The 254416-nt window shown below is 48.1% G+C and overlaps 12 protein-coding genes across 40 annotated transcripts in view; 8 read left to right on the top strand and 4 right to left on the bottom strand.

The window, feature by feature from the left end:
• Nucleotides 1-11103: 11103 nt before the first annotated feature.
• Nucleotides 11104-95043, bottom strand: SUFU (SUFU negative regulator of hedgehog signaling). 6 transcript variants are annotated; one of them, XM_079312452.1, is made up of 13 exons: nucleotides 94719-94814; nucleotides 91766-91879; nucleotides 88959-89093; nucleotides 70720-70856; nucleotides 50729-50871; nucleotides 48339-48424; nucleotides 46226-46298; nucleotides 41586-41742; nucleotides 39978-40089; nucleotides 29383-29517; nucleotides 27800-27938; nucleotides 14760-14828; nucleotides 11104-11599 (listed from the first exon to the last, which is right to left on the bottom strand). In XM_079312452.1, exons 3-13 carry the CDS (start codon nucleotides 89057-89059, stop codon nucleotides 11510-11512), a joined length of 1242 nt encoding a protein of 413 aa, XP_079168578.1. In that variant the 5' UTR covers nucleotides 89060-89093; nucleotides 91766-91879; nucleotides 94719-94814; the 3' UTR covers nucleotides 11104-11509. The 6 variants fall into 6 exon arrangements, with proteins under 6 accessions (XP_079168578.1, XP_079168575.1, XP_079168576.1 ...); XM_079312449.1 differs by lacking the exon at nucleotides 91766-91879 and having other exon boundaries at nucleotides 94719-95043; XM_079312450.1 differs by lacking the exon at nucleotides 91766-91879 and having other exon boundaries at nucleotides 41586-41739; nucleotides 94719-95043.
• A 1675-nt stretch (nucleotides 95044-96718) lies between these two features.
• Nucleotides 96719-111610, top strand: ACTR1A (actin related protein 1A). The gene is made up of 11 exons (XM_079312448.1): nucleotides 96719-96996; nucleotides 102517-102581; nucleotides 103449-103524; nucleotides 104272-104397; nucleotides 105170-105294; nucleotides 105581-105797; nucleotides 106697-106789; nucleotides 107517-107691; nucleotides 108544-108605; nucleotides 108981-109021; nucleotides 109412-111610. The coding sequence occupies exons 1-11, from the start codon at nucleotides 96949-96951 to the stop codon at nucleotides 109512-109514; spliced, it is 1131 nt and encodes a 376-aa protein (XP_079168574.1). The 5' UTR covers nucleotides 96719-96948; the 3' UTR covers nucleotides 109515-111610.
• A 654-nt stretch (nucleotides 111611-112264) lies between these two features.
• Nucleotides 112265-125882, bottom strand: MFSD13A (major facilitator superfamily domain containing 13A). Its single transcript, XM_079313225.1, has 9 exons — nucleotides 125788-125882; nucleotides 119711-119979; nucleotides 119181-119260; nucleotides 117919-118368; nucleotides 116968-117085; nucleotides 115906-116002; nucleotides 115005-115176; nucleotides 114271-114464; nucleotides 112265-114056 (listed from the first exon to the last, which is right to left on the bottom strand). The coding sequence occupies exons 2-9, from the start codon at nucleotides 119873-119875 to the stop codon at nucleotides 113806-113808; spliced, it is 1527 nt and encodes a 508-aa protein (XP_079169351.1). The 5' UTR covers nucleotides 119876-119979; nucleotides 125788-125882; the 3' UTR covers nucleotides 112265-113805.
• Nucleotides 125883-126354: 472 nt separating this feature from the next.
• On the top strand, nucleotides 126355-138352 carry LOC306805094 (uncharacterized protein C10orf95 homolog). Of its 8 annotated transcripts, none has more exons than XM_079312471.1 (3): nucleotides 126964-127433; nucleotides 128778-128916; nucleotides 136416-138352. In XM_079312471.1, exon 3 carries the CDS (start codon nucleotides 136480-136482, stop codon nucleotides 137152-137154), a length of 675 nt encoding a protein of 224 aa, XP_079168597.1. In that variant the 5' UTR covers nucleotides 126964-127433; nucleotides 128778-128916; nucleotides 136416-136479; the 3' UTR covers nucleotides 137155-138352. The 8 variants fall into 8 exon arrangements, with proteins under 8 accessions (XP_079168594.1, XP_079168597.1, XP_079168598.1 ...); XM_079312470.1 differs by having other exon boundaries at nucleotides 127272-127433; nucleotides 128709-128916; XM_079312468.1 differs by lacking the exons at nucleotides 126964-127433; nucleotides 128778-128916 and adding an exon at nucleotides 126355-126377 and having other exon boundaries at nucleotides 136416-137593.
• A 24319-nt stretch (nucleotides 138353-162671) lies between these two features.
• SLF2 (SMC5-SMC6 complex localization factor 2) lies at nucleotides 162672-190428 on the top strand. Of its 2 annotated transcripts, none has more exons than XM_079312413.1 (20): nucleotides 162672-162956; nucleotides 166883-166926; nucleotides 167397-167548; nucleotides 168709-168766; nucleotides 169440-170575; nucleotides 173766-173848; nucleotides 174808-174918; nucleotides 175190-175357; nucleotides 177320-177422; nucleotides 178854-178929; nucleotides 180199-180340; nucleotides 180764-180866; nucleotides 181476-181652; nucleotides 182217-182314; nucleotides 182985-183072; nucleotides 183563-183685; nucleotides 184480-184557; nucleotides 186144-186230; nucleotides 187635-187703; nucleotides 188887-190428. In XM_079312413.1, the coding sequence occupies exons 1-20, from the start codon at nucleotides 162847-162849 to the stop codon at nucleotides 188920-188922; spliced, it is 3042 nt and encodes a 1013-aa protein (XP_079168539.1). In that variant the 5' UTR covers nucleotides 162672-162846; the 3' UTR covers nucleotides 188923-190428. The 2 variants fall into 2 exon arrangements, with proteins under 2 accessions (XP_079168539.1, XP_079168538.1); XM_079312412.1 differs by having other exon boundaries at nucleotides 162673-162956; nucleotides 167382-167548.
• A 2663-nt stretch (nucleotides 190429-193091) lies between these two features.
• On the top strand, nucleotides 193092-222448 carry SEMA4G (semaphorin 4G). Of its 16 annotated transcripts, none has more exons than XR_013775107.1 (18): nucleotides 193092-193548; nucleotides 193644-193855; nucleotides 213799-214035; nucleotides 215177-215325; nucleotides 215808-215870; nucleotides 215950-216048; nucleotides 217221-217314; nucleotides 217544-217657; nucleotides 217868-218034; nucleotides 218183-218352; nucleotides 218516-218660; nucleotides 218738-218960; nucleotides 219040-219155; nucleotides 219480-219631; nucleotides 219838-219899; nucleotides 219981-221239; nucleotides 221451-221570; nucleotides 221653-222448. XR_013775107.1 is itself a non-coding variant. In XM_079312416.1 (16 exons), exons 3-16 carry the CDS (start codon nucleotides 213912-213914, stop codon nucleotides 220835-220837), a joined length of 2520 nt encoding a protein of 839 aa, XP_079168542.1. In that variant the 5' UTR covers nucleotides 193532-193548; nucleotides 193644-193855; nucleotides 213799-213911; the 3' UTR covers nucleotides 220838-222448. The 16 variants fall into 16 exon arrangements, 8 of the variants coding, with proteins under 8 accessions (XP_079168542.1, XP_079168547.1, XP_079168541.1 ...); XR_013775111.1 differs by lacking the exons at nucleotides 193092-193548; nucleotides 193644-193855 and adding exons at nucleotides 203374-203392; nucleotides 211146-211240 and having other exon boundaries at nucleotides 213802-214035; nucleotides 219996-221239; XR_013775112.1 differs by lacking the exons at nucleotides 193092-193548; nucleotides 193644-193855 and adding exons at nucleotides 203374-203392; nucleotides 211146-211240 and having other exon boundaries at nucleotides 213802-214035.
• Nucleotides 222449-222496: 48 nt separating this feature from the next.
• MRPL43 (mitochondrial ribosomal protein L43) lies at nucleotides 222497-223513 on the bottom strand. Its single transcript, XM_079312478.1, has 3 exons — nucleotides 223329-223513; nucleotides 222891-223003; nucleotides 222497-222730 (listed from the first exon to the last, which is right to left on the bottom strand). Exons 1-3 carry the CDS (start codon nucleotides 223457-223459, stop codon nucleotides 222516-222518), a joined length of 459 nt encoding a protein of 152 aa, XP_079168604.1. The 5' UTR covers nucleotides 223460-223513; the 3' UTR covers nucleotides 222497-222515.
• A 112-nt stretch (nucleotides 223514-223625) lies between these two features.
• On the top strand, nucleotides 223626-228574 carry TWNK (twinkle mtDNA helicase). The gene is made up of 5 exons (XM_079312423.1): nucleotides 223626-224902; nucleotides 225412-225652; nucleotides 226283-226390; nucleotides 226729-226870; nucleotides 227451-228574. The coding sequence occupies exons 1-5, from the start codon at nucleotides 223642-223644 to the stop codon at nucleotides 227703-227705; spliced, it is 2007 nt and encodes a 668-aa protein (XP_079168549.1). The 5' UTR covers nucleotides 223626-223641; the 3' UTR covers nucleotides 227706-228574.
• Nucleotides 228575-230340: 1766 nt separating this feature from the next.
• Nucleotides 230341-236049, top strand: LZTS2 (leucine zipper tumor suppressor 2). The gene is given in 9 exon segments (XM_079312424.1): nucleotides 230341-230364; nucleotides 231173-231241; nucleotides 232267-232431; nucleotides 232433-232708; nucleotides 233061-233576; nucleotides 234095-234160; nucleotides 234162-234365; nucleotides 234456-234764; nucleotides 234766-236049. Coding segments are annotated over 9 exon segments (1983 nt in total). The 5' UTR covers nucleotides 230341-230355; the 3' UTR covers nucleotides 235135-236049.
• PDZD7 (PDZ domain containing 7) lies at nucleotides 235916-243589 on the bottom strand. Its single transcript, XM_079312503.1, is given in 30 exon segments — nucleotides 235916-236423; nucleotides 236561-236661; nucleotides 236948-237076; nucleotides 237079-237154; nucleotides 237156-237380; nucleotides 237384-237442; nucleotides 237823-237828; nucleotides 237831-237857; nucleotides 237860-237892; nucleotides 237986-238019; nucleotides 238021-238038; nucleotides 238040-238077; nucleotides 238192-238315; nucleotides 238504-238608; nucleotides 238610-238738; nucleotides 238851-238891; nucleotides 239078-239095; nucleotides 239098-239280; nucleotides 239731-239767; nucleotides 239769-239804; nucleotides 239806-239876; nucleotides 239879-239893; nucleotides 239896-240156; nucleotides 240599-240659; nucleotides 240873-241020; nucleotides 241230-241406; nucleotides 241741-241915; nucleotides 242302-242442; nucleotides 242626-242665; nucleotides 242667-243589. Coding segments are annotated over 30 exon segments (2811 nt in total). The 5' UTR covers nucleotides 242820-243589; the 3' UTR covers nucleotides 235916-236273.
• Nucleotides 243590-244840: 1251 nt separating this feature from the next.
• Nucleotides 244841-249632, top strand: SFXN3 (sideroflexin 3). The gene is made up of 11 exons (XM_079312456.1): nucleotides 244841-244957; nucleotides 245467-245633; nucleotides 245849-246019; nucleotides 246178-246276; nucleotides 246538-246613; nucleotides 247011-247096; nucleotides 247432-247559; nucleotides 247684-247733; nucleotides 247883-247932; nucleotides 248354-248401; nucleotides 248665-249632. Exons 2-11 carry the CDS (start codon nucleotides 245470-245472, stop codon nucleotides 248759-248761), a joined length of 969 nt encoding a protein of 322 aa, XP_079168582.1. The 5' UTR covers nucleotides 244841-244957; nucleotides 245467-245469; the 3' UTR covers nucleotides 248762-249632.
• Nucleotides 249633-251829: 2197 nt separating this feature from the next.
• The window catches only part of KAZALD1 (Kazal type serine peptidase inhibitor domain 1), a 10109-nt gene continuing 7522 nt past the window's right edge, over nucleotides 251830-254416 (top strand). The window contains exon 1 of the mRNA XM_079313161.1: nucleotides 251830-251969. The gene's annotated coding sequence lies outside the window, so the exon portion shown is untranslated. The remainder of the gene's footprint in view (nucleotides 251970-254416) is intronic.

Below are 254416 nucleotides of genomic sequence, written 5' to 3'. Positions count from 1 at the left end.
TAAAGGGCAGAGCATCCAAGGTTGTCATGCCCTGTGTAACCCCAAACCCAGATCCCCAAAGCTGAGTGGTGCCACAGAGCTCCAGTTGGGTGTAACTGGGGGAAACTGAGGCAGGTGAGGACATGGGATTGCTCCAGAGCTGTGGCTCTCTCATTGCTGCTGGGGTTCAACTTCCTCTCAGAAAGCCTAAAGGTCTGTTTGCCCACAGTGAAGGGAAAAGCAGGAGGGCAATGGTATAAATTAGGTCAGGAAGCATTGCTAATAAACTGTCACTCTTGGTTGTGTAATGGGAGCAATTATGGGTTTAGGTTTTGTTAAGATACCAGGAAGGAAAACACGACATGTCTGGGGGTAGGAGTGTGATGGCAAACAAAAAAGGAGGGTCCTGTTGACAGAAGGATGAAGCTGCTTTTGTGTCAGAGGCATTTTTTTGTCTCATCCTTGTGCGTTGGCAGCCTGGGGCTTGAACAGACTCCTGTATGGGGAATGCAGGGAATGGCTTCCCAGCGCTCTCTGTGCTCTCTCCTTCCCCTGGGCACCCCAGGGCTCCAGAATCTCTAGGCAGGTGGTTTTAACCCCTCTGAAGTCTCCCTGTCCATGATCCACTCTGCTCAGCTCAGCACTTGGTGTCATCCTCCTTTGGGGTCCAGTGGGACCTGTGGGCAGCAGGGCCCATGCTGGGCACTGCCAGGAAAGCCTGGGAGAGGTGCCTGAGCTCTCCTGCATCTAATGGCCCTCCTCTCCCTGCAGGGCTGCCAGGCTTCCCTTGCTGCCCACCACCTTGTGCTGCCCACTGCACTGCTGGCAGCAAACACCTTTCTGTCCATCCCTCCCTGCTGCCAGACTCTGAAGGGATGGTTGGCTGCAGGTGGAGGTCACCCAGAGCTTGGCCAGAACAAACTCAGGACTCCCCATGAACAGAACCCCAAGGCCCTGGCAAACCTGTGGTGTGGACACCCACATCCTCTCCATGGGTGTCAGGAGAGTGGGAGGCTCCTGGAGTGAATCCAGCTCATGCACACCACTAAGGAGGGGCTGTGGCACCTAGCAGCCAGGGTTAGCCTTTAACCACCCAAAACATGTCAGGAAGGGAGAGGAAATTCTTGAGGCATCTATTAACATAAAAGGAGTCATACTTTACATTCAGTCCCACTTATGGCTTATAAATGATTACTGCACCTTTTAATAAATGGTTAATCAAGTGTTAGAGTCCAAACAAGTTGATGGGTTGCTTATTACCACAGTTTATAACCTTTTATGAATGCCTTCTGTCGATGTACTTATAAACATCCATACCACGTACTTCTCATGTCTTGACACGTTGGTCACATCTGTTTGAAGTTTATTAACTCTTGAGCTGCTGGCTAACGGCAGGCTGGGGGTACCCCATTGTTTTCCTGTATCAGAGGCTCAGAGGGCACATCTGCACCAGCTGAGGGGCAGGGTGGGCATCCCCCTTCATCCAAAAGAGGCTCCAGGCAAGCAGGATGCAGCTGCATCAGAAATAAGTTGGCAGTGGGGTGTTGTGCCTTTTTTTTTTTTTTTTTGCCACCAGGACAAACAGCCAAAGGAAGTCAGTGGGAGATTCTTCCTCTCTTGAAGTCACCAAGCTGAGACAGGACGCCGTCTTGGGCCGCCTGCTTGAATCAAAACCATAAGTTATTGGGCTCAGTGTAAGGGGGCTTGGGGGAAATTCTCTGGTCTGCAAACACAGGAGGCAACACATGACGATTTAATGGGCTTTTCTGGACTAGAAACCCACAGCAACATCATTGGCCATCACTGTTCCTGTGCAGCTGAAGCCCCCCTCCCACCATGTTGCAAATAATGAAATGAAACTTTCAACAAGCTGAATAATCAGAAAACAATTTTCCAATAAAATCATTCCCTGAAATCTCCTTTTAAGGCAAGGACTGGGATTCCCAGTGCCGAGCGTGTTCCCAGCGCCTCGCAGTATTGCTGGGCTGGCTGTGCTGGGGCTGGGCAGGCTGCCACACCACCCTGTGCCCCCAGGAATGCTCCCTGTCACACAGCCCAGACACCCCTCACTCCTGAGCCCCTCTGCCTTGATGTTTCCCCTTTTGCTGCAAGCTTCTGATAGTTTTTCTGTTCAAAAAGTGAGTGGGACATACGAGGTGCCATGGCTCTGTGCTTGCTCCAGCATTTTCAACAGCCAGAGAAGAGATTTGTGCATTAGGGCTGATTCCAGCCCGGGCAGCAAGCTGGGTCCCCCAGGTCATCTTGGCCTCGGACACTCTTGGAGATTTTTTAGTATCTAACCATGCTTTTTCCTTTGCTCCCTGCTGTCCAGCCCTTCCAGAGTGGGTACCCCATCCTCTGCAGCAGGAGCATCTCCAGCTCGGGACAGCCCTGCTTGCTGCCCTCCAGCGGGTTATGATGTGTGGCAGAAAGTCTGAGGAAATGAGAATGATGGGAAAGGGCATTAAAAATACTCCTCCCCCAGGAAAAACAAAACCAGAACTGAAGCTGCAGGCAGTGCTTCCCTGTGGCAGGTGAGCAGTGGGGCACAGAGGGGACAGAGGGGACAAAGCCTGCACTGAGGCCACTGTGGCCGAGCTGCCATAGCCTGTCCAAACACTGCTTCAGTTCTTGTGAGCAATGAGGTGACAGGGCAAGATAAGGGCATTTTTTCCCCCAGTGCAAACCCTGCCTGACAGCAGGAACAGCTGCTCTGAAAGCTGTTTGGAGAAGCTGGAGCTTTTGGGCATGTTGTGGGTGCCTAAACAGGGAGCTGGGGCATCCCTAGTCTCCTCCCACTCCTGCCAGGTTCTGGTTTCCTGTGCCAGACCTGAGGCTGTGACAAGCAACAGGACACATGGGGCTCAGGGTGCTTGATCTGTGCAGAGGGAGGCAACAGGATCTGGCCAAGCCTGGCTGCTCTGGGACCCTCTCCAGTCCTGGCCTGGCCACAGGGCCCCTAGGAATATGAGACATTTACATCTTGGGTCCTATGAACTGGGTTGTGTTTGGGAGCTTTTCCTCTGCACCAAGGTGCTGCTGTGGCCAGCTGTGCCACAAACATCAGCTGGGAAAGACAGCAAGCAGAAGAGAAATGAGAGAAAAAGAGAGAGAAAATTAAAAAGTACCTGGTGTGGTGTTCTTCTGTGAGTCCACATTTCTGGCTGTTGTATGACACATCCTCATGGTCCAGGGGTTTGAAGCATGAAGAACACCTCCTTCCCATGTCTGCACCATCCTGCCATGGGCTAGGGGGCATGCCATGGGATGGCAATGTGCCATGGCAAGGGGCATGCTGTGGGGGTGATGCTTTGTGAGAGGGTTGGGGGTCAGAACTGCTCCTGGGTGCCCAAGCCCAGCCATGTTGTCTCTCTCCTGGGTGGGCAGGGAGCACCACAGGAGCAGGAGTCCCTTGCTGTGGGGGATGCTCCCTTTTTTCACCCATGGGGGCCCATCTCCCACCCTGCTCCATCTCCCTCTTCTGCTTCATAGGTGCGCCCTCTTCCCCACTTAGGTTCCCAGGCACTGCCATTCACTTCTCAGATGGGAAATGAGCCCCAACCCTCTCTCCACACTCCAAGAAAAAAACCAAGAGAGGAGCGAAATAAACAAACAAATCCCTTCCCTCTCCTGGCTTGGCATCTGCTCACAGCCCTTCCATTATTAATTAGAGAAGCTGCCGGCATTATTAGCAACAAACCGCTCCTAATGAAGTTCAGAGCCGCAGATCCAGGAGGGGCTCCCAGACACTGCTTTTCAGAAACCTTTATTAAATTCACTGCCCGAAGGTGCTTTTGGCTGGGGTGGAGGCAGAGCAGTGAGGCTGCCTGGGCTGGGCACGGCCTGCCGGGGGTGGGCCTTGGGGGGAAGGGTGCCAGCAGGAGAGGGGCACCCCACTGTGCCACGGTCCCCTCCAGATTTGGGGCTGAACACAGGAATCAGCTGGGATGCACTGTTGCAAAGGGGGTACTGCCTGGGCACCACAGGAAAGGCAGAAGTGGATATTTTAATTCATTAATTAAATTAACTAAGTGGCTGGTGATGAGGGTTCCCAGCACTATGTGGGGTCCCTTGCTGGTCTGGCTCTGCTGTCCTTGCTGGGATATCCTAATGATATCCTGGGATATCCTAATGAGGTGGCCCAGTGCTTTGAAAACTGGGAAGGCAAGAGGCATGAAGGGGTCTTGGGCCAAAGAACCAGTTGTTTGTGCTCCCCCCAAGCCCCTGTCTGGGTAAATAACCTCGTTGGTGAGTCCAGCTGAGCATCAAGATTTCCTCAGGTGAGATGGTGAAACCTGGGCAGGCTGTGGTGATATTCTCTTTGTCAGGTCCAGCAGGGGCTGTTCTGCACTGGCAGAGCTTGGGGATCTCACTGCTTTGCATTGGGGCTGGGGCAGTTTGTGTCTGGATGCAGCTGTGGGAGAGTCTTAGGAAAAGCATGGCTTTCACTCCAAACTTCAAAGGAAAAGGAATCCTTGCAGAAACCCCTTCTGCTGATTACTCCCCTTTTGATGCAGGGTGGGCTGAGACAACACCTGTGAAGAGCAAGTGCAAAACCTGTCTAGAGCTGGATTTTGGCTCTCCATGCATCCTTTCCTTTCCTTGTCATCCTTCCTCTGAGCACTGTGATCTCCCTTCCCAGATATTCCATCATTTCTCTCTGGCCTTAAAGGCATTTATTACTGATGAGTATAAAAATATTACTGCAAAATCATTCTGTGTTACTGGGAAATCATTGCAACATTAGCTCAGTAATATTTTTTCCTAAGCGTTTGCTGTGTCTCTTCTCCAACATATTCAGTCTCTGTGCACACATCCACACCCCCACAGATCCCACTGAAGCCAGGAGGCTCTTGGCAGAGGACAGGAACACAGACCTGACCTGACACTCACCCCAGCTCCCTCCTTCCTGTGCTGGTGGATGAGGTTGCCATCCCTCGGCCAACTGGCTGCATCCTAGGACCCACGTGCAAGCACTCCCCATTCCAGCTTGTCCAAAGTGCATGGAAAACCCTGGCTGCCAGGGCACTCAGGCTGCCTTGACTCAAGGGGTTCTGCCAGCAGATGCTCAGGGAAGGTGCTGGACCTGGCAGGTCCTGAGACCAGTTGTTTTGCTGAGTTTTTAGGAAAAAAAAAGATCCCTTTCCCTCCCACGCTTGTACTCCAGAGGTCTGGGCAAGAGACCCCACTTTCCTGGGAGCAGGGAAGAAGGTGTCAATGAGGAGGAGCTGCCAAAGGAGTTGCAGAGCTGAGCAGGAGACAGTCAGTCCCACTGTGTTGCCCGCAGAGAAGGACACTGACAATTCTGCAAATACCTTTAATGCACTTAGAATACACGGGAGGAAAAAAAAAAACGTTTAGTGATTCACAAAAATATTACAAAAAGTCACGTGCAGGCGAAACACACCCAGCACTGCAATAACAATGTAAGAATTTACATTAGAAACTAATATAAAATATTTAAAAACCTCTGCTAGTTTAGCTTTCTGTTTGTTTTTTGTCTTTTATAAAAAAAAAGGAGGAGGGGAGAGGGAAGAAAGGCCATCTACAAGGTACTGGTACACCGGCCACAGAAACACAGGCTCCTTCCAGCCCCGCTGGGAGTGTCCTGGGGCTCCTCCATCCACACGACCCCCACGCCTGCAGACCACACACACACACACACACACACACACACACACACACACACACACACAGCTGAAGCACTGAACGTCACCTCAGGGCTGCAGGGCAACCCCAGCGGTCAGGGTTTGCTGTGGTCCCAGTCACCCACGTGTCCCCTGCCCTGGGAACCTTGCTTTTGCTCCCACTGAGCACATAAAACAAAGAGTGTCCCCAGCGAGAGGCAAAACCTCCATCTGTTTTAAAAAAGGGAAAAGTTAGTGTATCCAGCCTGGGCTGGACAAGAGAAGGGTTTTGAAAGCTAACTTGGGTTTTGACCATGAGCATGGCCAAACTCAGAGTAGCAGGACTGCAGGACTGGATGGGTGCAAGGAGCATCCCAGGGCGGGGACCAGGGCATCACTACAAGCCCTTAGAGGGGTGCTGCCTGCTTCCACAAATTCCCAGTTTGGGGAAAGCCAGAAGCCCAGAGCCCCCCAGCCTGTGATCAGTCCCTAGCAGGACAACATGGCCACTCACACCCACCTCCCCTTCCTGAGCCCCTGTGGGTTTGCATCCTGCTCGTTTCTGTAGGAAGAAGGGCCAGGAGCCTCATGGCAGCAGCACGGAGCCTCCCGCTGCCCTCCTGCCCGGGCACTGCGGAGCCGTGTTGGTGCAGGACCCCGCGCACGGGGACAGCTCGCTCCCTCCCGCCCGCCCCGTGCCGAGTTTCCGGAGCCGCACTTTCGCTGCACTTGGGCCCCAGGGAAAGGAACAAAGGAGCCATTTTCATCTCCAGCCTCCTCAGGAGTGGAGGGAGAGGGCAAGAGAAAAGACCAGTGTTTGCAAAACATGACAATCGGCAGGAAATTTTCCCCTGGCTTTTTGAGGTTGGGTTTTTTTCTCTCTCTCTTCCTCTTTTTAAAGAGAGCAGGCACAGCATCAGGACAGTTTAAAAACAAGCAGGCCCTGGCCAGCCCCATCTGCCTCATGCAGCCATTCCTGGGCTCGCGATCCTTTCCTGCACTGGGGCTCCACCAGCCACATGGTGAACGATGCTGTGGTCTCCAGAGGGAAAGGGATGGAACAGCCCCTTCTCAGTAGACTAGAAATGACATTTGTGAACTGATGTGCCACTTATGATGATTTCATGGTCTGTCAGCAACTTCAGGGGAAACAGAATCATGGCAGAAACGAAGAGGTGGTGAAGCACAATACACGACAGGTTCACTGACAGACAAGTCGATACCGGACCACGTTTAAAACTCATTTGCAACCTCAGGCCTATTCTCCATTTGAAATTTTGGACCCATGTCAAACACAAGGCTTAGGTATTTTTAAAAGGAAAGAGAACAAGCAGCCACTGCACAACACAACAAAAAAGAAGTTATAAAAATAGTAGGTTAAAACAGAGCTTGTTAGGTCGAAAGACTTAAATCCAGCTTTAAAATCTTAAGAGGTGAACCCCATAGGCAAATGGGGATTTTTGAGATTGCTTTGAATGCAATCTGGCTGCTGTGCAGGCTGGCGTTTATCAATAGGGACAGATGCTCTGAAAGGAATTCTTGGTTGTTTGACAATTTGTCTGCCCTTGCAACTTCACTCACAGGAAAATTTAAGGCACAATGTGTTCTCTCACAGGAGGGCAGTCACCAGCCCCTGGGAGGTGGAAGGGCTCTCCTGGTGCTGGAACCCCTCCTCACCTGGCTGACATGGAGCAGGGGCTCAAGCCCAAGACTTGATACAGCAGAGCCAGAAGGCACATGGCCATGCTCTGGGCTGGGGGAAAACTGGACACACAGGTCTAAGGGTTTCCTCTGGCCTGGAGATTTTCTCCCCACCTGATGTGATGCTACCTTGTCCTGGTCAGATACAAGTTGGAAAAGCAGGACATGAACTCTGGATGCCAGTCTAGGAGAAGGAAAGAGCCAAGCATTGCTTTCAAGTGTTTTGGGTTTTTTAAAAAATATTTCTACTTGTCCCAGATGAAAAACAACACAACCCTCACTTCTCCCAAGACCATTTGATGACCTGATGGTGTAATTTCAAAAGCCATCCAAGAGTAACTGAATATCTAAAGTGAAAAGCTTCAGAATATAATTTCAAATAACTGTTGGCAATTCCACGTAGAGTAAAACCAATATACACTGTCCTCAAAGAATTAGACACAGCAGGCACCACCTATCTAAGCCACTGAAAATACAGTCACAGCAGCTACAAGACTGACTGCACTGCTTAGATCACACCCTACATACTTTAATACTGAAATTATACATTCCTTGTCCTGTTTTTAATCAGAAATTGAGAGAGAGAGAGAAGCCCTGGTTTTTAAGTCTTCTCCTATTTCAGAATTGCTGTCACATGTTGGATTTTCAAGGCTCTTCATCTTTCCAAATATCTGAATTGACCTGCATCACCAGATTTCTTCAGGAGAGAGAAATCCTGTACTCACTGCTTTCTAAACTGCTTTCATTTCCCTCCAGGTCACTGCCTTTAGCCAACACAGGCTCCACAGGTTTTGGTTCCATAGAAACCTGCTTCAGGCCTTCTGTACAACCTAGAAAAAGATCAGCACCAGTGGTCCTACCATCTCAGCAGGTTTGGGCTAGAAAAATACCGTGGCATTTATTAACACTGATGACTTCCCTCATTCAAACTACTTGCTCACTAAAATACAAATGTTTCTTTTCCATTTCTTTCACACACAGATATGTCCTCTTGTCCCAAGACAAAAATACCCAAACTTCATATCTACTTTACTTGCCAATGAGTAAGGCTTTGGCAGGCTTGCAAACTTGATGTGAATCGTGAGGGGATGTCCTGTGGCTGCCCAGCTCTTCAGGATACTGAGTAACTGCAACTTTCTTACTCTTAGATAAGTTTCTGAGAGGCAGCAACAGCACCAGGGAGCTTAAGGGCTGACTTTCACCAGATTCTCATAGTTGCTCTAACAATAAGACACAGAATTCTATTTTAGCAATTATTTGTCTAATATTTCCCCTTAACCTACATAGGAAGATTTCACTTCCTTCCCTTCCAGCCTTCTTCCCCCTCAATTGTTATCTGGCTACCAGCAAAGATCTGTGAGAAAGTGTCTCAGAAATAGAGATTTCTGGCATGCCACCTGTTCATAACTCAAATACACAGAACTATATATAAATACATGACATGGAACAAAAATACACACACACACAAGGATACTGGGTAGATTATCACATGCATTCAGCGTGCTCCCTCTGAAGTCAATGGAAACCCAGCCCAGAGTGTTGGATGAGAGTAAGTACAGTGAGGAAAACACTTGCATGAGAAAGGCAGAACTGGAGCACAAGCCAGCTTGGAGGAAGTGCTTTCCCTGCATACAGCACCAGATTCCTGCCGTGAAGGCTCAAAGAGTTCATAGGGCAGGAGGTCCCAAGCTTTCCAGATGTGTGACAGAGCCCAGAGAGGCTCTGATAGACTTCTCTCTGCCCCGTGCTGATCTCTGCAGGAATAGCAACAACTGACCTTCCAAATGTCCCTTCTCCAACAAGATGTGGAATTTAAGCTCCTTTTAATGAGAGCTAGCATCTGGAAACAAGGAAGAGCAGCCAGCATCGTGGCAACAGGCCAGCTCTGCTGCAGCACCCCCAGCAAGCTCATACAAGAGCATCCAGGGCTACTGTTGGATGCCTTTGGGACAAAATTGTAGTTGCTGCCCTTGCATTTTCCCCACTGCCACAATTATCTCTTTGCCTGTTATCTTGTGGTGGGACACTTGGGCATGTTATTTTTGAAGCTGGACTGGTAGGTTCTCATGCCACTTTCTCATCCACACTGTCCCTTGCACATATATCTACAGTGCAGAAGGGATGCTTAGTGCTAACCAGGACAATGAAAACTGGCCAAGAGATCCCATGGATGAATGCAGCCTGCCACAGCACAGAATTCACTCTGGCTGGCACATGCAGATATCTGAAAGTTTGTTCTTTCACAGCAGGATTTTAAGATGATCCTCTGAGTTCAGACAAAATGACAAACTCATTTACATGTAAATTGCTTTCATAGCTTTGCAGAAAGGAAGGTTCTGCAGAGCAGTGTTGGACCCTGCATTTGGCCTGCCTTAAATTATAATATAAAAACAATTATAATAATACAAATACTACTTTGTACACAAAGCACGCCCTCCCCTGCAAACCCTGGCATGCTTCGGTAGGTCCTGCAGCCCTCTAGTCAATAGTCACCCTCTCTGCACAGAGACACATTGAGTGGCTTGCCTGAGGCCACAGAGGAATTCTGTAGCAAGTCCAAGTAAAGCTTTGTGGCTCCTAGCTCTGCTTCTTGACCAACATTAACCAGCCTCAAATGTATGCAGGAAACATCAAAGCTGACTGTGCTGGGAAGAAATTAAATCAGAAAACAAACAGAAAACCAACCCCAGGGTACTGTGAGGCCTCCTGGACTTTGCTGTTTGATTGGGGGAGTTAAGTGTTAAAAGCTTTTGTTATACTTGTATTAGGATCACACGGCAACTGCGCATAAACCACCAGTTATCTCGTAGGCAGAAAGGGGTGGAAGGAAAGCTGCACCTCCCCTGACAAGGAGTGAAGAGTTGTCACCAAAAGACAATGGACTGAGGAAGGCTGGGGAATATGCATCAGAAACAACCTGCAGCAGCAGCAGGGGGTAAAGCCTGCGGTGGTTTGCTGCAGCATTTCCACAGGGCCAGCAGCTGATGCAGAGACACAACCTGGCACTGCAGAGAGTGGCTCCTCTGCACATGTTTTACTCCAAGGAGGAAGCTACAGGGATCTAGAGAGAGCATCTTTTCAAACTGGTTTTGATGCTTTACAGTTCAAACCCATCTGAAAGGAGGAAGGTCAGCAACAAGAGCCACCACAGCAAGGCTAGAGGGGAAAATGGAGATGCACTAGGGTACAACCCTGCTGGAACAGGAGAATAGTTGGCTTCATTGAGGCTGAGTCTCCTCTGTGCTGTGCCAGGGCAGCAGAGATCTCCACTTCATATGCTTTCAAGCAGCCCCCTGATCCTGCAGAGCTGCTGAAGCTGTCTCTGTGAACAAATGGTCCTTTCTAGCTTCTCAAATTCTGTACAATAGCAAGGAAAAAATACTTGACAGTATCTCTTTAAAGATAAACACACTGTAAACAGGAGATCTCCCCCGCCCCTGTAGCTTTCTTCCTCCTGCTTGTGCAAAACCAGAGGTTGCGACCTTCCCTGGGGTTCAGGCACAAGGACAGGATGCACGAGAATAAAGTTGCCTCTGTTTGCAGCGATACCATAGCTAATAGCACCAAGACCAACACTTAAAACATGCCTAATTTGAGGGCAGGGAGGATCTGGATTTGTTTTTCTTGACTGAACTAGAAAGTTCATCTTTAAATCTGTTCAGTTTCAAGCATGTGAGCTTTTGGCCTCCTTTAAACAGGGGAAATACCATTCCATTTCTAAAAAGAAAAAAAAAATAGCACATGGAAGAACAGTTCTGCAGTCAGTAAAAATTTGGCTAACAAAAGGACTCCAGAGTCACGTAAAGAACATTTAATCCATGGATTATAGGCTCGCACCTGGCAGAAATGGATGTGTAAATACAGGCGTGCAGAGCGTCTACACCCTGGGCTAAGGCAGAGGGGAGTTCTGCAGCTAGGAGAGAGAAAGGATTCTTACTACTAATTTTCATAGTTAAATATTTCTCACTCGCACTCACACATACGCAGGCTGCTCCCAGAGAGTTCAGCCTTGGGAAGGATAAAGGAAAGGGCTCAGTTCGGTCTGGGCTGGTGCTGAGTAGCTCCTCTTCTGTTTGCAGTGGTTGTGCAGCAAACTCTTTTTATTTGCAGGCAGAGTTTTTACTGCATTAATTATCCTGTGAGTCACTGGGTAATGGACAGTAACTTGGCTCTCCCAGTTGTTAGAATAGTGTAATTCAGCTCTAATGCAGTGGGCTGTCAAACACGGCATCTGGCAAGATGGAAACTTTCAGTTTCTTTTCGGGCCAGCTGTACTCCTTTGGAAGTTTAAACTGTAAGACAGTAAAGAGAACAAGTTAATGAATATCATTGCAATCAGCACAGAAAAAACAAAATTGTTGCAAAGGCAGGCAGCCCCATGTTATTATTATTTTTTAAAACAAGAGGCCACTAAGAAAACATTTCCCCATCAGTATGTTTTGGACAGCAGTGGACATTAGATAATGTGGCCTATCTCAGCTGCCAAAGTAAAGTTCTGAGCCTTCAGCCCATGCACTGTTTATTTCATCAAACAAATTTTGGAGGGTTTCTGCCCCCATCACCATTTCCCCTTCCCAATCTCAGATGATTTGCAGCAGAAGTGTCTTCCCTCCTATCTTACCATGTCCCTTTCACCCAGCCCAGCCCCCAGAGCCCACATTTGCTTTAAAGGGAGTCTCAGGGCAGCTTTCAAACCCCTGCTCATTCAGGGTTGAATTGCAGGTGAGCCATCAGAGCTCTGCTGGGTGACAGCAAGCTGAGCTGCCCTGGCTGGGGAGAGCCAATGTGCCTGCACAGCATTCCTGCTCCAGTCCTTCCCACCTCTGGCACAAAGGCCTCACAGAGCTGTACAATGCCTTGTGCTCACACAGGCACTCAGCTGCTCAGGCTGTTTTGCAAACACTGGTTGAAGCACACAGAAGGGAGATTTTTTGCCCCAGTCTGGTTTACACAGTGCTATCTGTGACCAATGTTTCCCAAACAAGGCAAGTCCACTGGTCCCATCCTGATGTCCCTCCCTAGGCTAGGAAGTCACCCCAACATCAACCCAAACACAACCATGCAGGGACAGAGCTGCAAGGAGCATTACCACCAACCTTCTCACAACCACATGACCAGTGCCCAAGCACTCACACAGGTCTCTCAAACACAGCTCTGGGGTGGGGGTGAAGGTGTGGGGTAGAATCTCTTAGGCAACAAATCTGCTCCATTCACAGCTGAATGGCAACCAGTTCTGCATAGGCATTTCATGCAATCCCAGTGGCCAACGTGAGGACCCAAAACACTGGGGGATAGCTCTGGAAGCCTGTTTGCAGGTTCATTTTGTTTTCAAAACTGTACTGCACCCTGTGTTGTACTGCCTTGCCCTGTGATACCCCCTGGCATCCTGATGGGACCCCCAGGGAGGAATTTCATGGCGACAGTCCAAACCCAGTGACAATCTGCTCTGGAGGTGGCTAATTCAGAATGGTTATGGATACAGTGACCCTCTCCTAGGAGAATCCTCAGACCCAGGCCAGCAGCACCGTGGGCTTCCCAGGGGCTGTTTGAATATGAGAGCTGGTACAAGAGGACAGCGACCTGGAAATCATCAGTCTTTATCCAAGTACTTGTCTTTCTTCCTGTAAGCACCCTGTTTCTGATGGACATCAACACAGGCTCAGTGTGAGGTTCCTGCTAAAAGAGATCCCCTCCAGCTGCCTGCTCCACAACAAGGGTGTCTCTACCATGAATTTGATCCTGACCTTGCTCCATTTGCAGCTGCCCATGAGGATAACCTGCAGCTGGTATCCATTGACCTTAATATGCTCGTGGTTCATGGTCTGATCCATGATCTGGGGGCACAGTAGGAGGATTCTTCAGGATAGAGGCTACCACAAACTCCTGTTCATTATCCTCTAGGAAACAAACAGCTCAAGTCCCGTTTAAATTTTTTTATAAACTCAAGCCCTGTGTGTAGCTTGCACCATGTAATCTACTGGCCCTGCACAACCCAGAGAATTCTGAGTGGCTGTCTAGGACACGTGAAAAATGCTAAAGATACTCAGACAGATTATTTCACTTAATTTCACTTAACACAGGTGGCTCTTTATGCAGCGAAGGAAAGACTCCTCACAGCTCTTCATTCTACCACATGAACATCATCAGCAACAGTCAGGGCTGCTGAGGAATGCATTCAGTTGGCCCAACCTGGATCCTGCAAGTTACAAATCCTTGGAGGAATCTGGATGCTGAAAGATCACATTTCATCTCAAGTATTTTCCTTTTTATAAACAGCAGTGGTTCCAAAGCAATCCTCTTGGAGAAGTCATCCTTTGCATTTGTTTGTTTTTCACTTTTTAATTCAGCAAAGTCACAGTGAGTGGGAACCAAACACCCTGTTGCTGTGCCAGGAGCTGCCATGGTCTTTGCATCAATGGACAGCAAAGGAACATGAGTCGTCCAAAGCCTTCACTAAAGGGCCTTCAAACCAAAGTGCTCCTGGGCTCCCATGTCACTAGCAAAAATGAGCTTTGGATTAGGTTTAACTGGATAAAAGCTGGCCTGAAAATCACTGCACAGCCAGGAGTGTGCTCCCCTCACTCACACAGTGAAGAACACCCTGGCATTAAGTCAACTCTGGATTAAACAATTAGAGCCCTGAGATTTTTCCTGGGGGGAGGGGAGCAGAGCAAGGGATATGAGGGCTGTTCTACAAGCCAAGGAAAGTTTCTTTAGAATCTGCAGGGAGCTGTAAAAAATGGGATTAAAAATATTACATGTCATTTCTGCCACTGATCTTTGAAGTCAAGCAGAATATTTATATGGCATGCATGGGAGACGGGGTGTTAAATGTTCCCCAGGAAGAGATCACATGGCAGTGGGAAGTTTAGTACCAGCTTTATAAAGCCCCCCTGGCTGTTGCTGTAATACTTCCAGACTGGTGATGGTCCTTCACACATGGTACAGAGCCAGCAGGTGAAGCCCAAGTAGCAGATGTGAAACAGCCCTGCTTGCTTACCAAACACACTAAAGGGGGCCCATACAACAGATTGTTCAAAAGTAAATGTGCTGCCACCACTTTCAGCCTTCCTGAAAGCAGGGAAGGTGATGTGCTAGGAGCTGCTGGTGAGGACAATACCTGCATGCATGCATGCATGGCATGGAGGAAACCCTGCCACCTGGCCCAGGGGCTGCACTGCTTTCATTTGGGGTGCTCAGATACCGTGCTGGAAAACATGCTGATGGAAATCAAAATGCACAGTCTCCCTTAACACCTATCCCTGTCTTGTATTTCTTGCAATCCCTTCTCTCAGTGCCTCACAGCAGATGTGAAGGCTTAGCATGGCCTCAAGTCTATGGATGGGGCAGGGCTGCAGCCTGCAGGCTGAGGGGAGGATCAAAGACAAGCTGCAGGATGGGCTGAGCTCTCTGGGACAGTACATGGAAGACACAGGAATGATGCAGCCTTACTTCCTCTGGAGAATTCAGATCTTCTAAATCTTCCAGCATTCTCTCTACGAACTCTTCAGTCAATAGGATCTGCAAAGGAAATACAGTATTTTACACCTTCAGACTCTTACTTTTAGCTAATTGCAAGGAACAGCAGGATTTCTGCACAGAGCAGACTGTACCAACTCACTCCTTCCCCTATGTCCCTCTTTACCGCAATACAAAGGTTTGAGGGCAAGGAGCTCCTAACTTTGTCTTCCGCCCCAACCACTGAAAAAAAGGTTGAAATTACACAGCAATCTTTTTTGACCCTCAATTATCTCTCTCAGTCTAAAATTAGAGGCTCAGCTTTAGACAGAAAGAGGGGGGAAGGAGGAAAAAGGGTCAAGATAACAACTGTTGGAGAGACAGTGGGAGACAGCCGCTTTCATCTGATCCACTGAAGTCAAGCTCACAGCTTAATCAGGAAATAGCAGCATAGGAAAAGCCAGAGACCCATAGAGAGCTGGTGCTCTGGGCATGGGGAAGGGCCTGACCCCAGTACAGCACATTGTTCACATGAACCAGATACTGGGTATGGGAAGTGCTCCCAGACGTGCCCACATGAGGCCCCCCCATGTTGTGATAGCACATGCCCATCCTGTGTGCCTGTGCTGGGAAAGCTTTTGGCTTATCTCAGAGCCAGGCTGGCAAGTATGAAGCAGCCCAAGAAAACAGCAGCTGTCAAGTCTAAAGTCCTGGATGAGGACCATGACCCAAGCTCCATGGAGTCCCCCAAGTCACAGAAACCAGAGACATCACAGGGGAAAAAAGCCCCAGGAATTCAAGCAGAGGAACTCCCACCCTCTTTAAAAAAATACGTGATAGGCAAAAGCAAACACATCCTGCCCTCTTCACAACAGCCACAAAGGCCAGAGCTCCAGGCAGGACAGCTGGCTTGGCACAGGAGCAGAGACAGCAGTGCAGGACCAGGCAAACATCCCCACGCAGTGAGGGGGCCTTGGAGCAGCATTCCTGGGAGTTAGGTTGCAGAGCATCCAGTGGATTATTATTTCCATTTTAGCCTACAGGTTTGTTTCTTTCCCCCTGCTCCTCCTTTCCTTCCTCTGGTCCACCCTTTCCTCCTCTCTGGCATTAGTTTCCACGCAGAACAGCCCACCATTCCCATGCTTCCTTTCTCATCCTTGCTCTCCATGTTCTTCCCAGCCATGAGCCCTGTGCTCCAAAGAAGGGACTGTTCTAGCACCAAACAGTGCCAGGTGACCAGCTGCACAGCTCTCCACCTCTCACCTGGAAGAGAGGCAGCCAGGTTGTCCTACAGGAAGCCCACCTCCCATGCCCACTGGCTGCTTAGGGCCAGTAACACCAGTGGAGAGTGAGTGACTGCCAGGATGCCATGGGCAAGTGGAAGCCTCTGGGCTCCATTTTGCCAACACATAAGCAGGACTATTGTACAGAAAGAGAAAGGGAAGACTCTGGTCTTCCTTTCTTCTTTTGTTGGGCAAGACAAGAGATCCAAAAACCACCAAATCCAAATCCAACGTGTCTGCAGGGTCTCTCCCCTCAACATTGCCACACTGCTGCCACTACACACAGATTTCCTGGAGGAACGACAGAACCTTTCCTCTCCTCTCCACTACATTCCCCTCTTCACTTAGCTTCAACCTGCAGCAGGCTCCAGGCCAGGGTTTATGACCAAGCAGCTCAGCATGAATGCAGGCATGCAGGCACCTTCACCAGGCTTTTCTGATCATACCTTGAGCCTGAAAAAACTCTGCTTCAGCTTGGAGCCAGCAGCTTGCTGCTTTGGACAGAACTCTGTAACCTGGCAGCAATCTGCAGACTGGCAAGCTGAGGAACATTGCACTGAAACACACAGTGCCACTGCAAACTACTGCAGTCTCCTTGCAGGGGCCTGCAACTCTTCTGCCTGTTGAATTGGAGACACTCATTTGCTGACTGTTTGCAGGAGGAGGGAGAAGTCTGTCCCTGTTGGAGTCAGGAGGGCAACCTGATCACTCAGCTCAGGAGGAAGGGCTGGGTGGGGAGCCAGGGCTCTGCACCGAGCGGATCGCTTTCTGCGGAGGTGCAGGCTGCAGTGGGGTGAGGGAATGAAAACAATTTGGCAGACATCAAAATCTACAGAACAGCCGGAAAAAGGAGGAGGAATTGGTATTCACAGCAATCAGGCCAGGAGGAAATGAATATTCAGCCATCCACGGATGAGCAAAAATGCCAGAGGTTGGGATGGGTGAGAGAGCAGGAATGAGGAGCTGCAGCTTTGGCAGGGAGACTAGAAGACAAGCGCAGCAGGAAGACCCCTGGGCGCTCCCAAGGTGCCACAGGCAGAGAGAAATGGGAGCCACGTGTGCAAGGCAGCCAGCTGCTCTGAGGCTGTAGGAAAACAAGAGAGGGTATGCAGGGGTAAACAGCAAAGGGTGGAGAGAATGAAGGAGGGGATAGGTCAGATCTTGGCTAGGGACAAACCTATGTGGAACACTGTGCCTAGCACTGAAACTGGGGTGCAATGCCTTAAGATGGCTGAGCCTGCCTACAGCTCACTGCCCTCTCTCAGTGAATTTTGGTAACCCAGCTGAAAAAAGCACAAATTCCACTGAGGTACTGAGCTGAACTGGCTCCCTGAAAGGTCTGACAAGTGGAGCGAGACGGGAGACCACAGCTCAGCTCAGCTGCATCTGAAGGCTCAAAGCAACAGCAGCCTGCTCTGTGCAGCATGTGAGGAAAGATTGCAGTGCCTTCTGCAAGCCCTGCATGGACAGTTACCTTTGGTGGAGGGTAGTGTCACAGGCTGCAACAACAAACTGTTGCAGTGACATTCACATACACAGTGTGTGTCTCAGAGCCTGTCCTCAACAGTCCAAGTCAGAAAAAAATCCACCCTAAATCCTACTACCCCACACTGCTGGGGAGACCAGGAGACTCCAAAGTGCACGTGTAACCAAATGTACAAGCAGCCACGTCCCACTACACAGGAAACTGGCACTCTTGAGGCTCTCCTGAGCATGCAGGGGGGAAGGCATGTGCCAGCAGGACACCAACTGCTTAAGAAGGCTTGGAAGCAAGAAGTATTGTCATCCTGGATTCGTGTCCAGACAAGAATTCTCCTGTAAGAAGTAGCCCAATCAAAACGGCCCAAGAGCACTAAGGTCTGTGCTCACACATAGATCAGGCTGCCATCCCCATCTGCAATCAGCTAAACCACCTTTGTGCTGGTGAGTCTTACAGAGAAGGCTGAAAAGAAATCCAATCCGATCTCAGCGCCCCTCACTCATAATATTTCACATTTCCAATTCCTGTAGCATGCCTGCTCCTGCACAGTGTGATACCCCATTACATTAACACACACACACGTTGTATGTGCATGATATTAAAGGTGACATTCTCAGCAAATAAACATGACAGACTGCCATTGCTCTAGGCACCTAATTTAATTTCCTCTGGGATTTAAACCTTAGAAGCTCAAATTAAACAAATAGGCCTCACTCACTTTATACTTCAGAACTGAATCTGAGTTTTCCTCTGATGCTGTTGACTGATCTTATCAACAGGACACTACACAGAGATCACAATGATGAAGCAGCTTATTCCCTTCCCAAAGGAATACAGAGCCCCACTGTTGTGCTGCAGCCATGGGAAATGCCGACACAATCTGGAGGGCAAACGAAGCCATCCCATGTGCACTGAACAAGCCTCTTCTCCCATGAAATCTCTCACTGGTGCTGAGGAAGCAAAGGAGCAGTCTGAGCAGGTGTCCTGGGTGCTGCAACAGCCCAGTGCTCGCAGCACTGTGTTTTCACAGCCCTGTGCAAACACCCAGCCTGCTGAAGCTGGTCACAGGGTGCAGCTCAGCCTGTGCAATGGCTGTTTGCAGTATGAACAGTGAATGGCCCTGCCAGACAGCTGTGGATATCTGAAACTACTCCTTGGGGATTGTATAGTCCTGCTTGCACCAGGATCTCCTAGACTTGACCTAGAGAGGCCTGGACACGTACTAAACCACTGCCAGCAGATCTGGATTCCATTTGCTCTGTGTTTTGTGGCACTGAGTCATGCTACAGATGCTCGGAAGATGACGACTAGCCAGAAGATAAGTCCCTGTTTTCTATCACAGGTACTTACTGCACAACTGAGGTACAAAGTTTGGGTTCTCACCACTTCACTAACAGCTGCAAGTGTCCAGTCATGTTCAGAACACCAGGTTAGGCTGTCTCATTCAGGTGGATGTGCTCAGGGAACACATGCTGTCTCCCTCTCGTGGCAAGTCTCACCTGAGCTTGCTGAAATCTACTTCTTATCCACAGGGCTCACCTATGGGTCACCTGAAGGAGTCTGTGTTGAAGCTTTTATACCCACATCTGACTGAGAAAGCTGTATCATGACTTGTTACAGGTACTCAGCTGTAGGCATATGAAAAGGGATGAAATCTAAAAGTGTACACAAGATCATGGGGCTTCAAATGAGTTCGGCTGACTTTGAAAGCTGCTGCTGCTTAGTAAAACATTAAAGACTTTATAGTCAGCTAAAAGGTACCACCCCACAGTTAACACCCCATCTCTCACTACAGGGTTTAACACTGCCAGGAGGGATTGAAATTTTCAGCTCAGGAAAGGATACTGGGGACAGAGGTCACACCAATATTGTGAATGCCTGGCACAGCTGGCAAGACTTTTATCAAGGAAGACTCTCAGAGGCTGAGCTAGGAATCAAGCTGCACCTCTGCCCAACTTAAAGCAACATGCTTTGCCCAGGGCAAGGCACAAGCAAATGGCCCAGCTACACTGAAGCAGACATTTTCATTGATAATACTCCATTTTCTTGCCTACCTAGGAAAAACCCAAACAATCACACACTTTGCCCTAGTGCTCTGCTTGCATTAAACACTACAAATTGCTTTTCTAGCTGGTTTGTCAAAGAAAGGAAATCATATTTTATTAGTTCTGGACTTAGTACAGAGCAGGCCTGTATGTCCAGCCAGAGAAGGTGAGGCTACATTGCAATAAACCCCTATGTAAACCATCCCAACCCTTGTAAGAAACTGTTCATCCATTGGGTGCTATGCCTGGAACAGGTGGAACAATTGTATCCTAAGACAAATCATCTGTTACATCAGCAAACACTCAGCAACTTTTAGGAGTCCTTTGCCCTGAAAATGTTTCAGCTTAATTCTTGCTGTCAGCACAGCAAAAAGTTAAGTTAAAGTGTGTCAGCCTTTCCCACTGAAATTTCCACCAATAAAATCCCCTGATGAACCACATGTTGTGCCACAGGCACCCCCCAGGCCACCTCTCTGCTCTCTCCTTGACCTGGCCTTCTTTGCACTGCTTTGCTCATGCTGCAAGTGGTTCAGGGCAGAGGTCTTGTCACATCATTGTTCTATGTCAGGCCAGCCCTGACACTGTTTGAAAAGCCCACCTTACTGCCTGAATCCATCACAGCTCTCACTACAGCCTCAAAGGTACCAGTATTGCAACAAACACCTCTGATGGGAAATTCCACTGCTGCTCTTCCAGGAGATTCACAACCCCCCTTGTAAAAGAGAGTCATCCACTTAGAGATGCCTTAGGGAACCTATTGCTTCACACCATGATGTTACAATCCCAGAAGAGGAAGTATAGGATGACACTGAAAGATTTTGACCTTGTGGAATCTTTTCATGACATTCTGGGTCACAAGGCTGATCCCAAGGACTGAGCTCCTTAGAGCCCAGACTGATGAGATCTATCATGCAGACAAGGCTTCTTTGATTCAATACATAAAATCTGGCTCAGCTGGGGAAAGGGCTGGCAAGGGAGCCAAGACAACAGGCAAATCCAATTCTTTCAGAGAGAAAAAGCAAAGGCAGAACAGGCAATTTAAGGAATGCAATAAGTGGGTGGAAGACAACCTACACAAAGTAGCCAAAATGAAGTTTGAGTGGCAAGGGAGGGGCATTAGGTGGCAGGATAGACAGTCAGATTAAGGATGAAAGAACTTGACTCATCCAAAACTAGCCTGGACAAAGTACTAGAGAACATGCTGCAGGAGAGTTGACATCGGGAGGATCATCATGTTCTAACGGTGCATTTCTGCCCTAGACTGTCTCCCATCTCTCATTCAGCTGTGAGGGAGAACACAACAGGATAATGCTGTAAGATTTTGGGGAGTGCTTGGGGCACACAATAAATGTATTGGAAAACTGCTAGCTTAGATTTCTAAGACCTGCTCAAGAATTTGGGGGAAGCCACTTAAAAGATTCTGAAAAATAATTTCATGAGTAGACACATAAAACTGCTTTGGAGAAGAGCAGGCTATAGTTGTACACAACTCAAACCAGCTTGTGGGTGTTGTCCTTAAACTCACCATACTAGGAATAACACATCTATTCAAGTTTGGGGAGACCAAAAATCAATCCTATGTCTTCAAGAGTGGACATGACCCATAGCTACCACTTACAAGTGAGCATCTTGAGCATCAGAGAAGCTCTTTCAAATGTTGCTTTGAACCTCTGTTGCTGCCATTATGCCAATGTGCATAAATGATTTAACATGTGGTCTAGCAGAGAGAAGAACCAGATGTGCTCATTTCCAGGGGAATGTCCTGACTCTACCGGAACAAAGTCATTCTCTTGTGCACTCTGTGACTAATTCAGTGTTTTATATGATGTGGAACAACTCCAATTGGAAGAGCTGAGGAAGAACCAAAATACCCTATAGTTGTGGTGCCCATAAAGCAAAGAAGTAGAAATGGGGGTCCAAATTAAAGAAAAGAAATAAAGTATGAATAAAGTATGAGTTTCTCATATCCTATGTGAGCATTATATCCCTTAAATATTGATTAGAGAAGGCAAACTTCTAACACCTCCAGCCCTATTCTGCAAAACCAGATTTTTTTTCCTGTTTTTATTGAAGAAAACTTTCTTATTTCTTATTTCTGGTTTCATTCAACATAAAAGGATTTTATTTCAGCTTTTGGTCTCTTTAAGGCTTTTGTTTCAGCAACAAAAACTGAAAATATTTAAAGATTGGGCTCAGTCTGATCTTCTTTCCCAGATTTTTCACTTAGGTTGCCAAACCAAAAGAATGGATTGTCCCCCATGACCCTGCTCACAGTAATCCCCCCTCTGCTGTGACTGCCAGCATAGATAGCACATGTTGATAGCTCCTGCATGCTGGATGCTTCCCACAGCTTCCATGTACCTATCCTGTCTACAGGCACATTTAACATCTCTGTGAAATGTTTGACCTTGCTGTCCTAAACCTCAACTTAATTTTCCATGCTGGATGCCTTGTTTTTGATTTTTTTTTCAAAATGTTTTTAGGGAAAAAGGAATTGAGAGAGGTATTTTGGAAAAAGTATATTTTGACAGTACTAGCAAATTCATATGATAATTTTGTTGGCATGAGAACCACTCCTTACAAAGAGGGTGATAAATGTTAACAAACAAGTGCTCTAGAGGACAAGGGAAAGTCTTTCTCCTGATCATGAAAATGCTTTGCTAAGTCAGAAGTCTCTGAAAGTACTGTTTGCCCATAGCCTTTATGAGAAATGATGAGTCCTTCTTCACTGACCATGTCCCAGTCCAAGTCAACTCTGCCCCAAAAAAGGGCAGCTAAGGAGTGATTTTTCCTCTGATCATTCCTCTGAGAGGTGAGGAATTGTTATGTCACCAGGCACATCAGGACTAATGGCAGGGAAACTCTCCAGCACTCTCAGTGTTTCTTGCTGGAAGTCAGACCATGTGGAGGAGGAGGAGAAGGAATTTTATAACTTGAATGAAGGGGAGGAGAGGAAAGCAGAGACAGGCCAGGATGAGGGGAAGACGGAGACACAGAAAAACAGGATGAAGGGCAGATCAGATGCCAAAGCTGGGGACAACAAAGGGCAAGGAGACTGGAGAACCACATTTTCACAGCCTTAACACCCACATGCTGTCAGATGGACATTGGGAACTTACTGGCATGGGAGGCAAGCAAAGAGAGCCCCCAGCAGTGCCTGGTGCCAGAGGATAACACCCCACCACTGCTGTGAGCTCTTCAGCTCACACAGAGACACTCACATTGTGCTGAGAATCAGGGGGTGCCAAGTGACAAGGATCCATAGCCTCCACCTGCCTAACAGGATTAGTCCCAAACCCAAGTAAGTTACCTGGAAAAAATACCCTCTGCATTCAGAGATGAGTGACATTGGGCATACAAAACTTTGGAAACTGCTGCATAGAAACTATGCCATGTTAATTTGGCCCCAGCATGTGTTTGCCTCACGAAACTAATCTGTAATCACAGGATCACCTGCAGGTTTTCTCCAGCAAGACCTTGGCCCTGCTCAGTCCTCAGGATGGTTCTGCTCACTGAATGCAGCATTAGCCATAATTTCTTTTCATTATCATTCAGCTTGCTTCCCTATTCTCTCCTACTCTCTTCCCTTTTATTTACTATGCTCCATCCAACTACTGCCAACATGGATAACACTGGAAGTACCTAATCTACTGCACACAACTCTCTCAACCTCTGATGTGCTTTGCCTCACATTTCTGCAAGGCAGGGAAGTGCTCCCCTCCATACAGCAGATGGGGGATGGAGGCTCAAGGAAGTAGAGATTTAGAAGTCACAGAGAAAACCTGCAAGAGCAGGAAGCTGAACATGGGTCTTCAAACACAGCTCCCAGGCTGAACCCCTGCCCCAGAGAAATCCTTTCTTCTAACCTGCAAGAACAATTTTTTATCTCTTCCTGAAATTGTTTCTGGTGTTCATCTGTGGAGCTGGAATGCCTGGCAAGCACTGAATTCATTACATTCTTAACAGGATGGCTGGAAGAATGTTCTTCTGAAACAGACATAGGAAAATGAGTGAAGAAAGAGTTGAATCTAAATGTCTACTTCTTGTGACTGCCCATCTCAAAACTTGCAGATCCCTGCTTTCCAGTCCACTTAGTCCTGTTCAGGCACAGAGGTATGCACAAGGGAATTCCTCCTCTTGTTGCTGGGAACACACATCAGCCTTCAGGTCTTGAGCTTGGCATCCAGAAAATGAGGAACACAAAGTCACTTGCCAGGTGAAAACGTTTTAGCTTAAGACCCTGGAATAGCACTGAGAAAAAAAAGAGTAGGAACAGAGGCAGGAATAGGACCCAATTCTCCAGAGCAACATTTAACAGGCTTGGCTGTAAGACTACTGTGATTTTTCTGCAATTACCTGCCTCATTCATTACACACTTTCCAATTTTAACAAATAAACAAAGTGGAAGTCCTATAGGCAAGAGTCTACTTTACACCATGCTCCTGATTCATCCCCCAAACACACTGAATCTCTGTGCAATGAATGAGGCAAGCACACTCTATTAAAAATATGTATGATTCTTCAATTAGATATTGCATTGAAATACACATGTGTAACAGGGGCAAGGATAAAGTGCAGAGATATTTCTTACATTATGTGTGCTAGATTTTACAGTTAATGAGGACTCCTTAACTATAGGTTTGTTTTTACTGCACTGTATTGGCTTGTATATCAGAGTCTGCAGCAGTATCTGATGTGTAACATGTACGTTGCACATGATCAAAGACTTGAATGTCATCTTCTTGCCTAGAACAATGACTGCCTAAAGCAGCAGGAGCAGAAATTATCTAAAGGTAGAGTTAAATAAACCTCCTTCTCCCCTCTGGGGAGAGTAAGCAGTCCAGGTGAAAGAGGCAGGAGGGGAGAACAACCTGCTTTGTGCTAGACGGGCAGAGAGCTCCACATAAAAGCAGAGGAGCTTTGCAGAAGCATGTCCTGACTCCCATCACTGGAGACTTAATGATGGTAATTCCCAAAGGATGATGCATGCTGACAGGCTTTGACACAAACTACCCCAGGATAATATTAATATGTATTAAAGGCTCAGGCAACTTTATTGGGACAGGCTTGATCAGTAACACATTTCAACAGAGTGCCTCTATCATCTGCCGGAACAAAAGGGAGGGAGAGAAAACACACGCACAACCTCACCTTGCTTTGGGAATGTTTTAGAGACAAACAAGGTCAATCTGTGATGAATTGCACACTTGGCACAGCTCAGATGTTGGACCAAGAACCTTGGAAGCTCCATCACAAATATGAATGTCACTGTGGGGCAGTTTATGTTGGAGTCTGTCTGCATCATCAGCATCCTTAACCCTCCAACACAGGGCCAGACACCTCCTGCACAGCCTTTCTCTGTGCATCTGGAACATCTACCCCTTGGAAAGCAGAGGAGAGGTGCTTAGAAGGCAATGTGGGGCTCTGCAGTCACAGCACTGGGGGAAGGGGGAGTGGAAGAAAGAACCGCGGAAGCCTTTGATCATGTGTAATGTTAATTCAAGTGTTACAGATCAGAGACTTTGCCACAGTAACTAGCATATAAACAGGAGTCTAGTGTTAACAAGGAGGACTTCTTGAATATGTTTGTGCATTTCTGAGTTAAAGCAATTTCCCTATTCAACAATACATGACACAGTGGAAGGAGTTCAGAAATAAACCAGCCTAACATGCTTAGACCTTTAATAGAATTTAGCTTCTTAGAACTAATTAAATGTTACTTAAATGAAAAAGAAAATTCCAAGTACTTGGGAAAGGTGCCAATTTGACAGCTCTGGAGAATGAAATAATCTAATCATCTCCAGAGCATGGGCAGCAGCAGGAGAGGCTTCCCCTACTAACATGCCTGAAACGTGACCTGGAACGACTGTTGATAGAAATGGGGCGTACAATCTCTCTGCTCTAATGACTCCTCACTTTTTCTGCTGAGACTGCTAAAACGGCTCCCGCTGAGTGCCAGCTGTGCTGGAGATGTGGACACCTGTCTGGTTGGAATGGTGCTGGGACCTGCCAAACTCCTGTCATCTGCTAACCTTCCACCAGTGCTCAGTGACTCTCAGCTCATTGCTCAGCCTGGGCAACAGGGGCTGATAGACAGCAGCTCTCTGGCTTGTCCCACCTTGGACATGCTCCACTCCAGCCCACAAGATGTAAACAGGAGGTACTGTGTTTAGTCTGCAGGTTTGGGTTCTCACTGCACCAAAGCTTAGACTCAAGAGAAGCCAGTCTCTGGCTGCTGCAGAGTTGAGGCTGGGATTTTTTAGGCTCTTATTTCTACCCTCAGATAAGGAAAAAGTCCACAGGAGAAAAAGACTGCCATATCTCCTCCACAGTTCCTCCATTTACTTGTCTTTGCAACATGCCCCTGCATTGCAGTAATGTGCTTTCAGCCATAAATTCTCCTTGGAGCTCCTTGCTGTGCCTGGGGTCCCAAACAAGGGAGGAGGAAAATCCTCTCTGGGCCTTGCTGTGAAAGCTTAGCAGGGCTTGCCAACTCAGCCAGCCCAGGCTGCAATGGACTAAACCAAACACAGCTCAGCGCCTTGGAAATTTTCTGCACCACAACTTCTTTTACTTCTGAAGCAAAGCCACATGAACCTCCCCCTCCCCTGCTCCCAACACCACAAGGAAGGGCTGAGCACGGATCAAGTCTTCCATACTAAGCCAAGAGTCTCCGACACTCCCACATCTCACAACTGGGTGCTACTCCTGCTGTCCCAGGCTGCTTTTAGCCTCCCCTCCTCCCCACTTCAGCCTGCCCTCCTTTGTACTCAACACAGGACAGGTCAGGGGCCAGCAGCAGAGCTGGTTATGTCAGAAAAGAAGATCCAATACATTGGCAGGAGACAAGCAAGGGAACTTGCTTCTCTCTACTGTCTGAGCCAGCAAATCTTCACCTTTCCATCCCACCTACTCCAAAAATCTTACACATTTTTTAGCACCAAAATGAGAGGCATAAAAACAACCAGGTTCATAAGGGTTAACATGTCTGAATGGTGATATAATTATTGCCATTCTTCACTGTTTAGAGGTTACCTGACTACTCTACACATCAATATATATCGAGATGTGATGTAAATGCAAACAAACTCTCATGTTTGGAGTTAATACAGTCACAAGATCCTGTGTATCATGTGTTGGCAAGCACAGGAACCAACAGCAAATGACCCACCCTTAAACCTGACTCTTTGCTGTTAATCATTACAGGAGCATTGCAGCTTCCAGTCAGAACAATCAAAGCATGCAGGCTCTTTGAAAATCCCTACATGAGATGGTTCTGGCCGAGATCAGCTCCTTTAAGAGTCATGCAGATTCCAAGGTATGATGTCCTCCAGATATATGAATGCAGGCTGCAGAATGCCTTGAAAATAAGTCCTTGGAAGGCTAACTGCAACACTGCAATGCTGAAACAACCCATCTTCCAAACAGAAGGGGAGGCAGGGATGCCACAGTTACAGTGAAGGCAGAGACATACTGCACACATAGTCCTTCAGAAATGGGCTTCTCTGCATAAACGTATTCCCTCAATATTTTTTTTCCACAATATGCTTATAACCATAAAGAAATTCAAGGGTAGAACAGCGCTACACTGTCAGATCATTAGTGCATCACTGCTCTAGGGTTGACCCTCAACTCCAAGCAGATGGGGATTTTCCAGGGAAAATCTGTCACACCAAAAACATGTGGGTGCAAAAATGTGTGGGTGCTTCAAGCAACCACAAGCTTTTGTCAAAGAATCAATAGAAAAGAGCTAAAACTGAAAGGCATTGCTGTCTGTGCTGCTCTCCTGTTAGGGATGATGTCAAACTGAGATCTTGGCTTTGCAGGATGAACAGTCCCACAGCTTTCTAGCTCTTCTGCCCTGGCTCCATTCTTGTTTAGGTCATTCCACTCTGCCTCCCCAAATTCCTTTCTGGAAGAAATCAAGAATAAATACAGCCTGTAAAGTGTTCACTGACTTCAGGAAATGGATACTACGGCACTCACAGATGATTTCTGAATTTTCCAGTCAATTATCATTTTGAGTTCCACTAATATAAATAGCAACATTTCACCATTATCTTTCAAGGCCATAATTACTGAAAATATTGTGCAAGAGCTATAAGAGATGTTGCAGCAGAAAATATAGGTTTGATACACTTTTAAACAACATAAGCCCTTAGCAAGATAATTTTTTAGGTCACAGTAAAGGAGGAAAGGGGAAAAACAGGAGGCAGGCTTTCTCACTTGTAACCAAGGTCCATGGGCTGCATAGGGGTGCTCCTCTGTAGCAAAGGCTCCTTCTACTCCCGTTGATACAAATGTGATTGCTGTATCTCCTGTAATACTTTTATATGTAAAGTGCCGTCCATGTAAGAGCCTTCCCCTGGGGAATTAAACACATGGGCATGAGTTGAGAGGGTGTGCACAACATTCAACACAACAATGGAGATACGTCACTATTGTTTCTGCCATCAGCATGGGAAACTATTTTGAAGGCAGCAAATATTTATTTTTCAGAAATATAAGAATTACTTGCTCCAAAAAGGTGATAAGCCTCCTTCTGGGGCAGGGAGCTACCCCTGATCTTCCCCCTTAATCTCAGGGCTAGAATACATCTAAATCCCACTTCATGCTTATCCCCAATATGAGGTGCTGATGTATGTAAAGGTAGGGGACAGCCAGTTTTCCAGCAAGATAGAAACTACAGAAGAGAATCCAGACTCCACATTATAAGAGAAGGTGAAGATGCATTTCTAAGAAAGCTCAATGCTGTGACAATACTTAGTAATCAATTGCCCTGGTGTTTGACAAATGTCACCTGTATTACTTAAGCAAATACCTAGAAAACACACATTCAAAACCATCTTGAGTATTACTTCCCTTTTTTCATTCAATGCAGGAGAAAATCATGGCTCTGGTATTTCAGCTCAGAGCACATGTGACACCCATGAATGGCTTATAACATGCAAGAGGGAAAACTTCATTTAATACATTTAGTGCCTACCGGAGTCACAGTTGCTTGATGAGTTACTGCTGGTCAGATGAGTTGAAGTAACTGATCAGGACAGACTGTTCACACATTTGTGATGTAAAATAAAACATGTTTGTGTTAACTTTCCCATTCATTTCTCAACAGGCCCAGGCAAGTGTGCACCTGCTGCTGATAACTCTGATACTACCAACACGTAACTCATTAAGCTAAAGTAACTCAATCACCTACAATCATTTGTCTTGACACGACAGTTCATCTTTATCTTAAGGACTAGAACATTTGCACAGGGATTTTTAAAAATAATGCTGGATGAAATTATGGAAAGCTAGAAGGCAGTGATGTGCACAGATTGAACCTTCAAAAGACAATGTGTAGAGCATGCACACAACGTGTTGCTCCTTCAGTCATGTGACATAATTTGTCTAAAATCCACTCTTGAATGCATAAACTGATTACAAACAGGTTTTGCACAACCACTTATCTGAGTCCACAAGTCAGAATGAATAACTTCAGGGATTTCTTTGACAGAGTATGTTAAGATATCCCTTTTTTATCACAGGGTTGATAACATTAGACTAATAAAAAACCCCTATACTATCCCTGTCCTGCTTCAGCACTCAAAAGACACTGGAAGACGTAAAAAGAATGAGAAACAATCTCAACAAGATGAACACAGAATCATGCAAAGAATCATCTGTTTCTAATGTGTTTTGGCAAAAATATCCGAGCTCTGGCCTTCACAGACCCATTGCATGCATGTCTGTATGGTGAAACAATGCCACAAGGCAAAAGCAGCATGTTAGCACAGGCTGTGGAGGAGGCTGGCTCCACTCACCTTAGGCAGAGGGGGATGAGTGCCCCGGACTCCTGGTTGAATTTCAGGTGCACGCTCTCCAGCTGCCGCGTGCGGATCAGCTCGTGAGGGATGATGGCTGCTGAGCTCTCGCTTTCCAAACTGTCCTTGCGGCTTCTGAGAGGACAGGCAAAATGCACAAAGTCAGGACTACAGCACTGTGTGCTATTCTGAATGGCAATATTGAAGGATACAGGAAAAAATGTTATGAAGACAAGGACAGACACATCTTGCAGACATACAGCCCCCTTCAGACTACTAGTCCCAGCATGCAGCTCTTCACCTGGATTTGACCTAGGATCCGAATTGATGCATATACATGGTGCATCCCTTCCCAGTGTAAAAAAAAAAAAAAAAAAAATTCTGGAAAGAGCTGCAGCAAAACTCCAAAGTCTCCAAAACTCCAAACACTATAAAATGGTTTGGAAGAATCACCAGGTGTATCCTCCCTCCTGCTTTTGTTTTAACTTCAGGATTTTTCAGGGAGTGACCTGCAGGAAAGACTTGTCCAGTCCTTTGTGCCTTTTTTTGCACAGTTCAGCCAAAAGGCATTGAGAATCTCCTGGTTCCACCAGCATCAAGTGCAACAGCCAAAGAACAGACTCTCCATGTGACAAGTAGGAGATACACAGATTCTTTTCCCTTTTAAGTTGGACTGCTTTAGGACAATGGTAGCTTTGCTTTCTTATTCTTTCATTTTTGCAAGACCAGCATATTCTGGAGCTACAACACAGTTATGTTGTTACATGATTAGGAACTTTGCCAGACCAAATCCTCTAGATAATAAAATGATCTATCTCAAGATATTTGACCATAAACACTTTATATGTTCAAAGAGCACCAGCATGACCCCTTACTTGACAGTCTGGAATGAAGAATAAAGGACAGGATAGGTTATGAGTTTAATGGATGACATGGACTGATGAGAAGTGTCTGGTAAGTGATTTATATTTTTGTCACCTGGCATTCCACAAGAATTTAATAGAGGTAAGACTTTGTTAAGATAGTTTCTACAGTACAGAATTGCCAGAGAGAGACAGGGAAAGCAGGAGGGCACAATATACCTCCATTGTGCCACAAGAACCCAAAGTTAAACAAGGCTATCAAGCTGTGGCTCCATTTGAGGAACACAGTTAAAACAAGCCTGGATCCTTCCTCATCCAAGCTTAACTTTCCTTAATGTACATCTGGAAATCATTGTGAAGAATCAGCTTCACTCTCATGAGCTGACCTAGATGACACCTTTACTTGATTTTACCTTTGAGGGCTGTCCCAAAATTACTCCCATCAACCACACACATAGCAGTGCAGTTCAGTGTGACTTCCAGTGCAGATCAGCCTGTTGCTTCTGCCAGGTCACCTAGTCCCAGGTGAGCCCTTCACCCATGCTGCTAAGCTGCCCACTCTGAAACAGCTAAACTCTGATATCTGTTGGTCCAACCTGCAAATACACAGCATGGCCAGGTCAGAGATGCAGAAAAAAGATACCAGAGCAGCTCAGCTCTCTCTCTCAGAGATAAAAACTGTAAAACATTTTCTTCTTTAGCAACATACAAAAGTAGTAATGGATCCAGGAGGGACATGGTAGGTCAGGAGCTTATGCACAGGGTGGGCTGATGGACTGGCAGTCAGCAGAGTGTCAGTTTAGTGGGTTAACCCTGAAGCAAAAACACAACATGCTTTGTAGTCTATGTGTGGCACTTAAAGTTGTGTTTAATCTACTTCAGCAAACATTTTATAGCTCTTTCTAGGTGGGGTCTTCAAAGAGTGGAGCAGGCCAGCATTTTTCAGGCTGATTACCTGAGAGGTGCAGTTACAGTTGATTAATGATCAGTTGACCTTAAGCTAAGCTTTGTCTCAACTTCCTTATCAGATCTTATATACACAGTGAGCTGTGGGAAAGTCAGCCTGTGGTCTACAGCTTCCAATCATTCATTTATCAGCCCCTACCAAAAGGGTCAGCCATTAGCAACGCATGATTTTCAAGCAAGCCATAAACTTGCACTCCTAAATGCAGTTCCAGAGTTTAGGCACTGTGGAGTGGATCAGGAGTTTTACAGCAATGTTACTGCTACAGATAAGAGACTGTGCACTGCTCACTTGGATATTCCAGGCATGGGAGCATCCCAGAACAGCCTCACAGGCAATGCATGGCGTAAAGTGTGTGCTTCAGCAGGACAGAGAGCTGCAGGGCAGCTCCCCACACCCCTGGGCTCCAAATGCCTCTGAGCTGAAGGTGGGTTTTTAGGTTTCCACCATGCTAGCCAGTACAGCTGCGAGCACAATGGGGCTGCAGTCCGGAGGGGAAACTGCCTCCGGTTGTTAATGCAATAATAGGAATGACGACAGTATTCTGGAGGCAAGGGGCAAAGCTTTCTGAGTCTTATTAAAACCAGCAAATGCTGTTTGTCATTACATGCTCAAGAGAAGATGTTGACTAATGTATAACTATCAAACGGAACTGTCATGACTTTACGGCTGTCAATAATTATGACTTCACATTAATAAGTAACCAGCCCTTCTGTCAAAAAGGTGAAGCAAAATGGTAGTTAATACTTTGAATGACATGAAAGGATTAATCTTTTAGACAATTTTTTTCCCAAAATACTCATACTCTCTGTCTCTTGATTCCCTTCAGAGGAGTTCATGCAATTTCAGGAATTTAAAATTAAGGGTGAAACTCCAATAGCAAAAACCAAATAACCTTCTGTCTAAGGTAGACCTTTCTAAACAAGAATTGTGTATTATGGACTGCACATAACACATCAGGAGGCCACAGTGCCATCACTTTCAGACTTGGAAAAATATTGCATGACAAGGGAAGTAAGAAATACCCATTAAAATTCTCTCTGAGATTGGAAATCCTTCTGCTGACCCTTCCAAAGGGTGCTAGCCCAGATGAAGGGTCAGCAGGACCTTTAGGTTGTTATTAATAAAAAAGCTCATGTCCTACCACACATATTGCCATCCACAGCTTGTAGTTTTCAGACTCAGAAAAAAAAAAAAAAGTAGAAAAACTTTGCTTTCTAACACTAACATCCCTGGTTTTACGACTGTCAGTTACCCGTAAGTCTTTGCTTCCTCCACCCCATCACCAAATAAATCAGCAACAAGAGTCAGTGGAGTTTTACTTGTTATGACTAAGATCTAGCTGACTATCATGAAAAATGTTGCAAACTTTGTCTATTCCAGATTTAATACTTTGTCCAACCCCCACAAAAAAAATTCATGTTTCTCAGTGTCCAGAAAAAACAACTCTGCAAAAGCCAGGGCTGCTGCATTAGGAAAGGCAGCAGATTTAAATGGAAGCAGCATGCCGGAAATGCCCCAGTTTAAAGACTGCACATCTAGTGTTTTGTGAAACTGGAGGGGAGTTGGAGGAGATTAAAGCGCATTTCCCTCTGATTGGGAGCTTGTGGGAGGTGTAAACGTGGGCAGTTGTCAGATTAATTCTTTAGATGATTACATTCTTTTTGTTTCTTTAAAGCTGTTTGTAGTTGGGTTTGATGTCTCCTGTTCTGGGCAAGTGTATTGCTGCAGTTACCAAGGTGACTTTAGCTGACTTTCAACTATTTTTTCCAGCTTTCGTTTCTACCAGTAGTCTGCTTCTGGGCGGAGGAGAGAGGGAGGAAATTATGTTTGTTGTTTTTTTTGTTAAGTCTCATGAATGCTGATTAACATGAACTTAACCAAAGTCATATTTGATTTTTTTTTTCTCTTTTTCTGAGAAAGAGAGGGTGGTTAAACCATTATGTCCAGTGTGACCTGCAGCTTCCCCAGATCTGTCAACAAGGGGGAAGGGCCTGAGGAGACTCAAACCCTAGTGTGCTGTGCTCCTTCTTGATGTGAGAAGGCCACACGCTGGAACCTGTAGCCTCCCGGGGGCTCTCTCTTTGTATTAAAGATGAGGGTGGCTGCAATCTGCTTAATTTGATGCCAATTAGTGGCAGCCCGTGGGGATCCTGGAAAATCGCCAATGCAATCACTGGGTTGCACAAAGTTTGGATGTCCCCTCCTTACAAGTCATGTTTATAGCAACTCCTTCTCAAGCAACCACTGGCAGTTATTTTATGGGATTCAAGAACAACCAGGTTGATGGGATTAAGAAAGGTTTATTTATTCTTGCATTTGCGCTTTGCTTTATGATCAGAGCGCTTGATCTCATGGATCTGTCAAGGAAGGAAGTCTCAGTTCCCCTCCAAGCTCTGTTTGCTGATACAGAGCATAATTTTGCTGCATTTCCAAGCTACCCTCCCAGGTATCGAAATCACAAAGGACATGCTGTTGGAATCTGGCCATGGCAGGGGCTCTTTCCAGGAGTGGTGCCCACTGCCTCACTGAAGCTAGTTTCTGTCATTGCTCCTTGCTCCCTCCATATAAAATTCAGTACTGTGAGTTAGCAAATGCAAACCATCAGTGCAGGCTTGCACAGCTGGCAAGGTCGGGCCACTTTTCCTTTCTTCCCCTCCCGGCCCCCCCTTCCACTCCCCCTTCTTCCCTTTCCAACTGTGGCTATTTCAAACCTCCTCACTCCCTCACGAAGATATGGTCAAAGATCACTTAAGTGCCAACAATCTTCCAGTCTCTTTCCCACAGTTTCCCTGAAGGGCAAACCAGCAGCTGTGGGAAAGAGCCCTAAGCACCTTGGCACAGGGAGTTACAGCACCCGTGCAGAACTGGGAGGACACGGTTACACAGCTCCTGCTGTGGTCACACTGAGACCTCGAGTGCTCAGACTTGGGTGCTCCTCAGCCTGGTTAAACAGGATGGTGACGATGTTCTGTGTGCATTTCCTGGCAGGGAAGGGCTGCTAGGACAATGCCAGTAGCAACAATCTTCTTGCCACTCACATAACCCTTTGGAAAGCTGCATAATAACCACAGTCAGAGCTTGCAGGGGCCAGACTGTTCCAAGACCTGCAGCTGAAGTGGAATTGAGAGATTTAGGCTGTGCCACTGGCACCCTGCAGACTCATGAGTGAAGTCAAATAAGTCTTTTATGCTTCAGGTTCACTGTCTGTAAAACCGAGACATTTTTCCACGTAGGGACGTTGCAAGGATTAAGTCAATGTTTGCAAAGCACTTTTGGATTCTTAGATGGGGAAAGCTGTGCAGGAGTGCAAATTATTAGCATGGTGACTGCTTTGCACTTCTACTGACACTGGTTTTCCAGACATTTACTTTTCTAGTTTGCAATCCTGTCACCCAGCACTCAGCCTCAAGCTGAGAGACACTCCCTAAAGTATACTGCCTCCCTCCATTCAGCATTCCTGACTCAACCAGGACACCACTGAATGGCGACCCGATGAGAGAGCATGCCTAAATAAGCAGGACTGGATTGGAAACTTACTGCTTAGTGGTTGCAGAATCAGAAAGCCTAGCCAGAACCAGACAGCTTTAGAGAATGCTGAAATGCTCCTCTTTATGTAAAGTTTGCCTCCAAGAACTGAAGACAGGAAACCAGCTACAAAGACAACAGCTCCCCTCCGCCCAAGCAAAGCAGAATGAAAAGCCAGTTTTCAACTGGGAGAAGCAAAGTTCAGACTTGCCTCCAAGAAAATCCTACATTTGGTTTGATGGTCAGAGCTTCCTCAGAAATGCTGCTGAGATGGAGCTTGTTAATGTGCATTAACCCAGTACTGCTTCCTGACAGGAGATGTCCGTGTGCCCTATTTACCAAGTCAGAGGAGCTACAGGAGCAGTAGACTGAGCCCTGGAAGCAGTGCCACTATTACTCATGTGCTCCAAACCAGGCATGTGACAGTCTGGGGCTATCCCAGGAGGAATTCTGCAGTGACTCAACTCCTCCCTCTTACCACGAGGGAAGGGCAACCACCTGAGATGCTCAGAGTGCAGGACTCCAGCAGGTCACTGCCAGGACAGTCCTGCCAGCCCCACCTGCCGGAGGGTTGTTCCCTACTCTGTTTGCCAGGAACCTGCCTTCATTCCCCTGCACAGCTGGAAACTGTTCAGGGCTGGATGGAATTAGCACATGGCTACAGGGCTACCATATGTTCAGGTTTCCCTAGACTCAACCTGTCTTTCTGCCTAGAAATTGAATGCAGATGGGACTTGAGGTCTCTGTGGGTCCCTGGACAAATGACCATGATACATAAGGGACCAGCATGATTACCTGGGAAATCTCAGAAAGAAATACAAGAGTCAGGCATGCAAACCACACCTCTTGATCCTTTTTGAGAAGGGGGAGAGTTATAAACAGCACAGACATGATGGAAAAGCCTTATCAAAGTAATATAGACTTGAGAGACCCTTTTCTATCAATCAAAGCTCACATTCAGACACTGGGATGTGCGTGGGCAATGCCTGAATTCTGGCACAATGAAATGCAACAATTACAGATAATATTAGCTTCGACACATGCAGTAATGCAGTGCGCTAGCCCTAGGTTTCTACTCCATGCCTCAACTCACAGAAGAACAGTCTGAGTCAGCCAAGAGGCAGAAAAACATCAATTTCAGCAATGCTGGATGATCAAGGGGGCCCTTGAGGGGTGGAAAAGGTCAAGAATTCCCCTATCCCAGTGCTGGCTCTCACTGCAACTGTGGCAAATTAGCTGTGCTGTCCTAATCTGTAACGCAGAGCTACTACTCACCTACCACACAGGAGAGCACAGAGCTAATTACCAGGGACAGCCAAAGACTCAGCCCCAGAAATTATTACATCAAGAAATTAAATAGTGATCGAAGCAAGACTCCACAAGTGTCACTGAACTTTGACATCTGGAGCTTCCAGCCCACTGAGGGCTTGACAGCAGCAGTGTTTAGTCTGACATTTAAACATCCCCTACAGGTAACAGTTCTCTGTATCCAACAAGAGTCAATGTGCACTGTTCAGGAGACTGGGAGCCCTTGCCTTTCTGTGTATCTCAGCAGCACCTACTAAGCTGATGGGTCCTAAGAAACAAATAATGCACCACTGAAACACACACTGGTATTCATACACTTCTTATTTTTCCAAGTGGCAATTGAGAGTATTCAGTTACCTATGTTCAAAATGATTAGTCATGTTTCCAAAGATTAATTCACATGTTCTTTTGTTAATACGTACGAACTGATTTAATGGCTGCTTGTGAACTGAGCCAACAGTCATTTTGAGAAACAGATGTCCAAATCAGTTTTAAGCTTTAAGTGTGCTTTTATTCATATCCTTAGGAGAAAAAGGGCTACACAGTCTACGGTAATAACACTAATGAATCAAAGTACTACAGCTGCCCAGCAGGGTTTTGACAGAAACCAGCTTTTTCTCAAAGGAACTTTTTTCAGGACTCTGGGACAGTGAACAACTGGTAATATGCATGCTTAACCTGTAAGTATGTGCTTTGCTGGAGCCAAAACACTGAATCAAGCCCTATCTGTAACCAAATAATGTGAGTTTTTTGCATAAGCACTGAAAATTGTAACTATACAAAGACTGGGAAATCTGTATGGAATCTGGATCCTCTACATTTCATACAAATAAATATTCAAAAGTTTGAATGTTTCTGATACTATTTGTGATGCTGAATGTAGAACAGGTTGTCTGCTTTAAACCTTGATAGATTTTTGTGTGTGGGTGGTAGGGTTAGGATAAAAGAAAGGGAAGAAAGCTACTAGGAAAGCAGTTGGTGGTTGCAAATCCATGATAAATAAACAGCACATTCCTCTTCTGCACAAAGACCTTAGAGTCTGTGTCAGACTTTAACATCCTACTGTCAGTTGGGTGGAAATTTGACAGCCTGGGGTTCTGCAGTGCTCCCTGTGGAAAGCAGATTTGAAACAATTTGCCATGCCTCAAGAGAGTGTTTCTGTCAAGTTCCTAAAGAACTTCTAATGCACCAGTTATTCACAGGACCCTTGCAAAGAACCACAGGTTTGATATTTTATGATCTGGTGTGTACAGTGCAGGATATGATTACACATAAATCTGCTTCCCATCAACCAGCACCCCCTAATCATTAACATATTCATCCTTGTGGTGCCTCAGGAAGATGACATCGTTATTAGTCCTTTTTTATAGATTCAGAACTGAAGCTCAATAGCTAAATGATTTGCCTTTGATTATACATGATTTACAGTGAAGGACAGACCTGAGTCTCAGCCCTATCAGGCCCAAGCAATGCAAGCAAGGATTGTACCAGAAGGACTAGGTCTATATACAGAATTGTCCTTTATCTCAGATGCTCAGAAGTCCTATGTAAGAGTTATATCTGCACTGGTTTTGTGCCTTTTGTGTCTCAGCCTTTACCCCTGCAGGTACCTGGAGGGAGCATGGATGTAGCTGCATGCAAAAGTGAGCTCCTAAGTTACATTGCTGTGCAGCAGCTGGAGATGAGAGCCTCCATATTATGCTCTTGTACTTACTGCACATTGAGCAATTTTGCTCAAATGCATGAGACATGCTGAGACAGTGTACTGAGGAAGGCAGAGACATAAGATCTTCCTCTTCTGCTCCATCTATACCACACTGTTCTGGAAAATGTGTTGACAGATCAGTTTTAGCCACAGTAAGGGTAATCATCAGGTCTGACTAAAGTACTAGTTAGTCAGAGGTTGTAAGTAAACACTGCTTTCCAGCACAAACCACTCCTTTTGGTATGGTCAATGCATTGAACCAGCCCCATTGTATCTGCTACATGGAGAGGAGAAGATCCTTCCCAAACTCCTCTCGAAGCAGATAGTAAGATGGAGGAAGAAAGTATCAGGACACACTGCTGTTTTAAACTGACATTTCCCCTATCCCTCCATAGTATCACCACAGTAACATAGCTGATGCTGTTTTTCCTTAACTGAAGTGCTTATGGAGAAACAGGCTCCCTATCAGTTTCCTCAGTGATAACCATAGACCTCAGAGAAATGCACTGACCTCCTAGGAGGCAAACATTGGGAACCAGCCCTTCCTGCCACTCAGGCTTCAGGCAGGGTGGATGTGCAGCTGCTGCAGCTAAGAGAGATTTGCAACAAAGAGCACTGTCACAGATGTGAGCCTCTGAATTTGACCTGCCTTCCTCTGTCTCAAAACAGTTAAAAACCCAGGTAAATATTTGTGTGCTTCATCTTAGACCTCTGCTAACCTTTCACCACTCTGTCTCAAACATATCTCTGTTTATCTCACCCTGAATAATGTAAAGCTCTCTTATCTAAGTAACAGCTGCCTCTCAGCATTAAGGCTTACCCATCAGCTGCCTCCTTGACCTGATGTGCACCCAAAATGTTTGTGGTCACCTCCAACCACTTGAGCTTACACTGGACATTGCAGATGCATGCAAGAGCCCAGCATCTGTGAGAAATACTGCCCAGTACTTTTGAGCTCAACAAGGCTGGGTTTGATTTGTGCAAATCACATGGTATCATTTTATATTTTTTTCAGTAGGGCCAATAGGACCAACCAATGGTCCAATGTGACCAACCTGCAGGCAGAGAAATAGAGCAGAATTTGACTCCATGTAAGTACTACCTGGCAAAAGTAAGATTATTCCTAAAGCAATAATAAAGCCACTTGAAATTTTTAAATATAAGTACCTATATCTCATATTACATATTAGCAAACAGCATCAGCAATTGACACATGATATTTCCCCCAAAGGATTAGGCAACTCATAAACATTAATATATTAGGCAAATCAGAAGTCATCCACAAAATAGAAAAAGAAAGGACAACAAGAAATATTTTTCTCATGAAATGTTTGAATCAAGAACGAAACAGGAATTGCAACAGACCAGGGTACTGCCCCAGCCTGGCACTACAGGGAAGTGCTGATTTCATGATGATCTTTACTCTTGAAAGCAGAAGGTACACATGTTCATCAGAAGGAAATACCAAGAAAAAAGACTGTAGCAAAGATGCATGTCTTTCTGGACAATTTAGATGGAAACATTAAAATTGGTGGGAAGACACTGAACTAGCACTTTAAGTCTAAGATGGAAGGGGAGAATTACAGAATGACAGAAGTGCATATACTACAGATGGCTTGAAACCACGGGCAATTTCCTACAGATCCACTTAAGCCAAAGTTGTAACAGATATGGGCCACCCTAGCCCCACTTAAATCACCTGTTAGACTGCTCCTATTAGAGACCCAGGTGTTATTGGCATGTAATTACTGACAGAACCCACCTGTTTTAGCAGAGCAAGATCAAAGTCACTCAAAAAGAAAAAAAACATCAACATTTTAACCAAAAAGGTTTGTAATTATGAGCTTGAAAACAAAATACTCAGGAAAAAATAACAGCAGTCAACTATGCTACGTATGTCTACTAATACCAAAGCACTTTTCAGCACAGTACTTTTTATAGGGATCAGTCCAGTCTGAATTCAAACACCAAAGACCATGAACAGCAGGGTTCTACAGAACAGTCAGAGCCACTCTACATTAGCAGTTTGTCCAAAACCCCTCTAAAAAGATGCCTTCCTGAGTACTAGCCCATTTATTCAACCTGAACAACTCTTCTCTATTCTTGCACTTTGCAAGCATTCACTGCCAGCTTTCCTCTCCCTTTGCCAAATCTTTTCCCACCCAGCTTTAACTTTGTTTTTCATGCTGAGCTCTGCCACCATGTGAAAGTGCAGGGTGAAACTCACGGTGCTCGGTCGAGGTTCAAGCCATTCTGTCTTTGTGCATTGATTGGAGGTAGGACAGGTTTGCTGTTAATCTCAAGCCCTCTCCGCAAAGTCTCCCTGATTTGCTCTGTATCTGCAAAGAGAATTTTTTTCAACGTGGTTTAGAATCCCCAGAAAGAACACAGACACAAGATGTCAGGTATGTTTCATCTAAACACTTCCCCTTCAGAAAGAAGTGGAGAAATGTTATAGGACAACACTTAACTGCATTTCCTGACCTTCCTTAGGAGTTATTTTACTTTATAATGTCAGCTTGAGTTCCCTTGTTTGGGCTTCATTGTTATGTCAGGCAAGGAGAGCTGGAATCTTTGATACTGAGTCCTGCTGATGAAGAAATTCTGAGTAGTTTAGTCATATTTGCATAAATGAGGTGTTTGTTGGTTCTGTAACTCTCATAGAACCTCCTGACACTTCCAAGCTTTTGTACTGGAAATCATTTTTCCCATTAGGCATAACAGGAGTTTGTTCTTTTCTTAAACTAATGTATGAAGGTTTCCAAATTTTTTGCAATTGGCTTTGGAAATATGTTGATTAATTTACAACAAGATTCACAAAGGGAGGATTTTTATGCAGGGCAACCTTTAGCCTCAAGCTCACATCTGAAAATAAGCTGCAAATTATGCAATTCAGAATCAGTCTTTTTACTTCTGCCTTTTTCTGAAATGTCGACTGGCCAAATACTTTCAGTAGGAAGCTTTCCTCCCTTTCTTAGAAGTTTCCTCATCTATGTTTAAGAAATGTAAGAATTAGGTAGAGGAAAAGAACCCCAAATTATTTCAAAATCTTTTGAAGGGTACACAAACTTCATCATGTATACCTCTCTCGGGCTTTTCATTTCAAGGCTGAGGCAAAACAGCCTTTTAGATCCAGTGCAGTTCAAAATATTTGCACAGAAGCCAGAAAAAATGCTGAATGCATTTCACTAATTTTTACCATGGATTTAAGAACAAGTAAGATGCCATTCCTGTAGAAAGCATTGTTAAATCCAGGAAATCTCAAACCCTCAAATTTTACATTGCTTCATCCGTTTGAAAGGTAATATGCATAATTTCAAGGCTGTGTAATGGCTATGGCATCTCTACCCTAAGAAGGCATCTCACTGCAAAGAGAAACTCCATGCTTTTTAAAATTCTTCTTTCCAGAGTTCTGTATTTGCACAAATTCCTTGAGCTCAGCTGCAACAATGTGCAGTGTCAGTCCAACTTGCCTCCCAAGAAGTGATAATGTTAATAAGGAAACACAGCCTGGGAAAATGAAATTGCTTCACCTTGCAGTGTTTACAGTCCTGGTTTCAACAGGTGCTGAGTTTAACTTTGCAGATTCAGATTACAATTTGCCTAAGAACTGAAAGGAACATTTAGACAAAATAACAACAGGAGCTCTTTTCCTTTCTCCTGCTTTCTCCAAAGAGGCCAACATCCATTTTGCTGCCCTTAGACATACCAGTCCTCCCAATGGCTGTGGAGTTTGTTATGAAATCGAAGATGCAGCATGACTCAGTGCACTGCCCAGGCCCACCAGAAGAGAAGCTGAAAGGCCACGACAGTGACTTGGCCCAGGAGCTCTTACCTTTCCCAGAGAGCCGCCGAGGCTGGGTCCCAATGCAAATGCTTCTGCTGTCTTCATCATCCTCTGGTGGCCGGCTCAGGTCATCCCAGGCACATTTGGCACTCACTCCACTCAGGTTTGAGCCATCTGTCTCAATCCCTTTGTCAACTCTCTCCTGCTTGAAAAGATTCAAAACACCAAGACTTTTTTTGAGCGTGGCTTGAGCCTGCGTTGGAATCCACCATTGTGCAGCCCAACCTTCAGCAGCTCCTGCAGATCTCCTTTTGAGGACAATTTCCACTCTTTGGACCCTGTGCTTTAGTGTGCCAAATCAGGAAGCCACTCTGAATTAAACAAACCTTTTCCATAGCAAGTTGGTCTGAAATCCCACCCTGTCCCCACTGCTTCACTACATGGCCCAGGTAGGCACAAAGCAAGAACAGAGAAAGGTGGAAATCAATGGCCTGAGGAGTGCAGGATCGCTTCATTCAGCGTTAGCACAGATTTACACCAACTTGAAATACTTAAGACACAAAGCACAGCTTGGCACTCGATATCTTACATGTTATCTTAATGATAACAAACCCCTGAACAACTCTTTCCAACCTTACCAAAGAGTCCCACAATGAAAATAGCCCACAGAGAAACTCATCATCCACATGGGTTCTTGATTTGCAAATTTCCCAGAGAAACTCTGCTTCCAAATGTGCTGGGTGTCCCATAAAGGACAAAGATGCAAGTTTGGACGTGCAAGGAGACACAGGTCTGTTCTCAATGTCAAAGCTTTGGCATAGCTTTCTCTATTGGCAAATAAACAAACTCCCTCCCTTGCAAGCTGGACTTTCCAAGCACGTAACCGTGTTTGGGTCTCAGAAGGTGTCACACACCAATCATAAGCAGCTGGATGCTCTCAGGCACCAGGCATTTTCTCAAGGACATGTGCATCTGTTGCCAGCAAGACTGCACTAAGCTACAGCCAAAACTTCTACAGCAAGTTCCACCTTCTTGGACATGGGCATGAGTCTGAATTTCCACCTGTGACCCACAAGGGGGTAATGTTGAGCTGAACAAACTCGGGGCTGTGCTACACCGAGGAAGGGCTGGCACCTCTCCCCTGGCATCGAACCAGCCAGGCTCACTTCCCCCTTTTCCAAAGGGGTGTCATCTCTGGTGATGCTCAGTGGCACCAGCAAGATCTGCCTCTCTCTGGGTCACTTCAAAACATAGACAGTCCCAAGAAACTTCAAAGATTTGAGGAGAGAGCAGAGTGGTGTCATACACAACAGGAGAGGATCTCTCCACTCCATGTAAGTACCCTCTGGTTTGACATTGCCACTGAAGACAAAAGATTGTGCGAACGTTTTGCTCTTTGCAAAATCTGTCCCCAAGAAACAGTTTCCAGACTAAACCCATACACGTCTCTCCCCTTGCCCAGCTGTGCATGCTGCACCCTGGGAAGGGCAGTGCCTGTTCTTGTGACCATTCAAGAGAAGATTTGAGCAGCTCAAAGATAAGCACAAGCATTCAGGGTGTGGTTGCACAGCGGTTTAAGTTGATGTAATTTGCAATGACTGCAGTCCCACCCTCCTCCATGTGTTCCTACCCCTTCCCTTGAGCCAACTCTTTTTTTATTCATCTGGATCGCCTCCCAAAACCTGCTCTTTGGCCCAAAAGTTGAGGTAGGAGCCTGTGGCTGAGTGCAGGACCAGAGCAGTCTTGACTTAGACTTCAGCATTCAAGTGACTGCTTTTCTTCTGTCTTTGTCTCCCTTGTTAGGATCTTCCTCCAGCGTCAGGGGAAACTGGCTTCTTGAAAACGTAATAGGAAAATCTGAGAAATAATAAAACTGTGATTTTCTTTTGTTTTATCCTAAGCATAAAATTAGTTGTGTCACCCAGAAATAGAAGTTGTGGGAAAAGAAATAAAAATACATCCGTTCCTACATATGCAGACAATGCTCTAAGTGAGATTTAGCACGTGGCTCCTTTGGGAGCCCTCCATGGTGCTCTGTGAGGACCCAAATGAGCTGGCGTGGGGAGGTGTAACTTGTCAGCAAAGCTATTTTTTATCCCAGTCATTGGGGAATCATGGAAGAGCCATCAAACCTGCTCTTGAGCAGGGAGAAGGAGAGGCCAGAGGGCTGTGAGGCTCTGGTGGGATCTGCTCCCCCATCCCTGCTCCAGGGCCCCACTCCCAGCCAGACCCTGAGGACAGTGCAGAGCCTCGGGGAGGGGGAAAGGACTCTCATCTGCAGCTCAGCTGGCTTGCAGAGCACTTCCTCAGGGGAAGAAGGGCTGCTCTGCTGGCATCCCTTGGAGATCATGGGGAGCTGATGGAAACGAGCTGGCTTAAGACAGCCTAATTTGCATGCCTGTTTCATAATGTTTGCAAGTATTGATGTTAAAGGGGAAAAAGTCCAAAAACCCTCAACTGGTGTAGCTCTGGTAATGCCAGTTTTACCCCACTTTAGCCAGCAAAGATTTGCCTGGACTGAGGGGCTGTTCTTCCTTCCTTGAAAGGCCAGCTTGAACAGGAGGTTAGAGGAGCCCAGGGCAAAGGAGGTTCAGCTCTTTCCTTCCTCAAAGAAAGGATATTTCTGTCCCATTTTCCTCTCAGCATGTGGGAGGGATGCTCTGAGGCTCTAAGTCATTGATCCCTTTTTAAACGAGCCAGAGCACTGCAGTGTGACCTGCAGAGCAGCAACCACAACTCAGGAAATTCAAATCAGCTTTATTCTCTTCTGAGATATCTGCTAAACAGAAGCAAAGCACTGAGAATCAGTACAGAGCTGGGGTCTGACAGTGCTGCCAGGGAAATCTGAAAGGCCTACAGGGAAGCCTGGCTGAACAGAAAACAACCAGCGTTGCCACAGCGTTAATTGCCGACATCCTGGGATGACATCTTAGTTGGGATCCATTCTCAGCAACTTCGAACAGAAAGTACAGCTGCTGCTGCCAGGGCTGGGTTTAGGCCTCAACCAATTCCCACAAGAGACAATGCAGCCTTCAAACAAGCTCTGCCTGCTTCCCAGACAGACAACATGCTTGCTGGCTCCCAGGAAAGTTGTCCAGTTTCTCTGCACCTCGCTTCCACTGCTGCCTTTCTGGTCTCACACACCCTCCACCAACACAACGACACTTTATCCCTTCCCCACTAATCAGAGCAGGAGGCACATGACAGGGCTGAGGCCAGCCTGGCACAGCCTTACTCCTGCTCTCAGCAGAGACTCTTTGTGGGACTCAGGGGCTGTGAATCCCGGGGGGCTGTGGCAGCTGAGCAGGAGGGAGGGGTGCACACACACACCTGCCCATACACACTTCTACAAGGGCAAGAGAGAACAGAAACAGGAATGTGTTCAATGTGAGGAAGTCCGGAAGGACCACAGACGTAGCAGCTTCCAGCAGCAGGACACACTGTGAGGCAGAGGTACTCTTTTATTTGCCTTAACTTGCCTTGGCTGACTCAGATTCCAGTAAGCTGAGCTATTTTTCATTTACAGTAAATTGAAGAAAACGCTGTTATCATTAGGAATCACCAGTGTGCAGACAACAGAAACACCTCTCCAGGAGGGGAAAGGGCAAGGTTCTGGAAAGTCTAAAAATTTTATGGGACTTTCAGTTTTATTAGCTCCCACATTGTGGGACATTTATGGAACATTATTTTGTATTTCTCAGATTGGGGTTATTTTAGATGAACAAATCCTTAAAACCAGTAAAAGTAGAATTTGGTTTTGTTCTTAAGCTTTCAAAGTAAAAGATGCTGTGAGGCAATTGAGAATAATCAGATACAGACATGCAGACCATAAGGAAATGCATGTACAAAACATGCACATTCGCACGTGCCCTACCAGGCTGAGCCATAAGTTCTCTGTTAAAGGCAAATACTCAGTGATTCACTGAAACATGGCCAGCACCACACTGGATTTGTTGGGGACCCATGCACTCCAGTACCATGTACTCCTGCTCTGCTGGAGGGATTGCAGAACTGTCTCGCAGATGCATGGATCAGGAGAAGTCCATAATACAGTAACTTCTCCAGAGAGGTTCTATTTTTATCTTTAAATTTCATAAATTAAACTGGACTCTGAAGAAAAAGGTTTAATGTATCTTCCTGCATGGGTTATTAATAACTGCATGTGATACTTTTGGGTTTCCATCATTTCTCAGTCCACACTAACTACTTGGCCTCAAGGGATATCCTACAGGAATGAGCTACACTGCCACATTTGCTGTAGAAAATAGTACTTAGTAGGTTTTGAGTTTTCTGCATGCTATACCTCCTTACACTTGCATATGAAAGGAGGAAGGAATGTTCTGGTGTACCATTCCTAAATCATGTATTATTCTATGCCTTTAATCTTCTTTCTTCCTCCTTTCTAAAACATCCAGTCCAAATCTTCCCAATTTTTCTTATATAAGAGATTCCCTTTTCCTGGTCTCCCTTATCTTTTTTCCTAGAGCAACCATTCACTTGGGACTGGACACATCCATCTTGAACCACCTCCAAGAGGGCAAAGAGTTTCTAAGACTTTTCCAGGATTATTACAAACAGTGAGAAGATCCAAGCACCTTTACAGAAAATATCAGAACTGTTGTATAACAGTAAACCAATTCTCCTTGGCTACAACCAGAGATATGACATTTTATAAACTAAAGACATACTTGCAGATGTGGGTCAATCTCAAATATGGTTTCTCCTCTTCGCATGTCTGTTATCAACCAGGGGCCTCCAGCTCTACAAAGAAAGACAGGCAATGAACCAAACACACCCTTTAATTAGAACTCCCCAGCAGGGTCCTCAGAGTGGACCTGTACTGTAAGGAAGCACAAGATTAGGGTTTAAAATAAGCCTAGAAACCCTTTTCTGCAGTGTATACATCCCACATGCATTTTCTCTTTATATTTTTCAAATAAATAAATAATAAAACCCCTCCATGACCTAGCTGTTAATCTGCTCAGTGTCTGACACCACCCAGACATGCAGAGCAGTCAGGACTGACACAGACTGTTAGCCCCTGTGCAGGCCCCCTTGCTCATACAAGATTGAGACAGGTTTTAGTCTTACAGGATATGAACTGGGACTGAGAAGTCCAGTGTAGCCTAAGTCAAAGAAAGATGGGCAAGGCATGGAGTCAAGAATTATTCTTCATTACATATCTAAGAATAGAGCAGGGCCCCAGTGGGACTGCACTTTTTGCCAAGATTGGCAGTCACGTTCAGTATCACAAAGAACTTATTGCTCTGATAAATACTATCACAACAGACATTTTGCTCAGTTGGTATTTAGTGGTAAATTACTCAGATGGTTCAGGGAAATCTTTGTTATCATTAGCAATAAAAGATGGAAGGCTCAAGGTGTTTCCTAACAAAAGTGATAGAAAACAGATTACTGTGAAGATGAAATATTCAGACTTTGCTTTGGGTCACAGTGCAGTGCACTGCAGAAGTCAGCCTCAGATAGTGCTTTTCATTTGAAATAAAACTAAAGTCTTTTGGAACTGCCATAAAAAATTCATTTTTTCATGAGATACTTTGTTATTGCAGTCAAAAGCCCCCTCCTCTGGTCTAGTTTGTGTTAAGTCTCCTAAAACACTTAGGAGTGGGAGCAAAAAAAGTTAATATTTCACAGGTTTTCAGATGCATGGATAGCCACTCATTTTTTCACATCACTTTGGAAGTTGTGAATTATTAACTGCAAGGGTGTGACCTGCCACAGTTTCTCACTGGGGTGCAAGAGACCTACCCTGGTTCCACATCAGTGGTTTAGTAGTTTGCAGCTTTGCCTTCAAATCATGCACATTTGGGTCTCATTTTTTTCTTGGAAAGGTGCTTATATCACAGCACAAAAGCAAAAAACCAACATGAGAACAGACTGAGAAGAGAGGTGCTGTATCTGTATTGACTTAGAGGAGCTAAGAGAGTTGTAGGCAATGTTTATTGTCTCAGGGACCCAGAAATAAAGCTTGAAGCTGGACAAATTCACTCTACTCTAGGGCATTTGCATGAATTATCTGCACTTGTGCCTAAAAGGGAGAAGTTCAAGTTAAAGAAGTCCAGCTCTACCAAATAATCCATCAATTCAAGTCTATTGTGACACTAGAGTGTACTATTGTGCCCAGAAATGAATATTCAAAACTATTTTGCTACAAAAAGTAAATGTTTTGAGTTACATTCACATGGCAATAACTTCCACTGAATTTTAAAATATTTAAATGAAATACCTGCAAGCCAAAAAGATTTAGCTGGCAGCAAACAAAGCATCAACATATCATTTACCATTTTAAACCCATCTCTTCCTTAATCCAGTATCATCTTTGTTATTTTTCCCATGGCAAAACAAGGAACTTAACTTTCATGAACGCTCCTCCTGCTGCAAACTGGCCCACCAGGAGTGGGCCAAATTTGAGAGTGACTTTCTCACTTTCAGACAGCTTTGTAAGCCAGACCCTTCCCTTCCTTTCTTTGAACTAAACAGCGAGGTCACCAGTAACAGTTATCCCAGGAAGAACCAATGAGAAAACCCTGCAGGCATAAAAGGAAGGAAATTAAGCTTTCAAGACCTCATTCTCTTTCACCCTGAACATGTGGACTTCCACATGCATTAATTTGCCATCTAAGCGTCTGTGCGTGAGAACAGATTTACAATGAATTCCCATCTCTTGCTACAGCAAAGATTAAATAAGTTCCATCAGCAAGTTAAAGATTGTAAATAAAAATAAACAACTGAATTGTTCTCTATGGAATTGCTCCCCTTATGGGCTATATGAGCACTTACACTGGGACAGTCCGAAGCAGTTCCAAGATCCCTTGACCATTCCACTGCTGAGCTGCATGCAGTTCCTCAGTGCAAACCCCAACAATCTGTAATAAATAACAACAAAGAGACTAAACTGGGTGGGAACCATGGAAGAACTGTGGAGTAAACATGCCATGTGGTACTGGATCAAACAGTGCAGATACAGAGAAGCACCATGTCTTTAATCTAACTAGATATGTCTGGACAAATGGAGACTGAGACAACAGTGGGGTCCCACAAGACCTTGTTCTCTCTCTCTACACTTACCCTGTGAAACACCCTGGTCATGTAACATTGGATCTTTGTATAGAGTGTGTGAATTTAACAGTGAGGAGGGTCTGGAGACAAATCAGGGTTTGCTCGACTTTTCAATCAAGTCCCCACAGACAGGACAGAGCAAGACAGGTTAGAGTCTGAGCACATACAAACACTGCTCTGTCAACTGACTGCTAGGGGCAAATGCAACACTGCACAAGCAATCTCAACCAGGCAAGGGATTTGCTGCCACATGGGATTGCTTTGGTGTTCATAAAATCCTTGACCAACTCAGTTTGCTGACTGGTTATATCTTACCCAGCACCATAAAGTAAAGCTGCTTACACACCACATAATCCACTTGTCACTGCAGGCAACTGCAGACTTCTGCTTTCCTGTATAAAGCAGGATGTGTTTGCTTTTCAGGATAGGAGCTACCACACTGAGCAATACCAGATGTCTCTCTAACAGCAGCTGAGATCAGCTGCTTCAAATGAAGGGGTGAAACACCCTTCAGCTGATAGTAGAAGGCAGTTTCTTCCTGCTGTATCAACCACTGGCTTGTACCTTTGAGCACAATCATTCACTCTGAGATGAAAAATATTTTTAGCCATGGCCTTCTATTTTCTTCCTAAATACTCTTAAGTCTATTCCAACAAAACAATTTTTGGTCAAAATCTGTTCAAGTGATGTTTTATCAGAAAAGAGGAAAACTGAAAACTAAGTTCTGAAGAGCAGCAAGCAGAAGTAAAGGATGTGTCTTCTGCTGTAGGCACATATCAGCACTGATAGAGATCTGTGTGGAAAACCCTCATGTCAGCACCCAGCTCTGCACACCCTACTTCTCCTGCTCCTTGCAGAGCTCACTTTCTCAGGACCCAGCCCTTGGAGGTGCAGTTCATCCCCACCCATCTTCCAGGCTTCCTCCACCAACAGCCTGAATCACCCCTGCTTCAGGACACCCCTCCCTGGGTCTTCACTCTCACTAATTACACACAAACAGCAAGACACTAAACAGGAAATTATTTTGTGTTCATTCTTTGCTTTTTGTAATCATTTATCCTCATGGGTCAAAATAAACCCATAACAACAAGCATCAAACAAAGGGGAAAATGAAATCAACTGTATGTGTTGTGGAAGATGAGAGGCCAAGGGTCTCAGGATGCAGCAAGCTGACTGTTCTTTGATTCAGGGCAGCTGGGCACTAAAGAAGAGATGAGGACTAACACCACTAGCTGCAGAGTCAGCCAGGGATTATCCTTCTTAGCTTGGCTCTCTCTCCTCTTCCAGGTCCCACAACTCACCTTGCACTAATTAATCTCACACCCACATTGTTTTTGTTGATAAAACAGAGACATTTGGGCACGTCAGAAAAGCCTTGCACAGCAGTTGTCATGTGCAGGTTTCTGGTAACAGAACTTCCTTTTACATGTTGCAACTACAGTAAAAGAAAAATGGGAGCAACCAAAAGTTTAAATTGTAAGATAGATACTTGCATTTTCCCATAGGAGGGAAGCTTTTGCACAGAGCATGAAGAAATCAGTAGTTGGCATAAACTGTGCCACTCTTCCACTAAGGTTATTAACCCAATATGCAATTTAAAAATATCCAAAGCAGCCCATATCTGAGAAGCATAGCTCAGAAGGACTTTGGGAAAGTAAGCAAACCTGTTTGGCCACAGAAACTCCCCATGCTAAGCAACAGAGTTAAATCACAAGGGATTTTTAAAATATTTCTTTTGCAAAGCAAACCCAAGCCTTTCTTAAACAGTAGATCAATACAGGAGAACTCAGCCTCTAAAGAACCTTTGTGTCAGTGCTGCAAGCTACATTTTTTGCCACTAAAGTACTGTTAAAACAGCTGCAAGTCCTGCTCCAAACTCTTCTCGTGCTGACATTCACACCAGTGGTCACTTGCCGATATCACCATAGAATTAATTTTAATTAATCTTCACATTAGCTTTTAAAAGTGTTTCTCTCAACATTTGTTTTTTCACTGTTCATGTTTGAAACTGAAGACAGGATAATAAATATCTGAGTTACACAGCTCAATGCAACAGTAGCTGCTCTCCACGCCCAGGAGGTGGCAGTGGGAGCCCTGGTGGCTGGGTGTACCTGTAGGAAAGTAACGACCCCAAAAGGAGTCTGCACTGGCTGCATCTGGGGGTCTTCTGTCAGCAACATGTGCTGGATTCGAGATTCACTGTTGTCCAAAGGGCTGTGCCACGACACATGGTCACCACTGCAAAAGGTGTTTTCTGCAACAGCAAAACATAGGAAATATTTAGTTTGTGAAGTCTGCTAGAACATTCCTTCTATTGCTAGCCTTGCTTCTGACTGCTGCCAGGCAGAGACCTCCAGCCTGCACTGGGACAGTCACTGGTGACTATTCACTGCCCGCCCCTGGCCAGCTCTGCTGAGCCTCTGAGCCACCTGAAACAGGAATGGAGTCTCATTGAGTGATCTGAATTCAAGCACTGATTTCAAAATTTCCCACTCTTGAGTCCTGTGGCAAAAAAAAAAATAAAAAAAAAAAAAATCAATGTCCTACTCTGATATTAGGCCCAACACAGGAATGCTAGCAAATAAAATTAGCCTGTGTCTCATGTACTATTAGCCTCTTTTTGTGAGAGGGCACAGAAAATCAGCAGACTATACTGGATGCCCATTGCCACAGCAATTCACACACTTAATTTGCCACCAAGAAAATATGCGGAAATTTGAATTAAATATAAATACTATGTACTATATCTAATAAAAATTCTGCTGCCCAGCTTGTGATAGTGTAAGTCAAAATCACTGTCTCACCCAGTTGTCTGGGTGGCTTTGGGGCAGAATTATAATTAATATGTTTCTTTTTTCCCAAAAAAATGAGAAAACCAGTAGGCTATAAAGTTCATTCTATATCATAATAGACTGCATCAAAACAAGGCAGGCATTCCTTTCCTTTCCTCCCCTCCTGCTTAGAAAGACAAAACCCCAGATAATCCCATGTTCCACAGCTAGTGCATGCCAGAAGGCACACCAGAACCCATCTGTCTGATGCTGCCCCATCACAGGAAAGGCTAATGCTTGCTTTCTGAGTGAACTAGAAGTAAAACAACCAGGCATGACCACATTCACAATTAAAGCACAGTCCATTTGCATGCAGTTCCTGGAGCATGTGTGGTAATGCTGCCTAGCTGACTGCTTTTATCCTGGGTCTTGTGCTTGTCCAAGCAGAGCTTTATTGCACATACAAATAAACAACCTGGAATCCACATTCTGCCTTCTGAGACAGGTATAGTGCCCCAGGGATGAACTGAGTACTGCCTGCCTGCTTCCAAAGTCAGTGGCAGGCCCAGGGCCCCTCTCCTTGTCCAAAGCTCATCCATGATGGCAGTCTGGGTTGCTGTCCTCACTGTGGTCTCTCCCAAGGCCACACTTGGAGCTCAGCAAGAAAGGAGGCCTTGCCTCCTGGAAGAGGACTAGGAATTCCAGTGCAGACTGGAAAGCATTAGTGGTTGGTTGAGTTGCTGTGTGTCAAGACTGGAGCATCTCCCATGCCACAGGAGCAGGATCCAATTCAGAGAGGTGCCCTCCCCACAGTCCTGGATCTTCACCTAACCTTCCCACATCACCTTCCAAACATATTGCAACAGGTCACCTCTTAAATATCTATAGGGCTAATAGATGAACATGGCAGTGCCTGCAACAGCAAGAGACAAGCTTTTTGAACTGCCAGTAATTGCAACTTATTCCATTTGCAACATTAAACACCACCACCAAGGAACTGGGTGCTTGCACATCCCATTGCAATAATTCTTCCTCAGAACCACCCTGACAGCAAACAGAACTTGTGCAAGGGCAGGATGCTTCAAGGGAGCCCTCAGCAGCAGGCAGCTAAACTAATGAGAGTTCCTTCAGAATTGCTGTGCTTTAAAATGCTTGCAGTCCTCTCCCTGATGAGGAGCTGCTGGCCCACTCCTGGCTGTAATGTTGGGCAACTCAGAGCGTCTCCACTGGGTGTCCCCATTGGTGTGGGTTTGAACATTTATTATATATGTTTCTTCAGATGAATTTCATGGACAGCTCATTCGATTAAGGATTAAAATAAACTCTAAATACCATAAGGAACTTAGCCTGAAAAATGAGGCATGTAACAGAAGTGCTGTGATAAGTAAGGGAATGCTTTCCTTAGTTAAAAATAGAAAAGAAAGAAAACATAGTGAATGCAAGCTGCTTCAAAGAGTTTATCGTTATGTACACTAAATTACACGCTTCCAGCTCTGTGACTGGAAGGACTGGATCAAATATTACTTTACTTTTAGAGTTGAGAAAACATAAGCAGAAAAATGAAAATTATTTTTTATATCAAAATCTGATTAAAGAAACAGCACTTAGAACATTGCAAGTAATATCTTGTGATATTTTCCAAGTTAGACAAAACGTGGCCGATTAATTTTTTTTAAATTATAAAAGCCTCTCAGTCACAGTTTTCAGGAATGAAACAAAGCCACAAAGAGCTTATTCTTGGGCCCTGTCTTTATACCACAACATTTTGCCCATCAAATGCTCACACAATTCTATGCTGATCGATCGCTGCGTTTCACTGTTGGTGCTGCTTCTCCTGGGAAAGCCCAGCCCGTTTAGAGCAGGTTTTCAAATGCAAATGTCTCTGCTGGAAACCCACCTGTTTATGTCCCTGTGAACACTGAATACTTAGAAAATCTCCCTCTCCCTTGCATACACACGAACACCACAAAATTCACACTGACTACTCAATTAAATCGCACCAAAAAAAATCTGCAAATAACAGGAAGCCAAATTAAAACCTGTGGGAGTTCAAGAAATTTGGAATTACACCCTGAAACCCAGTTTTCCATTTGCTGCATTGTCATCCACGTGGGATGTAAGGTCAGCTCTTGTTCAGAGACCATTGCAGTACTGAGAACAGCCTGAATTACATGACTTGTAGTCACAAAAACTAAGAAATTACAGAAAAAATGACTAGATAATCACTTTCTATTGCCTCATGCTGGAAATGGAGAGTATCCTCCCTTCCTACCTTTCACATTCATATTTTCAAAACAGGACAAGGACAAGAACACCACAACTGGATAAACCTCATTTCCTTAGATGACCACAGCAAAACTAACAGGCATTAGAAAGAGTTCCAGGATATGACCAGGTAATTGTCAAATCCATAGGACAGGTGGCCATTATTTAACCATTAACAGGAGAAATTAAAAGAAAGGAACTAAAAGAAAATACGTTAAAAAGTTAATCCAAATTAGCCTATGGATAAATCAGCAAATCCTCAGGACTAAACTAAGGCTCTGATTTGCTGCACACAAGGTGACTGCTGCTGAATACTTCTGCCTGGTGGTAAAGCTGCAGTGGTTACATGTTCCCTCCATGACAGGATGAGCTAAGGTACCCAATTGCCCCAGGATAAATTCATATTCTCCAGCAGTTACCATGGGAGCAGGGGATGTGTTGTAAATACAGGCTTGTTCACTGTACCCTCTGGGACTCTTGCACCTTCCTACTTGGAAGGGGCACTAACTAACAAATCTTAAACCTAACATAGCAAAGTGAATCATCCTCACAATTTTGAAACTGTTTTTTTCCCTGCAAATTTATGTTCTAACAAAAAAACCTAACGTCTGTTTTTTTCTGGTAAGGATTGCCTGTTCCATGAAATCCAACTGCTTCGTAGGAAGGTATTTATTTCATAAGAACTCAACAAGGAAATCATTAAAACATTTAAACTCAAGCTTACTATTTTAGTGCATAATTTATAATAGCAAATCTGAAGCCTCTCTCTAGCTATACAAAAATGAAAAGTCTCTAAATCTGCCATAGACTAGCTCTTGTGCTATTCTATTATGCAAAAGCAGCAGTTATACCAGACCACTCTGTTAAGCCACCCATATTTTGAAGTCTTTAAAATGTCATTATCAATTTTCTTTTACAGCTCACATAAAGCAGGTGAGGTTCCTTCATGCAGCAACAGTCATAATTCAGCTGCACAATCTCTCCTTATTTTACTATCCAACTGCTCTGTAATGAGAACTGGGAAAATAACTCAGAAGGAACCATTCCACTGTAGACTAGTAAATTTTCTTTGTCTAACTTTGCTCATGTATTTTCTTGGAGTGCATTCTCCCTCCCTCCTTTAATTTGACTAAATATAGCTGATGCCTAAAGAAATAAAACCAAGTCTTATTCTTGGCCTCAGGATGTTTTATAAACAGTATAATGCATGCAATCTATGCTCCAGTGGTGTCACCTAGCTCTAGAGAGAAACACAGATTACTTCCCACTGTATTTCCAGTTTCTTTCATAAACCTGCCAGCTTTCCATCTATGGAATCCTCCTAGGAGTTCTTACTCCCATAATTGCCAAATTGAAAAGGAAAGTAAACTTAGAGGAGTACCAGGAGCTAAGAGAGCTCCATCCTAAAAGCAGCCCCAGGCTGAAAGTGAGTCAGGGAACATCTCCAGTGACCTGGCTGCCCTGCATCCAGAGCAGATGGTGAACACTCTTTGGGAATCTGGGAGTCTAGTATCTTCTCCTGCATGTGCATTGGCAACTTAGGGAGGAAAACAAAGACTTGATGATGTTCCACCACCAAGAAGACAGCAAGGCAACTTTAAGCCTTTCTCCTGTCCATGCAGGCTCCTGTCTCCAGCCTGTCTGGCTCCAAGACAGTTTAAATTGCACCACCCTGGTTCCTCCAGAGGCCAGAAACTTGCCCCTTATGGTACAGCCACGTAATTTTTAGATAAATTTTAAAACTAGAAGAACAGATTTGCAGCCTGACCATTCCTCTGTACCTCTGCTAAGACACTTCCTCCTTCCAAATGCCAGCTAAAATCAGCAACAGAGGGGTTAAACTGTACTTAGTAATCAGCCAGATAAATCCACTTGGACAGTATGTTACAGGTTATAAGCTGATACAGCAGAGTGGGGGAAGCCCTAAGTACACTAACTACTACATGTGCTGGGACTCTAGCCCCATATCCTCAAGAGCATGTTCCTGTTCCTCCTGCTTGTGGGGAAAGCCAGGCCACCATTACATGGTCACTTTATCTGGGGAAATGTGCAGGGTGATGCTAAAAGACACAGTCCTGCCTGTGCCAGCAAGGACACCTGGATCACCCCCTCAGAGCAGGGATGTTTGCTTAGCTATGCTCGTACAGTGCTTGGCAATTCTCTGCTACCTTGGTCTGAAAATAAAAGAAAAACCCATCCAAAACAAAACCCCCCAAAACCCCAGTTTTTGCACCAGCATGTGGCACTGGGGATGCTGGCACACAAACAAGATGACCACATCCCTCACATGAGCCAGACCTACACTATCCACAGCACTCAGCAGTGTGAAAACTGCCTGCTCTAAGGGACTGAAACCCACATTTTCACTCAAAGATCTCAGCTAAACTGCAGGCAGCGAGTCACAGATGTCAGCCTGCATAACTCAGAGAAATTGTGTATTTGAGGAGAAAGAAGGATTTTAACTCCATGACTTATGGGTGCAGGAATGTTAAAAAGGCCCCCAGTGAGTTCCTGACCAGCATGACAGTGATGCAGCCAGACATTTAAATTGAATGCAGCTTATCCAATACTTACAGAAACAACGTAATTTATTGCATTGCCATTACCCCATGCATGGTCTGTGTAATTTATTATATAAATGCATTTTCTCCAACACATTTTTAATATTCAGTCTGGCTTTGTTAAAAAAAAAAAAAGTAATCTGGCAATCTGTCACAAATAAGATTTGATGCTGTTTTTCAGTACCATTTTGCAGACCAAACAGCTAGAATTGATTGAGAGAAACTAAGGGCAAACACAGAGTCCAGTGCTGAAATGTAATAGCTATATTTTTTACCAGACCTACTTAATATATTTTTAACTACCTCAATAATAAATATAAGCATGCATGCAAACATGTCAGCTATAATAAATTGATACAAAAGCTAAAGATGAAAGTTGTGCCTTAATATCTCAAAGTAATACTGTTATTGTAACTCATTATATGTATGAAATTAAAAAAAAGTATAAGAAAAATACTTTATTCAGACTCATTTGCCAGCCACATTAAACTAGGATAATTAATGCTATATGCAGTCTCAAACTTAGTTTCCTAACCTACAAAGAACTGCACACATCTAAAGGAAAAGGAAAAAAAAAACAATTGGGATATAATCTATGGGGCCCACTGGCAGTTAGTTTATAATTTTGTTTTCAAGTCAAGATGAACACATTTTAAGAAAATACAAAGAATTAGCAGAATCCAAGCTGTGATATATTTGCACTATGTTTAAAAAATGCTTTTCCTGTTTTCTTTTTCAGTTCAATTTTGCTGCCCCTTATCTCCTGCCTTGGAAACAGGAACTGCCCCAGCCCTGGAACTCCAAAGAGGTGCAAATTCACACAATGTTGCTGCCTGCTGCAGACATGCAACATAGAGAAGATCCCTTAGGAAGAATTAAATCCCAGGAATACAATTAAACAATAGCTCTACTGCAGGGATTCAAATTGGGCTTTTAGAAACAAGAGGCCTAGGCAAAAGGTTCTTAAAAAAAAAAAAAAAATAGCAGGGGGAAAAAACCAGATCATCAGTACCGTAAAAACTGCTTAACCTCTAAGGCTTGAAGACAGTTCAGAAAGCAGAGAAGCATGATGTAGATTATTTTTTCAAATTACTATGCAAGTTGAAAATACAAAATTGATTACTGCACAGCTCCAGGGTGTTAAGTCTGTAAAATTAACAACCCTCTCAAAAGAGCCAAATCAATTTATGCAAACACATATAAACTTACTTGATAATTTAATTCTTTGAACTGAAAGCCTAGTGAAGAGCCTCCCACACCTTCCCAGGGTACATCACAAGCAGGGCAAGGTGATTCCTCACTTATTTGTGTTGTGCTTAGGGTCATCACCACTATTGGCAGTGGGATCATGGAAAATGTACCTCACTGTACTGCAGCTTTCACTGTTGGAGTTGCAAATACTGCTTTTCTTAGCACAAAGTAGAATCCAGGCACTCAGATGCCTTCTGCAACATTGCAGAGTGCAGTATTAAAGCAAAAAAAAAAAAAAAAAGAAAAAGAAATTAAATGCTTCTGTACAGTAATCAGTTTAGTTCTGAGCCTCCTCTTCCCCCTCTGTTTTCCAAGATTTCTTTCCATCCCTTACAGATCTGCATATCTAGCTTGTTCCCTCTCCCTGCCCCATGCTACGTGTGTATACAATTTCCATGACTGCAAACTCTGGGAATTTCTCACCCAGGCTCCCAGCAAGTGACTCCAGTGCCCAGGGCACACTCCCACCCTCTGCAAGTGGTGGGCCCCCTGTCCTCTTGCTGACTCTGTACAGGCTGCTCCACCTCCTCCCACACTCTCTCCTCCCCACAGCTTCATTCAGCTCCTCCACCCTGTTCCCCTCAGGCTTCTGCAGCCCTTGCAGTCAGCACAACCAGGAGCTGGCACATTCATTGTGTTTGGCATCCCTTTAGTACAAGCACTGTCCAGGGCAGGTTGCATCTCTCACCTTGCTTTTGCAACAACACAGTTCTCACCCATCTACAGATTTATCTGCATGGCTCCCTCCTCCAGAAAGGGGAAGCTGCAAGAAGGCATGGCAGCATGAAAGGACTTAGCTGGCATTGTTGAGTATGGCAGAAAATGAACACAGATATCAGTTGCTCCTTCTCAGTCCCACAAAAATGTGCTGCTCCAAGCTCTTGCTCCTCTACATGCCATCACTCAGACCCATTGCCCATGGGTGCTGCAGGGCTGGGGTGCTTTCACCTCCCCCAGTTGTACTTTCTCCATCCTCCTGTTCCAGCAACCATAAGGGAGCAGGAGTGATGCACTTGCTGAGTTCTGAGCTCCAGGTCAAGCAAGAGACCCTTCCATCTCTGCCCAGTTGCACTGCTCCCAGCTTTCTGCATCCTTCACCTGAAGGAGACACATTTTGCAGCACCCCTTTAAAGGGTGGCAGGTGCATCGTCAACAGTTTCAAAAAGTGAATAGCCTCAGGATGGGGTGGAGGCCAGGAGCCAGAAAGGATATTATACAGCAGGATCCCTTGTCAGATAAGGTCTGGGCTCAAAACAGGTATTTAATAACAGTTTATTTACAGATCAAGTGGCCCCATATGACCAGTCTGAAGAGATAATTGCCTGTCATTTAAAAACCTTATCCTGTGTTCTGGCACAGGAAAGCCAGAATGTTTTACTGTTACCTGAATCTTTCCCAGCCCACTGCAACTAGAACAAAAACTGGTGCCCACAGCATTTGGCAACCTTTAAATGTCCTCAGTGAGGGGGTACAAGTACAGCAGGTGAGAAAAATGTCTTTCTTTGTTATTGGACCTCCTACATACTTGCACAAGTGCAGGCCACTAAGAAGGGCAGAAACTTAGAACCATGAGTATCATAAACCTGCACAGTCACTTGTGATCTTCCCCTAGATATGGATCTATCAGACATTTCTGTTGAAGAGCTTTCAAGGAGTGTGAAAGGGAAGCAAAGGCAGTATCTACCTCTGAAGAAACTAAACAACATGCAAGCAGCTCTTTTAATATCCTTCACAGCACAGACACCTGACAGACTGTTAAACTGCACCAGGGCATCACTTTTAGCAAAATTATTTAAGAAATGGCAGGAAAGGGGAAATGATCTCTGAGAAAACATCCACAAAATTATCACATCGTAGCCCTTTCAGAAAAAGGTTCTAATTACTCAGGCATTAGCTCTGCAACTTGTAATGGACAAGAGGGCAGAGGTCTTCAAGAGAGCCTTGTGTCATTTCTCTCAGTGGTTGATTTATTTTCCCTTAAATTTTCAGGAATTTAAAGCTTGCACAGGCCAAACTTTTGTTTTACTTTGGCAAAGCTGGAGGCCAAAGGGCAGGAAACAGAAAAACACTGCATTCACACATACTTGCATAAAATAGTTATGCATTGAGCTCCACCAATCCATTACAGAACTGCAAGAGAAACACTCTTATTCCAAGAGTTGCATTTATGGTTCAAATGCAAAATGGACAGCCTGTTTATGGAGCATCTTTTGAAACACCACCCCAACTGTTCTGAGAAGACTCCTTTAAGCCCCTAATTTTAAATCAAAAAGCACAAGAGTCCACTTCCCTGAGGTTCTGGGCTGCCCACAGCCTCTGAATATACTCTCCCAGTTTCTCTTTCCCACCAAGAACAAAACACTTCCCCTGCTGTGCCCATTTGCTGCCTCCTGGCTGAGCAGGCTGCTGCAAAGGATCTTTAGCTCTGAGGCTGTCAGAAGATGGTCTGTAATGAGCTCTGCACAGTGCCACTCTCACAGGCAGAGTGGGTTAGTCAGAAAGCACAGTTTGAGCACCACTTGCTGCACAGATCTTCAATAGAATGTGTAAGAAGGTGGATATGTAACAGTGAACCCAACTTCCAGCTCTGCAGTTCATCTGCAGTTACTTTACTCTGCAGTTTCATCTAACGTGGGCTTGGCAGCCGTCAAGGGAAAACACAGTCCTTTTCAGAAGGCTACTCAGTATGTGTAAGCTTCAAACTCTCCTCTGTGCATCCCAAACAATTGCACACAGGCAGTGAGAGAGGATGCTCTTGCAACTGCAGAACAATCCCTCTGTGCTGTTGCTTTCAGCTCCTCCATAGGAGGAGGCAATACTGCTCTCTGCAGAACCTTTTAACTGCTAAAGCAGCTGCTTCCGTTTCCCAGGAAAGGCTGGGTGGGACAAAGACCTCATGTATGAGGGGCCAAAGGACCTCACACCAGCAGGAGGGGGAGTTTTCTGCCTTCCCTGTGCTGTTTCCTTTGTCCTGCATTCCTCCTCCAGTACAGGGGACAGAGCCTTTATCCAAGGCCGGGCTGACCATGTGCAGCTTCTCCCTGGTCCCTTTAGCCCAGGGTTAAGAGATGTTCTTTCTCACAGAGCTTGGTGATCTCTAACCTGCAGGCTCCTCCTCACTCTCCTACAGTAAACCTACAGGGCAGGCTCTGGGTAGGATGGAAGAAAAGGCTTCCTGCAGAGATCTCAGCTCCCCTCCACTTTGGGCAGAAAACATCAGCCAGCCAGATCAGTGCAGATCTTGAACTGCAGCCACTGTGGATAAGCACCTGCTAGGGGCCAGCATCCAGGGTCCCTGGGCATGGGGCCTGCTGGCTGTCCCTGTGCCAGCCCTGCACAGAGATGTGTCACAGCTTCCTCCAGGTCTCTGTGCCAGCTTCTTCCTTCCTTCTCCCAAAAGCAGCCCACCTGCAAAATTAAGCCTAAAACAACTTGTGCACTTCTAAGAATAACCACAGATCAAAGTTACAAGTCTTGGTGCTCTGTCCATCCCCAATCCTCTGGGAGCAGCATCAGGGCACATGGACTGATGTAAAACACAGAGAGAAGGCAAATTTCCCACCCGCCTTTTTTTTCTTTTTCTTTTTTTTAAATAAACCAACTGAATGAACTGTACTGAACAGATGAAAAACAACAAGCCAAGTTCAGTTCCCAGGCAGAAACAGGACATGAGTTGACAGAATTAGAAGGGACAGCATCAGTTGAAATCTCGCCAACTCAAACTGGGCCTAAACCTACTTTATCTAAATTGCAGTAGCAGCTACAAACAAGCCTTCTCTTTCAGGCAGCACTGAGATCCCTCACTTACTGCCTGGAAATACTGTGTAATCAGTAAAGCAGTCTAGGGGAAGACAGCTTTCCTTCTATTTCAACAAAGTCCTTTATAAGCAACAAAGGCTTTCTGTGCCTTTGCTGCTGGCAAAGTCTCTCCATGCCTTAGTGTGAACCTATCCTTTGGGGCTGGAGAAGGTCAGAGACCTGTTCCCAGCCAAGAACTAGAAGTTGTAAAGGCAACAGTGGCTTCCACTGCAAGATGCAGGAAATAACCATGAATCCAGACAAACTGCAGGAGAGGAAAAAAGCCAAACTGTGGCAGATTAGGGAGGCAGAGAAGAAAATACTTTGATTTGTACTATGTAACTAGCTTAATGACTGCTGCACTTCCAACTGGGAGGAGTCTCATATCCAGCCCTACTTCACAGCACCCATGCTAATGAAGCAAAAGGCAATGTCACTCAACAGTGGTGCTGGTCCCTTCCTCTCATGTTCCTGGGAAATCATCCTGCACTTTTCAAACCTGGCCAAAGGGTTACAAGGGCTTTTCTATGCTATAGCTGAATTAAATGTGTGGGGAAGAGATTCTCTAGTCTTGCCCAAGGTCCAGCAAGTTACAAAGGCCAGAAAGATGCTACTCACTAAAAGCATAACAATCAGCAAAAATAACAGCCAGCTTATCCCATCAGTGGCTGATGAAGTGACAGTGCTCCAAGGCAAAGGGCAGGACTGAGCCTGGCAGTGGGGTGCCTCCTGTACTGCAAAGGGGCAACACCCTTCCTGCTGGAAGCAGGAAGAGAAGTTAATGTAATCACACAGAATCCAAGACCGTGCAACTCTGTGCTGCCAGCAAGAACAGGCACACCACACACATGGTGGCATTCACAGCTGTGTCCCTCCTCTATGCCCTCTCCCAGTTTATCACCCACACCTGAAACCACTCTGATCATGACTGGACCCACAGAGAGGAAGGACAGGCCACCAGCTGCTAGTTCACAGCCAGGGAAGCCTCAGCTATGGCCAAGGACACTGCAAAGCTGCTGCCCAAGGACAGGCAAGCCTGTGCCTCAGCACCCACCCACAAAAGAGAGCTGGGTGTATCCCTGCCTCACAAGCAAGGACAAAAGCATCGACTCTGGAGGTCTCAGCAGTCGTACAAACTGACAAATAACATTAAGCTTTGCAAGCCTGCAGAGGGGACCTGCATTAATTTAACCAAGGGAACCCAGATCTACAAGAGGGAGCAAAAAGGGCCATGTCTATCTGCAGCCAGCACTTTGCTGCAATGCCTTTCATGAGGATTTACAAGAGTTATATCTGGCAATTCTGTTGCAAACAACTTCAGCGCTGCCATCCAGCTCCAGAGGAAGGCAGCTACAGGTTAGGGACCAAAGCCTGAGCTTGACAGCTGCCTGTAGTGCCCAGATTGTCAGCTAACCACTCTGCACACCAGCAACCGGTCTGTTTTATCAGCCAGCACATCATTTGGTACCACTCACAGCACGTACATCCCAGCTGGAAGCTAGGGGATGTGACAAGGCTGGCTCAGGAGATGGGGGAGGGATGGGAAGTGTTGGGGAGGTGAGCTCAAAGGCAGCAGTATGGGAGAAGGGGATTTATTGCAGTAGAACAGGACACAGTGCACAAAAACACAAAGGACCAGGCTCGGTCTGAGCTGCTGCTCACAGAACAGCTTGTTTTATGGGAAACATCTAAGAGGAATTAGGCTAAAACCCAACCAATTTCTCATGGACCACTGAATAACTATCAGATGATGAGAGCTTTTGGCCATGACAAACTTGGGTTAAATTGGAACCAGTGACTTAATGTTTCCATACCCCTTTGCAGAATAAAGGCACGCAGCCCCTGCACACTTGGTTGAGTCCTGTTCACCTACAGCAATTTACTGTGCCACAATTTCAGCATTCACACAGCAGAGTTCACTGCATAACAGGTTCTATTGAATTGAAATTGATGTTGATTTATACTTCTTTGTAGAGCTAAAAAATGCAGTTAATCTCCATACAATTTTAATCTAAAATCCTGGAATACTAGAGAGGAGACAGGGCCAGCTACACTAGAAACGGGTCAATATTATAAACAGATGATAGAAATAATATATATTATTTTAGAGAGCCATAGTAACCAGAAGAGAATAATAAATCGGCCTAGGGTTGGAAAAAAAAAGATAAGGGCACAGTCAGGGAAAAAATGTGTATGAATTACCAGCAGATTTTATTTGGCTTTAGTCATCCTCCTGGGAAGAAATAAACAACTTTACAAACAAGCCAGAGAAGCTTCATTTGTATTCAAGGAAGCAAGGAGTTTGTTTTAGGTTTAGAGTTTGGTTGCTTGTTTTGGTTTTCTCCTTTTTACACACAGAACTTGGCCTGCATCAAGAATGTTTGAAAACATGTTGGCAAGCAAAGAGTCACTGAGGCTACAACACTGAAGCTTTCTGGACCCCAGGAGATGTGAAGATGAGGCCTGGTGGTGATGGCAGGTGCCAAAGCATCTGCTGGCTAATGGCTGCAGGACTGTGACCCCCAGCAGATCCCCTAATCTCACTGAGCCCCACTTTCAGTGGGAGAGTTATAGTGCCTGTCAAACACAAAGAACCTCCATGACTCAGACTAAACTAACTTGACTCAGGTAAAAACTGCTGAATAAGAAGAGTATCTACACCTGCAGCCTTTACAACTTCCATAATCACTTCTGTTTAAACAAAGGTGAAACTGTGGCATAGAGAGATGGCATAATGGCCCCAAACTGATGTACTGGGACATCATGCACATGACAGGAATTGCGTGTCCCTCTTTCAACTAGAGTCAAGCTGTCATAAAATAACTTCCACATGAAGAAAGCACATGTCAGAAATTACTAAGGAGGGCTAAGTGTACCTCATCTTGGGCTTGCTTTTCAGTCTGGCTGCCAAAGGCTGATGTAGCTGTGCTGCCTTGGTGACCTTCATGCAGCAGAACTATCCTCCCTTTCCAGGGGAGACTTTCAGAAATTGGCCCACAGACTTGAATCATGACAGAGGACAGAAGCTCACAGATAGTAAGTTCTTACAGGTTTCACAGAAATAACAGATATATTCCTTGTTTTTTCTCTGAAAAGGGGATCCTTCACCATGACAGTGCAGAGGTGTTTGTGGGGAAAAAAGAAACCCCACAAACCAAACCAGTTATATTGACATGCTATCAACACGTATAATTTCTCACATAGCTACTGGAATTGGTTATGTCCAATCCACTTTTCAGAAGTAATGAGCTTTCTAAGGAATAATTTCTAGGAGTTACTTCTGAAGTACTGAAATCTACATTAAATTGCTACTGAATAATTGCACCTTGTATCCTTACTTTCTTTGCCTGCACATTTTGTTATTACTGTTTTGCAGTACCCAGGATGCAGACAGTTTCCTACTACTGGCCAGTCAAAGGTCAAATATTAAAATTCAACTTTTCAATTAGATGAGACATCAAACTCAGTTATCAGGAGACTATGAGAAGATAAATTACATATTTATGGAATAAAAAAAAAATACATTTAGAAGACCTGAGAAGAACACTTAGTCATTCAAGACATATTTATAATAGTAAATGAGACTGAGAAGGCTCCTACTCTACTCTTGCCTAAAGGAAGGATCAACTCTGCCTAACAAATATCCATGAAAAAACAGTTTAACTTGTTCTCAAAGATATGCAGCAATAGGGAATCTGCCACTATCCAAAGGTGTCACTGCACTTGCCCTTCAGAAGTTCTCCAACTGACAAATCCTAAGCCTATTTTACAGTAATTTTAGTAGTTAAATTACAGAATTTTTACTCTCCCCTATCCCCAGTAGGCACATGAAAAATATATTTATTACTTTATTCCTTACTGCAAGCTTTTGCTTATTTGAAGACTGTTCTCATGTCTTATATTTTCTCCTCCCTAGACTAAACAAATCTAACTCTTCTGATCATTCCTTCACAGGCTGTATTTTCTGGACCTCTGGATCATTCTTAGTGCTTTTGTCTAGTCTTCCTCCAACTGGGATACATCTGACTTGAAACTTTTTGCCTAAAATGAAATAGAGTGTTCTCCCTCTCCCTTGCAGTGTAGGACCCAATCATATTCAATACACAGAACACTTCTATTTATACACCTAAAAAATTTCACTTCTATATCTCAGCATGAAGAGTGTGTTGGTTTAGGTAATTTTAACTCCAAAGAGTTTTCTTCTCCTTTCAGAACTGCTGCTTCCCCCCAACTGATTGCACTGGATTATTCCTGTGTCAGGAGAAGACCTGGCACCTGTTGTGCCTCCCTGTCCTTACTGTACACCAGTACTTCCCAGCTCTACCCATCTTTTGTGGTTCATGACAACACATGGACAATTACTCAGAGTCTAAATATCCAACCAGTATTGCAGCCCTCCTCATCTTTTACCAAGATCCCATTTCCTCAGCTCATTTGCACACAGTGCTGGTACCTGTAACTTACTTTCTTCTGATTTATTGTTGATAAATCTATGCCAGAACATCCATTATTCTGTGGATGCCTTTTGGATGGTTTGTTTCTCTTAGCAGCTTCTTAAGACCTGATAGCTGATTGACCAATTAGAAACTTTTTGTTGTTGTTGCTGTTTTCTTGGGGATTTTTTTTTTTGTTTTTGCTTTGGGAGTTTGCTTTGATTTTGATACAGGTTTTTTAATGGGATGTGAAGAACTGCATTTGCCAGTTTTCCAGTGTCTTATGATGCTACTTGTCTCCCCTAAACCAGCAGTGGCTCAACCTGCTCATGCTGATACATTCTCAGGTCAATGTCATCAAGCTCAGCCAACCTGAAAACTTCTAATTCATAGACATCCTCTTAATATTTCTGGCTCTTTCCCCACTTCAACTCAAGCATTTTTGACAACATAACCATGACATATGCCACATCATTATCTTTAGGCTCTATGCATGATGAGTTTTCATGAAATTTCTCCAAACCTGTACCTGACAGCTGCAGCTGTTTTCTTTCAGGCTGAAAACACAGAAGCAGCAAAAGCTCATACACACAGTACTTGTTTTCATGCTATGTCAATTTACTGCCTTCCTGACACATACCAGACAGATCATTGAAAACAAAATAAATTTACCCTAAAGAGAAAAAATATGTAGATTTTAATTTTGGGAAACACAAATCATAGTGCCTCTGAAGTGATCAAGGGTCTTAGCACTGTAGTACATAAAGAGTTAACAATTGCAGTAAGCTCTGGATAAGCTTTCTGTAGGAAGAGTGTTTCTTCCTTTTAATTTGAATTGAAGTATAAATTTGTTCTACCATGAGATATTTGCAGTACACCCATGAACCATGACAAGCTAAGGTCACAGAATTGTACAAAGTTTCATTTTCAAGGTTTGAAGGTTTGAGGATGTTTAAAAACTAAAAGAGTTGGAATTTGTGGTCATGGTCAAACAGTGATAAAATTAAGAACAGATAAAGCCACAAATAAAACTTTTTGAGACTTGAAAGCTTGGTTTTGTTGAAGGAGGATAAGTACTGCCCTTTAATCAAAAGCATCAAGTGCTTGTTACAGTGAACAGAGAAGCCAAGGCTGAAAGAGGTCTGAAATTCAATGCAGAAGATTGGTTTTCTAAAGCACTGCCACAGTACAGAAGAGAAAGAGAAACAAAGGACTGCAACATTCACTTGCCTAGAAGAGTTTGTTGAAAAACACATAATCTGCAACGAGACATGCTTTGCAATTGCAATACACAGAAATAATATTTAGGACAGCAGTAGCTGCTAGGTGAATATTCAACTCAGTCGTCACCACCTGAAAATGCTCCAGGCTCAGCACAAGTGTAACTACACTTACTCTTCCCCTAGCTTCAACTGGACTCAGGAGCACACTTCTGGGATAACTAAAAAGTTGGCTTTTATCAAGAGATAAGCATTTCAGAGTAAACAATTTTCTGACATGTGAAAGTGCTTGGAGCCTATCCAAAAAAAGTTTCTGCCAATTTTATTCTTTTTCTTGCTCTGGGTGGATTCATAAGTTTTACTGAAGTTGTTCCAGTTCATCAAATGTTTTTAAGGCTGCTTCAGAGTATTAAAGAGGCACCATAGATTATTTTTTTTTTAAGCTGAAGAGGACGACATTAAGGTACACACATCAGAGTTAAACATTACTTATCAGAGTTTCATTTGACAAATGCTCTAAGCACTGCAGTCAGAAAGAATCTAAGCAAAAATAAACCTTTCATGTAAAAGAATGGTGTAAAACAATGCTGTCATGCCACAGCCTGCTTCCTACCCAATGGGCTTCAGAGGAACCAACCCTCCAACTACTTCAGTTCAAAAATTTCAACATCTGAACAGAGAAGTCATGTAGAAAAACCAAGAAAAAACAACAGCAGAAGCTCATTTGGCTCTGCAGAGTGAGGATGTCAAACTGGGGGAAACTACAAGGCAGAAAAGAAAGTAACACTGCTGAGAACTGGGTGCCTGATTAGCCATGAGTGACATAAGGGAGAACACAGGAGCTGCTCTGGACACCATCCTGAGAGGAGACAGCTCAAGGGAGGACAACAAAACAAAGCAGGACACATCAGATATAGCAGAAGCACTAAGGACTCTGCAGAGCAATGGAGAGATCTTTGACTAAATTAGAAAATTACTGCATCTAGCCATGGTCAACTGGCATTGCCCTGAAAGATCAAGAAGAAACATGACAAAGTAGGCCCCATTACAAGTCTTACTTTTAAATGCATCATCTTGCCAGGATGGATGTGATGTCTATTATTAACCAGACGATTTTAGCCTGAGAAAATTCTTTTCCAAAAGAGACATGTGATAATCAAATTTGTACTAAAATAAAACTAGAGTTTGTTCACTTGTTGCAACAGCATAAAGATGCCTTTTATAAAAGGCAAGAAATGGTTGGTAACAGTCAGTCACAACACACAGCTGCTTGCTGAAGAGCATGAAGCAGTATGGAATAAAACACCCCAAATCCAACACTTCCGTAATATTCTAAGGGGCATTTGCAGATTCTTTTGGCCAGCCTCCCAATTTGAAATAGAGCCACCACCAATGCTCAGGGCCAACTTAGCTTTGTTGAGCTAAGTCCTGAATCTTTCCAGGAATGGAGTTCCAACACCTCTTATAAACCATTCCCTATCCTTTGCTACTCTCCTTGTGAGCAAGTTTTTCTTGAAGCTTTTCCAGGGCCTCCCATACTGCAATTCAGAGCTGTAGCCCTTTGATGTACTATCTGGGGCTTGACCCCACAATCTTGTAACTACCCTCCCTACAGCTGTAGGCTCCAATAAGATCACCCTGCACATTCTCTTTCCAGGCTATTCTAGTGCTCCTCACAGCTTACATGCCCTAGAACTCTGACCACCTTGAACAGTCTCCAGCTCTTCAGTATCTTTTAAAGGCCCAAAACATGATAAAATATTTTGTGCCACTTTGTACCCAGTGCCATGCCAAAGAGGTAATAACTTCCCTCTATCTGCTGCTCAAGCTGTTCCTAAGGTAACCCAGCATGTGGCTCACCCATTGTATGATGAGCATGGTATTGGCTCACATCCAACTTCATAGTCAAAGAAAAGTCAAGTTATGATTAATACACTCTTGTTTTTCATATGGCAAATTGAAAACTAAACACCCAGAGGCTAGAATCCATCAGCATGAGTTTGAGAGTGCCTTTAAAGAGTCATAGTGGATATAAAGTAAAAACCAGCGTGGATAAGCATAATACCAGAGGGTGGTTCATGCCAGATTGATAAGCATGTGCACAACTCTTCTCATTCTAAGAACAGCTTTGAAGTAAAAAAAATAGGACTGCATTATTGCAGAAACCAAACAAGGGAAGTCTCTGCTCTGACTGCCAGTTTAGTCACCAAGATGTTTGCCCTAAAGTACTCTTCAAAATCCAGTTTCAGTCTGCAGACCCATGAAAAGACAGTGACCAACAAGCAACTGCTATGAGAACTAGCCTGGACTAGGAAACTTAAAATGTTCCAAACGTGATGTAGGATATTCAGCAAAAGTTAATACATAACACCTATATTACTTTATATCTAAAAGAGAGACCTCAGATTCAGATGTTTTCTTCAGATCCCACAATCATTGCACAGAAAATGTGGGTATGAATTCATCACTTCATGGTCAGTATCAAAAAGCTGCTGTGCAATACAATTTAGGCAGGATAGGAATCTCAAACAACAAAAAATAATGACAGTCACAAAGATTTAGATGCTTAACAATTGCAAAAATCAAGATAGAAAGGTGAGAAAAATTTTGGATGGCAACTGGGGAAGATAGCTACATAGCAAAGGTTACAAAAAGACAAGCAATAATCCAGGCTGGCACTGAACTATGTTCACCAGTATTTAGAAAAATACCCAGAAGATGGCCAGTTCCTCAGATTTGTTCCAGAGGTTAGCAGAGCAATCCTGTTCTTACCCAGACCTTTTCCCTTTGAGAGTCAGCAAGCAAAATGAAAAACATCAGCAGAATCAGAAGTTACTGAGCAATTTATGAACTAGTATAGTAGGTACCAAAAGCCACCAATTCAATAATCACTGATTTAGACAGTACTTTACATGTAAAGGACCTCAAATTAGGTTAAAAAATGTTCTTTAAATATTTTCATTCAGATCTTGTGATGCTGGAAAGCATCTTTCAAGTACATTAGCCATCAGTCATTCCACAAGTTTTCATGTGCTGACACTAAAAGTAACATTCAATTTATGAGTATAAATGAAACTAAGAAAGAACAGTGCTAGAGGATGATTTGTGGGCATCCTAGTTCCCAGTTTTCTGGCAATTCACCATCTGCAGTAATGATTCACAATTGTTAATACCCTGGCCCTCCCAGCCTTGGTATTCATTACAACTTCTACAGTTCCACATCCCAACAACTCCATGTTCATATGCACTGCTACTGCTCAGCTGCAGGGACCACTGGAAGGGATTTGCCTGTGATGGAGCTGCAATGTTTTTGGGAATTATGGCACTTCTGATGAGAAGTGAGACCTTAGCAGATGGCTGCTCCTCAGCCATTCAAGATAAGCAAATGGGTTTTTCTTGCTGAGAGAAGATACTGGACATGGCACTCAGTGCCATGGATTAGTTGATGAAGTGTTAGGTCATAGATTGGACTTGATGACCTCAAAGGCCTTTTCCAATCTAGCTTATTCTGTGATTCTGCAATTCTATGAACCCAACTATGCAGGAAAGAGTCACTGGGCAGACTTCCTATAGTTACTCTCACGTAACTTCAGTTTTTCAATACTCAGATTTGCAGTACCTGAGCAAAAACTGGTTTTGTCCCTGCAGGCTAGGCTGTAGGAAGAAACTCTTTTGGGTTCCCATGACCTGACTGGGTGCTGATGAGACACATGATGACATGATGAGTGTCACACCCTGTTACAGATATGGCCCTTCAAAACTAGAGCAGGAAAAAGCAAAGCCATGCATTTAACCTGTGGTACCTGACTGGAAGACATATCTGGCCAAGCCTTGCATCAGCTCTGCTGGCCAGGTGGGTGGTGCCGACTCCCCCGTCTCTCTCTTCAGCCGGAATGTCAGCTCAAACCCAAAACCACTCGGTCCATCTGTTCCTGTAAACCTGGAAGGAGTGAAAAGGAAAAAGTCATGGCACTTCTTGCAACCAGAGCAGGATTTAAGAGGAGAACCATGGAAAAAGGATGAGCATTCTCCTCATAGAGCCAGCCATGCAGGGAGTGGGATTTGGATGGGCAGGGAGTCCTGTGCTCTGTACCTTCATAACCTAACTGACTGGTACAGGACAGTGACAGCCTCACAAATGCAAAGTGCACCTTGGACAATCAGCATCCTTATGGTGGTTCATTAGTTTCATATATTAGTTAGTAAAGGAAAAAAAAAAATTCTTAAAGGGAGGAACAAAAAATGCTTCAAAGTGGATAGTTTTCAAGAACTGATTCCAGGAAAAAGCATAAATCAGAAACTTAAACACATTATGAAGGGTCACTTTTAAGAAAGATGAAAGTTAACAAAAAGCCTTCCAGCTGATCTTCTACAGTTAAATTTTTTGGAAAGTAAGATGGCTCCCAATTGAATTTCCTTCTTTCAAGGCATGTTGTGAAACAACACAGCTTTACTTCTAATATGCAATCAGACAGAGTTTAGTAGGCTTTTTTTTTTTTAACCTCTTGGCTCTCTACTTCCCAAAACTAACTGTTTAAAGAAGACCACACATGCTTTATATTGATCCAAATGAAAGCTACTAAGTAACAGAAGTCTTTAGGTGAGTATCCATCCAATCTAAAGCAACACTTGTATTTAGGAGAACATTGCTGGTCAACAACACAAAGTAGTTACAAAGCTGTAAAGCTGACAGGCAACATTATTTAAATGGATTTGTTCATATGGTAGTGTGACTCAAACAGAGAACTACTAAATAAATAATTTTTAAAAGGCTAAGGAAACAAGAACTAAGCTACTTCCCTTTTAAGATTAAAAAAAAAATACCCAAAGATTCAAGATGTTTCTTCCAAAGAACACTCAGAAAATGCAGCATCATACAATGCTTAGAGTCTCAAATTAACAGTTAAATCTTAGAAGAATTTTATTTACATGGGAGAGATTTGTATTTAAAGATTAGACTTAATGTTTTTCTATAGTTAATGGTCCCAAGTTGGTGAAAATACAGGGAAAATTTAAAAATACGCAGTTCACCTGCACTGTGCAGCTGTTCAGAGGTAACAGTCTATAAAGTAAAAGTATTTGATCTGTTTAATTTTAGTTTGGTAATCTGGTTTTGAGGAAATTATGACATGTGGCTTTGAATACTTGTAATTACTTTGGAAATACTTCATGCTTAACTTAGACAGGTCTTTAATAGAAAGAAATATTAATATTCAGAGTATAATTAGCATAGTAATTCTGTTAGTATTTTTGCCAAAGGTTTTGCTGTTATTATTAATAAAAGTCTTGTATTTGAAGGTAAGTTCAATGCAGTTTGAACAGCTGCCATGAAATTTCTCTCATTGAGCAATGGACCATAACCCAGGATCAGAGCTCCTGGATGAGGTTTGAGGGATGTACCTGGGAATGGAGGCAGACATGAGCTTCAGGAGCTACACACACCTACAGCCTCCCAGTATGCTTCTGACCCTTGGTCTAGGAAAATCAGAGATGTATCCAGTAGCCAAGTTATGCAGCTTGGTTTTTCTTATGGATATCCTTTTCACTATAAGTGCTCACACTGGCCCCAGCTTCAAAATTTGTTCTAAGGATGCACCAGTCTGCTAGTGGAGAAGCAAGTAGCATGGGAAATGATTTTTGGCACAAATCCAAGATCTCCAGATACATGTGCCAATGGAAGACAGAGCAAATGGCTTGTCTCTCACAAGGACACAGAGATTCCTCTCTATTTCATGAGGAAACACTGGGTTGTCATGGCAGTGTCCTCCTTTTAAAGGGTGTCTCCACTGCTTAAGCATTCTCTTAGGAGGATGTCAAGAAGCTGGGAAAAAGCCCACCACACCTTGCAGGCTTGCAGGTGTTCAACTTGTGCTTCTTCCTGAAAGTTCCAGATTTCCCCCAAAATTCCAGAAAACTTCTAGAAAATCAACCACCTTCATCCAGCCAGTCAATGAACAAGCTAAAACCCCTAACAATACTTCCAGAAGAGAAAGACCAAACAAGCCTCATTTACACAAAAGAAACAAAAAAAACCAAAAAAAAAACAAACCCAAAAACCAAAAAAACAAAACAACAACAACCCACAGAAAACCCCAACTGGATGGAAGGGTAACAATAGCACACAGATGGAAGAAATCTTGCTAAAGCACATGGAAGCCAGGAGCTCTTTCACAGACCTCCCCACGTTCTCTGCTACCTGTACCTGCACCAACCTGCTTCCTTTCCAGTGGAAAGCATTCCCAGCAGGTCAGCCTGACACAACTCCTGTGCCAGCTGCAGAGGCAACACATTTTGATTACAGCCTTTGATCTACAGAAATAAGATGCTGGCACCATTTGGGGCTGGCTTCTCTGAGAGCTAGGGAGGTGAGCAATGAATTAGTGGAAGGTGGGATTCTCTGATCGTGGTTAGGTTGGTTGGGTGTTCATATTGGCTTTTTTTGTTTGGGTTTATTTGTTAGTTTTTGGGTTTTGGCAAGTGTTTTTTGTTTGTGGGGGTTTTATTTTGTTTGTTTTCTTGAGGACTGGTAGTGGTTTAAATCTGAAGGCAACCAATTCAAATTACAGCCCATTTAGAAGAAAGACTTCAGAGTTTAGTTCAGCACCTCAGCACTGAAGTGCATTACAGGTCATTTCTCCAGCCAAACTCTTGCAGTGCAGCACCCCAAAAGCACCTCAGCTTTACAGTAAGATGATGATCTGAAATGGAACATGTGCAGGAAGAAAGCCTCAGAAATCATATTTTGTATTCTTGCATGGCCCTGGCTACACAAACTAAAAGCTGCAGTATGGCATTAAATTTCTATACTAACAGATCTGAATATTTCACATAGTTTGTTTTATGCCTTGGTTCTGGTGAGTTCTGAAGTTTTGAGTGAAAGTTTCTTCTAAAGGATTTTGCCCCAAAACTAAAGATGCTAAGTACACAGGGATAGCATGGACAATATTGTACCCATCTCTGCTTTGCTCTGTCCAACACAAGGGCATGTCACTTTTTCAGCTAACCCAACTGCAAAGCAACAGGGTAAGTTTTCAGAAAAGTAAACACTGATGGAGAAATTCTTGGCTTGCTGCACGCTCATCGGCACACATCAGATAGTTTTGTATTATGACTACTGCAGTAATAGAAGGCTCTGGTATCTGCCAAGTCAAATCCAACCCCATATTTAATATTAAAACCTTATTTTGTCAAAAGAACAAAAATAAACCTTTCAAAAGCCAAGGTCATATATTACATGCCATTCTTAGGTTAAAACTCCCTTTATCTGCTCAGCAAATCAGCTCAGCAGAACAAACCACACTGCAGCACTGTGCACATTCTGGAGGAGCCTGGCTTGTTCCTTTAATGAGGTAAGAGTTTCACTGATCATGATATTTAGTTCCAGCAAAAGAATACAAAGAAATAGAGGCCCCTTTATTTACAGAGCTGTGCAACCAGGCTGCCCCAAGTCCCCCACCACCCCACACTCTGCCAGGCCCTCTCCTGAAGCCACACACAGAGAACTGAAAAGCTGCTCCCCTCTGCAGCAGAGTACCCAGGGTGTTTTTCACATCAAATAACGCAGCTTAAGAGGATCAAAAGCCAAAATAGCCGTTGCTTTAAAAGCAGCTCTGAAAACCAGAGGCTTTTCAGTTTAAATCAAAGCTATTTGCCAAAGCATTTTCATTCTCACTTTTGTAAGGACAAGGGAAGGTTTGCTTCACTGCAGTGCAAATGGCAGTATTTCTGCAATTCTGCTTTTGAAAACTGCACAGCTCTGTACAAGGAGCAGAGTGTACTAGGTGTTTATTTTTTTGAGAGTTTAAGAGTATGTGCATATAAATATACTAGGTGAACCAATCCCTGGAAAAGGGAGTTTACATAGGGAAATCACTATGATTATTTCAGCCTGAGAACAACAAGAAAGCCCTTTCAGGCTGTTTGGGGATAGTTAGGACTGCACTTTCAGAAATCACAGCTGCATTCCCAACAGTTTCAGAGACATAAACGAAGTCTCTTCTGGCAAGCAAGGTCACAGCACTCTGGAATTACTTGTCTCAGACTCAGTTTTCAGCTGCTTCAACACTGCTTTTGTGAAACCACTTAAAATGCCCTTTACTTCAACTCTTTAACTTCATTTTTCTGTATCTTCTACAAGAACAGTTACCTATTCTGCTCCTGGTGAGCTACTCTGACACCATTTTCAAGGCTGCAAAAACACAGTATCACTACATTTCTAAACCTGACATCAGGAAGGAAGGGCTGCTGTTATTTGCATCAGTACCAATTTTAATTGTATCCACAATCCTCATCCCATCCATAAAAAAAATTCCCAACACAGTAATTGCCAATCCATAGCTTTCAGTATTCTAGATCAGCTTCTCAGGATCTTTTCAAATTTTGAGGAGATGGTCAAACCAAGGTGACAGGCAGTATGCACCACTCTGCCTGATGAGACCAAAGCACTTTGGGGTTCAAACCTCAATAGTGTTTTAAGGCTGCAGAGCTAATACCTGTCCCAGAAGATTTTTCCATTAGGTACCAAAGAGACTACTATTAGCAACACAGAGGGCTGGTGTCACTAAGAACATCAAGGTACCCAGTGACTTGACAGGTCCTCCCTGAGAATCACTTGAATCACCTGAGACATGAATCACTTCCCTTTTACTGCTCACTAGCAAACAACACAAAAGGTGGTCTCCTGTCCAAAACCAAATGAGGAGCCTTCAGCAGCCACTGAGCTGAACACTTGAGTGTCTCTATCTCCTGGGAAGGACATCAGGCAAGGCCTTTAACAAGATTATGCACAGCCAGTCTTCTGAATTCAAGCTCCAGGTGCATCACACAGTTTCTACCCACCATAAGCAAATGACCCTCAGATTCCAGAGCTTAAGGAAAAAAAAAAAAAAAAAAAAAAAAAAGAAGGAAAAAAGGGACCCTACCTAGTGCTTCCATCATCTTGCCTAACAGGAAGTGGTTGCTTTTAGTGCAGCTGTCTAACAGTATAAAAACTCATCTGAGAACCCCAACAGCATACTGGGAGGTTCCTGGAAAGCAATTACATAAGAAAACAAGCACAGCAACCCCTTTATATAAAAGGTTTAAAAAGTTTCCAATAGAGTTATTTCAGCCTAAACATACCTGCTTACTCCCATATTCTCCTGGATTGTTTCCTGACACTTAAAGAAGTATTCATTCACATAAAAACACTTGAGAGAAGCAGAGGGTGGTTATCTGCATGTCAGATGATTATCTCTTCAGAGCACTCAGCAGGAAATTCCATGAGCTCCTGTCACCCCAAACTTGCACACACAATCTTACTGGACTCTTTTGTAGCTTGATCTAAGAAAAAACTTCATGCATAAGCAGGGCAAATACAACATTAAACATAAAATGAACATGTGCTCAAAGATTTCTGTTCATGTAAAATCACTGTTGGAAAGTGATAGTGCTCAGAAATGTCTGAGATGGCAGCTGCTGCTAAGAGCTTGCTCTTGCAGTACATCATATCAAATGTGTAAGCCATCAACCAAATGGAAAACTCTTTCTAGAAAGTTAAATTGTTTTTAGAGATTTATTCCAATATCTAAATCCAAACAGATGCAGAGGCACTCACTCTGAGGCATTTCTCAGCTTTCTGAAACACTAATGTAGGCCCCACTTAGAAAGCTTACACTGAAATAGATCTGAGTAAAAATTTGTGAATTGATTTGTGCTGGCCAGTATGAAAACAGAACTACATTTCACTGAGCTACCATTCAATGAGGGAAGAGCTGTTACAGGGCAGAGGGAGAAGAGGACACAAGGTACAATACTGATTTCACAAATTTTACTATTCAGCTTCTTCAAAACTCAGCCAGTTACAATCTTGTCCCTGAAACCTGGAGAGACACAGTTTAGAATTAGTTTTTACAAAATTGTCTCTGTAAATAACAAAAGTTGATACAACAGATAAATTGTTTTTTCCTCTAAACCTAGAGTCGAGTCAACCTTTTTTTTAATTTGGCAGACAATTGTTTTATATAGTGTCACTAGATAGTGATCAAACTCTGGAATAGGCTCTAGGCATGTGATCCAGGGAAGTCAGCACACTGAGAAAGCATCAACTGGAAACTTTTCAAAGTCCCAACCCAAAGGATCCTACAAAGAACAGGAACACAGGTATGAACTTCTGCTACTGATACTCTATATCCAGAACTGTGCTTGCAGGACCCACAGCTGATAATTCACAAACACTAGGGTTAAACTCATCTTGACAGAAGTGGTTCCCACACTCAGCTCCTGCTCAGCCACCTGGGAAACAGCTCCTGAACTGTGCTATCTTCAGCCTAGTATGTTAAAGTAAACCACCATCAATTTTCTGGTCATTTTAATGTGCTGGGCTGCAAGTTAAGGCAATCTAGGTGCTGCTTCTTTGAGGCTCTGCTGTCCATGCCATGAAAGCAGCAGCATCTGGAAGAAGGACAGGATCATGCTTAGCAAAGCTGTTAATCCCTTTGAGCTCTAGAGGCTTGGCAGCATTATTGTCCCATTCTGGAGAATGCCAACATACAGTCACACATGTAGGGGTAGTGCTTGCAGATGAAGGGCAAAAAGCTGCAAAGGCCCCATTGGTGCCAAAAGGATCAATCTGCCTCGTCACTAATGCTACATCAGGAAACTTCAGAATACTCTGAAAGTGCTAAAGCAGCATCCAGATAACCTCAGTTTGAACCTCCTGTCTGCTACAAACTTCTCATCCTCCTCAACAAGTTACTTAGGAATTTGATTCTCAGATGTAAATAATGATATTTCCCTGCTTCAAAGAGTAATGTTACACACTCACCATATAGGAAATGCTTATATACTCCATCTATCATGGTCACAAAAGCTGGGAAATTAACTCCACATTCTGCACAGCATGGACAAATACAGAACACGGGAAATGACTAAAACAACTAAATATGAAACAGGAGGTTGCATGGGATATGTCACTCCCTACTCCAGCAAAATATGTTCACAAGAGGGCAGTTTACATTTTATTTTCTCTATTTTATGGTGCATGGATGTAGCTATACCAGTAGGTGATGGTTTACTCTCCCTCTACAGTTGTTACTACAGTGACAAGACCAAATCATTTTGTCTTCAAGATTTCCAAACCAACTTATTAAAAATAAATAAATCAATGTGTAATCAAGTAACTAAACTACTGACCATGTGTTTCAGTTCAAGGGCTCACACATTTCTCCACATAGCTACTCTGGCTTCCCACTTAATGGCCAGCAGAACCAGGTGAGTTCAGAACCAGTCCCAGCCCAGGTGAGGTGTTGAGAGCAGGTTCTGAACCACCACAACAAGCACCACAAGTGAGACTGTACTTCTTGGTAAAGAAAGTGCAAACACTGAAAAGCCTGGGAAGTTGCAGCAGACTTGCATCATCTTAATGCCCACTGAAAGTATCTGGAAAGAAAGTCTAAGTACAATAAGGATTTACTATTGCATTCACAGAACAAGAGTGAAGGCACTAATGAGAAAGAAAAACTTTATCAAGATCTGTAATATTTTACTTAAGCTGCCTGTTTATGCTGCACTTCAGAACTACTTGTCCTTCATTTCTACAAGACCCAGAAGAACAGTGCTCTCATTTGGCCTGAGCTGGAGGTGATTCTGCCAACAAAGCACACAGTCACTGCATGACAGTGCACTAGGGAAGACAAACTTTCATCTGCACATGGATCCCACTTCATATTGGCACTGAATCCTTAGCTCTGACAGTCAGGGAACAGATCTCCACAACTTCACCTAAGAGCTCAGCTGTAACCTCACCAGGCAAGAGAGCATTAGCAAAGGGCTAGTTTGAGCCAGCGTGGCTGGCAAGGGCAGGATTGCTGTGCTTGGTGAGCAGCTGGGAAAAGGACACCAACTTTCCTTGCAGTGCCTGCTGGCTCCTTCCAAGCTCCTACTGTGGAAAGTTCTGCAGCTGCTGGGAGGAACCTATTCGCATAACAAAAGCGCCTTTCAAAAGCTGTAGAGAGGGTGGAAAGAATATGAAAAAAACCTCAAAGCCACTGACAACTACAGTTAGTATTTTTCAGCGTTGCCTGAAAGTCTCAGGCGAGGATTAGGACTCCAATATATTACCTAGAATATAAATACTGGTGTCTCCCATTACTTTCCTGCTGGCTAAAGAATGTGCATTAAGAAAAATCATGCAAGAAGCAACTTTAACATATCCTTGAGCACAAATTTAGGACTCTCACACAATTAAGTTCTCAGCTATGCAATAAATGAACACAGGGCATAAAAGGTATTTGGGAGCTTTTAGGAGCCTGAACTCCTACAGCTTGCAAGCAGGCTGTAGGAGCCACATATTGCTGGTTGACAAAATACTCAATGTGAACCAACAAGGTGCACCTGCAGCCCAAGAAGACAACTGTGTCCTGGGCTGCACCATCAGAGGTGTGGCCAGCAGGTTGAGTGAAGTGGTTCTGTTTTTCTATTCTGCTCTTGTGAAACCTCACCTAGGCTGCTGCACCCCACTCTGGGACACCCATTCTAAAAATAACTTGGATCTGTTGCAAGTCCTGAGGATGGACATGAAGATGTCCAGAGGACGTGGGACAGGCCAAGAGTTGGGCCTGTTCAGCCTAGACAAGAAAAGGCTCCAGGGAGACCTTGAAGCACCTTCCAGTACCCAAAGGGCTGGAGAAAGACTTTTGACAACAGCATGAAGTGACAGGACAAGGGGGAATGGAATGCCTTGAAACTGATAGAGAGTAATTTAGTCTCATTTCATTGCAAAGGGTGCACTTAAAAATATACTGATGAGAACCATGAGAGATCTTAATCAATTAAGCAGGCAGTGAAAGGTCCTTGGAGCTTGAGCTGTAATTCCAAGTCTGCTGGTGAATGCTGCAGTTGCCGAGATGGACACAACTGGTACCACCACTAGTCCCTTATCAAAAACTTTCATGCCTTCTCTCAGGCAACTCCAGACAGTACTGACTCCTTTCCTCACAGCAGCTCCACACAGCACTAACTCCTTCTCTCCTTCTCCCTTCTGCATGACCAGCTATTCTAAACCTGTCCCTTACCTGGCCACCTAATCCTGTCTGTCCCTCACACAGCTTCTTACCTTGTCTGTTCCTTGCATAACCACATGTCCTTTCCTCCTCACAGCACAGCCAGCAGAGTCCATCTCAAACTGCAGCAAACTCTGGTGCTCCAGCTAACCCACTCTTTTGTAACACCCATCCTCATTGGGCAGGCAAGGCTGTTTCCACTCCATGGTAATCAGTACAGCTGTAATTCATTAAGGAAAACTGCCTTCTGAACTAGCCTTACAAACCATCTTCCCACAGGTGAAAGACTCCCAAAAGGGAAACGAGGCATCTGCAATGAAAAGTCTACTTAACATTTTTTTTAAATCTGCCTTTAAGTGTTAAGCTTCTCCTGAAAGACTATCTTTCCTTTGAAGCATTTTAAACTTCTAGGGCTTGTGAATGTTACACAAACTCCATTTGTTGTAAGACAATGTCCAAAAGGATAAAATAAATCTATGCCTCTTAAAAATCAAACAGAGGAAGGAAGAAAGCATCATTCCTTCACTATCCTTTCAGAGACTCCAGGCTTACCCCTAAGCATTGTAATAGTGGTAAAATAGTTTTGCCTCTCAGCCAAACCACGTAAGTTATGGGAACTGCAAAATGGCTCAGCTTGTCTTTCAGACAGCAGGAAAGTTGGGAGAGAGATGTCAACTTACAGCATATTTCAGTACTGCTTACATTTTAATGCAGTAATCAGGAACACTCTGCTCATGTTCCTGATCACTTTTGGAGGAATAATCTGCCCACTAAAAAAGGCAGAGGTCAGCATACAGCTCATCACAACTGCTTGTTAGAGAAAAATCCCCCATCTATCTCTGAACACTAAATTCTTTGCTTTTCTGCTTAATGTTACTCTTCTGGGTAAAAAAGGAATTCAAGGCCCAGAAACATATTATTTTTGCGTAATAAGGTTATACATATGGATTCAACTTAGCTAGGAAATGTCAACTTAAGGCTTGTCTTCATGAGGAAATTTACTGTAACTAGTCTACCAGTATAATTATATTGCTGTAGTTCTACTGGTAAAATTCCCCTGTTGAGCCTTATCCATAACAACTGCTGCCTCTATGGTTTATTTTTGTCAACTATGCCAAAAAAAGGCCCCAGCTCCAGAAAGGCCACAACAATTTACAGGGGAGGAGGGGAAGAAGATGTGCCAGTGCAACTGGAGCAGTAGAAAGAATAACAGTATAGAAATGGCAGTATTTCTTTATACTAATGAATGATTTGCTACAAAAAAAACCCAAAAAAACCCCCCAAAAAACCCCAAAAAACAAAACAAAAAAAAAAAAAAAAAAAGGAAACACGATAAGAAAACTATACTGTACATCAGAGATCCTGCAGGTAAGGTATGTGTCAGTTTCATAATACATTTCATAGCTTTGGTAAAGGCCCCCAAGCCAGACACTGGTCTGCATCAGCTCCTCCTGTGCATCCTTTTGTTCTTACCTCCTCCCCAAATGCTGCAGTGCATTTTTCCCAGGAGTACTCTTTTCCCCCCCTTCCTTTAGAGAAGCAACACTTTGCCACCCAGCAACTGCCCAGGGCCTCTTGGACTGACCCTCCAAAACAAATGGGCATTTAAGACCAGTCCCTATGGTTTACAGTTTGCATCTCAGGGACTAGGGATAACTGGAAAGCAAAGAGCACTCTTCGAAAAAAGGATTTTAAAACAATTGCCCTTCACTTGGCAGTGCAAGAATGTTGAGCTAGACAAAACAATGAGCCATCTGTGCACTCCTCCCTCCTTCCCTTGTCTGTATCCTCTGAGCTTAAATCAGAGCTCCCCAAGAATGGCTCAGTCCCCCTTCACCTCCGCCCACCCTGTTTACATCCTGAAAAAAACCAGTTTTCTGGCCTATTTTTTTTCCTTTTTGTTCCTAAGAGCTCTTGCAAAATCTTCCTTTAAACCTCAGCCCTTTGTCAGGTGGTATCCCATCTACCCAGCTTTGTCAAGTGATCAAAAAATGCCTCCCACCAGTGATCCGTCCCTTGTTTACCATCCCTAGAGGCAGAGTGGCACTCAGGAGCCCTACTCACCCCTTTGTCCAAGGAAGGCAATACCATCTGAATGGGAGACCACCAAGATTTGCAGCCCTCTTTTGTTAGCCTGGTGTCACTGCCTATTGGGCCTTGATTCAAAATTGAGATGACAGTAGAGAGGCAGCTGAGTTAGGTCATCACCACGGAGTTTCCCATTTAGACGAGAGAAACACCAATAGCTCAAATTTCACATAAAATTGGAAACTTTATTATCAGTGATAATTTGTTGTTACCAATTGTAGCCACTGCCTCATCACAAAGCATACACTATTCTAGTACTAGTCAAGAAGGCATGTTCCCAACATTAAAAACACATTGTTGAAAAAACAAAGGGGATTAGGTATGAATAACAGCACTTGGATCTATTTCTTCAAACGTTTATTTTGTTAGCATCTCTATTCCAGGCAGCAAATGGATTAAAAAATGCCAATGATCTCACAGCTGGAATGGCTGCACTGCTCAAAAATATTTATACCTTCATGTCTCAGTGGAAAAAAGCGCTATTTTTTAATTCTTGATTTTTAAATCATCACAAACAGATCTTATCTGATAAAGCAATCTTTCACTGGAAGACCCAGTTTTGATTGCCAGTCACTTCTCCTCCTGGCAGGCTGAACCTCCTGGGAGAGCAGAGGCTGCAAATTCTCCCACGATTCTGTACTAACCCAGCTTGGAGATCAGAGTAAGGAAGCCATGTCTCCGATCAACTCTCTCCAGTGTGCCAAGATCATAAATGTGGAAGTTCTGTTGGCAAAAAAACCCCATAAAAACATCCAGTTTGAGCATCATGTCCCTTCCCCTGCATGGCAGCAAGAGGCTCATCCTACCAGGATGCACCACTGGAGTGCAGACACACTACCCAACAGGAAGTGGTGTTTGCCTTCAACGCTCAGCGCTAAACCTCCATCCAATCTTTTTCCTTTTTTTTTTTTTTTTTGGGTTTTTTTTTTTTTTTTTTTGTTTTTATTGAAAACAGTCCTTCTTGTAAATTCAACTACGGTGCCATAAATGTTAAATGAATTTCCTTCAATGCTTCAAAAAAACATTCCAGATCTAGCAGAGCTCAAGAGTGGTTTCGTCCCACAGCCCCTGCACGTGAACACAGACAGACCGCGCACAAAGCACGCTGCTCTCCGTAGGTGGCCCACATCTTTCATTTCATTAAGGGTACTAACTACCTCCAGCAAATGACATTTGGAAGCCAAGTGCACTCTGCCTTGGAGGAGGGAAAATCAGATTTCCCTGTGGTGACCATAGCTTCAGGGGAGGTCTGCCTCCAGCAATGAAACACAAGCCTTAGAGGGCTCTGGTGCATGGCAGTCACTGGAGGGACACCCTCAGTAGGACACAAATAGACATGATGCTTGGTTTAACTGGGGAGTTTTTTGCCTGGGAAAGAGAGAATTGAACCCTATATGATCACACTTGTGCATCTGCTTCTTTAAAATGTCTGAATTCATTGATCAAATTCAATACAGTCCTTCAGAGGAAGAGTTGTCCCCAAAATGCCACATTTCTGCAAAATATGCAAAAACAAACAGGTAAACTGAAGAGAAGGATCTACAGGTGTCCCCAGTAAGCAAATTTCAGTGGAAGCACACCTGTATTTCTAGACACCAGAGAATCCACACAGGTGAGACTTGTAAAAAGTACCCTCATTTTAAGAAAAGCTCATTCTAACTCACATCTTTAGGTATGAAAAATATCTCTCACAAGACAAATCCATTAAAAGACAGATTTTATTGTGCTGTGCAGGTAAACTACTCTTTCCAACTCTAACACATTCTCAAACTATCATTGAAAGAAAAGTTTGGGGTTTTTTTTGTCACAGAACTTGCAAATTCTATGGCCTCTCCTGTTGCACTCTGCCATGAACCTTCCACTCTCCCCTCTGCCTCGGACAGAAGACCAAATGAAACACTAAGCATTAGATTTAGGGTCAGTCTTTGATGGGCAAACAAGACCTGAAAAGAAAATAGTAAGTCCAGAGTATGGTGTCCACTTTGGACTCTCTCTCCTCCAAGTCCTACCTCTTGTACCTCTTTCCTAAATCGATGCTCATTCATATCCTCTTCCATGTCATTCCCTTTAGCTACAGCAGATGCTTCAGCTCCAGCAATCTTTCATCTTTGAAGGCAGACATGCTGAATTTTACAAATCTTAGCTGAAATGCAGATCCACCACCTCTCTGTAATTTACTGTCTTCCAAAAGGCCCTTTGTTTTATCATGAAAACAAAGAAGGGCAGAGTCAGTCTTCACCATTTCAAAAGCATTCAGTTACCTTGGAGTTTGGTGTAATATTTCAGCAGTGCTTCAGGCATATGGTTTATAAAGCACTTAGGGACTCATTAAATACCAAAATTTAAGGCTAAAGGCTGGCAAGCTGAGGGCAGTGAGCTTTTAAATTTATGAAAGGCTACAGAACTAAGAGGCCACTAAAGTGATAGCTGTCAGCACCACTCCGTCCTACATTCATGCAGGTTCAAAGGAGAAGCCTGCATGAACTCAAAAGAAAGAGAGCACTCGTTCCAACTTTCAGGCTATTTTCTAAATACTCTTTTCAAACTCCTTTTATACTCAGAAAAAGCCTTCCAGAAAACATCCACCCCTCTTCAAGCCTTGCATTGGTTACCTGATCCAGTTTTGCGCTCCTTTTTCTTCCTTCCAGCTCTAACAAGCATCCTTGCCCTTTTACAAGTTAAGGTCATTCAGAGGATCTATACAAGCAAGCAGAACACAAGCTGGACTGAAGATCTTGAAAGGCTCATGCTTACCCTCACCTTTAATAGGGAGGCACCACCCACAGAGACAACATGTTATCCCGGCATGCACCGCTCCCTCCTGCTCCAAATGGAAAGCAGCACAAATCAAAAGGACCACAGCAAGTTGGAACCTGTTGTCTCAGCGGGTGGTACCCTGCATCTGTAATAGAGATGAAGGCAGCTGTAATCTCTCTGGTTTTATGCAAATAGGATGCTGCATTTCAACTCCTGGCTAGGGGCCACGAAAAAAAACAAAACCAAAAAAACCCCAAACCCCACCACTCTTGTCAGTATGAAGGTGATGTAGTAAACATCAATACACAGTTGGAATGTCACTTTGCGGGATGTGGGAAGACCACAAATAAAAATCTTATCTCAATCTATTCATAATTTAAGACTCAGTATCTATTTCAGCTCTGAATTACAACCCTGCAATTTTAATACAAATAAGACTATTCAAGGTGTTCAGGAATTCTATCACATTATGGTTTTTACTTTCCGTTCACTTCTTTAAAGTATTAAGAAAAAAGATGAGCACTCAAACTACAGAACAGTTAAGTGGAGATTCAACTTTGGCCTTATATTTTCTCAAACTGAAGACAGAAGCAAAACATTTTCTTTCTTAGTTCCTGAACAGCCCTGCAAACCTGTGCCAGCACCATCCAGGGCTGGCACACACTGTAGCACCACAGTAACACAGAATCACAGAATGGGCAAAGTTGAAAAGGATCATAGTGTCCAACCTTCCTGCTCTTGCGAGTTAATCCCAGAGCACATGGTACAGGATTGTGTCCAGATGGTTCTTTAGGATCTCCACAGACTCTCTGGACAATCTGTTCCAGTGCATGGTCACCCACACAGTAATTAGGTTCTTCCTCATCTGCAAGTGGAACTTCCTGTGCATCAGTTTGTGCCCGTTGCCTCCTGGGTCAGAGAATCCCAAGGGCTGCTGCAAAGGCAGCACTCAGCAGTAGATGAAGCTGGCATTGCTGCTGATGGAGTCTGAGTCCAGCTACACCTGCTGATGCTCAGCACCTTCCTCAAGCACCTGTTCTCCACCAAGGAAGAAGTTACCATCATGTTTGTAAACTGCAGGAATGATCAGGCACCTGTCCCTTGATCTTGTTCATGGCAAGGCATCAGAGCACAAACCTGCAACTGCCAGCTGAGGCACTGGCTTTGTGCAGACACACAGGGACACATTCCTTGCTGCTGGCATTGCTATGGGCAGTTGCTGCCAGCAAGGGGTGGAGAAAAGTGCAGGACTCAGCACCTCCTCTCCCACAACTGCACCAGGCAAATGCCTCCTGCCAGCAGGCTGCAAGCACTCACCACTGCAGTGCAGAATCTCTTCTGAATGCAGGAACAGTCTGAAAAAAAGGCTCTGCTTTAACCCTGCTGAATAGATTTGAGAAGTTACACATTTGTTTTTATTTGAAAGAAGATAGAAAAAGCTAAAAATGGAATATAACTTGCAAAAACATCCTGGAAGGATTTCTGCTGCCACTCAAGTTGTGCAAGATGCTCGACTGGAGAGACTTATTTCTATGCAAGTAGCTTGGCATGAAATCCCACTGAAAGGCCTTTAGTTCCCTAACACTGTCATGACATCATGATTTAGGATTTTTAGAGCTATCAGCCCAGCACAGCTGGTGTCATGGTTGCCATTATACCATGAAACACTGAGGGGTTTTAAACAAAAAAGGTTTCCTTGTCTGAAATTCTTAGATTTCTTCCATCTTATTGTTAAAACCAGACTGGTTCTGTAAGCAGAGTACAGCTGATACGTAAGCAGAGCAGGAAACACTGCTGCCTTAACTGAAAATAAATCTGTCAACAAGGAGGCACTGGGAGAGCTCTACTTCAGACTTTTCAGGTTCTTATTAAAAATATAAATTAAAGTCAACATTTTCACATTATTTGCTACATCTGTTTGCTATTCCATTATAAATAAAAATACGGGGGCCTCCAATTCAGTGTTAGCTCACTCAAAAAAAATCAAAAGGTCCTTTTCATTTAATATTGCATTATAATTGTTCTAAACTACACTGTATTACCATGAGAGGTCCACAAGAAATAAGCTACACGTTGCCCAAACTGGGCAATTAACAAGACCTTTGGCAGTGTTCTATCTTTCCCTTTCTAAAGTACGAAGGACAGCAAGGCTATGGAAACACATCCCTGTTGTAGGAACCTTGCTGACTGCCACAAGCAGATCCAGATCTGCACTCTATGTAGACAGCTGGGAATCCAAAAAAACCCACAAACCCTTTCCTGTCTCCAGAGGCCAAGGCAATTGAGCAGAGTTCAGTGCTACACTGGTTTTAAAGGAAATACACCAAAGATTTAAACAACTGCTCTGCCACCCCATGCTCCTGCCAACCATTCCACAGCACACTTTACCTGGGACAGCAGAATACCAAAGCCCTTCAAACAAAAAAGAGACATGTTTTCTTAAATAAACCTTTATTAAATTCCCTGTCAGAGAACAAGAACCTCCTGAGTGCATAGGAAAATCCACCACTCCTACAATATGCACCTAGGGCTGGGCTGGTGACGTGCATCTCCCACATCCATTAAATTTTGAGAGCAGTTTTAGCAAACAGCAATTGCCCCCAGGAGTGAGAACTGCTGGTGAGTGCTCAGCTCCTTTGAAAATCTTCTCTCAACCAGTCTACACTGCTCACATACCAGCTGGTGATTTCAGGTTCAGTGTTTAAGAGATGTGTAGGTCTTGACAGCTCTACCACATGCACAATTGTATATTAAGACTTTTGGACACAAGGTAGAGCTGACTTACTCCACAGGACAAATAATAATAAGCTTTGTAGCTCCAAGAATGAGGCCAAATTAAAGGTGACAGACTGCAGACAGCTGAGCATCTCAGGACACAGTGCTGTGGAGTTGGGGATGCTGTTCCAGCCACTCAGAGAAAAGGGAAACACACAGCTGATCTATAAACAAAAGCACCATGTGAAGGCCTGTATGTTCCAAGATCTCTTGTGGAAGCAAGGGAAGGAGGCCTTAAATTCATTTTTTCACTTGCCCTACTTTTCCTCTGTCCCTGCAACTAACGACTCAGGTTTGTTAGTAGAGGTGTTGGTTAAATGAACCAGGCAGATCTCTGTGACATTAGGGTCCTGTATAAACTCCAGACTCGTTTTCTGAAAAACAGTTCTGTAATCACAAACATGAGGAGAAAAAAAAAAACAGAAGAAACTGTCTTGAGGAATGGGTAAAGTTAAACAAACTGCCCAACTGCTGCTGTTACAAGAGAAGCTCTTTGATGGAAAAAAAACTGGTGGCTGAATCTTAACCAAGACACACAAAAGGAGGAAAGCTTGAGTGAACTGGAGCCTTGGCTACACCATTCCATCAAGGACATTTATACTGCAACTATAACACAGTGCAAAGATAGTTTCAGTAAACAGCAACAGCAGAAACTTTGTGCCCTTTCTGGCCGGTTAATAGACTATGTTCACAGCCCCAAAATCATGATGGCTTGGCTACTGCTACTCACTTTAACTAGAGTTAAGGAGTAAGGTCAGCTAACAAAAGGCAAGTATAGGGTCAGCTCATGCTGCCTGCTTGGTCTAATCCAAAGTGCCTGCTAGAAACCATCCATACCAACAACCTAAGATAATAATTTAATTACTGGAGAAAAGACGTCAAACAATTAGAGTTTTAGGCTTCTGTTACACAAATTGGCACTTTATTCAACAGCCAGGGGTGGCAGTCTGCTGACAGTAACACTGCTGTGCCAGCAACAGCAAAAATGCCCTTACAGCAGTTTTCCAGAGGAAGGCATTTAACATGCACAGGGAGGGGTCAGGATTTAAGTGTAGGACCATAACAGATTACAGAGTGTGAAAAACACAACAAGACAGACAGTTAGAAGAAAATTTCCCAACCAGTTAAAAGAAATTTAAACAAAAACCCACTCAACACTGAAAGGAAATATACTGCATTCAAAGCCTGCAGAGGGGAACATAGAATTTCTCCTACATGCAAGAACAGGCATACGTAATCTTTTTTGAGAGCAGGGCTAGGGTGTTCTCAACAGAAAACCAGCTGTTCAAACAATATGAGCAGCAGGATGGGGCTTTGCCTACACACCCCCAAGACACAATATAAAACACAACACACAGCTACAGAACTTAAATGACACTTACTCATGTACTCTGTTGTCTCCATACAAGTCACTTAACCCAAAGCTGACGTAGTGCCAGTGCTCAGGAACATTCAGTGCTGGGTTTCCCAGGTTTCTGTACATGCTAACATAGTCCAGAGGGTCAGGTCCTCCCAACCTGCATTAAAAACAGAAAAAAACTTACATAAGTTAGTTTACTCAAGAAAATGGTAAGTCTCCCCAGGTGCTAGAAGAGGTTGTACAAAGACCTGGTTTAAAAAGAAAAATCAGAATATTCAAATTACCTCTAAAAAAAATATATTGCAGAGAAAGGTTAGTTTAAGTCCAGAAAGCTCTGAGTACAGGAAGACAAAGCGCATGTGTGAACATGCTAAAAATGTTTTTAACATTAAAGCACAAAAATCCCTGAAAAAATCATGTTAAAGCTCCCACAAAAAAACCCAAAGAAAATTGAAAAACAGTACTAGCAAAAGATCAATGGCTGTATCTGCAGTGCAAGCTCCTAATTCAGTCCAGAGGCACATACCTCACAAAAAGTGATGCTATTCCTCAAGCAGATCTTGAAATTACTAAGTTATGAGGAGAGTAATAAATACTTCTGGACACAGACAAAATAGTTCAAACAGTGGAGGAGAAAAACATTGCTTCAGTAAAACCAGCAGCAAAACTTCTACAAATACACCACTTGCATTAACCAAGAACAAGTAAAAAGCACCACTGTACCCCCTGCATCAGCATTAGAATGGCTTCCTTAAAAGAGCATAATTCAAAAGGCAGTGCAGCACAGGCAGGTTATGCTACACAGCAACCACCACAGCTGCAGCCACCCTTTCCTGCTCCAAGGCACAGGAATGTAGGCCATGTGCCAGCAGACAGCACAGCACATCCTCCTGCCACTTGTGTCACCTCTGTCTGAGCAAAGACAGGACAACTCCCTGCTGAAGGAAGGAACACATTGGACTGTTTTGCTATTTGCCCTGTCAACTACAGAACACCTACCACAAACAGTTACAGCACAGCTGAGAGCTGTTTAACCACTTTGTGCCTACAACACACTGTGTCTTTAACTAAAACTCTCAGCTGCTCCAAAGAAGAAAATCTGAACTCACATGACCCCAGTCACTGGAACCAATGATTCTACACATCAATTCCTCTCATGCCTATTGTCTTTTTAGACCCTGACACAATCATCTGCAGGTTGCAGGGCATGGCTGTGCTTCTTTCATTTGTCCTGAGGGTTTGTGTATCATCATAAGCAGTCTCCATGGCTGGACAGATAGATCCAACTCTAGTAACAGTGAGACATTACTTTAAATCCTCTGCCTTCCTCCTGTTGCCCAACCTTATCAAGTCTGTAGAAAACTGCATATCAGCTTGGTTTATTAAAAGACAACATAAGTTTGGTGTATTAAAACATCCTTCACCTCTCCACAGGTGTGCTGTGCTGCCTTGCTCCTACTGCTGCTGGCAAAAACAGAGCAATTGTCTAACATGACTGACTTTACCTAGGACAGCTTCTTCTTAAATCATATAAGGCCATCATGGTAAGTAAGACCAGTTGCAGTTCCTCCAGCAGGTCAGTTAAGGATGCAGCCCAGGATACTGAGGCAGGACAGAGGGAATGTTCACCCCCAGTAGTGGCACAGGTGTCCATTGTCAAAGGCTACATCAAAACAATGCAGCCTTCTTGTATGACAAATGGCACCTTCATGGCATAAAAGGCAAATGGTGAGCAAACATGGAGAGAGTATGTCAGACTCCAGGATGGAGCTGAGTCTGATCTTCAGCAGACACCTGAGAAAACCTATTTTCAAAGTCTAGCAGTAGTTTGAAACACTCAGGAAAAAACAAGTCCCCTCTGACACCCTTTCCTCACCTGTTCCCTTTCACAGGCATCAGGTCACACTGGAGGCTGAGATCTCTACCAGAAACACCCATTCAGGTGGCTCTGTTCAGAGCATGGCACTTATGTCCTGGCCAGTGCTCAGCCCCCCAGGGAACCATGATGGAAGCAGTCAGATGGAAGCAGTTCCAGCCAGGATGGTCACTTACCCTTGAGGTGCAGCAGTGAACAGCAGCCACACACAATTATTACTGGACTGGGAAAACTTCGGAGTGAGGGAGGTTCATATACTGACATGTCTGAGAGACTAGTCAGTGGCCAGAGCAGTTGTGTGGGCTTTGCAATGAAGGGAAAACTGCTAAGCAACCAGCATCTCCTACATGAAGAAAACCTGCTTCCAAACTCAGTTTAATAACACTTTAGAAGTCAAACAAACACTGCTGGAACACTGCTGGCACAGGCACTCTGACAACACACAAGACAAAATTCTACACTGCCGTTTTCAGGACAGGGACTGATCCATGGGTATATACTTTCCCTAGGGCTACTCAAACATACTTGTCAAGACTGATGCAGATGGCAAGTCCTGTATAGGACACCTCTCCATCACTCCTGCCAGCAATCCTGTGTATGTCTCCAAAGACCAAACTTTGGAGACAACAAGACCTGCAGACCGCAGAGGTGGCCACAGCAATGTAGCACCAGGCAGCCTGGAGGAGCTGAGCTCAATCCTGTCCAGAGTTCACTACCAACTGGTTCACACGTTGCTCAATGATCCAGTCACATCATCTTTACTCACTGAGAAATACAGTAGACTTGGAAGAGATATAGACTAAAAGCCTGCAGCAGCGACTAATTAAATTTTTAAACACATATCCAAGCCATACACCTACCCTAAAACTGCTGCAACTGCACAAGCACCCAGCACGAGCTTTAAGCCAGCTACTTACAGCACACAGTAACATAGCCACGGCAATTATGCTCACCAAAGGTTAGTCAGCACAGATATTCATCCAGTTTCGGTGGCAGGTTTCAGTGCTCTATCATCGGCGGCGCTGCTGTGGTACATCCTCCCGCCCACAGCCGCGGCAGGGTTCGACCTTGTATCACAATCTACATATCAGTACATGCACTCACACAAAGAGCTGGAAGCGTTGGAGGATTTTATTAGGAAGAGCCCGACTTCAAAGCCAGAGGTACAGTACAAATTTGTTACATTCTCTATTCATGGTTCTCATTCAGGAGCAGGAAGGGCTGCCTCAGGGGAAACCCTGTATTTGCATCTGCACCAAGAGTCTTCTTTTGCCTGATGCTAAGAGCGCTCTGAAGTTTCTGTGGAAGGAGAAATGCAAAACGGAGAGGAAAGAGACCCGAATGGAAAGAAGTTGGAAAACTCCTAATTCATTCACCCCGTTAGTGTATTGTTTGTAGTCACTTCCCAGCAGCTGACAATAGGACTGCTTTTCACAGCTGCCTCTGACAACCCTTCAGAAGTAGTCTGTGAATCCCAAAAGGCACAAACCACAGCTCACTGGACAGGTTTTTGAGAGTATGGCCTAAATTTAAGACAGGTGATAAAAAACCAGTAGTGGAGCCCAAATTATGCCTAATTCAAAACCTGTCACAAAAAAAGAATAAATTTTATTTTCTCACCAGAAATTCTATGCAACAAGATATTTCATTTTGAGATACTCTGCCACACTTTATAATAAAAGCAGACACTGGATGTCAACAGAGACTCCATCTTGGTGCACGGCCTTCACAAAAACAGACAGAAACTCTTCCAAGAAGTTCTGACTGAATCCTAAGCTCTCTCCCAAGATATGCAAATAGCATTTTAAAAGATTAGTTCCATTAAACAATTCACATGGCTAAACCGCTTTATGTAATAGGCATGGAGTTCTCCATGCCTATTCTCCAATGATACACAGCTAGGGTCTGCTCTGATCTGCAAGCCAAAGACTACAAGTTCAGCTCTCCGAACAAAAAAAAAAACAACAAATTGCTGGTAACCATAGAGAAACTGATACATATAATTAAAAGCTGATTAGTGTTACAATATTTCTCCTAAGGCAAGAACTTCGTACAGCAATTTCCTCTTTTAATCTAAAACAGCTAATAGCTGGCAGCCCAGGCAGAGTAGCAGAGTTGTGGCAAGAGTCCTTCTACCAGACTTAACAAAACCAAGCTCCAAGTTTCACCCAACAACAGGAGAGAAAGCACTTATGGCATCCACAGAGGCCTTACCTCTCACAAGCATTTCCTGCACAGGACAGCAGTAGGAAGCTCACCTCTACAACAGAAGCTCTCAGCTATCACTGCTGGCTGAGCTAACAGTTGGGGGAAACCTCTAAGTGGAAAATGCCAGGATAAACAAGCCTTCACATTACTTCTTACTTCAACCTTTCGAGCAGCAATTCTTTTAGTGCTTGAGTTCCAGTTGCAGCAAAACCCTAAACAATCCCTCAAGCAACATGGTTTCTTCCCAAACAAGGGTCTTTGCCATTCTTCACTACAGACCTAAATTTCCCTCAGTCTCCACAGACCTTACATCAATATAGACAGTATGTTTTAAGCTGTTGATAGAAAAGAAGTGCTAACATGACTGGAAATGCTTCATGAGTATCTATGATTACACGTAGGTGTAAAAACAGACTGATCAGACCACCACCAAAGTACTGATGCGCACAGATGACTAAGAAATTATTTATATTTTGAGGTCTCTGAGGTCAGATTTGCAAAATCTTATCTCAGCCCACTATGTCATTTTAGTACAATACTCCCCTAGGCAATAAGGGTTAACAGACAAACTTCTTGCTAGAATCACTTAAAAACAACAGTTCTATGGACAACAATAGCTTTGTCTGTCAGAACAGCACACAGGGAGGATATTATTCTGCTGTTGCTAAGGACCCTAACTAGATAAAGATATACAGGTTGAAATGAGCTGTAACTAAAGAAGTTCAACATTTACTAATTCTTTTCAAGTGCTGAGGTGGGGACTGACCCATGTCACATAAAGCAAACATTTTGGGGTGACTTGATCATGTTTCTTAACCCCAGCACAGGGGGATGAGCAGCTAAGTGATAGCAAAAAGCAAAAGGAACTCCTCTTCACACGGGATTAGACGCTAGACACTTATCACGATAGCTAAACATCCAAGAACTTCCTTCATGCCACTATCCCACATAAACAACTGCTGTTCCTGGTGTCAGACACTGTGTCAGCAGAGACACGGAGCAGCAGATCCACAGTCTGTGATAACACACGGCTACGTAAGGCCAGGAGGAGCTGGCACTGCCCTTTATGGGTACACACAGCATGTGTCCAGCTGCAACAACGGCTTCACCCGGTCAGTGCCGCCACTCTCGATCCCCAGGCTCCTGGCCAGAGACAGAGCTCGTGCCTCCTGTCCAGGGGGAAAACTCCAGATCCTCACCTGAGGGACCACTCCACTGAGTAACATGCACTCCCTTTTTGAAGGCCTGTCCCAGACTTCTACCTTCATCACCAGCCTACCATCAGCCATTCCTCACTCAGGAGCCCTCCAAATCACCTCAGAAACTCCAATACACTCCTGTTTTCAGTGCACACCTCTGTACACCTTCCTGCTGTTGCCAGCACATTCTCCCCAGGAGCCCCTCCAAACACACGCCCTAGGCAACCAACTGCACCCCCAATGCCTCCATCCCCACATCCACAAAACTCTGGCATCTTACCCCTAAATCAGGACGCAACCCGCAGTCCCTCTGGCCTTGCTGCAACCCTCCCCAGCCCCTCCAGCTCACCCCGTGCAACGTCCCCAGCCCCGGCGCTTCTCCCAACCCTCTCCCACCCCCACTACTCCTCCCAAACCCGCTCCTATCCCACACAAGGCGCCGGCCCCGCTGCTCCCCCCAGCTCCACGCAGGACCCCGGCTCCATCCAGGCCGCCTCACCAGTACTTGAGGATGGCGGTGACCTGGAGCGGGTTGGGCTGGTCGGGGTAGAGGCGTCGACACTCGCCGTAGATACCGTGCAGCCCCGGCGGGAACAGCGACGGGAAGGACCCGGACCCAGGCGCCGAGCCGGACCCCGGCCCACCCGCGGGGGGGCCCCCGCCCGGCCGCACGCCCTCCATGTCCCGGAGACGGCTGGTCCCGGCCCGTCCCGGTTGGTGCTGAACCCGCTCCGCTCCCGCCAGGCGCTCCCGGCCCGGCCCGGCCCGGCCCAAGCGGCTGCGTGGGGCCGCGGGAGGAGGGGCGGGGCCTACTGCCAGGCCGCGTGAGTGACAGACCAGCTCCGCCAATGACGGCGCTGCGCGGGGCTTCGCGCGGAGGGGGCGGGGCCCCGCTGCACGGGCGGCGTGAGTGACAGACAGCCTAACCAATGGAAGCTCGCGGCCCAGAGCGCGGCCGCGCCTCTGCCCCCGCCCCACGGCGCGTTGCGGGCGCGCCCCCTAGCGGCGGCGCGGGTCTCGCGATGGGCGGGGCGATGCCCGCGCGAGGCGGTGGCGGGAACTCGGAGCGGGTCCCGCGGGAGCGGCAGCTCCCGCACCTGGGCAGGCCTGCGAGCAGAGGAGGGGTTTGTCACTGCTGCCTCTACACCTCCTCCAGGGCTCAAGGCACCTTTACTGTCCCCGTTTGTTCTCTGTTCCTGCCCTTGGGGGCAGCTGGAAGCTGCCAATAGGTGAAGTCTGAGGGCTCTCTGATCGCGGACTGTGATTTGTGCACGAAGCACACTGATAATCTGACTCATTCCTGAGTTGAAACTACAACTGTGGTCACGCAAAGCCAGGTAAGTACGTGTGGATGGTGTGTGTGCAATAGTTCTACACACAGGGTCCTGCTTGTTAATCAGCAAATAGAAAAAAATGAGCTATAGAGTGCTCAGAGGAGAGGGTGAGTGTTCATGTTCGCATTTCTCACTTAAATAGGTGGCAATTTATCCTAAAAACATTCATGACATCATTTGGGAAAGCACACGTGCTCAAGAAGCTGACAAGCTGGCAGCCAAGCGACAGTCCCCTGATAAAGGAGGTAAGCAGTAGGTGTTCTCACTTCCCACAAAGAAAAGTATTTCACTTGTCCTGTTACTGTGATACTTATTGTCACATCTGCCTGAGGAGTCAGCTACAGTTAGCTGAGAAGGTGCATCTAAGAGTCTGTATAAAAGGCTGTGTTGGCTCAATGCACCCGTAACGAGTGTATTCTGGCATTCACTGACGTGATACCTTAATTTAAACCCTTCAATCCTGTACAAAAACTCCCTCTTTTAGATTAGGTGAAGGGGGAAGGTCGCTAAAGATAAACATCTGAGATGAGACATCTACTAGGGCTAAAGGCAGGAACTACAGGAGAAAAGTCCATGTCTATAGGAGAGTTGTGGGACAAGACAGGTGAGTCAAGACTTCAAGTGTGCTCACTGGCATGGAAGTACATTTTAATTAATTTCAAGAGCCAGAATTTCAGTCATCGATTATTCCAAGTGCTTTTAAAATACTTAGTCAATGGAAAATGACAATGTGTTCATTGTTCAATACTGAAATGCTCATGATGCACATTCTTTATACTGACACCTCTTTTGTGGTTCTGGTGCTTCAAAAATTGAGAGAAACTGGTATTTCGTGGAAGGAACAGATGTGTTCTGACCAGTGGTTCGTAAAGATGATCACATGAAATTATGGGACAATAAAATGCTTTCTTTAGTCATAGATCCCTTCTACAGAAGTTGATGGGATCACCTTTTTGTCTTTTCCTGTTAGAAAAAAAATTAGGCGGAGGGAAATCTATTAAGCGGAAGCCAGCCAATTGCGGTGCAGCGTTTTTGGTGGAAGTACCCAGCTATCTCCAGGACTCCAACATCCACCGGTTTTTCGGCTGTGGATGTGTCCGCAGGATTCCCTTTTTCCGCACTCCGCTGGCCTACAGCTCCCAGCATGGCTCACTCCCAGCACCGGCCTACAGCTCCCGGTATGCTCCGCTCCCGGCGCCGGCCTACATCTCCCGGCATGCCCCGCTCCCGGCGCACCTCCCCGCTGGGCTCTCGGCAGCGTCGGACTACAGCTCCCGGCAGGCACCGCGGCGGCGGGAATACATCACCCAGGCGGCGCCGCGTCACTGTTCCGCACATGCGCCGCCGAGGGCTGGGCTGTTGCTCCCTCACGGGCGGCTGCGGCGGGTCCTCGCCATGGAGTCCTACGATGTGATAGCGAACCAGCCCGTCGTGATAGACAACGTGAGTGCGGGCGGCCGCGTGTCCCGGGAGCGGGGAGGGCCCGCAATCCCTTTGTCATCGGGGCGGCCGCGCCCCGCCCGCCGCTGCCCCCCCACTCGGCCGGCCCGGCCGCCGCCTCCGGCCCTCGCACGGCGCCATACGGCGTCCTCGGGGGGCGGGGCCGCTGTGTCTCGGCGAGTCGCGATTGGCTGGGGCGACTGGCAGTCACCCGCAGCGGGGCCGCTGCCCCTCGCTGGGGGGCGCAGCCCCCGCCGCCGCCGAGCTGCCTCTGGCTGGGAGGGGCGGCGCGCCCCCATTGGCTGAGACGGCTGTCAGTCAGCGGGGCTGCCCGCCGCTACCTGCCGAAGCGGGGCGGGATTGTTGCCAGAGCACCTGCGCTCATTGGCAGCAGGCGCTGTCAGTCAGGCGAGGCTTCCCCGGCCCCGCCCCACCTCTCTTTGTGCCGGGGGGACAATGGGGGTGTTGGGCCTGGCCGTGGCCACACTCCCAGCATGCTCCGGGACAGGCCTTGGCCAGGGTTCCAGCGTGCACCAGGCAGGCCGTGGCTGGACCCCCAGCGAGCTCTGGGGGTGCTGGCACTTCCCTGGGCCCGTGCAGGACGGGGAGCACTCCAGCCAGGCACCCCTCACAGGCACAGCGAAAGAGAAGCCTTCACCCCTTGTAGTGCCCCCTGCTCCGGTGCATCCAGCACAGTGGTCTCAACAAGGATTCCCGTGCCTTGGAATGTCGCTGCTGAAGGATCCGTGCCCAGCACGGGTTGCATCAGCACAGTGTGATGTTGCAGATGGCTGCTCCAATGTGCTGATGCTGCTCATTAACACAAAGCCGATCTTTAGTCTGTGTGTGTAATAGCACTGTGAGAGATGAATGACAGTGATTCCGTGCCTCTTGGAGGTACTTTTGGGCCCAGTTCTGATTTGCCCTATCCATGCACCCCTTCCAGGAGGAAGGACCATCCAGGAAGGGGTGGGAGGGCATATCTTGGACGGAGTCTCCTTCAGTGTACTGAGTCACAAACCCATGCTCCTCCCTTCTGACCTCTATCGCCAGTGATTGAGATTCTGTTGTTTTGAATGGTCAGTACTGTGCTCCATTCTTCCTCCACAAGCTTAATTTCTGCCGAATCTTTTTGCCATATCATGTGGGTTTCCTGGCCTGGCACTTCTCAACCTATTGCTTTAACTCCATAAGGTGAATGATTGTAGGTCTTCTCAGATAAAAGCAGTTATTCTGACTTCTTTATTATGGATCCCAAATTCTTCTCTACAGCTTGCACTCTCTGATACAGTTTTGGTTTTGTTAATTTCCCTGGAATCTTACAGCAGGGGGATTTGGGGTAGACATTGAAGAAAAGCAGCTAACAGAAAATGAGAGTAGTCAGTAAAATTGACTATGTTGAGAAATTTGTACCTTCTTTATTGAACATGTTAAGAAATCTGTTAGGTTGATTGTTTTTAGGAATTACTGTATCAGCACTGATCCTGTTGCTTTGTTGAGTGATCAGCTAAACATTAGAGTTATCTCTAGCTGTTCTGGCACTGTGAGGATGACTTTGTTGAGGTATTCATGTTGTAGCAGCCTATATTTAATTTCAGCACATCCTTTTGTTATTTGGTGCAATGATTGCTGCCACTACCTCAGACCTGAAGAAGGGCTCATTTGCCAGCAGATTGTGTGTCTTTTTTTCATTTTATCAGCTGATCTTATAACAGCTAATTCTTATTCTTGCCTCTCGGTTAAATGAGCTTTCCCCCTTCCCCTCCCTGTACAAGAAGTAGAATGGAGCAGTTGTTGTGACATCTGCCTGGAATGCTGGCAGGCTGTGGGCCAAGGAGGCTCGTGGTGACACTGCATTTTTGCTACTCTTTGTAGTTCAGGCAGGACGGGAAGTGGAGCTGCACAGAGCAGGTACCACTCTTCCTACTGCTGTTCCATTACTGCTTTTCCTCAGAGAACTGCAGGCACCTTCTGAAGGCTGAATGTTATCCTGTCTCACGTGTGCCTGTGTGTGGGAAGGGGGAACTGAGATACTGAGCTGCTGGGAGCCAGTCCCAGACCTGCTCTGGTGTCTCAGTGTGTTCCAAAAGGACATGAAGTTCTGTAGCTAAAAAATTAACAGGCAGGTTATTTTCTCTTATCACACATTACTCTTAGCTGTATGTGTTCAGTAGGGAGAGCTTTGTAATGTACAGTGGGAGGTTGGAGCTGTACCACAGCACAGTTTTGTACTCTTCCTTGTCTAATTTTTAAGATTTGTATTCCCATCTGCAGTCCAACAAACTTACTCTGAATGGTCTGGGAGCCCTGCTCAACATAATACACATGTCAGTTGTCCAGCTGTGGCCTAAGTCAGTGCAAATTCCTTAACCTCAGTGGAACATGGAATCATGTCTTGTTTGCTTTGTAGTCTAAGTGGTGGTATTTTATGCAGCTGAGTTGTCACCAAGGGTTATTGTGTCTTTGGTTTGTTCTTGATCTTATAAATTCTGTATCAAATAAAAACAGTTTTACAGCAATATGAAATGTGCACTCTCCATAGAAAGTGCTACGTGGAAGATTGATTGGTGATTTCCATTTAAATTTGAGTCCTAAATAGATCAAGATGAATGAATCCATAGCCAACTGGTTACATAGCTAGTAGATTAGGTATGTTCAGGGATGGGATATATTCAGTGATGAGGTATGTTCAGTTCCTTCAAGACACTCATGAGAATTCTTAATGAATTTATCTTCCTTGACTTTTACATTTTACATGTAATTTTTCTTCTTTTATTATTTTGCTCTGATTAAAATAAAAAAAAATAATGATAAACCCCTTGCCAAACAAAATGGAATGAAAGCCCATCCAGAATAGTTACTGATGGAAGTATATAAATTTTAAATGTTTTTAAGTTTTAATAAATCATAGTTTGTAGCAAAAGAGAAGATGCATGTGGTTTTGCTTATTTGAAACAAAGATGAAAAAACAGGTCTTTTCAGAGTTATTTCAAAATGTAAACATTTTCCTCTCATTGCATAGGAATCTCAAACTGGTCTATAATAAGCAGATTTACTCAGTGCATACATATCTTCAAAGAAGTAAAATGTTTTCAAGAAAAATTGCATAGGTCAGAAAGTGCAGTCGGGTCTTTGTAGTGCGGAGATATCAAACAGCTGTTCTTGGTTTATTCCCAGGCACTTGGAAGCACAACTGTGTTGAAGCCCCATCCCACCGGCACATTCAAAGCAATCATTCATCTTTGACTCCAAGCTGGAGTTCTGAACTCCCAACACATTTGGTTAACTTTGAACTTCAATATGTAAATCTTAAAATACATAACTTGTTGAGAATCTGACTAGGACACACTGGGTAATTTTTGGCCTGACATAAGGAAGTTTCAGTCTCTAAGTTAAAATAGGAGCGTCATTGTTCTCCTGAAGTCAGTTCCCCACAGCAGAATGTGCTAGCAACAAGATCAGTCATTATCCTGAACAAAATATTCACTAAATGTAATATTCTAATGTGGTTACATTATGTTACTGCTTTTCACTCAATTATTTTTCTGCAAGACTTGCCACAGGATGGTATTCTTTCCCAGGCAGGGAGTTATAAAAAAAAATCAAAATAGTGGTTTTTGGTTATTCCTTATTTCACATTGAAGGGAATAGCCAGAAGAGAGTCTGTCTCAAGTCTTTTTAACACTTCACAGGCCACTTTATCACACTGATATCAGTTAGGGCAGACCTTGGGATGCAACTGGAGCTGAGTCCCTCATGCCAAAAGGAAGTAGTTAGTCCTGCCCAGCTGGCAGCTTGGGTGTGCTCCTGGAGCCAGCGTGTTTATCAGGAGACAAAGACTCAAGCAATCCACCTTTCATATGCTTTATAAATAGCTAGGTCTGGTTTGCAGAGTATTCCTGACAGTCATCTCCTACAGATGTGTCCTGGCAAATCTGACCCTGGTGGTTTAGAGGCAGGAATTTCGCGGCTCTGGTGGCAGAGCGCACACGCTGTGTGCAGAGCCTGACATCCCGGCTGAATCTGCTGATGGAAGTAGCTTGGCAGCAGAGTGCTGGACTGTGAACGGGAGAGGCTGGGGCCGCCCCACATTCCTTTCTGCTGAGCCTGCTCTGGTAACCTCTGGCACTGGGAAGGCAGCATCAGAAACCACTGCAGCCAGGGCTTGCCTGGCAGAGCCCTGAGCAACTCCTCTGGCCCCAGCCTCGAAGTGAAAGTGGTGCTGCTGACCCATGCAGAGGTGGTGAGAAGTGGAAAGCTGTGTGTTGCTACTCATTTTAAAATGCTGTGGGGTAGCTGAAATGTCTTTTTGGCCTCAGAACCAGAGCATTCCTATTGGAGAGCCCTTGAGAGTGATCAGGCACTTCACAGGTCACAGCTTTCAATGCAAGCTTGCACACACTTTACCATGGGACTAAGCAAAGCTGTTCAAGAGCTTGTGCCCATCATAGTCTGGGATTACCAGTGAAACAGCTTATCTGATGAGATCCTATGAAAATCCACTCCTTAGCAAAACTTGGGTGTTCCTGCAAGCTGCTCATTGTTTCAAGATGTCATTCCCTTGTGCAGGGAGATGAAATGGAGGAGGGGAAAGAGTCAGCACAGATCCAAGTTGATGATGGTGTTCCCAGGATGCTTCCAAACAGGGATGAGAGCTGTGGGGCAGATGCCTGGCACTGACTCCCTGCCAGGGCCTTGCTGTGGCTGGTTTTACCCGCTCTGTGTTTGCTGCTTTGAAAGTTGCAGAAGCGTCTTTGGATCTGTGCCTTCCTGACTGCCATCTCTCATCTCTTTGTGTCTTCTGAAAAAGCTCTGTCCCATCAGCTGGGCTTCCTGACCCCAGCCTTTCCCCTTGCAGTATAACCAGCACCATTGTCCTTTCCAGACCACAGTCTGGGTTGGTTTCCGATGTGTTTTCTGACCACACATCTGCCTCCTTGGCATTAGGTAGTTCATCCACCACTTGAACATCTTTCCCTAGTTTATTTTCCAGTCTGCTTCCCACTATTCTTTGCTACTTTCTTCTCTGATTTTATCTACCCTCCCTCCATCCTTTCCAAATCTCCTTCTGAGAGGCCTGTAGCTTTCATTCTTTCAGTGCCTCCTGAAGCTGGCAGAATTCAGTTGCTCTTGCTCAGCTTTCTGGAGTGTTCTCCTCCCCACAGAGTATATCTAATATTGATAGACACCTGTGGAGTGTGTATTTAACCTCCTGCACCCCTCACAGTAGCCCTGGCTAGAAAAATACTCATCTGTACAGGGAGTGTTTGGGTGTGTGGAGAGCAGTACCAGGGTGCATGGAATGGTTGTGCCCTGTGAGATGTGTCATTGCCAGAGGGTGCCAGTCACTCCCTCCAGTAGCCAAGCTGGCACTTCCCATCCCCAACCAGCCTGGAGGGTCAGTCCCTGGGGAGCTTTATTCCTAGTAGAAAGGAGAGGATCTGGCAGTGCTGAAGTACTTTGCTGCTCCTCTAAAACTTGTGAAGATGATGTAATTCACATATTTGACTTTTTCTTCCACAGGGCTCGGGTGTGATTAAAGCAGGTTTTGCGGGTGATCAAATACCAAAATACTGCTTTCCTAACTAGTAAGTATTCTGCTGGTCTTGGTAACTTCTTAGTATTGTGTACCAATTCTTTGGTATGTACTGGACAAGAATTAACCATTTTTATGAATAGAAAAATGAGTTACTCTTTGCTGCCTGCTGCAAAGCATCAGGGAGATGAGAGCTCCACTGTTAAATATTTTGAGATTTTTGGGGACACAGACACATCATAAAAGTTGACATCACTTTGTCAGGCTTAACACACAACCAAAGATGTAGGATCCTTTAATCTGCACACATGAGGAAAAGGACCTGAAAAATTAGGCAAAAGAAATGTGAAGACCTCTGTATTTTTTTGTATGATGTCTTGATTTCTGCCAGACTTCTTTGTAAGTTTTCTGATAATTTTACCAGCATAAAGACTGCTAGAACAGGAACTCTGAATAGTCACTGGCTTTTATTTTCAATGTGGTGGGTTTGTAGCGAGTAATTTTGTGTTGTGAGCAATATGGGATGGTAGGGTATGGGACACAAATGTCTAATCTGAGAACTCTGCCGGAGGTCAGGCAACACATGTGGATCCAGCACCTCAGACAATTGCCCAGTCTAGCCATGTTCAACCCAGGCACTGTTGAAACAGGTGAGTCCTGAATAATCAGTGAAAATATGGTCAGACTTAACTGGTTTATGTCCAGCCAATTCAGAACTGTCTGCAATATGTTTCCTTCACCTCTAATTTCTGAGATTAGCTCAGAGCTAACCTGGGTCTGTCTGCACCTGGTAGTGTCCCCAGACACACCCACTGAGAAAGTTCTGGTTAGGACAGAGAGAAACACAAACTGGGCAATCCTTGGATTGGAGCATCTGAGCTCTTTGTTCGAAGCATTTACTCTCTTGTCTCTGTTCTAGTGTGGGCAGACCAAAGCACGTTCGTGTTATGGCTGGTGCTTTAGAAGGGGACATTTTCATTGGTCCAAAGGCAGAGGTAAGAACACCTGTATGCTGCACTTGTCCATATATCTCAGTGTGCTGCTGTAAGGAGGGAATGAGTCAGCTGAACTGTGGTTCTTTGGTATCATGTAGGTCTGAAGAGTAGAACAGATTATCACTTGCATGTGTGTCCAAGGTGGAGTGGGAAGCTTCATGAAATTTTTGTGCCAATCTGCTGACAACACACCTAGTTCCCAAGGCCTTTGATATCCTTGATATCTCTTTTCTTTTTAGGCTACTTCTAGCTCTGTATAGTTACATACTTTTGACTGGGAAATGGACCCTACTCAATTGCTGTGTATCTCCTTGCTCTGGGCAGGAAGCTTCTTTCCACAGTCCTGCTTCTGTCAGCATGTAGTCAGTTGTGTGGTCACATTTCTTGTGAGCCCTTCAAACTGCATTTCCCAGTAACATCCTATTATGTTTTATATCATGGTTGAGCTGGTAGTACAAAGATACTGTATGATAGGCGTCTGTGTGTTGACTTTAAAAGTGTTAGGATGGAATATACTCTGCAAATGTCAAACATAGACATTCCTACTTGGTATGAAAATGCCTTGTCTAGTCTTGGCTTCTCTGGGAGAGATGTTTGTGATGAGTGTTCAGGTTTTGCCCTGTATGCTACAGATAAGTTATCTTTTAGTGGAATCAAAACTGAAGTTGAGTATGACAATAAGTCACAGTCACAGTGCTCAGAAGTGTTGGAAGCTCTGATGGTGTCTTGTCCTTCCTGTTTGCTCAGGAGCACAGAGGTCTTCTTGCGATCCGATACCCGATGGAGCATGGCATCGTGAAGGACTGGAACGACATGGAGCGCATCTGGCAGTACGTGTACTCTAAAGACCAGCTCCAGACATTCTCAGAAGAGGTGAGACCACATTATATAAGGCACAGGCATCATTCAGTGCATGCACCAGGAGCCTTGGAATTCTGGGAAAGATATGAGACTTTTCCTTTGCCCTTCTTTCTGAATGTGTGTCTGTTGCTAAATTAGGTTCTTTCACCTCTCAGGAGATACAGCACAAGAAGTGTCCAAGCAGAATTCATCTTCAGATCTGATAGTCTGGCCTGACTGAAAATCTGTCTTTCACATTTGCTGTTCTTACTTTCTCTAATGATTCTACTCTAGACTAAGTGTTTCTGACTTTTCCTGTTCTGCCTGCACATCAGGCATATCCACTCAGCAGTGGCATGATTTGAAGTGAGGAAGGAGAAAACCACATTGCTGTGGTCTGGAAGGATCTGTCCAAAAAATTATTAAATGTCTGAGAGCAATCTAAGTTCTGGTGTAGGAGTATTTCTGTCTGCTTGTGCTAAGACCATATGCCTTCACCCTTTCTTAGGGTCTGTGTATTTTGGCTGATATTTTGTCACTGAGAGTCATGTTACTTGTCCTTCATGGGTCACAGTTACTCACAGAGTACATTTCCTAACACTTCTTGATAACTAGACCAGAACTCTGCTGGTCTTCCAACCTAATAGAGATTATTCACAGTCTAATACAGCTCAGCTGAAATTACTCCTTTGTACCTGCCCTCTTGCACCAGTGGTTCCTAAAGTGAATAAATAAACAGAAACTTTTAGGAACACTCTTACTGCCTCCTGGTTACTGCAGCACAGCTCCTTCTTCTCTTTCCCAGCATCCTGTGCTGCTGACAGAAGCACCCCTAAACCCGCGCAAGAACAGAGAGCGTGCTGCTGAGGTGTTTTTTGAGACCTTCAATGTGCCAGCACTGTTCATCTCCATGCAAGCTGTGCTTAGCCTGTAAGTGTCTTTTGTCTTTGATTTGTGTTTGTGGAATGTTGCCACAAAATCCATTCTTTTACAAAAAAACCTGTGGAGGACCTCACTGATGTCTGACTTTATTCCCTTTTCCCAAGAACTGAAACTCAATTTGTGTAATAACAAACAGAACTTGCATTTTGAAGGTTGTTTTTTTTAGAGCCTGTTTGTGTGAAATCCCTGCTTCCCAAGTTGAGTGTGGATGTGCTGCTTGCCTGGGCTCACTTTGAGTTGCTTGTTCTGACTCGAGCCTTTGTCCCTTTGGCAGCTACGCGACCGGCAGGACCACGGGAGTGGTGCTGGACTCTGGGGATGGCGTCACCCACGCGGTTCCCATCTATGAAGGCTTTGCCATGCCTCACTCCATCATGCGGATTGACATCGCTGGCCGGGATGTCTCCCGCTTCCTGCGTCTCTATCTCCGGAAGGAAGGATATGACTTCCACACAACCTCTGAGTTTGAGATTGTCAAGACCATCAAGGAGGTGATGCCCTGCCTTGTTTCTGTGTTTGTCCAAGAGGGGATTTCTTCTCAAGGGAAGCTGTGGCTTGTGAAATCTGGTGGGAAGTTCCAGCCTACCTAGCTCGGCAACTAAATTCATTCTCTATGTAAGGATGTCTAGAGCCATTACAATGATTAAAGAACTCTTTTTATTTGGAAAGGCAGGGAGAGCTTGAACTGTTGAGCCACAAGAAATGTTTGTGGAGAGTCCTGTTGATATATATAAATATCTGAAGAGAAGGTCCAGAGAAGACAGAGCCAGATTCATTTCAGTGATGTCCAGTGACAGGATGAGATGCACAAACTGAAGGACAGGAGGTTCTATCTGAACATAAAATTTCTTTAGTGTGAGGGTGACCAAGGGCTGGCACAATTTGTCTAGAGGGTTGTGGAGTCTCCATCCTTGGTAATATCATCTGGACATGGTCCTGGACAACCTGCTTTAGGGGACCCTGTGTGGATAAGATGACCTTCAGAGGTCACTTGCAACCTCAGCTGTCCCATATTCTAGGAGAGTTATAGTCAAAATCACATTAATCCCTGTGATTAGAGAGGCTGTCAACACGGAGATGAAGATGGGCTAATGGTTCAGAATTGGTTTTGCATTTACCTGTGCTGCAGTTTTTCAGGGTCTGATGATATTTTTCACTAGTGCTTGTTTCCCTTCATGGAGTAAAACCATGTCAGCTAATGCTCATAAGTGGGATATTGCAAGGTAGTTTACCTGCTGTTAGCCTTAAAGGTCTTTTCTCCAGCACATAATACAGTTGAAATCAGTCTCCCCAAAGGGATACATGGATTTTGATTATTAGTGAGAAAAACATTATATCAAAGGCATTTGGGTTTACCCTTCTCATCTCCCTCTCCCTGTTTCCTCTCCAGCGTGCCTGCTACCTGTCAATAAACCCCCAGAAGGATGAGACTCTGGAGACTGAGAAGGCTCAGTACTACCTGCCAGATGGAAGCACTATTGAGGTTTGTAAGGACCACCCTCAGAGAATTCCTCATATGGGACACAGGGTTTCCAGTAAGGCTCCCCAATGATGGGAAATGTCATGCAGTGTTAGGTGAGAGGGGATAATTTTAGAAGACTGTAACTCATCCTAGGCTGTTGACTGGGTATTAGAATTTTTAAGGAAAGAAAACTTTACTAGAAAACTCACTTCTGCTAGAAGTCCTGGGTAAGGATGCAGCATGACACTGGGGACTCTGAGCTGCTGGAGAGCAGGCTCTGATCTAACAAACTTTATGCATATTGGTATGGAGTGTGGGTAAGTGTTAGCTCACTAAATCCATCAGTGGTTTTCTGTGTGCCTTTTATCCTGCTTAGAATTGCCTCCTGTGCATTAACAGTTGATTTGAAGAGTTAGGAATATGGAATACTCCTTAGAATACTGAGCACACTATAGAATGGTCAAAAGAGAGGAAATACTGGTTTTACCTGCAGTACCAGGGCTGGATTTGCTCCCTTTATGCCAGACTGCTGTACAGGGCTGAGCATCTTTCATCTGCAAAGTGGAAATTGTGCCCTTTGTAGGAGCTGCAGTTGAAACTGGCATTCACTTGGGATCTAGTACTGGAGCATGAATGTCCAAGAAGCTTCATTACTCTGAAGCTTGATCTAAGAAAGGCAGGCCCATCTGTAGGTAGTGAACAAAGCCACACTGTTCTCTTGCCTCTGTCCTAACACCTGCTCTTGCAGATTGGCCCTGCCCGTTTCCGAGCCCCAGAGCTCCTGTTCCGGCCGGACCTGATCGGGGAGGAATGTGAAGGACTTCATGAAGTGCTTGTTTTTGCCATTCAAAAGTCAGACATGGATCTGAGGCGAACGCTGTTCTCCAACATCGTGCTGTCTGGAGGCTCCACACTTTTCAAAGGTTCCTGCCTCTCCTCTTTCAGTGTGCTGTGACATATTTGATCTCTTGCTTCTTGCTCATGTGAAACTGGGAAGATAACCCAGATCACCCAACTTGTTCTCTGGGGTGAGGGATGTGTAAATTCTGATCTCTCAGAGCATTTACTTCCTAATTTTCTGAGTCCTTGTCATATCCTGCTGCACATGCAAGACACCTGCCCTCATACATCACTCCCTGGGCTGGGAGTGCTTTTATGTTTTCCTCCAATTCATTGCCTGTGGAAGGACTGAATGGCTGTGTTCATTCCTGTTGCTATAGCTCACAATATCTGAGACTAGATACCAGAAAGGACTCTTCTATTATCTAAAGTTTCTTTAGGTCTCTGATCTGCGAGTTCAATGGTCCTAGTCCTGCATGAGTGTCAGCTATGTGTGTGCAGAAAGGTTTCAACCCATCTCCTCAGGACTCAGTTGGTACCCATTGACCTAAAGATAGCCTCTGCCAGAACCCATCAGTCTGTTATCCACTGGTTCACATCTCCAGATAAATCCTCGTCTTCCCATTCAACCCCCTGTACAAATGGGCTGGACACAGGAGGAATACCTAGGAAAGGAGGAGGTCCCAGCTAAAAAGCTTGTATGCTTGACTGAGGTTGCTGCTGAGGAATAGAGCCCATTGTGCCAGTGTTTGAAATCTCAGTGGGACAAAATCCTGTTATGTCACTATCTGTGTTCTGTGCTTCCCCAGACTGGACTCTTAAGATATGGAATGGGATATTTGAATAGGACTACAAAGGACATGTCCACATCATTAGTGGATGGAACATGGGATTTTGCTGAGGTGCTCACACTACATGTTTTCTGTCTTGTGTAGGCTTTGGTGACAGGCTGTTGAGCGAAGTGAAGAAACTAGCTCCGAAGGACGTCAAAATAAGGGTAGAAATCATCTCTTTTGTGTTTGTCACTTACCAAGTGTGTTGTTCTGTGATCCTGAAAGAACCTTGCTCAGACTGCAGCTGCCATTTACTTCAAATCAGAAATACTTTTCCTGAGACACTCATATGCCCAACAGCATTTGCTGGTGTGATGGAAGTCAGTTTGGTTTCATCACTGAGAAGGTGGTTCCTCTGACATGACCCCTGTCCAGGATTCTGGACCAGAGTGGCTGTTTGTGGGGACTGCCAGGTGTCTTTCTTTTGGGAGAGATCACACCTGTGTTTGTCAGGTGTTAGCTGGAGTAAAGTGGGCAGTGTGCTAGGAGGAGCAGACTAGAGCTTGGGAAGGTACTGACTGATTCTCTCTTTCTCCCAGATATCGGCTCCTCAAGAGAGATTGTATTCCACATGGATTGGGTATGTACTGCACAGCAACACATTTTCTGTGGGATTGGGCTGGGGAGGCACAGCCCACCAGCTTTCATGTTGTTATCCCAACTGGTGCTGTGTGTCAGGGGGGTTGTATTGCTCAGCTGGGCAATGCTTGGCATGGTCTTGAAGCAGCAGTCACCAGATGATGTGGGAGGGGGCAGGTGGTGCCAGGCACCAGTGCTAGAGCACTTGCAGATTTGAGGATAGTGGAAGAGGAAGTGACTGTCCAGAGAGCATGTCTGTCGTGGGTAACTGAGCTCAGGCATCTTTTGTTATGGGGAAGTGTCACAATAGAAAGAGCCCATCTCTGCAGAGATACTGTGAAAGTGCCCCCAGCATTTTCCTGTAACCCATAACATGCCTGTCTCTCCGTAGTGGCTCTATCCTGGCCTCTCTGGACACCTTTAAGAAAATGTGGGTTTCAAAAAAGGAATATGAAGAAGATGGAGCTCGTGCCATCCACCGAAAAACCTTCTAGCCCTGGGACCTGTCCTCAGTCTCCTCCGAAGACTCACTTAAACTCGCTTTTCTGAGTCCGAGTGTCTGAGAGCTGCCTGTGTGTGTGTGTGTGCGCCAGCATGCCCCGATGTCACTGAGCAAAGACGACAGCAGCAGGAGGGTTGTATTAGTACTACTAACTTTGGTTTTGTTTTGTTTTGTTTCGTTTTTTTAATGGAAAGGAGAAAACACCAATCCAAATTTCTCCAGAATGGCCCATTCCTTTTTCATTTCAGTCCCTTATTTTTTCTGTATCACAGTCACATCTGTCATTGTAGAACAAATAAGCAGAAACAAAGGGAACAGCTTATAGAAACTGCCTGGCAAGCCAGAAGGGAGCCAACCACTGCAGACTGCTCATGCAGGCTTTAGTCAGCCTGACTGCAATGCCTGGATTGTCTGGAAAGACATAGCTGAGGCCCCATAGCTACTTCCTCCTTCAGCGGTGTCTTCACCATCAGTAGGTTTTTGAAGTTGTTTTTAATATATTTTTTATTAAGAGAAAGCACATTCTCAACAGTTAAGTCCATTTGCCCCCACTGTTTTGGTGTGTGTGTGCGTATGAGTGTGTAACTTCTTAGCCTGATGTGGGGTCTGCACCACAGCTGGAGAAGTTGGCGATAGGACTTAGTTTGTATTGCATGGAGTAGAACAAAGCAAATCTAATCAGCTATCATTGTACTAGACGGTTATTCTCTCGTACCTTGTTTTAAATACCTTTTCTCCTCTGGAAGCAAGTACCCCGGAATGGGCGTGAAAGCACTTGCGCGTTCCCCCTCAACCTGCCAAGATTTACAGTGCTGACTTCTCGTGTTCTTTGTAAGAGTCAAGGCTGTTTCCCTCCTTCCTGCCATGTCAGGGCAAAGGGAGCATGTATTCACAGCCAGGCGTAACTCTTGTGTACTTTATCCATTCTGGGGCAAAATAACAATTGGGAAGGTGCATTGTAATGTAAGAATTGTTTTATTTATTGAAATGTCTGAGGATCTCTCAAATACTGACCACAGCACCTGGGAATTATGCTTTGGGTCTTCTTTGGATACCTGCCCAGCTGCCCGCTGCTCGATGTTCGCACTGCGCACAGCACCCATGCTTAGCGGAAGGGCCAGCCCTGCAGCACCACCCGATCCCTGCTCCGTGGGGCCTTGCTGCTCACTGGGAATGCACCAGGGGAGAGGACAGTAAAGGGCACTGGGAGGTGGGTGTGGGTGGCAGGTTTGTGAGCAGGACGCTGTCCTGCTGGCTGTGTTCCGCTACACTGCGGTGCCTTTCTGCTCGCCTGGCGGCTGCTTTGCTTGTACTGCTCTAACAGCCCTGGGCAGCCTGCCTGCTTGTGTTGGGGCATGCCACTGTTCTGGTTTTACTTGTGCATTATTTGGTGCTCTCTTTTTTTCCCATTAGTTTTCTGCAGAACATGGCAGTAGCAATGGAGCTGGAGTTATTTGGTGGCAGTTCCTCCCTGTTTCTCTCCTTTCTGTTCATTGCCACACATCACCTTGGTGTCACTCTCAGGTGCAGAGACAGGGTAAGAGCTGGAGGATTGCCACAGAGGTGAGGGAAAAGCCAGTGCACTGCCCCAGCTGAGATGAATGTAAGCAGCAGCCAGTTGCCACTGCAGGAACCATGTTCTTGGGGCTCACCCATGGGTTTGGAGAGGCTGTAGGTAGGTGGGTGGACTGGCCTCCAAGCTGAGGCCAGTCTGCTTGTTCCCCTCCCCCCCATCAGAGCAGACTGTTTTTTAAGCAAGAGCCTGTCAGAAAAAAGCCATCAATGCTCAGCCTTCTGCCTGGAATCTGGTTCTGTTCTTGCTGCAGCACACAGAGGGGAATTCCAGCAAATTCCTCTGGGTTCCATTACTGTGTGCCCCAGGCAGTGCTCCCCACCCCCCAGCCCCTCCGCTGGCCTTGCAGCAGCAGTGCTCCATTTTGTAACCTGCAGTGACAGGGCAGGACGGTGCTGTCTCCAGTCTAGCGTTTGTTTGGTCTGCCTGATGACTGTTCCCTTGCACACTGTCCAAACCATGTTGCCTGGTGGTGCCCAGCATACTTAAATAAAGTCATTCATATACAACACTCATGCCTTCTGGCCTCTTCCCACATTTGCAATTTTAAGGAGGTAACTTGTCTTCTCTTGCCTGTACAGAATTGTTGCTGGCCAGACTCTGCAAGGAGACACCATCTTTGGTCTGGGATTGCATTCTTGGCCTGGCTTTTGTGGGAGGAAATTTATGGTCTGCAGCCATGGTGTCCAAATCTATTCTCTTTCACATGTGTTACTCCTGAGACTTTTGTCACTGCAGACAGGCGAAAGGCTGGAACAGGGCAGCCTGGGCTGAGCAAGGGTGATGCCCCTGCTGTTGTGAGAAGAGCTGGTGCCAGCCCAGGTGTTTGCAGAGAGAGCAGTGAGTACAGCTGTGCTCACAGTGTGGGCCCTGGGAAGGTGGCACAGTGCCCAGTGCTATGACTGGGCACTGTGACTGTCTTGTCCCAGCAGCAGCTGCTGGTGGAGGAACAGGACAGACTTAACTCTGGGGCCTTCCAAAGCAGCAGGGGTAAGTGAAACCTCCCTCCAAAGGCAGGTGATCCCCTCTGTCCCCTGCAGAAATAGCCAAGCCTCAGTGTAGTTTTACGGAGATGAGCTGTCCCCTTGTCTTCACCCAGCCATAGCTGTCCCCACAGCACTGCATCCAGCCAGGCTAGAGCCACTAGCTGGAAGGAAATCATGAAGCAATTCAGAAAAAAATCATCTTTAATTTATGAAATGGAGAATCATTCTCAAACTTGGTTAGAAGTTGCACAAATAACTTATGATTGAACCATTAAGAACTACAGCAGCCTCATGGCAGGAATGTCTTGGTCCAAGACAGAAGGCAGCCATGTCCTGAGGCAAGGTGGCAGGTTGGTGGGCTGAGACCCAGAAGGAACCTAGCACTGAACAAAGAACAGCTCTCAACATGCAACAGCTTCCAAACACTGCCTGCCAAGCCCCCCTCCTGCAGCACGCAGGCACAGGCTTTGGCACATGCCTTCTGCCTGCCCCCAAACAGCACAGGGATTGAGGAGTCACTTCCTTGCCTCAGGGGCCCCTTTGGTCCACCTGTCCACCTGCTCCCAGCCAAAACCAGGGAAGCCAAAGCACCTGCTCTCCTTGGGTCCCTGCCTCAGCAGCCAGGTGAGATGAGCTAACTTGGGCAGTTTAAGCACAGAGGAGCTGAGATGTCTGCCCCTCCCCACAGGGATAAAATGCCAACCCTGTGATGCCCAGTACTGTGACAGACAGGCTCCAAAGAGGAATCAAAGGCACAAAAGCAAGACCTGGTGTCTCCTCTAGGCTGTGCTCTCCTGCAAGACGGGAGGGCGCCAGGCTGCCTCACCAGGTCACCACCTGGGATTGCCCTGGGCAGGGAGGCACTTCCTGGGACTGGATTAGGGGTTGGTTCCCTGATCTTGCCCAGAATGGGAGGGGGCTCATGGTACAGCTGTATGACAGCATTGAGTAGAAGGGGCTGTGGAGAGGAGGGATTAACACATGCAGTGGAATGCCCAGTGAAATGATACAGCTCAAGGCTCTGAACTCAGTTCAAGCCCAGCATCCTTCCTAGGCCAGCAACAACTTCCTCTACAAGGCCACAGATGAGGGAACCTCAGCATAAAACAGCACACCCAGCAGATCCTGGCTGTGCAGGGTATTTTCCTGGGAACAACAAATGCTTAAGAGTGGATTTGGTCCAAGAACCACAGCACTGCAAGTGGGAGGGTAGTACCAGTTACTGGGAAAGGCCTATAAGGTCCTCTCATCCCGGCTCCTGTTTGGCAATCATTCCTTTGGTCACTTGGTCCCTCAGGCGCCTCCTATGCCACTCCCCGAGACTGCAAGGCTCCAGCGAGGAAGGACTCCCTGCACAGTCTCCTCTTGTTCAGCTGGACAAGCTGTGGCTTCCCAGAGCCATGCCCAGCACACAGAAGTGCTTTGGGGATTTGTCTGTTTCTTGCACCTGTAATCCAGCACCTCTTCACTGAAATGATCAGCTCCCTGCTCCCTGGGACAGGCTGGGATAAAATGTTCTTGCTCCTGAGATCAAGTGATCTATCTCAGGCCCCTCACATGCTGAACCTCTCTGCCTTCCCCAGGGACCACCACCTGGAATGAGTAAACACTGGCATCACAGCATTTCACAGCTGAACCGTGAACACCAGGCTCTCTCAGCCCACCCTTTGCCTGCCCTCCAGCACCAGCCTGGAACCAGCAGCATCCTGGGGACTGAGGCGCCCTTAGATTGTTTTGACCTCTGGTGCTTGGCCCTGTGTCAGGCTCTGCCGCTGAGCCTTCACCACCTGCAGCCGCTTCCCGTGCAGGCTGAACTGCGACCAGCTGAGCAGCTGCAGCAGGGCACACGTGATGGGCACAAAGACCAGCAGGTAAAAGCAGCCCTGGCGAAGAGTTGGCTCCAAGGCTGCAGCAGACTCCAGCTTCGGCTGGGCACTCACCATGTTCAGGGGGTTGCGCTGGAAGATGTCGTAGCCTGGTGTCAGAGAAGAGTTTGTGAGAATGGGGTAGTGGGGATGAACCTTTGTCCATTCTCTCTGAGTGATCAGCCATGGACATGCAGAGACCAGGCACAGGTTAGCAACTGAAGAGCCTTCTGCACCCACCCAGAGCACAGCACAAGGTGCCAGACACTGAACTCAGAGGTCTGCCCTGTCCTGCTCCACTGCTTTCCCCAGGAGCACCCTTACCTGTGTACGCACAGAGCAGCCAGGTGCCGATCAGAGGGGCGAAGGTCTGGCCTGGCTTGGTGACCAGAGCCACCATCCCAAAGAGCAGGGCTGAGGCTGCCTGCTTCCTACGGTTCAGGACTAGGTCCTCGTCCACCAAGTCAGTGACCACCAGGTTGAGTAACTTACAAGTCCCTTCTGTGAACACACGGTTGCTGTAAAACAACAGGCAAAGCACTGAATAGGGCTATCAAGAAATGACAGGAAAATGTGACATATCAGAAAAAAATTGCAAGGGTGAAAAAGGTTTCCCCACACTTAAAGTAAGAATTTCAGAAGCCCTGGTTACAGGAGAGGAACACCATTATCAATAAGACCTTGTACCTTGCAGTGACACCTCAGATCAGTCCTGACCTGCTACACAGGTCAGACAGGACACACTGGGCCTGTGGCTCACAGGCACCTGCAGCACACACCAAGGGCTGCAGAGGAGAGAAGCTCTCAGCAGGCTGGCAAAGTCAGGTGCAGGCTGCCACCAGCCCTGCTGGTCTGTGACCTCCTGAACACCACTGCCTCCCTCGCTGCAGCAGGGCAGCCTGTGGATTCTGCAGTGACCTGTCCCATGTGCTGGAAACCACATGGCTTATGTACAATCCTGCCCCCTGTTCCCTGTCTTCCACTGCTCTTAAAACAAGGACAACTCATTTTGCTTCCCAGGAGGCAGAGGGCAGGGGAAGTGACTGCTGCTTGCCTACCTGGCAATGAAGATGCAGAGCAGATACACCTGATCAGGTCCTGCCAGGAGCATGACAACACTCAGAGCCAGCTTCAGGAAGAAGAGTCCTCGCACCACAGCGTAAACCCCACAGCGGCGGCAGAGCGACAGGAAGTAGAGGTTGTTGAGATGGGGGGCAATGTAGGAAACACCTGAGCAGAGACAAAGGCACAAACAGTTTGATGGACTTTCACTTTCCATCATACCCCCAGACATGATACTGAGAGACAGCAAGATTGGCTGTTGTCAGCAGGACAATACAGAGTAGCTCCCCTGCATTTACAGAAAGTTGCAGCAGATTTATTCCCTGGCTTTGTGGCACAGCACACACTTTCCTACAGAGGGAGACCTTCTTCCATCAACCTCATGGAGAGGAAGGACGAAAAGACTTGCTAAGTGCCATGCAGAGGCTGCAACTCAGTGGCGGAGCAGAAATGAGAGAGACAGGACTGCCTGACCAGACCTGGCCTGTACAGAACCCTCCCAAGGGTAGCTCTAGGACCAATGCCCACATATCTCTGGCAGCTTGGAAATGGTCCATATGCTGAAGAAGTGACAAAATTCAGGGCTGTGTACTCTGCTGCATCCTGGGAACACTATCTGTATCCTTTAGTGCACAGAGCAATACCTCATTGGAGTCTGGTGTCTACCACACCAGGCTCATCCTTACTAAAAAAGGCACCACGTTACTTCTGTGCCCAGGAAGGACAACTCAGAGGTCTCAGGGAAATATGTGGAGTGCATGCATGTGTGAATCCTACAGCCCAGAGTCCTGCATGTGAGCACACACCTACCCAGATGGAGTTGGGGAAGAGCAAAACCAGATTCAAGCGAGGTCCTACATAACTCAGCTGCTCTCTCCAGTCCCACCTGAAACTCACCAAGCAGGAAGGATCCAGTAGAAACAGAGATCTGGTCTGACAACAGGTGTTCCAGGAACAGAGGGAAGAAGTTGCTGTTAAAATGGCAGTGAAAAACCTGTGAAGGCAGCATGCAGACGAGCTGGTCAGCAGGAACAGCAGTGAGAAAGAACAGAAAAAGCTAACAGCACTCTGAGCTCTGTTGCCCTAGAAGCCCCATGCTAAAGGATCATGCAGGATAGGCCTGGAGTACTTCAGCAGCACAAGAATTGGCTGTGGCATTTCTAACACTGCTGGCTGAGATAGCAGAGCTGCAATGCCATCAGCCACACCCACTTTGTGCCCAAAGTCAGCCCCACTCCCCAGCTGTACAGCACAGTGCTGCTGGGGCAGACAGGGCCAGCAGGTGACAGCACTGACCACGAGGCTTTGGGGGAGACAGTGGCATGGCAGGAGGAAGGAGGCAGCGGGCAGGAGGACACTGGTGAAGTATTGAGGCTTGAACACAAAGATGCAGACAAGCATCAAGAGCCTGCCTGAGAGGAACTGAGGGAACCCCAGGGAGCCATGACTGCAGCACACAAAGCTGGGCAGGCTGCCGGCATTTGGTAGTCATCACTGAAGAGGATGAAGAACAGAAACGGTAAAAGCCAGCTTGGGAGATGGATCCAGCTGGACAGCAAGTACAGTGATGTGAGCCTCAGGAAAACGGAAAGGGAAAGGAGACTGTGCTGACAGCCATGCCAGCAAACAGCACTCCTGAACTCATCTCCTCTGTGAGCCAGGCCCTGTGCTTCTGCATCCCACATGAGCTGCACAGAGCTCAGTCAGCCCCCATGACCCAGCCTATGCTGCAGGGAGAGGAAGGAGCATCCCACAGCTTGCTCAGGAAGTATTCTCAGTCACAAGCAGGGAGAGTGGCTACCAGCTGCTGAATCAGCCAGCATGCACAGGAGGCTCGAAGAGAAAGTGGGTGCTGAAAACATTTCTGTCCTTCCTGGGGAACTCACACACTGCTGAATCACCCATCTCAAACAGCCAGTGCTCATCCTCTGAATTGCAGCGTGTCACTTCTGTGCCTACCTGGACAAGATTCATGCAGACAAACCAGAGGAAGTTGCGATGCCTGGACAGCTGCTGGAGATACTCTGCCAGGGTGATCCTCTTCTCCTGGGGGATGGAGAGTTTCTCAATGTACAGCCTAAAGGAAAAGGAGGGATAAAAAGCAATCATAACTCCCTCACACCAAGACAGAGTCCCCAGCTCTCCCCATGTACATGCAGAGCTGTCTCTCATCAGCCCCACTCCAACCTTTCCTCTTCCTGGACCAATCAAAACAGTGGAGTCTACAACAATGATTGCTTATTGCTAGTAAGAAGCACCTGTGTTCTTAACACAAAATTCACATTTTTGTTCAGAAATGCCATCTTCTCTTATCAACCAATTCACTGTACATAGGTTCCTCTTCCAGGTCCCTGCAGTTACCTCACCTGGCAGATCAGGATTTGCTGCTACTACAGCATAAAGCTCACAGCTCATAACAAGGGATGACAAGTGAAGCAACCCGAGGAAGGAGCTGAACAGGGAAAATCAGCCTGGTGTGGCCTACCAACAGCCCAGCCACTATTAGGCAGCTGAAGAGAGTAATAGGGAGAGACATTCACTTGTCCAACTGCATAGGGCATGGGCAGCAATGTGGTCTCACACTCAAGCAGGAATGCTTTCATAGGCTGCTTCTAACATTTTACCTCTCATAGGCTTCACTGGGTGCTCTAGACATGAACTCATTTCATGTTCCAAACACTGGATGGCCATATAGCAGTTAGGCATCTGCCTCCAGTTTGGACTAGGGCTGACACAAGACAGTTTTGTTCTATTTTCAGAGGAGCCAGTGTGATAGCTGATCCTGAAAACTATCAATAGACAATAACCAGAGATAATTAACTTCTGCCTCATCCTCAACCTTCTCACACATTTAGTTTGTTGCAGATTTATGCCAAGCATTTGTCCCTGCTGAGAATTCATGACCCTTACTCTTTCAGGGCTGATTCCTGGTCCCATTTCGCTTTCTCATCAGCCTGAAAGCGCTGGCGGAGCAGCTGTGTGGACAGGGTGAAACCAACAATGGAGCAGAGGGCCAGCAGGACACAAAATATGCGAAAGGAAAAGAAATCCTCCTTGTTCCACACTGCATAGGACATGAAGACAGACAGGGAGCCTATGGCACTGAAGAGGGAGCAGTAGAAGTTGAGGCTTGTCCTGTCTTTTGCTGAAACAGCCAGGTCTGCAAGCAAGGCGTTGTGATGAAGGTCAACCATGGTGAGAAAGCTGTCATACATGCAAAGGCAAAGGAGGAACTGAACACCAGGATGAGCCCAGGCAACCCAGAAAGCCAGGAAAGAAATGGCAAAGAGAGGGCCATTGTGGCTTAGTGCTCTGAGCCTCTTCAGAACTACTTCAGGAGAGGAAATCTCTGCTCCTGCCCTGGAACAGAACAAAAAAAAAATATTTTAGGTACCTGGACAAAACCCTACATGATCACATATTCTTCCTCTCCAAGGAAGTCATGCAAGTGGCATAGACACAAACACAGCTTTTGCTCAAGTAACAACCACCCATATCAGGTACCTTCTCAGCTAATAGTGAATACACTGAAAATATGGGTTTAAGAAGGCCAAAAAGAAAAGGGATTTTTTTTTCTTGAGAGCATTTCTCTCCCTGACAGTGCTGTACTGTCTGCACTTTGCACAATCTAAATTATTTTCATGAGTGTTTACTAGTTGCAGGAAGCCACACCTAATTTTCATGAAAATGTTGATGTAAATACATGAGAAATGCTAATGGCCAACAGTATAGAGTTGTCTTGCCTTAGCTCCCATCCTAGAGAGTTTAGGAACAACTGGTCTGAGACATTCCCTATGGAAATAAATGTACTTTTCCCCCCTGTGCCTCCTAAAAAACATACAGAAACCACCTAACACCCCATTAAGAGGCTTGCTTATACAGCAGGGGCTTGAGATTTTAGTTGCCCATATTTCAGGTTCTGTACTACTTATGACTGTTAAGGGTTAGGGTCACATCTACCCAATAGGTGTGTGACTTTCTCTATACAGTCAAGTACTGAAACAATATTTATGAGCACTAAATTTCAAAGATGGCATGAAAAGGAGATATTTAAGAGTTCCATGCCCAATAAGCTATTCCCACACCCTCATTTTAAAGCTGCAAATTTGACATCATCTTCCCCAGAGACTAAACAACTTTCCAGACTCTTCTGGAAGCAGAACCTCACTTACTGTTGTGTGCTAAGGAACACTCGGTCACTCAGCCAGCCAAACAGAGGGTCATTGAGGCTGTTCCAGATCAGAAACACTGTCTAGGAAAGAAAACAGGACAGTGAAACAAACCACAGGACAGTTCCCTTCTGTCACCATAGCAAGCAGTGCTGAGCTGGCACAGTGAGCCACCAGCAGGAACTGTTCCAGCACACCTTCCCTGCCCCACCACCGCTGTATGCTGCCCCTCTTTGGGGCAACTGGCAGTAAGGGCAGTGGTTTTCACTGCCTGTGAAACACCCCGACATCTCCAGAGGAAAATGGCAGTCTTAAGAACTAAGTCTCTGCATCTTCTGTCCCAGTTTGTTGTATTTTTGTATAAGTGGGAAAAACTGAAAAGCCGGAGTTAGCACTTGGAAGGCTCCCTTGCTCCCTCTCCCAAAAGGGAACTGCTGTTATAACTAACAGTTTTCACATTTCTAGCAAGGAGCAGTCTTGCTTTCACAGTTTCCTACTTAAAGAGTGCAGAAGCCAATGGAAAAAAAACTAACCTCTCCTATCCAAAAGGACAGTTTATCAATCTTGTAGACAGAGACGAAGGTGTCCACATAGTACAGGAGGAACACGTTGTGCAAAATGGAAACAAAGAGCGACAGAGACCCGTAGATCACTGCAGTGGGCAGATGGAAAACACAAGCCAGCAGGCGCAGCCCCATGTTGGTGCAGTCAGTGTTCAGCTCCTTCAATCACCTCCATTTCACGTGAGATGTCTTCTCCCAACACCTACTATATCTTTGTAGGGGCCAATCCATTGTTGCTCCTGCAGGAGAGAAAAAAAGAATAAAATAAAATGAAAACAGATTCATTTTCTTAAATGAAAAGGTGAATCAAGTTAATTGGTAAATCTTTTTCTGCAGAGATCAGAATTCATATTGTTTTGAGGAGCTGCTCCAAAGTGGATTGGAGGGGATTTAAGAGACTAGAAGCTGCACTAAAGCTGTTTCATTAAGCTGAAGCCGGGCTGTGGGCTCCTGGGGGTATGACTGCCTCCTCCTGCCTGCCCTGTCCTTTACCCTGTAATGTTCTTTGTTATCCAGTAAGTAGACAATTAATCCAGCTCTTTAAAGACAAGGTCACAGGAGGAATCAAGTTAGATAGCTGCAAACAACAAAGCCTTCACAAAATACACCTAGTCACTGGTATTTTTAGGTACTAATGTAAATTTTTACCCAAATAAAAATGACAACAGTTGTGATGTAACCTCACATGTGCACAATGCTTTCCCCAGGCAGTCAGAGCTGACTGCACCTGGGCTGGCTCAAACAGGAGTTATTTATGGCGAGCAGTGCTGCTGCTTTGTGACATGAAGAGACACGACCAGAACACGACTGCAGCAGGCACGCTGCCATCATGCAATAAAAGTGACCAGAAGTGCCATAGCAGTTGTCCAGCTTGTCTTGGAGTGGTCTAAATCTTAGGACCATCATCTGAAATAAAGATGCTTTTGCTGGACAGCAATATACACAGAAATAAAACACGTAACACAGCAGCCTTACACCAGAACAAGTTGCTGTATGTTCACAAGGGGCTGAGTGTGAGAGGAGGATTCCTCACACCTGCATTGACTGGAGCTCATGGCCAGGAGGTGGGGCCAGAAACATTCTCTTGTGCATTTCGGGCTGAGCTCTCTCACACTTAGGTTGCTACAGACCAAGGCAAAACACAAGGCACTTATGTGCAACATAAGGGTTTCTTAAATCAGTACAAGTCAGCTCCTCCAGGCCATGCCATCATGAGAAGCCCTGTTCACAGCATACCCACATGAAGGATGACAAGGTTGTTATCTTGGCACTCTCAAAAGCAAGATAAAGTGCTGTGTGCCACTCCTGTTTCAACCCTCCAGAGTCTGCACTCACCCAATTCAGACATATCATGGGGGCTTTGCAATGTGGGATAAGACTGAACACATAAGAAATAGGAATCAACACACACTAGGCTCTTGGGCTTGCAACACCAGCTGCAGCAAATCTAAGCAGGAAATCAAGCAGAAGAATAAATGTCTGGGTACAAAACCTGATGAAACGCCAGTCCCATTCAGCATTTCCCTGAAGCCATGAGTCTGACCACTTCTAGGCAAGATTAGAAAAACAAGAAGTAAAAATAACCATCTGCTCTGCCTAGGCCAAGGAATTCCTCATAACTAGTTCAGAAGGAGCAGGAACAGAATTTGTTCCAATCAATGACATCACTAGATTGAAACTGCACCTCGGTTCCACTCCCAGCCAAAGCACTAGACCTCAACTGGATCCAACTGCAGAGCCCCTGTGCAGCTCAGACACCATTCTGCATCCCTGCCAGGCCAAAACTCACAGCCAGAAAAACAGAAGACGCTGCTTGGAGGGAATTCAGCCAGACAATGAGCCTTTATAGACATAATTAAAGACAGACAAGTCTCAAGGGGAAATTTCATTTTGTATGATCAAGAATTGGGTAGGAATCATGATGTGTAAAGACAAAGGTTAAGAAGAAGGGAGAGTTAAGGTAACTGTCCCAGAGATAAGTCCTTTGTCTCTCATCAAAAGCCTTCTGTGGAGGACTGATTGAAGAGCAGAAGAAGATACCAGAGTACTGGGCCCCCTGATGGAACTGTCAGGACACAAGAACTGGGAACACTCACTGTATCTAGCAGGAAGTTAGCTTAAAGCACACAAAAGTATTTTTTTACCTGGCAGGTAGTAAACACCTGGCATTCATTACCAAAGGATATTAGAGAGCTGGGCAGCAGGATAAAAGGATTAGACAAATTCAAGGAAAACAGCTACTAAAGGGAACAAGGCAGGGAAATCCCCTCTGGCCACCTCAAACTAGCTGTGCAGGCTGGGGGGTAGACAAGTGGCCACAAATGGTGCCCAGACTCATATGCTCCTTCCCCTAAACAGCATCTCCTGCTGCCACCATGGGGCAGGATATGGGGAGAGACCAACAGTGTGACCCACTAGGGTGATTCCTATCCTGGGCTTGTCTTTGCTGTCCATTAGTGCAGCACTTCATGCTTTTCCCCATCCAAAAGGTGCTTCACTAAGCATGTTGCATAAACCACAGCTGTTGAAGTTTCCAGAGACACCTCATTTTGTCATATAAATGCTACAGCACTGTTCAAAGATGGCAAAATTCCACTTCCTTTCTTTCTGCCCCTTCATCACTCCCTCACAGATGTGCAAACTCTACAGCCAGCTGATACTTGCAAGTGATGTCATTTTTGCTAGGACAGTCATTAGGTCATTTGATAACTATTTTTTCCCTCCTCATCTGCAAATGTTCAGTTAAAAAAAAAAAAATAACATAAATCACAGTTGTCTGTAAAAAGCAGATTTTACATCTACACCCAAAGTACTTGTGTTATTGTCACACTGGTATTTTCATAACCTTTTCCTTGGGATGGAGAATTACTCATGGAGTATGTCAGAACTTTTCAACATGGGGCTGTAAGAAGTAATGGGAAAAGGAGCTGCAGGAGGGAATAGCTATCATTCATTCACACTGAACCACTAACACAGTCATAAAGCAGCAAACTCATAAATTAAAGAGCAACGAGTCTTTATTTGAGAAACTTCCTCCTCCGCATTTGACATCTGGCTCCTGCCAGTGACGTCCACAGATCTTATCTTCCTGAGGAGGATGTTGGAATACTGGCTACCAGGAAAGCACTGCTTTTGTTTGAGAGTGCTGGCATACAGCAGTGTCTGGAACACACCACAGCTTGGGGCTCACACATCTGCTCGGAGCTCCTCGCCAGCTCACAGCTGGACTCACGAGTCCTCCTGTCCCATGGTGATTCGGCAATGCTCTGGCATCACAACAAGGCTGAGCTCCAGCCTCCCACAGCTGAAGCACTTGCACTGAGCCAGCAGCAGAGCCATACATGTGAATCTTGGCTCAAGCTGGCCTTTTAAGCAGGGCCAGATGATTTTCATGTGCTGAAGTTGCCACTCAGCAACCTGAAACAGCCATCTGCAGCCCTGACTGCACTATCAGGATGACTCTCGTATTCACTCTCCCCTGTGTGGGTAATGCAGGCTGGAATATCCCAAATAATACTTCAGGATATGTCTGTGCTTGCTTGAGCTGCCACTACACCACCTCTGGTGCATATTCTGGGTTTTGAGGGGTTTACTAACAGAGGCCAAATACACCAGCTCTGTATCTCTGCAACTACCACACAATAAATCCACCCAGCAGCTGGAAAAACCACCTGAGAGAAAACCCTATTTATAGACATTTGTCACAGCCATATAGGGCTGGGCTGCTGGTGGTCCAGCCCCATTCATAGGGAAGCTGGGCTGGAGCTGCACCTGTGAAAGAGCTGATGCCCTGTAACCTGCCCCAGCAAAACGCCTGGTGCTGGGCACATCAATTCCTCCCAGAGCCTGCAAGTGACAGTCATGTATGTCCTTCTTTGGTCAGGATTATCCACCAGTGATGAGCACATTTTGGGAGCATAGACCAGGTTCTGCACTCTCCTCCTGCACACGGTACCCCAGGACACCTCCACAACACAAGACATCTCAGAGGACCCTCACCCCATAAAGCTACCTGGATTCTGGCAGAACTTTGTCAGTAAAATTAAAAATCCCTCCACAGAGCTATTTGAATGAATGAAACCAAAAGAACGCCCATTTAAACTAAAAAATACCACTCAAAATCCTATTTCTATCCCAGGAAAGCTCCTTCCTAGACACACACTTCACAAAATTTAGGCTCCTCTGACTAAACTTTGATCTTGTACACTATTTTAGAGATTAATATAGCTCCAGGGCTCTCAGTTTCTCCACTCCATACTTCTGAAACACTCGTAACACCCTCGGATAATCCTTTAGTAACAAGGACTCTTGAGAGAACACCAAACACAGTCCTGTGTGAAACATGAACAAGCACCCCAACAGCAGGCTCCCAGCAGCCTGGTATCTGATGGGTAAAGCAATGAAACCTTTGAAATCACCTGGATCAGGCATGGAAACGTAAGTGGAAAAGGTCATGAGGGCGTTTCCCAGTAGTGTTTACCAATTCAGCAATCACTGACGACAGTGCATCATGAGGTTAAGTAATATCCTTCTTATTACAAGCAATCATGTGCTTCCATTGCTCCTGCTGAGTTCATACAGGCAAACACAACTGCCACGCAGACAATTAACACCCTGAACCAGCTGGGAGCTTCCATGGAGCTGTGCCCCAGCTGAGCAATCTTGTTCAATCAGATCTCATTCCCTAAGAAGAGCACAAGGTTTGTCAATATAGAGATAACTGGGCAGATCTCACTGCCTTGGAACTTGGCAAGGCTTTTCCCTTAACAACACGCAACATCCTGTGTCTAAAGAACTCATTGTTTTACAATGCAAAGGAAGTGTGTTAGAAGTATTAAAATACTTGTTCCTGATCATCTGCTGTCAATATAAGCTCTAATCTTGTAGCGGACCTTACAGCACTAGGATGAGAACCATTGCCAGGTAACTCTGGCCTCAAGTTACAAAAATAGAAGTAAATTTGAAATAATAATTGAAAACAAGCCCCAAGAGTTGGTTCAAAGGAGCTACAAAATGGGATTATATAATGCCTGCTCTTTGTTAAGACTTAACAAAAAAATCCAGGTGAATAGCAACTTTTTCCCCTCTGCCAAGTGCAGCCAGCAGGAGTTCCTGCTACACAGCTTCCCAGGAGCAGGGAGTCTCTTCAGCCATGCAAAACCTCCCAAAGGCACCGTCCCACTGCAGCCCCAAGGCCGCTCGGCACGGGCTGGTCACCAGCTGTGGTGCTGATGTCCCACGTGCAGAGGAGCGCAGGGAGCGAGGCTGGAGCCGGGGACACCCTGACTGGGGACATGCCCAAGCAGCGCTGCCACCCCTGTGCCCCATCGGCAGGGACCCTGTGCGCTGAGGGGAGCCTGCCAGAGGCACTGCCATCCTTCCCTAATGAGCTCTCCAGAGGCACTGCCACCCTTCCCTAAAGGGCTCTCCAGAGGCACTGCCATCCTTCCATAACGGGCTCTCCAGAGGCACTGCCACCCTTCCATAACGGGCTCTCCAGAGGCACTGCCACCCTTCCCTAAAGGGCTCTCCAGAGGCACTGCCACCCTTCCCTAACGGGCTCTCCAGAGGCACTGCCATCCTTCCCTAACGGGCTCGCCTGCGGGCTCCATGGCGGTGGGTTGAAGCGTGCCAGGTGAGGGGAAGGCGTAACAGGGACACCAGTGACCCGCGGCACGCTCCGGGAGAAGGGGCAGTGCCAGAGCCGCCTCTCCCTGGCGGGAGGGAGGCAGACCCCACCGGCTCCAGCACCGAGCCCTGCCCGCGGGCACTGACACCAGGGAGCGACGGCACCCCGGGCCCAAAGTGGGATCACCCACCATAATAGAGAGCAGCATCCGCCAGGGCTCTACCACTGCAGGGAAGGGGGGACCCCCCTTCACCGCAAAGGCGCCCCCACTGGGGGGTAGTGTTTCTCCCACCCTACCCGAAGCACCTTACTAAGCGAGCAAGGGGTCCGTCCCCCCGCCACAGTACAGGCGGGGAGACAAACCGGGGCCAGCGGTCAGGCGGGAGAAACGCCCACCCGCCGCCTCGGCGCCTCCTACCTGCGTCCGGTACCGGCGCTCCCCCGCCGCTCCGCCGTCGCACGGCGCGGCCGCGCGTGCGCGCCCTCTCAGCCCCGCCCCGCGGCCATTTTGCATCCTGGCAAGTGAAGCCGCCGACATCTCCCGGCAGCCATCGCGTGTGAGGTCACTCCGCTCCCTTATTTGCATATCCCCGCCCCCGGACGCACGGGCCTCTCTGGGCCGGCGCCATCTCTATGGTCCGTCCGCCCGTCGCCATGGAAACGCGGCCTGGCCGGGTCGCCAGTCCTGGGAGTCAGGGAATCGTGGAATCGTCAATATTGCACGAGATCTTCAAGTTTATCCAGTCCACCCGCCAGCCCAATGCCACCACTGTTACCCCTAGAGCACTGAACCGTATCACTCAGTGCCAGATTCGGAGGCCTCTTGAAAACCTCCAGAGATGGCTACTCCACCACCTGGGCAACCAATTCCAATGCCTGATCGAACAGCTGGGGAAAAAAAATCTGATATTTAATCTGTATCGCCACTGTCCCAGCTTGTGGCCGTTTTCTCTGTCCTTGTCAGTGTAGGAGAGACCAGCCTCCACCTCATCACAACCTCCGATCAGGGTTTTTAAAGAGCAATGAGATCCCCCCTGAGCCTCCTCTTCTCCAAAGAGCGTCTGCCAAGCTGAAGAATGACACAGTGGAAACAAAAATATATGTCTGGCTGCTTGGGCAGGTGGGGCAGTAATCCAGCAAATATGTGATCTCAGTAATCAGCAATTTACATTTCTCTCCCACAAGTAATTTCCATTCATCCTGTGTATTTCAGAAAATAGGGACTATCATTGTCCATTATCATTTAACATCTCTCTGTGGCTCTTTCTCTCAAAGAAGCAACTCCCATGCTCAGTAAATGCATCACCTTCCCTCTCTCACTACAAGAGTTGCTTCCATTCAGCTGTTCTCCAACTTCACCAGGGGAAATTTCACAGGAAAAATTGAGGCAAAAGCCAATTGCTATGTACAGAAAGATACTATTACACCCTATTACTTCCCAATGCTTTTGCACATTAGATTTACTAGTAGCTTCTTAAGCAGGTCATTTTTATAAATTTGTAGAAGCCAGACAACTAATTGTAATCAACATGGTTTGTAATTAAAGAGTGATTTGTAGGTATTTAGCTTCAGCTGTTGAGATCACCTGCAGCAGAGCAAGGCATAAGGCACTAATCAAGGAATCATTTAGTTTGGAAAAGACCTCTAAGCCCGTGGAATCAGGAAGCATCTCAAAGGAGCTGCACTACTGCTGCTGCTGTGCTGGGTGATGATGAGCTGCCCTTGCAGACAGTCACCCATTCAAAACTCCTGTGGAGATTTCTGTCTCTAAAGGTCCACCACAGTGCAGGTGCTAACAATAAGGTAGTGCTGATGGGAGCCACTGATATGGCTTCTTAATTACAAGCTGGAGGAGCTGTGAGTATAAATACCAGCTTAGGTGTAGCTGTGTGTGAGTAAGAGGCTTGGGGGAAGTAAAATTAAGTGAGAGCTGAAGGGGGTTATTTTTGTGCTGTTTAATGGGAGATTCTTCTCTGTATTAGTTAGTTTGTTGCTTTAAAGGTTATAGTTCTTTATGTCTTGTTAATAGTGCTTTGCTGACTTGAGAAATAACCTGAGATTTTGGTGAGTGCTTTTCAGGTTTTTCTGTACTGGCTTTATGTACTGATTTTTAGCTGCTTCTTTACTCATGTTGTGTATCCTTGCTCCCTGTCTCAGCGTGTAATGTAATTGCTGAAGGAATGGGCTTCCTGTTGCTGCCTTTAGGTATAAGGGCAAGTTCAGGCAAGTTTTGCAGCCCTGGTTACTACAGGAAAAACTTCTGTATCTTAGGGCATCTTCTTACTCTCTGTGTGTCCTTAAGGCACTTCAGTGAAAAAGAGCCTGTAGAATGTAACCTGCTTTCTTAAGATCAGGTTGTGTATCCTACTGTTCCTTGGTTGAGTGGAGGCATTGTCTTGGTTGTCTTTTCTCTGCCTGTGAGTATATGTGTGCCAAACAAATGTCTTTCTGTGTTCTACACTTGTAGACTGAGCTATTTTGCACTGTTGTTGCAGTTATATGCTATCTTAAATGTTTGTAGTAGCAGAGCAGTGTACAACTGAGATATTCTGTATTTTGCCTGGCTTTTTAAAACACAACTCCCTTTGGAGGTGGTGGCCCTTTCACATCTGCTGTTTGCTCATGTGAGTGTAAGTTGGTGTACAGTAGCATAACTTGGTTATAGCATTGATCCATGCTAGTGCTCTACTCTGTAACATTCCCAGTACCACCTGCTTGTGAAAGATACTAATGTAAATTGTTATTGTTGTGTGATGAGAGACTTTAAACTCTTTAATTTGGACAAAATTACATAGAAATGCCTTTGAGTGATTGCATTCCTGGAAACACAAGATTTTATTTTGATTCCTATTTAAAAAAAATCAATTACATTATTTGTGAGCTATGTTCCATATTGTCTAAAGACCATAACAGAAAGTAGTTGGGTTTTGGGGTTTTTATTAAGTTATAACCAAGTCGTAGATCAGCAGATGCTGCAGCTGTCTGCCTTGGTGATGCAATAAGAGCAGTATTCCCATGGGTAATTCTAGCTCAGGTGCTTGAACTTACACTAGAAATGCAGTGTGTGTTGCTGTTGTAACAGAAAACCCCCTTATATGCTAGAGGGGTGTGTTGTATGTAATACAACCTCAAAGACTGGATAATCTTTTCTGCTCTGCCCTATTGTTTAGGGTGCTGATTCCCTGGGAAGATTTAGTACAAGTGCATAAGACTGTGCCTTCTGTACTTTCTGCATATCCATCCTGGCTGCAGGATATGTGGGAATGGTATCTAAGTGTATTTAAAGAATGAAGAGTTAAAATACAAATAGCTTTCTGTAATACTGGTGTTTGTCAACAGAGGAAACCCCCTGTAGGCACACATTCCCTCTGGAGCCCTAGGCTGGGTGATCTGTGAACTCCTTTGCAGGATATCAGGAGACTCTCCCAAGAGCACTTCAAGGACAAAGACTTGTTAATCAAGCAGCTGAGAGCACAGAATGCTGTGGAAGTGCAAAACATGTTGCTTTGCTATGCAGACTGTCTGTGTGTAAGATAAGAAAGTACTGGTAGGTAACTAGAGCTGGGCATGGGAATTAAGGCTGGAATTGAATTATTTGTCTTGGAATGCGTAAATAAATAACACATAACCAGGAGGAACCAGATAATTATGGAGTGTCTGAAGCAGCTCTTGCAGGGTAAAACCTTTCAAGGTCACCTGCATCTTATCAGTGTAAGGCTGAGATTGCCAAGGTAACGATATTGGAGTTGTCAGGCTTAAATATGGATGTGGCAAAACTGAGGAACAAATAATCTGGGTGGATTGGCTGTTTGGGAGGAGACTGCCATAAGGGAAGCGTGAATGTGCCAGAAAAAGTGGATCCTGAAATAGGGGAATAATATATAAAGTGAAACAAAGGTAAGATCAGCTGACTAAAGGACTGCAGGTGTCTGTGAGTGATAGTGAAGTCTGAGGACTCAAGCCCACAGGAATTCATGAAGTGATGCTCCTTGAACCTGCTGGACTCTAGGTCAGGTCTGTGTTGGAAAGAATTGTTGTGGGAGGGCAGAGCAAATTGGGGTGGGTGTGCATCCTAGTGCTAAGTGGTGTGGGAGGTAAGGGTGACTCAACAGCATCATGTGTGGTTTGTAAGACTAAATTAGTAGCTTCATAACTGTGTGCAAAGTGATATAAATAGCCATGAGGTTATTGGCCATTTAGTTGACTTAATGGTGTGCTTGATATAAGCTAGTGCCCTGAGTCTGTTCTCTTAACATTGTAATATGGAGGGGAATAGTTGGGGGCTCACCCAGGACTTCCTGATTTGGAAACCTGAGCTAGCTGATATTGAGCTCTCTTCTTTGAAGAAGAGCATGTGTGGATGGAGATGATGAATTTCAGGTGAACTCAGTAAGAGGAGGAGCAGGTCTGTGCAGGCTGTGCTTTAACATGGAGGAGATCCTTATTACTAAAGGCTATGAAATACACATTGGAATATGCTCAGCTAAAGAAGGGAGTAGTGTCGAGATATAGAACTGTGTCTAGAAAATGGTTTAAATGAGAAAAAATGTGATGTCTGGGATGCTGAGGCATGGGATACAGATCTGAGCTTCAGGTGAGGAAGGCATCTGATGCAAAGAGTGTCTGCAGTGGTTATTGGGAAGATGAGAATGGTGGTGGTGGAAGCTTTAATAACACAGAAGTTAGGCTAAGCCAAAATAAGAACATAGCAGAAAAAGAGAAACTGGAGTATATCCAAAAATGTATACTCTTGTGCAGCAGACACCTACTGAGAGAGAGCTGAATGGTGACAGTGTCAGGATCTCTGTGGTAGAAGCAGGCAGGGATGTTTTCTGGAGCCTTGCCTGCTGATGCAGTCACCCTATGGTAACACTCATCATGTTTTATTCTTGGTGGCACAGCTGCTCCAGAGCTGCTGGTTTATCCAGCAGCTGCAGTCAGAGTAGGAGTGGCTGCTCCAAACCTCTGTCACCAGCAAGTTGCATTTTGACTGCTATTTGAGCAAAGTTATGCAGGGGGGTAGTTTCTGGATAACTGCTGCCAAGTAAAGCCTTGCTCTGCAATAACTTGGCCTTTTCCTGGGGTTTTGATTTCATACAAAGTCTGGGCTTTGCACAGACCTCAGAAACAAATGCCAGACCCACACTAGACTTCAGTGCTTTCTGGGAATGTTGCTTTGAATAGTTGAAATGGATCTATTTCTTCTTCAAAGGGCCTCTATAAGGGGTGACTGACTGTAATATGCATTAGCTGCTATTTCCACACTTACCAGTGCCAGCTGATGCTTTTTTCCTTGTGGTGCACTAGTAACAGCAGGGTAAGACTGGTGTCTTCTGGCTTCAGAAGTTAAATTCTCCCCCTTGGCTGAGCTGAAGGGATTGTTCATGGAGCTCTTAGATCAGCTGTGCTTGTGGTATCTTTCCAGTTGGCTTGGGCTGCTGTAAGAATTTGGGTAGTGAAGTAATTCTTGATAGAAAGGTCCCTGCTGTGGGGTGAAGGGAAACAGAGCCAGAGCCCCAGCATTTCTGGGGCAGTTTCTCAGACAGGGTTAAAGATGGGGGAGGCCTGTTCTCTACAGCATTGATTTGTATTGCTGCTAATCACCTTGAACTAGGCATGATGCAGTAACCCCTTGTGCAAGTATTTAATGCTTCTTGGAGTACTTTGCTGGGGCAGTATGGGTTGGTTTTCTCTTGGAGAGTGTAGCAAAATGTGGCACTACTTTGTTTGCGGAGTTGAGTGGACTTGTGTTCAAAATTCAAGTTTTTACATTATTAAGTAGCACTAGCATGGGAATATGATCCTCTAGATTAAAAAAAAAAGGCCTGAAAAGGCCTAGCTTTTAATGAGCTATTGCATTTTCCTTGAGTTCCTGTGTTGTTGCCAGGCGTGCCTGGCAAAGAGAAAGCATCCCATTTAGGGAGGCAGCCAAGTGCCTGTGTCCTAAGACAAGTATTGGTGGTGCAGGTTCAAAGTTATTGTGTTGTGGCTTTTTTTACTGCTCTTCCACCTCCCCAAGAAGTATTTGGAAGTTCTCTCCTGGATGAGTTTTATTGAAAAGAGCTCAAACCAAGTATAACCTTAAGTTGGCAGTAAAGGGATAGAAGTGACAAGGAAAAATATGAAACTGCTTTGTCATGATCTTCTCCCATGCACTATCTCCAGCTACCAGGATGCTGGATAAGTGTGTGGGACTGACACCAGAGTGATGGAAGACAAACCTTGGCTGAATAAGATAATTGAATTTTAACATCTTACTTCAAGCACTCCTTGGAGTTTTGGATTTTAAAAACATCCTTCAAATATTTGTAAGGTGGCAACAGTTTTGCAGACTCTGCTCAAAATGGGGAGACTAACTGGAAATAGCATATTACTTCATCCTCTTGGCTGGGAGAAATTGGTACTTTTTCAGAATTCATTCCTGTACCCTTGGGAGTTGTTACAGAGCAATAGCAGGAGATCCGTGGTGGGGAGCATGGGGTAAAAAGCTAGAAAGAATAGTCTGAAAGCTTGAGTGCTGTAACAGAGGAAAGGATGACTTTATGGGATCTTCATTTGTGAGCTGATTGCAGGCTATGTAATGGGACAAGAATAGTCTTGGTCAAGACTTACAGTAAATTAGATGGCCATGTCCTCTGCCATGGGTCCAGTGTCTCTAAAGTTGTGTTGGCTTGCAGCATTGTTCCCTGAGGAAGTATTCAAACCCATCCAAACTGCCAGCCTGACCTGGGGACCCTGCTTCAGCTGAACAGAAGACTTTGTGAAACCACTGTCTCTAGATGTGTGAGACACTTGTATGAAGTTTCACATGTTGGGTGTTGTGGCACACCTGTATGTTGGTACTGCCCATGATAGTCAGGCTTAATCTTTCTCCTACAAAATGTGTAGTCTAGCATGGAAATGAATATTTACACTTTCCTCTCTTCTGCAGCTCACAGTGGTCACCTAAAAACCAAATTCAAAGCTAGCCTAAGTAATAGTAAAGATCTATGTCCTGAAATCTTCAGAAAAGCCATAGACTTCTGCATTTTTAGCAGGTAATTTCTGCTGCTTTAGATACTAGGAAAGCCCTACCAGACTTGGGCATTTTTGTTTTAACTAGTGGTGGATTCATCATCTGTAGTAACTGAGAGGGCTGAAACAAAAGTTTCTCTTATCAAATGTCCTCTCTAGTTTTGTATTGCAAACATTGCTTGGTTGCTCCATAGCAACTCTGTGTGGGGCAGCTGGTGTGAAGCATACTTTGCTTGGCAGGCCTTTTTTGGAGCTGTGGTGTCAGTCCCCTTGACCTGCACCAAGATGTTTGAGGAGGGAAAGACCCTGCCAGATGACTGGGGCAGTGGGTAAGGGAATTGCTGGAGTCAGCTCTGGCAAGCCTGGGAATAGTCTGCAGTATCATGTTCTCACCAAGAAGGGTATGATGATCTTTTGTTAGTTTTCTGTGACCATCTTTGGAGTTTTCTCTTTTTATTGTACCTGGTGTCTCATCCAGTTCCAGTCAAGTGGGATTTGAACCCTTTTCCAGCAAGGTCAAAACTGCTGGAAAGACTTTAAAAGACAGGCTGCCTTGTCTCCTGCTGTGGCCTTTCTTACTGCTGGGTCCCTTGTTGCTCCCTGCTGCCAAGCACTGCTCCCAGTGCCCTGGCTTGGGGAGGTTTGGCTCCCAGGCACAGCTTGCTGTCTGCCCATCCAGGTCATCTGTGCCACCATACCTGGCCCGTACTGATGGATGTCAGTGGCTCTCAGGAGCACAGAAGCATTTGGCAGAGCTTAGCTTAGGCTTTAAGGACTGCTTTGCCTGTTCCTGCTCAGGACATCCAAGTGCTGGGCAACAGATGTAATTCTTCTTTTTGTTTTAAACCAAGGTATAGCAGAGCTTGAAAGTGAAGCAAAGAAGGATGGTAATCTGGAGAGACAGATCAGCTAGGGTCCCCTATCCCTTTCTGGTCTTCAGTTCTTCCTGAAGAGTTGGAGGCTGATATTTACTTCTGAGATCAGGCCAGCTGGTACTGGAGAAACAAAATAAGTAGGAGCAGGTGGATGATAGTATGGTTTGAGTTGGAAATTACTTAAAGACTATCCAGTTTCAATTTCTCTGCCATGAGCAGGGGCACCTCCCACTAGACTGGGTTCTCAGAGCCCCATGAGGTCCTACCTGGAATGCTTCCAGGGATGGGGCATCCACAGCTTCTCTGGGCAGCTTGCTCCAGTGCCTCACCACTCTCACAGTAAAGAATTTTTATGTCTAATATTTAATTTGAATTCACTCTTCATCAGCTTAAAACCATTCCCCCTTGTCCTATCACTGCTTGCCCTTGTGAAAATTCCCTTGCCTCCAGAAAACTCTTTGAAGACCCCCTTTAAGTACTGGAAGGTGTTATAAGGTCTCCTTGAGAAGAAACTGGGGATTGGACCCCTTCCTCAAGGGGTACCATTTAATGTTGCTGTTTGGAGTTGGTTTTCTTAAACATCTGGCTTTTGATGTCTTCCAGCCATCAGATAGCCTGATAAATGATCACCTTCCAGGCAAACCCTGTTTTCCCTGAAGCAGTGTCTGTTATTACTTCCTGCTAAGTGTGGGACAGGACCAGGCAAGCTGGTAGTGGTGTTTTCAAAGTCCTCTTCTCCTGTACACGTGGATTTGTCATGCTGTGGCTCAGGCTGAAGGTCAGTATGAACAATAGGCAATTGTGTAATGGTGGGGTAAACTGCACTGTCAGCCCCGGGAGCACTGGGGTGCAGCCCTGCAGGGGCAGGGCAGGAGCATTGTGCCTCCTGCCTACCCAAACCTTGTTGCAACACACCTGAGCATTCAGAGCAGAGCCAGGAGCTGGGGCTCTGTGCCTGTGCAGGTAAGGCTGTGTCTGGGCAGTGTGAGAGCTCTGTGCTGGGGCATGGGGAGAGCTCTGTGCTCGGGAGCTGGCAGGGACAGGGCTGCACCACGCAGCTGTGTGGTGGAGCCTGCAGAGGCCACCCAGCCAAGACTTGCCCTGATGGGTTTGCAAACTTCCTCTGGGCTGTGAAGTCTTGTGTAGGCTGTCAACATGCTCCTCCCGGGTAATCTGCTCCTCCCAGGGAAATGTATTTGCTTCTGTGCTGGGGCATGTGACAATGCTGCCCTGAAGCACTTCTAGTCCCGCTTAATCCTCATCTTGTTCTCTCTTATCTCTTCAATTTGCTTCCTCTTGTGGATCATCCTGCCGTGCTGAGCCACCAGCTTGTTCCCCTTATCTTCCTTCAGTGTAAAATCAAAGCAGTTAGTAGCTGTGCTCAGGCTGCCTTGTGATGTACCCTTGTGATATATAAAGTTTAGATGGTCTGTCAATCCTTCTCCTTGCAGCTGCCAGGATGACCTGAGAGCAATGATGCTGAAAGCCAAAATGCAGGTGCTATAGAAACTTTTGAGCAAGAGCTGGTCATCAAGTAGATGTGAACAGCTTCTCCAGGATTGTCCTTAGCTGGTATGGAGCAGCCCACTGACCTAGCAGAAGGGATGTAAACTGGGCTTTGTTTTGTATGATGGATGCAATAGCTGCACACTGTGCAGACCACTTGCTTTGAAATACAAGCACTTCACAGAAGTGTGGATCTCGATAGGGGATGCATGGATGAGCTATTTAAAGAGGTACTGAGACTGGCTTTTAAGATGAGACCACTTATTCCATGTGCCCACCTCGTGCTGCCATTGACATACAACACCCCTTTGGATTTTTGTGCTGGTTTTGAGCAAGTTAAGGCGAGTAGGTAATGAAATTTGTTTCATTTCCTCCTATTTGAGAGGGTGATGGTTATGATGAGCTTTGTCTCCAAGGCTGCAAGTCTTGTTTAAGGGTGCTGCCTGGTCTTGACTCAATGTTCCAGTGTTGTTCTCTGTATGGGGTGAAGGCTTCTAGCCCTGAACCAATGACAAAAGTAGGCTTGAGCTAGTTAGTGTACATTATGAATCTCTAGGAACAGGAGGAACCACTGCTGGTTAAAAAGAAAAACCTCAATTTTGTAGTACCCAGCATTGCTTGTGTTGGGCAATACTTAAAGGACTGCTGAACTTTCATCTCTCTTTCTTGGCAACGTGTGTGAAAGGCAGCTCTAGTTAAGGCTGAAGCAAGAAGAGGCCACAGGATCTGAACTACATGGGAAAAAAAAAATCTAATTTGCTGCCTTTAGTTCTGTGCATGGTCTTTTCCTGTCTCTGATAGCATAGGGCTGGTTTTGTGTTTTGGGTTTTTTTTTTTTTTTAATGCTATATCCAGCTTCCTTTCCTACCCTAGGGGAGAGGATAATGAGTCATGGGAGGACATTGCTTCATGCCCTGGAGGATGCTTGGATATCTGGCAAGGGCAGGCTAGGAGCAGATTCAGCTGTAGGTCAGAGTTGCTCAAGGTAAACGCACACTTTAACTAGTGAGACCAGAAAGACAAACCTGTACATGAGAACTTGTCAGAGGAAATGGCATATGCCTGGATTTTGCTTTAGAAATAAACAGCAGGTACAGCTCTTTTTTTTGCTTATCAGAGTAAAAGCAGAGCTTTGGGAGGATGGGGAGAGAGCCAAGGACAGTTGAAAATCTTTTTAAGTTTTCCTTGTCTGGGCAGGATGTCTGTTGACATGACTGCAGTAGGGTTGGGCTGCTGCCTCTTTTGTTGCTTGCTTATTTTGTTTCTTTCCCTTGTGCCTGCCTTCTCCATGTTCATGCCTGCTCAAGGGCCTTCAGCTCCTTGCAGTGTCTTGTTGCCTCCCAGCACTGCAGGCAAAAGTCAGGAGGATATGAGGTTGACTGATCTGCCCTCGCTGGTCTTTATCAGCTTGTTCTTGTATTTGAAATTGAGATGTGTGGGTTAAATGATGTCTTGCAGAGCAGCTAACAGGCAGCCACTGGCATTGTGGCTCCCTTGTTCTAGGTAGGTTACTGCCCCTGAAAGCTGTGGGGAGCTCCTTGTATTAATTATTAATTAGCTGTTATGTTTACAGTGCTAAGTATATCTCCTTATTCAGCCTAAAATGTATATAACCAATAAAATTCTTTCCCTTCCCCTTCTGTCCTCACAGCTTTTGAGACTCAACAACTACTCTAGAGAAGCGTCTCCTGTGTGAAACCCCAGGCTCCTGTACAATGTACCAATCCAGCTTTGTGCCACGGGAATATTACCCAGCCATGATCCCACCTTCTGCCTACACCTACCCACCACTGAGGCCTGGGAGAGCAGAAGATGTGTCCAGCTCTGTGGTGTTCCCTCCCATCCGCATGCACAACCTCTACAGCCGCCCCATCACCTTTGTGCTGGACCGGAGCAGCTACCCTGACTATGTGGGAGGGCAGGTGGAGTATCACCATCTCTACGGTGCCTCCAATCCCTATATCCACCCATACCACCCCTGGCACTTCCCTCCCATGCTCCCTATCCCTCTCTACAATCCCTATGCAAGCTACTATCCCTATGCTGCCTGCCAGAGGTCAGATCAGTATCGAGACACGTGGCCTGAAGGCTTCACAATGAGAGGGGAGCTTCAATGGGGGAAGCTTGGAAAGGTGTTTGGGCCAAGGAAAGACCTCCCAGAATTTGTGAAGGATGATCTCCGGAGGGTTTATGGCACCTACCCCCGGACCAATGTTTCCATATCCTATCGGAAAGGAGAGTTCTTAGTCAAGGGAGATCCCAAGACAGAAGACCAGGAATGTGCAGTGGAGAGGAAGGTCATCCAGCAGGCTGTGACCCCCAGTGCCAGTGAGGCAGATGACAGCAGTGAGGACCGGAACCGTAAGAAGAAAAAGAAACTGAGGCACTGAGGTAGTCAGATACCCAGTGGACTGATGCTCCAGTACCTTCATGGGAGCCAGCTGGCAGCTCTTTTGGTGTGGTTGGCAAGTAACACAAGCAATGGGTGCCACCATTCCTGTTGGTTTCTTTTAGTTGCTCCCCATGCTCTACAATCTTGTGGCAGATCTACCCTTTTGGATGCACAATGCCCATTCTGTGAAGAAACCACATGACACTTGACTCTTGGTTCAGTTAATTGGTCCTGGTTTTGAAATGAACACTAGATTTTACACTGGTTTGATTGACTGGTCACAGCTTGGTACAGAATCTCCAAACTGCAGGCCTTGATTAGAGAAAATGGGTCTCTTCTTATTTTGCAGGGGAAGGGCCAGTAAACTGGTTCTCTTCCTGGAGAGATAAAAACTGAATTTCCTTCAGGCTTTGAGTAGTGCAGGGTTTCTTTAACACTCTCAAGAGCAATTATCTGTTTGTCTTGTCACTGCTGTTTGTGACCATATCATTGTGCTTTATCACCACTTGAGGCCTATATGCAGCACTTCCCTACACACTGGTGTCCCATCCTCTTACACTTGATAACATGGTGCTCAGTTCTCCTGGCCACATGTCCTTACTGAAACTGCTGTTGAGGCCTTCCTCTGGGTCTGACTGGGCTCTAGTTGGAGGTGCTGGCCCTCCAATGAGGTTACTGGAGTTGTGTGAACCACAGCACTTCCAGAGCTTGGTGGTTATGCTGGAAGCCTGGAGGGCTGTGAGGGGAATGAGTCTTACTTGCAAACTTCTGTACCTTTTAAATGACTATAAAAAATAAACTCAAATGCAAATACTTATTTTTGATTCTTAACTACCTAACTTCAGTCTCCTTTGTGAGCCACTTGCAATCAGATCTGGCACCTTTATGTGAAGTTATGGATGGTTTCTGCCATGGTTCATGCTCAGCTGTGGTAGCTTGTCCTGCTTGGCAGTTCCCTGCCTTGCCCTAGTTTGTTTTCTGTCAGCTTCTCTGGGAACCAGCAGGAACTTTATAAGCATACAGGATAGACAGGGGACCTTCTATCCCCCTGTAGTCTTCCCCTGACCTCCCACATGGGAGGCAATGGGATGTTACCTATCTGCCTAGCAAAGGAGAGACTATGAGTGTCAACTTGAAGGCCCTTGGTTGTTTTGAATTGCTATAAAGTGAAAGCAAGTGGATTTTTTTTTTCCAGTTAGTGCGACAGGTTTTGTTTAACCAATTGCCAAAATGTCTTGGCAACTGCCTGCATTTCCCCTTCCCATTTAGCTTCTTGGAAATGTGTTAACTGCTGCCAGACAAGGCTGCAAGAGGGCTGAACCAGAAAAACTGCTGTAGAAACCTTGGACCAAACTTTGCTGTGTTGCAGACAGTGCCAGTGGGACTTACTGAATGGGCTAGAAAAGGCCTCTGTTAATTACTGCTGGCTAATCAGTTATGTTTTTGGTTATCTAGTATAGGAAAAAGGCAGCAGTTCCTGCTGGATTAGTTGTTTGTTTGTTGAGGTTTTGTTTTTTTTTTTTTTTATCTCTTCCTTGGGTGAGCATGCTGTCCTTCACAGTTAGGCATGTGCAGTTAAATGTCCTGTCCTGTTCCAGCCTTGCATTGGTGGTGCATTCCCTGTTCCTTCAGCAGCAGCTCCTTTGGGCAGTTGAACCCAAAATTCATGCATTGAGTCCTTGTGCAGTGGTGCAGCCCCTCACTGGGGTGTGGGAAGGACTTTCCCATCCCCTGGAGCTGTTGTGGGACACAGCTGAGCTGTCACATCTGGATTCTGCCTGCTATGGGCAGGGGCTGCTTCAGGTGAGAGGCAAACCAGCTCTTCTAGGCAAGGTGAGAAGGAGCATGGGGTTTGCCATGCAGTGATGTTGAAGTGCTACATAAATTGCAAACACTTGCACAATAACTTATCCTAAATGCCATTCCTCCAACTGTTAGGTTCCTGGTGGCAGCATGATGCCACGTGATAATGGAAAGGTCCCCAAAACGTGAGGGGCACAGCCAGGCTCTCCCACAGGTAAGTGATGGATGGGTGAAAACAGCCTGTTGCATGCATAAATACTTTGTCTAAATAAGTGTCCCTGCTGGGGTCATCACCAGGGCCCACAGGGAGACAGAGGGCATAACCTTTAACTTTACCCATCCTGTCCTGTTTATCTTCTCCAAAGTTTTGTTTGGTTTTGCTGCCTGGATGCTGAACAGGAGATTGCTGGGCACACCCAGGCTGTTGTTCTGACAATGTGTATTTTTAGCAGAGGCTCACAATTGCATGCAGTACATCAGGAGGTAGCAATGTATTTATTTTCTCAAATGCCATTTAACTTCCAGAGGGAAGAAAACATTCTATAGTTAGGCTTTTTTTTTACCTTGGGAGAAGATATGCCATAAACATCTAGTAGCTCTCTGACAGCAGATATTTCTATAGTGGCTATAACTCCCCTCCATCCTTAATCTGGTCTCTGTGCAGGAGCAAAGATTTATGTATTCTTTATAGGAAGAGCTCACAGTTGCCTTCTCTTCCTGAAAGTTTGAGGCTCAGTTGCTGCCCAGCTGCAGAACTGAATCCATAGGGCATTTTGGAGGCTTTAACGCCTATGGAATTCAGTTCTCAGAGCCAAGCAGCCAGTGCAAGTCAGCTTCCCCTGGCTCCAGCCAGCTGCGTCTCCATCTGCAAGGGGGGAAAAATAGCAAAGAGCTCGTCATGTCTTTGACACAGGGCAGGCACTGAGCTGACACAGATTTTTGCAACTGGGAGCTGCCACAAGACTCTGGCATCTCTCACCCCAGAAGCAGCACAGACAGACACATCTTTCTTTGGAAACTTTGCTCAAGTTGGCTGGCCTTTTTTTTTTTTTTTTTTTCTCCCCCCCACCACTGCTTCAACATATCCTGTTCTTTGGAGTCACTGCAAAGCTTCAGATCAGCCCTGAGCTCTGCAAACTTGCTGCTAGATCTGTAAGAGAAATGTAATTTCTGCCACCTGGGGCCGGTATTGGCATGTGTGTTGAATCCTCCTAGTATTTGCTTTGTGTGCAGGTGCCACACATCCTTTGAACTAAACTGCTCTTCCACAGTGTGTATATCTGAGAAGGGGCAAACTGTGCCATGGGGATGCTCAGTTCTGTAGGAACAGCCCAGCACTGACCCTCTGCTCCATTCATACTGAAACCAATGCCTACAGGAACCATTTGAACTGGGAGGTGCCAGCTGAGGGGAATGTTTTGTGCAGCTGGTGCTACCACAGATGGACCAGGAAGTGCAGGAGCTTTCTGCGCATTTGGAAGTGGGAAAGGATACAGAGTAATTATGTGTAAAATGAAAAGTGAAAGGCCTTTTCCAGACAGCTCAGAAAGTAGTCAAGGAGGGATTGGTCTCCATCTGGGTTAACCTGGGACTTGCTGGTGCAACCTACAACTATGCACATGTGCTTTGCTTCCCACTGCCCCTACCCTCTGGCTTGGGCTGCAAAGCTCACATGCATGGAGGGGCAGACTTGAGGGACACACGGGGATCCCCTGGGCACCCACAAAGATGCTGATGCTGCCAGCAGCTTTGGGCAGCCTCACAGCACAGTAGATCTTCACCTTCAAACCTGGGGACTGAGCTAATGGCTGAAAAGCTTTTCCTTGGCTCAGCATTAGTTTGGCACAGTTGTGATGACAGTGGCTCAGGCAGCACCAGGAGAGGATTCCAGCCCTTTGTCTGTATGCCAGCAGTGCAGAAGAGCTGCCCTCGGGTCAGCAGAAGTGACGGGAAATGACACACACCACTTTGGAGCACGGGCAAAGATTTCACTGAGCAACTGTCGCACGAGCAGTGAACTCCACGATTGCTCAACTGCTGGCCCAGGGCTCTATTTTAATCCCTCCGCTGGGAATTACAGTTCAATTGGGGCAGCATGAACTCACCATTCTGATGCACATAGCAAAGGAGCCAAACCCTGTTGCACAAGCTGAGGAATCCCAGGCTGAAAGTGCCAGCTCTGGTGTATCCCAGGGACCACGTGCAGCAGTACCACAGGGGCTGCCTGGAGGGGCAGCAGTGAAGGGAGATGGGGTAAAGCAGAGCTTACACCAGGGTCCCCACCCTGCAGCAGGTGCTCAGGGTGAGAGAGGCAGCTCAGGGACCCAGCTGTGTGCTGTGCTGGTTTCCAAACCACTGTGACTTGGCAGGGAGTTTTCAATAGCTCCAAGCTCCTCAAGCTCTGATCTTCTTCCTCCCCTTGCTCTGCAGGCAGCCACCTGTGCAATTGAGTGGGCAGGAAGGCAGCCTGCCAGAGACATTGCAGCCACATGGAAGCATGCACCTGCCAGCCTGAAATGGTTGGCTTTGGGGCCACTTGCAGTCCATCTCATGCCCATGGGGTGGTTACCCTGCAGTTCTGGGCTAAATGAGTGCATCAAAAGCCTTTGTATTTCATGTTTTAAGATGTAAAACGGCTTGGATGCATTTACCTCACATTACTGATGGATGTCTGCTGTTCAAAGTGCCATCCATCTGCCTTAGTCCCTCTGCTGCTCTAAGCAACCACTTAGAAACTGAAAAGAACAGGCCAAGGAAAAGCCTTCTTCCTCATCTTTCTCCATGGGCTGATTTGCCAAGAAAGGGGAAGGGTTTCAAGCAAACAGGCCGGTGAGCAGGATGGGGGTCAAAACCAACAAGCTTTTCCTGACTGGTCCTCCTTCTCTTGCTCCATGGCCCAGGGCAGTGATGCAGGTGTTGGGGCTGAGTGGGATGGCCCAGCAGCCATCTGGTATGGATCCCCTCATGCCCTGTGCCACCTCCCCAAGGTGAGGCGGGGACAGCTCCACCACAATACATTTGGCATCCTACCTGTGGGTGCTGGGACTGGGGCACCCTATTGCCAAAATGCACCAGAAACAGTTTGATTCAAGTGCAATGGAAAGCCCATGGGAGATGAGCTGGGAAAGAAATTATTCAAATGCAAACTCAGACAAGCTCTGACTCTGATTTCATTCCTGGCTGCTCCTGCAAGCAATGTCCCCATAGCATAGCATCTACAGCAGCCTAGATGCTCTGCCTTTGATTCTTGGTTTTCCTGACCCCAGCTTTGGCCTATGTTCCTTCACACAGGCAGAACCAGGGATTGATTTGGCCCTTTATATTTGGGATTATCCCTTGCCTTTAGGAGGTCGGCAGTGGAGTGGGGTGCCAGGTATTACCTGGGAGGGTGGGGATGAATGGAGATGTGAGAACCATTTCAGTGATGGGCATTTTACTGGTGTGAAGGTGCCCTGCCCTGGCTTGACCTTGTGTTTTCTGGAGGCTGTGTCAGGGCCAGGCTGCAGCACTGCACCATGGGGTGACCATTGCCCCAGTTCAGCCCTAGGGCTTGCATCAGGCCAGCTGCCACCTTTGCAGGTGGGGGTTTCATAGCCCCACTGCAACCTGCATCCCCTGACCCTGGAATAGGAGCCCTTGGCTGAAAGGTTGAGAGCTCCTCAAGGCTCCTGAATTCAGCCCAAAATGACAGTGAGTCAAGAGGCACTGCAGACAGTCAGGGGCCCAGGAGGATACTGCTGCTGTGGGGATTTCTCTGTGGAGCTCAGCAGAAATGGCCACATGAGCAGATTTCCCCATGGCAAGCCCCACTGGAGGTGATAGGAGGACGCAGAGAAGCAGAAGCTTGCTCATGGCCAAGTCTGCTGCTGGAGAGCTGTGCTGCAGAGGCATCGGCTGTGTCTGCCTTTAGCTCTGCACTCCCTCCCTGCTGTGGGTACAGGGACAGGCTGGAGCGCTGCCCCGTCCCTCGCTGCTGGGGGAGACAGAGCACAAGCTACTGCTCCAGAGGGGACGTGACTCCCAGGCAGCGCCGGCGCTCAGAGGTTAATGATTTATTGCTTTACGTCTTTAAAACAGCAGCAGCGCCCTCCTTTTGGCATTGCCAGCTAATTATCCCGGGAGTTGCTGATTAGCTAGGACGTGCCTAGGCCTAAGCAGCGGAGTCCTGTGGGCGCTGCACAGTCACCGGCACTGCACTGACATGGTGGCCGGAGCTTTATTCCAGGGAGTTTCACTTTGTCCTCCCGGAAAGTTTGTAGGAACATGCCCCCCGCCGTTTAAAGTATGAGAAGCACGAGTCCGGTTTTGCAGGTTACCAAAAAAGCCACGGGTAGAAGCGGAGATGCTCGTGCACGCACACGGTGTCTGCCACCTCCCGTCCCGCTCCCCGCACCGGGGCGGGCGCGTTGCCATCAGCCGAGAGACGTCACCGTGTCCCCGCTGCTCGGCAAGGGCAGAGCCGCCGCCTGCAGCGCCAGAGCAGCAGCCAAGAGATCCCCTCGTGCCCAGAGCCCCCCCTCCAGCGCAGACCCTCCCTGGACCCGGGTGGACCCGGGTACTCACCCCGCAGCTCCGGCTCCCGTCGAGGCGGGTCTGCGGGCGGCGGGGCCGGAGGCACTGTTAAATATTGCAGCCGACTTACTCACTTCTCTTCCTGGACGGCAGTGCAGAGTTTCCACCCACTTCTTTCACCTTTGGTTTCCAGGCTTTCTGAGAAAAGGGGAAGCCGTGGGAGGGAGCAACCGGCATCCCCGTGCCAGGGCCACGGCCCCCAGCAGCCTCTCCTTCCCGGGAAGGGGCGGGTGCCAGAGGGGGCCGCTTTCCCGGGAAACTGCAGAGTGGCTGGGAGTGCCTTGTGCTCAGCACTCCACGACCCTCTGGGTTAGGCAGATTTCCCTCCCCGGCCGAGTGGAAGGGGCACCTGAGTCCTGTCTCTCTGGCACAAGCTCTAGGGTGGCTGCCTGACCAGCTTAGCCTTCTCCTTTGGGAATGAAAATCCCCCCGGGACTCAGTCCTACTTTGGCCTCACCCCACCAAAGCTCATTCAGATCCTCCTTTAACACAGTGCCTCTGCAAGTGGAGACAGTGCTAGAATTGGGGTCACATACACATCACTGACCTGTGATGAGCTGTGTCCATCCTCAGCCTCCAGAGCCCTGCCAGCAGCAGGTGCTGCCAAGGGCCTGGGACTGTGCCAGTCAGTGTTTCATCCATCCAGTGGCCATGCCCATTGGCACCACAGGGAGCTGGCTGTCGTCCCTGGGGACATTGATAGATGATGTTCCCTGGGACATTGTGGCTAAGCAAGTCGCCCCCACTAGCTGCTACCAGCTCTGTCTGGCATGTGTCTGGTGGGAGTCCTTTTTCCTAAAGTCTAGTTCTCTAGCATTCTGTCAGTGTCACCAAACATACAACCATTGTTTTTGCTCAGAAGTGATGTCAGGTTCCCCAAGGTTCCCCTTTGCCAGAATCTGGAAATGAAAATCTGGGGCCCCAGCATTGGCTATGCCACTGAGCTGATGGTGTGGTGAGCACCACTGCTCCTTCTGTGCCATGGTAAGCAAACCCAGAAATAAACTGGCAAATCAATTGATGGGGGATGGCGAGGATGCCTCACATGCCTGACTGCCTGCACCACCCTGCCCGGGCTTGACAGCTGCCCCGCAGGTTCAGATAGAATTTACAGAGTGGTTTTGTCTTTTGGGAGCTGCCATGGTGTTTCTGGAGTGGGAAGCACCTAGAAGGCTCTGTCATGGATGTGACCAAGCTGGACCCACAGTTTTATCAATGCAAGTCCCCAAAAAAGGCAACATCAGCAATTCAGAGCCCTGCAGTGTAATTTCAGGTGGTCAAGTGTGGCTTGTCTGCAGACCTCAGCTTTGCATGATCTCCACTCTCTGCCCGTTAGCTCTACCAAGGAGCTGGACTTTTGGCATGTGGATCCATGACCTAAAATCTCTCTGATTTCTCAAGGTGGGGCTGCCCTCCTGTTCACCTGCTGCAGTCACACCCAAACATGACACAGGCTATGAGCACCCAGCACTCCCTCCCCCCAGCCATCACTTTTGGCAGCTCTTTGTGCCACACTGGAGGGCTGGAGATCTCCCTGCTCCTTCCTGCTTCCTGCTCAACTCTTCCAAGGCAGCACTGCAGCATCAGGGATCCACCATTGGGGATGGAGCCTGGCCAAATCCCTCTCTAGTGCTGGCTGCATTGCTTGTACTTGCTGGGGTCAGACCTTGGGCATCCCTCTGGCTACTGCTCCTGATACATTCCCCAGGACAAATCTTGCCCCTAGAGGAGTTATCCCCCTTCACAGTACCACAGCTGGCTTGACCATTTCTTTGCACCCCTCTTCTTGGCACTTGGGTCCCCCACATGCTCTGTATGTGTCTGCCTACTGGGAAGGGTCTGGGGAGCTCCTGAGTTGGAAAACCACTGGGAACAGGGGAAGAAGCAAAGAAGCAGACAAGAGAGAGACACAAGTAGGGCAAACAGGGGATGAGCATCAGGGCAGCTCAGACCCTGCAAGGGTGGGAGGAAGAGAGTGCACAGGTTTGCTGGTGAACAACTTTGCCAGCTCCCACAATGCAGGTTGTGGGAGGAAGAGAGTGCTTGGAGTTGGAGTGACTGCCTGAATCCCAGTTTTTATAGGTCTGGTCAGCAGAGGTGAGCAAGCAGAAGCAGCCTCTGAGGTCATCCCTTCCCTGCTGTTCCTAGTCCCCATTTCTTTAGATTGCCCCAGTCTCCTTCAGCCAAAGGCAGTAGGTGTGAGTGAGGAGCAGCCTGGCCCAGCCTCCTGCAGAAGGACAGTGGCTTGGCATTTACTGGGGGCAAGTGGGAGCTTCCTGCAGCCTCAGTGTGCTGGGAGGATAGCCAGGCACGAGGGCCTAGGTTTGCCCTTGTCCTTTGGAGAGGAAGCTGGGGAACTGCCTCTAAAAGGATGGGACTTCACCCTGGGGGGAGAAAATCCACCTTCCAGCTCCGGGGAGGGGGCAAAAGAAGAGAGAGCAGCATGCTTTTCCTACTCATCCAAAGAAATTAGGGTAAAATCCCCCACCTTTGATCTCCTGTGACTGCAGAAAAAGCCAGGCAGCAGGACCAGGGTGTGGTTTAGTGCTCAGAAATAAACAATCAATTAGAACACCTCACAGTGTAACTGCTGACAGCAGAGAGTAGCCTGAGGGAAAGGCTGATGTTTGCTTTCCCAGTGCCTAAGCCCCACAGCACTGTAGGGTTTTGAATGAATGCTGATGCAGCTGCTCCTTGCCCTGGGGCAGGACACTGGAAAGAGGACCAGTGAAATGTCTGCAGCCTCCAGGAGTGTCCCAGTGACAGCCACTGCCTCTGGGGCTGGAGTGGGACAAGGGCATTCATGGCTGTCTGAGGAGGTCTCCTACTGGGAGATTCAATCTGTTCTGGGAGGCTGCTCTAGGCTGCAGCCCCAGGCTGTGCACAGCAAGAAGGCTGCAGCTGGAGGTGCTGGGAGGCAACAGCGACTGTGTGTCCCTTTAGTAGAGAAGCCCACAGTAGTGCCCAGATCCAGGGTCATGCCCAGCCAGCACCTGCTGCCCCTCCCCAGACAGTTTCTCTCAGGTGTAGACTCACAGATGTCTAACACAGAGCTAATCCCACACTTCAGCCTTAGCTGAGGCTCAGTCCATCTTTAGATTTAAACTACAAACACCAGGCTTTGTGAGATTTAGTGGCCCTTGTGTGTCTTTCCTTTTACCTCTCCCCTAAGCCAGCAAACTGCTTGCAGGCCCCTGTTCCTCCTCTGAGAAATGGCATACATGAGGGAAACTACATCTTCCAGTCTTGCCCTTGGAAAGAAGGATGTGGTATTAAGGGACAGCTGGGGCTCAGGAGGTGCTTTTTCTCCTGACAGCATGAAGACAGGGATGCCCTTGCTGAAAGTGCTGAGCAGCCTTGCTTTGTCCACAGAGCCTGATCTTCAAAACCAGGTTTGAGAGGCCACATCAGTGGCCTCAAAGCCAGGGTGGCAGGACAGGCAGCTTGGCTGGTGCTCAGCCTGTTCTCAGCCCCTTTGTGATGCCAGCCCCGACTGCACAGAGAGAGCCTGGAGGGGCTGAGGTGCAGCCTTCATTACCAAGTGTCCTGTAGCTGCTCCTACAGTGCTTGCAGATGCACTCAGATCTCACAGCCTGGGAGATGTTGGTGTAGACTCCTGCCCTCCAGGCCCTGCACTGAGCATTTGCATGGCTGCAGAGGAGCTCAGGCACGGTTATAACCATCAATGATGCCTTGCAAGAAACCTCCCCTGCAAAGGCCTGGACAGCAGTGGGTATTTTCCTGCCAAGGGGACTTGCTCTGCCTCACTCCCCAGCAGGGCTTTTTGTACACAGCCAGGGATTTGCTCAGGCTGTGTTGCTCTGAGCTTGGACTCCCCTTCCAACTGGCTGTCTGTTTTTAGCCTATGTCATATTTTTACATCCTTTGAGACATCCTGCTGTCTGGCCACCTGGATAGGAATCTGGTGAGATTTCATGAATGGAAGTGAACAGGGGAAATGCACAGAAGTTCAGCTGGTGTGACCACCAGAGACAGCATTATCTCCCTGAAGCAACTCTTTCTGCTCCCAAAGAGATGTTGAAAGCAGCACATACCCCAAGCAGCTCCTTACTAAGTGTGACCTGCCAGCATAAACCGGTCCCCTCAGTGCTGGCAGCCCCAGCGGAAGCATGGCCAGGGGGAAAGGGAGTTTCTTGGGATGTTTTTCCCCTCAAGGTTCCTGTTTCCCCTCCAGCCCTCATCCATGGATGCTGGCAGCCTTCCCCTTTTCCATGTAACTTTGCAGAGAGAGCAAAATGAATGGCTGGGATGAAAAAGTCTGGGAGATGGAGGAAGGCTGAGGAGAGGAGGGCATGGGGAGGCAGGGGTGCCCCCTTAACCTGCTACTGGCACAGCAGCCCTGTCTTCCACCAGCCTCGAAGCAATTTGGGAATCAAATCTGCTGGCAAGGCAGAGAGGAAAACCACAGGGCTGAGTCACTCCTTGGAAAGAATTTGCATCTGGACAAATTCCAGCCAAACCCCATCCCACTACCTCTGAGTGGGGTGTCAGGGGTGGCTTACAGGAATGGCCACATCCTCTCCCCCCGGGATGGAGCCTCCCTGGCCGGTCACACTCAGCCAGAAGCCGGGCAGCATCCACTGCCGGCTTTGGCAGGTTTCCATCAGAAGGCAGGAAGGCTTCCCCGGGGGGGAAAGCTGTGTTGGTGAAGCAGAAGCGAGAATGAAGGCAAGTGAGGCTGCAAGGAAGCTGAGCCTCTTCCCAGAAATGGCAAAGAGGGGTGTTGCCTTTCAGCATCTCCTGAAACAGTCAGACTGGGGCTGGTCCCTGTTCCAAGCTTTCATTAGCAAATGGTCAGGACTTGGGATGACAGTCTGCTCTAAGGATTTATACTAGGAGAGGAGCAGCATGAAAGAAGGATAGAGGATTGGGAGCATCCCATGTGCTGACCCAGCATCTCCAGAAGCTCGAGATTTTGGCAGGGGTGAAAGAGGGGCTGGGGGAAAGGAGGCAGAGCTGGAGTTACCCACTGGTGGTGGGAACTGGCAGGGACAGAGGATTCACCCATAAGGTCACAGGTTGGAAAAAGTTTCTCCAGGAATGAAAGTGCCACAAAACGGTGTCTAAGAACTTGGTGTTCATTTCCCTTTGGAATCATCTTGGGGGCACTTATCCCTATGCTCTGCTCCCAGGTTGATATTCTCTCAAGGTTTAAATTCCCCTGATGTGCAGTCATGTTCCTGCTTGAAAAGACCTTTGCCAGAGCTAGGTGCTGTGTGTGGCTAGGGCAGGATGGGTCCCGGGATGGGTCCCAGCTCAGGGAGGTACTACCTCTGGGTGAGATTCAGTGTCTGAGATTCATTGCACAGTGTTGGAGTTCTGTACACCATCTCGGTCATGTTCAGCCTCTCTTTCCTCCCTCTAGTAGTTAAAATCCCGGCATTTCCCGGGGCTCCCAGAGCCCCCGGCAGCACCCGGGGCTGGGGCACAGGGAGGAGGGGGATTGCCCCTGTGCTGGGACAACGGGTGGGTGGCACCTGTCCCTACCAGCCCTCCTAGCAGGGATGCTCCTGCCTGCCCCAGGTCTCATCTGAGAGGAGATGGAGTTTTCCGGGCGATTTTGGATTGGGGATGGCGTTACATATAAAGGGAAGCTGTCAAGCGTCATGCTGGTTCCCACACTGCTCCATGCCCACAAATGTGCGATGGGAAATACCTAGGGGAAATGTCAGCTCTTCCCTAAGGAGTTCTTTTCAGCTAGCCTTGCAATTAGTCCCTTGGAAAAAAAAAAAAAAAGATAAATAAAGATTTTGAGCTTTGCCAGCACTTTTTGCAAACGCTCGTCTCGCCTTGTAACTAGGGCGCAGTGGAAGGCAAGAGCCAGTTAACTTTTAGCACCAAGCTTTCCTCCGACAGCCCAAGGAAGCTGTGATGAGACTGCCCGGGGGGCTGCGCTCCTGCTCGGGGGAAAAGAGCCTGCAGAGGCTGAGCGGACGGCGAGAGGTGCCGGACAGCGAGGGGTGCCCAGTGCCCGGCAGCTCGCCTGCATCCAGTGACCCGGCTGAGTGCACACTGGGGCTCCCTTTCTCCTCCACACTCCACAAGCGTTTTGCAGCTGTGCGTGAACCAGGGGTTTGCTCCTGCACTTGTGCTTTGCTGCAGGACAGATAGGGAGGATGTGGAGAAAGAGGTGTGGAGCTCCGGCTCCCTGAGCCCGGAATCGGCGCTGTGTTGCTCCCGGAAATCCAGCCGGGATCCACCCACTGTTTACAGAGAAAACTGCAGTGAATCATTCCGTGCGGGGAAGAAAAACACAACAAACTTGGGCCTTTTTAAGCTTTCCGGACAAGCGAAAGCTGCTGGGAGAGCACCTGACCGGGAGCAGACTGAGTGTCCTGGGAATAGATGCTAGGACTGGCTCTGGAGAGATCCATATTCTGGGACAGGGCACCTGTTTCTAACTTATCCTGCAGGGCTTGGACTTTTGTCCTAAACTCCTTTCAGATGCAGAGGGATTAAATCCGTGGCAGAGAGCCCCATCCCGGGTTAGGGGATTCCCCTGAGAAGGCTGGTCACTGTCTTTGCAGGGGAAGTGTAAAAAAGAACAGACTGAGGGGCCCTGTGGTCAGCAAATAAAGGTCACGGCAGGCAAACCCAGCAGCTTGCTGTGGTTCTGGGGAACAGCTGGGTGTCTCCCAGAGGTGCACTCTGGGGTCTTCAGACACTTGCCAGGCACAGAAGGCGGAGGTGAGCAGGGATACCAGGGGAGAAGATCCCTAAAAGCTACCAGGGACATAAGGAGGGGTGGATATAGCTGCTGTGTGGGTGGCAAAGAGCTGACCCGGTGCAGGGGCTGCAGCCCTGATGCCACCTTGGCTGCCAGTCCAGCTTTGGACCCCTTTGGGGTTAGTGCTAGTGCCAGAGCACTAGTTTAGAGCTAGTGCCAGAGGGGACGAGGCAGCTGGATCATGTGCAAGGTGTTCAAGTGCAGTAGCTGTGACACTGTACCAGAGACCCCAAGGAAGTGTAGCTTTGCATCCCAAGTCAGAGTTGATGCCCCAGTCCAAGGAAAAATGTTCTGCACTCATGGCTAAGTTACAGGGACCAGAAAAAAGTGTGGCCTGATGGGAATGTTACTCTTCAGTACAAATATGAGATGTGCCAGCCCTGCATGCTGAGGGAAGGTTTCTGGCTGGAAGGACCTGGAACAATAGAAGGTACAGGAGAAGAGAACTTCTGGGCTGCCCTGTGCTTGAAGGCAGCTGAAAGACAAAAAGTCGGAATTTTAAAATTTATTTTAATGTGTCCTGGGCCTCAGGGTGCAAAGCCTGTGGCCTGCTGCCTGTCAGGAGCAGATTCAGGAGTTCCAGGTCCTCACAGCAGAGGTGGGAAGCTATGCAGCTCTGCAGCTCTGCAGGGACATGGCCACTGCTGCAGTACCGTGGCTGGCAGTGGGCACTAGAGGGCTGCACACTCCCGTCCTTGCTGCCAGAGGTGTCTCTCTCACACTGCACAGCCTGGTCTGGAAATGGTGATTAACTTCTGACAGACTCAGTGACCAGGAAGAGATGAAAATAACTTTGAAGAACGGCAGTTTGCCACTATATGGCCAAGGTAGTGATTTTTCTTCATTTCAGTTGTGCTTTCCCCAAGCTCTGCTGCTACCAGGGTAAATTTGCAAGGTGAAAAAAGAAAGTAGTGCATGGGCTTGATGCTGGGGGGTGTGTGATGAGCTTGTCCAGTTCCCTTAGCCCATGAAAGTTCCTCCAGCACAGCTCTTATTCTCAGGAAAGCTGTGTCCTTTGCAGGGGCAGGGGTTCCTTGGATTGTGTACTGTAGGTAAGGAGTAGCTGGGGATGGTGCAGACATGGCTGATACTGCCCCAGATCTGGGTGATCCACTGAGTTCCCTCCTAACATGGATTTCTATGCAACCTAGCAGCACTGGAAAGGTCTAAAATGAAAGTACTCTTACTCTGAGTCACCTAAAGGAATTTTGGAGGAGGGTTTTTGTGACCACTTATGTCCACTGCTTTAATTTTCTTACCTTTTTCTGGCTGTTTTGTTGCCCTGCAGGAAATCCCTGCTGCTTTGGGGCCAGCTGTGGCCCCCTCCACACTGCATGCTGGTAGACAGAGATGGTTACCATCCTTCCCCCTGTGGGAGGGTTTGGCCAGGCATCCACAGGTGTTCCAAACACCTAACTCCAGGATTATCAGGGGCATCAGTGTCTGCCTGGAAAAGAGAGAGGAAGTGTGGTAAGAGGCTCCTGTCTCTGGGGACTGTGATGCTCATTCCTTCACTGCCTGTGTCACCTACCCTGTGTGACACCACTGGAGGACACACTGGAGGTAAAGATCCTGCACAAAAATCCATCATGTCCATGTTGTGGGAACCAGACAGGATGGATCCTGGGAATGACTGAACATGTCAAGAGTTAGTATGAGAAAAGAAAGTTTGTGTTTGTGTGCCACATGAGGAAAGACAAAGGCAAAACATTGACAGTATTGCCTGACATGTCCCATGGTACAAAGAGATTCAGAAAAGATCCCTGCTGAGGGATAGATTTGTTAGGTATGTGGAAAATTATTCAAAAATAAAATCATCCTGGAGCAACACAAAAAGCCACCCAGTTGTCAGGAACAATGAGCAGATCACTACTTCCCACCCCAAATAAAGATCTGCAGAAGAGGCATGTTGAACCAAGGAGGAAAATTTGGATGAGCAGAAAGGGAGTTGAAATCCCACTATGGAAGAGTTGTTGCAGACTGGTTACCCCCTGTAAAGCTGCCTATGTCTCATGGGACCTTTGAGAGAATTGATCACCTGCCTTTGCTAACAAGCTGCATAGCACTGTAACAACTGGCTTCTGTTATATTTTATTGCAACATCTTCTACTTAATACTTGAAACACATTATCCATAGTGGGTTAGCTGGAGATGTCCTGCCCAACACTGTGTAAAATGCTGAGCTCTGGGTGCATTGGCCATCACAAACCAATTTCCATTAGGTGCTGGTGGTATGTAAGGATGCTGAGTGGCTCTTAAGCATAGTGTGACATCTGTAACATGAATTTGAGGCATAAACCGTTTTTTTTTGTTGTTGTTGTTTTTTTGTTTTTGTTTTTTTTTACAAAAATGAATGGGCCACCTATACTTAATCCAGAAAAAGGACATGTGTACTTTATGTGTTTTGTAAATAGCACAAGGACAATATTCAGGTCCCTCATGAGAGACTCTCCTCAACTATACAGCAGGGACAGGATGAACTGATGTATCCTGCAGGTGCTTGTGCACTGACAGAGGTGGATAAAGTAAAACACCTGTCCTCAAAGATGAAAATCATGTGGAAGGAAGGCATTTGTCAGAGATGGTCTCCATATGAGCTCATCAAGCTGAGCCCTGCCTCATCCTACCTTGTAATAACCATCAAGGTGGGAGAAAAAAGAAAAAAATCACTGGTTTTGTCCCCACAAGTCTGATATAAATGGAGTGTGAAGAAAGAACTGCAGGAATATGTGGGGATGAGGGAATGTCTGCAGGTATTGCTCAGGGCACTGATAAAGTGTAAAGATAAGGAAGGGAAAAGCTTGGGAGTACTTGCTTGGGAGATTAGGTAAAAATCAACCTGCTCCAGTTGCTCCTGCTGGGAGAGTCCAGGAGAACATAGCTGGATCAGGTGGGAGATATTTAAGACTGGTATTATTTAACTGCTTGGTAGATGAATTGTAATGTGGATTTATAGAAATACTTGACCTCTGTTTTCCTATGACACGGCGACCGTATTTACTCAGCAATACTGGTGTTGGTGTGCAGAGATTCTGCAAACACAAACCCCTTCCCAATGCCAAACTTTCTGGGAGATGGCTGGTAGATATAAAGGTAAAGGGAGTGACATGAGACCAACTGCCCTTTAGTACAGAAGAAATTTCATTCTTCTAGGTAAAAACTCAGATTTATTGCCTGAACTTGCATGCAATAATTGAAGAGGATGAAGTTCTAACAATTTTTGTGATAAGAGTATTTTGCTAAGACATCTTGAAAAATACTGTGATGTCAAGTATAATGGAAGCTTAACTGGAGCTGGAGAGATTGTTACTTGGGGCTGTAGAGGAATGTGGATGTTAGGCATGCTGGAATTCAGAAAACAAAACAGAGGTTTGTCAAAAGGAGATTCAGACCCTTCCCAAGTTGCCTGTGTGTGTTGTGCTGCCTCCTGGTTGCCTTGTTCCAGCAGCTGAGTGTTCAGGGAATAGCCAGAGGGGTGTGGGAGTTACTAGTCAGGATTTGCTTTGTAAAAGGACCTTACTGATTCTAGTGGGAAACAAGAGGCAAAGACAGTATTTTTCTGCTGCACAAAACATTGTTGGTCTGGTGATCTAAGTGGAGCCCCAAAAAGTGGCAGATACTTGTGGGTTCCTTGTTTAATCTGACTGTCAAAGTATAGAAGAAACTACATAAAACTTGTCCTAAAAGGGATAAGGGGATAGTAAAGATAGATAATGTATGCAGGACACCCAGGATCTGTTTTGCCTAGGATGCTTGCTTGTGTGGAGCAGAAGGGAGAAGGATGTGAAATAATTTCATGGTCTGGAATGAGAAAAACAGAAGGGCTAGGAGTTGCATGTGACACGAGCTGGTGTGACTGAACAAGCAGCAGTGTGGGTGCAGTGGTCAGCAGGGGAACACCCCGTGTGGGACTAAATACCAGCTGCTCGTGGGAACTCTGTGGGTGCAGTTTGTGTGTGCATGTGGATGCAAAAGAAATCCTCTATTTCCTGTTCTGGAGTTCAGCTCTGCAGAACAGGCAGAGACTATTAGACCCCATTGAGTGACCTCCCATCTCTCACAAGCCTTGCAATTTCTTCCTGTTTCTCTTGACATCAGCCCACTGATTTATGCTGAACTAAAGTACATAATTTTTTTCCAAGAAAGACAGATCTGAAGATATTGGGAAATGAGAAAACCAACATTTCCCCTGATAATTTGTTCTACTAGTTAACCACTGTCACTCTTTTCCTGTTTCTTATTTTTCATTTCAGTCTGTCTGGTTTCTGATGCTAAACATTAGTTCCTGCTATAGATATTAGGAATAAATCAAAATGCCCTCTAGAACAGTACCTGCTTTCTTTTCAGAATGTGGGATATGGTAATTAAATCTCTTCAATTTGTCCTGGTTTTGCAGAAGGCTGGAGTTCAGTGCTATTGTGCTACTGCTGCTAGGGAAAAGCAAATCCCATTCTTCCCTCTTAGCTGCCTTGTGCCTTCTGCCTCACACCCTGTAGTGCAGCAGGGCAGGGAACTAGTTCTGTTGAAATATATAAAACTTGTGTTGCTTTGGAGTTATTTGGAATTTTCAGTCTGCTCACCACAGGGCTGTAAAGAAGTCTGGTGGTGTGGTGCTAATCCCAGCATGGTGAAGAGGAGGCTGGATGAATTCCAAGGGGATGTTTTTGTAGCAGATCCCACTTTCAGGGACCAAACTGCCACCAAAGACTTTTGCTCAGGGCTGTTTTTCCAGTTCCCAACCTAAAAGAAAAGCAAAAGGCCACTGTGTTTGACCAGTGCCAAGCACAGCTAGCCTTGTGTGCAGGGCTGCATGAGAAATAACAACAGAGCAGTTACAGATGATAATGAAGCAATCCAGCTTTTTTGAGTGTATGAAAGTGAAAAATGCTTTCCTTGCCTGTCAAGAAGATGGTTTTTCTTCCTTGCCTTTGAAAAGCCACAGTTGCTCACTCTGAGGGCAGAAATATAGCAATAGCAAGCATGTACTTCAAATGTATACCCTGATCCTCTTGAAGGGTTTGGCTGACAGGAAGAGGGAACATGGACAGACCATCTGACATAAATGTTTCTTGCAGGATCAACCCAGCTAAGGCAAAGGTGAATTAACTTCCAGAAACTCAGTTAATTGAAACCACATGAGTTGGAGCTCTTGGTGAGAAAATGCAGGAAGATTTTGTTTCCACACACACCTGATCATTTCAGTCAAAACAATCTGGATTGGCAAAAAATCTATTTAATAAATCAGGAAAAACTCCTTTGATGGAAGTGGGGAAGGTGTGCTTACAGTACCAGGAAGGAGAGCTGAGAAAATGGTGACCTTTAGCAGAGGGCACAGAGCAATGAGCTGTCTTGCACAAGATGTTACTGATAAGGAAAATGGATGAAACTAATTGATTGGCTTGATTATAGTCTTCTTGTTACAAGTTAAATTCTTCCCTAAGAAGAAATTAAAGGAAATTACTTTGACATAGTTGAGGGAAGTGTAGGATACCTGCCAAGTTATAGCCTTTACAGTTTTGTGGCCCATTTAATGAAGCTCTAAATGATTCATGCTTTGTGTGACTCTACCCTATCATCTCATAGTTTCAACAGAAGAAATGCTTTTCTAGGTGAGTTCATGCTGCATCATGTTTTGTGTATTTTAAAAAATTCTCAATTTCTTCTATGCTATTATGTGAAAACAGATTTTAAAGAGTTTTTTTTTAATATATAAACAAGGTAAATAAATGTTAATAATTACAAGTTAATTATAAACTGTGGCTGTCACACAATATAAAATTAAAAGCATAGCTGACCTCCAAACCATTTCTTTATCAGAGATTATATTCAGATAATCAGACTCAGCTAACCTGCTGCAAATACTGACCTTGTACCTACAAATGAAGTTTTCTAAGGATTAAAATGCCAATGGGTGTTTTGGAAGGTCACTCATATTTCCCAATGCTTATTTTAAAACTGTGCCAGTTTGTCTTATCTTAGGGTTTGACCTCTGGATTATCACAGGGTGTTTATGTAGATGCCAGAGTCAACAGTTCATCATTAAGTGACAAGTAAGACACTGAGAAAAAGGCCTAAGGGTGTCCCAGGGTTGCTCTGCAGTGTCACTCTGGAAGGTTTGATTGGAAGCAGGAAGCTGTAGTGGAGAGAGCCTGCTTTAGCAATGCTCAGAATGATGAAAACATGAAGTAGAGCATGGGGGGAACCATCTCTCCTTTTTAACCAAGCTGGAGATACTGAATGTATATACATCTAGTGATAATATTCAATAGGGGGAGAATTACTGGCATAAAGAGTGTCACCTTTGCTTGGTATTTCTTCTCAATTTTCTCCCTGACAGGTGTCACTTGAGATTTAACTGTGCTTATGTTCTTCTACTATTTTATTTATCAATTTAACTTAGTTATCACTATGCCCTGCTAATCCAACATTTTCAAAAAGTAGGTTTATTTCTTTGAATGCTGTGCTGCATTTTGCTGCCTGGTTACCCTGTGGCTTAGTCACTACAATGTATTTACATGTAATTACTATGAAGTGTGACTCCAAATGGCATAAGTACACCTGAAACCACTTTCAAGCTACAAACTCAGAAATCCCTAACAGTGTGGCCCTGTGGAACAGAATTGGGCAAGGTATATTTGCCTATTTGTGTATGTGTCAAGTTTAGGTGCCTGTTTGTCTTGACTTGTAGCCTGCAAAATTGACATGAGAGTTTTTTTGTACCAGTGTGTGCCTAAATCACACCAGCTCCTGGCTATCTCTACCTCTCCTGTGCTCACTTGTACTTAAGGTGAGTTACTGAGGGTGTGTTGTCAGAAGAACAGGATTTATTGCCCAAATTTTTCCAGGAGCCTGTGAAATGTTCAAGGGCATTCCAATGTTTCATCCCGAGTTCACACAGTGGCCTAAAACTATGTTTGTGGAGTATGTTTGTGGAGTATGTTTGTTTAAACTGTGAATTTTGGAGTGATGGTGAGCACTAGAAAACAGAGCCAGGGTTAAAAGTTATCTTGAGGAATAGTCTCAAGGAATGCATTGAAGAATGGCACAAAGAATTGCAGTGAGTTAACACAATGCACTGCAAGACTGTCAGATGGAGAGTGGCTGTTCAGCAACAGCTCTGCCAAAAATGATCTGCAGGTCATGTCAAACCAGAACTGTGTGGAGGGGGGAACCCCCTCTTCCTCCTGTGTAAAAAGAAGTTTATCCTGTCAATATGGGAATCGATATTTCTGCTGTAGTGGAGCTCCTGTGAGAGTGAAAGGGTTTGCACTTTGTTCTTCAGAAAAGCTGTGAATTTCTTGAGGGAATTCAGAGGAGAGGAATTAGTGGTGTGCTGTAGCAATACTTGATCCCTTTTAAGTGGAATTGGGTCTGGGCAACACTTTGTGCTGTCCAGTTTTGTGCATTTCTAGCACTGATTTGGCTTTAGATATCCAAGGAGAGGCTACAACACATCCCTGCTATCTGATATGGGCCAGGATGGGGGAGCTGGCTGGAGTGCTAGACTGGGAGGGTGTTCTAAAGCATGCAAGGCTCTGGGAAGATGTGTGCTGCACTTGCTGCCCTGTGCCTGTAAAAACACTAATGTAGCAAGATTTTATGTGAATCTTAATGAAAAGGGAAGATTAATTTAAAGAGAACTTATTTTCTTCATTCATTGTCACGCTTTACTCACGTTTTCACACCCTCATGCTTGTGGATTCCAAGAAATGTGTCAAAACCCATGAAGATCATTTGCATAACATTAAGGATGTGATGCTGGCTTTAAAATCCTTGTTCCATATTTTGGATTCTTCTTGATGATGCTAGATCTAGTTTTTGACCTGGTTTGAACCAATTTTTAGAATTTCATTTACTTTAGAAGTCCAAGTTATTGCAGTGAATTTGTCTCCCTAAGAATCTTGGTTCTTCTTCAGTAAGTCTTGGACAAGGTGGCAACAACTTTTTCTATTAATATCTAACTCTCTTCTGCTTTTACAAAGCCTGTTCCCCTCTCACCAAGCTGTGATGATGTCTTTTCCTCGCTGAAGTGATTGCTGTGTGAATTGGCTTCTAGGTGAATTGGCTGGTCCTGCAGACTTATCTGGCAATGAAATAAAAAGCCCTTTAAAGAAGATTTGCTAGTGCATGCCACTTTTGATATATAGCTTTCCATTTGTTCACTCACAGACATGGAACTTAGATTAAAAAGAGTAGAAAGTCAGTGTAAGGGGTTTTACTGAGAGATTGCTTGTCTAGCTTTTGAAATATAACAGTGTTTCCTCATTTTGGCCAGACGTCACATGTTCTGTCTGCTTACCTCTGATGGAGGCTGTGACTCTTATTCCCCTGTTCCAGCAGGCATGTCTCTGTTAATTATTCTGAAGGCTGAGCAGTCCCTAGATTCATCAGAACTCTGATTGTGAAAGAATTAAAATATTTAAGGCTGATTAAGGAATTCCCTCAATCTTTACAAAAGAAATATCTTTGAAGGAGCTTGGTCACAGCATAACATGTAGGTGGAAGAAGGTGAGAGAAGTCTGGCATCTTGACTAGCTAACTGTACCTACCCACTAAAATTTTTGTTGCTTGTTATGAAGGAAGCATCATGTACATGTTGTGGAGAAAAAGCCAGAGAAACAGTGATAAACTGCTAAAGGAAAGCCCTTTCCCTTGCCTGCTAGCAGTGGATTGTCCCTCATCTTTTTGTGTTTGACCTTTGTGTCAAGAATGATTAATCTTGATAAAAACAATCAGTGATTAACAGGAAGTTTACCCAGAGACAGTCTCCATAGAAAGGGAGCATCAAAGATAGGAATTAGCTTTGGTGAAGGTCAACATCATGGATGTCTGCTGAAGAAGCCACAAGTGAAGCCCATTCCCATTTTTAATTTGTTTAAGCTATAAACCAGATTTCTCCTTGTAGTCATGACAAAGGCATTTTGTGTGTGTGGTTACATGGCTATTGCCAATGATACTTGGAGTATTGAGGGACCTGGAACTCACAACTTTGAAATACTTGAATAAATAAAATGTAGGGAATAGAACAGATGGAATTTGACTGACCTAGACTGATTTCAAGTTTTCCATGAAATGGTTGTGGGAATGGGTATGCATGCCAGGAGAATCATTAGTGTTAGTTAAAGTGAGCAAACTATGTACTGATTAGTAAATGTCTATTAATGTAGTAAAATTATTATGTACAGACAGATATTTTCTACACACTGTGTCCCCTTGACATATCAGTGCAGTGCTGCCAGCTTTTTGTCCAGTCAAAAAAAAGGAACTAATGTACTAGTTGAGTTCTACATTACAATTCCCTGGGTGAAGTAGGCTCTGAAGAGCACAAATACTTCACAACCTTGAGATACAAACCCTCTCCGCTGATTAAACTGTTATTGCAATTGAAAGTGGTGCCATAAATATTCTATCCAGATGTTTATGTAAAGGAAAGTTTAGTCTTCTGCTCCATGAGCTGCATGTCAAGGTATCAGTGTCTGCTTGGTAAAGAAGGTGTAAATTGGTTCCTGCAACGCAGAGTAGGGAGTATTTGATCTGATAACATCTGGGAATTAGAGAGAAAGGAAGAGATTCTCCAGAAAGATGGAAGGAGAGGAAATCAGGAATGCCAAGAAATGTCTGTATCTGAACTCGACTGTAATTTGTGGCTGTGCCGAAACCACAGGGCAGATTGGTGATGAAGGGAACAAAGGGCAGCTGAGGCAACCCCAGCGAGGAAGCTGAGTGTGGAAGTGCCTGGAAGAGGGCATCAGCCTGATGAGTTTACACAGGCTTGGCTCACACATGTTCATGTCAGGTGCTGCCATGCTTCTGGCTTTGTGCTCAGATATGTGATTCATTCAGAGGAAACCAGCCTAAGTCTAAAGAAGACATTATTATTCTGGTTTCAAAATAAGTGTTTTCCTACTTAAACCCCACCTCCACCAACCTGCATCGCACTCAGCAGTCCCCTTTACATGTACAGCACAAAGAATAATGGCTGCCTGTATCAGAACACTTCCACATGAGACTGGGCTTTATCCCTTCCATCAGTTCCACAACTTCTTTTAGAATCCATGTTCTGCCAGGAAAAACAATGAAAATCTTTAAACATTTCCTTTCTCTTTCTGAGTATAGACCCTGAAGCCAGTGGCACATCAGTGTGTATTTAAGAAAACCAGTGTGGTCAGCTTTTCCTTCCCTACTAGGTAATGATGAGTGATGGCATGTGTACAAATCTTGATAGAATAACTGAATGTACTGTCTGGATAATGATCTGCTATTAGTAAGTTGACTACAACAACTTAATAAAAGGTATGCTAATAAATATTGTTTGTTTCCACACAGACTTGATCCTGTATCAGGAAAAAAGCAATTTACCATACTTAATCTCAAGGGGGTAACTTATGACAATACTAGTCTTTGTCCTTACCTGCTACTCCCTGTGGTTCCTTAGCAAAATCTTCCTTTTGAGCCTCATTGTTTGTGTTTTCTTTTATTCTTTTATTTACAGTTATAGGAGAGTTTCATAGTCCTCTGCCACTTCAGAAATCCATCCTTACTTCCCATGATAAGCAGCTTCACCTTGCCCTCACCAATGCTGGAATTGGATGTTCTGTCAAAGCTGCTCTGTATTCAACTCCTTGGTTGTTTTTTAGGAATTCTTTATGACTCCAGCAGACTTAACCATTGAAATGCCTCTACATCTATTGCCATTTTTCACAATTGAAGTATTAAACTTGAAAGCAAATGTTTATAGCATTTCAATTTAATCTGCTCCTTCAATATGTTATAAAATTATTTCTGGGATTCCTGGATAACACTGGGCATGAAACTTTAACACTTTATTAATGGTACTTCGTACATACACTTCTGTCTTTTCAAAAGCAAATCCATACAACAGCAAGTCAAGGTGTTCTTCATTTGTTGCACAAGGAAATTACTCCCAGCATCAGCATGGGTTTATTGTAGTGTTGTGCATAGTGGATCTAGAAGCATGTTGTCAAACAGTGGGATCCACTCCAGGGAACATAATTGTCACAGCTGGCCCCTGGGGCAGAGAGCTTGCAGCTGAAGGCAGAATTTGTGTAGGAGGGGCTCAAGCAAAGAAGAAGCATGGTGCATGTTGTGATGGCAGCCAGTGTTTTACACTTTGGACGCTGAGTTTAAGAGATCAGGAATTATGTGGCTCAAAGCTTCTGAAAAACAGACTGAGGGATGGGCATGATGAAAGGGGATGGGGTACATAGTACAGAGCAGACTCAGATATTCAGGTGTTCAAGAAACACTTTCTTATTTTGTCCCGTGCTTCCTTTTCTGTGTTACTTCTGCTTTGCAATCTTTCCCTAGGCAGCCTAAGGGAGGGTGTGAGCAGAGACATGGGGTGGGTCACTTCTTTTAATTCGAGTCAGCTGTCTCCTGGTGTTTCTGAATCCAAGAAAAACATCAGGAAAACAGTGGCTTTGGTCATCTCCACTCTTAGGCAAAGTGCTAAACAAAACCTCCAACAAAAACCGCAATACATACATGTAGGGGAATATCTCGTACCTGTGCAGTGCCTGCTTTGAACTGCTAAAGCAACTTTTCGATAATGCTAGTTTTTACAGACTAATTTACACAGAATATTACAGATAGGAGTACTCATTGTACATTCTCTAAGCTGGCAGGTCTGGTTCTTCAGGTTGCCTAGTCCAAGATTTTCTCCAAAATGTTTCTCAGGTGGTGATGCAGGTCACGGGATTCCACTCAGAATGTCTTTTCTGGGGGAAGTCCAGGCACATAGGGAATCTTGCACAGCAGAGTGAGGACGCGAAAGCACACGGTTTAGTAGTGATTTTGAAAAAGTTATTCCCATTCCAACTTTTCAGCCTCCCCAAATTGTCTCGCGGCTCTGGAGACGGATGCGCAGCCTGGATCTCCTTCCAAACGCAGTGCAAGCCGTACGGCCTGCAGCTCGGTGGCGGCCTGGGGCCGCTTTCCGCCCAGGACGCTTCTGCTCGCGGACAAAGGCCCCCTCAGTGTCCCCGGAGTGCCCTCGCCCAGGACACCGGGAGGACACCGGGCGGGCACTGGGCAGAGACCGTGAGGGCACCGTGAGAGCCCCGGGCGGGCACTGGGCGGAGACCGTGAGGGCACCGTGAGGGCGCCGGGAGCGGCGGGGGCGGGGCCTCGCGCGGGGGGCGGGGCCTCGCGCGGGGGGCGGGGCCGTCCCGGAGCGCAGCAATCACAGAGCGGCAGCGCGGGCGGGCACCGGCACGAGACCAAGACGCCAAACAACCTTCCTCTCTCGGACGCGGAACGACGCTCCCGCCTTCCGCTCCCCAACAGCCAATGACAGCCGCGGTAGAGCACGCCGTCCCGCCTCCGGCGGAAAGAAACCAATGGGAGGCGCAGCCGCTGCAGCCGCTTAGCCAATCAGCGTCTGAACCTATTGAAACAGGAAAGAGCGAAGCCCGTTAGCTTCCGCCCGTGACCTACGGCCGCGCTGGGCGTTCCGGCCGTGTGGGGCGTTCGAATCCCGGTCCTGGCGATGCTGCCCGGGGCGGCCGCTCCCCTCGGCCTCTCGGGTCCCTCTGGGCCGCCCGTGCCATGACCCGACCGCTCGGCGAGGGGCTACCGTCTCCGGGCCCTCCCTTCGCCATGTCCCGCCGCCATGTTACGCCGGCGGCCGCGGGCAGAGAGGCGGCTCAGGACTCTAGGTACGGGCGGGGCGCGGGAGAGGAGCGGTCGCGGTTGTCGCCGGGCACCGAGTGCGGCTAGCGGGACGCCCCGGCCGCCGGCGTGCGCTGCGCAGGGCGGGTGGCAGGGCTCGGCTCGGCGGGGCTTACCGGGACCTCCCCGGGAGCATAACCGGGACCTCCCGATGGATCACTGGGACCTGCAGCCGCCGGCCGAGGCCTCCCCATCGGAACCGGCGCTTGGTGCCGGTGTTCGTTGGCCGAGGGGTCTGGCAGCGTCTAAGAGTCTGAAGGGAGTGTCCAGCTGAGTTTTGGCTGGCATTTCTAGCACATCCTTAAAATCCCGGAGTTCTCGCACGTGTGGCCTCCCAGCTCCTGCCCTGGCGTTACCTGTGGAGCTGAGCGCCTGCAGCGGTTCGGCTCTAACCGAGCCTCGGGTGTCGGTTCGGCTTCCGAACCCGCTCCGCCCGGGACGTGCGGCTAACGGTGCTGGAGAGCACTGCCGCTGAAAACACCGACAGCCTTTTTAGGCTTGACAGACTTGTCTGCTAACTAGAAATTCAAATTCTGCAACGACTCGAGGTTTTTCAGAAGCTGCCGGGATGTTTCTTGCAAAATGAGACAAGTAATAATCTTGTTACGCTAATAGTAGCACCTTATTTTATTCAGATCCTCTGTTTTGATAGCACTGACACTTAAATGAACGGGACAGAGTAAAAGTTCACTTTTTTCAATCTTGCTTTTTATCCGAGAAAGTGAAGCAAAACTGCAATTTCGGTTTTGTTGCAGCTGAATTTTTTTGTGTGAGTTTCGGTTTTGGCTAGTTTTTTTTGTTGCTTTGGTGTTTTGTTTGTGCGTGTTTTTTTTTTTTTTTTTTTTCTTTCTACAGAGCTTTTCAAGATTCTCTATACCGTCAAAAATGAAGTAGCTTTTTGTAGCTTATTCCTATGTTATGTGAATTTTCTGTCTTGGAGCTATTGCTAGTGTTTCCAGTACAGCTTTTTAAAAGGATCGTTTTAATCCAGCCAGGGATAACCACGAGTGTGGCTGTAAACACTTAACTGCTTTTGCCAAATGCTCAGGGGGTTGTTTTTTAAGACAAATGAAAGTATTTCCTCCTTCCCTTTTCCATGAAGGCTGTGCCCTGTTGAAATGCCTGGAAGTCTATTAGGTTCATCTTCTGGCTGTGTAGCTTTTTTCTTTTATTGGGTGAGATTGTGTATTTAGGGGTTTTCTTTTGGATTTTTACTGGTCTCCCTGGTGTCTCAGTCGAGCTGAGATTTCACAAAATATGGTGTGATAATTTTTGAGATAAAAGGTCTTGCTGTATTTATATACATTTTGCTGAAAAGTGTATCTTCTCAACAACTATAGCTAACAATAAACAACTGTGATTTTCATGTTAGCAAAAGAGTGAAACACAGTAACCTCCTGCTCAAGAATGGAGATTCTCCTGTGAACAGTTATGGCCCCATTCACATAGAAAATCACATTTCTCTTTGTACTTTCACATATATGTGAAAAGCAGGTTGGATGGCCCAATTATTTTTTTGCATTTTTCCTTGTACTGTATTGCATTCCTTTTTTATTTTTCCCCACCCTTTGCTTTTGTCTGAAGTTTCTAGTACACTTCCTTGTCTGAGACACAATACAGCATCTTGGCTGGACAGTTCCTCACCCTTGCACTGCAAAAAGCAGAGTTACAAATGCAAAGGAAAAATATTGATAAAGAGTAGTCTAAGACAAATCACTTGACATCTCTTCATTCAAATTAAGCATGAGGGAGAAGGGAAGTGCCTTCATTTGCTGTTATTTTGTACAAGACTCTGTTTCATTATAGAATAAGCAGAAATTTTGTTACTAAACTCTTGGATTTGTAATAAAAGGCAACAAAAAGATCGAATAATATGGGAAAGACCTGAGCTGTCATTTGGAATCAGTGGCTATGGAAACAAGGAGATGGCAGAAGACCTTGGTTTTGGTTTTGTTACAAGCTGCCCCCAAGGCCAGAATAACTGAAGTTCCCATTAATTCCTGTCCCTTGGGGCAGATTAGAGAGAAAGAACACTGAATACCTGGTGTTTATATATATATATACACATACATAAGGTTTATTTTAGAATAATTTGGTTGCAATGGAAATGAGGTATATAGACATGTTGGTTATTATCTCTAGTTATGTGACAATATAAAAGTAGGAAATTACTACTTAAGGAAATATATAGGGGAAAGAAAGAAAGAAAAAGCAAGGATAAGAGAGATTGCAGTAAGATATCAGCACCACAGATCCTGTGATGAGACTTAATTGTTGCAATTCTGATGTCTGCTGGTCAAAGTGATGCTTGTGCTCCTGATCAGTCAGGGATAGGGGAAATCCCCAAAATGTTGAGTTCAGTGGGTTAGTAGATGTTCAAGGTAATGCCCAGGTACCTCCTTTGGAGAGGGTAAATTTAATAAGGTCTGTTGTGAGGCCCCAGAAATGAGTTTGGGGACTCTTAGGGGGTCTTTGATTATTTATGACCCCAACTTACACTGGTGTTTCCCACATCATGTTTTCTCACATTGTGTCTTACCAGAAGGGATAAATACCTTCAGGCCTAAGGGTGAACATCCCAATACCTCCCCTGGGTGGGGGATGTTGAGCTAGTTGTGTAAGAGAGGACATTGGCCTGATAAAAAGCGTTTTTCCAACTTTGCAGGGTCTGAAGGCTCAAGCCCCAGCTTGTTTTGTCATGATCCACCATCTCCCATCTTAGAGGTTTCAACACCACTCACAAAACCCTTCTCCTTCTCACTTTCCATTGGGATGCAAACCTGGGCCTCAACACTGTTTGTTTGAGTCCATGATCTCCAACATTTCTGTCCATCGCAGTTTGTCTTCAAGATGTAGGTGCAGAGAGGAATTTGGGTGGTAACTGAAGACAAGATGTGGCCTGCCAGCAGTGCTACATGTGCAGAGGGGGCTTTAATGGGGAAGAAAGAAGTGCAGTCACTTAGTTAGGAAAATAGTAAGGGTTTGGAAGGATACACAGTGTGGAAAGCTGTGGGCACCAGATGATTTCACAGCCTAAGAGCAATCCAAGCAAGCACTGGGTGTGTCCTGAGGAATGCCAGGTGAAGAGGGCTTTGCTGTGAGCAGGTGAGGCCAGTAGGGAGGGTGAGGAGGTCTAGGGCAGAAAAACAAATCAGTCACAGCAGTAACAGTGAATGAACCTGCATTTAAGTCTTTGGTCCTGAAATATGATCCTGTGTGCTGAAAGTTTTCTCTTATTTGAAAGTAGCTGAGTGATAGAAGTAGCAAGAGTTGTTAGACTGCAAGTTGGACTTACTTGAACTACAAGGCTCTGTTGAATAAGTCAAAGATGGATTATAGTGAAACCTGGAGCTAACAACCTGAACATTAACAGCTGTTAGACTAGACAATGTTAATGGATTAAATATTACTTTAAAATTAATAGCTGGAGTGGGCAGCCCATAAATTGTGGTACAGGAACAGTAACAACCATATTACAACATGCACCACAGAACCAACTGGAGGTAGCTGCTAGAGGTAGGAGCTCAGAGTGATGGTGGACTTGGAGAGGTTGTTAAATGATATGTCATCACATAATGTGCTGGTGAGATCTCACCTGCATACTGGGTGCAGGTGAGGTCAGTTCCATTCAGGAAAATGGAGTTTAAGGTGGAAATGTTTTTAAGATTTACCAGCATTATAAAGAAAACAGCTGGAGTGAGAAAACTGAGGTTAACTTCATTAGCCAATTAGAGCAAAAGCTAGAGGGTGAAGAGGATGATGCTAATGCTTTTTCTGCTTTGTCAGAAGCAAGAGCTACTGGCATTACAGAAAATCTGTAGAACTAATTTACAATGTTTTATTATATAACAGAAACTGAATGGGTATTTAAGTATTGTTCTTTTAAAAAGATAAAGTTATGTTTTCTTGGCAGAAACCAGATGATTACGGCGTTCTTCAAACCAGTTTTAAGTCAAGGTAAATATGGGGTTTTTTTAAGTGAAAGACATTTATATTAATTTTCGTTATGTAAGTGTGCTGAATGATAGTCCAATCCCATTCCATATTGGAGCAGCAACATAATGAGTATAGCTTACCAATATGTCAAAATGAGCACATTTAATTTTTTCTATTAATGTAACTGAAAATATTAATATTCTGTTTAAATTAATTTCTTAAAAATAGTGATGTAATTATTATTTCAAGTTATCTCTCATGCTTAAGCCAGACTGTTTATAACAACTGAAGCTGCATCATAGGTCATGTCATTGTTTGCATGGTATTAGCAAAACTGAGTGGCCAAGTTAATTAATTCTGGATTGCATGTGAGAGAGGGAGAGAAAATATCAATACACTATCATAAGGTTTGTTGTTTTCTTTTTTCCTTCCAATATGAATTTTGTGAATAATTGGTCGTTTCTTTTCTCTCCTAGACCGTGGCCATAAAGACAGAACTGTGCTGTCCTCACCAGACAAAGGAAATGTCAAAGATGAAGGAGTGGGACTGTCAGTTTTACGCACTGAAGGCTTTGAAAGGAATTCATCTTCTCCGAAGGTCAGAAGAAAAAGATGCCAGACCAAACACCAAATAAGTCCTGTAGTAGGTGTCTTTTGGAAAAAAATTGAAGAAAAGGGCAGGGTAAACATGTCAGAGAATAGCAGGGTGTGCAGGGCTCTGGGTTCATTGTACCCAAAAGTTGAGATTCAGAGACTCCTTGTTACTGCAGAATTTCTTGTGCATTCCTTGACCAAAAAGGAAAAGACTGCCTAGTGCAGGGGAGAAATGAGAAGTGTCTGGGTATAAGAAGAGCACCCTTGTCTTAAGGAAATAGTTGGGAAGAGAAGAATAGCTATATCTCAGACTCCAGCTCATAGTCTTACAGATGGGTTTCATGTCCAGAAGCTGATATTTGAAAAGCCTGGGCTGGAAATAATGGCATTGTGAGCACCACATCTGTGCCCAAGCCAGATTTCCCCACTGCCCTGCTCTCCTACTGATTCTGCATTTAGGTTGTCACTGGAAGCTCTCTGCAGAGAAAGGGAATGGGAGAAGCAGAAGTTGAAACAATCTAAGCCACATCCCTTAAAGCTATTCTAAGGAACAAATGTTTGCATTGGGTGTTTTTAGAAGAGTTATTAAAGGTGGAAATCACTGACCCATTGTGCATATTTTAGATTTTGTTAATTTTACATGCTAGGATCAGATTCTTGGTACTGCCTTTTACAAATGTAACAGAAATTTATGTTCTTTTGCTATTCCTTTGTAAGTTTTAGGTCATGCTTGGTCAGCTGGTTCTTAATCATTTTACAATCAGTGAAAAATCCTGTTTTAAAAGCGGGGGAGTTATTCTGGGCTAGATGCAAGCATGGAAATGGAATAGAAATTGTATTTTGTAGAAAAAGATTCCTTTATCTTGTTTTCTTACAATGTGGCTTGGGAGCAGACTGGCAAATTTGTGCTATTTAGAAATTGCAGTTAATAGCAGTTCAGATTTATGCATTTAAGCCACAGTATTTAAATAGAGATGGGAGTGGTCCTATTAAAATGTACTATTTAATTACAGGTCACTTTTAGTCTGAAGAAAAAATAAATAATTTGGGTTGTGGAGAGATCTTTGCAGCTGTGTTTTAAATTTGTCTTGAAATGAGTTCTATTAATGTATTTCTGGGGCTGTGTGGAACTAAGTCTGTGCTGGGTTCAACACTGGTTTTAAAAAATATGCAGTTAACTTTTTTTTCTCCCTCTGCATTTATTTTTAGGGAAATGGATGTCCTATAAGAAAAATAGCATCTTTTGGTTCAAGGGAGATTGCCTCAGGTATGAGCATTGCTGTTAATATAGAACTAATCAATTAATCAAATTTATCACTTCATGTTTCTTTTTAAGGGCTTTATTTTTTCCTTGAAATTGTTTTTCTATTTCCTTTTACTAAAATAATAATTGCTGCTGTATAGTCCATATTATTTCTAATATATGGCAAGTTTGAAGAGTTTGAAAAGTAATTTAGGGTTTTAGTGTAAAACACATTGATTTGTAACTTAATTAGAATTTGTGGTATCTCATTGCCTTAAAATCTTGATTCCAGATTATTTTATGGCTTCTTTTGCACTTTGGATAATCCAGATTTTCTGTGGTGGCTGATAAATTGTGCCTTTCAGCTTAATCCAGAAAGAATATTCTTGTTAAATCAACTACTAAAATTGAGCTGGTATGTTTATTGCTTTTGGCCTTTTTAACAATATAATTTTGTTCTATGGGTGGTAGAATGGAATCTAAAAACCTTGAGGTAGGTCAGTAGGAAGATAAACTTGACAAAGAAAAGAAGAGAGGGTCTATGGCTGCTCCAGTCCTAGTTGACTTAAAAACAGATGTTAGTTTTTTTAATGGAAAGCTGCTACATATTTGATTTTTTAAAAAACTATTATTTTTACTGTTTTGGTTATTTTAAACATAAAAATGATGTTTTATTTTTTTTTCCAACACTCCACAGATGACCCATCTCAACCAAGGCTAACACAAGTTTTAGAACATGAGGCATCTTCTCCACATGCATTTAGAACATCATCTGAAATGGCTTCTGGTGCTCCAAAGAGCCCAGCTGTTCCTTCACACTTCCTCAAGGTGTCATTTGGGCTATCCAAACCAAGAGACTCTCTTGGGAAGAGAAAACACACTGCCATGAGTGTGGATGTAGGTAGTTCAGATCAGTCTGAAGTGAATGATCCTGCTTTTAGTATATCATCTTCAAAATGCAAAAATAGGAAGTGTGACTTTGTAAAAAATGTATTTTTGAAGTCTCCTCATGATGATGTTCTGCAGCTCAAGGAGCCTGCTGCCCTGTCTAGGCATGATTTGACTCTTTCAGAGGAATTCCTCAACTCAAGCAATGAAAAGGAGAAAAGTAATTACTCCACTGTAGGTTTGGGATCTTCATATTCTGCACACAGTCCTGCTAAAAATAACCACATTTCTGTTGTGGATACCAAAGAGAATCAATTGCAGCTGGCTAATTCATGCTTTTCTTTGGATAAGTCCCTTCCTTTTTCTCAGGAAAAAACTACTGTGTTGCCTTCTCCCCACCACTCAACACAAACAAAAGGCACAAAATCCCCTCTCCAGGTTGCTGGCTTATCTCAGGTATTGGATGTTAGGAAAGAGCAAGATGGAAGACCAGAAAGACATGAATGGAATAAAGGATACAGTATTCAACCCAGCAACACTTTTTCAAATACAATCCATGAGATTTCTGAAAATGCTTCTGATTATTGTAGAATGGAAAACTCTGGGAAACATGGACTGTCCCCAGAGAATGGTAAAAGTGTCCCCCCATTGCCTGTGAAAGAATCTTTCTTGGGCAGTGACTATAAGTCTTCACAAACCACAGGAGAACTAGAAGTTAAAAGGAACTTTACACCCAAGTTGAAGCTGAACAGAAAATGGCAAAGCAGCTCTGAGAGTGAAGATGACATTTTGGAATCTATTCTAGTAGATGATGATGATGATGAAGAAGTATTAATGCCACTGCATAAAATTATTAGTTCAAGTCTCAAACCACAGACAAGAACCTTGGAAGACTCTTCTGATGGTGTTTCTCAGGACACTCTAACTCCATTATTGAACCTTCATGTAAGTTGGCTAAAAACCAAAAAAGCACATTCTTTCAAGTATTCTTTTATGGATGTTATTTGCAAGAAAGATAATATAGATTTTAGCACAGTGGAAGGCCCAGTGGGTGCTAAGTTATTACTCCATATTTCAAATTTTAGGAGAATGAAGTTTTATATAGTAGATATATACCAGCAAAACAGACAAAGGCCAAGGTGAGTGGAGACATCTCATACTCAAAAATCCAGTTGCCTCTAACCTTACTGTTCCATCTGGCACATACAGACAGCAACTTTTCAGGTGTGCTAGAGAATTAATTTCTGCTATTTAGGTGAGTTTTATAAACAAATAAACTGCTCCAGCAGCTGAGATGTCCAGTAGTCTCCTAGTACCTATTCCACTACCATGCAAGGCACAAACCATGACTGTGTCTTCTATAAAAATTGACTAAACCTTGTAGACTCAGTCAAGTTTTTGTCTAAGTGGTGCCAGTAGAACTCTTGCTAACAGCAGTCAGGATGTGTGTGACTGGTTGGTAATAGTTACTTTATATTAATTTTAGTCAAAAATATATTCTTCACCAACACTCAGCCACCTCTTGCTGATTCCCATTATGCCCATTAAAGCTACAGCAGAGAGTGATGAAATAACAGATAATCAGCTTTGTTATGTTCTATTTTTATAGGATTCTTCTCCCTTGCTCACAATGCATGATAATTCAGAATTATTTGCCTGCAGAGCTGCTTACTTGGCTTAAGGATCCTGTGCTGCTGTGGAGTTACAATGTTGTTGGAGCAGGGATGTGGTTGTTACTGTTCATGTCTTGGGAAAGGCTGAAAGATAGTTTGTGCAGCCAGATTGATTCAGCTCTATTCCTTCTGGTTGTTTTTAGGAGTTCTGTTTTTGCTTTGCCCCCCTCTAAAGTTAGGGGGTTAAATTTAGAAGATGTGTGCAGTCTAATGTTTTTGTTTTCCTGGTCAGGTAAGATTTTTATGAGCTGAAGTTAACTCGAGGAAATTCATGTAGCTATTTGGAGATCTATGTGCTGGACTCCAGTCATATATCCTTGACACAGTCTGTGATTTTCAGAGATCTGGATATGACTAAGTATGGTGTTTTCTTTGAGATTGTATTTCATGGAAATTCGAGATATTTTAGAATTGCAAAAGGCTGAATGAATTCTGATCACTAGGGATAGATGATGTCTTTGAATTCCTGTGTACAGGATATTATGGTGATGAATTGGTCTGTGTTTTTAAAAATTAGCTCATTTGTTCAATAAGAGCTTGTCAAATAGGTAGTGATTTTGAAGTTCTGTTGTGAAGTTCTATTGTAAAATAATGTTTTAATAGGGAAGGTCCTGCAATAGATCTTATTGTGGCATTCCTGACAGTACAGGTTGGAAATGGCTGTATTTGCACAAAGATTTTGTACTGAGCCTGATTGGGTTGGAATTAATTTTTTTATGGCAGCTGTATAGAGCTGTGTTTCAGACAAAACCAGTGTTGATAATAGACCCTTTTCTACCTGTTGTGGAGCAGTACTTTCACAACATTAAGGCTTTGTCTTCCCATGCTGTCCCCATGGAGTGGGCAAAAAGCTGTGAGGGAGCAGAGCCTGGAAAGCAGACCCTGGATGACCAAAGGGATATATTCCATGCCACATAATGTTATGCTCAGCAATCAAAAAACCAAGTGGAGGAAGTTGGTCTGGCATGTAGCCATTGCTCAGAGTGTAGCTGGGCATCCTTCTTTCTGCTTGTCAGAGGTGCTGAGTGACTGCCTTTGAATTATTTTCTTTTCTTGCTTATGCCTTTTCCCTTATTAAACTGTTATCTTAACCTATGAATTCTCTTGTCTTTGCTTTTCTTGCTTTTCTTTTCACTGCTCTGCATCTCTGGCTGGGGAAATGACCAAGCTGTGTGTTGCTTAGCTGCTGGCTGGGGTCAGCCCATCATTGGTTTCTAGAGTGGAGAACAAACAGCAGAATACCTGTATAAATTCTCTCTTCTGCCTTGCCCTCTTCTCATGCTTTTCAATGTCTGATGGGGTTTATTTGTTGACTGAATTATGATCTCCATGGGCAGATGTTGAGTAGCCATAATTATTTAATCTGTTCTTATGATTCAGTAATCAAGAGTGTTATAGATCAGGCTTGTGTGGTTTCATAAGTATTTCACAATCTCAGCCACCATGACTACCTGATTAATGGTTAAGCCTGATAAACACACACAGCCTAGATCAAATGCTTGTGGGACATGTGTGTGACCACAACATATAGTTGGCCTGTCCCTGATATAATTAATGGCCAAGTAAGACAAAAAATAGTTAAAAACAGTCCCAGCATTTTCATGACCATGATTTTTGCATATACCCACATTCTTCCCTTGTAAAAGGGGCATATTTGTACATAGGAATAAATTTTTGATTACTTGATTTTTCAGCAGTTATTTGGCACATATTAACCAAATATAAAATAAGCTAAGATGTCTTAAGCTTTCCTACAAGATTTTCCACACAAAGACATGCTGCTTGTTATATTGAAAAGTTGACTGAATAGCAGGGTGGTATCAGAAGAGCTGTGCTTGTCCAAAGAATGGAATCATGGCCATGAAAGATTTCAAATCTGTTGTCTGCTGCAATCTGAATGAAATAAGCCACTACAAAGTTTGTTACAGCTTTGTGTGTTGTTCTGTTTATTAGCTCCTTAATTTGATTTTGTATTGGGATTTTGCTTGGAAGTTTTGTTTTGTTTGATTAATTTAGAGGTGATTTAACAAACACTGAAATTTTGCCCTCTAGGGAATCTGAAAGTAAAAAAACTGAGTAATTTTTGGAGGTGCTTGTCTCATGCATAAGAATGGGGATTCCCAGTCTCAGTGGATGATGGTAATAAAGGTGTAGGGTAAAAGTCTTCTGACGGCAGTGCTCTTTGTGAAGGCTAGCTGAAGGTTAGCCCCAGACATGCAGAGATTCACTGTGAAACAGTTATTTCTAAATTAGTCATTGAAAGAGATTTGACCATTAAGTAAAATTGCTAAGGGACTGAGAAACCTAAACTGATAATCATCCTGTTTTGCAGGGTCTCCTTTAGGTTTATATCTGCATGTAAAATATCACTGTAATTGGAAGAGGTTTCTGTTTTGATTATAGTCGAATAATGAATTGATGGCTTATGGTGTATTTTAAATGTCTTGCTATTTCATTCACAGCTTTCCAAGACTCCTGTTATAAGCAAGGTGTCATATGTGAACAGCTTAGATCATCTCTTGAAGGAGAAAGAAGAATCTAGAAGGTTTGTTTCTTAAAGCTGGTTTGAAAAATGTGGGATGGTATTGTTAGAAACATGGATTTGCCTTGTGTCCCCAGAACTGATGGAGTTTGATTAGCAGCAAGCTAAGCCTTGCCTGCTGATGCCACCAACGTACAACTGAACTGACAGGACCTACAAGTGTTGCTTAAATGGTAAAAGCTGAATGACAGGCTCCTTCCAAGCAACAAGGAATGATTTGTGATACATCTGTTTACCCCTGAAGAGCCAGGCTAAATTTACTGTTGCCATCGTTTTAGGTCACTGAGCCAGCTAGCAGCTGCTGGTCAGGCATGAAATAGAAATATTTATGTAGACTGACTGTACTGGATTTTTCAAAGGCATTTGTAGCTCAGTTTTGGTTGCCAAATTTTGCAGGCTCTTGGTGCCTGAGTAGTTACACAGGTCAGTGAACTAATGAGTATTCTTAGAAGAAATCTTTTGGGTAGGAAGTGAAGTGTGGTTTATGTGTTAATGGCAAATGGTGGTGATGGGTATATGTGTTTAACTGCTTATGTGATTAACTGTTTTAATTAAAGAGTACAACCCTGGTAACTTTAGGCTGACTGCCCATGGAGTAGCAGATACTCTTGTAACTAATACTGTTTAACAAATAAAATACTTATTTGGTGCTCAGAAAAAAAGTAAACATTCAGCCACAAGACTGAAAGGTTTTGTGCAATTGCAAAAACTTTATCAGAAGTTGTTTGAGTATTTGTGTCTGACAAACCAGTGATTGATTGTGCTGTTGGAAATTCATTAGGTTTTGGGAAACATTCACTTTGTGTCTTGGAATAGCAAGAGTTTTGGGTTTTTTACATAGATGCAATGTCTCACATATTTTGCCATGTAAAACTGGCTCCTGACTCCAGAGCTTGGACTTTGTTGGTTTTGTTGTAAATATTAAATGATGATGATGTGCTCTGCTGCTGCTGTTATTTTAGGTTAGAGGAAATAGAGAAAATTCTACAGGAAGACATAGAAAGAGAGGACAATGCTTCAGATGGAGAAAATGAGGACAATGCCAGTGGAGATGATCTCTTGGAAGAACACAGGTCCTTGCAACTCAAAAACCAATTAAATCTTGATCTCTGCTTTTCTAGCCTTTTTTCCCCTAACCTCTCAATGTTTCCAACAATTGTTAATGTGTTTAATGAGAACCATTTTAAAATGTTTTGGGTTGAGTGAATTTCCTTGGGTGCAACTGTATTCTGACAATTCAGTTTTTACGTAAGACCATTGTGTTCATCACCTGCAAATAACTTTCTCAAGCAGCAAATAGCTTCTCAGTGTTTGAATTAATAAAAGCTGTTTTGAATTTTACAGGGCATTTATAAAGAGATGTTCATTAGTAAGTTATGTCATACCTGACAAACACCCTGGAGAAGATTTATTTGATTTCTCAGCTGCTGGGAAAATCTTCACTCAACATGACCTTGACTTTAAGAATTTTCACTTCATCCCTCAAAATCATGTAGAATATCTGCTTCTTAAGTAAGAATATGCTCTTCACTTTGCTGTGTTTACTTGTACAATTTCCTTTTTATTTTTAGCAATTTTAAAGTACTGTTTAATCTTTATATGCAAATGAGCTTTGCCTTAGTAAATAGGCAAGACTTACTCCCTTTCCCTGGAATTTTCCTTTCCGGGTTAGCTTTACAGAACAGTGAATTGTAATTTGAAGCTTCCTTGTTTCCTTCTCTGGAATTCTTGAAAAACCTCTTAAATGAGACATGAGAAAAAAAACAGCTGTTCTGACCTGTTCCATATTTCTACCACATTGGGTGTTGTTGATAACTTTACCAGTTTGTGGAAGACAAATGCAGAAGTGAAATGTTAAAATGGACCCAAGCTTAACTGTCTGCAGACTGAAAGACCTTTGTGGTTACCTATTTGTAACCTTCTAGTGTTACATTGTCTGCTGAAAGACTTTTGGTGCTTACATCCTGTATGGGCCTGGCACTTGAGGCTCCATCTAATGAGGATTGCAGAGGGTCAGGATCCCTGACATCTGTTGGATTCAGTCACTGAGCTGCCAGCCTGTTGGTGTGTACATAAACAACTGCTCTGTAACCCACAGGCATTTCTGCTCTGTATTTATGAGGCTCTCACACTACAAATAGCTGGAGAAATACTTCCCTAATGCCACAAAGTGTAAATCCTGAAAAATTTCTGGTTATTTCAATTGGTATTTTATTCCAAACATGCATCAGAGGAACTGAGATAATTCAGTTACTCTTCAAGGATTTTATGTACTGTGTATGTGCAGTTGTGGGTGTGAAGAGGAGGAAGAGTGACTTTTCATCTCTTGAGGAAGTGGTGTTTGTGATACACTCCTTTGCCTTCAGGCCTTTCTGTTAATATGTTTTGGAGATTACAGGGGTATGAGCTTCAAAAGCATCTTGTAAATCAGTGACTGGAGGAATGAGAATTAAACTGATCATCCCTTGCAAAAGGCAATTATAATTTAATTGCTTTTATACATTCAGCCCAGTTGGTACAGCTGGCATGTACTGGCTGCCCAGTTGCCACATGGAGATCATACCAGTCAGGCAGGTAGAGGGTATATGTAGCAGTTAGGACACACATCTCTTCAGAGTTATCTGATTTAGAAGATGGAGAGAATAGATGAGACTAAAGAGGGGTATGTGGGAAACTGGTATCTTTAATTCAGCTACTTATGACATCTCTTTCTAAAGAAGAATCATAGAATATCCTGAGCTGGAAGGGACCCACAAGGGTCGTCAAGTCCAACTCTTAAGTGAGTGGTCCATATGGGATTTGAGCCCATGAAATTGGTGTTATCAGTACCCTGCTCTGACCAGCTCATCCCAGTGACCAAAGCTACAAAAATTCAGTAATAGCAGTGGCACATTTTCTGTTCTTCCAACAGCTACTGTTTGCACTCCATATAAATTTGCACAAATAGGTTAGGCTGTGGGATTTTAATTGCATTAGTTTGCCTCCAGACCATTTATTTAAAAAGAAATTTTGAACACAGTGTTTTTTCTTTCTTATTCTGTAAGTGTTGATAAATGTTATAGGACAGTTAAAAATCATATTTAATGGTCTCATTGAGCATAGCAGGCTGTCTGTGTAGTCAGGCATAGTGGTTCATAGTACAATAGTGTGAATCAATGCTTGTTTGAAACTATTATTCCCTAATAATACAGACATTTCCAGACTGTATAGTATGGCTTTATAGAGAGAAAGATTAGTTGTTCTAAATTACATTTGTAAATTTGATTGCTATTAAAAAACGAGGTTTGATTACTATGACATTTTATATAAGTAATAACATGAGAATAATATCTGTTATGCATATTCAGATCTTTCTTTGCTGTTGATGATGATCTGAGGGGTGAGGAAGCTTCTATGAATGTTTTTGTGAAAGTGATGATGCAACCACTAATTGATTTTTATCCTTTTTTCCTTGCCCCTGTTTTCCTCTTACAGTTCTGGTCTAACACAGCAGCTTTTTTTAGTTGTTAATGGTGTTCTAAATTCTGCTTACTGTGCTACATTGTGTCCCATACCAATTCTAAAGTGGCTTTTCCAGGTAAGTCTGTGCTATTCATGCAGTTATAATAACTCTGTGCATGTATAATATTTTTCCTGGAAGCCAGTTGAAGTTTGTGAGTCTGTTCCATTAACAACTTTTAAATCAGATATTATTTTTCCCCCTGGGTTCTGATTTGTTCTTGAGTCTGAAATACTGTGGTTGTCACTAGGAGTAAAACAATAGAGAGTCTTTTCTCCACACTCTTGAGTGAATGCAAAGCTGCACTGCCCTTTCCATGTTCATATATGCTACTGTATTGAAAAAAGACAGTTGGTGAGGAGAGGTGCTATGGGCCAAATCATGAGCAAATGCTGATCTTATTTCCTTTCACCCTTAGAAAAACAATACATGCTGCAGATGCAAAATGTAGAAAATGCCATTTTCTGCATGTATCATCTTCTAAATCATCAGTGATACCAGCATTATCAGATAACTGTCATTTGGAAAAGGTACCTTAAGGCTCAGGAAGAAGCCTGGAGTCATTCTCAAAGGAAGTGTGGTGACTCTCCTTTCAGGATGTCTGTGTCAGTGTCTGAATCACCGATTTTCACAGTACTGTTACTCACAAAAATGCTCCCCTCCAGTCTCCATTCTGTTATTAATTCCCATTCTAACTATACCTGAAATGAAAAAGAAATCTGGACCACCTGGGAAATTGCAGCTTCAGTCTGTTGACTGGCTTTCTATATTTGCTAAAAGCAAAACATTTTCTCTTCTATGTCTTTCCCTTCAGCCAGTTAGAAGATTGCCTTCCCCCTTTCTGTGAGCTCTGATTTTCCTATAATGAGGAAGAAGTGTGAGCCAATTGAGATCACTTACAGAGCAGGAAACTGTCCAGCACTTGGGGGAGAAAAAGAAGTTTTTGTTGGGCCAGTGAAGTGCTCCAAGAAACCTGAACTGTACTTCATAGTCGTGTTTTTGTAGTTAAGACTTGTGTGAAAAACTAAGAATTCATTGTTTGGGTTTAGTATTGCATATGTCCAACTTGTCTGAGACTGGAAAAGGGTGTAGGTAACTGTTGCCTCCACTTCTGCTCAGGGAGTCAATTTGATCACAGATGCAGATGGGTTCCAAAGGGGGGTACATGATACTTTCTATGCTCTTAACCCTCAGAACTTGTTTATAAACCAATATGGGGTTACACCGTTCTGATACTGTAAATAATTAATTTTAAAGTATTCATATAATCTTTGCACTGCTTGAAATAATCAATATTCACAGTGTTCTGTTTTCATTGGTGTATCTTGCTTTAGAGGCTTTGGGGTTAGGTTTTTTGTCTGTTTTTTAATCTGTTACTCATTTTACTCTGCTGGGGAGTTCAGTGTTGTTTTTGTTCTAGTTTGATCTGGGGGTTATCTTCTAATTAAAAGAAAACTGATGTTGTCATGCAGCTTGGTTTTTGATGTGCAGCTTCTTCTCTCTTCACAGATGATGTCTATTCATCCTGACCATTGTGTTTCCACCCAGATCTTAAGCAGATTGATGGAGTTAACACTAAAAAACTGTAAGTATTTGAAGGATGGAAAACTGACCACCTGAATGAAAGCACTTCTCACTTCAGTTTAGACAAGTGAGGCAGCAAAAGGCACTAATTCAGTTGGATGATTTTGGCTTGAATCTAGACTGTGTTTTTACTAATGTAAAGCAGAAATGCTGGGGGCTGACCTTCATTGAGTGTGTGCAAGCTGTGTCACAATATGTGGTCCTGGCACATACCTCCAAAGCAGTGCATCCAGTACAGAGACTTTTTAACTCATTCCTGGTATTTCACAAATAGAATTGATCTGAAGAGAAGGTCAGTCTACTCAAAAGTTTACCCTCCTTTTCATCTTTTACTTTGGATGATGCAGACATTTGTAGCTTAAGAACTACAAGATGTTTTTTACATTGTCATACCCAGTGTATAGCACTTCGTGATTTACTTTCCAGATGAATGACAAAAGTGAAGTGAATCATACACCTGCACAGAAACACTTTGAAGGATCTGCTTCAGCCCACAGTGCTGCTACTGTCTTCTGTATTTTGTCTTCTTCCTTTGTCTGTACTCAAATATTTCTCCACTACAACTTCCTTTGTATGCTCCCCGTGCCTTCATTCAGATCCATCAAAAGTGACATTCGTTTAAGAGTACCAGTTAACACTGTCAAAGTAATGTAGTTCTCTTGAAGTATTTGCTCAGCCTGTCCAAATTGTACCCCATATTTTAATTCTTGTTTGAAATCAGAGCTGATATCAGAGGGAATGTAGCCTTCTTTATCTTGTGCCTTGCTGTCATTAGGCTTGATTCTGAATGAACAGCTCAAGATAATGAGCATTCAAACAATTAAGTCTGTGAGTTCCTTGTTTACCAGTTCTGTTCCAGAAAACTTGCCTGTGTTCACTTCTTACTTAGCTTCTCTTCTAGTCCTACTGGATAACACCCTCTTGCCTTTACCTACACAGGCAGTAATTTGTGAGTTCTTAGACAAAAACTTTGTTTGCCTTGTTGCTTGTTCTGCTGTTCGTGATGGAAGAGAACTATGACAGAAAATGGGTGGAACTTGAAAGTAATCGACCTCTTATGTAGGCAAGATGTTTCCCTAGTGTAAAATACTCTATTTGACTTTTTTGCTCTCTCCTTGTTCTGAAAATAAGCTTACTGTTTAATGTACTAACTCCTCTGAAATGAGCTGTTAGAATTGATGCAAACTGCTAATCTTGTTTGTTTCCCTTAAAAGGAACTAATGCAAAGAACTAAATTTAAACTAATCCATTCTATGTCTTTTATTTGTAGCTTCCATCCATGATAAAGAGTTTAAACCATGGATTCCTTCAATAGCTGATATATCAGCTGTTTTTATCAATATGGGTATTGAGTTCAGATCTCTCTTTCCATTGCAACATCTTCAACCCCCCTTCAGTGAGCATGATATTTTGTAAGTGTTTTTATTTTGATATTTTTTGCCTAGTTCCTGTGAAAGCAAATCTTGTGCTTTGACTGTAGAATCAGAAGGTTCTTCATTTCCTTTCCCATACTCTAAGTTCTTTCCTAAGGTCTTAGAATAAATAATCCTGGAACTCAAATAATGTCTTCTCAGTAAGGATTCAGCAAACCTTAGCATTGTCCTTTGTCCCATCTTCCTAGTGAAGGTTTGCAGGAATAATGGCTAAATACTGGGCAAAATAATTGGCTAGAAGTTGAGTTATATATGTGTGTTAGATGCTCTTTAACTGAGGATTATTTTGATTTGAAGTAATTTTGATGCATGCAGGATCTTTTTTCTTCAGTTTGATATCAATAAGCCTTTGTGGGATTCTGAATTGTTTAATTTTTGCTCAGATTGTGTTTCTTCTGTTAGAAATCAGGTGCAAGAAACAGTGAGTCAAAAGCAGCCAAGAGGAGATGCAGCCAGTCCAGCATTCCCCAGTCTGCTGGAAAACAATTTAATTAATGTGATTAAGGTGAGAAAACTCCAAGGTTTTTGTGGGTTGGGTTTCTTTTTTGTGTGTTTGTGTTTTCTTTTGGGAGGGTGGAAAGGGTTTGCAATCTAGTCCTGAGCATGTGTTTGACTAGGGGCTATCCTGAGACTTCAGCTTCACATTCAGCAGAGTTTCTTGCAGGCATTTTGCAGACTTCAGTTTCTTGACTTCCAGTGGCTTCACTCACAACTGCAGTTTTGCTGCCTCCCTTTTACTGCTGTGGCACTTTATAGAACATCTTGGTTCCCTCATATAGAAAAACCATCCACTGATTTCAGTTTTCAGTATTACTGGAGTATTTAGAAAATCTTTTGACCTTTCCTTCAATTAAAGGAAGATTATCTATTTAGTAAAAGATCTTTCCTGCTCTGGTAGTGTCTAGGGAATATTGCCATTGCTCAGAAAAAAAGTCTTCAGCAGGTTTTTATAAAACAAATGTGTTACTGGGGAATGGGGACATGTTAGTGCACAAGTGTTGCCGAAGCAGTGCATCACTTGAGGTACATTTTAATGTGAGTGTGGAAAACTTCTTATCATGCTTCAAAATAAGCTAAAACAATTCCATATTTTAATGCTCTCTATTTTTTTTAGTTTCTAGTTTTCTGTACATCAGTAATTCAAGATGGATATGCCGACCAAGAAATATGGCTTCTGCTTGTATTGCTATTTAAAATAAGCTTGGAGAAACAGTTAAAACAACATTTTGTGGTAGATTTTCAGTGCCTTTTTGTAAAGCTTCTGATGAGTATAAAAGACTGGGATACAAAGGTAACTTCATACATTTCTTGTACTAGATTTATCAATTTGTGAAAACTGCAACTTCTGTTTTGAAGGGTTTTTTTTTTTCCTTTTTGATGTATCAGAAAAGTACTGGCTGAAAATGTAATGCAGAATTTTCAATAATAATATGTATAATAACATGAAAAGTTCAAAGCTTTGTGTGTGAGATTTAGGAAATGGGTGGGCATATTGAGAGGGTTTTTATAGCATGACATTGAGTTGCTTGTCCTCTTCTACAAGAGTTTATCTTAAGATTGTGTGCTAAAATACCTGTATGTTTAAAATGGCAGTCTGAAAGAATGAAGAAATTATTGCTCTATGCTGGTAAGATGTCATTAAAACATTCTGATCTCAACTACCCTACTTCACATTGTGTTTAGCAGATTCAACTCTTGGTGCAACTCAAATTTTTTCATGTATGTCATCTCTTGTTAGATCAGTTCCTTTTATCACTTATGCTGCCTGTGTTTCTAGGGAATAGATGTATGCTCCTTTGCAAATAAAGCAAACGGCCATTCTTCAGTTTCAGGATGTTTTGTTGTTATTTTAAAGATGCCTGAGCTGTGCCTGGCAGTGAGTGAGCTCTCCAATAATCACCACAACCTCCTGTGGCTTGTTCAGCTGGTGCCCAGCTTGACTGCACGTGGACGGTAATGACACTGTCATGTCAGAAATACATGGGATCATCAACAGCTGGTTTATTTGGATAAGCTCAAAGTCAGACAAATGCAGTGTTTATTACATGACAGAAAACAAAAAAGGATTTGTTTTCTCGTATGTTACAGATGTATGTGCAATTTTCAGTGTGCATGTATAGCTTCCTGATCACTTCTGCTGTAAAAAGGGTTGTTAAATCTTTTATGTAGTTTCTGGGCTGTGAATTCTTGGTACCATGTAGCAAATAAAGGTTTAGCTTCAGGTTTTGGCATCCATTGCCCTAATTCTTGTCTGGGTGACCAAAATTTAAACTTTCTTTGGGTAATTCATGTCTGCTTGCAAGCATAATTCTGAGTTCTGTATCTTTGTAATTAGTAAATTATAATGTAACTGAGCAAGCAGAATTAGTTGGGTCATTAACTTCAGGCATGGAGACAAGTATCTAGCATTGTTCACTTGTGCAGAAGCTGAGCTGCAATGAGATTAAGGGTATCTCTGTTTTACTAGCCTGCTTACTGGTTTATCTAGCACCTATAGTCAGAAAATCCAGTTTAATAGTTGCAAGCAAGTTTGTCTAGGGAAGACATACACAGCCTCACATACTTTGTAGAAACTGTGGGTTTGAGAAATTTCATGGACAATAATTTTTAAATTGTTTTTCAGGGAAGTAAAAAGACGACTTAGCCTAGTGATAATTGCAAAACTTCTTCATAAAAGGCACGTAGAAATATCTGATGACATTGAAGAGCAGGTACTGCTTACATGTGTTGTCTTTGTAGAATTTGGAAATTTGAAAAGCATAGATATTGTATGCTTGTGTTTTATGTTTTAATATTGCAAGCTTGTTTTCAAGACCCTTGCCAAATGAGCAATTAATAATTTTCTACTTGGATTAGTATTTAAAGTGTATTTACTCGTGTAATCTGCATGTTCTGCAGCTCGTGCTTCTTTACATGCCTAAACATTAATTTTAGACATAGGAAAGAGGTCAACACTTCTTTGAGTCTTCCTTTTGTAATCATGTGGAAACACTGTTTTCATAGGTTTGGTCTTTTATTAAGGAAGTGTACAAACACTAAAGTCTGTGAATAGTCAAAAATTACTCAAAGCATTAAAACTTCATTTTTAATTTAAAAACCCTTTTCTGTTCTTGTTTCAATGCACAACTAATATTGTGGTGGCACCTAGTTTTCAATTTTCTGTTGTTAGTAAATCAGTCCAATTAATGCTTGTATCTGTAGATGTTTCTTCTGCATCACTTTCTGGTGCGTATGAAACCTTCTTATCTACTGAAGAAGATGAGAGAGATGAGAAAAGGACAGAAGGAGCATAAAGATGAAGTTTATGCAAAACTAGAACATGAGGTATTTGGCCAGTAGAACCTTTTTTGCTTTTTTATGCTTTTTTTAAATTATCTATAATATTATGTATTTTATACAACTTGGGGGATGTTTCTTTTATTTGTTAACAGTTCTGTCTGTGGAACTGTAAATACACTGTTTTGTTACTGTTCTTCTTTAGAATGTTATTAATTTTGGTTATAGTCATAGAGGAAGGAAAGGAGGAGCATATGGTTTGTTTTGCAAACAGGGAAATGGTCAGATTTTCTGAGTCATAGGGAAGTCTTGAGTCTCTGCTCCTCTAATCAGAGGACAATCTTCCCTCCCTTCGGATGTAGTCAGTGAAAACTGTTTGGTGCTGAGCCAAATCTTCACCTGCAGGCTTCAGGAGAAGATTTATGAATCTTTATTAATCTCTTTGTGAAACAACTGTTAGAAATATTTACTATTTCCATCCATCCAAAAAACTGAATATTGGTTTGGCTATTTGTGGTTAGCATGGAATCTCTCAGCAAGTGTTTTGATCTGGGGGTAGATGACGGGAAAATAAAGTCAGCTGCTGAATTTAATTTTCAGTTATTAAAACCACATTTTTATGGGTTACTTAGGTTATTTAAAACAGTATAATACTGTTTTTAAATGTTTCTAATATGTGAATATACTGTTTCAAATTAGTTATTGAGGCAGATATGTTGATATACTTGTCTATTGGCCTGGCTGTTGGAGGATTCCTTCCAGAAAGCAGAGATGGTTCTATTTCTAGATGTCAAGAGTTATCATGGTGCTTTGACTGCTAAAGCTCTTTGATTTCTCTCCAGGTGTACTACCTAGTCTATGTCCTACTTCATCTAGTCAGTGAAGCCAGTTTCCTTGATGTTGTAAATTCTAGTCAAAGGGTGAGTAACTTTAGTGGCTAGACCTTTAGATTTTAAGATATTGTTTGTCATGCACATTTAGTCTATTTTGGTAAGAGCTATAATGCAATGGAAGATCATCAGTGCATAATAGCACTGGGGGAAAGTTTTGTTCTGGACAAGGTAAATGCAGGAGAACTCCCATGTGTTTACTGCAGAGAAAACTCTCTTCTGTGTTTCTGTGAGTGGAGCTACCTCCAAACATAAGTCTGTGAAAGAGCAGGCATTTGTTGTGTTAGTCTTTCTCAGAAAGTATCTGGAGATAAACTTCACACAGAAATTCTAAGTCAAATTATTCTGTCAACTTTGAAAGTAGGATTGAAATTTTTCAGTCTAGGAGAAAAGAAATTTAAAAATATCCAGCAAAATATTTTCAAGCATATTTCCCTTTTCCTGGAGTGCAGCCAGTGAAAACAAGGGTTGTAGCTCTTCTCTGTAGTGTTAGTTCCTTTGTGCCATGTGATGTGAACATTGTTAATAATACTTTCTGCTTAGCCTTTCAGTATTTCTGTGCAGATTTCTGTCATCATTTGCTGGGGGTTGCTTGCTGCAAAGTGTTTCTGTAAACCTTCTGCCCTGTGGAATCACTCTTGGCTTTTAAGAAATCTGACATAGGAACTGTCTGAGAGACATAAACCAGTAATGTTTGGCCATATCTGGATGCTTAAGTGTCTCAGTATATTACTTAGATTTGTGGAGAGCTTGATATTTTCAATTGTTTCTTTAATATCTCAATTTATTAACCAAGAAGGATTTTATTATTCACTGACCTGTTAGCCATCAAGTGACAAGAGGGGTGTGGCTAAATATTGTGCAGTCTAGACTTGTGTAAAGTCAATCTTAACTATTTCATTTTTGCCCCTCTTCCAGTTAGAGGGGATAAATTGTGGTGGCATTGAGACATTAGCAAATGTTTATAAATCAAATTTCAGCATGTCTCACCTGTTCTGCAGAGTGGAGCCTCTTGGCAGCTGTTCAGTGAGAGATTGAAAACAGGAATTTTATGAAGAAATTAACAGAATATGAAAGACCTTGGGAATCACTATCAGGAGATCATGAAGTGCAAAACTGCCTTATCAAAGTAATCAGAAATTTAGAGAAAATAAAAGATCAGCGCATAAAACCTTGGATGTATTTTACATGCTCAGCCAATTCCTACAAAAGAAATTGCCTGAGTCATCATTACTGAAAAGGTTATTTTCAGCTATTGTAACTTCAGAACTTTTTTTGCAGATAAAAGATGTGAATGGCACTGCACTGTTTGCTATTTTGGGGGCAGAAAGGATTTGAAACTTAATTAGTAGGAACTTTAGAATTTGTGTTGTATAGCTCTGCTATACTTTGAAGCTGCTTTTAAAAACACTTAGACCTGGTTTACCAGGAGCATGCCAGCAACAGATAGAGGATCTTGAGATGTCATGTTGTTTTCTTTCTCCTCCCTTTCTTAGCTGTCTATTTCTGAGAAAAACTCAAAAAATTCAAAAGCATGTAATTTAAAATTGATATAATACTTGAATAAAGTTTAGACATGGCAGATTTAATAACTGTACACTTTTGTCTTTATTTAGGAACACTTACTGAAGCTTTGTCGTGCCTTAGATAAGCACGTGATGGGAGATATCCGGGAAGATGCAAGAAGGTTTTATCGGTCTAAGGTAAGATGCCAAACTTGATTTTTCTGTTCTGCTTTGATTTTGGGGTAGTTTTTAGTGTTTGTGATACATGTTGCTCCCTCATCTCAGCCCTGGAAGTTCTATGAGTTCCTTCTGGACTTGGGGGGGGTTTTCCTGTTTTTTTCTGTCTGCGTCATGTCTTTGCATGGGGATAGATACATGCTGATTTTAATTCACTGAAAATACTCCTTATGCTAACAGTGGGACTCCTAACAGCTCTAAAATATGACTGATCTTCCCTTTAGCCAGGCATCTCCACGTTTAGGCCCACAGAATTGCTCTGTTTCTCTGTGTGGCAAACATGGGTAGCTGACTCCAGTTGGAAGAGCAGGACCCACCTGTAGGGCAGAATGCAGAGGACTGAAGAAGTTGCCTGTCTTGCACGAGTCTCCATTTTATATTTCCAAGTAAATGACTGGATAAAAAATCCTTTGGATTTAAGCCAACTGTGTATATTATGTAGCATCAAGCTTGGACAACTTCCTTTTGCTTTGTCATGTGAGCCTTGCTCCTGTAGTCCTAATTTTGTGACCTTCCTGCTTTGCCTGCTGTTGTAACAAACCAAGCCAGCTCAATGATAAAGTGACCAGCCCCAGCTTTGAAAAACCTTGGCTTCTTCAGCTTTTAATCAGATGTTTACAGTTGTGTGCTTCCTTACCTCTCAAAAACGTTCTTCTTTTCTTATTCAGACAGATTAGTGGAGCATGGATCCTTTTAGCAAGTTAATTACTCTTGCCTTGGAGTGTTGTATTTCTGGTTGCTTTCACTTCTGTTTCTATTTCCCTTTGCACTGAGAGAGGAAAATCTTACTCTGCTTTTCTCCATTGCTTCATTTGTGAAATACTGCAGTAACTTCTAGGGGATGCCACTGTGCTGGGTCTTAACACAGCATATGAGTCAAATCTCAATGTGAATGGCTTGGGTTAAACACCTGCTTGTGACTGGTTATGGAAAAGCAGAGTTTTATGTACAAAGAATTTGTTTCAGAAGCAGCCAGTGCTGCATTGTTGGCTTTTGTGGCCACAGTTGCACCTGTTCTAGGTACAGTCAGACTTGGGTGACAAACCTCATTTCCCAGGGATGAGGTGGTGTTTGGAGGCCAGAGGTTTGCATGGTGATTCCAGACATTTAACCTGAGGAGTCATGTGCCTCTAATGTGTTTGTGGAGTGCATGGCTTTACATTCAGAGTCACGAGTTACAGGGAGCTGAAGTTGGGGTGATGATACTTTGTGACAATAAAATTGTTCCTTTCCAGTTACCCTTATATGTTGGATTACCTGGGTTTGTTTGGATTTTTTTTGTGTTTGAAGCTGTGATGGAGAACAGAGAGTATTATTTTACCTTTTTTAATATAAATGGCTAAATTAATCAGTGTGAATTTGCAGGTAAGAGGCTTGGCTGCTAGGATATATGGGAAATGGCAGGATGTGATACAAACCACTCGGCTCACTCAGGTACTGTAATGAAACCATTTTCTCTCTTCCCACATTGCAGGGTGCATTTAACTCATTTTTTAGCTCTTGAAAATGGCATGTTCTTTTAAAGAGGTTTTCTTTTTCTACATAAATGGCGTGGCTGTGGAATACATTTAGATGTGTTAGAAGGGATTTTAATTAAAATTCTTACTATGCTGGCTTCAATAAAAGCAGTTGTTAAAAGTGCTGTTTTTGTAAAGGTGTGTGTAATACACTGAAACCCCAGTTCTGAGTCGAGTCACAGCCCTGTCTCTGATTACAGCTATTAGCAAATGCTTCCAAAAGGACATTGGGGCAGGAATGCAGTGAGCCACATCCTGCTGTGGTCTGGCACCTGTGGCTTTGAGACTTGAGTCCAGGGCCTTATTCATATATGTTTAAGGACTCTCAACAACTCCTCCCCTTTTGAATGTATCAAATTTCATGCCACAATTAGGCAAAGCCTCTCATGTTTCTAAAAGTACACAGTAGTAAATAATGCCATGATAAGTCTCAGAAATGTTTGCCTTTGTGACACCTAGCTGGCCTTGGTAGAATAGGTAGATAATTTCTAATGGTACTCAAAGTTCAGAGCTCTTTCTTTCAGCCTTGGCTTGTAAAGGTTTCTGCTGTAATGTGATCATACCAACTGTCTGAGTATCCTGTCTTGGAACATAAAGCTATCTCTCTTGGAAAAGCATAGCTTTCCAGTAATGCAGAATATCATTTACATAAAATTTAAATGATACATATATGCCTAGTATTGATTGCAGTTAAAAACTGTGTTATTAATCATTTGTAAAGACTATTAATTGCTCCCAACAAGGTGGGAAAAATAAGTTGTGTGTGGTGTGTGTGATATTTCATGTTCCTAGAGCAAGGAGTGACAAATGTAACACATGATTGCAGAATCTACTTATCAATTGATGAAAGTTGATAATGAAGTGGCTCTTTCAGTGTTGTTGGTGTTTTTTGTGGGGTTTTTTTGTGGTTTTTTTTTTTTTTTTTTTTTTGAGATGTTTGGGGTTGATTCACATATGGGGAAACTGGCAAGTGTTTAAAGTAAAATTACAGGGACTTTTTACAGTACATGTGGTGCTCCCAAGCTAAGCACTTGCTACTCTAATAATTTCTTCTGACACTGGATGTCTGACTTGTACACTAATTTGTTTTTATTCTTTAGGGAAAACTGCATGACTTCTGGGAGCCACATTCATGACATCCTGCCTAGTTGAGGGAAAGTGACAGAAACTGAAATCACGGAGGATGTAGAATAAATGGAGCTTCACCTTTTTTTGGAATAGAAGAAATCAGTCATCTAAGTTAGAACTTGAGCTTGATTCAGACAAGCACTAGACATGTGAGATTTGGATATGACTAACATGATTTTTTACTACAAATTCTCTACTTCTGAAAAATTGAAATGGATTAACTGAAAAAACCCCAGCCATTCCTATAGACCTGTCAGAACTGGCTAGAAATATTTTACTATGTTGAAAGCTGAGGGAAGTTTCCTTGTTCCCCTTGTTAATCACAAGACATATTTGGAAACAGTACTTATTTATTTTCTTGCCAGCACATACCTGCAAGCATTGTGTTAGGTTGGCTGGGAAGGAACTGCCCTGTGACATGAAATGTGAGTTCAGAAGGAGTGTTACACCTCCCCTGTTGTGAACAGGTGAGGAAGTGGTTCAGATGTGGGCTGAATCATGGTAATCTGCAAAGCAGAATTGGTATGAACATCCAGTGTCTTGTAAAAATACAAAATACAGAAGTTGCACCTTCTTTAAATGGAGAACAAAATATCATCTCAGTGGAGATTAGAGAACAGCATTTGGCTCACCTTTGTAAAGACTGTGAAAGCCATATGATGGCTGAATTTCTTGGTGTGAAGTCCTGCTGCACACACAATATGTTCTCAAAGTTCCAGCAGCTGTTTATGAAATAATCAGAGGAAGGTGTGATCTCCTTTTGTGCTCTCTGTACAAATGCTATCACTTAAATATTACACTGTGGCTTGTCTGTAGGATGGATGTATATAGGAAGAAAAAGGTAAGGTATTGGGTAGAATGGGGATTCCCATAATAAGTGAGAATTTTTTATAACATCAACATGTGTGTTTTATAATACTGTTTTAATTCTTGTAGATTACCCTGTCTTGTATTAAATTCTCTGATAAGAATGTAAATTAAGGCTTAAAAAACCTGCCAACCACAAAACCTTCAAATTTAAGTATGTGTATTACAGATAAAGGAACTGCTATAGAATGGACACATCTTAGAGGAAATCTATTAGATTTGCAAATCCATACTAAATGTTTTTTCCTTCTTTTCAAGTGCTATATTGTTACATCAATGTCATCTTCTGCTCTGATAGCTTATTTGCCTTCCCTCCTGTAACACTTGTTTACTCTGTTGAATATATTGTATGTAATTTTATTAATGTTTTTAATTTTTTTCACTAATATTATATAAAGGTAATAAATGCGGAATGTTTATTTAATGTGTATATATTTTCTTACTGTGTAAAGGTGATATTGCTGGCCTGTATATTTTGAACAGGTTTAGATCAATTTGTACTGCAGTTCAAAGCATGTTGAAACTGCTGAGGGTTTTTCCACACAAAATAGCCACTTTGATATTTACTTTCATTTAACAGAACAATGGAAAAATAAAACCAGACACTCATTTCTAGTTAAATATCCCTGGACAAAATGGGCTGTGTTGTGGTTTATTTTTTTTTTGGTTTTTTTTTGTTTTTTTTTTAAAAAAAGCTGCGGGTCCTATTTTATTCTTATGGTACACGTTGCAATTCTTGTGTTCACAGCTGATTAGCTCATTATAGGTGGATACAGTCTTGAAATCATTCTCAGCTCAGCTAGTCCTGTGTTTTCATGCTTAATGCCTGTTGCAGCACTTTCCCTCTTCCCCCCACTCCTGCTTGATCTGGACTTCAGTTACAAAACAGATGGAACAGAGGAGTAATTTCTCAAGTGCTGAAGTCTAGATGTGGGTTGAATTGGTGCTCATCAGAATCCTTACAGAGATGATTCTCAAGCATTGCTACAAGGCCATTACAAGGGGGGTCCTGGCAGTGAAATAGCAAACCTGCTGCCCTTGTGTTTTGCCAACTCATTTGCTGTCCCTCAACCTGGACTTGCATGCATTGGAAAAGGTTGTTTGCACACTAAAGTTCTTAACTGCTTTGGATGTCTTCAGAGAAGCATTTTGCACTGAGGTCTATCTTTTGATACTGTGTTGGCTATATTAAGAGCCTGATAATCACATTTCATGTGGAAGTAGGTGCACTTTATTGCAGTAATAACAGAAAAAAATTAAAGTCTGATTATAAAATGTAGCTCCTTGCTTTTTTTTTTTTTTTTTTTTTTTAATTTTTTTTTTTTTTTTTTTTTTTTTTTTTTTTCCCTGACAAGCCTCTGCTTAAAATAACCCAAACATTTCTGGTTTTAAAGTTGAAGAAACCTGGCTGTGGAACTATTAGTGCATCTTGTATCCTCACTGTTCCTGTGTGGGACTTGGTAATGGATGGGGATTTCAGAAGTGATTAATGACTTGCAGGTAGGTCTGGCTGAAGGTCAGTAGGACACTTCATTGATGCAGCAGCTTCAGGAACTCTCTGAAGTCCCAAAGCTGATGATTTAGTTGAGGATGTCTTTGGGAAAAGCAGGTGACTGGAGCACCTGAAGTGTGTTGTTATTATTGGTGGAGCAGCTGGTTAGATTGCTGCAAAGGCATTTTAAAGGTAGGATTTCAGTGTGGAAAAAGACTTTTAATACTGAGGGGTGGATACTGCAGTGCTGGTTTTCTGAGCACAGAGAAGCCAGGTCTGTCTCCATCAGAGGTGTCTGTGCTCAGCACTGCCCAGCACCAGTCCTGGGTGCCTGGGGGCCAACATTTGGGCATGGGGACTGCAACAGAGACTGTGCTGCTGTGGAGATTTGAGCAAGTGCTTCCAGGTAGTAGGGTTCCTCTGCTCACCCTCTCACTAGCAGGAATGCTGGATCTCCAGCACTAATGCTGATCTTCTGTTTCTTTACTTTCCCAGGAGAACTGTATGTATAGCACAGTATCCCTGGCTTTTTTTTTTTTTTTTTTTTTGTTGGTTTGTCTTCCATTGGATTGTGGTGTTGTGTGACTTTTTGTTTTACTGAGAAGGGCAAATCAGAAAGATTTCTGCTGGAAATGACCCTCCTAATTTTTCTGGGGTCTCGTTCCTTGGGTTTGAGAGCTTTTGGAAAACTACTTGCCCGAAGTTCCCCTGTGGGAAACACCACCCTCTGCCAGAGGGGCAGCTGTTTCCACTGGCATATTAGTGCTTCTTTCTGCATCCAGAAAGGGAGAAAAGGCTCCTGGGACTAGCTGACTTTGAGCAGGGAAGAGGTTTGATGAGCTTCTAGGAGCCTAAGCAGCTGCTGAGGAGCTCCAAAGGAGCTGCCCAAAGAGGTCAGACCATCATTAGTGGATTTAGCTTATTCCTTGTGGTTTAACTTATCAGAATTCCTTTAATTGCCGTTTCCCTCATATTCCCCCCAGGCTGTGAAATACCTTCATGCTTTGCCATGTGGATATTTTGCCAGCTTTACTGGCAGGGCCCCTTCTTATCACGTGTTGAAAAGGGCTTTCAGTGCTGTGGAATGGCGTGGGCTGCTGGTGGGAAGGATCCTAGGAAAAGTAAATTCCTTGAAGGGCTTCTTTTTGCGGAAAGCCTTTTAGTTCTGCCTGATGATGCTTTTTTCAGCCACTGCTTCCTTGCCTTTGCAGTCAGGAATTCGAAAGGGAGTATTTTATCTGGTATCAAAAGGAAGGTTGGGTGGTGAAAGAAGAACAGCATTCGTGTCTTCCCATCTTGATATTTTGATGTCTTTGGAGAAAGCCAGTCCTATACTTTCAGGCTGCTTTTAAGTGGAGTTCGGGTACATTGTCCTTTTTTTAATGCCTCCCCTATCTCTGCGTGGTGAGCTGCTGCTAATATTTCACCTCCTTCAGCTTTCCTGCCACCTCCGAGTTCCCTGCAGGGAGGTCACAGGGGAGGGAATGGAAACTCCACTGGAATTGTTCCCTTCATTGTCATCAAAGCGCCTTTGCCATCAGCCTGGGGGGAAACCCAAAGCTTTTCAAGGCAGGTTTGGCCCGTATGGTGTGTAGGGCTGGATAAAGGGGCCATTTTCACACACTCTTGTCCCAGTGCTTCCTTTTGGGTTTGCATTTGCAGCTGAGGCTGCTTGAAGCCGGGCGAGCGCTGCTCCTTCCCTCTCGCAGAGAGAAGCAGAAAGGGTAAATGGATTTGTGCTGGTTTTGTGTAATTTGTGTTTTTGTGCTACGGGGAGTCCTTCACCCAAGCAGTGAGCACTGGGAGCTGGGGCTTTGCCTCTGGGTTTCAGGCTCTCTTCTCCCGAAGCTTGATGAAACTCCTGGCTCTCGGAGCAGATGCAGGAGCCGAGCATCCCTTTCCTCCCTGGACTGACCGCCAGGCTGCAGCTGAAATAGAAACAATAGCTTCAAGCTGCCAGGGGCAGCGGTGGGGAGAGGGGGGCAAGGCATTCAGTTTCATGCTTTATTCACTCTGCGGGCTTTTATAAAGGCAGAATAAATCATGCAGAGCAGCCGTGGGCTCCACAGACAGCATCGTTCAGGCTCTCAGACACATTGATCTGCATGTTGGAAACTGAGCATGTCCCCTTTGCCCTAACCAGGCCTGCCAGGTGGGGATGCTGAGATGCTGCACTGCATATCAGCTCTCCTACACCTTTGCCAAGTGCTGCCTGCCTCCCCTGTGTGCTAACCCATTTTTCCCCCCCAGTATTTTGTGCTCCAGCATTGTTATGGTAAGGCTTGCACGGCGCAATGTGTTTTTCCCTCCAGTTGATTTTCTCTGATTAGCCCATTTTTCCTCTTGCCCTCATTCTGTTTTTTCCCGCAGTATGCGAACGCCGTTTGCTGAGAAACTGTGTCAGCCTTCCTCTAATTAAGAGTCTGGCAGGAGCCAGCGCAACAGTAATTTTGGAGATGACGCTTCCAGTTTGAAGCTGACAGTGAGCTGAGGTGCTGCAGCAGGGGCTCGTGCTGGGGATGCAGGAATGTTCTCCGGCTGAGCAGGACAGGGGGACCCACGAGGAGCCTGGTGCAGGAGCAGTGAGTACCCTGGGTGCATCTCAGCTTGGGTGTTTAAACTGTGTCCTCTTGTAAAGAGGCTGCAGGAATGGTTAAATCTGGGTTATGTCACAGGTTTAGACATTTGTGAGGGATTCTGTGTGTGTGTGTAAAAGACAGGGATAAATTGCAGTGGTCCTAAGTCGGCTGCATCACTCTGAAATAGTTGTAATGTTGGAAAGTAAGATGGAGAGCTCAACAATCAAATGGCCTGAAAAAGGGCAAATAAGGAGAAGCCATTCAATGGCGCTCTGCAATATGACTTCAGACTCCGTAGTTCTTTTATTAGCAGGAAAGCTCAAAGCAAACAAAAGGAGACAGGAGCTGGGGATCTGCTTGCCTCAGGATGTTGTGGATGCTAAAAGCTTAGAGGTTCAAAGAGCATTTTATGGCAGAAAAATGCAGCGGGGGTCTGTGAAATGAAAGCGGCTCTCCCCGGCTGAGAAAGCTTCAGGCTGCTGATCCCTGGAGAGTGGAGCATGTGCTGGGGAGATATCCCAGATGTCAGTGCTGTTCCTTCACCCCCTGCAAGGTGCTGAGATTTGGTCCAGTGTGGTGTTACTGCCTGTATGCTGTATATGAACAGCTGAGGGATTTCACATCATCTCACAGTTTCCAAACTGTCTGTCATGTCCACCATTGTGTCTCTCCATCCACTCCTGAGACAGAAGTTGCTGTCGAAGGTGGTGCCAGCCTTTGCTCTGAAGGAGCCTAGTGAGGTATATGGGATCAAATGTTTCATTTGGCTGAAGAAAACTCAGTGACATTTTTTGATCTTTTTAATGACCCTGTGAGTGAGACTAGGAAAACGAGTTGTGTGGTTCAGGAACTCCAGCAGAACACAGCCAACCACATGCCAGAGTTGACCTCCTTCCTCTCCCCTCCCACCCCATCCATAGATGTTTGCAGCTAGGGAGAAGTACAAACAAGAGCAGATGAGATTTTGTTTTTTTTAAATCCTTCCTATGCGGTACCTCTAGAGCATAATTCAGCATTTTCCCTCTCTACTTGCTGTGTCAGATTTGCCTCTTGGGGGCAACCTCACCCCACTCCGGCTGAGACCAAAGGGAGTTCAAGTGCTTGGGGGGTGATGACTCACCGCGCATCTCTCTGCCTGTGTGTTATCTGATCATTTTTAGCAATCGAGGTCATAATTTGCTGAAAGGATTTTAGGATTTAAGCTGTCGAGGCTGACTGTTGGTGGCTTTTCAGAAACGATGCCGATGGCTCTTGAAGGTCCCTTTCCAGGCTTGGAGTCCTTCAAAGTTTTTTCCTGCCTTGGTGTCCTTCAGACAGAGGAGGGTAGCATGGGAGGACATGTGTTTTGTGGTTCTGGTTTAATGAGCAGAGCATAAATCTCTGCAAGGAAGATTTACAGTGTTCTCCTGGCTCTCTTACCTGGGTTGGCTTGGACTGTCACTAAGCCTATCAGATGGTGCTGCAGACATTGTGACTTGTCAGGGGAGAGAACAAAATTACTGCTCCAGCTCCATTTCAGCCCTGAGTCCTCGAGCAGGCATCTCATACAAACCTCATCCACAAAAAGCCATTTGCATTTATTTAAAGGGTGTTGAGGTATATGATGGAATAAAGGAAGTATTATTCATGCTTCGTGCTGTGGTTCCTAATGGTACTTTACACTCTGATATGACCTACAAAGCTTGTTGTTTTGTGCCTGCAGTGCTCTGATGTTCTTCCTACCCTGAGGGTCAGAAATGACAAGAATAAATGATCATGACGAGCGTCTTGCAAATCCCTGCTCCCTCTCCTTGGATGTGTCCTTGCCAGGGCACAGCTCAGTGACCTTGCTGGCACAGGCAGAGGGGAGCAGCATGCTTGTCCAGCCCACGGGACTGTGAGATGTGAGAGCAAATCCATTTATTCATATTCCTGTTTCACCTTCTCCCCAAAGCACAGGGATGCAGCTTGGGCTGGGCAGGGCCTTGGCCCAAGCTGAACAGATGCAGGGCCCCTCCTCTGGAAAACACCAGGCAGGAGGCTGGAGCAAGTGAGGTTAACCACGGAGCCCAAAGCAGAGGGACTACTCCAAAGGGGGTGCAGGGCCCTGCAGCCTGTGTCTGTCCAGTGAAGGACTGAGTCAGCCCTGCTGGGGCAGCAGCTCCTGGCTCCAGCCAGCCTGGGCACTTGGACAGCAGCAGCCACGCAGCTCATTAACCCAGCCCTCCGGCACTCGCGCTGCTGGCCTTGACACTGTCCTTCTTAATAGCTCCTCTTCTTCCCTTTTTTTTTTTTTTTCTTTTAATAAAGGTAAATTAGCTGTATGGATATGCAGGAACATGAATCAAAGGAATTCAGCTGACTCTCGAATGAACCGTTTGTACAGAGATGGGGGATGTGATGGATGCAGCCCGCTCAGAAAACACCTAAGGACAAAAACTGCTTGTAAGGCATCTCACTGCAGCCTCCAAAAATCTGATTATGTAGGGGGAGGAAAAAAAAAAATCAGGTTTTGGAATACATTAACTCAGTTGAACAGCACAGAGAGAAGGTACCAGTAAGAGGCAAATCAATTCCTGAAGGCTGCTGGGAAATTTCACTGAATTGGAGCTTCAGAGTAAGGCTGGCTGCACTTAGAAGAGTTATGTTTCACCTGAAATATTTAACACTGGCATTAGAAATGCTCTGTGTGCCCAAAGAGCCCACCAAAAATATACTTACAAGAAAATTTTGGAGATTTTAGAGGAACCCTGGGCTGATGGGTGAATATTCGTGTTGCATAGTTTTGGGGGGTTTTTACTGGTTTTTTTTTGGGGGGGTGGTGGTGGTGGTGGTGTCAGGTTTTTGTTGTTTGTTTGTTTTTAAAGAGAAGCATGGGCAGGATAAGTCCCTGGCCTCCATCACAGGGAAGCAAAAATTACCATGTAATGAATGTTGGTCTGCTTTTGGGACACGTGCTGACAGATCTGTTGTTAGGAGGGAGACGTTTCCATAGCAAAACCATCATCCTAAATGGCACTGTAATGCAGCAGAAATGCAGTGCTGGCCCCGGGGACCATCTTCCCGGACCATTCTGAGCATCCTTCCAGGGAATAGGGGAGAGTGATGGCAGGAGGGATCTGAGCAGCTCATGGTGATGCTCCCCACAGCACCAGGGCTCTGCTGGCAAGGCTGTCAGCTCAGCGTTTTTCAGTCCTTTCTGACTTTAACAGAAAGCTACAACAAAAAGGGAGCTTGAAATAACTCATTTTATCTCTGCAGACAAACAACTTGCTTTGAGCATCGTTGTCACTCAGGCTAAATTACTTTTAGATGTTTTTAATGACTGGGTAACATTTTTCAGCTGTTCATTCTGCAGCACCCTGCTGAGGGACAGTCCATCTGTAAAGACCAAGGACTCCAATATTGTGGTTGCTCTTCCTGACATTCATTTGGCTTTATTATTTGATACGTGATTCCCTGCGGCAGAGATGTTTTCAGCTAAATTTACAGCTACAAGCTCTTTTCTTTGCATAAAGGGGATCTGCTTCCTAAAGGGCTGGAAGGCTGGCTATGCATGTACCTGTGGAAGGTCAGGGATGTAGAGGAGAAACTCTGGGAGATTGAAGGTGGCAGTCTAAATCCTGTCTGCACTGAAGGTGACATTACTTTTGGATTGGAGGGATTTTAACCCATCATTTGTTACCTCTACCTTTCACTTTACTTGTAATGCACGGCACGGAGAGCTGTGACTTGCACAATGATCCCACTGGGGACGTGGTTTGTGACATCAGCCATGCAGGTCTCTCAAATCCCTCTTTCCAAGGCAGGCACAGCTTCTGCATTTGTTTCCAAAGGCAACTTCTAAGTCACTCGCCTTCACCATCTCTGGGTTTTGCAGTGCTTCTGGGAGACTGTATTTTTAAATCCTAGCTCATAAATTTTGGAAGCTACTTTCCTTTCCCACCCCCTCGCCCCTATCAAAGTGTCAGAGCTGAAGAAAAACTGTGAAAGTGATGGATGTGCCCAGCTCTGCTTGCCAGTGTTCTGCTGTGGGGGGGTTATTTACTGCACTGCTGGCTTGTTTCTTCTTTGGTGGCAGAGACAGCAGTGTAGGGGTTTGGTGCCTGGGAAGGAGGGGTAGGATGCCCATGGGTCATCCAGGCTTTTGGCTGGAGGAGGCAGGGCTGGGAGAGATGTTGCTTGGGCACAGTAATACACAAAGCAAAAAGATGAAGCCATGGGGACTTGGATCCTATCTGGTGGCTTGGCCCAGAGGGTGGGTGCTGGGGGCCAAAACACCTTCCTGGCTTTAGCTCTGGGGGGTGCAGGTTGGCTTACCCAAAAGGGCAGCTTTTGATAGCCACCAGTCTTATCCCATCCTTCGTGCAACCCAAAGTATTTGTGTTATTGCTCTAGGCAGTGTGTGGCAGGCACCTGACCTGCCATTCTGGGGAAAACAGAGGGGTCTGTGCCCCACTGCAGAAACAGAGACCCCTGAGCTCCCTGGCCAGGCTGGAGCCTGCCTGCTTTTACTGGGAGAGCTGGGATGATGGGCAGAGGGGTTGTACAATCCAGCCCAGCAAGTCACTTCTCCCAGGGCTATGCCTCTGTCTCTTCCCTGCCTGCAGCCACCTTTGTGCTGCTCCCACCCCAGAGCTGGGCGAGACCCCACAATGAGCTTCAAAACTCCATTTTCTAATGGAACTCCCAGTGCCTGCTGGCGCTTCCCCTCCATGCTGCAGGAGCATCCCAAAGCAGCTCTGCCTGGTTGAAAGGCAGGTCAGGACCCTGCCCTCCCGCAGTCTCACCAGCCCTTCCCCGAGGGCACGCTGCCGACAGATCCTGAGCCAGGGAGATGCTTTCCGCTGGCTTAGAGAGGTTTGCAGACAAGCAAACCAAACCTGCCAGCTCCCTGTGTGAGCGCCTGTCCTCCGTGAACTCCCGTGCGTCTCTTGCAGCCGGGCTTGTGGGAACGGATCGGAGGCTGCTGTGACTCAGCTGCTTCTCCCTTGAGAAAATCTGCCCTGGCACGGTGCTTGGCTCTGCGGCTGGGGCTGCCGGCACCTGGCAGCCTTCATCAACAAATGGCCTTGGGCAGAACATCCCAATTTCCACTGCCAAGCATTTATGGGAGGAGAAATGCAGCATGTGATCTTGCAGGAAGTCGAGGCAGGAACTTTGTGTTATACTAAGCTGGGGGGAAAAATCTCATTCCTCCCTGAAGTTGAGCCTTGGGCTGGAGGGGCTGCAGCACAGGCTGGTTCTTCTTGTCTGCCCCTGCCTTTTCCCATCTCCTTATAACTTTCTCAGACAAATCCTTCTGCAATTGTAATTTGCCCCGCTGGCTCTCAGCCTGAAGAAACAGTGGTTTGGAAAATTTGCTCAGTGACTTGAAGGGAAGAGGCTCCCAAACCTTTCATGCTCTGTGCCCACTGGAATATTTTTTTTCCCGGGGCTAATCTGTGGAGCATCACGCTTGGCTTGACGAGTCCATGACGCTCTCAAGAAACAAAGCCAAGCCTGGTGAGTGTGTACTCAGCTGCTGGGAAGCCCCAAGTGCTGCTGTCAGAGCCCAGGAAGCACCACGGGGTCTTCTCTGTTCCTCTGCTTCACACAGCTCTGCCAGCCTGGAATCTGGGCGGGCTGCTCCTGCAGTGGGCAAAGGAGATTGATGTGGTGGGAGCAGCAGCAGTCAGACCCCCCCGTGGTATGGGGCTGGTGTGCTCCCCACTGGGCTTTTATCCCATGGAGGCAGTAAAGCAGCAATGCAGGTCTCACAGTGTAACTGAGGGATGGAGGGGCCTGGAGAAAGGTTGTTTTGCTTGTTACTTTCTCATGTCAAAAGGGGAAAGTACCCGTTTTTCCGCTGGTGGTTTTGAGTTTATAACAAGCCTCTCACTGTGGTGTGGGCTGGCATGGCCTTATCCTGAGTTTCACAACTGCTTTGTGGGTTTCATAAAGCCCCAGCGGCTGAAGCACCGTGATTTTGTAACTCCTAGCTGGCTTTCAAACCAGACTGGAGAGGAGCTTGGAATGGTTGGATGCCTGCTGCCTCTTGGACCACAGAGGCTGGCAAACCAAATCCCAGATCTGGAGTTTTATCTTGCTTTTCTTACCTGGGGCAAGGGAAAGGCAGGTTGCAAGTACTGCTGAGCAGAAGCCAGGCCTGCTTTAGGAAGCAGTTTCCTGCCAAAGGCTGGGGAAGCTGGTCAACCCCATGGGTTTGATAGGCTCTAATTCCCTGTGGGTACTGCAATCCCAAAACAGAGCCCTTTGTGACATGCTGCTCCCATGGTGTGCATGCTGCCAGTGTATTTCTAATTTAATCCTGGCTGCTATTTGATCCTGCTAGGTTTGTATTTACATCTCTATGACCCATAATGAAATCTTCTGTTTGGCCAAACCTGATTCCCAGTAGTGGGAAAGGAGACATACAGCAGTGGGGAGTGTGGGGGTCTTCTGACAGTCAGCCTGGCCACCCTGTGTGTGGGACATCCACTAAGATCCTGTCTGTGCAGGACAAGCCTGGGAGGAGGCAATAGGATTAGAGGCTGGGGGCTGGCATGTTTTGGTACTGCACACAGGGTGAGGGACCCTCGTGGCCCAGGATAATAATTGGTGCCGAGGTATAACCAAGCCAGACAATGCTTCATCCCCAGCACACCTTGAGGCAGAGCAGTGTGATGCATTAAGCACCTTAAATCGTGTTGCTGTGTGCTCCGAGGGGGTCTGCACATCCCTCCAGGCTGGAGAAGTGTGTCTGGCAGGGAGCACCTGGCAGTGCTGCCATCCTGGGGCTGAGCTGCAAGCTGAGTGCTCAGGGTGAGCGCAGCGTGTGTGCTGGGAGAGCTGATCCAAGCTAATCCCATCAATATTTCACGGTGTCGTGGCCCTGTTATAATTCCTCGCGTCATTTGGGATGCTGGCTGGCATGGGGCTGTGGTGCCAAGTGAAACATGAGAGCTGCCATGGCTCTGCCCTGGCTCCCTGGCCATCTGAGGGGTGAAAGGGGCTGTCTGTGAGCTTTTCTACTCGCCACCATGGGTAGAGCTGTGTGGCAGAAACAGGTGAACCCCAAAATGCTGGCTGTTGGCATCTGCCTGGTTTTGCCATGCACTGGAGTGCTGGGGCTGTGCTGTGTTGGGCAGCTAGCCCATGTACAGATGGGGCTGTGGCGTGGCAGAGCCTGCTCTGAGCTGTCCTCTCTGTGGGATGCAGTATTTCAGTGACAACAAGAAGAAATTAAACAGTAACTAGTCACTGGACTGGTGATGAGGGCAAAAAAGCATTTCCTTTTCCTAAAGGCTGTTTGGAGTAACATGGAAAGAGCATTACAGGTAAAATCTGTCACGGTTTTGGGGAGAGGGGTTTCACAAGGCACCATACTATGACTTAAAGGGTCCCCTGCTTTGGGCTGGCCCTGGACTGGGATAGGAGTTGTAGGGGTGTAAATTCTATGAGGAGCAGATAATGGAGTTGGGGTTGTTTCAGCTGGAGAAAAGGATGTTCTGGAGAGACTGTGCTGCTCTATAGTTGCCTGAAGGAAGGTTGTAGCAAGGTAAGGGTCAGTCTCTTCTCCCAAGTAACAAGTGACAGGACAAGAGGAAATGGCCTCAAACTGCACCAGCAGAGGTTCAAGTTGGACATCATGAATAATTTATTCTCTGTAAGTGTGGTTAAGTATTGGAATGGACTGCCAGGGCAGTGGTGGGGTCATTGTCCCTGAAGATGTTCAGGAATCGACTGGATATGTCACTTAGTGCTGTGATTTTGTTCACCAGGTTGTTTGGTCAAAGGTTTTGGATTCTTGGAGATCACTTCCAACGATTCTATGATTCTAGAGCTGCCCCTTCCAGCACTTTCTGGCTCTGGGTTAGGGTTAAAGCAGGAGCCAGACCTCTGTGCTTGGCAGAGCCAACCTGTGGATATGAGGGATGCAAGCACAGGAGAGGGTTGGGTCTGTCTGGGCTCCTGCTGCCTGGAACCCACTCTGACTCTTGGGAAAACCATGCAAATAAGAGGAAGGCCCTGGCCTTCAACCTCGTGGAGCCCTAAATTCCTTCAGTTAATCTCATGGGGGCAGCAGAGCAGGCAAAGCTCTGAAAATAGATCTGTTTCCAGCTGCCAATGACTCGTGTTAATTAATTAAAGCCTCGCAAGCTCGGGCCTGTAAAAGCGCAGTGCTGGTCGCGCCAGGTTCGGCTTGCTCTGCACTCATGCACTAATTATCCTACTGCAAGGCCAGCAGCTAACGAAGCTCCAATTTGTGCTGGGTTCGGCTTCCAGCCATGTGGGAGGCAGGGAGTGCTGTTGCAGGATGGGATGGGCACAGTGCCCTGGATAAGGGAGAGTTTTAGGCAGCTCTGTCCCAGCCCTGGCCCCCCTTTCCCCAGTGCTCATGGACCAGTTCTCCCCATAACTGGCCCCACAGATCCAGCTGTGCCTCTGCTAAGGTAGGGAATGGGGTTTGAATGTGGAGGACCAGCTGCCTTGCAGTACATGAACACCCCATACCTAAGTAAGACAGGCTGGCCAAGAACATCCCTGCCTGGCTGCCAGTGCCAGTGCTTCCACAGGGTGGGCAGAGGGGCGAAGTGAGGTGTGGAGGAGACGCTGGGGTTTTGCCCAAGGACAGGAGGAAATGGTAATTAGCCTCTGGAGAGTGCAGGAGGTGAGGCTGGGAAGGCAGGGAGTGCTTGAGGAGGTGGGTAGTGTCTTCTCTGAGAATGGGGACAAGGAACAGGTCTTGGGATATCGTGCTGGGTGAGGGGGTGGTGGCTGCTTGGGGAGTCTGTGCAAGGGTGACAGAGCCACCTGTCATCAAGAGCACTCAGATGAGTCCCTCCTCAGCTGAGACCCATTGATGGGAGAGGACTGGGGAGACTCAAACCTCTGTTACCCTCCCTCCCACCTACAGTGTTTGTAGGAGGTAGGATCCTGGTAGACAGAGGCCTTGAGAATGGCATGTTAGTCAGGCTCCTCACAGGAACACCCTGGTCCTGCCATCTTTACTGACCCTAAAGGTCCAAAAGGTGGTGGAATCTCAATTAGAGCTGACCCTCACTCCCAGACAATGCTCAAAAATTGTTGCACAACCTGCTCAACCCTCTGGCCTGCTGTGAGTCTGGCTCCAGGTCTGCAGGGTGTGGGGTTGGGGATGAACAAGCATCCAGAGGTGACACTGGCGCTGGGCACTGCATGGCTTTGTAACATGGGCTCGCATCACCTGGCCACCCTGCCAGCTGGGAGAGAGCTGTAATCCAGCATACACAGGTACAGCATTTCCCCACCTCCAGCTCCAGCTGATTTCCAACTGCCCTAGATCCAACCTGCTGATTACACAGTGTTGGCTCAGAGTTTTGCTTTCGGGAGGCCTGCTGCTGCTGTGAGGGGTGAGGAGGGAGGGCTGCCCAGGTGCTGGAAGCTTATGAAACGAAAGCAAACACAGGTCTGGACCTGGCAGCTCCTTCACATGGGGCGGAGCTGCAGAAGCCACCCAGGATAAAAAGGCTCCACACAGGGCCCCAGAGAAACCATTACCTACCTGTGTTTCCAAACAACCTCCGCCATGTGGGAATGGTGAGACGTGCTGAGAGCAGAGAGAAAATGGGGCACAGTGCCTGACTCAGGGGCGCAGTGCAGGATGCTGGGGTGACTGAGGAGCAAGAAACCTTAGTGAGCACCATGGCACTGCGGGGAGCTGTGCTGTGCTGACACTGGTGGCTCTGACTGGGGGCTATGATGGCGTGATGGTACTGCTAGCTTGTGTGTGCTGTGCTGGCAGAGGAGGATGATGCTTACCCGTGTTCAGCCACTCTTTTTCACAGTCACAAGTCCACAATACCAGTCCTTTGCCTCCCTGACTTTGCAAAGGGCATTCACACTGGCCTTTTGGGGGCTGCATCACCCAAACCTCCTGTGCTGAGTGAGCCCCCGGTCCATCCTACATGCTGGGGGACCGACCGGGCAGCATCCCGTCCCTGCCGGGGGACACGCTGCCACCTTCTTCTACGCAGCGAAGGGACGGGCGGCCCGGCTCCGCTCCCCCCCTCCTCCTCTTCCTCCGGGCCCGCAGTTCCGGTAGGGGGCGATGCGGGTCCCGGGGAGGTCGGTCCGGCACGGCGGAGCCGCGCACACCGCGCTGCGCTGCGAGCGGAGCCGAGCCCAGCCGAACCCTGCCCGTCCCTGCCGCGCCACCGCACCAGGCAGGTACCGGGGGACGCGGGCAGCGCCGGCCGGGCCGGGCCGGGTGCGGGTCCGCAGGCCGGGCGGGTGCTGCGTTTGGGCTCGGGCAGGAGCCGGGGAGCTGGATCGCTGCGGGTACTGCGCGCACACGGCTGGGGCTGGGGGATCGGCCCACGGGCGGCATCTGGAGTGCTGGGTGAGGGCGTTGAATCGCTTGGTGGGTCCTGGGTTACTGGCTCAGGGTCGGGTCTGGGTCTGCAGGCAGGGTTTGGGGTGCTGGATCCCAGCTGCTGGGTCCGCAGGCAAGTTTAGGGGTGCTGGGTGCGGGTGCTGAATCCACAGGCAGGGGTGGGTTGTTGGATCTGGAGTGCCGGGTCTTGGTCCGGGTCCACAAGCAGGATTTGGAATGCCGGTTCTGTCTGCTCGGGTGCTGGATCCGGGTGCTGAGTCCACAGGCAGGATCTGGGGTGCTGGGTGTGGGTGCTGTTCATAGGAAAGGTCCAGAGAAAGAGGAGCAGGGCTCTGACCTGCTGTGGTTGAAATCCAGGGAGTAATCTTGGGGGAAACGAGGGCAGAGCCTTGGAAGCAGCGTGGAGAGGGGTTCAGAGTAGGTCTGATGCAGGTGAGGATTTGGGGATGATGAGTAGGAGGGGAGGTGGGATATACTGGATCTGGTGGCAGTGCAGGAGCTTTCTTTGGGGTCATGTTTAGGGTGTGGGGTGAGGTGGATCTGGGGGATCTGATATGGGGTGATGGGGGAGCATGCTGGGGGTGTGAGGGCACACGATGATAGGAGTTGTGGACAGACAAGGCACAGCTCTGGCAAGGAGGGCTGGATACAGCTCATTCCTTCCCCAGCAGGCTTGGGGGATCAGGGGTCGGCCGGGCTGAGAACTGCTGGGGGTTTTTGGGAAGGCTGAGTGTTACCTGTGGTCAGCTGGTGTTTCAGATCGCGGGGATGAGGAACTAAACCGATGCAGGTGGTGCAGTGCAATCCCTGCCCCCCTCTCCTTCCCTTTGGAAATGAGGGGGTGGTCATGGAATGTGGCTTGTCTGAGCCTTGACTCGTTGAGATTCATCTCTTCAGGATGCATTGCTGTGGGGGCTGCAGATGGCCCCTAGACAAAGCAGACCAGGCTGTGCTGGGGGCTTCTCTGCATCTTCGTGCCAATCCAAAGATAGAAAGTACCTGCAGCATTGGAATTTGGGGCTCTCTTTGCTCTCTCCTTCAGTGCCCAGGTGGGCCAGTGACTTGTCCCTGGCCTGTAATAAACCAAGAGCACAAAGTGGGAAGGGGAACCATGAAAAGGCTCTTTGAATGCCAAAAAAACCCAGTCTCCTTAAGACAAAGAGGCTTCCCAAAATGGATGAGGAGTGCAGTTCTGCTCAGATGCAGGGAAATTATTAATAACAACAGCAGCATTTTTGGTGCTAGCTGGCCTGCCACTGCGGGCTCAGCTGCTTCCCTTCCCTCTGCAGCAGGCGCTGGTTGGGGACCCCCAGCTGAGCCCCAACCTGGGCAGGGTGACCATGGCAGCCGCAGATGCTGCGTGTGTGCCCTGCAGGACAGGTCTGTGCCTCAGCTCCGTTTGGCCAGGCTTGCTCTGCCCAGAGGGATGAGGGGCAGGGAGCTGCCCCCAGCAGGAGAGATCCCTATCAGGACTTTGTTTTTGTGTTGCAACCTGAGGGGAAAAAAAAACCCCCAAATCCCAACTGCTCTTTCAGCTCCTGCAGATGAGGCTTTGTTCTCCCCCCACCCCCCCTCACCTTTTCCAACATCTATTTGAACATTTCACCACTTTACCCACCAGGAATGCAGCGGAGCTGGGAGGTTTATTCAGCAAATCTGGCAGGTCAGGTGCCAGGAAAAAGCATCCAGGTGTGCTGAGCAAAGCTGGTGAGGGGCCTGTGCGGGCACCCCGTGCAGGAGGGCAGTGCTGGGTGCAGTGGAGACGTGGTGCCAGCCTCGCCTGGCCGCGTGTGGGGAATTTCCCTGCACTTGCCCGCCGGCTCTGCTTGGCATCTTGACGAGACTTGTTGGGAAGCAGCTCATGTGATGGGTGGTTTTGTGAGAGGGGACCTGTCATGTGGACCTGCTGCCTCTTGCAGGGGGAGGAGTGATGCCCCCAGACATTTTATATGCCCCCTCTGACAGTGGTGCTGGGTGGGTTCCTGTTCAAAGGTCAGAGCTCCGTACCTGGCTGGTGATCAGGAGGAAGTGCTGCCGTCTCCATTCCTCCCTGGCTGGCTGTGCCACCTGCTCCTCGTGGTTTACGAGCATGAGGGCTCTGCCATAGCAAGGTCATCACCAAATCCACCCCCTCGTTCCTCCTGGGGCCTGAGCTCTGCTGTTCAGAGATGGAGGAGGCTGAGGGTTTCAGGCACAAGTAACTGACCTGTGTGGGGGCCGGGATGCAGCTTCGTCATTCAGGGTGTGCTCTGGCTTCTGCTTTTCTTGTTGATTACAAGATCCCTCCAGGTACAATCCCACCTCTGTTACCTGATGGAGGGCGACTGTTTACCTGCTGCAAAGCCCAGCCCATGTAAATAATGCGGGGATCTGATTTTGGGGCAGCAAAGTTGGTGGTATGCAAACAACTGTGGGAAAGGCCAGATGTTACTGCTTTGTGCCGTGCAGTTTTGAATGCAAAGTGGAATATCAAAATTGGGTTTGACCCCAAATTGAAGCTTTGTTGGAGGGAAAGCAAAAGAAACAAGAAGATGTTGAAACTGGAAGCCATAAAACTGCTCCCGTCATCTGGTTTTGCTGGACTTTGGAAAAGAAAACAGTTTATCTTTTGAATAAATAAAAGGGAGAGGAGGCTTGCAGCAGAAAAACCCCATGTTCACTGCAGACAAGTTGGGTTGTGCTCCACCTCTTGCCCCTGCTTCCAAGGAGACCCCAGGTTGTGATTTCTGAGCCTCTGTTTCCCCATGGGAAAGCCCCACACCTTCCCGATGGTGAGAACCCCAGGCATTGCCAAGAAACATCTTTGAAACTCAGACCTGGCTTTGGAAAGTAACTGGAAGACAAACCGGCTCTAAACAAACACCCAAGTTAATTTCATGTCTTGCATTGTATGAGCCCAGTGAAATGAAACACAGTGCAGCCACAGGGACTGGCAAATGGATTCAGATGCTTTAAAAAGCCCTGAAATCTGCTGGCTTTGAGATGTCCTTTTACATTTAGAGTTGGGATTTTTTTTTTCTTGTTTTCTTTTTAATTGTTCCTGGGAACTTAATTCTACCATTATTTTGCTGCTTCTGCTGAGGAGACAATGTGCTTCAGCCACAAAGCCTTTGAAGGCTGAATTGCAGATCACATCCAGTGCTGAGCCACTCTCATGCAGACGCCCCCTTGCTGGGAGAATTTGCTGTGATGTGGAGGGCTGTCTGTCTGTCCGTCTGCTCGTCTGTCGAGCCCCTCTGCCGAGGGGCTGCCGGCCAGCGGTGCAGCTTGTCACGCCGCAAATGGAAAAAGGATGGAACACGTTGGGGTTTGGAGGTGATATTGCTAGCACCAAGCTTGTCTCTTCCTAAGGGTGGAGTAGGTGGGAGCCCCAGGGATCTGCATCCCATATCCCAGGCTCGCTGGCTGTGCTGTGCCTCCCCCATGTCCTGGGCTGGAGCTGTGCGGGTGAAGCCAGAGCGAGGCCACCAAGTCTCGGCACCATCCGGTTTCACTTCCCGCTTGTTGCACGACTCCCTGCTGTTCTCTCTGGTGCTCCCAGGCTGTGGGGTCAACTCGGGGCTGCTGCTGTGGTGATTCCAAAGGGGAGATATGTGCTGTGTGACAGAGAACCAGCTATAGGGACTTTGTCCTCACTGCTGTCCTGCAAGACCTAATTGCCTCCAGCATGTGAAGAATTGTTCCTGTGAGAGGAGTTTTGCTGCTCTGTCCAGGCATTCTGGGCTGGCTGTGCCATCCCTTGGTGCCTTTGGTCCAACCACTGAGCTGCAAGGGTTTGTCCTTCAGCCTCCCCTCCTTGCCCCCTCCCAGGCCATCTCCTGGCCAGGCCTCTGGATCCAGGCAAGGAACTGTTTCTAACTAACAGACGGTGTTGGTGGGTTTTCCATTAGGGTGAGCAGTGGAGGAGTGATCTGTTCTGCTGTCATGGGCACTGTGCTCTTGCTGTCTGCTTGTGTCGTGTCATGAGCAGCTGGAGCAGAGCTGTCTCTGTGCCTGGCAGCCATGGCACAGGGCACAGCAGCTTTCCTTGTTTTCTCAGACACACATTTTTGGGTGGGTTTGGATAGGAATGGCTGGAGAGATCTCATGGGGACTTGGCACTGAGCTCTGTTGCTGCCTGGCAGCCCCTTTGAACCTCCTGCTCCACATCAGACCTGACCTGATGGAGGAGAGGAACGAGTTCTTGTGAGATTAGTGAAAACAGGGAGCTTGGGAGAAGCTAACACACCCTGATCCCTACAGCTGTGTAGAGGGGCCACCACGTATCCCTGCCCCTTGTGGGGTGGGCAGCATTTCCCACAGGAATGCAGCAGGGGGATGGCCATAAGGGGCAAATCTGTCAGAAACTGGGCTGTTGTTAGTTTTATTGCTGACTGCTCAGCTTGTCTTTCCAGCACTGGTGCCCCTTAAACTGGCCCACATCCCTGACTGTCCCTACTTGTTCTCCCATCCATCACTTTGCTACTTCACATGTCTCCTCCCTGCCGTGACATTTCTGGGATCAGAGCTGGGTTCTCTCCTCTGCTGGATGTGCTGGGCTCTGCTGGAGGCTGGTGGGGACTGTGCTGTGGGAATTTGGAGCCTGTTCCCATGGCCTGCAGGAGCCTCCCTGGCTCCATGATGGCTGTGCCCTGCGTGGGGGCTTTGCGTTGGGAGCAGGGCAGGATACTCTGTGAGAAGAGCTGATGTTGCAGCTCTTCCTCCCCTTCTGTGTGCCTAAATCCCAAATTTGGGTAAAGGAGAAGTACATCTGCTTCCTGAATGGCGGAAGCTCTAGTGTGTGTCTGCTGAAGCACCTCAGGGTCAAGCATGGTTTTGTTTAAAGAAAGCAGCTAAAATAAACCCAGGGAGGGGCTCCCAGGAGGTCACTGTGCTCCTTCTCTCCCTGACCCAGCATGGGTCCCCTCTTCCTGGAGGGCATTTGGCAAGTTTGCATTTTTTTTTCTTATGTTGTTGACAAGAATTCTGTCTGGTTGAGAAATATCTGTGGAGCAGCGCCAGCCCAGTCCCACGGGTCAAATCCTGTCCCTGCAAATCTGTGCCGGGAACAGTGACTTGTTTTGGGCTGGCTTTTGGGGGTGCTGCCACAGGGGACCCATGTCCTTGCAGGGCAATCCGGGCACAAGGCCAGGAGCAAGATCCTTGAACAAATGGATGGACAGATGGACACTATGGGCTTGAGGTGGATCTGATGCTTTATCATTTGCTGGTTGGGCTCTGCAGCAGAAGCAAAGTGCTGGAAGTTCGTCAAGGACTGAATTAAAGTTGCCTGGCAACCTCCATCCCGGCTCCTCTTCCCACATCTCGCAGGATTTCCCACCCAAGGTCTGCCGCCTCCAGGGAAGGGGGGCCCGAAATGCACTGCGCCGCATCCAGGCTGGGGCCAGGCTTGTCTCCCATCCCTGCATGGCTCCTTTCCCATAACTTACCGGCTGTTCCCACGCCTGGCAGCCGGGAGCTCTCCCCACCTCACCCCCTGGGGCAGGTGCCTTTCCCCCAGCCCGTGCCGGGAACGGCTCAGGCTGCTTCAGCTGAGCCTGAGGGCAGCTCGAGTGGGTCTGCTGGAGGCTAGAACAGTTCAGTGACAGTGGGAATGTGCGTGGCTGTGGGGGGATGTGCCAGGCTTGGCCCCAGTGAGTAGACTAGAATCAGCTGCATGGGGTTTGGAATGCCCAAGCTGGGCTGCCATAAAAAGGCAAAGTGGAATTGTTGTCTTCTGGTGCAGTCCCTGATGGGAATTTTTTTAAGGCTGTTTTGCAGCTCCATAACGCAGAGAAGACCCGCTGGAAATCCCTGTTTCCCACTGGGAAACTGGCAGTGCTTGCCTGTAGTAGTCTGTGATGCCAAGGCAAACAGCCATGAGAGAAGAGGAATGTCCAGCAGCCACTCTGTGAGCCTGCTTAGGCTTTACTAGATCTTGGTGAGACAACTAAAGCTGTCTAAGGAGGGGTGAGATGGGGGAGTGTCTTATCCCACTCTAAATCTGTCCTGCCAGAATGGATGCGGAGGGTAAGCTGGAGAAGTCCTTCTCCCACGCACCACTTCCATTCTTTCTCCTGAGTTCCTTTGAGATTAAAAAGCTGGCATAATTCTTAGCTGTACTGATGAGGAAATCTTCTTGGGGGGGCCTGTAGGACCCCATCTGTGGTCTCTTCATGTTTGCCAGCCCCACAGACAGCAAAGGTTTTGCTGCCTTGTGACTTTGAGGACCATGTGGCACTGGGAAGGGGCTCTTGTGCTCACAGAATGGTTCATTTCTTTGGCCAGTTTCTTTGGCCGGATCCAGGCTGGTGAGAATGTGAAATTCACTCATCAAAAGCTTTTTGCTCCTCCAGAGACGCTGGTCATGGGGATTTGGAGGAGGAGCCGACTGGGCCAGCCCGTTTGGGTGTGCTGGCTGCCGGTGGGAGGCTGAGGCCAGCACAGTCATGCTCACACAGCTTCCGTCGTGACCCAGTAAACCCAGTCAGACCTGACCTGTGCTCACCCACGCCTGCAGCCTGTGCCCACCCACTGCTCTCCTGCACTCCCCAGGGACCAGCAAACACATCCCACCTGGAGAGACCCTACCTGGGGCTCGCTCCATGCTGGGAGCTGTGGTGGAGCCCGTAGGAGCACTGATAGCCAGTGGTAGGAGAGTGGGTTTTGCCTCAGTGGATGTTACACATTGAGTAGAGCAGCTGGTTCCTGGCTTTGCCCCTCTCAGTGTCCATTGGCCCTGTGGCTGGGTCCTGCATCCACCATCCTGCTTCTCCAGCATCACTGGCCAGTGTAGGAGCTGAGGCTGGACCATCAGGTCCTATGTCAGCCCCCCCTTCCTGGGAAGTAGGTGAGGTGCCAAGGGATTTGGAATCTCACTCCTGGGGATGGGGTAGGCTTTTCTGGGCAGTTTTTCTTAAACTCCTATTTCATTGGAGCTGCTGCTGATTTTCAGCTTCTTCCTCTCCCCTCCCCCAGAGAAAACTCTGTGGTGTTTTGATTCCCAGCTTTGTTCCATTTCTTGTTGAAGTGCTGGACTTGTGTAATCCATCTGCCCCAAGCCCTAGAGGTGAGTCCCATGGATCAAGGCCTCCTCTGCTTCACCCTGAGCCCTCGCCTTCACCCTGAGCTTAGAACTTGCACCCTGACAAGGGGGAAGTGATGGTTTTGGAAGTATTTGGTGTGGCTGTATACCAGAGTATTGACCTGACTGGAACCAAGGATTGTTTCAGTTCCTTCTTCTTTTTCTCCCCCACCCTAGGTATGAAAAATAAAAACTAGAAAATTAAAAAAAACAAAACAGGGAAGCTTGGAACAACCCTTCTCTTAAGTAAAATATTAACAGGCTCTTAGAGCGTAACTGATTAAGTGTTCTTTAGGACAAAGTTACATCTGATCTCGGGCAAAGGAGCCTTTGGAAATGGGTGCAGCTGCTTCCCAGGAAAAAGCAGAAGAGCCCAGCCCTGACAGCATGGGAGGTTGCTCCCCCCTGCCCAGCCAGGAACCCTGCACAACCTCCTCTCAAGCTAGATGCATTTTGTTTTCCCCTGTACTGGCTCGGTGTGGATGATGGTTCAATGCTGGTGGGGGCTGGCTCGCAGCACTGCGCCGGCCCTGTGATAAACACCATCCCTGCCCGCCGTGCTCCCGGCTCAGCTCCAGTCCCTGGTACGTCGGGAGCCAAGCCTCAGGCAAAGTTCAGGGCTTGTTTGTGCAGGGGAGATAAGGTGAGGACGCCCAGCAGCATGCAGGGCTGTTACTCATTTATGAGAGATCATTGTTTGCCTTGTCGTAAGGAGGTTTCTCCTCTCTGCTTTCCCATCCCAGGTGCAGCAGCTCTTGTAGCTTGTGCGTGATTCCAGACTGGTGTCCCCATGTGGAGGCTTGGGGAAGGGTCTCCCTGCAACTTCCAGAGTGGCCCTGCTCCCACTGGCATGATGGAGAGCTGTCAGCATAGGGCTGGCCAGGGTGCTTTGGTGCTCCAGGTGTGACCCCACCACTTGCTTTCCCCAAAGCTTGGTGGGTTTGGCTCGTGCTAGACATGGTGCCACCAAAGCAAATTCTCTCTTCTTGATGCCCATCTGCGCTCACCTATCTTGCACTACTGTGCTGTCATTCGTGGGCAGATCCTCTGTACAGGGCTTATCCTGGAAACAGGAGTGACATGAGCTTGTTCTGGGATCTGCTCCCCAAGGAGCTCAGCCCTGCATGCAGCACCCTGCCTGCACCCAGGGTAGGATGCTCTTGGGTGCTCTGTGCTGATCTAGATCCTGGGAGACAGTGGGGCAGCAGGGAGAAACTTTTCTCATCTGCCTTATTCCCGGAATGCTCTAGGGCAGCAGGCAGTGTAGGTGTGAGGTTTGTGTCTGAAACCCCTTGAAGGAACCAGCACTTTGATGCAAGCTCCAGAACTGTGGCTGAAACCACATCCAGCCCCTCACTTCTCCTTTTCAGTCGCAAAGCCATTTTCACTATGGTTTTAGCTCCCCTCTTCCTGGGACTCTGCAAAGTATTTGCTTCAGGGAAATTGTCTGCAGTGAGCGTGTTCGAGCAGCTTCTCTACCAGGTCAGGTATATGTGGATGTATATATATATATTTATAAACCTCTAGCAAATACATGGGTGCTGGTTACTTATGGGCAGCTCTCTGGTGCAGAGATACCCAGTCATCTTTTTCCTCCTTAATTCCTTCATGATGAGCTAGTGCTTAGTGCAGCTGGGAGAGGTGGGGGTTATTTGTGAGGGTTCAAATGCATGAAAGTGAGAGCCAAAGTAGATGCAGAGTTTCAAGGCGGATTGGGATGAAAGGGAAACTGAAATCTTGTGGAAAAATACTGGGGGGGAAAAAATTGTTTCTGCTTGAAAAGACTTGCTGAAGATTCCAAGCAGTTCCTCTGTGGATTTTCCTTCACCTTAAATCCATGCATGCCTGAAGCATCCCTCCCAATGCCTCAGCCCTCTGGAGTCTTATAAGGGGGGGCAAAACTGGGAGCAAGTATCTTGAACAGCAGGACATGGTCAGCTGGGGGTTTTGGGAAGAAGATGCAGGCTCCCCAGGACTCTCACTGTTCCATTCCTTCTGCAGCCACTCTGAGGAGTGGGTCTTGGGGTACCCCAGTGTGCCAAGGCACCCACAGAGGTGCTTGGCCCTGAGCCCCTTTCTCTGCTTTTGAGGGAAAAATGCATCTGCTTTTTTGGGTGTGAAATGCAAGAGGGGATCAGCTGGCTCTGCTGAAACATATCCTTCAGTCAGGGGGATCTGCAGGAGCAAAAGGCTGGCAGTGAATGAAGGATGAACCCAGAGAAGACCTGGAGGAAATTGTACAACCAAGTGCTCAGCAAACAACTCCCTGCTTGACTGAATGGTTGCTAACCCAGGGGGATGCTGCAGAAGGTCACTGTGCTCAAACTCCCCTCCACGCTCCGTGGTGGCTGCAGGCTCCATGCCTTGTGCTGTGCCTTAGTTTCCCCTTTAGCAAATGAGGGTTTGTTTTCCCCTGAAGCCATCCCTGGTCTGAGGCTGTGCTGGGTCAAGCATCCATGCATGTATGCAGCTGGCTCCTTCCCAAACCTGCCTGCTGGTGAGGTGCTGGGACGGCAGCAGCGTCTGACCCAGCGCTCTGTGTTTCAGGAGGGTTTGTGTTCAGCCCTGTCGCCGAGAGCTGGAGAGGCCGTGCCGAGGATTGGCGGCGCCGGCCCGGCGGCAGCGGCTGAGGCGGCCGCCCTGGCCCAGAGAGCAGGAAGATGAGCGCGGCTCCGGCACATCTCCTGACAACTCTCTTCATGGCAGCGGCGGCCGTGCGCTACCCATCGCGGCGCTCTGCCACCGACCTGGATGCCACCCCCAGGACGACGGTCACCTTTGATGGTAGGGGGGTGCACAGTGAGGCTTGGGCCTTGGTGCATTGTGACTGCATTTAATCTTTGCCACTCCCCTGGAGCAGGGGGCTCAGCACGGGAGGGTGGCCACATGGGGGCCTCTGATCCCCTGGGCTGCAGAAATCTGAGCCCACATGGCTGTCTGGTACTGGATGCCCCAAAGAAGCGAGCATGGCAAAATCATCTCCCCAAAAGCCAGAGGGGGACAAGGATATACAGGGAGCCAGCCCTGTCCATCCCCTGGCCCTGCCCAGCAGCCCTTGGAGGATGTCCTGAGCTGGACATCGCACCTGGGCTGGGATCTCATGGCCCAAACAGTCAGCAGGAAACTTCCATGATTTTCTCTAATTGCCACTGGGCTCTTGATCTGAAGCCTCTGTGGTGTCAGTGAGCCCAGCAGTGTCATCATCCCTTGGGGATCCACATGGCATCATAGACCTTGTTCGCGAGGCTCAACTCAGCAATCGATGATGGGAGAATTTTGAGATTCATTAGCAGCTGGGGTGCCCTTTTCTCTCCAGGCAATGCCTTTTTTTTGGGAAAGGCAGGGAATTATTCCTTATCCAGCTGCTTATAGAGTCTCGAGCCTCATAGAATTTTCATTTCTGCTGGTCCCTCTGGCCAGGGCTGAGTCCTACCTCACACTTCTCAGCACCCCAGGTTGGATGGTTTCATAGGCTTGGTGGGCAGGAGGACTCAGCCTCATTGCAGAATCACTCCCCTTGTATGACAATTTTAGTTCAGGTTTTTTTATCCTTCTCTTTGGGCTGCCTGGGTTCAGTTCAGAGCCAGGGTCACTGCTGGTATATTTTGCTTTCTTCAGCAGTTTCCCAAACAACATGGCAGGTCTGTGTCAAGCACAGTCATTGCAGCTCCCGCCCCTGAGCTGTACTTTAATTAGTGGAGAGAAATTCCCTCTCTGAGCCTGAGCCCAATTAGTGCCTTTTGCCTTTTACCAAACCTCCTCCCTCCCTTTCCTCCTGCTGTAACTGCTGTCACCCAGCACTGTCTGCCCGATAACCTCAGTGAGAGCCATCCCACCCACTTCCAGCTCCATTCTCTCGTCTTTCCCCAGCGGCTCGCGCTGTGCCTGCCCCGGGGTCCCCCTCAGCCCCCTGTTCCCTTTGCAGAGCTGTCGGGAGTCCGGCGCTTCACCGCGCACACCCTCAATTACAGCACGCTGCTGCTGGAGGACGAGCGGGGCATCCTCTACGTGGGCGCCAGGGGAGCCATCTTCGCCCTCAACTCCAGCGACGTGGCTGATGGCTCCCACCACACGGTGAGCCCGGCCTCTGCCCTGGTTGTCCTCTCCTGTCCCATGCTGCTCAATCCCCATCCAAATCGTGGCCACTCTATCCCTGCTCAACCTCGCCCTCACCTGGAGGTGATGTCTCCAAGTCTGTCCCCAGGTCCACTGTGGACATCTTGTCCTTCTCCCCAGCCAGGCAGCATGGGGACAGTGGTGGGAGACGTCCCCAAGCTCAGAGTTGTCTGCTTTACACCCCAGCAGAACGAGGAGCAGGGAGGGAATCACACTCTTGCTCTCCAAGGGAAGGATATTCTGAAATCCTCCAGTGCTCTGGGATGTCTGCCCATTGGTTGGGATGTGAGACCACTCTTGCCCCAGGCTGGTGGGATGTGTGCAGGGTGCCATTTGTGCTCTGGGCAGCCATCCCTCCCTAAATAAATAGGGATTTTATCATCTCTGATGGTTCTGATGAAAGCTGGAGCTTGCAGTAGCATTCTCTCTTCCCCTTGCAGATCCACTGGGAAGCCTCCCCGGAGAAGCAGATGGATTGCCTGCAGAAGGGCAAGAACAACAAGGTAGAGCTACTGAGTGGGTGCCAGGGAGGGGCTGCCCCCACTTTTCCTGGCTGGTAACACCTGCGCTCCCCCTCCGCAGACCGAGTGCTTCAACCACGTGCGGTTCCTGCAGCGGCTGAACAGCACCCACCTGTACGCCTGCGGGACCTACGCCTTCCACCCGCTCTGCGCCGCCATCGTGAGTACGGCTCCCCCACTGCTGACACCTGTCTGCTGTGTCACCCCGGACAGCTGCAGCCCCTGTCCTCTCCCACCATCTCAACCCACAGCCCCACTCCCTTTCTGTCGCTGTCCCTGCCCCTCCCTGGCTCAGGGTGGGGGTGAGTGACTCCCAGGCTGGGGTGAGTAGGTTTGAGGATGTGGCCACCATCATGCAGGTGCCATAAGTCCCCACCCCAGCATTGGTGTTGGACTCTGACTCCAAGTGAGAGGGCTGGGGATGGGTCAGTGCCATGGGGGACACATGTGGGCTCAGCGGATGAGATGCACCAGCCCTGGACCTGGTCTCCAGTGCCTCCTGTTGCAGAATCCCCTCCCAGAGGAGGGGCTGCAGAGTGGCTGATGGCAGGTGGTATCCATGCCCAGGGAAGAGTGACAGGGGCAAGACTGACTCAACAGCCCCTCCCCAGGAATTTCCTGTGCCAGTCTGAGAGTCCCCACATGGCTGTGACTCATGGCAGAGTGTCTAAGAGCAGCCTTGTTTTACTAGCAGTGGGACTTTGACCCCCTTTCAGTAGTTCCTTGAATGAATGGTGACTCACTTGCCTTTGCCCACCTCCCCTCCTGAGCTGGGGGTGCATAGGGGCCCTGGAACCATGCCTGCAGTGTGGACAGGGAACCCTGGAGAGGCTGTGCTTGTTCCCATGGCTGTGCTGCTTGACCAGTTTGGCCATTGCACACACACTGGAAATTGGGGGGAGGAGCCGCAAAGCTGGAAGGGCCCCGTCATTATTTGACATGCTTTGAACTGCAAACCCCAAAGAAAATAACTCCTGCCATGACATGGACAGCACCTGGGGCGACCTCAGGCAGCCTGAGCAAGGTCTGCCAACCAGGCACTGTCTGAGAATACTGACTGCACTGATTGGCTCCTGCCCAGTGCCCATGCAATGCCCAGCTGGGGCTCCCCTTCCTCTCAGAGCCTTCTACCCACTCTTGGCTGGGGGCTGTGGCTGTCTGTGTGGTTTCTGACCAGCTGGGGGATGCCAGGGGGATTTGTTCTACTTAAGACAACGGTGTGGCTGTGGGCATCACTTTGTCCCTGTTAGCAGCCTCTGCAGTGAGCCTGAGGCTGGCAGGTGAGATGGGTCTGTCCCCTCCTGTCTAACCTGATTCCCTGTCCCCCTCAAGGATGCCAACAGGTTCACGTTGCCGTCCCACTTTGAGGAAGGCAAGGAGAAATGCCCATATGACCCAGCCCGTGGCTACACCGGCCTCATTGTGGGTAAGCAGCACCTTTCCAGGGCTGGTGGGGACACACAGGATGCCACTGACCGTGGCCCCATCCCCAACACCCAGGGGATGCCAGCTGGGTGGGTTTCATGTGCAGAGGCCTTAGAAAATCAGGACTTGGTCCTCTCCCACTTGTCTGCCTGGGGCATGGTGATGCTGGGTGGCCTGTGGGGCTGTCGTCAGGCTGCAGGGCCATGCTGATGGGCACCTGCCCTGCACAGATGGAGGCTTGTACACAGCAACACGCTACGAGTTTCGGAGCCTCCCTGACATTCGGAGGAACCTGCACCAGCGGCCACTGAAAACGGAGGAGTCCCCGCTGCACTGGCTGAATGGTGAGATGTCACTGTCCCACCCCTATCCTGAGGCTCGCATCATGGGTTGTGGGACACTTGGTATTGCCCTGGAGAATGTAGGGCAGATGTGAGGGGTCCCGTGAGGGCTCTGGAGTCCTGTGTGGGTTGCTATGAAAAGAAACTGAGGCAGGGAGGGATTGTCCCTTCTGTGTTGGTCTCCAATCACCACCTATTGCTCCGTGTCCCCAGATGCTGAGTTTGTGACCTCTGTGCTGGTCCGAGAGAGCAAGGACAGCCCTGTGGGTGACGATGATAAAATCTACTACTTCTTCATGGAGCGGGCAGGAGAGGAGACCACGTCCTTCTTTGACAAGAGTCAGGTGGCCCGAGTAGCCCGGGTGGCCCGTGTCTGCAAGGTAGGCATGTTCCCAGCCACAGGGAGCCGAGCACTGCTCCTGGTGGGGCAGGGACAGCATGCCTCCACCTGTGTGAAGACTGAGGCACAGGCAGAGGGGAACGAACACCCATCCAGCCTGTGCAGAAATGCTCTCTGCACCCTCCCAGAGCGATGTGGGGGGGAAGAAGATTCTGCAGCGCAAGTGGACGTCCTTCATGAAGGCACGCCTGGTCTGCTACATCCCTTACTATGAGGTGCTGCGCAGTGTCTGCAGCCTGGATGGGGGTGGCTGGGCCAGCACAGTCTTCTATGCCACCTTCACACTCTCAGCACAGTGGTGAGTGGGCCAGCAGCCAGAATGATTGGGGCTAAAATCCTGCAGCAGCAGAGGAGCCAGAGATGCTCAAGGGGATGCACAGGCAGATGCTGAGCACCTGGAGGTGCATTGGTTGGGAGCACCCATATATCTGCCCAGGCTTAGGTGAGGTTCTGCTCCTCAGGAGGACCATGGAGGCCTCGGCCGTGTGCCGCTACAACATCTCTGCGGTGCAGCGTGCCTTCGAGGGCCCCTACATGGAGTACCAGGACTGGGCTCGCAAATGGTCCCGCTACGATGGTGCAGTGCCCGAGCCTCGTCCCGGCTCCGTGAGTGCCCGGGAATGCAGAGCAGGGGGGACATGGGGCAGCCACCTTCCTCTCTGACCCCTGTTTTCCCTGGGCAGTGCATCACGGACCACTCCCGCAGGAAGGGCTACAACTCCTCGCAGGACCTGCCCAACAGTGTCCTGGACTTTGTCAAGCTGCACCCGCTCATGTTTGAGGAGGTGAAGCCGGCTGGCGGGGAGCCACTCCTGGTGAAGAAGAACGTGGCGTACAGCCAGCTGGCTGTAGACAGGGTGCAGGCCCTGGATGGCCGCTCCTATGATGTGCTCTTCATGGGCACAGGTGAGTGTGAGATGAGTTTGACAAGCCTCTGCTGGGCACACCTCACATTCCCTCCTGAATTCTGTGCTCTGCTCTCCAGGGGATGGCTGGATCCACAAGGCTGTGGTGGTGAACTCCGGCATTCACATTGTGGAGGAGGTGCAGGTGTTCAGGGACTTGCAGCCTGTGGAGAGCCTGGTGATCTCTCACATGCAGGTGAGGGGTGGAACAACTAGGGGGATACCACACAAGAGGCGTATTTGTGCTGTGAAGCTACCACTGTGCTGTTTGGGGGATTGGGCGGACATGACTCCTGGGTCACCCCACCTTGGGATATGTGCTGGAGCCCAGGAGGGTAGCCTGAGGAAACAAACCAGCCTGGCCATCAGCACTGACTGGGAGCTGGGGGCTCTTCTTGTGCACACCCATGAAGGGAGAGCTGTTCTGTGGGGCCAGGGGAGAATTCTGGGCACCATAGGAGACTCCACAGCCCAGCAGCACCATGCCAGATCCATACTGAATCATCTTTTTCCCCTGCAGAGGACCCTGTACGTGGGAGCAGCCAGCGGGATCGTGCAGGTGCCCCTGGCCTCCTGTGCCAGGTATACCTCTTGCTATGACTGCATCCTCGCCCGAGACCCCTACTGTGCCTGGGATGGCAGGGCATGCCGCACCATTGTCACCACAGACAGGTAGGGATGGGTTGCCTGTCCCCAGATGGGTCCCCATGAACCTTGCACTTGCCCCATCCCATGCTGTTTCACGTCACCCCATGGCAAGGTCACCCCATAGCCAACCTCAAAGGTCTGGCATGTGACAGTGGGTCTCCTGGTGGCTGTGACGCCTGTAAGGGTGGGCAGAGCCGAGGCTGTATGGCTGAGCCCCCCATGCTTTGCAGGACAGGGCTGGTGCAGGACATTCAAAGCGGCAACAAGGGATGCCGGAGCATCTCTGGACGGGGTGAGTCTCTGCTGCCCCTCGGAACCACAGGGATGCTGGTGTCCAGCATCCTTTAGAATGGCTGTGAGAGGTGTAAGGCAGTGGGTGTCCCCACAGGCTCCCCGCTCCGGAAGAACCGGACGGTGCTGCAGGGGGACGATGTGCTGCTGCCCTGCGACCAGCGCTCCAACCTGGCCCGAGCCGTGTGGCTGCTGAATGGCAGCGAAGTGCCGGGCACGGGGCAGGACCGGCTGCGTGTGGGGGTGGATGGGCTGCTGGTGATGAACACGCTGCCCCAGCACAGCGGCGAGTACCGCTGCTACGGGGAGGAGCAGGGGCTCCGGACATTCCTGGCTACCTACAGCCTCACCGTGCTGCCCGAGCTGCCCCGCAGCCCTACAGCTGCCCCATCACCCCATGCCGCCAGCCAGGCGACCAACGACATGAAGGTGGCTTACATTTCTGCCATCGTCACCCTGGTGGTGCTCTGCGCTGTGCTCAGCACCATCCTCCTGTACATGTCATGCCTGGAGAAGCGCAAGGGCAAATATGTGCTAGGGGACCCACGGCCACCCAGCGTGGAGCTACAGACCGTCTCGGCCAACTGCCTGCGCAAGGGCCCCCGGGAGGAGGAGGAGGAGGGGCTCACCTACCCCGATGGCTGCCTGCAGATCATCCCTGGTGAGGCACGCACAGCTGCCACCTCCCCAGTCAAGGAGCTGCCGGCTGCGGTGCCCCCGCTGCCGCCCCCGCTGCCGGCCGAGCTCACCAACGGCGTGGGGGCTCTGCCCAATGTCCTCCGCAAGATGAACGGCAACAGCTACATGCTGCTGCAGCAGCAGGAGGAGCCACTGGCCTCCCCACTCTACAATGCATCCTTCACCGAGGAGCTCAGCAAAATTCTGGAGAAGCGGAAACACACGCAACTGGTGGAAAAGCTGGACGAGAGCTCCGTGTAGGGGCTGGGGAGGGGGGTCCCGCCAAAGGGACCCTCCTCCCCTCCAGCCCCTTCTCCCACCTTCTCCTGACAGTATTATAAAACTAACTCAGACAAAACTACCTCTGGTGGCAGGGCTGGGCCGGGCCCAGGCTCAGTTATTAGTCTTCACTCTTGAGACCTGCTACACAAAAAAAAACAACTAAGTACTTATTTAAATTGACCTCTATTTATATACAAAAACTCACTGATGGTGGCCATGAGCTGGAGACAGGAGCTGGCATCTGGCTGAAGGTGGACACCATGGGGAGGGAGAGTTTTTGTCTCTTCATCCAGGCGTAAGAGAGATGCTGTTGTGGATGTGTGGACTTGGCCAGCTCTGCTGGGCATCTCTTGGACATAGGAGCTGGAGAGCTGCTGAGAGGTGGGTGAAGAGCACGGAGGAGGGCTGAGGGCTGACATACTGTGCCTGTGCCTCTCACAGGGCATAGGATCCCTTCCTGATGTAGGGCTGGCAGGTTTTCCCCCAGCTGCCAGCCCTCAGGCAAGAGAGAGGCCCTGGACACATCTCACATTGTTGGGGTGGTCCTGGTAGCTTCCAGCCCCTGCCCGCTGTCCCATTTCTGCCCCCTCAGGGTTTCCTCTCTGGGAGAGGATGGTTTGGTGAGGGACAAGAAATAGGGTGAGGAGCTGATGTCCTGAATACCCTGGAGCAGCTGGTGAAGAGGCATGTGCCCACTGCGAAGAAGCCACAGGTGAAATACGGGGCTGGGTCCTCTAGGGTGGAGGTACCCCCAGGGCCTCCAAACCTGACAGGGCTCTGCTCCCTTTCTTCAGGGCACTGGATGCAGCAGCAGGCAGCAAGATGCACTGGCAGCAGGACTGGCAGCCACCACCATGCCCTACAGTGTGACAAGGGACTGGTGAACCATCCACATGCCCCTGATGTCTGCAGTGCCCCTGTGGCTTCAAGCACAACGTGTTTCTGCCCTCCTGTGCAGTGCCATTGGTGAACTGAGGTTCAAGCACTGTCACCTGTGGGAAAATGTGTGGGCAAGCAAATGTCCTCACACAGTGAGGAAGAAGAACCTTGGACAAGGGCCTGTCTCCCTCTGGAGCCTTCTCCTCTTCATGGCACTTTCCAGGAGCAGTCATGGTCCCTAAATCCTCCTAACTGTTTCTGCTTCTGCCACCTCCTGGGGGAACCTGAGAGATGGGAGTGACAAAAGCATCTCATGCTCCAGGGACAGTGTGGTGACACTGGAGAAGCTGGAGAGGGACAGACTTGTGGGGGTCCATGTCCTCTCCCATGTTCCTTGCTCATATCTCCATGACCAGGAAATTGTCAAGGGCTCAGTCCTGCAAGGAAAAAAGGAGTGAGGGGTGACTACCCCCAGGGTCCCTCATGAGCTACAGCTCAGGCTTCCTATTCCAGGAGAGTGAGGCTTAGCAAGAAAAGGCAAGTTGCACACTCTGCCACCCTGCCCCAGCCCTTGTTTTTGCTGCACGAAGGGGATGTGAGCCACTCCCAAGGACTACCCCCAACCCCACAAGAAGGGGCATCATTCTGTGTCTGGCACTCCTCATGCACAGCTCCACATTCCCCCCAGCAATAAAAATGGCTCTATCTAGATATGGTGTAGCAGTGTCCCTCTAAAGGCAGCAGAAATGGATGCAGAGATGGGGTGGAGGAGGAGGCTTTATTGGGGCTGCAGGCGTGGGCCCTGGACGGTAAGGATGGAGGGTTTGTTGGTGAGGGGATGCCACTGGCCCTGGACGCTGGGGTAGTCGGTGTGGAAGGGCTTGCGGATGCGGATGATGTCCAGGCCCGACTGGTTGGCCAGCTTGGTGGCCAGCTGCACGATCTCCTCACTCGTCTTGCTGGCGATGAGCTCGTCCCGCACCGTCCCGTTCACTGCAGCAGAGCGAGGGGGTCAGGCCGGGATCCCCCACTCTGCCGCCTCCGAGGGGCAGCTGCTGCTCCCCCATCCCACCCCCAGCAGCTGCGCCGGGCAGAGGCAGAGCCGGGGCAGGGCAGGGAGACCCCCATCCCTTCCCCAAAGCCCAGCACTCACAGTATTCGGCCCGCAGCACCGGGGCCGGGCCCGGGCCCGAGCGGGGGCTCACGTAGAGGACAACATCGGGGTGCTGCCGGGCGAAGTCCTGTGCCGCCTCCTCCACGAACTGCCTGCGGGCCAGACGGGACCCTCAGCCCCGGCCGGGCCACAGAAGGGACGAATCGCCATAGCCGCCAGACCACGGTCACCGTCCGCCCGTGCCGCGCTCACGGGAGCGGTCACAGCGCAGAATTTGGGGTGCCGCCCCCGGTGCCGCCTTCCAGCTCCTGCCCCGTCTCGCAGGAGGTTGGGGGTCCCACCCCGCCGCTGCCGTGTGATCGGGGGCAGCAGCACTGTCCCTTCCCCACGCTGACCGGCCCAGGGGAACACGGTCCTGCCAGCTAAGGGGGCCCCGCTCCCCCCGCCCCATCCCCGCAGGCGGGGGGATGTCGGTACCTGGCGCCGCGGGCGTCGGCCGCGGTGGGGCTGAAGAGGAGCTGCAGGCGCTGGAGCTGCCGCACGTAGCGGCCCACGCCGTTGTGCAGCACGGCGGTCAGGAACCGGCTGGGGGACCCGCGGCCCGTCATGGCTCCGCGCTCACCCGGAGCCGGAACGGGCGGGACGGGCGGGCCGGGCAGTCCGGCCCCGCCGGGAAGTGACGCGCCGGGAGCGGGCCGGGCCATGGCGGGGTCCGTGCGGACCCACGTGGGGGCCTGAGCGGGGCCGGGGCCGCGGGGCAGCCGCCCATGCGGGTGCCAGGGCGGCCGGGATGGCGCTGGTGCCGCTGCGGCCCGGCAGAGCCGCCGGCCGCCTCCTGCCGCTGCTGTGCGGGGGGGCCCGGAGCAAAGGAGCCTCGCTGAGCCCCGGGGTGTCGGGCCGCCTCGGCCAGCGGCGCTACAAGAAGGACGTGCTGCCCTCCCCCGACAGGCCCGCGCCCTCCGTCTCCATCACCGAGATCCGGCAGTACCTGCGGGCGCAGGACATCCCCTTCCACGATGGGTACAGCTGCCTGCACACCCCCAGCCTCTTCACCGGCGACCGCGGGGACCAGCCGCTGTCTGCCAGTGCCCCGTTCACGCTTTTCATTGACAAGACCACGGGCAGCTTCCTGTGCACGGCCACCCTGGCCGAGGGCACCTGGCAGGACTTCCAGGCTAACGTGGAGATGCGGCACCGCGGCATCACCCCCATTCCCCCTGCCAGCTCGGAGGAGATGGAGCAGGAAATGCGACAGGCTCGCGAGGATGCCCGCTGCATCTGGGAACGGGCTCTGCCGCTCTGGGAGCTGCTCGATGAGAAGGAGACCAAGGAGACCAAGGCTTTGTTTGGTATCTCCCAGGTGTCAAATGCCACCCTGAAACGCTTCGGCGTGCGTTATCTGAGGACTGCCAGGTCTCTCGTTTTCCCCTGGTTCAGCCCTCAAGATGCGACCCTGAAGGGCCTGAAGCTCGTGAGGGTGGAGAAAAAGGGGGACACGCTAACTTACGTGGAAGAGACATTACCCCGCTTCGATTCCTATCTCAATCTTTTTGGGCTGTCCCTGATTGGCCGCCGAGACGCAGAGCTGGTCTTAACCGGGTGGGAGCTGGATGCCCTGGCCCTGCACCAAGCTGCAGGAGTGGCCAGCGTGGCCCTGCCGCGGGGGGCGAGCTGCCTGCCTCCCACCCTTCTCCCCTACCTGGAGCGCTTCAAGCGCATCACGCTGTGGCTCGGCGAGGACTTGCGCTCCTGGGAAGCTGCCAAGCTCTTTGCTCGCAAGCTGAGCCTCAAGCGCTGCTCTCTGGTGCGCCCTGGCAGCCTGCAGCCCCGGCCCTTGGAGGCTTTGAACCAGGGCCTGAACGTCACCAAAATCCTGCGTTCTGCCCTGCTTGCCAGCCACAAATCCATCGTCTCCTTCCGGCAGCTGCGCGAGGAGGTGTTCGGGGAGCTGGTCAACACTGAGCAGGTGTCTGGCGTCAAGTGGGCACGTTTCCCCGAGCTCAACAAGCTCCTCAAAGGGCACCGCAGAGGGGAACTCACCATCTTCACAGGTAATGGGCACACTGACTGGTGGGCAGGGTGAGCAGAGGGGTCTTTGGTGGCTTCACCCTCCTGGGGGTGGTGCTTCACAAGTCTACCAGGTCTCTTTCTGCTCAAGGCTTTTGCTGAGCCTGTCTTGCGGGTGTGTGAGAGGCTGGGGTGCATTCCTCAGTTCGGTGGGACCGTGCATGCCAATGTGGTGTGAAGGGCTCCCTGCCTGGGGCAGTGTAGGAAGTCCTGGGCTGTCCCTTACCTCTGCTTCCACCTGCTACCCTGAGCCCTTCCTGTGCTCACCCCACTGGCTGCCCAGCCCTTCACAGGGACCTGTAAGTTGTGGAAGGCTATGCTCAAGCAGTCAGGTGTGTGGTGTGGCACAAGAAGTTTGTTTATGCTGTAAATTTTACAGATGGGTTTCTCTTACCCCACTCCCTGGTGCTTCCACCTCTAAACAACCCCCCAACACGATCAGTATGGGTCAGATCATCTCCCCCAGCTAACTCTCCTGTTGTCCTTGTGCCAGGTCCAACGGGCAGTGGGAAGACCACGTTTATCAGTGAGTATGCACTGGACCTGTGCATGCAGGGTGTGTCCACGCTGTGGGGCAGCTTTGAGATCAACAACGTCCGCCTGGCCAAAATCATGCTGACGCAGTTTGCTGGCCGGCGGCTGGAGGACCAGCTAGAATTGTACGATGAGTGGGCTGATCGCTTCGAGGAGCTCCCGCTCTACTTCATGACCTTCCACGGCCAGCAGAACATCAAGTATGGTCCTGCACCTCCATTCCCAGTGGCATTTACCCCTCATGGCATGTGCTGCAGGGCCTTGGGGAGCTGGGGCTCTTCCCCCGCAGTGAGTCACAGATTTGGGGCTGGCAGGAGATTTGGGACTGTTCAGGTCCCAGGGTTGGTGTGTGGCGACTGTTCCTCCTGTCACAGGGACTCTCACAGACACTCTCTGGGGTGGGGTTGAAGGAGGGGACTTGAGTCTGTGCTGCTCTGAAGGCAGCCTGTGCCCATGGCAGGACATGTCCCCTCACATCCTGCTTACCTGCAGTGCTGTTGGAGGACAGGCATCTCCAACTCCTTTTCTTCATCAGGCACTGTGGGACCTGCATGCATCCCTATATTCCCTGAGGATCCCCTGTGGGGTGGGGGCATTGCAGGGCAATGGGACTGTGTGGGCAGTATCTGGATTCTTCTGATCCCAACTACCTTTACTTGGGGGATGGGGCTGCTCTACAGTTGGGGAGATGCAGAGGTGGGATGTACCCAGGTCCCATCAGGACCCAGCCTGGTACCTTCCAGCTCTTCCTCTGCGTCCCTTTCCCTGGCTCAGCTTCCCATCCCTACCTCCACTTATTGCTGGGGCTGATCCTGGTCTCCCCTGCTCAGGACAGTGATTGACACCATGCAGCACGCCGTCTACATGTACGACATCACACACGTGGTCGTCGACAATCTCCAGTTCATGATGGGACACGAGCACATCTCTGTGGACAGGTACCGTTTTCCAGTCTGACCCTTCCTTCCTCTGCCACCCTCATGGCTGGAGCTGTCCCTGTCAGGTGTCATGCCAGGGGCTGGGGACCCACACAGGGTGTCGCCTTTACTCCTGTTTGGCCACTCTGTTTCATTAAAGGGCAACTAGTGCCCTAGGGAGGAAGAGGTGGGAAGGAGTGAGCAGGTTACCAGCCATCCCTGCCATACCACATCCCTCTTCCTGTGTGAGCTTGTTTGCCACACATTCCTGGGTGGTTTCTGCTGTGGGGAGCAGCAGCTTGCTGCCCCCTGCTACTGAGCAATGCCAGCCCCTGACTCCATTCTTGCTGCTGTGGCAGGCTTGCTGCCCAGGACTACATCGTTGGTGCCTTCCGCAAGTTTGCCACAGACAACATGTGCCACATCACCCTGATCATCCATCCTCGCAAGGAGGATGATGAGAAGGAGCTGCAGACAGCCTCCATCTTCGGCTCTGCCAAGGTGAGCTGCGCCAGGGTGGCTTTTCCTGTCCCTTAGGCACTGTGTATTCCCAGGAAGGAGGTAGTATATGTTGGGCTGCCATCAGCACCCTGGGTCATCACGGGGGACTTTAAAGGTGTGGGATGTCTCCTAGAGTCCTGATGCAGGCAGAGAGCAAGCCCATTGTTAGCTAAAGCTCTGTTGGGGCTTTAGGTGCAGTTAATTAATACTGACTGGAATGTAGTAGGAGATAATTAAAGTGGGAGGTAGGGAGGGTGTGGGGATGGGCTGTCTAAGTATTCCAGTATCTTCCATGATGCTGACCAGCCCTGCAGTAGTGGGCAGGAGGTGCTCTCTGTGCACAATCCTCCCATGATCCCATTTCCCCAGGCTGAGCTGTGATGCAGGATGTGCCTGATGTGTCACTGGATGTTCCAGGGAAACACAAGGGATTGGTGTTGGGGAAATGCTGGAGTTGCTGTGGCCTGGGGTACACTGTAAAAGGGTGTAAAGGAGCTGGGCAAGCGTTTGTGAGCATCTCTGAGGCCTGTCACTCTGGCAGCATTCCTGGCACCCTCCTTGACATGTTTTTTCTCCCCAGGCCAGCCAGGAGGCTGACAACGTCCTCATCCTGCAGGACCGTAAGCTGGTGACAGGGCCAGGGAAGCGCTACCTGCAGGTGTCCAAGAATCGCTTTGACGGGGACGTGGGTATCTTCCCACTGGAGTTCAGCAAGGCCACGCTCTCCTTCTCGTCTTCCAAAAGCAAAGTCAGGCTGAAGAAGATGAAGGAGGACAGAGAGAGTTTGGCCAACAAAATCGTGGAGGGAGGCCCAGGAGCCTCCAAGAAGCCATGAGCCCAGCAGATCTCTTTCTCAGTTCGTCTGGAGGAATAGAGACTAGTTCTGGCAGCCCAAGGCTGAAATATGCCTGTTCCTCTTCTCTGGGAACATCTGCCCTGCACCTCTGTGGCCCTTTCTCCTGCATGAACAAACCTCTTGACCAGCAGCAGAGTGTCTCTGAGATGGGGAGCCACCATGAGAGGAGTCACCCTGGCGAAGAGTGCCTGGGGAAGGTGCTTTGACAAGCACTGGCTGCTCCGTGTTGGTGCTGAGTGCTGGGAGCATGGGGGGAGTGGAGGCAGAGTAAGCTGAATGATGGTGGGGATGATCTGCTGGTCGAGGACTTGGGTATCTCTGGACCTGTGACAGGTCGTTGAATTGTGTCTAAAATGGAGCTGAAATCCTGAGCTGTCACTAAGTGGGAGGGATTGTGTGGGGTAGTTATGCAGAGGGACATGTAGTAGAAACCCCCCTGTCACAAATAGGGTCTTGTGGGCTCAATCCTGTGTGGGATGGAGCCAGCAAGGGAAAGATGGTGAAGGAAGGTGTGGGAGATGGTGGGTGGTTCTGGGGTGGGAGCCGGTACTACATGGAACTTGCTGATTCTATCCTCTCGGCTGGCACCTGACCTGGCCCCCTTTGCTCAGGGTCTCCCAAGCCCCTTTCTCTGGTGGGGCATCACCAGCAATTAAATCATGTAAGGAACAGTCTTGCCTTGCTCTTCTGGGCTTGGGGGAGCTGCCATCCCCCCTGCCCTCAGGGCTGCGGGCAGCAAATACTGTGATCTGACTAGTCCTTGTCATGGTAGGGAGTGTCCATGGCTGGATCTTGGTCTAATCCCTTTGATTCTTTTCCTTTCTAGTTTTATTAAAGCGTAAATAAGAGTGCCTTTTCTGTCTCTGTGACTGGAGTACCCTGGGTGTGGGGAGGGTACCCTTGCCAGGGAGGAGGTGGCCTCCTGACGATGTCCCTGCTGTGCTGAGCATCCTGCCCCAGCCCTGGCACACCAGATTATGACCAATCTCCATGCTGGGAATAGTTTTAACCTGAGCCATAATGAGGGCCCAGAGCAGGCAGGTGGTACACACCCAGCTCTGGGTTTCCGGGATGCACCGGCTCGCCTGGAGAGCGCCCTTGGGTGCTGTCAGTGCAGGTGTGAGCACCCACAGGTAGGATGGGGGTGGTGGCAGAGGAGGGTCCTGGGGAAGCAGAGGTAAGGGAGGGGGAAGTGAGGTTGGGTCAGAGTTCACATGGTGGTGTGGTGGGGGGATACAGGTTTCCCCCCTCAGCCCAAGGGTCCCTCCATCTCACTGGCTTCCATTTGACCCAGTCTAGTTCAGGTGAGGTGCTGTCATGGAGCTCTAAAGCGGAAGGCAGTGGGATAGCCCAGGGCCTCATCTCCCACCAACCCCTCCATGGGCCCCAGAGGGGGTGAATAAGCTGAGCCTGTGGGGGAATCTTGGCTGATCGCAGACCTGGGGGCAGATAGTTTCCTGAGGGTTTTTTGTCTCCTTTTGCCCCCGTTTGTGTCCCCCACTGAGACTGGAGGTGACGTAAAGCAGGGCAGAGGACAGGGTGCTGGGCTCACCAAATAATTGCAGAGAGGGCATAACCTAGAGGTTTTCACCCCATAGCCTGGGGATACTTTGGGGGTGCAGAGCCCTGAAACGGGGAGCTTGGCTGGGGGAGAGAAGGGGTGAGCTCCGGGAATCCCCGGGAAGCGGCCGTGACTGGGAATGCCTCAGGTGGGGATCGGGGATACCCCGGACAGGGGTGGCCCCATACCCCCCGTACCCCCCGTGCCCTCCGTGCCCCCGCCCAGAAAGGGGCGTGGCCTCGCGCGCGGGGCGGGGCCGCGGGGGCGGGGCCGCGGGGGCGGGGCGTGCTCGGGGCGGGGCCGGGGCGCGGCGCGGAGCGGGAGGCGGCGGCGGGGCCCGCGGTGAGTGCGGGGGGCCGGGCCGGGGGCGCCCGGGGGTCCCGCGGGGCCGGCGGGGCGCGGCGGCGCTCCGGGGAGTTGGGTGGCAGAGTGCTTCGGGGGAGCGGCGGTGCTTGGGTGTTGTAGAGCCGGGCCCCCCGGGGCCGATTTGGGGGGGCGGGGGGCTGGGGGGGCAGCGGCGGCCCTGGAGCTCCGTGCGGTGCTTTGGGGATGTTTCAGGGCACTTCGGGCGGTCCTGCGAATGCAGAGGCCAGGGGCTCAGTGGGGTAGTTGAGGGGGTCGCGGGGTACTTTAGGGGTGCTTCGGTGGCGAGCTAGGGGCAGTGCGGCCTAAACGTGCTCTGGGGCACTTGGGGTTGTTTTGGAGCACTTTGGGGATGGTTTAGGAACACTTTTATGGGCGATGTACTGTAGCAGAGGCCCAGGAGCGCCGTGAAGCATTTTTAGGGGTGTCATGGGGAACTTCGGGGATGGTTTATGGCAGTGTGGGGGAGCTGTAGGGCAGTGGGGCCCACGGGCACCATGGGGCAGCTCGAGGTGCTGTAGGGTTGGGATGGGTGGAAGCACCGTGGGACGGGCTTGGCGCTCTGGGGCTCAGTGGGGCAGCGGGAGGTGGGTGGGAGGGCGGGAGGGGGCGTCGGGGGACGAGGGGGGCAGCATCACTGAGGGAACCTCAGAATGCTGGGGGCTGGAGAGGGGCACAGCCGGGCATGGATGGTGTCCGTCCCACATGTGCCGTGTATGTGGGGAGGGAACGGGGGCTGACCCTGATTCCCCCTGCCCTGGGGTGCCCTGCGATAGCGTCGAGGCACGGGGGTCCCCGGGGGCCCGGAATCCCGACAGCAGCTCAGGGTGGGGGTCTGGCCGAGCAGGGACCGAGTGTTCTCTTGCCATTTAGGGGTCGGACAGTGGGATCCGGCAACTCTGTGTTCCGGCCGGAGTGGCTGGAGGTGACGCCACCCCAGTTAGTGACTGGTTTTACTGGGTGGCTGGAGGCCGGACTGGACACTCCTCCCTCCGCGGGAGGCGGTGGGACTCTCTCGGCAGGCCGGGGGGCTGGGGGGAGGGAGAAGATGGAGTCTGTTCCCACCGCCTGCCTGGCGGGGCCGCAGCGGTGACCGTGTCCCCTCCAGGCTGTGCAGGGACCCACTGTCCCCAGGGCTGTCCGCCCCGTGACCTGCAATCTGGGGGGTTTCGCTGGGGTGGGGTACTGTGTCTTGGCTGGTTGGGCTTTGGGGGTGGGCATTAGATGTCCCCTTGGTGCTCCTTATCCCTGATTCCTGTTCCTCTGGGCAGCCAGCAGGTCCCCCAGTGGCGGGCCTCTTGTCCCCACCACGCTTCCCGGGGTGACCGCCAGCCCACCCTGGGTGCCAGGAGCAGCGCGCCCGGCGCCGGGCTCCCCTGCCACCCTCAGTGCCACGCTTGGCACCACCTGCCTTGGTCCTGCCGGCTAGGGGACTTGGGAAGGGAGGGAGCAGCGGGGAGCACGGGGGACCCTGCTGCCGTTCCGCCCCCTGACCCCCTCCTCTTCCTCCTCCCCGCTTCAGGGACCGGCGGAGCCCTGTTCACGGTGCGGGGGCCCGAGAGGACCGGACGGATGGGCAGCGGCTGGCGAGGTGAGCGGAGCTGTTGGGGGGGGTCCCCCACCTGCCCACCCAAGGGTGTCACGGACACGGTGTGAGGTCACGGTGCCCGGGGATGGCACGTGCCGGTGGGGGTGACGGTGGCGGGGAGGGGTTTGGCTCGCCGGCATCTCTGCCCTGCTCGCCCCTCCCCGGGCTCTGGCAGGCGGATTGATTTCAGGTGACAGCTCGGCGGGCGAGACCGTGCGGGCAGCGCCGCCCCCCCGCCCGCGCCCTGTGCCAGCCGCAGCCATGTGCGAGATGCGATGAGGCAGCAGGGGATGGATCCGGCCCGTCGGCCGGCTCCCGTCACGCGGGCGTATGGCGTGGGCTGGGGCAGGGGGAGCACAGCAGAGCCCCCCCAGCTGGAGTGGGCGGGAACAAGCTCCGTGTGTTGGGGCTGGGAAAGAGCCTGGTGCCCACCTGGCAGCCTCCCCCTTGGTGGCCCTCTCCAGGGAACCCTGTGCCCTGCTGTGCATGGTTTGAGGTGGAAAGCAGGCTCTGTGGGGTCAGTGCTGGGAGGTGGGCGCTGTGGGGCAGAGGAGGCGGCTGACCCTGCTGTGTGGGGCTGTCTCTTGCTCTCTGTGAGGCTGCACTGGTAGGTGCCATGGGGCAGACAGGCGGGCAGGCTGCCTGTGAGCCAGCTCTCTGCAGGCCTCTCGGGATTCGCCTCCAGTCCTGGCACGCTTCCCGTGGCAGGGTCACGCCAGGGCACGCTGTGAGGCAGGAGGACTGCATCGCCACTGCCCTGTGATGCCACCAGCACCCCACAGCCCCTGGCATCCCCAAGCTGCTCCATTGGGGTGCTCAGGCCAACTTGGGGGTTGCTAGTACCACTCGCCCCAACTAATCCTGGTTTTGTTCTGTTCATTTGGCATCTCCTTCTGCCCTTGGGGCAACCTCCACCCATATGAGATTGGGAATGGTGACTGGGGATGCCCCCTGCCTATCCGGGTGGATGGTGAGGCACTGTTGTCAGTGTCCCTGGCTCTCTAACGTCCTGTTTCCCTTGCCTGCAGGCTGCCCACGCGCCCCTGCCCGCCGGGGGCCCCCCCGCCATGGCCATTGTGCAGACACTGCCAGTGCCCCTTGAGGCTGTTGCTGAGGGGGTCCGCACAGCTCCGCACCACCGCCTGCTCCCCCCTGCCACCATGGGCAGCGTGGGCAGCCTCCTGCCCGTCCGGCCCCCGCCACGACTGCGCAAGTGATGGGGACCCCTCCACTGCCTCCTTCTGCAAGCAGGATGGGCTACTGCGGGCCACGCCTGAGGAGCCCCGTGTGTCTGTGCCCGGTGTCACCCACTCCTATGCCAATGGGGGCTTCTGTGGTGACTGGCTCGATGCCTCCTCTCCTGCCAGCCCCTGTAGCGACTCAGATGATCTCCGTGATGACCAAGCACCAAGCGATCACCTTCGGGGGCCTCCCCCCAAGCTTGTACCTGTCTCTGGCAAGCTGGAAGAGGTGGGGGGGGGCAGCAGCAGGGTGGGTGGGTGTGTGCTGCAGTCTTGATTTTGCACTCTGTGCTACTGTTGGCTCAGGTGTGTGAAATAGTGTCATATAGCCACACTTCTGGTGTCCCTGGGGAAGTGAAAATCCCTATGCTCTTAATGTCCTCTCCATCATGCCAAGGGTGTTTGTGGAGCTCACCTGGACACCCATGGAAAGATGATGAAATGGGCATGGGTGGTGACTGGCCTCTGTCTCCTTTGGGGTGTGAAGGCATAAGGCCTGGGGGCACCCACTGTAACATTAGCCCCTTCTTGGGGCTAATGGGTCCTCCCCAACCTCTCACTTTCCCCTCTTTCCTCGGCAGAACGTGGAGAAGACCCTGATCCGCCCCATGGCCTTCAAGCCAGTGGTTTCCAAGCTTCGGAATGCCCAGCCAGGCACGCGCCTGGGGCTCTCGGAGAGCCAGGTGAACCTCACCCACTTGCTGGGTGCTGAGAAGCCTGGCTCTCTGAGCTGCCGTGCCAGCACCCTCTCGGACTCAGGGCGCAACTCCCTCTCCAGCCTGCCCACCTACAGCACGGGCTGCAGCCAGCACCCAGAGGTGGGTGCCCTGCCGACCACCCCTCACGGCCCCCTCGATCCTCTGGGAACCTGCCGCCCCTCCAACTCGGACAGCGGGCGCTCATCCTCCAGCAAGAGCACGGGCTCGCTGAGCGGCCGGGGCCGGCCCTCCTCGGAGAGTGGCTCCTGCGGGCGCTCTCCGCTGCCTGGCGAGGAGGCCATGCTGGTGCGGGAGCTGGAGGACAAACTGCGGGAGAGGGAGGCCGAGCTGCGGCTCCTGCGTGACAGCCTGGATGAAAATGAGGTTGCCATCTGCCAGGTATGTCCCTGGTGTCTGCGTGTCCTGTACCTGTCTCCCTCCCTGGAGACAGGGGTGGACATACCCCCTGGTTTGGAGTAGGGAACTCACTTGACAGACCTTTGCAGGGAGATATTTTTTGCTGTAGGTCTGGGTATGTGGGTTTTTTCACCAGTTGGGTGGTCCTGTGTAGTCCATGGAGGAGCCCTGTATGGCCCATGGGACCAGTTGTACAGACTGGGGTGCTTTATCTTGGGGTTCCCTTTTTTGAATGATCCTGGGACCTGTGGTTTCTCCCTGCCTGTGATAGAGCTGGAGGAGCCCTATAGGCTCTGGGGGTGCTAACATGGGGGGCCCATCATGCAGAAGGATAGGTGAGCACAAGGAGGTGTGTACCACCACACTGCACTCTTCCTGGACCCTTCCTCCATCTGGGGGAGATGTGCTGCCCCCTCTTTGTGATGCCCATCTTGAAGATGGCAGGTGAAGTGGAGGAGTGCCGTGCTGCCCTCCCAGCACCTGTGAATCCTTTGGCCCAGGTGTTTGAGGAGAAGCAGCGTCGGTGTGAGCAGGAGCTGGAGGGGCTGCGGCAGCGCTGTGCGGCCCCAAGCGCGGCAGGCGGCCCATGCAGCACATCGGGGGCAGCATGTCCTGCAGCTCCAGGTGCTGCAGCTGCAGCAGGAGAAGAAACAGCTTCAGGAGGACTTGACCCAGCTTCTGCAGGAGCGTGAGCTGCTGGAACGTCGCTGTGCCTCCTTCCAGCGGGAGCGCACTGAGTTGGCACCCCGGCTGGAGGAGACCAAGTGGGAGGTGAGTCACCCAGCAGCACCAGGCATGTCAGGGGGCGCAGGCTGTGGCTGGGGGGTCCTGGCCGGCACCTGAACCCCATTGTCCCCGCAGGTGTGCCAGAAGTCGGGGGAGATCTCTCTGCTGAAGCAGCAGCTGAAGGAGGCGCAGGCGGAGCTGGCGCAGCGGGGCGCCGAGCTGCTGGGGCTGCGGGCTCAGCTGCGGGAGGCGCGGGCGCAGCTGCAGGCGGGCGAGCGGCGGGCGCAGGGGCTGCAGGAGGCCGCCCGCCTCAAGGCGCTGGAGCTGGAGGTCTGTGCCAATGAACTGCAGCGCCGCAAGAGCGAGGCCGACCTCTTCCGCGCCAAAGCCGGCCGGCTGGAGCAGGAGGTGGTGGGGCTGCGGGAGGCTGCCCGCGGGCGATGCCCGCCAGGCACTGGTGAAGGTTGCCCCCCCCCCCGGTGAAGGATGCCCCTCGGCCAGCGAGGAGCCGCGGGGCAGCGCGGGGCTGCGGCGGCAGCTGGAGCGGCTGCGTGCCGAGGTGGCCCTGGAGCGGCGGCGCGGGCAGGAGCAGCGGGACGCCTTCGAGCAGGAGCGCGGCACGTGGCAGGGCGAGAAGGAGCGGGTCATCCGCTACCAGAAGCAGCTGCAATACAGCTACATCCAGATGTACCGGCGCAACCGGCGGCTCGAGCAGCGGCTCCAGCAGCTCCGGCTCCAGGGCGAGGACCCCCTGCCCGAGCCCTGTGACCCACCTGACCTGCCCTTTGAGGAGATAACAGCCACCGAGATCTGACATGCTGCCTGCCCTTGCCCCATGCTTAGAGGGCTGAAGGGGCTTCCAGCCCCTGTGATTTTGGGAGCTGTGGGGTTGTGAGGGGCCCCTGCTCTCCTCCACCTCTGCAAACTGCTGCCACTGTGAAGGGGCAGGGGAGACCGCAGGTGCTGCCCCCTCCCCAGCGTTGAGGTCTTGGGCGAGGGTGTATTGGTGCCCACGGTGAGATGTGGGGTCAGGTGGGTGCCGAGTCCTGGCCTTGGGGCCGCCCGGAACTGGTTTCTGCTGATCCTCTTAGCTCCTGGGGATTAGCCGCACTGGCTTCAGCCAGGGTCACCTTGGGCAGGGGGAGGGCTGATATGTCCCCTCCCTCTCATCCCTGCTGGCACTGTCACCCAGTCACTTGGCGTGTGCCCTGTCTCTGCCCATGCCAGCCTCCCTCGTGCCCCTTTGTGTGTTTGTCAGGGAATTTGTTTCTGTGCCATTTTAAAAAACTCTATTTTTATAGGACCTACCAAAACATATCACCCTCTCCCAGCTCACACCTCACCAGTCTGTGCCCCCTCACTCCTGCCACGGGGCAGCTTGCCCTCAGTGCCTTTCCCATGCTCTTGCCCCCCAGCATCCCTCTGTTCTCCCCCCAAAAAAGCCCACGCCTCTGTGATACCCAGCCTGACAGGGGAGAGGGGTGTGGTGCTCCAGGTGCCAGCTGGGGACACACCTGGGGATGGGCAGAGGTGGGGGCCCCTGATGGGCACCCATGGGGGTCAAACCAAAGGAAAAGTCTGGCTGTGCCCAGCTGTGGCTTGGTCACCCCTGGCTCCAGGGGGGGAATTTTTGTATTTTATTTCAGTCATGTCTCGTTCCCAGAAGCCTGGCTCATCAGTGTACCACCCAGAAACGACGATTAAAACAAGCCCCTGGCTGTGTTTTTTTTCAGGACTCAGCGTGTCCAGTGCAGGGTCAGGGACCACCTGTCCTTTCCCTGTTGCCAATGCTGCCTTCCCTTGGGTCCTGCAGTGGGCAGCAGCTCCATGCCCTTGGGGCAGGTCTGGCCCTCACGCCCTCTGGCTGCACTGAGACCAGCCACATCTCGGTGCAGGAATGAGCCATCTGGCTCCTCTGGAACACAGCATGGCTCCTCGAATAGGGGTGCAGCATCACTCTGGTGGTGGTCCAGGCACCCGCACCACCAGCTCCATGGGCTCCTTGGCTTTGTTACGGTAGGCCTGGCGGATGATGTCCACAGCCCTCTGGTGTGTGACATTCTGCAGGCTCTCCCCGTCCACCGACACCAGCTCCTGCCCGGCCTGGGTCCCAGAAGAGAAGGCCACAAGGTGAAGTTGGCTTTTGGGTTGCCAGGAGACTGCCAGCAAGCCACTGGCACCAGGGGATGGGAATGTCTGGATGTCTGCCCACCCCCTGGCATGTGCTGGGTCCCCCATACCTTGAGGATGCCACTGAGGAAGGCAGCTCCACCAGGGAAGATCTTCTCAATCTTCACCACTGGCTGTGCCCTTGACTCAATACCACCAGAGATGCTGATTCCTGCAAGGGGAGCCACAAGACCCTCACACCTGGGTAGGGTGGGACCCCCACCCACTCCTAAGTGTGGCACCACCTTTCCCTGGGGAGCTGCACCTCTGTCTTGCCCTATTTTGATAGGTCCTACAGAGATGAGGGATTGGGGCAGGAACAGCTCTTCCCCCCATTCTTATTTTGGAGGAATTCTCTGGGGTTTGCCCTTTGCCAAGGGGATGCCACCCATCCCACTGATGCTGGTGCTAAAAAGGGTCCTCACCCCACCCTTGGAGTCCCACCATGTGCCACCCACCGAGCGAATGCTTCAGCTTGGAGAGGGTGACGGTGAGCAGATGATACTCTTCCTCCTCCTCTTCCTCCCTGCCAGCATCTTCAGGGCCATTGGTGGCTGCCCCAGCCCTTGCCTCACCCCCTGGCCCCCAAAGAGAGGGGAAAGAGGGGGCCATGCTCGCTGGGGCTTCCTCAGCTTTTCGGCTTCTCTGTTGGGTGCTGTCCTGGGGGGTTCCCTTGCGCCAAGTGGCCCGGGGACTGCGAGAGTGCCCATGCCCCTTGCCAGGGAGGGGCTCAGCCAGCAGCCAGTTGGGGGGCTGAGGGCCAAGGGTGGGCAGGGGCCGGCTGGTAGAGGCATAGGCATCCACTGGCACGTCAGGGAGCGGGGTGTAGGTGCGGGGGTGAGGCCGGCGGGGGCTGGAGGAGGCTCTTGGACGGGCTGGGCTCGCCTGCTGCTACCCCAGCTTCCTCGGCTCTGGGGTCCCTGCTGGCTTCAGCAGGAATCCGCCCCGATAGTCTGCAACGAGACGGGCTCAGGGATTTCCCCAGGGACCCACAACCCTGCTCCCTGTGACCCCTGCCACACCAGCCTCCCATGAGTACCCCAAAGCCCTGGGTCCTTTGCCACCTAGGGCCCCAGATCTTCCTCATCTAGGGACCCCCAGTTCTCTGCAAGCCATGTTTCTCCATGTCTTCCTCCCCAAGAACCACAGCACCCAAGATCCACAGACTGCTGCTCTCCCAGTCTTCCCAATGCCCAGGTACACGAGATGCCTTCTTCCCTGGGAGCCCCAGCACTCAGGTATCCCAGCACCCTTCTCCTCCCCCAAAACTCTCTCCACCCTGTCCCCACTGGGCAGCCCGGTGTCCGGCAGGACCCTACAGGTGGCTTCTTACCAGGCATGGTGTGATGAGGTGTCTCTTGGGGGGGCATCATGGTGGGCTGGGCGGAGGGCAGGTGAGCGCACTGCAGTCAGGGAAAACTCCCAGTCACCTCCTGAGCTGCACCCACCCTTGACCACTACCTGCCTCCAGGAAGGTCCCTGGGGGCTGGATCTACCTGAGCGGCTCTTTAGGGCATCAAAGGCTTCCAGCTTCCAGGGGCATCACCACTGCTGTCAAACCTGCCCAGGTCTGTGGGGCCACCAACTCCTGCCAAGGCAAAAAGGGTGTGGACAGGTTGTAGCATCCTCTGAGGTGGAGTGTGATCAGGGCTGAGGAGCACGTGTGAGCCTCCACTTCAGTCACCACCAGGATGGGCAATACTGGGGTTCCCAGATATTTCTAGCAGGACTTGCATCACGTCCCGCGGCAACAGGACCTTATCAGGCCGGTCCAGGATGGCCAGCATTGGCCGCACCAAATCCTCCACGATGCCCTCGTGCAGGTACTGCGGGCACAGGAGGGGGAACAGTGGATGGATGCCCCCTCAGCCGTTCCTTGGTTTACATCCCAGAGTTTAGCATGGGCACAGAGTGCTCACCATGCCCCTAAGATGCAGGAGCTTTCCAGGGACGAGCCCAGGGCAGCAGCGCTGCCCTGCCTGTGCTCCACCTGCGCCCTGCCGTCGGTGCATACCGGGCAGCAGTGGCGGAGCACGGCTGTCACCTCATCGGGGCTGAGGAGACGTGCAGCAGTGTCCTGGATGTGCGGAGCCGGGCCTCGGGGGTCGCTGCTGCTTGGGCTGCAGGCTGGCGATGCCCATGGGGCCCAGGATGGTGGCGCGCCGGCTTTTCTCTGGGGAGGTACAACAAGGAGGATGGCCCAGCGGGGCCAGGACTGCCCCAGCCAGCCCAGAGAGTTCCCATCCTCCCTACCCCAGCAGCTCACTCCCACACCAGAGCGGGACAGACACAAGCAGCACAGGGCCAGGCGCATGACCGAGCCTGCCCCACACCCCCCAAGCACACGGGCACCCCCGTTACCCGCTTCAAGCTCCGGATGACAAACTTCTGCACAGCGCCTACTGCAAGGGAGATGGAGAGCGGTGAGTGCTCAGGGCAGACAGCAGCATCACTGCCCACTGTCAAAACTGCATGCTTGGGCAACCCCTCCCTCTGCCCCCCTTATGCCAGGAATGCCACACAGGCCCACAGAAGGGGGGAACAGTGCCAGGTCGAGTCCCCCTCTGCCCTGTCACCCAGGCTGATACCTCTGTCCCCGTCAGAGCCCCTGGGGACTTGGTGCGTGCCCGGCGGTCAGAGCCAGGGGCCCTCCTGGCTGGGGGAGCCCAGCTCTGGCTGGTGGCACGGGCCCCCCCTGAAAAAGAGGTTGACAGGGTCTTGGAGCGGTGCATTCCTGGGGGAGCCCCCCGTGGCCCTTGTCCCTCTGGCTTCTCCTTCTTCCGCTTCTCCTCTGTGGACAGAGAGAAGAGGGTGCTGGAGTGCGAGAGGCGAGGGAATGCCAACCCAAATCTTGTCTGGGGGCGGGGAACTTTGGGGATTGGAGGGGCTACTGTGAGACACTGACTGGAAGAGTCCTTCTGTGGGGTGCTGTGGATTATCAAGGGCCATGGACGTGGGCTTTGGGGTGTCTGGCAAGCTCCACGCACAGTGTTTGGTCACTGTGGGGTTATAGGATATCAGCAGTGGTGGCCAGGGGGCCCATATTGGGCTATAGGGTGCCAGGATAGGGACCAAGATGTTTGCTATAGTAAGCCCAGGAGTGGGGGGGCAGCAGTCATCCATGAGTGCCAGGGAATAAAGGATGCTTGAGCGGGGAGCAGGGCCTGAGCTGTGGGACTCCCAGGGCTGGGCATACAGGGTTGGAAGGGTCCCATGTGTGGGGCTGTGCCCCAGTGCCTACCGGCGACAGTGAGGTCACTCTGGGAGCGTGTAATGGGGCTGCCGTGGCCGGCTCAGCGCCAGCAGCAGCGCTGTTCTTGGGTGAGTGGGTGAAGGTGCGGCGCGGGTGGGTGCCGGGGGGCTCGCGGGCGCCCTGGCCCCGGATGGCGTGTCCCGCAGCAGCTCGGGGGCCGCACCGTGCGCCGCGTCTCTGGCAGCCCCTTCGGTGGCTGGCTCGGTCTGCATGGCCGCTCGGCACGTTCCCGCGCCCAGCCCCGCCGCGGCCCGTCCTCCGTGGAGATGGCCACGTCCACGGTGCGGGCTGGGGACACTGGGGCAGCTGCCCCCAGCCCATTCACCGCCCCCGGTGCTGGTCCTGAGGAGTAGGACGAGATGGAGGAGCTGGTTTCCGAGGTCTGAGCCAGCTGTTGCAGCTGCCCGTTGGTCACTGCAAGGCACGACAGGGACACACTGTGACACACTGTGGGCCACCTAGAGCTCCATATCCCTCCCAAAGACAGCCGATGTGGGGAATCCGCAGGGCCATAGGGACCAGTGGGCCGCTGGCCATTGCATAGGGATCATCGCATCCTCTCCAAGAATGTAGGATGCTATGGGATCACAGGGACGACAAAGCTGCTGGCCATGGCAGGGGGCTCTTCATGCCTCCTCCAAGGATGGGGGACAGGTGGGACCTTGCAAGTTCATCAGGCATATGGGTATGCTAACAGTGGCACAGGGAGCTCCCTGCTCCCTCCAAGGCCTTAGGACCCCATGGCATGCAGCCCTTCTCCTTCCCTGCAGTGGTCAGACAGCACACCCATGGGAGTGCCAGCCCGCCCAGGCCCCAGCCCAGCGCCCTGCCAGTACCCGCGCGGCACTGCCCTTACAGCGACTGAGCCAGCAGTACTCGGCCACCAACTCCTTGTAGGCAGGGAACCGGCCTGTCTCCTAGGCACAGGGGGAGAGGACAAGGGGGTCAGTGAGTGCTGGCTGCCCCGGCGAACCCGATCTGGTGCCAACCATGAATAATGCATCCCCCCCTCCCACCTGCCTGAAACCCAACCAGCCAGCAGCTCCACCAGGCTGAGCAGGGACAGTGCCAGTGAAGGGACATGCCAACCCCTGCCTCACTCGGGGGTCCATAGGGCAGGGCGTGGGTACCTTGATTGTTAGCATGATGTGGGTCTGCCCCTTGAGGACCTCCACTGCCTTGCTATGGCTTATGTCTTCAAACTTGACTCCATTGGCTGCAAGGACTTGGTCTCCCACCCGAATGCCATTTTGTTCCGCCAGCCCTCCGGGGTCCACCCTAGGGAAGCACGAGAGCAGGATGGGGCCAAGCCCTTGCTGGAGTTCTGTTCCTACCCCACACCTCCACTTGGCTCAGCACCCACAATGATTATGCCCACAGTCTTCTGAGAGTGGGGGTGCTCAGCCAGAGAGGAGGGTCTGAGCCCCAGCATGGGCACAGCAGAGATTGGGGTGTCACAACCCCTTCACGCCCCGGGGGAGCCGTACTTGGAGACGTAGATGCCGAGGCCGAACTCTCTGCCGCCGCGGATGTTGAAGCCCAGGCAATAGTCATCGGAGGTGGTGTACAGGTGGACGATGCGCCGCAGCCCATCCTCGGAGCCGCTCTCCGATGGCGTCGAGCCGCTTTTCTCTACCACCAGGCGCCTGTTCACCACATCCACCCTGGAGCACATGCACAGTGTAGGTAGCCTCAGGGATTTGGCTCTTGTCCACCAGCAGGATGGGACCACTGGTGGCACCCAGTGGAGGAGAGTGATGGGGATGGGGGATGTTTAGGATGGGATTTGCACCTACCCTACCTGCTCCAGACCTTCCTATCCCATCCTGTATGCCACCCTGGTCTCTCCCCACCTTTGCCAGAGACTTCTGATGCCACTCCACTCTGCGTGTCCCCCAGGGATCCTCCCTGTTGCCCAGAATCCCTCACCAACCTCCCCCAGCACGCCCTCCATGGGGATGGGTTTTGGGGTGCTGGCATGGGAGATGCCCTGCTCACCACGCCGTCTTCTCCTTGGAGAACTTGATTCCTGGCACACGGCCCATCCGCCGGACCACCATGCGGAGGCGGTTGTTGCCGGTGAGGACCTTGACAGCGCTGCTCATCGTGATGTTCTCCAGACTCACACTGTTCACCTCTGTGATCTTGTCGCCAACACACAGCCCAGCCTGCTCTACAAGGGACACATGGCTCATCTGGGCACCTGACCTGGTGCTGATGCCCTTGTTTGACATCCCCTCCCTCAAAGTCTCCTCAACCTGATCTGGACCCCTTGGGAACAGAGGCAGGGGTGCCTGACATTTGCACTGAGTGGCTTGTCACCTCGCTGTGGCTTGGGGTTGGATCTCAGTCATTGGCACAGGGCTGTATGCTACTGTGTCCTGCCCTTCACTTTGGGAAGCCTGCAAATCTCATGGCCAAAGGCAGCAGGGAGGAAATGGTGGCTCTTCACCATGAAGAGTGGCACTGTTGCTGTGATCCCATGTCACTGGGAGCTCCTTGAGAGGGTCTTGCTGGTATGTGCCTATCTTCACTGGCCCCTCACCCTGACCCTCTTACCGGCAGTGCTCCCCTCCTCCACTTTGCTGACAAAGATGCCCAACCCATGCTCGGAGCCACCACGGACACTGAAGCCCAGTTTGCCGTCCACACTCTTCTCTACTGTGATGGCATTGATGACATCACTCTCGTTGCTGCTGGCTGTGGGGACAGGGGAGCAGGTAAGTCACACACGTGCCGTGTGTGAGCAATGGCAAGGGGTGTCTCTCTTGCTGGGAACACCTCCAGGCCAGGGCAGCCCTCCCTGCCCCTAGACCGAGGGAGTTTGGCCACTGGGCCCTCCTGGCCACGGGGGTGAGCAGGGGGCCAGGACACCCCACGCACCTTCGATGGGGGCATTGATGAGGATGACACGGCCCATGGGGGGAGGAGGCACGGGTGCTCCGGGTGGTGCCATTGAGCAGGCGGCTCTGCTTGCTGAGCAGGTAGCGGGGAGCCAGGCTGGCTTCGCTGCTGGAGCTCCGCGACCGGCTGCCTGTCGTCATCCCCGACAGCACTGCCTCCCAGTCCTGGGCCATGGTGGTGCTGGGCACTCCGGTGTCCCGGCGTCTGGCTCAGGGCTGGCTGTGTCCTCACAGGGCCAGGGCTGCCCGTCAGCCAGCAGGGGACATGGCATAGTCCAGCAGCACATGCCCGGGCTTGGGCACCGCTCTTTTTTAGCAGTGCAATGCTGGGGGCAGCTGGCCTGGGTACTCGCCACCAGCAAGACAGGTCCCAGGCGCAGTAGCACAGCCTGGAGGGATAAGGAGCTTTGTGACCCCCTCTCCAGCCTGATCCCTTCCCATCCTACAGTATCCCAAGGATCAAACTATCACATACACCATGGGGGTGTGGGTACAGGCTGCCCTGCCCTGGGGTAAGGATGCTGGAGTGAAAAAGAGCTCTCCCTGGCAGTGTAAATCCACAACAGGGGATGCAAAGGGGCTTTACCTAACAGTGTAAATCCGGAAAGGCTCCAGAGAGGGGATACGGGGACATCAGCTTTATGCTAGAGAGCAGGACTTGATCCTTTCGGCCGTTCCTCCCTGGAGCCCCTCTGAATTCCCAACGCCATGCAGCGGGAGATGGGTGCGCTAGTCCCCAAGGCAGTTCCCGCGGGGATTTTCCAGGCGTGGGTGAAATGCCACCACGGTGCCCCCCCCACTTCATTCCCCGCTCGCCCCAGCCTGACCTCAATAAATAGTGATGGCTCCAGCTCCGGGGACACGCCGGTATCCCCGCCGCTGCCAGCCCCCCACAGCGCCCACCCATTACCCCCCGCCAGCATCAGAACGCGGGTGCCCCCTCTCCGAATGGGCGCAAGGGACCCCCTACCGCCATCCCTCCCTCCCCCCCGCCCCGTGCCCTCCTCACCTGTCCCCATGGTGCCACCTGCGAAAGAGACACCTGGCAGCAGCGCGGGGGGGAAGGCGAGGCCGGGGGGGCAGCACCGCCTCCTGCCCGCCCGGCCGCGGGGATTGGCTTTCCCCGTGGGACCGGAGAGGCCATCGGGAACGGGAGCTGTCAATCGAGAGCGGCCGGGGCTGGCCTTGCAGCTGGCGAGGGAGGGGGGTCAGTCCCGTGGGTGTCCCCCGCCAGGGGGTCCGGGGGCGCGTCACCCCGCGAGGCTGCGTGTGGCAAGGGAAGTGGTGTCCCCCCTGACCTCCTCCCTTAGAGCAGAGCATGCCGAGGGCACACGGGGGAAACTGAGGCACTCTCAGGGGAGGGGGGGTGTCGCGTCCCCGCGCTTCTCTCACTCCGGTGATGCGAGCCGGTATCCCCCCGTGTCCCCCTCCCCGGGGGGCATCGCCTCCAGCCGTGACCCCCCGGCGGGGCCCGGCGCCGCCAGCGCGAACCCGACACCGCGGCGGTTTCAGGTGATGCGCGGCGGCCGCGGCGACTGCGGGGGGGCTGCGGGCGAGCGGCGGGGGCGGGCGCGGGGGGGCCGCCCCGGGGCGCCTCCCCCCGACAGCGCCGGGGTGAGGGGCTGCGCGGGCACGGCCGGCGTGGGGACACGCACCCACATGCACACGCACCCCAGGCACCCGCACGTCCACGGCATGCGTGTCCGTGCCCTTGCGCGCACCCACAGACGCCCCCGGAGCGCCGCGCGCGCCTGGCGCGGCCCCGCTCACACACGCGTGGTCCGGCACGCACCGCCCCGCGCACGAGCCGGCGCGCGCTCCCGCGGAGGCGCTGTCCCCGCGCGCTCCGGCGAAGCGACCGCGACACGCGTGGGCGACAACGCGGCGCGTGCGGGCGCGGCGCTACGGGCACGCGCGCGGCGAGGGCATCGGGACCCCGGGGACGGCCACCTTCGCGGCTGACACGGGGACCCGCGGAAACGCGCACGTGAACACCCACGTGCGAAAACACACACGCGCGCGCGAGCACCCGAGCGAGCGGAAGCGCGCACACGCGCGCGCGGTCACGGGCGCGCCCACGCAAGCGCGGGAGGGCCGCGGGCGCCGCGTGTGGCTCGGCACGTACCGCTCCCCCCGCCGCCGGCCCCGGTCACGCGTGGTCCCCGCCGCCCCCCGCGCGCCGCCCGCCCCGCCCCGCCCCGCCCGGCGCCGCCCACCCGTGACGAGACCGCACGTCAGCGCGCGCAGGGGCGGGAGCGGGGCGGCGGCGGCGGGGATACGGCGGGGATACGGCGGGCGCCGTCCCGGGAGCCGTGAGTGCGGGGCGTGCCCCGGGTCCCTGTGCACGGGGGGTCACGCGTGGAGGGAGGGATGCTCGGCGCGGGAGGGATGGGAGCAGAGCCCCGCTTGTCGCGGGGAAGGGCGGTGTGCAATAGAGCCGTGCTGGGTGTGTCGGTGCCTTGCCGGGAGGGACGTTCCTCCTTCCAGTGCCCTTCCTCACTGCGCTCTCCCGGTGCTGGCAGCAGCTGTGCCCGCTGCGGGGTGGGTCCCTGTCCCCTCCTCTTTGATCGGGGTGCTCTGCTGGGCTGGGTGGTCCCTGATGGCTGGTGTTAGCGGGGTCGGGGGTTTCCCTTTGGCACGTTGCAGGTCGCACCGCCCCCAAACTGCCTCATGTGCTGGGTGGGCTCAGGAGTCGCTGCTGAGCGCCTTTACAAACCCCTTTCACCCCAGGCTGGGGGGACCGGAGCTGCTGCAGCAGGCATGTGTGGGGGACACACAGGCACCCCATCCCATATAACCCTTTCATGCCCTGCCCTACCAGAAGATGCCACCGTCCTTGCCTGCCACCATCAACATCCGGGAGCCCCGCTGGGACCAGAGCACCTTTCAGGGCCGGGCCAAGCACTTCTTCATGGTGACCGACCCCCGAAACCTGCTGCTCTCGGGGGCTACACTGGAGGAAGCGCGGCGGGTGGTGGAGGACTACAGGTACCCACTGGGAGTGTGGACTCAGCACTGCTTCCAGGCAGGAGCCATTCCCAGGAGTTGGAATGGAAGTGATGCTGGCCCCCCTGGCCAAAGCCCCCAAAACTGCCTGGCTGGTCCCTAAGGCATCTCCCAGCTTCTGCAAATGGTGTGGGGGGCCAGTTAGGCCATGTGTGCTGGCTGAGGGTCTTTCAACAGGTGTTACCCTTACCTGACAGGGCAGGCACTGTACAGCCTGGGCTGACAGAGGACCAGCTTTGGCGGGCAAAGTACATCTATGACTCAGCTTTCCACCCTGACACGGGCGAGAAGATGATCCTTGTGGGACGCATGTCTGCTCAGGTCCCCATGAACATGACCATCACCGGTTGCATGTTGACTTTCTACAGGTACCTGTCCCCTCCTCATCCCAGGACCAAGAGGATGCCTGGGGGATCCTCTTGGCTCTGGGGTGAGGAGGGGACACGTGTCCCGTACCCAGATTGTACTCGTGCTGTAGGAGCATGGGTGGCATCCCCCAGTGTCTCCAACACCCTCTGTCTGGCAGGACCACTCCAGCTGTGCTGTTCTGGCAGTGGGTCAACCAGTCCTTCAACGCCATTGTCAACTACACCAATCGCAGTGGAGATGCACCCATCACCCCCGGGTAAGCATCTCTCTGTCCAGGGCCTCGAGGCACCCCAAAACACCAGGGTGGGTGCCTTGAATAGCAGGGAACTGTGAGATGGAACAATGGGGACCTGGTGAAGGCAGAGATGGACACCATTGGGGCTGTCAGGGTTAGTGGTGGAGCTGGGAGAGGAACCTAGGTGTCCTGGTGCTCTTGAAGGGCATGCTGTTCCTTCCTTTGGAGGGGCAGCTGGGATGGGGAGAGCCCGGCTTACTGGTGTCATTTCTTCTCTTTCAGCCAGCTGGGGACAGCCTATGTGAGTGCAACCACAGGGGCAGTTGTCACAGCACTGGGACTCAAATCCCTCACCAAGGTAAGGTGACCCTTGGCCATCACGATGGGGGGATGGGGACCCTCTCCACGGGATCTCCCGTGGAGAAGAAAAGACATTTACTGAGGTTGCCCACACAAGGCAGCTGCTCTCGCCAGCGGTGGCTGTGGAGATGGCCTGTCCCTCCTTGTTCTGGATGTATCTCCAGGCTTCTTTCACCCCTCAGCCTCTGTCCAGGCCTGGCAGGGGACCTGGCACCCCCCAGACCATTTGGTCTATGCAGCTTTTAGCAGCTGAGAGTTGCAGGGGAGGGGGAAACATTTTTCCCACAGTGGGACTGGAACACCCCACAGTCTTGCAGGAAGATGGAGGCAGACCCAGGGACAGCCAGCTCTGTCCCCAGACTCCCTACATGACATTCTCCTGCTTTTCCCCCCAGCACCTGCCAGCCATCATCGGCCGGTACGTGCCTTTTGCGGCCGTGGCAGCTGCCAACTGCATCAACATCCCGCTGATGCGGCAGAGGTGAGCCCCAGGGGTGGGACAGGCTTGCCTCAGGGTTTGTAGGCACTGGTGGGGAATGCAGGGACTTCCTTGCTCATCCTTAGTGTGAGGGGTTGGCTTGAAGGTACATGCATCTGATTGCAGACCAGGAGGTTATTGGTCCCTATAGAGTCCTGTTGAGAGCTGCTGCCAAATGTGAATGTGGGCCCAGCTGAGAGTCCCCCTATGATTTATTGTGCAGCCAGTGGATGGGGTACAGGAGGATGCCGACCTCCCTTGGAGACATGCCCCTGTCCTGTGTCCTGATCCCCTCACCGTTGTGCCCTGTGGCCCCCTGACCCCCTGTGTCCCTGCAGAGAGCTCAAGCTGGGGATCCCTGTCACAGATGAGAATGGGAACCGCCTGGGGGAATCCACGGCAGCAGCCCAGAAGGCCATTTTCCAGGTGGTGGTGTCCCGCATTGGCATGGCAGCACCGGCCATGGGTGAGTGCCCCCTCCTCCACCTGTGCTGGGAGGTTGCAGCTGATCCCTGGCATGTGGGATGGGGTCCCACTGCTGGCAGGGGGCTGTGAGCACTGGGACTTCACCTCCTTCCTCTCTGCCTCAGCCATTCCACCGGTGATCATGAACATGCTGGAGAAGAGAGCTTTCCTGAAGGTACCAGTGAACCTGGGATGGATGGGTGGGCACAGGGACACCCACCAAGCTGGGCACATTGTTGGCACCCCGCAGGACTGGCACCCTGTTGGGGAATAGACACCTTCCCTCCCTGACACTGACACACATCCTCTTCCTGTCCCTGGCAGCGGTACCCGTACCTGAACGCTCCCCTGCAGGTTGGCCTGGTGGGACTCTGGTAAGTCACTGTCCACCCATGGGAGTTACTGCCCTGGGCACAGAACCCTGCTTGGCAGTGGTGGGGGAGAACTGCCCCAGAGTTTCTTGGAGGGATGCCAGAGGTTGGCCAGGCTAGTGGCACCCCAGGCAGATGGGATGGAATTTGAGGTTCTGGGGCCAGGAGTTGTTTTGCTTCATCTTGGTGTCTCACAAGCCTGCCATGGGCTCCTGCTCAGCGTTGCTGTTCCCCCACATCACTGGGGGACAGACTTTACCCCACCTCAAGAGCCAAATGTGGGCTCTGGAGCTTCTCTGTAGCCCTTTCCTGGCTGACACCCTGCACAGCTCTGGGCTGCCTCAGTGCTGCTCTGGGATCAGGCCATGGGTGGATGTGGGTGATTTACACAGCCCAGCTTCACCTTTCTGTCTTTCCCTTGCAGTTTGGTGTTTGCCACCCCGTTGTGCTGCGCACTCTTCCCACAGAAAAGGTACAGACAGGCACTTTGCCTGCAGGTGTTGCTCCTGTGTGGGATGGGGGTGTTCTCTGACTCCTGAGAGATTCTTTTGCTTGTTCAAGCAGTCAGGAGCTTAAATCTGTGTACACACATCTCTGCAGAGGCAGCAGTGCAGACCCAAAGGTCTCTGCTGGGCCATCGGAACAGCATCCCCATGGGGTGCAGCAGGTAGTTTCCAACCTGAGAACAGTGGTGGGTATACCCCTCCATCCTGTGTATCCATGTTTCCTCCACAGCTCAATGCCTGTGAGTAGCCTGGAGCCTGAAGTCCAAGATCAGATCCGGAAGAAAGATCCGTGGCTGGAGACTGTCTACTTCAACAAAGGGCTTTGAGCAGGGTCCTGGGTGGCTGAGATGTGCCCCATGGAGCTGCTGGGCCAGCACATTGCTGAGCTTTGCCCTTTGCATCCCTTTGGGGCTGCTGCTGCTTTCTCTTGGCCATTGCGTGTCCATAGGTCCCAGGTGCTCAGCCCTGCTTCCCGGGGTGCCTGCAGCCATGCAGCACCACACCAAACCCTGTCCCCGTGCCCTGCTCTGGGGACTGCCTGGCTGGCACCTTGGTGCACTCCTCCCCTCTGCAGTGCACAGGGAAGTGCAGGCAGCAGCACCAGGGACCTTGTGAGCTGTGGTGGAGGTAAAAAAAAAAGTGGGATGAGGAAGAAAATGGTGCTCCCCAGCTTTAGGAGGCAGCAGAGAATCAGCAATTGAAGGTAGAATACCTCTGCAGGCACCTTACAGTGCTCAGCAGTTCAGCAGCGGGTGCGTGGGCATGGCAGAGCAGCTTTTGGAGAAGAAAACTTCCCATACCCAAAATAGCTGGGGTGAGTGATCAATGGCACGTAAGGCCTTGAACTTGTGTGTGAGGTGCTCTCCCAGCCCAGGCACGTGCTCCCAGCTCATCTTCTGCTCTTCTCCGGGCTGCTCTGGGGACTTAATCTGGCTTGCTGCTGCTTCCATCCCCAGAGCAAATGGCACATTTTAATCCCAGTAGAGTCTTGGTTTTTATTCTCATTTTAATGCCATCTGCGTTCAGGGCTGGGCTTCCCCTGAGGGGTTACTCTACCCCCTCCTGGAGTGCTTGCTTTCAGGTGGACCTTCTCAAATAGCTTTAAGTGCACTGTGGTTTCCTCTAGATATTTTTGATATACATATCATGTACCTATATATACCAAACAATAAAGGCAGGTTGTTTATACAAAACCAACAGCAAAGAGAAGTGTGCTGCTTTTTACTTCATATACGGTGGGAAGGGACTGCTATTGAGGTAAGGCTGGGAGCAGGAGAAAGGGGTGTACTGACTTTTTGGGGTGCCTTTGCACCCTCTGGGGCTGGGTTCTGCTCCCTACTTTTCAGCCTGCTGCCTTTGCAGCAGCTCTGGCTGGCCTGGCATGTGTTTAAGCTTATCCAGCTGTCAGGAGGGCTTTTTTTAGTACAGTCGGCTTTGGGCCTCGCCGCTGCGCAGAGAGCTTTGCTAAGCTGCTGCCCTGGATGCTGCTGGTTTGGAGAGGCCAGAGCGTCACCCTGGCTCTGCCCACACTCACACCCCCTCTTGAAGCCTGCTCACAGGACAATCCCAGCCCTGCTCCTGTGCCTTCCCTGCAGGACTATTTTTATCCCGTTTTCTGTGCTATCAGAGCTATGCTATCACACTGGAGAGCACATTGCTGCTGTCACAGGACCCTGGCAAGCTTGCAGGCAGCAGTGCCTCCCCCTTGGCTTTCTGTCCAACCAGAGCAGTCAGAAGGAGCGATGGGTGTCCATCCAGGGAGAGGAGGGATGGAGGCAACTGTGCTCTGCAGTGCCCCACGCTGAAGGACAGAGGAGCTGGACCACTGCAAAGGCCAAGATGGGCAGATACAGCAGTGACAAGATAAGGGCCAGGCAGCCCAAAGCCACCCTATACCACAGCTTCCACAGCTGGCAGGGCTGGCAGAGGCCAGGCTTGAGCTGCACCCCTAGAGGGGCAGCCAGGAGAACACCTGCACCCACCCAGGGAGGGGAAGTGAGTGGATTGGGACAAGCACATCAGGGATCTGTCCCCCTCCTTCTCCCAGCCCTGGAATATTGCAAATATCTCCCCTGAGCCAGCCATTGGCGGCTTATAAATAATGCAGCCCCTCGCCATGCAATAAGGGCTTGTCAGTAGCTATTCTGCTCTCATAAATTAAAGATGAAAAGGTACAAGGCTCTTGCCAGAAAAATGAAGACAAATTTTTAATAGCTTGCCAAGACACAGGGAGATGGAGTGCTCAGGAAAAATGAATTACGTTTTTATTATGTGTTTTATTGTGGTGTAATTGAACGGGATTATCTGAGAATACAATATATTTCCAGAGCTGTGTAAAGAAAACAAAAATAATGATGACAACTGCCTCCTCCTACACACACCACCCGGATTTGCAGGGGCACCCTCCTTGTGTGTGCTGGCTGGGAGCTGGCCCTGAGCTGCTGGTGGCCACATAGAAATGGGAGGGACATGGGACCAAAGATGCTCAGATGCACAGATGCTCAGGGTGTCTGGGTCTGGCTGAATGGGTCTGGCTGTGCTGAGTCTGGGGTCACCCCAAGAGACCCCCAAGAGCTGTGAGATTGAGATACCGGGCCGTGTGGTGTGGCAGTACTCAGCCACACAGAGCCACTGAGAGTCTTTCATCTGTTACCTGCTCTCATTCCATCCCTGAGATCCCCTTTGGTCTGGCCCACACCTGTACAAGCTAGCACCACTAGACAGAGACATAAAAAACTCAGTTCTGGAGTGTTGCAGGTGTTGGGTGCTGCCCTGCAAACCAGCCATGGTATCTGCTCTCTCCTGCAGCCAGCAGCAGTGCAGACTCAGCCACTTCACTGCGCTGGGGGAACCTGTCCCATGCATTCCCCTGACTGGGGGGAGAGATTTGGCCAGTGAGTTTTGGGGCGTTGACAAGCCCAAAAGGGACACTGCTGCCTCTTCAGGGGAGCTCAGGGTGCAGTAGTGGATGCAGGGGAGCAAGGATGCTTGGTCCCTTCCCGAGCTGGCTCATCAGAGAGGTCAAGGGCCAGTCCCAGAAAGACAGCAGCTGGGTGTCCCCGGGGGTGCTGCGGGTGCTGCGCGGCGCTGGGCTGGGGACATCGATTGGTCCCTGGCATTTTTAATGAGCTGCCCGACCACATGCTTTAACCTTGCCCATAATGAGGGCGAGCAGCAGCAATTCCTACCGCCTCAGCCGGCTCCCCCAGCCTTAATGAGCTAATCAATACTTGTTCTCAGCTTAATTTCCAGCTAATTGCTCTTTAATGACGCCTGGAAAAGGGCAGCCTCTTGCGGGGAGAGCGGGCAGGCTCCCCCTCCCCAGTGCCCGCCCCAGTGGCAGGGGGTGCCGGGGTGCTGGCAGTGGGTCACTTTCCCTGGCTGCGTCCCAGCCCTGCTGGAGCCTGGGGAAAGGGAGGGTGACAAGGGCGACAGCGGGCGCGGTGCCACTGCTGGCAGCACCCTCCGGAGCACCCACCCGTCTGAGGGGGCCCTCGGGCAGGCTGAACAGAGAACCCACCAGCACAAGGGAATGTACCCAAGCCCTTACCAAGACATTATCCTGGGGTGAGGGCTCCCAGGCTCGGCTGATATGGGGCTTTTAGAGTGCAGGAAGATGAGGGTGGTGGGGCAGAGGTGTCCAGGCATTACTCCAGGTTCTGCAGACCCCAGGTACAGGGTCGGTGTCACCTCAAGGGGCAGGGACGAGGCCAGCAGTGCCCTGGAGGTGGCAGCAGAGACCCCGCAGCCGCCTGCCCGCAGCGCTACCCGCACCCCTGTGCCGGGGGGGACGCCAGGGACCCCCGAGTGCTGCGGGAGGAGCCGGGCGGGTCACGGGGAGCGGGAACCCACTCTCAACCGCACCGCAGTGTCGGTAGCATCGTGCCAGTGCGGGGACATCCCAGGAATGCAGCCCCCGCCGTCTTTTCGTTTCCTGCCCCCGGCTTATTTGACTTGCGCTTGGATGGGGCTGGTGGAAAAACCTCAGGAATTGCTCACGATCGCTGCTGGAATGGAGCCGGGCCGCGGTTCTTGCCGGGAGCCCCGGGCAGATTGGACACCGGGATGTCCCTCCCCGTGCGGCCATCGCGCCCCGGGGCCGGCAGAACCTGCGCACAGCTGCAACCGCTTCCCCAAGAATGTGCTGACGGCTTGGTTCTTCAGAGGAATTCGGGCTGGAAAAGCTGGAGAAACCTGAGCCTGGCTGCTTCCTAGAGCGGGCCCGGCTTGCGAGCGGGGGGACCTGCCCTGCTGCCCATGCCTCGTCCTGCAGTGGAACCCTGGAAGGTGGCTGGCACCCCTTGAGAACCACTCAGCCTTGGTGCGGGCTGGCCAGAACCAGGCTGTCAGACAGCAGGAAACAGAGAGTGTGTTTGGTGTGAAATGAGAGAGATATGGTTTATTGTCAGAATGAGACCCTCACTGCCCCAGGCAGTGTGCTGGCAGCATTCTGTCCCAAGATCTCTGGTGACATTTGCTTCTGCTGTGACATAACTCACATTCTCAATCCCTCCAGCCCAGCCCCAATATTGCTCACCAGACTGAGTCACTTGGCCTAGGAATTTTTTTTTTCCAGAGTATATTTTTCCCTTGGCTTCATCTGCCATAAATCCCAGATTACTATGGGGTGCCTGGGGGATCAACCCAAATCTGCAGGGGGGTGTCAGTGGGGCCAGGAACAATGTGGTACCGCTGATTGGATGTGATGTGTTTCATTCTGATGGCAGAGCTCTGGGGAGATGACAAGGATATTGGGCCTGCCAGGAGCTCCCATGAACTCCGAGCATCTATGGGACTATCATAAGATGAGAAAACAGTGATGAGGAGCAGCCCACCAGAAAGGGAGGAGGAGGCTTTGGTGCTTTAAGCTGAGCCTCCAAACCCAGTTCCAGGAGCTTCACTGGGCTAATGAAGTGAGGAAAAAGGAGAGACAACTAACCAGCACTGGTAAGGAGCCAGGAATGCAATTTACCCAAGTGCCAGGCTATGCAGAGCTGTGATCACTCTTTTCCCCACAAAGTTGTCAGGCAATATAAGCCACAAACCCCATTTGCAGCCACAGCTGTGTTGATTGACTTCAGGTGTGATTGAGCAGAACTCCTTGTTAAGCACAGGTTAGATCTTCCACCTCTCATTCAGAGCTGCTACTGTTTATTAACACATTCAGCAGTCTCATTAAGCAAGAGGTTTAATTAACTGCCATGTTTGAGCTCCATCTTGTTGAGCTGAGCTAAGCTGCCCTTGGTTTTCTGAGGCTGCGTTGCATTGCTCCAGAACTGGAGTTGTTCCTGCTCAGATCTGTGTTTGGGTTTCTTCTTTAGCCAGGGGTTCTCCCCTGTTAGTGGCTGATGCTGCAGAGGTGCTCAGGTGAATTCATCCACCCAGAGGCCATGATAATCCCATGAAGATAAGACACACCAAGTGTGCAGGCCATGGCACATGGGAGAAGGAACCATGTGTGGGAAAGGACAGCAGCACTGGGGACTGTTCCCCCCTCCTGGGGGCAAGAGACACAATCTGAAACACTGATGGTCCATTTTCAGCAGTGCCTGGGATTTAAGTGCTGGCCAGGAGTTTTGTGAGCAGCAGATGGCATATAGGGCCAGGCTTGCTTCACTGCTTTGCCCCCTGTGTGGAGCAGGGGCAAGTGAGGGTGTGTTTGGTGCCAGAATGCCTGAATATGCAGGCAGTCCTCCATCCCAAAGCAGCATGGGTGGTATAGCAGGGATAACCTAGGAGGCTCAGCACTCCTTTCTAGGCCATCTACAGTCTGTCTCATCTCTGCTCAGGATCTAACCCAGTCTTGGGCTGCATGTAGGAAAACCTCAGCCCTTCCTGACTTTTCCCTGCTCCCAAAACAGCTGCAGCCCCAGCTGCTCAGCAACTCGTGGATGCTGGACCTGAAAACTTGTGGCATGTGAGGACTGCACTCAATAGGCTGGACAAGGGGAGCTGGGGGGAAGGCAGCCCTGAGCCAAGGG

Source organism: Erithacus rubecula (assembly GCF_903797595.1).
Source record: "Erithacus rubecula genome assembly, chromosome: 9".
NCBI lineage: Eukaryota > Metazoa > Chordata > Aves > Passeriformes > Muscicapidae > Erithacus > Erithacus rubecula.
Note: the sequence above shows the minus strand (reverse complement) of the source record. Positions and strands in the feature narration are given on the sequence as shown.

What these genes read in the sequence shown, in the direction of transcription:
- MFSD13A (XM_079313225.1), bottom strand. Translation starts at nt 119,875, where the DNA reads ATGGGGCTGCGCCTGCTGGCTTGTGTTTTCCATCTGCCCACTGCAGTG. An exon ending in TACTGGATCCTTCCTGCTTG is followed by an intron (nt 115,177 to 115,905) that starts GTGAGTTTCAGG and finishes GTCTCTGCTCAG; the next exon opens with GTGTTTCCTACATTGCCCCC. An exon ending in CTCTGCATCTTCATTGCCAG is followed by an intron (nt 114,465 to 115,004) that starts GTAGGCAAGCAG and finishes GTTGTTTTACAG; the next exon opens with CAACCGTGTGTTCACAGAAG.
- SEMA4G (XM_079312421.1), top strand. Translation starts at nt 213,912, where the DNA reads ATGAGCGCGGCTCCGGCACATCTCCTGACAACTCTCTTCATGGCAGCG. An exon ending in ACCCGCTCTGCGCCGCCATC is followed by an intron (nt 216,049 to 217,220) that starts GTGAGTACGGCT and finishes GTCCCCCTCAAG; the next exon opens with GATGCCAACAGGTTCACGTT. An exon ending in TTCACACTCTCAGCACAGTG is followed by an intron (nt 218,353 to 218,515) that starts GTGAGTGGGCCA and finishes TCTGCTCCTCAG; the next exon opens with GAGGACCATGGAGGCCTCGG.
- SUFU (XM_079312449.1), bottom strand. Translation starts at nt 94,900, where the DNA reads ATGGAGGGCGTGCGGCCGGGCGGGGGCCCCCCCGCGGGTGGGCCGGGG. An exon ending in TCGGCGGCTCTCTGGGAAAG is followed by an intron (nt 40,090 to 41,585) that starts GTAAGAGCTCCT and finishes TTCTCTTTGCAG; the next exon opens with ATACAGAGCAAATCAGGGAG. An exon ending in CTCATCCCCCTCTGCCTAAG is followed by an intron (nt 27,939 to 29,382) that starts GTGAGTGGAGCC and finishes TTAATTCCCCAG; the next exon opens with GGGAAGGCTCTTACATGGAC.
- ACTR1A (XM_079312448.1), top strand. Translation starts at nt 96,949, where the DNA reads ATGGAGTCCTACGATGTGATAGCGAACCAGCCCGTCGTGATAGACAAC. An exon ending in ATGCAAGCTGTGCTTAGCCT is followed by an intron (nt 105,295 to 105,580) that starts GTAAGTGTCTTT and finishes TCCCTTTGGCAG; the next exon opens with CTACGCGACCGGCAGGACCA. An exon ending in AGGCTCCACACTTTTCAAAG is followed by an intron (nt 107,692 to 108,543) that starts GTTCCTGCCTCT and finishes TGTCTTGTGTAG; the next exon opens with GCTTTGGTGACAGGCTGTTG.
- MRPL43 (XM_079312478.1), bottom strand. Translation starts at nt 223,459, where the DNA reads ATGACGGGCCGCGGGTCCCCCAGCCGGTTCCTGACCGCCGTGCTGCAC. An exon ending in GCCGACGCCCGCGGCGCCAG is followed by an intron (nt 223,004 to 223,328) that starts GTACCGACATCC and finishes TCTGGCCCGCAG; the next exon opens with GCAGTTCGTGGAGGAGGCGG. An exon ending in GGTGCTGCGGGCCGAATACT is followed by an intron (nt 222,731 to 222,890) that starts GTGAGTGCTGGG and finishes GCTCTGCTGCAG; the next exon opens with TGAACGGGACGGTGCGGGAC.
- LOC306805094 (XM_079312471.1), top strand. Translation starts at nt 136,480, where the DNA reads ATGTACCAATCCAGCTTTGTGCCACGGGAATATTACCCAGCCATGATC.
- SFXN3 (XM_079312456.1), top strand. Translation starts at nt 245,470, where the DNA reads ATGCCACCGTCCTTGCCTGCCACCATCAACATCCGGGAGCCCCGCTGG. An exon ending in TGCATGTTGACTTTCTACAG is followed by an intron (nt 246,020 to 246,177) that starts GTACCTGTCCCC and finishes TCTGTCTGGCAG; the next exon opens with GACCACTCCAGCTGTGCTGT. An exon ending in GATGCACCCATCACCCCCGG is followed by an intron (nt 246,277 to 246,537) that starts GTAAGCATCTCT and finishes CTTCTCTTTCAG; the next exon opens with CCAGCTGGGGACAGCCTATG.
- TWNK (XM_079312423.1), top strand. Translation starts at nt 223,642, where the DNA reads ATGGCGCTGGTGCCGCTGCGGCCCGGCAGAGCCGCCGGCCGCCTCCTG. An exon ending in GAGCACATCTCTGTGGACAG is followed by an intron (nt 226,391 to 226,728) that starts GTACCGTTTTCC and finishes CTGCTGTGGCAG; the next exon opens with GCTTGCTGCCCAGGACTACA. An exon ending in CCATCTTCGGCTCTGCCAAG is followed by an intron (nt 226,871 to 227,450) that starts GTGAGCTGCGCC and finishes TTTTCTCCCCAG; the next exon opens with GCCAGCCAGGAGGCTGACAA.
- SLF2 (XM_079312412.1), top strand. Translation starts at nt 162,847, where the DNA reads ATGACCCGACCGCTCGGCGAGGGGCTACCGTCTCCGGGCCCTCCCTTC. An exon ending in GAGAAAGAAGAATCTAGAAG is followed by an intron (nt 173,849 to 174,807) that starts GTTTGTTTCTTA and finishes CTGTTATTTTAG; the next exon opens with GTTAGAGGAAATAGAGAAAA. An exon ending in CTGATGACATTGAAGAGCAG is followed by an intron (nt 183,073 to 183,562) that starts GTACTGCTTACA and finishes TTGTATCTGTAG; the next exon opens with ATGTTTCTTCTGCATCACTT.